Here is a 288,358-nt window from a genome sequence, read left to right as displayed (position 1 = left end):
AGTGAAATGGTGAATTACCCAGGCCAAGATGAATCTGACATGGAGTGCACTGATGCACAGCCGCTGATGGATGATTCTGCTGGTACATTCACTCAGAGCACTACATTGTCCTCGCAGTGTACAGAGCCAGATTCTGACCCTGATGAGACTCAGGTGCCCCTTCCCGCACACTATACCACCATACACGGTGACACAGAGGAAGGTGCACATGACATAGAAGAGGAGGTGATGGATGACCCAGTTGTTGACCCAGATTGGCATCCATTGGGGGAAGAGGGTGCTGCTTCCAATAGCTCAGATGAGGAGCATCCACAGCAGACATTGACATCGCAACAGCTGTTATCTGGCAGGCCCGGAGCACTCCAAAGACAGGTTCCAAACATCAAAAGAGTTGCTGGACAGCTTGTCCAGAGGGTCAAAAGATCACAGCGTGCTAGGCCGCAAAATGTCTGCCAAAGTAGGAAGAGTGCAGTGTGGCACTTTTTTGAACAAAATCCTCATGATCAGGCCAAGGTTATCTGTAAGAAGTGCGCAAAGACCTTTAGCCGAGGGAAAAATCTGAAAAATTTGAATACCAGTTGCATGCTTAGACATTTAACCAGCATGCACTTGCAAGCGTGGACACAACACCAAACCTCAAGTGCCACATGTGCAACTGATCACAACGAAGGTAGTCAGCAACGCTGCATTGTTTCCCCCACTGTAAGCCCACCAGTTAGCACAGCAGCAAATGTTGAGGTGTCGGTGCAATGCCACAGCAGTCAGGGAATCCCACTGTTATATCAACGAAAGACTGATTCTAGGCCATCAGAAAGAACAACTCCTCCATCACCATCATCAACCCTCTCTCAGTCCGCCCTGTCCACCGCTACTTCCACCATATGCAGCTCTCAAGTCCAGCTCACCCTCCCAGACACTATGAGTAGGTCAAGAAAGTACTCAGTCTCTCATCCGCGTACACTGGGTTTGAACGCCCACATTGCCAAACTAATCTCGTTTGAGATGATGCCCTTTCGGTTGGTGGAAAGCGCAGCTTTCCGCGAACTCATGGCCTATGCAGTACCACGCTATGACCTACCCAGTCGCCACTTCTTCTCTCGCAAAGCCATCCCAGCCCTCCACCATCATGTGAAAGACCGCATTGTTCATGCACTCAAGCAGTCAGTGAGCGGAAAGGTGCACCTCACAACTGATGCATGGTCCAGTCGGCATGGCCAGGGCCGTTACGTGTCCATCACTGCGCACTGGGTTAATGTGGTGGATGCAGGGTCCACAGGGGACAGCGGTGGTGGGACAGGGCTGCCTAGCCCACGGTATAGGAAACAGTTGGCTGTAGGCGTTCGACCCTCCTCCTCCTCCTCCAGAAGCGAAAGCTCGTCCACAGAGTGCAGTCGTACGAGCACTCCATCTGCAGCTGCCACTGTTGCACACGATGTGTCCCCCTATCGAGCAGCTAGTGGAAAGCGTCAGCAGGCTGTGTTGCAGATGATGTGTTTGGGCGACAGACACACCGCCGATGTACTGGCCGAGTACTTGAAGCGACAAACTGAGTCATGGCTGGGCAGTGTACATCTTGAGGCAGGCAAGGTAGTTAGTGATAACGGCCGTAATTTTGTGGCAGCCATAGTCCTTTCAAAACTCAGCCACATACCTTGCTTGGCTCACACCTTGAACCTGGTGGTGCAGTGCTTCCTCAAAAATTATCCGGTGTTAACAGCCCTGCTCCAGAAGGTGCGAAGACTGTGCGCGCACATCCGCCGGTCGCCTGTACACTCTGTTCGTATGCAGAAGCTGCAGCGATTGCTCCACCTTCCCAACCACCGCCTCATTATCGACATTGCAACAAGGTGGAACTCCACCCTGCACATGGTGGAGCGGCTGTGCGAGCAGAGGCAGGCCATAATGCATTTGTGGGAGGATACACGGCCAGGCACTTTGAGAGCAGACATGGAGTTGACAGGTGTGCAGTGGTCGAAGCTGAAAGACCTCTGTAAAGTCCTTCAGTGTTTTGAGGAATGCACACGGCTGGTAAGCGCAGACGACGCCATCCTAAGCATGAGCATCCCACTTATGCGTCTGCTCATGCAAACTTTGACGCACCTTAAGGAGCAGGCGTCTGCAGCCAATGTTGATGAGGAGGAAGAGGAGGAGGGAATCCTTGATGACATTCAGCCATTGTCTGCTCAGGGACCTCTCCTGGACGAGGTGGAGGAAGAAGAGGAGGAGGAGGATAATGATGGGGATGATTACTTAGGGGAGGAGGATGCATCTCGTGGGGCAAGTGAAAATGTTGGCGTGGCAAGGTCTGGTACAGGGTTTGTGCGTGACTGGAGGGATGTGGATTTGCCAGAAAGTGCTCCTCCAACCAGCACTCGCAGTGCATCATTGACACCGGGAACATTGGCCCACATGTCAGATTATGCCTTGCGGATCCTAAAAAGGGACCCCCGCATTGCCAAAATGATGAACGATGATGACTACTGGTTGGCCAGCATCCTGGATCCACGCTATAAAGGCAAATTACAAAACATCATGCCACAGGAGAACCTTGACCTAATATTGGCTAATAAACAAGCAACTCTGGTAAATCGGTTGCTTGAGGCATTCCCAGCACACAGCAGCGGTGATGGTTCTCACACGAGCCGTACGGGCCGGGGGCAGCTTGGCAGAGGTGTTCGTGGTGCACACAGAAGAAGTGGCGTTGGAGACAGGGGTTTCATGACAATGTTGTGGACTGATTTTTCAAATACCGCTCACACAACTGGTAATACTGCATCGATGGAAAGTGACAGGAGACAGCAGTTGTCAACTATGGTTACAAACTACTTTTCCTCCTATATCGATGTTCTCCCACACAGGTCATTCCCCTTTGACTATTGGGCCGCTAAACTGGACACCTGGCCTGAATTGGCCCAATATGCCTTACAGGAGCTCGCTTGCCCAGCTGCAAGTGTGCTATCGGAAAGAGTCTTCAGTGCAGCTGGATCAATCCTGACAGAAAAAAGGACCCGTCTGTCAACCCAAAATGTGGATGATCTAACCTTCATTAAAATGAACCATGCATGGGTTTCCAAGGATTTTGTCCCACCTTCCCCTGATGACACATAGGGTGACAGAAAAATGGCTTGCTTTGGTCCACCTCTTCCTGGGACTTCACCTATTTCGCCTTTTGCATCAGCTGAATGTCCAACATCAACATATGCCACTTTCTAAAACTCCCTAACTGTGCTGCCTCCCCCCCATGTCCGGGGTCACCACCTAGCGCACGACACCGTGCGAGTGCCGTTGCCCTGGACAGGTTGGTAGGCCGACTCTTGGGCGCGGGCACTGGCACAGGGTCCCTCATAGTGCAATCAAGTGTCTCTGACAGTGGTGGTGCACACCCGCCGTCAGACACACCGCTGTACTATGAGGGGCCCAGTGCCAGTACCGACGCCCACGAGTGGGCCCCCCTTGCTTGGGCAGGGCCCCAGCATTTGCAATCTTTACCTCTCCCTGCTCCTCCGCTGTGTAATCTGGGCCGTCAAATCCATACTGTGCCTGACACCGTCTGAGCCTGCCTCCTGATGTATAGACATATATTTTGAATGTGTACGCTATCCATACATGTTATCTGGGGATACGGTACCCTTTCTAACCTTTGTGCAATCACGTGCTATCCATACTGGGCCTAACACCGTCTGAGCCTGCCTCCTGATGTATAGACATATATTTTGAATGTGTACGCTATCCATACATGTTATCTGGGGATACGGTACCCTTTCTAACCTTTGTGCAATCACGTGCAATCCATACTGGGCCTAACACCGTCTGAGCCTGCCTCCTGATGTATAGACATATATTTTGAATGTGTACGCTATCCATACATGTTATCTGGGGATACGGTACCCTTTCTAACCTTTGTGCAATCATGTGCAATCCATACTGGGCCTAACACCGTCTGAGCCTGCCTCCTGATGTATAGACATATATTTTGAATGTGTACGCTATCCATACATGTTATCCGGGGATACGGTACCCTTTCTAACCTTTGTGCAATCACGTGCAATCCATACTGGGCCTAACATCGTCTGAGCCTGCCTCCTGATGTATAGACATATATTTTGAATGTGTACGCTATCCATACATGTTATCTGGGGATACGGTACCCTTTCTAACCTTTGTGCAATCACGTGCAATCCATACTGGGCCTAACACAGTCTGAGCCTGCCTCCTGATGTATAGACATATATTTTGAATGTGTACGCTATCCATACATGTTATCCGGGGATACGGTACCCTTTCTAACCTTTGTGCAATCACGTGCAATCCATACTGGGCCTAACACCGTCTGAGCCTGCCTCCTGATGTATAGACATATATTTTGAATGTGTACGCTATCCATACATGTTATCTGGGGATACGGTACCCTTTCTAACCTTTGTGCAATCACGTGCAATCCATACTGGGCCTAACACCGTCTGAGCCTGCCTCCTGATGTATAGACATATATTTTGAATGTGTACGCTATCCATACATGTTATCTGGGGATACGGTACCCTTTCTCACCTTTGTGCAATCACGTGTAATCCATACTGGGCGTGAGAACGGCTGGCGAGCTGTTAAGCAAGCTACAGCACCTGTGGTTTGCACACGTAAGTTTTTAATTTTTTCAGGAATGACGGTTAGGCCTAATTCCGGAACTGCGGTTGACCTGCACTTACTGGGAAATCATCGTTCGCGGGTAATAATTGTAATCAGTGATCCCCATCACTAACGTTGTTCAGCGGGTTATCTGCACCTGTAAGCGACAAACGCTGGCCTTTTCAGTGTAGCGCACATGCAGCCACGGACATGTAAGGGCAGGACACACCAGTTATTGGCCAATCTCATGTGCCAGAGCCTCACGTGTCCCTCTAGTAAGCCGGACTCGGACCGCGGGGCATGACGGAGTCTCGTTCGTTAACGGAATTAAGCTTGCAATGTGTGCATCTGTTCTGTAGCTGGCATGGTTGAGGTTTCCCAGGTGGAGTCGAATTTAACCGTAGGCTCCACTCCTGGTGGTGCCCTTCTGGACATTCCTTTAAGGTTCAGCTTTGCAACCATACTGCCCACGTAAAACAAACACTTTGCCTTCATGAACGCTGTTTGGAGGGTCATGACTCGTGGGAATAACGCCGCCCAATCAGTTAACCTGCTAGAGAGATCCTTCGTTGCTCCCAAGCATGACATCACACTCCCTAGGAGGAAGGTAATGCCACTGTGGCGACCGTACTCCTGGGGGCAACACAAGTGCACTGATGCCCAGCCACTGCTCGATGAATCTGCTGGTACATTGACCCAGACCACTACATTCCCCTCGCACGCTACACGGCCTGAATCTGACCCTGATGAAACTCAGGTTACCCTTCCCATATACAGTTCCATCTTACACGGTGACAAAGAGGAAACTGCAGATGAAAGTGCAGGTTCGGCCCACCCGCCATCAGACACACCACCGTACTATCAGGGGCCCTGTGCCAGTGCCGTCGCCAACGAGTGGGCCCCCCCTGCTTGCTCAGGATCACAGCACTTGCAAGGTTGAAATACTGTGCAGTGAGATGGAAGATGGGGACGACGAGGAGTCCAGACTAGTACAGGGATTCCCTAGCGAGGAGACTTATTTGATTGTTTTCAATGTTGGGACAGCAATTTTTGGGGAGCACTATACTCTGGAGAATGATAGATGGGGCCCACCATACACTGGAACATTCCAAAGGTGGACATCAGACGCTGGAGCAGCATTTACAGGGCCCATTATACACTAGAGCATTAGAAATGGGGCCCATTATGTTTGGAGCATTATTTGGGCCCATAAGACAGTGGAGCTTCATCCATGGGGACCAACATATACTGTAGCATTATGTGGAGCTCATCATATACTGTTTCAAACATTATATGGGACCAATGATTCTGTATGGAGAAATAGATGGGCCTCGTCATGAGATGTAAAAAGTGAAGTATTTTTCATTGTACTATACCGCTATTTCTCTGCCGTATCGGAGCATGATGAGTTGTGGTATGTGTTAAAGGGGCGCTCTTTCGCCCAGGGCACATGAAAACCTGGAGCCAGCCCTCCCCCCCCACAACTTTAGCCAAATAACCCCCATTTTTCAGTGCGTAACTTGTATTATGAAGTTAATTAAGGTTGACATGCTTAAGTAAGAAGAATTGATGCTTTTGGCATTCAAATGGGCACTGTAGGTGTGTTTCCTGTCCTCCTCTCACTGCCAACTTTTATTCCCCATTGACTTACATTGGGTTTCGTGTTTCGGGACGACCCCGACTTTTCCCTATAATCGGCCGATCTTGCTCGACCCGACTTTTGGAAAAGTCGGGTTTCACGAAACGAAACTCGACCCTAAAAAAACAAAAGTCGCTCAACTCTAGCAATGACTTATCGATTGGAGCTCTTATGGGGAGTGGTTGGAACAGTTCCCGACAGTGTCGCAGTCCGTGAACAAAGTCTCTGGCTCTGCTGTGTAGAAACGAGATGCACTGTCTCCTGACCGTGCCGACATATCCAGATCCGTTGGTCTTGAGTTCGTTGAACTTGGGTCCATTGGAGAGGGAATACAGTTCCTTCTGTAGGTTCCTCAAGTGCAACGCTGCTGTACAGGCTGCAGATATGACAAGGCCTCGTACAGAATCACAGTGCTCAAGGACGGTCGGTACGTCTGCTGCACTAACTGTCACAGGTTTCGTACATGGAGGGTCACTCAGTAAAGGGTATGAGAGGGGGGCAGTCTGTAAAAGGCTGGCATCAGTGGTGGTAGCTGAGGAGAGGGAGTTAACCTTCATCCTGCTCTGCAGTCGCCTTCCCACCAAGTCCCCTTCCTTCCTGCGCTCCACTCCTTTTAAATCTCTCATGCCCCTTTCGGTCAGGTGTTTGAGCTCTCCCTGCCCAGGTAAGTCACCCCTCTGCAACAGTGATGATGGCCCCGATAGTTCCGGCTCCAGAGGGTAGTTCGGACTGATGACACTGTTCCTGTTCACCCCCTTACTCTCCCCCTTTCCTTCACTCGCCATTCCACGGGCAAGACATCCTGGAACAGGTTATGTCTGTGTTGGTCTCTTTCAGCAACCTGTTGCCATATGAATTCCTGGTTGTACCAATTGGGGGGTTCCAGCCATTGTACATTCGGAGCAACGTAGATTGGAAGGAGCAGTGGAGTCCTCAAGTACGGTTGTACCCGGCTGTTCCGATGTTGAGGAAGCCAGGTCAGTGCCCACCGTAACATCCCCTCCTGAGGGTCCAGGGTCCTGATTCTCGACACATTTCCAAGCTGTTGTTCTGGATCCTCTTCATCTTCCTCCACTGTGGAGGAAACCAGCTCAGGGATCTCAGGTGTTTCTTCTTCTGGTACAGGATCCTTGGAGAGGCATGGCCGGAGCATACTTCGATGTACTACCCGGGTGGGGGCAGCCCCCTCTCCTTCTGGTTGAATTTCATTAACGGGTCCTTTTCCGCTGACCCGACGCTTCACTCAGTATGGCCGACTCTCCCAGTTTGTCCCATGGATGTTTTTCCTTCACCAACACCTGGTCCCCGACCAAAAGATCTGTCCTTCGCAAAGGGAGTCTCTCAGGATGCTCCAGCTTCTGAAGTCGAGTTTGCACCAGCCGATGTAGGGTCTGTAGATGATGGCGATGTTCTCGAACTCAGGTAGACACCCCCGTCCGTGGGTAGTCCTCTCTCGGGTCCAATTCCAGCTCCATGACTTCTTTCCCTTCGTGACCGAACAACACAGTAGGGTGTGAAACCAATGGTCTGGTGCACTCGATTGTTATAGATCCATACCAGCTCAGAAACATACTCAGGCCACTGAGCCTTTCGATCCTCCTCCAAGGTTCTCAGCATTTGTATAAAAATACGGATGAATCATTCACAGGCCCCATTTCCTTATGGATGGTATGGTGTGGTGTGAGATCGGTCAAACTGGTAGATCTGTTGTAACTCATCCATGACTCTCCCTAAGAAGCAGGCTCCCTGATCAGAGTGAATCCGATGCGGGCATCTGTAGACCTGAATAAAGATTTTACATATAGCATGGGCCTCCGACTCTGCAGTTTGATCTCGAGAGGGTGTTACCACAGCGAACCTTGAGAAATGATCAACCATCACCAGACAGTGGTCATACCCCTGATGCGCCGCTCCAATGGTCAAGTAGTCAACAGTCAGCAGTTCCAGGGGCGCTGATGTCACGATAGTCTGTGTTGGGGCCTTTGTTTTGGAGACTAATACCAATGTACATATAATTTGGTTTTAAGATAGATGAGTCCATAATCTCTTCATTTCTTGTGGCTCTGATACAGCACAAGCAGCCAGAATGATCACTCCCATCACCAATGGATAAGAAATACCAGAACAGCACTGAAATAACAAAATGAAAACTTTTTTAGAAAAAAATATTGAAAACCTATATAAAAAATTCCTAGATTAAAATCAACACCCCCACCCAATACTTCCAAAAAAATCATAGAAATGCGCCAGAACCAAATGTTTCATTGAGCCTCTGGGGAGTGAGTGTCGCTAACCTGAAAATCCATTGGCATTCTTTTTGAGCCAATCTTTTGGGCACATCCCCCCCTTTGAGATAGCGGTCATGTGACCGCGGGCTGCTCTTGCCATTGGCTGAGCGTTAGGTCATGTATATACCACCCATTTTAGACGCTTATGTTAATGGTGAGTCATGATGCATTTTTATCTCACGCATGCCCAGTTGATGGGTGATATTAATACTCAAAATAGGACCTTTGCTTTGCGCAAGCGTTCTGTATTAGGGTCACTGATGTACCGCGTCTCTTCTTTATCACACAGATGCTCTTCATTAGGGGTATCCAATGGCACAAGCGGACGCTCCATTTAAACCGGATCGCCCCCTGCCCTGACACGCCTCCCAAAGAAGCAGTGCGAAACGTGCATCGGGGCAGAGGGACGTCCGGGAAATTCCACTTACCTGCCTTTGGTATGTTTTTCATGCCTTTTTATACCATCAAAATGTGTTTTGTCCACTGATACCACGCAATCATGGGTAAATTATGTTTGAGGTAGCGGTATGTCCTTGTTACTGAGATGCCAGATTGGCACTAATTGTAGTTAGTATTAGGATGTTATGAATATGCCTACTTCTATTTATATAGTGGGATTAGATGGGTATGTGAAAACAGTTTTACATTTGGCTGGTATTAATTTATTTAGTGGTTTCCTATGGCTGTATAGTCCCTCATATACTATTCCAGCACCAATTTTTGTCATGTTGTTTTAATTGTTGTTAATAAGAATATTTTTATATTATATGCCATTCTGTGGTATTCTGCTTTTTCAAACTATGGCTACCACAAAAGTGATTAGTTGTGTCTGTGGCATATTATTTCCTCTAAGTGAATGAAAGATATTCGTATTATCTGGGGCATTTTTTGTGATTTAAGCGTCCTCAACTGCTGCTCTCAAGCAAGGATGGTAGACGAAACGTTGTAGCCACTGGAAGGTTTTATCAGCGCCAAAGTCGGCTCCTCTCTCGTGATCTTCTGCGGCGATTTTAGACAGCACCATCTCGGGGATCACCACCTGCCAAGAGGCTCCCAATTCTTTCTGAAGCTGGACCTTACGATACAACTGACCATTTTTCATCTGGAGTCGCTCCCACTGTCGAAGTCTTTTCAGTGCTTCGGGAGTCAGAGTGTTTCTTTGTTCTTGCCTGGGCAATTGTTTCACAGTCACCCATTGTCAAAACAGAGCAAGTTCACCGTCCTCCTGTTGTAAGTGGACCCACTCGTCCCTGGACCTTCTCAACTCTCCTTCTCGCGGGGTGGTCCAAATTTGGTCCAGCGTAGCTGCCACCGTCCCAGCCGTCTTTCGAAATCGGGGAACTTCCACATCCTCTAACTTCCCATCATGGTTCTTCCCAGGTGTTGCATGTCTCGCTCTGGACGAGGTGTCGGCGTGGGTGTTTTCGGCCCCCCTCCTGTAAGCGATCTTATACTGAAACTTCGCCATCCGGGCTACCCAGCGTTGTTCGAGGGCCCCTAACTTAGCATTCTCCAGATGCGCCAATGAATTATTTTCGATGCGTACCAAGACTTCTGAGCCGGCCAGGTATTCTGCGAACCTCTCCATCATAGCCCACACCAACGCCAGCAACTCCAGCTTTAAAGAACTGTAGTTGACTGGGTTGCATTCGGAATCGTGAAGGGACCGACTAGCGTAAGCGATCACCCTCTCTTTCCTGTCCTGCACCTGTGACAACACAACTCCCAACCTGTGAAGGCTCCCGTCGGTGTGGAGAATGAACGGCACAGAAAAGTCCGTGTAGGCCAGCACCGGTGCTTCAGTCAGCGCCTTCTTCACGTCCCAAAAAGCTTTTTCTTGTCTCTCTTCCCAGCAGATGGGCCGGCCCATTGCATTCGGTGGTACCCCTTTCAAGAGCTCTAGCTTGGGCTGCACCACCCAGGCAGTGTTCTTCACAAACCAACGGTAGTACCCTGTCAATCCTAGGAACGCCCGGATGTCCTTCACGGTCTCAGGGATTGGCCAGTCCTGGATCACCTTGATCTTCTCCCGGGACGGTTTCACTCCATCCGCTGAAACAATGTGACCTAGATACTCAATTTGAGTCCGAAACAAGTGGCACTTCTGGAGTTTCGCCTTCAGTCCGTACTTTTGCAGGTGGCTTAGCGCTTACTCCAGTCTCTGCAGGTGATCCTCAAATGAGGAAGAATACACTATGATGTCATCCAAGTATATGAGCGTGGACTCAAAGTTCAGGTCTCCTAAGCACCTCGACAATCAAACGTTGGAAGGTACCGGGGGCGTTGGCCAGGCCGAAGCGCATCCTGTTGAATTCAAAGAGTCCCATGGGTAGAATGAAAGCTGTCTTCGCTTGGTCCTTCTCTGACATGGGCACATGCCAGTACCCGCTAGCGAGATCCAAGGTCGAGAAGAATTTCATTTTTCCCAAAGCGGACAAAGACTCTTCAATCTGAGGCAGAGGATATGAGTCCAGCACGGCACAGGCATTAAGCTTACAATAGTCTACACAGAACCTTAATGTCCCATCCTTCTTTCTTACCAGCCCGATGGGGGCCGCTCACGAACTTTGACTCTCCCTGATGACACCTGCCTGTAGCATCTGACTGAGCATCTCTCGAACTTCCTGGTATAACTGAGTGAGAATTTGCCGGTACCACTCTCTGATAGGCGCTGTGTTCCTTGTTGGTATTTCGTGAGTGATGCCCGTAGTACAACCAATGTCGTCCTCATGACTCGCAAACATGGACCTGTATTGCCCTAACACTGCCTCCACTTGTTGAACTTGAGCTGGTGTAAGTTCGGACAGTTCAGCACGCATTTGTTTAATATGTGGTGCCCCTCGTGGATGTATTGAGGTTCTGGCGTTGGAGACATGGTGACTGTCACTAACCAAGGGTCTTCCTGTTTAACTGACAACTGTACGGTCTGGGGCAGAACGATTTCCTCAGGCATCCCCACTATCCATGCCACTTTGCTCCTTGGTGGCAGTACTACTTCCTGATCAGTCAAATTAACGCAGCGTACGAGTACGGTTCCATCTTGCACAACGACCAGAGTTCGTGCCACCAACAGTCCGGCTGACAGTGGTTCAGTCAAAGGGGGTTCTAGCTGTACTTCCACCCCCTCCAGCAGGGTGTGAGCTCGAACAGGCAGGGTTAGCACGGTTTGCCCCGGTGGTAGGGTGAGTTTAGCGGAGTTCGGCACGGTTACCTTCCCCAACGTTTCTCCATGGCTGGATGACTCCTGAGCCTGGGCGGCACGAAACGAAGCAGCCATTGAAATACTTGCCGCTGGGGGGTATGGGTGTTCCACTGTTTCAGGGATAAGTGAGCGGGTTCCTCCAGAAGCAATTTTCCGAATTCCTTCAGAAAGTTCATCCCCAGAGTGACGGTATGACTAAGACCGGCTTCACCCTGGGTCAACACTACACCCTTCCGTCCGAGGTCTTTGCCGCACAGAGAAACTTGCATCCACACCACCCCTGCGACCGGGAAGGGCAGGTGGTTTGCCGCCGTCAGCTTTACTAAAGTACCCCACAGGGCCGTAGAGTCTCCGGAAAATGTCGATGGAAATAGGCTTCGGGCATCGTGGTCACCTGAGACCCCGTATCCACCAGACAACACACTGCTCGCCGGTCAAATTCAGCCCAGACTATGGGAACGTGGACACTAGGTTTGTGGGACTTTCACTACTCCTTCCTTTCCATTCTGGCTCCGGGCGACGTCCCCCAGGCTTGGAGCCCTCTAGTTTAACGCCTGGCATGGGCGAGGTCCGCCCCGCCACTGGCATTCCCGAGCTATGTGCCCTATCTCTCTGCAGTTGAAGCAGGTGACAGTCCTTGGCCGGCGGGACCTTCTGGCCTCATTACTGGCGCTCGGACAAGTTTCAGCTTTTTCCTTCATCTGAGCTAATTCTCCTTGTATGTTCAACAGCTCTTTCCTCATCTCTTCAACCCAGGGGGTTCAGTGACAGTATTTACTGTTGCTTCCCCACTCTGGACCTTCCCTACCCGGACCGTTCCCCTTGTTCACGTAAGCGGGCCTCACTTCCCATGTCAAAAGTGATGCGGGGGTGAACCCATACCCACTCCCTCAGGGTCTGTTTGGTCAGGACGTCCCGTAGAACAGTCACCAACAAGTCACGTAGCACGACATCTGTCAGCCCTATTCCCACTCCGTCCTTTCTGACAATAGCGGTACGCAACTCTTGTAGGGCATTTATATACTGTCACTGTCTCCCCCTCCCTTTGCATATGGCTAAACAGGCGAGTCTTAAGGTCCCCTACATCAGTGGGGTACATGCAGCACACAGCAGGAGGCAGAGAAGGGATTAACAAAAGTTTACTTAAGCAATTTGTTAAGGCAAATAGTGAACTGTACAATAAACACAACAAGAAGGGAAAAAGTTAAGGTAATGACTTATCGATTGGAGCTCTTGTTGGGGAGTGGTTGAAACAGTTCCTGACGGCGTCGCAGTCTGAGAATAAAGTCTCTGACTCAGTATAATGAGGTCACTATGGGCTGTAGCCCAGGGCCCAGTGGTGTGGGGGGCCCCACCAGCCCAGGGTAAATTGCCTCATTATAATCCGCCACCGGTCACCGCAGCCCCTCACTGATAAATCCCTGCTCTGTGCGCACAGGACCTGTGATGAGGTCACAGGAGGGGAGGAGTCAGGGGTCACATGATCAGGCATCTCAGTCGGAGGCCCCTGATCATGTAACTCCTGACTCCTCCCCTCCTGTGACCTCATCACAGGTCCTGTGCGCACCCACAGCACTCGATGTATGTAACTACGCAGGACTCTGCTGTGCTGGTTGTCATCGTGCTGAATCGGTCAAGTATGTGTGGGGTCAGGAGGGATTTACAGGGTGGATGTAGCTGCGTGTGTGTACGAGGTGTATGGAGCGGAGCCGTGTGTGTGCGAGGTGGACGGAGCGGAGCCACGTGTGTACGAGGTGTATGGAGCAGAGCCGCGTGTGTACGAGGTGTACGGAACGGAGCCGCGTGTGTACGAGGTGTACGGAACGGAGCCGCGTGTGTACGAGGTGTACGGAGCTGAAGCCGCATGTGTACAAGGTGTACGGAGCGAAGCCGCGTGTGTAGAACGAGTACGGAGCGGAGCCGTGTGTGTAGGACGTGTACGGAGCGGAGCCGCGTGTGTACGAGGTGTACGGAGCGAAGCCGCGTGTGTAGAACGTGTACGGAGCGGAGCTGCGTGTGTACGAGGTGTACGGAGTGGAGTCGCATGTGTACGAGGTGTACGGAGCGCAGACGTGTGTATGGAGCGGAGCCGTATGTGTACGGAGCGGAGCCGTATGTGTATGAGGTGTACAGAGTAGAGACATATGTGTACGGAGCGGAGACGTATGTGTATGGAGCCCCGCATTTACGAGGTGTATGGAGTGGAGCCGGGTGTGTGTACGAGGTGAACGGAGCGGAGCCGAGTGTGTACAAAGTGTACGGAGCTGAGCTGTTATGATTGAGTCACCGTAGGAGGCAGACACAAAAATAGAAGCTACGTCCAGAAAACCAGAGAAGTTGGCAACTATCAGATTGCAGACCCCTGAACCTATCAACACAACTAGCAGTAGCCGTGGGGGGTTCCTACGATGCCCTAGACCCCTCGATCACAGCCAGAGAGCTAAATAGCCTAAAGACAGAAAAGGAAATCTAAACTGCCACAGAGCAGACCCCAAAGTAAAAGGCAGCCCCCAACATATAATGACGGTGAAGCAAGATGAAAAAACACTCACACAGATAGAAAGATAGGCTGAGCAAACAATGGGGCCCAAGCTAACTAAACAGAACAGGAAAGGAAGGTTGCTGTCTGCAATCTGCCAAAACCCTTTCAAAGACATAAGCCAACAAGCTGAAATGGAAAAAGACCCTGAAGCAGCTAGGCTTCAAAAACTAAATCAGCACTCAGGTATTTTCAGAAGACAGAGCTAAAGGAATTCAGCACACCCCAGCAGGGAATGGCAGAAATATAGAAAAACAAAGCAAAACAAAGTCAAAGCACAAATGCAAAAAGCCGAGCAGAAAACTTAGCTTTAGAAGAGCAGGAATTCAGACTGGTCTCCAAGGATCCCACAGAGAAATCACCCACAGGGCAGAAGGGCGTCGGCAGCCTTATATCCAGTCAGTAATTCCACTCAGCCAGTCATCATCATCAGGCTCAGGTGTTTGATAATCAGGCTCACTACCTTTCTTTACCAGAAGAGGGAGTTCCTCGGGCCTCAGTAGTGAAGGGGAAAATGAACTCACAACACTGAGCCGTGTGTTTATGGAGCGGAGCGAAGCCGTGTGTGTACGAGGTGTACGGAGCGGAGCCGCGTGTGTACGAGGTGTACGGAGTGCAGACGTGTACGAGGTGTACGGAGCGGAGCCGTATGTGTACGAGGTGTACAGAGCAGAGCCGTATGTGTACGAGGTGTATGGAGCGGAGCCGTGTGTGTACGGAGCTGAGCCGTGTGTTTACGGAGCGGAGCGAAGCCGCATGTGTACGAGGTGTATGGAGCAAAGCCTCACGTATACAAGATTTAGAGCATGGCCGCGTGTGTACAAGGTGTATGGAGTAGAGCCGCATGTGTACGAGGTTTACGGAGCAGAGCCATGTGTGTACTGAGTGGAGCCATGTGTGCGAGGAGTATGGAGCGGAGCCGCTCGTGTGCGAGGTGTACGGAGCGGAGCCGCTCGTGTGCGAGGTGTACGGAGCGGAGCTGCGCGTGTACGAGGTTTACAGAGCAGAGCCATGTGTGTAGTGAGTGGAGCCGTGTGTGTTCGAGGCATACAAAGCGGAACCGTGCGTGTATGAGGTGTGCGGAGCCATGCATGTACAAGGTGTATGATGGGGAGCATTCATACCTCCCAACCGTTCCAGATTTTGAGAGTCTGCGCCACTGCCCCGACCGGGAGCTGACTTTTCCCGCAGACACAGGAGTACACGGCAGAGCTCCGAGGAGCACTTGAAAACTCGCACTTGACATTCCATCGGAAGTGACATGCTGGAAGCTGACCGTAAATGAGGTAATTTCGGGAGAAGATTGTGACGGAACCATGGAGGCACTTCAGGGAATGCTTCAGATCCATCACCGTGTCCTCCTCCGACAGCGAGGATAGCGGGATCGCCTTGGACTCGGGAATGTCGGCTGTTGTGAGTTCATTTTCCCCTTCACCATTGAGGTCTGATGAACTCCCTCTTCTGGTGAAGGAAGGTAGTGAGGCTGATTACAAAGCACCTGAGCAGAATGATGATGACTGGGTGACTGGGATTGCTGACGGGATATAAGGTAGCCGACGCCCTTCTGCCTTGCGGGTGATTACTCTGAGGGATTCTTGGAGACCAGTCTGATTCCTGCTCCTCAAAACCTAAGTTTTCTGCGCTACTTCTTGCATTTGTGTTTTGGTTTTGTTTTGCCTTGTTTTTCTGGATTTCTGCCATTCCCTGCTGGGTGAGCTGAATTCCTTTTTGCTCTGTCTTCTGAAAATACCTGAGTGCTGATATAGTTGTTGAAGCCTAGCTGCTTCAGGGTCTTTTTCCATATCAGCTTGTTGGCTTATGTCTTTGATAGGGTTTTGGCAGATTGCAGACAGCAACCTTCCTTTCCTGTCCTGTGTAGTTAGCTTGGGCCCCATCGTTTGCTCAGCCTATCTTTCTATCTGTGTGAGTGTTTTTTTTATCTTGCTTCACCGTCATTATATGTTGGGGGCTGCCTATTGCTTTGGGGTCTGCTCTGGGGCAGTTTAGATTTCCCTTTCTGTCTTTAGGCTATGTAGTTCTCCGGCTGTGATCGAGGGGTCTAGGGCACCGTAGGAACCCCCCACGGCTGCTAGTTGTTGTTGATAGGTTCAGGGGTCTGCAATCTGATAGTTGCCAACTTCTCTGGTTTTCTGGACGTAGCTTCTATTTTTGTGTCTGCCTCCCACGGTGACTCGTTCATAACAGAATCACCCGCCATACCGCAGATCCTAGGGTACTCAATAGCAGGAAAGAATTGTTAAAAAAAAAAAAAAAAAAAAGAGTGTGTATATTTTTTCCTCTATATCTCTGAGGCCGTAGGGGGAATTTTTCTTTTCTCTCAATGGAGATAAAGCAATTGTCTGATCGTGTGGAGCAGCTCGCTGCGGAAGTGCGGGGAATTTCCGCCTGCCTTGCTCATTCAGATGCTGCTGAACCAAAGATTCCTACACCTGATGTGTTTTTTGGGGATCGGTCTAAATTTTTGAATTTCAAAAATAATTGTAAATTATTTTTTGCCTTGAAGCCTAACTCGTCAGGGAGCTCCGCGCAGCAGGTTAAAATTGTCATCTCTTTGCTGCGTGGCGATCCCCAGGATTGGGCGTTTTCTTTGAAACCAGATGATCCTATTCTGACTAATGTGAATGCATTTTTTCAAGCCTTGGGGTTGTTGTATGACAAACCTAATACCATTGATCAGGCTGAAAAGACCCTGCTGGCATTGAACCAGGGTCGAGATTCTGCAGAATTGTACTGTCAAAAATTCCGAAAGTGGGCGGTACTTACTACCTGGAATGATAATGCCTTGGCTGCTCTCTTTCGGAGGGGGTTGTCAGAAGCCGTAAAAGATACTATGGTGGGATTTCCTGTTCCCTCTGGTCTTGACGATTCTATGTCATTAGCCATTCAGGTTGATCGGCGTTTGCGCGAACGCAAAACTGCACGAGAGGTGTTGCCACCTGTTGAACAAATGTCTGAACCTATGCAATGTGATAGAGTTTTGTCCCGAGAGCAGCGTCAGGAGGCGTAATAAGTTGTGTTTTTTCTGTGGAGATGCCTCGCATATTATTTCTGTCTGTCCTAAACGAGAGAAACGCTTTGCACACACGTTTTCTGTTGGTGGTGTTCAACCTAAGTTTCTTCTGGCTATTACTCTGATCTGCTCCCTGTCCACATTTTCCGCCAAGGCTTTTGTGGATTCGGGAGCAGCCCTAAACCTAATGGACTTGGATTTTGCGAAACGTTGTGGATTTCCGATGACACCTCTGCAGACGCCTATCCCTTTGAGGGGGATTGATGCTACTCCTTTGGCTAAAAATAAACCTCAGTTTTGGACCCAGGTGGTAATGCGGGTCGCCCCAGACCATCAAGAAAATTGCAGATTTTTGGTGTTGCATAATCTGCATGATACCATTGTTCTGGGGTTTCCCTGGTTACAAATTCATAATCCAGTTTTGGATTGGAAATCTGTGTCTGTGGTGAGTTGGGGTTGTCGGTGTGCCTTTAGTGAGGCTCCGGTGTTTTCCACCTCTCCTCAGTCGCATGATGTTCCTGATTATTTGGCGGACTTTTATGATTATTTTGTGAGAATGAGCCTGCGTCTCTGCCTCCTCATAGGAGTTATGACTGTGCTATTGAACTGAGCCCGGGGTGTAAATTTCCCAAGGGTCGGCTCTTCAATTTATCTGTACCCGAGCACGAGGCTATGCGATCCTATATTAAGGAGGCGTTGGAGAAGGGTCATATTAGACCATCCTCGTCACCCTTAGGTGCCGGTTTTTTTTTTGTAGCCAAAAAGGATGGATCATTAAGACCTTGTATTGATTATCGTGCCCTCAACAAAATTACTGTTAAATATCAGTATCTGTTACCCCTGATTTCTGATCTATTCTCTAGAGTTAAAAGTGCTTGCTAGTTTACCAAGCTTGACCTCAGGGGGGCGTATAATCTTATTCGCATTAAGCATGGGGATGAATGGAAGACGGCGTTTAATACTCCGGAGGGACATTTTGAGTACCTGGTGATGCCTTTTGGGCTCACTAATGCCCCTTCTGTCTTCCAGTGCTTCATGAACGATATTTTCCGAGATTTTGTGGATACATTTTTGATTATCTATCTGGATGATATTTTGATCTTCTCCAAGGATTGGGATTCTCATGTGGAACATATTCGGACTGTGTTCCGGATCTTGAGGGAGAATTCCCTGTATGTCAAAGGATCTAAATGCCTTTTTGGAGTACAGAGGATTTATTTTTTGGGATTTATTTTATCCCCGTCAACTATTGAAATGGACCTGGCCAAGGTACAGGCCATTTACGATTGGGTTCAGCCCACTTCTTTGAAGGCCCTCCAGAAGTTTTTGGGTTTTGCTAATTTTTATCGGAAATTTATAGCAAAATTTTCTAGTATTGCCAAGCCATTGACTGATTTGACTAAGAAGGGTGCTGATGTGTTAAATTGGTCTCTGGAGGCTGTTTCTTCCTTTCAGGAGCTGAAGCGAAGATTCACCTCCGCCCCGGTTTTGCGGCAACCTGATGTCTCACTTCCGTTCCAGGTAGAGGTGGATGCTTCTGAGATTGGTGCAGGAGCTGTTTTGTCCCAAAAGGATCCTGTAACATCTAAAATGAATCCCTGTGCTTTCTTTTCCCGAAAGTTCTCTCCATCTGAACGTAACTATGATGTGGGGAATCGGGAACTGTTGGCCATGAAATGGGCACTTGAGGAGTGGAGACATTGGTTGGAGGGAGCTAAGCATCAAGTCGTGGTCCTCACTGACCACAAGAATTTGATTTACCTAGAGTTGGCTAAGCGCTTGAACCCTAGACAGGCTAGGTGGGCCTTGTTTTTTACACGTTTTGATTTTGTGGTTTCTTTTCTTCCTGGAACTAAGAATGTCAAGGCAGACGCCCTCTCTAGGAGCTTCTTTGCTGATTCTCCTGTGGTGACCAAGCCTGCTACCATCTTAGGCGAAGGGGTAGTTCTTTCTGCCATCTCGCCCGATTTGAGACGTGCTCTGGAAGAGTTCCAGGAGGACAAACCTGAGCGTTGTCCCAGTGGAAAGTTGTATGTTCCTGACCAGTGGAAGAAGAGAGTGATGTCTCAAGTTCATTGCTCTGCTTTGGCTGGTCATCCAGGTATTTTTGGTACTAGAGATCTGGTGAGTTGGTCTTTTTGGTGGCCCTCCTTGTCTCGTGATGTCAGGAATTTTGTGCAGTCCTGTGGGACGTGCTCCCGGTCTAAATCGTGTTCTCTCTCTAGTGGGTTGTTGATGCCTTTGCCTGTCCCCAAGAGGCCATGGACCCATATTTCAATGGATTTCATCTCTGATATGCCTGTCTCTCAAAGGATGACTGTTATTTGGGTGATTTGTGATAGGTTCTCTAAGATGGTTCATCTTGTACCACTCCCTAAGTTGCCATCTTCCTCTGAGTTGGTGCCCCTGTTTTTGCAACAGGTGGTTCGCTTGCACGGGATTCCTGAGAACATTGTATCTGACAGAGGAGTTCAGTTTGTGTCTAGATTTTGGAGAACTTTCTGTTCCAAGCTGGGAATTCAGTTGTCCTTCTCCTCTGCTTTTCACCCTCAGACCAATGGGCAGACAGAGAGAACAAACCAGACCTTGGAGTCATATTTGAGATGTTTTATTTCTGCAGATCAGGATGATTGGGTTTCATTTTTGCCCTTGGCTGAATTTGCTTTAAATAATAGAGCTAGTTCTGCCACTTTGATGTCACCTTTTTTTTTGTAACTTTGGGTTTCATCCTCGATTTTCTTCAGGGCAGGAGGAGCCCTCTGCCCAGGTGTTGACACTGTGGTTGAGAGAATGCACCAGATCTGGGACCAAGTGGTGGATAAATTGTCTCTCTCCCAGGAAAAGGCCCAGCGGTTTTCCAACCGACATAGGACCATTGGTCCCCAGTTTAAGGTTGGTGATATGGTTTGGTTATCATCAAAAAATATCGCTATGAAGGTGGCTTCTCCTAAGTTTAAGCCTAGATTTATTGGACCTTACAAGATTTTGGAGATTATTAATCCGGTCTCTTTTCGTTTGGCTCTTCCTGTCACATTTAAAATTCATAATGTGTTTCATAAGTCCTTGTTGAAGAGGTTTGTTGAACCAGTTGTTCCTGGGGTGGCACCTCCGGACCCTGTATTAGTTGAAGGTAACATGGAATATGAGGTAGAGAAGATACTGGATTCCCGTCTGGCTAGACGGAGACTCCAGTATTTGGTTAAGTGGAAGGGTTATGGTCAGGATAATTCCTGGGTCTCTGCCTCTGATATTCATGCCAAAAGATTGGTGCGTGCCTTTCATCGGGATCACCCTGATCGCCCTGGTGGCGTGGATGAGGGGTCGGTGACCCCTCCTCAAGGGGGAGGTACTGTTGTGAGTTCATTTTCCCCTTCACCATTGAGGTCTGATGAACTCCCTCTTCTGGTGAAGGAAGGTAGTGAGGCTGATTACAAAGCACCTGAGCAGAATGATGATGACTGGGTGACTGGGATTGCTGACGGGATATAAGGCAGCCGACGCCCTTCTGCCTTGAGGGTGATTACTCTGAGGGATTCTTGGAGACCAGTCTGATTCCTGCTCCTCAAAAGCTAAGTTTTCTGCTCTACTTTTTGCATTTGTGTTTTGGTTTGCCTTGTTTTTCTGGATTTCTGCCTTTCCCTGCTGGGTGAACTGAATTCCTTTTTGCTCTGTCTTCAGATAATACCTGAGTACTGATATAGTCTTTTTGAAGCCTAGCGTCTTCAGGGCTTTTTTCCCTATCAGTCTGTTGGCTCTTGTTTTTGAGAGGGTTTTGGCGGATTGCAGACAGCAGCTTTTCTATTCTGTCCTATTTTGTTAGCTTGGGCCCCATCATTTGCTCAGCCTATCTTTCTATCTGTGTGAGTGTTTTTTTCATCTTGCTTCACCGTCATTATATGTTGGGGGCTGCCTATTGCTTTGGGGTCTGCTCTGGGGCAGTTTAGATTTCCCTTTCTGTCTTTAGGCTATGTAGTTCTCCGGCTGTGATCGAGGGGTCTAGGGCACCGTAGGAACCCCCCATGGCTACTGCTAGTTGTTGTTAGGTTCATGGGTCTGCAATCCGATAGCTGCCAACTTCTCTGGTTTTCTGGACTTAGCTAGTATTTCAGTTTTTGCCTCCTACGGTGACTCATTCATAACAGTCGGCCATGTGAGTGGATCATGATATGTTCTGCACCAGGAGGCTCAGATGGGCACTACAATGTGAGCTAGACTGGTATGGTATCTTTATAGAATTTTTCTTTCTTTCTCTCTCTGTTCTTTCTTTTTCTCTCTGTTCTTTCTTTCACTCTGTTCTTTTTCTCTTTCTTTCCCCTCTTTCTCTCTGTTCTTCCTTTCTTTCGCTGTGTTCTTTCTTTCCCCTCTCTTTCTTTCTATTCTTTCCCCCTCCCTCTCTGTTCTTTCTTCATTCTTTTTCTCTCTCTCTTTGTTCTTTTTTCTGTCCCCTCTTTCTTTCCCCCTCTGTTCTTTCCTTTTTTCCCCTATTTCTTTCTCTCTGTTCTTTCGTTTTCTCTGTTTCTCTTTCTTTCTGTTTTCTTTTTTCTCTCTGCTCTTTCTTTTCCTCAGTACCAGCCACTGTGCCCACAGTACCAGCCACTGTGCCCACAATGCCAGCCACTGTGCCCTCAGTACCAGTCAATGTGATCAGCAGTGCTAAATGGGTGTGGTTGTGGCATAGACATGGGTGTGACTAGTTGTGAAATGGGTGTGGTTGGGCGGCCGGTAACCAGTCATCATAGTGGAAGTCGTCTGTTTCCATCAACTTTGTTATATGTGGGCAGTGGGCACCACTAGTAAGGTAGGCACGAGACAGCGGGTCTTGTCACCTCTGCCTCACACAAGTTGCTATGAGGTGTATTTTATTCCTGCACGTTTGTTTCTTGGCCTACTGAGAGAAATGTTTTGACCAGTTGAAAGTTATACAACCTGAGGATTGTGCGCTGCCCGCATGTAGTAATATGTGTGTATATATTTACTTACTCCGATATAAACCCTGCCACTCCGACCACCGTCCACGTTCCCATGCTCCTGTTCCAATCCTGGGGTCTTTTTTTATCCCCCCTTGGTCCTCCACATGCTGAACATCTGGGACATGACTAATATTGCGCAATGTGCGCTTGTTCATCAGCAGATGCAGCGTCATGTCCAGTGTGTGAGGAGACGGCGACTTGTCTGTGGCGTTAACCCCTCTGCTGCCATGTTGGGCACAGCCTGTGATGAGGAGTGTCTCTTCCTGTGTATCCGGCCATAGGCTGCACACCGGAGGCTGCTTCTTCTATATGGGGAAGTTCATGAAGCAGAAGCCTCTGTGTGACTCATGTGAAGTAACTTGTCTGACAGGTCATGGGTCCAGGTCAGGTGATTGCAGACTATTAGCTGGTTTCGATGTTAGGTACAGGTGAGTCAGCACTAGATGTTGGGTGGAAGCCTTCCAGTATTTATAAGGCCTCGTGCCCATGCTGAGTATTTGGTGAATTTTTACCTCAGTATTTATAAGGCCTCGTGCCCATGCTGAGTATTTGGTGAATTTTTACCTCAGTATTTATAAGGCCTTGTGCCCACGCTGAATATTTGGTGAGTTTTTCACTCAGTATTTGTAAGACCTCATGGACACACTGAGTATTTGGTGTTTTTTACCTCAGTATTTGTGAGGCCTCGTACACACATGTATTTTCTGAGATTTTTACCTCAGTAATTAACCCCTTCCCGCTCCTTGACGCACAGTATGCGTCATGAAAATTAGTGACTTCCCGACCCCGTCGCTTGACCCCGTCACATGACCGGGGGGCCCACAGAGTCTGAACAGCCCGGGGCCCTGGCTACCCTTAATCCACCCCTGCTCTGACTCTGCTGTGTAGAAATGAAATGCACTGTCTCCTGACAGTGCCGAAGTATCCAGATCCATTGGTCTTGAGTCCATTGAAATTGGGTCCGTTGGAGAGGGAATACAGTTCCTTCTGTGGGTTCCTCAAGAGTGACGCGGTATACCGGGAGCACGCTGCCGTATAGGCCACAGATGTAACAAGGCCTCGTACAGAATCACAGTGCTCAGGGACGGTCGGTATCTCTGCTGCACTACCTGTCACGGGTCTCGTATGTGGAGGGTCACTTGGGTAAAGGGTATGAGAGGGGGAGTTTGTAAAAGGCTGGCGTCAGTGGCGGTAGCTGACGAGAGGGAGTCAACCTTCGTCCTGCTCTGCAGTCGCCTTCCCGCCAAGTCCCCTTCCTTCCCGCGCTCTGCCCCTTTCAGTCAGATGTTCGAGTCACCCCTCTGCAACAGTGAATGACGGCCCCGATAGGTCCGGCTCCTGTGCGTATTTCGGACTGATGACTCTGTTCCTGTTCACCCCCTTACAGAAGTATTGGAATTTTGTTCTGTGGAGCCATTAGACTTTTTGGGCCAATAATCATCAGTATTTCTGGAGGAGGAAGAAGAATGAAGCCTACAGTAAATCATGGAAATGGCAGGGGTTTGTTGATGCTTTCTCTGGCGCTGGAAACCTACAGGGCATGGTGGGTAAGATGGATTCAATCAAGTAACAGGAAAATGCTAGGAAATAAATGTAACCCCTTCTGTGAGGAGGCTGAATCTTTGACATCATTGCATTCCCAACAGGACAATAATACCAAGAGTATCTCAAAGTCCACCAAGGCTTGGTTTAAGAAGAATACCTGGACAATTTGGAAATGGCAGTCACAGCGACTTGACAGGAACGCCATCGGAAAATCTCTGGTGGGACAATGCGAATTCAGCACCAAACCCAAGAAGCATTAGTGAACTGGAGGTCATTGCAGATGAGGAATGGGCTGTGCATCACGTTTGCAGCAGGTCCGAGGGACTCTAGTAAGTATGAAAGATGCTTGTCAGGAAGGGGAGAATATTTTTGAAATGGCAGTTGTCAGTAAAAATGGCATTTTATGTTGAATTTGGAGAAACTACTTGTTCTACTAATTGTGTCGAATGATTTAAGTTCTTCTTGGTTCATTGGTTTATTGCAGACAGTGGGATGTTTCAAAATGTTGCTGATAAACCTAATTTTATTCCAGTAATACCCAGAAGGTGAGATGTCTATGATATACCTCAACCTACTTACATGAAAGGCCCTCTAGGGGACAGAATTGAACGTTCATTGGCTAAAACGTCAATTCGGACTGCAGATAGCACTTTCCTTCCTCAGCCCTTAAAAAAAAATAAAATTTATAATAAACATGTTTGCCACTTGTAAACTTTGGTACATCTTGCTTTAGGACAAGTGTGTAAAATAAATATAATACAGCTAAAGATTTCTGCCTGCATACTTAGCTCTGCTATTCCAAGATGCCATCCCGCATACTCGACTCTACTGTTGCACGACCAAAGTGACATACAGCCTATCAAACTTTGCGATTTTCAGCCTATCTAGCTCGGCAGTTCTAGGCTACACGAATGCCTCCGATAGTGCTGCTCATACAGACCTATGCCTTAACAAAACAACCTCACCAGGTGACATATCAGATAGTCAGCATGTTATTTCAGCAAGTTAACAATGGTAATTTAATCGATTTTCCTCTTCCAGCAAAATATTCAAGATTTTTAAATACATCTCCATACACCTGCCTTTCAAGTCCATTTAAATGTCCACGCTCTGAATGGAAAATAATGGGTTCATGTGTAGTTACCAAATCCAATTTTAAGAAGTTTACTTTGGGAGGTTTAAATGGGTCAGACAGTTCAAAACTGTATTGAGCGCTGGATATATTAGGGATATATCAGGACTTGCGGGTATTATAGTGAATCCTGGAGGTTGTATATATTTACAAAAACTTTGGTGCTTTTTCATATTAAAATTGCTACATTTGATGTATTTCAGTTACTCTCCAATTAAGTGAAACAAATGATTTGCAATACCACACACATCCTCTAAAAAGGTGTGGCGCCGTTTTTTGAAAAATAGAAGCCAATTGTTTCTAAACTTCCTAAAGAGTTTTAATTAATATTTTTTGCATAGCAAGTAGAAATCAGACTGCCCAGTAGATTCATGGCGCTATTATCCAAAGTTCCATGTGTTGCCTGTCATGATACAGCAGAAATGTAGTGAGCTTTGTAGTGAAACAGTCCTCAACTGAAAGCGATAGTTAAAGGGATGAGTATCTATTTCAGCTTCACTAGAATGACTTCATCCTTAAAGGTAATTGACTCCTGCAATGTTTTTTTTGCACAATTAGTGATGTATAGCTTCACTTTACAATCAAAGGGTTATGCAGGTCAAGGAACTTTCTGTGTGATGATGATGAAAGAGCTCTGGTCTACTAAAATCTGATCGTTGTCATTTTACATTCTGATTTAATATCATGATGATTTTTCTATCAAATTAAATTCAATTGTTTCCATAAACCACAATTATTGGTACAAAATGGCAATTTTTAGCTAACTTTTACCGCCGTATTCATTTAGGGGATAATTCTAACTCATCAGGACAGCTTAAAAAGCCTGTAAACCGTCCTTTCACTACCCACATAGCAAATAGGTGATTGACAGATAGCCCTTTATGAAAGCTAAGAAAATGGAAGAAAATAATAGGGGAATTAATTGTCCCTCTATACTCTATAGAGTGGTAAATCCACATGTATGCGAGTATTGACTACATGTGTGCTTAGAACAATTGTAATAGTTTTCCCCCTACCAGAAAATCATAAATTTCACTGCACTGAAATTATAACTTTTTTTTCCAATTTATATAGAATTTACAAAATTTTACAAATTAACAGCCCCATTATTTATTTCTCTAGGCAGTCCAGAACAAAACTATATCATTTAATTACACAGTAACAATTAAACCACCTTTAGAGATATCAGATATTAGCCAGCAATCATCTTCGATTACCATGGATAACAAATATCAATATTAACTGTATCATCAACCTATACTGCCAGGTTCATGCCACACTACACTGACAATACTGGCGCCCTTAAACCACTCTATGCCAAAATGTGTTGCTAGTTTATTTTTATCAAATAGTAAAATACAAATTAAATGAACGAAAGACAAATCTAAATCGAATCAATATTTGGTGTGAATACTCGATTCCTTCCGACCAGCACCAAGTTTTCTAAGTACACATGAACAGTTTTTTGAAAGAACTCGGCAAGGAAATTGTTTTCAAAACATCCTAAGGAACTGATCCCAGATCTTCTGTGGATGTAGGCTTTTGCAAAGCCTTCTGTGTCTTCTTTGATCCTAGGCAGACTTGATGATGTTGAGATCAGGGTTCTGTGAGGGCTGTTATGAGTTCATTTTCTCCTTCACCTCTGATGTCTGATGAACTCCCTCTGCTGGTGAAAGGAGGTAGTGAAATTGATCTGGATGGGAAAAACCTGTCATCTGAACAGGTGGAGTGTGATTGGACATCCAGAATTTCTGAGTGGATTTAAGGCAGCCGACGCCCTGCAGGGTTGCTGGTGATCCTTTCTGCTCTGAGCTCTGGCATCCAGTTTAGTTCCTGTCTACTAAAAGCTAAGTTTTTGCTCTGCTATTTTTCCATGAGATTTTGTCTGTTTACTTAGTGTTTGTGTTCAGCCTGCCCTGGTTGGGACGGGCTGAACTCCATTTTTGTCTCTGATCAGTTGATCTCTTTGCTGTCTTCAGAATATACCTGAGTGCTGATATAATGATTTTGAAGTCTAGTGACTTCAGGGCCTTTTCTATCTGACGTGTTGGACATTATTTTTGGCAGGGTTTTTTTGCGTGATTGCAGCCAGCATCTTTTCTGTCCTTTCCTATCTAGTTAGTTGGGCCCCATCATTTGCTCAGCCGGTCTTTCTGTCTGTGTTTGTGTTTTCATCTGTTTTTCACCGACAATACATGTTGGGGGCTGTCTATTGCTTTGGGGTCTGCTCTGGGGCAGTTTAGATTTCCCCTTTCTTTCTTTAGGCTTATTTAGCTCTCCAGCTGTGACGAGGGGTCTAGGGCACCGTAGGAACCCCCCACGGCTACTGTTAGTTGTGGTGAATAGGATCAGGGGTCTGCAATCCGCTAGCTACCAACCTCTCCAGTTTTCTGGACTTAGCTTGTGTTTTTGTTTTTCCTCCTCCGGTGACTCATTCATAACAGAATCAGCAGCCATACCGCAGATTCTAGGGTACTCAATAGCAGGAAAGAATTGTAAAAAAAAGTGTCAATTTTTTTTGTGTATATTTTTTCCTCTATTTCTCTGAGGCCGTAGGGGGAATTTTTTCTCAATGGAGATTAAGCAATTGTCTGATGGTGTGGAGCAGCTTACTGCTGAAGTGCGGGGAATTTCCGCCTATCTTGCTCATTCACATGCTGCTGAACCAAAGATCCCTACGCCTGATGTGTTTTTTGGGGATCGGTCTAAATTTTTGAATTTTAAGAATAATTGTAAATTATTTTTTGCCTTCAAGCCTAACTCATCGGGGAGCTCCGCGCAGCAGGTTAAAATTGTCATCTCTTTGCTGCGCGGCGATCCCCAGGATTGGGCGTTTTCTTTAAAACCTGATGATCCTATTCTAACTAATGTGAACGCATTTTTTCAAGCCTTGGGGTTGTTGTATGATGGACCTAATGCTATTGATCAGGCTGAAAAGGCCCTGTTAGCATTGAGCCAGGGTCAGGATTCTGCAGAGTTGTACTGTCAAAAAATTCCGAAAGTGGGCGGTCCTTACTACCTGGAATGATGGTGCCTTGGCTGCTCTTTCGGAAGGGTTTGTCAGAAACCGTAAAAGATACTATGGTGGGATTTCCTGTTCCCTCTGGTCTTGACGATTCTATGTCATTAGCCATTCAGGTTGATCGACGTTTGGGGGAAGGCAAAACTGCACGAGAGGTGTTGCCACCTGTTGAACAAATGTCTGAACCTATGCAATGTGTTAGAGTTTTGTCTAGGGCACAACGTCAGGAGTTCAGAAGGCGTAATAAGCTGTGTTTTTTTTTGTGGAGATGCCTCTCATATTATTTCTGTCTGCCCTAAACGAGAGAAACGTTTTGCACACACATTTGCTGTGGGTGGTGTTCAACCTAGGTTTCTTCTGGCAATTACTCTGATCTGCTCCCTGTCCACATTTTCCACTAAGGCTTTTGTGGATTCGGGAGCAGCTCTGAACCTGATGGACTTGGATTTTGCTAAACGTTGTGGGTTTCCTATGACACCTCTGCAGACGCCTATCCCTTTGAGGGGTATTGATGCTACTCCTTTGGCGAAGAATAAACCTCAGTTTTGGACCCAGGTGGTAATGCGGGTCACCCCAGACCATCAAGAAAATTGCAGATTTTTGGTGTTGCATAATTTGCATGATACCATTGTTCTGGGATTTCCCTGGTTGCAAATCCATAATCCAGTTTTGGATTGGAAATCTTTGTCTGTGGTGAGTTGGGGTTGTCGGTGTGCCCTTAGTGACGCTCCTGTTTTCTCCACCTCTCCCCAGTCGCATGATGTTCCTGACTATTTGGCTGATTTTTATGATGTATTTAGTGAGAATGAGTCTGCGTCTTTGCCTCCTCATAGGAGTTATGACTGTGCAATTGAGCTGAGCCCTGGGTGTAAATTTCCCAAGGGTCGACTTTTCAATTTATCTGTACCCGAGCACGAGGCTATGCGATCTTATATTAAGGAGTCGTTGGAGAAGGGTCATATTAGACCATCCTCTTCGCCCTTAGGTGCTGGTTTTTTTTTCGTGGCCAAGAAAGATGGTTCATTAAGGCCTTGTATTGACTATCGTTCCCTCAACAAAATTACTGTTAAATATCAGTATCCGTTACACCTGATTTCTGATCTATTCTCCAGAGTTAAAGGTGCTTGCTGGTTTACCAAGCTTGACCTCAGGGGGCGTATAATCTTATTCGCATTAAGCATGGGGATGAATGGAAGACGGCGTTTAATACTCCGGAGGGACATTTTGAGTACCTGGTGATGCCTTTTGGGCTCACTAATGCCCCTTCTGTCTTCCAGTGCTTCATGAATGATATTTTCCTAGACTTTATGGATAAATTTTTGATCATCTATCTGGATGATATTTTGATCCTTTCCAGGGATTGGGACTCTCATGTGGAACATGTTCGGACTGTGTTCCGGATTTTGATGGAGAATTCCCTGTATGTCAAAGGATCGAAATGCCTTTTTGGGGTACAGAGGATTTCATTTTTGGGATTTATTTTGTCTCCGTCAACTATTGAAATGGACCCGGCCAAGGTACAGGCCATTTATGATTGGGTTCAGCCCACTTCTTTGAAGGCCCTCCAGAAGTTTTTGGGTTTTGCTAATTTTTATCGTAAATTTATAGCTAATTTTTCTGGTACTGCCAAACCATTGACTGATTTGACTAAGAAGGGTGCTGATGTGCTGAATTGGTCTCCGGAGGCTGTTTCTTCCTTTCAGGAGCTGAAGCGAAGGTTCACTTCTGCTCCCGTCTTGCGGCAACCTGATGTCTCACTCCCGTTTCAGGTAGAGGTGGACGCTTCTGAGATTGGTGCAGGAGCTGTTTTGTCCCAAAAAGATCCTGTGCCATCTAAAAAGAATCCCTGTGCTTTCTTTTCCCGAAAGTTCTCCCCATCTGAACGTAACTATGATGTGGGGAATCGGGAAATGTTAGCCATGAAATGGGCATTTGAGGAGTGGAGACATTGGTTGGAGGGAGCTAAACATCAAGTCGTGGTCCTTACTGACCACAAGAATTTGATTTACCTGGAGTCGGCCAAACGCTTGAATCCTAGACAGGCTAGGTGGGCCTTGTTTTTCACACGTTTTGATTTTGTGGTCTCTTTTCTTCCGGGCACTAAGAATGTCAAGGCTGACTCCCTCTCTAGGAGTTTCTTTGCTGATTCTCCTATTGTGACCAAGCCTGCTACCATCTTAGGTGAGGGGGTAGTTCTTTCTGCCATCTCGCCTGATTTGAGACGTGCTCTGGAAGAGTTTCAGGAGGACAAACCTGAGCGTTGTCCCAGTGGAAAATTGTATGTTCCTGACCAGTGGAGGAAGAGAGTAATGATTGAAGTTCATTGCTTCGCATTGGCTGGTCATCCAGGTATTTTTGGTACTAGAGATTTGGTGAGTCGGTCTTTTTGGTGGCCCGCCTTGTCTCGTGATGTCAGGAATTTTGTGCAGTCCTGTGGGACTTGCTCCCGGTCTAAAGCTTGTTCTCGCTCTAGTGGGTTGTTGCTGCCTTTGCCGGTGCCCAGGAGGCCATGGACCCATATTTCAATGGATTTTATCTCTGATATGCCTGTCTCTCAGAGAATGACTGTTATTTGGGTGATTTGTGATAGATTCTCTAACATGGTCCATCTTGTACCACTCCCTAAGTTGCCATCTTCCTCAGAGTTGGTGCCCTTGTTTTCGCAACAGGTGGTTCGCTTGCACAGGATTCCTGAGAACATTATATCTGACAGAGGAGTTGTTTGTTTCTAGATTTTGGAGGACTTTCTGTCCCAAGCTGGGAATTCAGTTGTCCTTCTCCTCTGCGTTTCACCCTCAGACCAATGGGCAGACGGAGAGAACAAACCAGACTTTGGAGTCGTATTTGAGATGTTTTATTTCTGCTGATCAGGATGATTGGGTTTCATTTTTGCCCTTGGCCGAATTTGCTTTAAATAATAGAGCTAGTTCTGCCACTTTGATGTCACCTTTTTTTTGTAACTTTGGGTTTCATCCTCGATTCTCTTCAGGGCAGGTGGAGTCTTCTGCCTGCCCAGGTGTTGACACTGTGGTGGAGAGAATGCACCAGATCTGGGACCAAGTGGTGGATAAATTGTCTCTCTCCCAGGAAAAGGCCCAGCGGTTTTCCAACCGGCATAGGACCATTGGTCCCCAGTTTAAGGTGGGTGATATGGTTTGGTTGTCATCAAAGAATATCTCTATGAAGGTGGCTTCTCCAAAGTTTAAACCTAGATTTATTGGACCTTACAAGATTTGGGAGATTCTTAATCCAGTCTCTTTTCGATTGGCTCTTCCTTTTACATTCAAGATCCATAACGTGTTTCATAAGTCTCTGTTAAAGAGGTTTGTTGAGCCAGCAGTTCCTGTGGTGGCACCTCCTGACCCTGTATTGGTTGAAGGTAATGTGGAATATGAGGTTGAGAAGATACTGGACTCTCATCTGGCTAGACAGAGACGCCAGTATTTGGTTAAATGGAAGGGTTATGGCCAGGAGGATAATTCTTGGGTCTCTGCATCCGATATTCATGCCGAAAGATTGGCTTGTGCTTTTCATCGGGCCCATCCTGATCGCCCTGGTGGAGTGGATGAGGGTTCGGTGACCCCTCCTCAAGGGGGAGGTACTGTTATGAGTGCTCCTTCACCTCTGATGTCTGATGAACTCCCTCTGCTGGTGAAAGGAGGTAGTGAAATTGATCTGGATGGGAAGAACCTGTCATCTGAATAGGTGGAGTGTGATTGGACATCCTGAATTTCTGAGTGGATATAAGGCAGCCGACGCCCTGCAGGGTTGCTGGTGATCCTTTCTGCTCTGAGCTCTGGCATCCAGTTTAGGTCCTGTCTACTAAAAGTATTTGCTCTGCTATTTTTCCATGAAATTTTGTCTGTTTACTTAGTGTTTGTGTTCAGCCTGCCCTGGTTGGGACGGGCTGAACTCCATTTTTGTCTCTGATCAGTTGATCTCTTTGCTCTGTCTTCAGAATATACCTGAGTGCTGATATAGTGATTGTGAAGTCTAGTGACTTCAGGGCCTTTTCTATCAGACGTGTTGGACATTATTTTTGGCAGGGTTTTTTGCGTGATTGCAGCCAGCATCTTTTCTGTCCTTTCCTATCTAGTTAGTTGGGCCCCATCATTTGCTCAGCCTGTCTTTCTGTGTTTGTGTTTTCATCTGTTTTTCACCAACAATACATGTTGGGGGCTGTCTATTGCTTTGGGGTCTGCTCTGGGGCAGTTTAGATTTCCCCTTTCTTTCTTTAGGCTTATTTAGCCCTCCGGCTGTGACGAGGGGTCTAGGGCACCGCAGGAACCCCCCACGGCTACTGTTAGTTGTGGTGAATAGGATCAGGGGTCTGCAATCCGCTAGCTACCAACCTCTCCGGTTTTCTGGACTAAGGCTGGTTTCACATTAGCGCATTTTCAGCGCGCGCACGGCCGGGGGTAGCTCCGCCCCCGAGCCGGCTCTCTGCCCGGCGTGCCCGCCCCTTGCTTGTAGCGCCGCCTACTAGCGGACAGCGGCGCCTGCGATCGGCGCACCCTATCTTTATCCGTTATCCGCTAGTAGGCGGCGCTACAAGCAAGGGGCGGGCACGCCGGGCAGAGAGCCGGCTCGGGGGCGGAGCTACCCCCGGCCGTGCGCGCGCTGAAAATGCGCTAATGTGAAACCAGCCTTAGCTTGTATTTTTGTTTTTTCCTCCTCCGGTGACTCATTCATAACAGAGGGCCATGTCATCATTTTCGGGAAAACTTGTTATTCTTTTTAAGCTAATTGACATTGGCTGTATATTTGGAGTTGTTGTCCTGCTGCTACATAAATTTGGAGCCCATCAGACACCTCCCTGATGGTATTACATGGTGGATAAGAATCTTCCTATATTTCTCAGCATGGAGGACATTATTTATCTTGACCAAATCTCCAATTCCATTTGCTGAAATGCTGTTGAAAACGTCCAATGGACCTCCACCATGCTTCACTGTTTCTGTAGCTACTATTAGGCTATGTGCACACGCTGCGGTTTTTGCTGCGGATCCACTGCAGATTTGGCCGCTGCGGATCTGCAGCAGTTCTGCAGACATTGTACAGTACAATGTAAGTCTATGTGATTTACATTCTGCTGTGCACATGCTGCGGATTTTCAACTGCGGAAAAGCTGCGGTTTTGAATCCGCAGAAAGAATTGACATGTCACTTCTTTCTGCGGATTCCGCTGCGGTTTGCCGCCTATTCCATTGTCCAGGTGGCAAACAGCAGGCCAATCCGCAGGTAAAACCGCAGGTCATTTTACCTGCGGTTTTACCTGCGGATCCGCAGATACAAATCCGCAGCGTGTGCACATAGCCTTACTGTCCCGCTCTCCAGCCCTTCGGCAAACTGTCTTCTGTTACAGCCAAATATTTCACATTTCAACTCCTCAGTCCAGAGCACCTTCACCTATGTTTTCGTTTGAATTGAGTCATCTAGCCTTGTTTCTACTGTATGTTGATGGAATGATTTTTCAATTCTGTATGCAAGTATGAATTCTTCCATGAAGACCACCTCTTGCCTTAGTGTTCAGAACAGTGTATGGGCGTAGTTGATTGCTGCCAGTTCTGAGTTGATGGCACTGCTGAATGACTTCAGATCTGGAAGGGGAGTAAGCTTGACGTGTCTTTCATCTTCTGTGCTAAGTTTCCATGGCTGGGCACTGCGCCTACGGTTCTCAACTTTGCCTTTTTCTTATTGTCCTCAATGCTAAGAAATACAGGTAGACATCTTCAGTGTAAAGAATAACAAGGATTTCTGGAAGTGTTGATATGGTTCCCAAAGAGCCCTGATCTCAAAGGGATTACAAGAAAAGTCAGAAGGATTTTCAAATGAGTGGTGACACAAAATATTGATTTAGATTTCTCTTTTATTTATTCACTTTGCATTCTGTTAATTGATAAAAATAAACTATTAACACTTCAATTTTCTTTAAAGCATTCTTACTTTGCAGCATTTTTTCAATGCCTGCTTTAAAACTTTTGCACAGTACTGTAGCTAACCAGCCACATTTTGGTGCCCATATTAAAGCCAAGAACCAGGACACCTCAAACACACAGAACAGTTGATAGAACAGACTTTCATTGTCAAAGGTTGCAAAATCAAGACGTCTCACCCATAGTTCCAGAGAACAGACGTGGTTAGATCACTAGTTTATTTAAATTGATCCAAACGAAGTCAGGTTCTGGCGGCCATAATGTGGACTGGACGAAGTCTATAGCTGACCACACAGATTAAAATGGACTGCCAAACGAACGATACATCAGTTGAACTGTCATTAGTTTGCACAATGGCCCCATACACAACTTTGATTACTGTGGCCCAAGGAGCCATACTTGTCAGATATCATAAGAGAACAACCAGCCAATAAACGTATGACCCTTAATTTGTCTCTCGAGTGACTTATACACATGTAACCTGTGCCAAAAATTTTAGCATGCTCGACTGGGGTTTTAAATGATGATAAATGATCATCAAACTAAATGGACAATGACTATTTTAATAAATCCAGCTGATGATCATGCATTACAGTCAGAATAGGTCCATCAACGTTGAGTCAATGTATATAGGTAGTGTAAAGCTGGAGTCACACATAGCGACTTACCAGCGATACAGACACCGATATCAAGGTGTCAGGATCGCTGGTAAGTCGCTATGTGATCGCTGGTGAGCTGTCACACAGACAGCTTCACCAGCGATTAGCACAGCGATGCCGAGCGACCGGCATCGCTTGCCATCCCTGTAAAAAATAGAATTAAAATAAAAAATATTGTTATTCTTACCTTCCGAAGTCCCGCGCAGCCATCCTGCCTCTCTCCACGCTCCGGTCCCAGTAATCCTTTGCGAGAATGACCACGAGACATCACGGTCTCGCGGGAGCGCGAAGTCTCGTGGTCATTCGTGCAAAGGATCACTGGGACCGGAGCGTGGAGAGAGGCGGGATGGCTGCGTGGGATGCCGGAAGGTAAGAATAACAATATTTTTTATTTTAATTCTATTTTTTACAGCTGATCGCTGGTCTCCCGCCTGTCACACGCAGCGATGCATGCTGGCCAGCGGGAGACCAGCGACGAAAAATATGTCCAAAAGTTTCTTACAGCGATCAGCGATTCCGGCAGGGGGGCCGCTCGCTGATCGCTGTCACACACAGCGATCTCGCTGGTGAGATCGCTGTTACGTCACAAAAGTTGTGACTCAGCAGCGATATCGCTAGCGAGATTGCTATGTGTGACTCCTGCTTAAGACTTTTGATCAAAGTGCTACTGTGATGATCCCATGAATGAGTGTGTTACATATACGGGAAAAAAAAAAAAATCACATGGGCTTCAGGTCAACCAACAAAAATTTCAGTATATTTATACCATAAATCTCCAATCATGCCTTCAGACTGTATTTAGTAAAAGAATGTACCATAACATTGAAAATTTTGAAGAAATGCATTCTGATATTTTGTTTCATGAAACATTTAAATATTTGTTGTCTGTCAATTCCTATATGATCTTTATCTTGACATTCATAAATCTCTTTTCAGGATTAATTGGCCATATGGATAAATTCTGTGGCACGACATGGTCACTGATGCATACACCAATCCAGACCTTCTAAATCCTATATAATTCAGTACCTTTACTACGCCCTTTGTTGGTGATGAGAAGAATGCAGATGTGCTCATGTGTGTCACACATTTAAATAATCCATATGAGCAGAACAATGGGCATCACCTGAGTCCAGGAGGCTTTCATTGAGGGCTCACCTGCTAAATCCTTTCTGCGAAATGACACCTGCTGAGCCCCCCTAGCCTTTGCACTGTCTCTCTATGCAGATCTGCCTCCAGCTTTTTGACCCCTCATTTGTTTGAAGAAAAACACCTCTTTTCTCTTTTTGTTTTTCACTAAATATTTTGCAAAGTGTCCGTTGTCTTCTGAGGACCCTTTCATCCACTTTTTTTTTTTTTAAACGTAACATCCCATACTAAAAAGTGAGGGGCAAGGGTTTGTTTTATCTTTGCATCACTATAGCCATATTGGTCATGGTTATAATAGATAGTGTAGTAAGTATAGCAGACCATATTGTAGATAATAGACATCTAAAAGTCTCTTTAGGTCAAATGTTTCACGGGGAAAATACCAACTACCTACATGGAGTGGTAGAGCCGTAAATGTATTATCCTTGCGTCCAGTGATCATTTTGGTTACATATATGTCTCTACCAATTTTACATGCTATTATTGGAACTCTCTCCATACTGGAGTTGTCTAGTTACTTATATAAAACCCCCAGAATACTTTAAAATAATAACACAATAAGCTGTACTCATCTCCACGGCTCCCATTTTAGCGTTTCCCAGCCTTGCTTATGTGCCAGATATTTGCTTTGCACAAATATGTGACCGCTGCAACCAATTACTGTTGCATTGGTCACGTGTCCACTTTATTAGTTAGTTATAAATAGTTTGGGGCTCTTTTTGCTCCAATCCCCATTAATTGCAAGAACTGAAGGACCTACCCCAACACTGCAGTCAAACTCCTCCTTGTTGATGTTGTGCCTCTAGAGCAGGGGTCCCCAACCTGTAGCTCGGGAGCCACATGTGGCTCACGGTCCCATGAATTGTGGCTCTCGACTGTCTGCCAGCTTAGTACATTAGCTCCAAGTCTAGTAAACAGGTATGAAGAGAACATCTCAAAATGGTGAATTTTGTGAGTAGCCCTGCACAGAGGTGCAGATGTGGATGCACATATACTGGTCTTAGGAGTTTAGAGAGGTCTTAGGTATGGTACGCTGGAGGATGGTACTACCTGTTCTTGAAGCTGGATGTGACAGTGTGTTGGGAGTCCTTGATGGGCGAATACTGAATGGGGGTATTGTGGGAACCACTAGATCTCAGTGTACTGCTTTGGAGTGATTTCTGTGGTTATCATTATACTGGTAATGGGGGCTTTGGTTGACACTACCTTGAAGGATGTGGCTCGTGACCCTCTCTCAGTGCTGAATGTGGCTCGCGACCCTCTCTCTAAGCAGAATGTGGCTCTCAAGGTCAGAAAGGTTGGGGACCACTGCTCTAGAGGAAGATGTAGGATCAGTCCCCTGGATCAATGTGGATCTTCGCAGGTGAAACTATATTTCCCATCTATACAGTGAACAGGTGATTACCAGTACTTTCCCAAAGTTGCCTCAATCTAGCAATTCATTTGGTTCCAACCTTTCAACAGCATCTGAGTTCACCTCTTTTTGATTTAGCATCATCATCATTCTAGTATCTAGATTTACATTAATTATTCTTGTTGTTTTTGTGGTATTCTTCTTTTGGAAATGTTAGAGGCCTTAAGTATAAAGCTCTTTTCTCCTAGTTCTTCAGTCTGATTCCTACCCTTACCAACAAGTCTTCTGACTGGTGCGTCTATTCCTACTTCTGGAATAGTCTACACCAATATGTTCTTAATATGATTATCTCAAGAGAATCCCAACATGTAAGCTATTTTAAAAGGATGCTTCTTAAATGGGGTAATTACAACCAGAAGCTGCGCTGAGTGGGAAGGCAACAGATAAGATCAGGTCACCCAGCGAGCAGAAGTTCACAAAGAGCATCAGGGTAAATCATAGTTCATTGACATATTAGTGCCTCAGCCCTGTATCCCATTTATCTGTTTCAGCTACCGTATGGTTTCTTGCATGCTGCTAAAAGCTCAAAAGATAACCTGTTGGATCCCATGGGCATTGGTGGGTATGCATAAAGCTCCCCCCAAAGACAAAGATTCTTGACATTCTATGCAAACAAATCAGAGGTAAAATTACTTTTCATCAAAACAACTTCACTTTATCCCCACTTGTCCTGGCAGGGGATTGAGGCCGAGTACAGGAAGTTAAGAAGGAAGCTCATTCACTGGTTCCATTCAGCAGCAAGAGACACTTTTCAGAAACAAAGATGTAGTAATTAGATTTCGCTGGCTTGCTTAAAGGTCGTGACCATTTGCTTTAAGGAATTTGAACTTTTTTATTCATGGTCATTACACTGTAAATCTAAATTGAGAATGCCAGATGCAGCTTTTTACTTTCAAATATTTACTCAATTGCATGCAGAACGTGTTCTAATTTGTCCTCCGCTCGTCTACGAACAGATTTTAAGAGCCTCATTCGCAGCAGTAAAGGAAGGGGGATTTCATTTTGGAATTTAAGGCTGGATATGAGTAAGAAAATGTTAAACATGCATCAATTAGACACCTATGCTTTGGATGCTGCTGTTTTTTTCATGCCTGTGTTTTATGCAATTTTTCATGTTCTACGAATGATCTATGATCCCGGACTGCAAATTCGGATGGTTTCTGGAACTTTCATGGAGGACGAGGCCAAAGATTTCAAATTTCCTGCTTTTTTTTAACTGACATGCCTTTCCAATGTGCAGATTTGAACAGTTAGTATTGACCAGTAGTGATGAGCGAAGTGCTCAGATAAGGTGTTATTCGTACATGCTCGGGTGCTAACCGAGTGTCTTCGGCGTGCTCGAAAAATACGTTCGAGAACCCGCCGCTGCATGTCTCGCACCTGCTAGACAGCCTCAACACATGCAGGGATGGCCTGTTCATTAGACAATCCCTGCATGTCTTGAGACTGTTGAACAGCTGTGAGACCCGAAGGTCCGATGGGACCCAAAATATATAATTTAAGCCCGTTTAGAACACTCGGTTAGCACCCGAGCATTCTCAGAAAACACCTTATCCACGCACGCTCACTCATCACTATTGACCAGACATAGTATCAAAAACCAAAGGAGGATGTTAGTATACTTTTGAGCTCCCTGAAGGAGAAACATGGAATTAAAGGGGGGCTAATCTGATTAACTGCATATAAATTTTATCTGAAAGATCAAAAACTACACCCCTAAAAATATATTTTCTACCACTTTAACTTGTCTCTCCATCAAGAATGAGATGGCATTGAACTTCTGGGTTGTACTCTTTTTGTGATCGGTTTCATTTTTTCTTTCCTTAAAATTAGTTTCACAACAGAGCAAGTGAGCAGACGCAGCAGATGAGCTCACCTGCGCCATTCATATAGACCAGGGATCCCCAACTCCAGTCCTCAAGGACCACCAACAGGTCATGTTTTCAGGATTTCTTTTGTATTGCGATTCTGAGATGGTTTTTTGTGACATATTGGTCTTTATGGTAAATTTAGGGCGATAATTTTTGCTTTTGTGAAAAAATCAGAAATTTGGCGAAAATTTTGAAAATTTTGCAATTTTCAAATTTTGAATTTTTATTCTGTTAAACCAGAGAATTATGTGACACAAAATAGTTACTAAATAACATTTCCCACATGTCTACTTTACATCAGCACGATTTTGGAAACAACATTTTTCTTTGTTAAGAAGTTGTAAGGGTTAAAAGTTGACCAGTGATTTCTCATTTTTACAAAAAAATTTACAAAACCATTTTTTTTTTAGGGACCACATCACATTTGAAGTCACTTTGAGGGGTCTATATGGCAGAAAATACCCAAAAGTGACACCATTCTAAAAACTGCACCCCTCAAGGTGCTCAAAACTACATTCAAGAAGATTATTAACCCTTCAGGTGCTTCACAGGAAGTAAAGCAACGTGGAAGGAAAAAATGGATATTTTAATTTTTCGAGCAAAAATTTTTTTTATCATCAGTTTTTTCATTTTCACATGGGCAACAGGATAAAATGGATCCTAAAATATGTTGGGCAATTTCTCCTGAGTACACCGATACCTCATATGTGGTCATAAACCACTGCTTGGGCGCACGGCAGGGCTCAGAAGGGAAGGAGCGCCATTTGACTTTTTGAATGGAAAAGATGCTGGAATTTTAGCGGTTGCCATGTCGCATTTGAAGAGTCCCTGTGTGCCTAAACATTGGAGCTCCCCCACAAGTGACCCCATTTTGGAAACTAGATCCCCCAAGGAACTTATCTATATGCATAGTGATCACTTTGAACCCCCAGGTGCTTCACAAATTGATCCGTAAAAAAAAGTAGTACTTTTTTCTTAACAAAAATTTTCATTTGGCCTCAGCTTTTTCATTTTCACATGGGCAACAGGATAAAATGGATCCTAAAATTTGTGGGGCAATTTCTCCTGAGTACACCGATACCTCATATGTGGTCATAAACCACTGTTTGGGCGCACGGCAGGGTCCGGAAGGGAAGGAGCGCCATTTGACATTTTGAATGGAAAATTAGCTCCAATCGTTATCGGACACCATGTCGCGTTTGGAGACCCCTGTGTGCCTAAACAGTGAAAACCCCCCACAAGTGACACCATTTTGGAAACTAGACTCCTAAAGGAACTTATCTAGATGTGTAGTGAGCACTTTGAACCTCCAGGTGCTTCACAAAAGTTTAAAACGCAGAGCAGTGAATATAAAAAAAATCATTTTTTTTTTCCTCAAAAATGATTTTTAGCACACTATTTATTTTCACATGGCTAACATGAGAAATTGGACCACAAAAGTTGTTGTACAGTTTGCCCTGAGTACGCTGGTACCCCATATGTGGGGAGGAACCACTGTTTGGGCGCACGGCAGGGCTCAGAAGGGAAGGAGTGCCATTTGACTTTTTGAAAGGAAAATTAGCTCCAATCGTTAGCGGACACCATGTCATGTTTGGAGAGCCCGTGTGCCTAAACTTTAGATCTCCCCCACAAATGACCCCATTTTGGAAACTAGACCGCCTAAGGAACTTATCTAAATGCATAGTGAGCACTTTGAACCCCAGGTGCTTCACAGAAGTTTATAAAGCAGAGCCGTGAAAATAAAAAATATTTTTATTTCCTCAAAAAATTATTTTTTAGTCCGCAATTTTTTATTTTCACAAGAATAACAGGACAAATTGGACACCTAAAGTTGTTGTCCAGTTTGTCCTGAGTAAGCTGATACCCCATATGTGGGGGGGGGGGATCAATGTTTGGGCACATGTCGGGACTCGGAAGGGAAGTAGTGACACTTTGAAATGCTGACTTTGATGGAATGGTCTGCGGGCATCATGTTGCCTTTGCAGAGCCCCTGATGTGACTAAACTGTGGAAACCCCCCACAAGTGACCCCATTTTGGAAACTAGACCCCCCAAGGAACTTATCTAGATGTGTGGTGAGCACTTTGAACCCATAAATGGGTCACTTTTAAGTTTATAACGCAATGCTGTGAAAGTAAAAAATCATTTTTTCTTCAAAAAATGATTTTTTAGCTCGCAATTTTTTATTTTCACAAGGGTAAGATTGGACCCCAAAAGTTGTTGTCCAATTTGTCCCGAGTACGCTGGTACCCCATATGTGGGGGGGACCATTGTTTGGGCACACGTCAGGGCTCGGAATGGAAGTAGTGACATTATGAAATGCAGACTTTGATGGAATGGTCTGCGGTCGTCGTTACGTTTGCAGAGCCCCTGATGTTCCTAAACAATAGAAACCCCCCACAAGTGACCGCATTTTGGAAACTAGACCTTCCAAGGAACTTATCTAGATGTCTTGTGAGCACTTTGAACCCCCCAAGTGCTTCACAGAAGTTTATAACGCAGAGACGTGAAAATCATTTTTTTTTTGCAAAAATAATTTTTTAGCCCCCAATTTTTTATTTTTCCAAGGGTAACAGGAGAAATTAGACCCCCAAAGTTGTTGTGCAATTTGTCCTGAGTACGCTGATACCCCACATGTTGGGGTAAACCACTGTTTGGGCACACGTCGGGGCTTGGAAGGGAGGGAGCACAGTTTGACTTTTTCAACGCAAAATTGGCTGGAATCAATGGTGGCACCGTGTCGCGTTTGAAGATCCCCTGATGTGCCTAAATAGTGGAAACCCCTCAATTCTAACTCCAACCCTAACCCCAACAAACCCCTAACCACAACCCTAACTACAACACACCCTAACCCTAATCCCAACCCTAACTATAACCCTAACCACAAGCCTAACCCTAATCTTTACCCTAATTCCAACCCTAATTCTAACCCTAACTCCACCCTAACCCTAATTCCACCCTAACCCTAATTCCACCCCTAACACTAATTCCAACCCTAACCCTCACCTTAACTCTAGCCCTCACCCTAATTTTCTTTATTTTATTATATGTGCCTACCTATGGGGGTGATAGAGGGGGGGTTTATTTACTTATTTCATTTTGATCACTGTGAGAGTGATCAAAATGAATGAATCGAATCTGCAGCCCCCATGATCCGGGACCACGGGACATCGGGAGCGATAGTGGCACTCGGTAAGCACTGGGGGGTGGTTGGGGGGTCATCGGACTACAGAGGGGAGCGGAAGGAAGGCGGGGCGGCAGATGATGACAGCGACGGCACATCGCCGCTGTCATTCAGTGGCTGGGGCCGATCGCCCCCGCCAGCTGGTGTGTGGGGGGGGGGGGTCAGGTAACTTTCTCCAGCCTTGTCCGATGCTACATCGGCCATGGCTGGATTGTAATATTTCATCAATTTTCATTGATGAAATATTACTGTCGCTTTGATTGTCGGTTTCACTTTTAACAGCCAATCAGAGCGATCGTAGCCACGTGGGGGCAAAGTCACACCCCCTGTGGCGAAGTTCAAAGCCCCCTGTATCTGCGGGTCGGGTGACCTTTCAGTGAGCCCGGTCATCCGACCCGCAGGGGGGCTTTAAAGTCATGACGCCACATAGGCGTCACTGGTCATAATGGCACAGGTTTTCATGACGCCTATGTGGCATCATTGGTTGGGAAGGGGATAACATGGCGGGCGCATGGTCTGGCGTTTGCACGCACTTGTATGCGTTTTCGTGCACATGCGTTTTTTGTAGTGTGCGCCTAGGCATGCCCGACACAACCTGTTGCATTTTTGGGTCCATCCAATGGCGTCAAAAAACGCATGCACACGCTTGCGCACGGAATGCGGCAAAATGACGCATTACTGTCTATGGACATGCGCACGCCTGTGTTTAAAATCGCATGCGTTTTAAGAGTTAACATGGCTAGAAACTCTTTAAAACGCATGCGCCTAAAAACAGCAAACGCATGCAAAACGCATGATGTGTTTTTTGCATGCTTTTCTATTGCGCACGAAGCGCAGCGCTAAAAAACTCTAATGTGAAAGTAGCCTAAGTATTTTTGTTTTAAAGCTAATTCTGGTTGGGGTGGCATCATAATATACAGGTGGTGGTAATGAAGGCAACATACTTTTGCAGGCGCATGCAGTGAAGAAGCATTATACCATGTCTATGTTAGTATCCTACTAAATTAGGAGCATGGAAGGGTTATCGTAGTGGGTGGGAGCACCAAGAGGCCTCACTAGGGTTACTATTTCTGTGTGGGTGCTCATAAAGGACTAGGAGGTAAGTCAAAGGACTTCTGCCCATGGGATGTGCACATGTGACGCAGTTTGTCTCCATCTTTCAGAGTTGGGAGGTATGCATACAGTGATAGAGCAATAAAATATCTGATCAGACGATTCAACAAGTTGTCTATTTTTAGTGATGACATTTTGATTTCAAGAGAAAATGTTCTCTTGTCCAACATACCACAATATTACAAATGAAATTTCAAGGGTAACTGAGTCCCAAGAATTTCATGTGTAAAGGAACAATACCCTGATGTCATGTGCTGGCTTAGATGGAGAGGGCTACTGAGACTAGGTTACTTGAGATGCTACCTGTTTTTACAGTACAAGCAGTCAGGAAATAACATCTAAGGGCTTTTATTCTGTGTCTCCAGTTTCTCTGTTTATGATCCGCAGGGATTGTGCTCCTTCCAGTCTCCGCTGGGGATACGTAGGGTCAGAGGGACAGGCCAGATGCTTGACTGGCTTGAAGAGTGAAAACCTTCTGATAGCATCAGCTCCACATCCTCTGTATGAGTGATAACTACATGAGGGACACTTGATAAGGAGGCATCTGTCCTTTTCAGTGATCTTTGCACCTGTATGAGAACATGGTCTCTGCCTTCATTCCCTAGTTCTCATTGTTTGTGGAGCAGCGGTGGCTTTTATAATCAGCGCCTCATAACACTTACAGTTATTCAGATGCTAGAGTTGAACAAAAAGATTTGCAGGATCCTGGTCCATCAGTCTATGGCCACTAGACCATGACCTACAGACCAGCCACGAAGTGCAGATCACGTAAAGTTACACAGCAGGTTCACCGAATGCTAAGGCTAGGTTCACATTGCGTTAGGGGCATCCGTTTACTGGATCCGTTTAACGGATGCTCTAATGCAAATGTCAATTTTGACATCATTTGTGACCATAGCGCTAACGTATGCGCTAATGCATGGTAGCAGTTCGTTACCATGCACTACCATGCGTTAGCCCATACAGGTCTATGCACAGCGCACGCGTCCATTCGCTGTGCGCTAGACCAGACGCACCCCCGAACGCTGCAGACCTCGTCTGAGGGTGCGTCATGAAGTAACACATCCTTGCTAACGCATGCCGATTTAGTGCCGCTATGTAACGGATGCCGTCAGCACATTTCCCGCAAGCAATGTGAACCCAGCCTTAGGCATATGGTGTGAAAAAGTCTCAAAATCTGCTGACTCCATAATTGCAAAGTGTAAATCTCCTCAGTCATAAACATCAGCGCAAACATTGTGCAACCATTGGGAGCTTCATGGCATGGATTTCTAAGGCCAAACAGCTGCATGTGAGCCTTAATACACCAAGCACAATTCAAAGCATTGGAAGGAATGGTGTGAAGCCACCACAAGACCCAGTAGACTAACAATGCAAACATGTTCTGCGGAGTGATAAATCACGCTTCTCTATCTGGCAGACTTTTGGATAGAGAACATTACTTGCCTGACTGTGTTGTGTTAACCGTAAACTTTGGCTGAGGAGGGATGATGCTGTGGGATTGTTTTTCAGGGATTGGGTTAGGCCCCTTAAATCCATTGAGGTGACATCTTAATACTTCAGCATACCATACATTGTTGGACAGTAGTAGCTTCCAACTTTGTGGGAACAGTTTGTGAAAGGCCCTTTCCTGTTCCACATGACTGTGCCCTAGTTCACAAAGCAAGATCCATAAAGGCATGGTTGGATGAAGTTGGGAGGAAAGAACTTGACTGGCTGCACAGAGCCCAGATCTCAGCCCAACTGAACACGTCTGAAATGAACAACTCACAAATGCTCTTCTGAATGAATGGCCGATAATGCCCATTGTAGAGAATCTTCACAGACGAGCAGAGGTTGTTATAACTGCAAATGGGCAGAATGATGACTGGTAAGCAATGTTGCTTGGTAATTCTAGGATCCTGAGTTCAAATCCCACCAATGGCAACATTTGCAAGAAGTTTCTATGTTCTGTGTCAGTTTCCTCTGGGTACTCAGGTTTCCTTCCGTAATCCAAAAAACAAACTAATAGGGAATTTAGTGTTAGGCTCACCTGGTGAGGTGGTTTCTCTAAGCCACAGGTATGGGTGTGCACATGGACCCCTGGTCATTGGTGTAGCAAGCAGGAAGGCATGTGGGTACTGTGGACTTGGTGCACACAGGAATCTGAGGAGCAGCAGAAGGGATAGACTGGAACCCAGTAGGGATGAATGCAAGCACAAACTCAAAAAGTACAGATGGTGGAGCACACCAAACATAAGACTAGAGTTTCAATCCCAAGACACAGGTGTGTGTATTAATGGGTCTTAACCCCTTAATGACCACCAATAAGCCTTTTCACGGTGGCAGTTAAGGGTACTTAAACCACAGTGCCACTTTTTAATAGCACTAAGGTTGAAGGTTATAGCACCCCCCAGCATCGGAATTTCCCCCGAGGTCTCAGCTGCCGGGGGTAGCCGAGACCCCAGATATCATGATTCGGATCGGTTTTTACTGACCACGGTGTTGCACTCGCTATTATTAACGGTATAACTGCGACTGCAAAAAAAAAAAGTCCGATTTGTCATTTAATTTCTCTCTCCTCTGATGTGATTGCACAACAGAGGAGAGGGAAATAGGAATCCCCAGTCCCCCCTGTTACTTCTAGAGTCCCTCCTTGCCCCTGTGATGTCCCCTGGCGTCTTCTTTCAGGAGAAAATAGCGGGCGCATGCGCAGTGTGCCTGCTGAGATCTGCTGGTCGGCACCCGGCAACAATATGAAATCTTTCCTATTAGTTCATTTTGATCACCTTGATAGACCCTTTCACGTTGATAAAAAAAATAGTAAATAAAATCCCCTTTTATCAGCCACGTAGTTAGGGAAAATAATGAAATAAAATATACATATTTATTTCCATTTTTCCATTAGGGTTAGAGTCGGGCTAAAGTTATTGTTACGTTTGGGCTAAAGTTAGGGCTAGGGTTGAGCTAAAGTGAGTTGGGCTAAAGTTAGGGTTGGGCTAAAAGGAGTTAGGCTAAAGTTAGGGATAGGGCTAGTGTTATGGTTGGGATTACGGTTAGGCTTGGTGTTAGGGTTGGGCTAAAGTGAGTTAGGCTAAAGTTAGAGTTATGGTAATGGTTGGGATTACGGTTAGGGTTGGGATTAGGGGCGTGTTATTGTTAGGGTTGGGCTAAAGGGAGTTGGGCTAAAGTTAGGGTTATGATTGCGCTTAACTTAGGGTTAGGGTTGGGATTACGGTTAGGATTGGGATTAGGGTCAGAGATGTGTTGGTGTTAGGTTTGTAGTTAGGGTTGCGATTAGGGTTAGGTGTGTGTTTGGGTGGGAGTTAGAATTGGGTTTTTTTCACTGTTTCGGCACATCAGGGGCTCTCCAAACGCGACATGGCATCCAATCTCAATTCCAGCCAATTCTGCGTTGAAAAAGTCAAACAGTGCGCCTTCCCTTCCGAGCGCTGCCGTTTGGACAAATTGGACAAAAACGTTTAGGATCCAGTTTCTCCTGTTACCCTTGTGAAAATAAAAAATTGGGGGCTAAAACATCATTTTTGTGGAAAAAAATTATTTTTTATTTTCACAGCTCTGCATTATAAACTTTAGTGAAACCCTTGGGTGTTCAAAGTTCTCTCAACACATCTAGATAAGTTCCTTGGGGGGTATAGTTTCCAAAATGAGGTCATTTGTTGGTGGTTTCTACTGTTTAGGCACATCAGGGGCTCTGCAAATGCAACATGACGCCTTCAAGGCCCTTCGGTCAAAGTCTGCATTCCAAAACGGCGCTCCTTCCTTTCCAATCTGTGCCATGAGCCCAAACAGAGGTTTCCCCCACATATTGGGTATCAATGTACTCAGTACAAATTGCACAACAACTTTTGGGGTGTAATTTCTCCTGTTACCCTTGGGAAAATAAAAATTTGGGGGCAAAACGTCATTTTTCTGGAAAAAAATATGATTTTTTATTTTTACGGCTCTACATTATAAACTTCTGTGAAGCACTTGGGGGTTCAAAGTGCTCACCACACATCTAGATAAGTTCCTTGGGGGGGGGGCTAGTTTCCAAAATGGTGTCACTTGTGGGGAGTTTCCACTGTTTAGGCACATCAGGGGCTCTCAAAACGTGACATGGCGTCCGATCTCAATTCCAGCCAATTATGAACTGAAAAAGTCAAACGATGCTCCTTCCCTTCCAAGCTCTGCCGTGCGCCTAAACAGTGGTTTACCCCCACATATGGGGTAACGGCGAATTCAAGACAAATTGCACAACAAATTTTACGGTTCATTTTCTTTTTACATTTGTGAAAATAAAAAAAAAACTGGTTCTGAAGCGAAATGTTTGTGAAAAGAAGTCAAACGTTCATTTTTTCCTTCCACATTGCTTCAGTTCCTGTGAAGCACGTAAAGCGTTTCTTTAACTTCTTGAATGTGGTTTAAGCACCTTGAGGGGTGCAGATTTTAGAATGGTGTCACTTTTGGGCATTTTCTGTCATGTACACCTCTCAAAAAGACTTCAAATGTGATGTGGTCCCTAAAAAAATGGTTTTGTAAATTTTGTTGTAAAAATGAGAAATCATTGGTCAATTTTCATAGTAACATAGTTATTAAGGTTGAAGGGAGACTTTAAGTCCATCTAGTTCAATCCATATCCTGTCCTAACCTGCCCTAACATGTTGATCCAGAGGAAGGCAAAAAAAACCCATGTGGCAAACAGTAAGCTTCACACTGGGGAAAAAAATTCCTTCCCGACTCCACATACGGCAATCAGACTAGCTCCCTGGATCAACGCAATATTAAGGAAACTAGTGTATATACCCTGTAATATTATACTTTTCAAGAAAGGCATCCAGTCCCTTCTTAAATTTCAACCCTTATAATGTCCTAACAAAAAAATTTTGTTTAAAAAAAACTGTGCTGATGTAAAGAAGACATGTGGCATAAAAATTAAAAGTTTCAAAATTGTAAAATTTTAAAAATTTTCTTTATATTTCCGTTTCTTCATAAACGCAAGTCATATTGAATAAGTTTTACCACTAACATGAAGTACAATATGTCACGAAAAAGCAATCTCAGAATCAGCGGGATCTGTTAAAGCGTTCCAGAGTTATAACATCATAAAGTAACAGTGGTCAGAATTGCAAAAGTTGGCCTGGTCATTAAGCTGCAAGTTGGCTCTGTCACTAAGGGGTTAAATAGCTCTATGGATATGATGTAATTGATCCACACCCGGCAACTTGCAAAATCCGAAGTGGAGAACAACAGAGGGCAGTGGGCTCAGGGGTAGGAAGCGGAGCCTGGGATACTCGGGACAGGTGTGCAATATTTAGATTGTGAATACCAATGAGAACAGTGATAATAATGCCTGTAAAGCACTGTCGAATATGACAACTCCGTGTTAATGACTATGGATTTCAGAAGGGATGTCAAAGGTTTGAGTATGTGTCTCAATCTTTTTGCTCAGAGTGCATATCTATATCCTTCATATATTCACACATACTATATTATAAATGCATCCTATATGGAATAAGAAAAATTAATTGCATGATACATGTAAATGAAGGTCAAGATACAGAATTTTCAATGGTGTCTAGGAAGCTCAAGCTACACCTCTGTCAGTTCTTTTCTTCTTATGAACCTTTGCTTAGCAAATAGCATTGGGCCATGGCCCTCATAGATGTCTTGAGCTAAAGACTGTTAAAAGACTCACGTGTAATTACACGCGGTGTTGGCTCTCGCATTAATCCTCAATAATTGAAGTGACACGAACATGTATCTTCAGGTAATTATGAACACAGCCACATTAGTCACTTGGTTGATTCTTGTAAGAACTTCATTCTCAATCCACAAGGACAGGAACTGCCTGATGTTTAACCCTGTGAATAATTTGCAGTGGATTAGTATAGATGTTATAGGAGCTGAGTGGCCTAGAACGAACACTGCTTAGCTCTCAAACCTGAACCATTCTGCATTTTCTTATATTGTATAATTATCCAATTCCTCCATATGTGTTAATTCAATGTAAATTATTACCAAGAGGAGCCAACAGGGCCCATGGCTCCCTAGACCATTCTTCAGACGAATTTTGATGTCTGTAAGACCCTGAACCTTCAATCTTGTGTGTTCTAATTTCTGGTCATTGGAACCCTAGAGGGCACAAATGTTATATGTCCTTAATACAGAGAGGGCAAATTAGGGTTCTTACAAAAATTATAATGGGGTTGTATAATAATGTACACAAATGTATTTATTTGTTCCAATATAACACATTTTTAAATCTTCCCTGTTTTGCACATGCCACTCCACACCCACCCCAAAGAATGGCTCTCCAGGCTTTATTTACCCTCCAGTTGTCATTGGAACTGTCCTGCCGTTGTTTCAGTGCTCCTGGTCCATCATGCACAGTGCAGTCTCTCTCCACTGGCTTCCAGCCAACATAGCTCGACTGCAGAGACCTGTGTGTCGTAAGCAGTGCCTTCCCGCCTCCCACCAATCTCGCAATAACTAAACACCGACAAGCATGGATGGGTTGAACAGGTCGGTCACAGTTTATTAATAAGCAGAGAGAGCCAAGTACAATTCGCAACAGACTCACAGCTGGAAGTCCTGTCACTGACTGCTGGGCAAGGAAGCTGATGAGAGGTTACGAACCTTGCCCCCCTCTACACTACCGCTGTGACATAATAACAAAATAACATGAATAATAACTTTGCACAAAACAAATATATTTTTTTAAATATAAATTTTAAACAACCGTCACACCCGCGAATCTATAAGGGAGGGAGGTTGGTTCAAAGCTTCTAGGGATCAGCTGGGGAGGAAGAGGAAGACCCCAGCCCTAGTACCTGAATTTAACCCCTGAGGGTGTGGCCGGACGCCCCTTCCTCTCTCCTCCCGTTGGTCAGTTGGGCGTCCTAATTATGGCATCACCTGGGGGGGGGGGGGGGGGGGGAGTAGTGGGAGGGGGAGGCACTGCACAGAGTTCCTTTCTAAATTAAATCCATGTGGGCTCTGCAGTCAGATGCACGTTCCTTATACAGTACCGTGCCTGCCATTCTTTACCTACAACAATAAGTATATTCTACATTTAAGAGCACTCTTCACCTCCGTGCACTTTCTACTTAGAATCATAGAGTTGGAAGGGACCTCCTGGGCCATCTGGTCCAACCCCCTGCTCAAAGCAGGATTCGCTAAATCATCCCAGTAAGGTGTCTGTCCAGCCTCTGTTTGAAGACTTCCATTGAAGGAGAACTCACCACTTCTCGTGGCAGCCTGTTCCACTCATTGATCACTCTACTTCTATATGGTACCCAGCCTCACTGGTATCTTCTGCAATCTAGAACAGTATAGCTGCCTGTGTTTTAACATGCTTAGCTGGTTTCTAGCAGAGCTCAACTCTCCAGCACCCCCCACAACAAAGATTGTAATTACTAGGGAGTGCAGAGTTGAGTTGTGTTTGTTGCTTGCTGCTGAGAGATCAATGATGTGAAACTGCTAATGCTGCACTATTGATGCAAATGGCAAAGATAATCCTCTGCCATAAAGGGTCTGTCACACTAAGCGATATCGCTAGCAATATCGCTATAACGTCACTGGTTTTTGTGACGTTATAGCGATATTGCTAGCGATATTGCTATGTCTGATACTTACCTCCGACCGCTCCCCCGCTGGTTATCGCTGATCGCGTGAGAACGTCCTGGACCGTTTTTTGTCGTCAGCTTCCTGCTGTGGAGATGAGCGACGCGTAGATGCGGGCGGGAGGACGTCAGGATCGCTTCGTCTGACAGGTAAGTAGCGACCCCCGACCCCTGCGATGTCGCTGGTGAGATCTGCCTGTGTGGCAGCTTACTAGCGACCACTTAGCGATGCACCAGCGATCCTGACCGCGTCATATCGCTGGTCGGGATCACTGGTGCATCGCTAAGTGTGACAGTACCTTTAGAGCAGCATTTGCCGTTTTGCATCATTCATATTTCATCAGAAAGCAACAAACACAACTCAATTCTGTATGACCTAGTGATTAAAAGCACTATTCTGGGGAGTGCATGAGGCTTAAAGGGATATTCCCATCTCCAAGATTCTATCCCAATATGTAGTAGGTGTAATAATATCAGCAAACATCTCTAATTAGAAATGTAGTATAGTTTTTCTGATTCGCTTTGTCTTTCCTCATGTGCAAGGCATTGCAGGACCTTAGGTATCCTTGGTTATGACCATAGCTCCCAACCGTCCCGGATCTGGCGGGACAGTCCCGATTTTGATCCCCCAACTTGCACTGAGTCGCCATGCCCTGACCACATCCTCGCCCTCCCGGAGACCCACCGGCCAACCGCAGTCCCTCACTGATAAATCCCAGCAATGACGTCACTGGGCTGCTCTGTGCGCACAGGACCTGTGATGAGGTCACAGGAGGGGAGGGGTCAGGGGCCACATGATCAGGGGCCTCGGTGTATGCAGGACTCTGCTGTGCTGGTTGTCATGGTGCTGGAAGGTGGAAAGTTTATCATTTTATGTGTGAGGTCAGGGGGGGTTTACAGGGTGGATGTAGCAGAGCCGTGGGTGTATGAGGTGTACAAAGCAGAGATGTGTACAAGGTGTGTGGAGCCATGTGTGCATGAGGTGTACAGAGCGGAGCCGTGTGTGTACAAGGTGTACGGAGCGGAGCCGTGTGTGTACGAAGTGGAGCCGTGTGTGTACGAGGTAGACGGAGGGGAGCAGTGTGTGTACGAGGTGGACGGAGCGGAGCAGTGTGTGTACGAGGTGGACGGAGCGGAGCCGTGTGTGTACGAGGTGGACGGAGCGGAGCAGTGTGTGTACGAGGTGGACGGAGCGGAGCAGTGTGTGTACGAGGTGGACGGAGCGGAGCAGTGTGTGTACGAGGTGGACGGAGCGGACTAGTGTGTGTACGAGGTGGACGGAGCGGAGCCCTGTGTATACGAGGTGTACGGAGCGGAGCCGTGTGTGTACGAGGTGTACGGAGCGGAGCACTGTGTGTACGAGGTGGACGGAGCGGAGCCCTGTGTATACGAGGTGTACGGAGCGGAGCCGTGTGTGTACAAGGTGTACGGAGCGGAGCCGTGTGTGTGCGAGGTGTACGGAGCGGAGCAGTGTGTGTATGAGGTGGACGGAGCAGAGCCCTGTGTATACGAGGTGTACGGAGCGGAGCCGTGTGTGTACGAGGTGTACGGAGCGGAGCCGTGTGTGTACGAGGTGTACGGAAGGGAGTCCTGGGTGTACAAAGTGTATGGAGCTGAGCCGTGTGTTTACGGAGCGGAGCAGTCGTATGTGTACAGGGTGTACGGAGCGGAGCCGTGTGTAAAGGGTGTACGGAGTAGAGTCTCGTGTGTATGGAGCGGAGCAGTGTGTGTACAGGGTGTATGGAGCGAAGTCGCGTGTGTACAAGGTGTATAGCGCAAAGCCGCATATGTACAAGGTTTACGGAGTGGAGTCATGTGTGTACAAGGTGTACAAAGCGTGGCCGCGTGTGTACAATGTGTACGGAGCAGAGCCGCATGTGTAAGGTTTACGGAGTGGAGCCATGTGTGTACTGAGTGGAGCCGTATGTGCGAGGTGTACGGAGCGGAACCGTGTATGAGGTGTGCGAAGTCATGCGTGTATAAGGTGTATGGTGGATCCAGCGGGAAAGTCCTGATTTTGAGAGAGTCTGCCCCACTGTCCCGTACGGGAGCTTACTTTTCCCGCGGACATAGTAGTACATGGCGCAGATCCAAAGAGCACTTTAAAATTCGCACGTGACGTTCCACCGGAAGTGATGTGCTGGAAGCTGACGGGAAGTGAGGTAGTTTCGGGAGAAGACTGTGACGGAACCATGGAGGCACTTCAAGGAATGCTTCAGATCCAACAGCGTATCCTCCTCCGACAGCGGAATCGCCTTGGAATTGGGGATGCCGGCCATGTGAGTGGATCATGATATGTCCTGCACCGGGAGGCTCAGGTGGGCATTACAATGGGAGCCAGGCTGCTATAGTATCTTTATATAATCTATCTTTCTCTCTCTAATCTTTCTTTTTTCTTTCCCCTCTTCCTTTCTCTGTTCATCCTTTTGCTCTGTTCTTTCCCCTTTCTTTCTCTCTCTGTTCTTTCTTTCCCCTCTCTAACCTTTCTCTGTTCTTTCTTTCCCATCTTTCTCTCCCTCCCTCTGTTCTTTCCTTCTGTCCCCTCTTTCTTGCGCTGTTTCTTTTTCTCTCGCTGTTCTTTCTGTTATTTCTCTCACCGTGTTCTTTCTTTCCCCTTTCTGTTTTCCCCTTTCTGTTATTTCTTTCCCCTCTTTCTTTCTCACTGTTCTTTCTTTCCTTCCTCTTTTTTTCTGTTCTTTTTATTTCTGTCCCCTCTTTCTATCTTTGTCTCTGTTCTTTCTTGCCCCTCTTTCTCTCCTTTCTTTCCCTGTTTTCTTTTTTTTTCTGTTCTTTCTTTTCCTCAGTATCAGTCAGTGTGCCTACAGTACCAGCCACTATGCCCATAATGCCAGCCACTGTTCCCTCAGTACCAGTCAGTATGATCAGCAGTGCTAAATGGGTGTGGTTGGGGTGTGGGTGTGTCTAGTTTCAAAATGGGTGTGGTCAGGGGCATGGCCTAAAACTTGCCGCAGCCTTTGTCCCTCTTTCCCTTCTTCAAAAGCTGGGAGGTATGGTTATGATAATGATAGTTTTTTAGCGGTTGTAAACATGGCCACTTAAGGTTCTGCACATAAGCAAAGAGACATCGAATCTGAAAAACTAATGTTAGTTTGAACAATAAGAAATGTTCACTAGTTGCCTGCTCCTGGCCCAATGGATATTGATCAGTGCGCACTGAAGAAATTACACCAGAGACACAGTCAGATGTATTCTCTCTTTGATCAATCTATGGCTCAGCACCAAGAGGAAGAGAGAGAGCTTTATTAATCCAAACACAGGTTTATATATCCCCTGTAAGGGGGGGTCGGTTAACTCTAAAATGGGAGTGTTCGGATGTATTCCATTGGTTAGTGGGTTGGGCAGTGAGCTAGCCCGTGGGCGGATCTATGAGGTCATTAGGCTGGATTGGTCCATGACGTCATCAAAGTGGGTGTCGTGGGCGGATCCATGAGGTCATCTGGGTAGGCGTCATCGTGGGCGGATCCATGGAGCACATGGTGTGTGGTGAAACAGGAAATGGCAGCAATCTTTAGTGTCACACTTTGATCTGAAAAAGCTCATGTAAGGTGAAATAATACACTTTGTGGGTAGTTCCTCTCAATCTCTTATGTCTTGAGGTTAATTAAGTATTTGATCTTTTGGCTCTCCTCAACAATACTACATTTCTAATTGGAGATATTTGCTAATATTATTACATCTACTACATATTTGGGATAGGATCTTGGAGATGGGAATACCACTTTAAGCTCTAAAAGAAACCAACTACTAACTGAAGTAAAACTATAAACATGGATATAGTGGCAGATGAACCTTGGTCAGGGCAAGATACTGTGCAGGAGCAGAGAGTGCACAGAAACATAAGGTGAATTTTACACTTAGATTAGTATGATAATTCATAGCGGTGTCACTAGTCAGGAGCACACAGTAGAGGTAGGGAGGGTCTGCAGCACTGAGGAGGAGCAAGCAGGGCTGTGGAGTCGGTGCTCATTTTGGTGGAGTCGGAGTTGGAGTCGGTATAAAATGGACCGACTCCTAAAATATATAATAAATTGGGTACAGTAGTTCAATGCAGAGTATGCTGAATATTTTTTTCATAGGAATTTGGGAAAGTTATGAAGTGTCCTATAAATGACTGTTCTATTCCTGATCTAAGGCTACATTCACACAGCGTTTTTCCTGCGTTTTTTGAGGATACGTTTTTCAGTTGCAAAAGGAGATCGGCTTTTTACAAAACCGCATCACCTGAAAGGTTTTTGAGCTCATAGATAATGTTTTCAATAGCAAAAGCAGATTAGAAATCTGCTCTATCTATATATCCATATCTGTCTATCCATATCATATCTGTACCAAAAAGAATGAAAGCCGAATAGCACACAGACTAACACTCATTTTTTGAACACCAGTCAGGTACACCTCATAGCTGCCCAAAAGGACGCCCAGGACAGGAATTGCTCTGCCAAGAGTGTGCAAAGCAGTAATCAAAGCAAAAGGTGGCTACTTTGAAGAATCTAGAATATAAGACATATTTTCAGTTGTTTCACACTTTAATTATATAATTCCACATGTGTTAATTCATTGTTTTGATGCCTTCAGAATTAATCTGCAATTTTCATAGTCATGAAAATAAAGAAAACTCTTTGAATGAGAAGGTGTGTCCAAACTTTGGTCTGTACCGTATACATGTACATGTATACAGTACAGTGTATTACATATTTACAATTTATTAGTTTTTTGTGTTCTAAAGTTGTATTCCAATAAATAGATATTATGTTCTATCTAAATATCTTGATTATTGGATCATAGAAATGATTAAATGTCTGATGTTCACATTGTACTACAATAAATTTTTCACTTAAATATAAGCAATATATGTGGGAGTCGGAGTCGTGGAGTCGGAGTCGGAGTAAGGGAAATTGAGGAGTCGGAGTCGCAGGTTTGGCTTACCGACGCCACAGCCCTGGGAGCAAGTGCTGCTGGGAAATGTAGTTTTGCCAAATAAGAATAGGACCACCCATTCAACAATGTGACGCTGGATGCAGAGGGGCAGATTGAGAGGAAAAGATATACAAAAAGTACAAAAAATAATCTGATGGGACTGAATTTCGAAATTTACAATAAGTTCACATTTAATGTGCTTTGTGAAAAATAAAGCGATTTTGGAAATAACCTTTTAATCCAGTTACTATATACTCGTGTATAAGCCGACCCCCCCTAAATTTGCCACAAGAAACTGGGAAAACATATTTACTCAGGTATAAGCTTAGGGTGGAAAATGCAGGAGCGACTGGTAAATTTCAAAAATAAAAATAGATCCCAATAAAAGTAAAATTGAGACATCAGTAGGTTAAATGTTTTTGAATATCCATATTGAATCAGGAGCCCCACATAATGCTCCATACAGTTCATGATGGCCCCATAAGATGCTCCATACAAAATACGCTCCATATAATGCTGCACAAAGGTTAATAATGGCCCCATAAGATGCTCCATAGAATATGCCCCATATGCTGCCCCATAAAGGTTATGGCCCTATAAGATATTCCATAGATTATGCTCCATAGATTATGCCCCATAAGATGCTCCATAGATTATGCCCCATAAAATGCTTCATAGATTATGCCCCCTTAAAATGCTCCATAGATTATGCCCCCATAAAATGCTCCATAGAATATGCCCCAATAAAATACTGCTCCATAGAATATGCCCCAATAAAATGCTGCTCCATAGATTATGCCCCAATAAAATGCTGCTCCATAGATTATGCCCCCATAAGATGCTCCATAGATTATGCCCCCATATTCTGCTCCATAGATTATTAAAAAAGACATCAACAAACTGGAGCAAGTTCAGAAAAGAGCGACCAGAATGGTGACCGGTCTGCAAACCCTGTCTTATGAGGAAAGGTTGCAGGATTTGGGAATGTTTAGTTTGCAAAAGAGAAGACTGAGAGGAGACTTAATAGCTGTCTACAAATATCTAAAGGGCTGTCACATTGTAGAAGGATCAACTTTATTCTCATTTGCACAAGGAAAGACTAGAAGCAATGGGATGAAACTGAATGGGAGGAGACACAGATTAGATATTAGAAAAAACTTTTTGACAGTTAGAGTGATCAATGAGTGGAACAGGCTGCCACGAGAAGTGGTGAGTTCTCCTTCAATGGAAGTCTTCAAACAGAGGCTGGACAGACATCTGACTGGGATGATTTAGCGAATCCTGCTTTGAGCAGGGGGTTGGACCAGATGGCCCAGGAGGTCCCTTCCAACTCTACGATTCTATGATTCTATGCCGCCATATGCTGCTCCATAGAATAGACACTGTATGCCGCTGCAAATAAAAAAAAAAAAAATGAAATACTCACCTCTCATCGCTGGGGGCTCATTGCCGGTGTCCTGAGCTAGCGAGGACAGGTGCCGGTGTCGCTGCTGGCTCAGGACCCCGGCACTGGCGATATTTACCAATCCCCGCTCCATGACTGCGCGTGACTGCCTGCCGGGTCCCTGTCAGTGACGTTCAGGTAGAGGGCGCGGCGCGCACTATGTCACCGCGCCCTCTGACCTAAACATCACAGACAGAAGACGCGGAGAGGACAGAGCAGCGAGGACAGGTGAATATAGCATATACAGTGCCTACAAGTAGTATTCAACCCCCTGCAGATTTAGCAGGTTTACACATTCGGAATTAACTTGGCATTGTGACATTTGGACTGTAGATCAGCCTGAAAGTGTGAAATGCACTGCAGCAAAAAAGAATGTTATTTCTTTGTTTAATTTTTTTTTAAATTGTGAAAAGTTTATTCAGAGGGTCATTTATTATTGAACCCCTCAAACCACCAGAATTCTGTTTGATTCCCCTAAAGTATTAAGAAGTATTTCAGGCACAAAGAACAATGAGCTTCACATGTTTGGATTAATTATCTCTTTTTCCAGCCTTTTCTGACTATTTAAGACCCTCCCCAAACTTGTGAACAGCACTCATACATGGTCAACATGGGAAAGACAAAGGAGCATTCCAAGGCCATCAGAGACAAGATCGTGGAGGGTCACAAGGCTGGCAAGGGGTACAAAACCCTTTCCAAGGAGTTGGGCCTACCTGTCTCCACTGTTGGGAGCATCATCCGGAAGTGGAAGGCTTATGGAACTACTGTTAGCCTTCCACGGCCTGGACAGCCTTTGATAGTTTCCTCCCGTGCCGAGGCCAGGCTTGTCCGAAGAGTCAAGGCTAACCCAAGAACAACAAGGAAGGAGCTCCGGGAAGATCTCATGGCAGTGGGGACATTGGTTTCAGTTAATACCATAAGTAACGTACTCCACCGCAATGGTCTCCGTTCCAGACGAGCCCGTAAGGTACCTTTACTTTCAAAGCGTCATGTCAAGGCTCGTCTACAGTTTGCTCATGATCACTTGGAGGACTCTGAGACAGACTGGTTCAAGGTTCTCTGGTCTGATGAGACCAAGATCGAGATCTTTGGTGCCAACCACACACGTGACGTTTGGAGACTGGATGGCACTGCATACGACCCCAAGAATACCATCCCTACAGTCAAGCATGGTGGTGGCAGCATCATGCTGTGGGGCTGTTTCTCAGCCAAGGGGCCTGGCCATCTGGTCCGCATCCATGGGAAGATGGATAGCACGGCCTACCTGGAGATTTTGGCCAAGAACCTCCGCTCCTCCATCAAGGATCTTAAGATGGGTCGTCATTTCATCTTTCAACAAGACAACGACCCAAAGCACACAGCCAAGAAAACCAAGGCCTGGTTCAAGAGGCAAAAAATCAAGGTGTTGGAGTGGCCTAGTCAGTCTCCTGACCTTAACCCAATTGAAAACTTGTGGAAGGAGCTCAAGATTAAAGTCCACATGAGACACCCAAAGAACCTAGATAACTTGGAGAAGATCTGCATGGAGGAGTGGGCCAAGATAACTCCAGAGACCTGTGCCGGCCTGATCAGGTCTTATAAAAGACGATTATTAGCTGTAATTGCAAACAAGGGTTATTCCACAAAATATTAAACCTAGAAGTTGAATAATAATTGACCCACACTTGTATGTTTAAAATTTATTAAAATTTAACTGAGCAACATAACTTTTTGGTTTGTAAGATTTATGCATCTGTTAATAAATCCTGCTCTTGTGTGAAGTTTGAAGGCTCTAACTTATTTGCATCTTATCAAACCTGCTAAATCTGCAGGGGGTTGAATACTACTTGTAGGCACTGTACTTACCCCTTCCTGGCACGGTCTCTGCAGCCCCATGCTTCTTCCGGTCTCAGGCTCCTTCCTTCAGCGGTCACGTGGTACCGCTCATTAAAGTCAAATATGCGCATATTCATGACTTTAATGAGCGGTACCACGTGACCGCTGAAGAAAGGAGTCTGAGACCGGGAGAAGCAGGGGTACTGCAGAGACCACGCCAGGGAGGATAAGTATGACCTGACACCCCCGCTTCCCATCTGCCGCCAACCCCCAGTATATGACTTGCGTATAAGCCGAGGGGGGGGACTTTCAGCCCAAAAAAATGGGCTGAAAATCTCTGCTTATACGCGAGTATATACGGTAATTAGGTTCTGAACCTTTAACTTTATTTTTTAAGCAAGACTTTCTGAAATTGTTCAATTCAAAAACTGAAGTGCTTCATGTCACTTGTCTTATCTACTGCATTATTTCTGTGCTGTGTTGTGTATAAATATGTGATTCTTCAGATTTTGTATTAGTCTATGCCTGATAAAGAGACCTGAGTAGTCTCGAAAGATTGCAATTTGTTACCATCTTTCCAGTTAGCCATTAAAAGGTATAAACCACTGAAGACTCTCAATTCTAAATATTTTTCTATCAACCTAACACGGTACAAGGATATATATCTTTCCTGTAGTAGTTTGTCCAGAAATACAAAATTTGTAACAGTAATTTGTCCACTCTATTAGACTAGTGAATTACCTGCAAATACCTAACAAAGCTTCTAACGTTAAGATTTTGGGGCTTCAGGTTTCAATGTTGGATATACTCAAATTAAGGGGCAGAAGTGCCCAGTTGAGTGCTTTGCGCCTGCAGCCATTATTTGCTTTGCCCATCGTTAGCAAAGAGGTGTACAGATGACAGAGTCGAGTCTCCGACACTGCTCCCCGATGCCTGTTATTGCCTGCAGCGCTGATGTCACATAGATTGGCTGCAGCCAATGACTGAGTTCAGTGGCTCTGCCCAATTTGATGACCCAAGCCACTGAGCTCACTGATTGGCTGCAGCGTCGTTGGCCCGGGAAGTGAGAAAATCACTTTTTTTTTTTAAAAAGCCAACAGCAGCCGGGGAACACCCTTTAATGAAGTTGTATCAACCCTTAGCTCTCATCAGTGCAAGACAAGGAAACTAAGTAAAGGACTAAGGAAGTAGCACCATCTAGTAGCCTATAATATTTGGAAGGGCAATAATTAAAGAAAACCTTGCGAATTCTATTGCAAATATTTTCCCTAAAAAATCTTTTACTATAACTACACATTGGTAATTGACAGCTTCCACTTTTACCATTAAATGAGAACCTTGTCTGCTATTTTTATGTCATCTCAGGTTCTGAATCGAAGACAGCTTTAAAAAAATTAGTAAAAATGCTTATTCAATTACTCCACGTATGGTGACATTTAGTGGAAGCTCTAGGAGCACACCTTAAGGGCCTGTCACATTAAGCGATATCGCTAGCAATATCGCTGTAACATCACTGGTTTTTGTGACGTAGCAGCGATATTGCTAGTGATATCACTATGTCTGATACTTGCCTCCGATCGGCTCCCCCGATGATTGTCGCTGATTGCGCGAGAACGTCCTGGACCGTTTCTCGTTGTCAGCTTCCTGTGGTGCCGACGAGCGACGCGTGCGGGAGGACGCAGGATTGCCTCGTCTGACAGGTAAGTAGCGACCCCCGACCCCTGCGATGTCGCTGGTGAGATCTGCCTGTGTGGCAGCTCACTAGCGACCACTTAGCGATGCACCAGCGATCCTGACCGCTTCATATCGCTGGTGCATCGCTAAGTGTGACAGTACCTTTAGCCTTTCTCAATGATAATTTGTATGTCATTGTTATGCTGGATCCACTACCTTAATGAAATAAATGCTCTTTAAACAAATTAACTTTACACTCTTCCTTGATTGTGAACAGTCAACTATGCTTCACAAGAACTCTCCCCATTTTTTTTTTTTTTTTTTTAAACTCAGGTCACAGCATCTTCATATTTGGAGTTCTCTTTAATTCTTCTTGCAAATTATCCACTACAAATGTAATATTGGACAATTTTTATAGAAAGCCTCGTTAGTGCACTAGAATCCCTATATAATATTTCTGGAAGGACTACTGGTAGCGTCTATTGTGACAAAGCCACCACCACCACACACAAGAAGCAAAGTTGCAATTCAAAAATGTTTATTTTTAAGAATCTTTGCCATTTACAATAAAATTAGCTTAGGCCTCTTTCACACTTCAGTCTTTTGCATCAGTCAAAATCCGGCAAAAGGACGGATGGCGGATCCGTTTTAGTACTGATGACAACGGATGCCACCCGTCCGTTTTTTTGACGGATCCGACAAATGAAGAATTTTAAAGGAATCGCAGCCTGGAAAAGGAGAGAGAGGGAGAGAGGGAGAGAGGGAGATTTTTTTTTTGTCCGGCACCCAGAAAGAATTTCGGGTTAAATGAGTGTCTGGAGGATTCACCAGAGAAAAAAACGTTGCAATCTCCGTTTTGAAATCTTTGAGGATGGTGACGGACAGCAACTTTTGGCGGATCCTCTTCTCCGCCTTCAGTTGGTTACAGAGCATCAGAGGGTTTCTAGCTTAGTTAGACAACAGAAATATATACACAATATTATAATACTGCTTATTTATCAAAAGCACCGTGCCTAAACGGAAACACTCTACTAACAGTAAAACGTGCTCACCACACGTGAAGCGGAGGGGAATAAGCGGGTGCTGTCATGGGTTCCGAGAAACACCGTTATCGGTGAGTAGCTAAGCTATTCTCTCTCACCCATGACAGCACCACGGAGAGAATTACAGAGATTGGTAGCTTAGGGAGGGACCACCGCCTGAAGGACCCTTCTCCCGAAGGTCAGGTCAGATGTAGAGGCTAGATCTAATCTATAGTGCCTGAAAAAGGTCGAAGGTGATGACCAGGTGGCCGCCTTACAGATTTGTTCTATTGATATCTCAGATCTTTCAGCCCATGAGGTCACCATTGCTCTTGTGGAATGAGCTCTCAGCCCCTCCGGGATGGTATTTCCACTGGATAAATATGCAAGGGCAATCGCATCCCTTATCCACCTTGCCAGGGTACTCTTGGATGCCTTGAGCCCCTTCCGAGGACCCTGGAAACATACAAAGAGAGCCTTCCTTCCTACATTTTTTGGTGGCCTCTAAGTACTGTACTAGGCACCTTTTGACATCTATAGTGTGGAATTTTTCTTCCCCCTTATCTTTTGGATTTGGGCAGAAGGAAGGACTACCTCTTGGGACCTGTGGAAATGTGATGATACTTTAGGTAGATAGGCCGGGTCAGGTTTTAGGATGACTCTATCCTCTAGAATTTTTGTAAAAGGTGGCCCTGCTGATCAGGATTGAATATCGCTCACTCTTCGAGCTGATGTTAGTGCCACCAGAAGCACCGTTTTAAGTGATAGGATTTTTAGGGGTGCCGAGTAAATTGGTTCGAACGGAGGGCCTGTCAATGTTGAAAGTACAAGATTCAGGTCCCATGACTGTAACCTTTGACTAGCTATTGGCTTAGATCTGGTTGCGGCTTTAATATACCGTGCTACCCAAGGGTCACCTGCTACATCATGGTTATAGAGGGTGCCTAACGCCGCTATTTGTACTTTTAATGTGTTGACCGCCAGACCCTGTTCTAGGCCCTTTTGTAGAAATTCTAGGATCTTATCAATCTGAACCCCGTCCTGATCCTTTGCCCTAGAAGTAGATAGGAATTTTTTCCATGTTCTGCCGTAAGCTCTCATCGTAACCGGTTTCCTACTTTTTTGTAGTGTAGTTATCAGGTTCTCTGAAAATCCCCTGTCCTCATCAGTGCCCTCTCAAATTCCATGCTGTTAAATCGAGGTTCGGTGCCTGAGGATGTAACACTGAGCCCTGCGATAGCAGGTCCGGGAGATCCGGTAGGATCCATGGGTCGGTTACTGAGAGCATTCTCAGCCAGGAAAACCAGGTTCTTTTGGGCCAGAAAGGGGCTATCAGTATCATTCTTGCCCCGTCCTCCCTGACTTTCCTTAGGGCCGCTGGAATGAGCATGATTGGGGGAAAGGCATATGTTAGACTCTGTGTCCATGGGAGCATAAACGCGTCAAGAGTTAGAGGATTCCCCCTGGGATCTAGGGAACAGAAGGCGTCTACTTTTTTGTTTTTGAAATCGGCCAATAGATCTATGTCTGGGGTCCCCCACATTTTTACAATCTGCTGAAAAATGGACCACTTTAGTACCCATTCCCCCTGCCGTAATTGGGTGCGGCTCAGAAAGTCTGCCCTTTGATTCTCTGTACCCCGGATGTGTAGGGCTGACAGAGATAGCAGGTTTGCCTCCGCTAGTTTGAGGATTCTGGCGGATGTGTCCATTAGGGCTTGGGACCTGGTTCCCCCTGATGATTTATATAGGCCACTGTGACTCGATTGTCCGAAAGAATGCGGATATGGTGATTCTGGAGCAGGGGTAGGAAGTGTGTTAGTGCATAGCCTACTGCTAGAAGCTTTTTGATTTGAGGAGACTTTTAGTTCTTGATCTCCCCATACGTCCTGAGTCACCTCGTTGTTCATGTGTGCTCCCCATCCCGTGGGACTGGCATCCGTTGTCACTACGTGTGTTATCTTTGTTACCCAGGTGATCCCTTTGGACAGATTTTCCTGGTTTCCCCAGCAAGTTAGCGAATGAATAGTTCTTGAATTTAGGGTAATACAACCCTCTAGGTGTCCCCCTATTGCTGCCTGGTTGGCTAATACGTCCCACTGGAGATCTCTCGTGTGTAACTGAGCCCATTGGACTGCTGGCAGGCAGGCGGAGAGAGAACCAAGCAGTGACATAGCTTTCCTTAATGTCATAAAGGGATTTTGGATTGCTCTCTCTGTAATTTGAGCGATTTTCTCCTTTTTGTGGTCTGGGAGGCGACACTCCTGAATGTTTGAGTCTAGTGTTAGGCCCAAGAATTCTTGTACCTTGCTGGGCTCCAATCTTGATTTTTTTAGATTTAGAAGCCAGCCTAGGCCTTGTAGAGTGTCCATCACCCTGTCCCTCTGTTCTCTGCATTTTTGAGCCAAGCTGCCTGCTATTAGGAAATTGTCTAGATACGGGATTATTACTATGTCTTGTTCCCTTATGAGAGCCATCATTTCTGCTATTATTTTGGTGAATACCCGCGGGGCTATCAATATTCTGAACGGCAGGGCTCTGTATTGGAATTCTTTCACCTTGCCCTTTATTTGAGACGGCTAACCTGAGATATTTTCTGGAGTCTTTGTGGATAGGGACGTGATAATAGGCGTCGCTGAGATCTAACACCGTCATGTAGCAGTCTGGGAACAGGACTTTGGTGGTGGACCTGATCGACTCCATTTTGAAGCTCTGACTCCTGACGTATTACTTTAGCTTTTTCAGATTTATAATCGTTCGAAAGGTGCCGTCTGGTTTGGTTACTAGAAAAAGAGGGGAGTAGAACCCTCAGCCCATATCCTGCAGGGGAACCTCCTGGAGGACTCCTTTTTTTTTACTAGGCCTAGGACCTCACTTTCTAGCGCTTCCTGTTCTTGCATACTGGATCTCAGCGGCGTTGTTACATTCTTTTGAGGCGGAAGAGAGAGAAAGTCTATTCTTAGGCCCTCCTGGATTAGGTTTACTATCCATGGGTTGTTTGAAATCCTCCTCCAGGCTGGAAGAAAGAGGGTTAACCTTCCCCCCACCCTGGGCGTACTGTCACTTGGAGGGCTTTTTGTCTCGGGGAGAGTTATTAAAGAAGAACCCTCTATCTCTTGTCATCCCACTTTTGTTCCCCTTGGTGGTCTCCTCTGAAAAAACCACCTATTTCGAAAGGGCCTTTTAAATGCTGCTGGTCCCAAATTTGGGAACCCTTTCTTCTTGTCCCCTGCTTTCTGGAGGATGTCATCTAACGTCTCCTCAAAAAAGAATTTCCCTTCACAGGGGATTGAACATAATTTCATTTTGGGCTGTAGGTCCCCTGGCCAACTTTTAAGCCATAGTGTCCTTCGGGCCACGTTTGAAAGCGCTGCTGTTTTGGACGATAGCCTGACTGAATCGGCCGATGAGTCCGCTAGGAAGGCAGCCGCTCCCCTTATTACTGGGTAGAATCTAAGATCTTATCTCTTGGTGTCCATTCCCTCAGCTGTTTCTCAAGTTGGTCCACCCATACCATTAGGGCTCTTGAGGTACATGTCGCCGCTATGGCTGGCCTGAGGTTACCGCCTGCTGACTCCCATGCCGCCTTTAGAAAGGTATCTGCCTTTTTATCTAGGGGGTCCCTGAGGGTGCCCATGTCCTCAAAGGGAAGGGCGAATTTCTTTGAGGCCTTTGCGACTGCTACATCGAGCTTGGGGGCTTTATCCCAAGACGTAGATGCCTCCTCCTCAAAGGGATATTTTCTTTTAAGGGAAGGGACTGTAGTATTTTTCCTGTCTGGCTTGCCCCATTCTTTTTAGATTAGGCTCTTGACAATTTCGTTAAGCGGAAATACTCTCCATTTTTTCTGGCCTTGTCCCCCGAACATTATGTCCTGGACTGTTTTATTCGGCCTAGGGTCCAATACCCCCATGGTAGACCTTACAGCTTTTACTAGTCTGTCTACCTCTTCTAGGGGAAAACAGTGACACCCTCCTGTTTCCTCGTCTGAGGAGCCGGATTCCGAGGTTTTAGACGTGATTTCTCCCGAAGTAGAAGAATCTGACTGGGAGGTTTCTATCGTGTCTTTCTTCCTCGTTTTATCCCTATGCTTAAGGGATACGAGGGCACTCTGAACCTCTGATTTAATTGCGGCCCTTAGATCGGATGCGAAATCCGGAGTTTCCTGACAAAGAATTTCTTTTGTGCAAGACTCATAGTTTTTTCTCCCATGATACAGGTAGGGGTCTAGTGCAAGTGGGGCATTCCCTGTTCTTTTTCCCCTTCTTTCCCTAATAAGGGAGAGGAATGTATTACAAGGGTGAACATTCACGAAGATCACTTACCCCCAAAGGTGCGCGGCTGCAGGTACCGGTTCGGGAGATGGAGTCAGGTCCTGTATAGGCTGATCTGGTGGCGATTTGCTCCTTGCCGCTGACGTACTACGCCACGTGGAGTGACTGCTGGAACGGCCATCTTTGTCTCGTTCCTTCTGCCAGTGGTGGTGTTGGTGGTGCTGCTGCTTGGGCTGCAGCCTGGCATGCTGCTCCTGTTGCTGGTCGCTATCCCCCATTATCAGGATCGCTTCCAGCCAGGAGTTGTGAATCCACCATTTTAAAATTTGCCGCCCCCGTGACGTCACCGCTCCCATCCTGCACTGCGCTGGCCGGGGATCATGCTCCTGTGCATGCGACGGTTCCAGGGACCCGGAAGCCGCTCCTCTACTTCCAGGGCAGCGGCCATTTTGGTACTCTCTGTACCATGGCGCTGCCCGCATTTCCACCAGGTCCCCGCGAGCCCCGCTCTCATTTCCGGAGCGGCGGCTCTGACGTCCGCATCGGCCCCAGCGTCGGCGGCTTCGGGCACCGCTCCTGCCGCGACGGGGCCTCCCGCTGCCGTATATCGGATAGGTCGGCCCCAGATCCGGACTCTTCTGAAATCACAGGTACGCCGTACTGTGGGTCCCCCCGTCAGGGACAGGAACCCAACTGAAGGTGGAGGAGAGGTACCGCCCTTTTATCTGTAGGTTCCTGTCCCTGATGGGCGGATCCCCTCTCTCCGTGGTGCTGTCATGTGTGAGAGAGAAAAATGATATTTTTCAGATGTCTCTGGCAATAAACTACCCTTACTTCTGCTTTGGATGTAGCTTTTCTTATAGGTCAACACATCATTGAAAAAAGGACAAATTGAGGTATACCAAGTAAATGCAAAATGCAGACAAACATCCACTCACATATCCATCAATCCTACAGGAGTGGGCATTACGCTTAGTATAACATACTGTACCTGGCACTAGTTTATATTGTGGTTGAGATTGTAACCCAAGTCAAGGATCCTCATTATTTTGCGAGTTTTTAAATTAATGTACATGGATCTCATGACTAATGAACAGCAATCATTTTGCCCGTCACCATTTGACAGAATTGACAACCCAAAATAGAACAGGAGAAAAGAAAAATAAATCTCAAATTCACCGAGAGTAAATTTTAAACTTGCCAAAATTGATTCACCAAATAAATAGTTGGCAAACAATTATTGGGTTCGCTAGTTATGACATATCAGAATTCTGGATTTCCCCGTAATATTATACAAATACATTTTAATCAGAATTCCAATGTCCATCAATAAGAACTTCAGATTTCATTGTATGCAAACCTCACTGTAGTGAGATCTCCTGAATTCAATATACTCTTAGCATAAGATGAAAAAACCCCGGACGGATCCGCCAAACCAATACTCTGGACTGATATATGGCTTTTTATATGTTTTTTTTTATATACTGTATAGGAAAGCATAGCTTGCATTTACTGTGTGAACTAAGCATTACTGAGCATGTGCAACCACTGCACCATTAACGGTCTTTAACCCCTATAGATAGCTAATGAATGGTAGTCGCAAATGATTATTAGGCTGGAGTCACACTTAACATAAAAAAAAAAAAAAAAAAAACGGTCCGATTTTGATGGATGAGAATCACACAAATGTTCCCCCAACAGTGATGCGATTTCCTCGCATTTAGTATCCATGTGACATCCGTAAGGCATCCGTATGTAACGCGATTTTAACATGAGCTCTTACATACAGCAGTTCTCGGTGTCTGTTTTATTTACTATTTGACTGTAAGGGGTTAGTAATTGGGGCGTCTAATTGACGCATCTTCATTACGAACCTTGGGGCTTGATGTCACAAAGGGGACATCAACACCCCAACTTTTACCCCATATGCCACCGCTACAAGGCAGTGGGAAGAGCAAGGCTATGTTCCAGAATTGGCGCATTTAACAAATGCACCTTTTCTGGGGCAGCTGAGCGCTGGTGTTTATTATATATATATATATATATATATATATGTCACTGAGGTCTATATATATATATATATATATATATATATATATATATATATATATATATATATATTCATTCTATTTGTGCATATCTAATGTTTTGTGAGCTGCCAGTGTGATTTTCCAGTAGACATTCAAAAAAGGAAAAAAAGCAAGTTCACCTGAAGGCATGTGTAGTGGATAGCCCAGACCACGTGCAGTCTTCACGCAATTACCAAGGAAAAAAAAAAAAAAAAAGGTCCAGCTTTGCAAATTCAAGTCCAATTTATTGTTAAAAACAAGTCCAAGACAGAGCAAAAAATGGTGTGTTCACATGAGTAACAAGTAGTGGATTACGCGTTTCGAACAATAGCTTGTTCTTTCTCGCTGATGGGAGATACCCCATAGATTAACAGCAGTACGAGTGCTATGCAATTTTTTTTCTCGCATAACACTCTTCCGTATTCCTCGCTAGCGTGACTCCGGCCTGAAAGGGAAATTATCACCAGGTTTTCCCAACTATGAACACTTTAATGCCTCTTTTACAGCAATCTAGTAATCTCTATATAATTTGCACACACCCTCTGCAAAGCCAAAAAATTACCTTATATTGTCCCCCATATGGCGTGGCTCGGGTTAATGGGCATTGATAGCCTCACTTCTGTGCCTCCTCTCTCCTTGCAGTCGCCGTCCTGTTTAATTCATGTGGATAACATGTCCTAAGTCATCCACACAGTGTCCCCAATCACGCTCCTGCACAGTCGTACTTCTCTAAAGTACTGTAATGCATATGCTTTACTTCTGGGTCGTCAGCTCTCTTCGGCATCTCTTGGAGCATGCGCATTACAGTACTTTGCTATGCCCTCGGCAGGGAAGAGAAAAGAACACTTGTGCAGGAGCTCAATTGGGGACACTGTGTGGATGAGGTAGGATGAAGTGGGCAGGAGGATGGCGACTGTGAGAAGAGAGGAAGAGCCGAAGCAAGACCAGCGAAACCAATCGGTCCAGATTGTGCCATATGGGGGAATATTTTTTGAGCTATGCACAGGACTAAAAGCTGTAAAAGTCCGTAAAGGTGGTAATATATCTTGGGAAAACATGGTGACCGGTTCTCTTAAGACATCACTCAAATAGGGGACTAAACGGCCCGTTACACTAAGCGATATCTCTAGCAATATCGCTATAATGTCACTAGTTTTGTGACGCTGCAGCGATATTGCTAGCGATATCGCTATGTGTGATACTTACCTCCGACTCACTCCCCCACTGTCTGTCGCTGATCGCGCGAGAACAGCCTGGGCCGTTTCTCGTCGTCAGCTTCTTGATGGGCTTCCTGCTGTGGCGAAGAGCGACACGTGCGGGAGGACGTCAGGATCGCCTCGTCTGACAGGTAAGTAGCGACCCCCGACCCCTGCGATGTCGCTGGTGAGATCTGCCTGTGTGGCAGCTCACTAGCGACCACTTAGCGAGTCACCAGCGATCCTGACCGGGTCATATCGTGATCGGGATCGCTGGTGCATCACTAAGTGTAACGGTTCCCTTAGGGTTTCACATTCTCAAAATCAATGTAGATCACATTGACCATACCCCCTGTGATCATATAGGATTTATCCTGTGAATAGGGTATATATGTTGTTGGGATAGTTACACGCCTCTAAATGAATGGGGAAGAGGGAGAAGTCTGCAGGTTGCTTCCCGCAGATTTCTCCCCACCTATTTGTACACAGACCTGTCAATCAACCTGAGCTGGGAGGAGCTAATCCTATGACCGTCTTAACCTGTTTCACACCACGTTTTCTCTGAAATTCTGCAGAATTTTGGCAAAATAGAGGTTTGTAACTAGCGAGTCTGTCCTTGATTTACAGGGGAGAAAAAAAAAAAAAAAAAGAGTTACCACCAAAAAGATCTAGAAAGAAATATAAAATACCTCATCCCTCATGCTGTGACTATTTTAGATGGAACATTTCTGTAATAAATGACACTAACAGAAATTTTACTGTACTGTAAAATTTATATGAAAGCCAAAAGCGGATTCATTTTCTGATTTATGTCCCGTCTATAGCATAAAGTTTATTTTTTACACTACAACTTTTTCAGGTTCCCCGTTCCAAGAGAGGTCACACTTCATGAATTTTCCTCTGCTTTCTAGAACGGTTTATTTTATATATGCCATGGCCACAACCTTTGAGTCAATATGAAACCCTACATTTAAATAAAACTAAAATATTTATTTGCCATAAATGTCCTATTGTTATATGTCTTAATCAATGCCGTAAATATCAGCTGCGTCAATGGCTAATTGCCTCCAAGTGTAATTTTGTCAATAGTACAGTGACAATCCGTCCGGATTACATTTGATTCTAAGATTTACCTTTCATTTATAGGTCAAAAGGCGGTCGAGTAATCACAACAACCCTCACAATTCTTCCATTCTTTCCCAGAAACAAAATGATGTGAAGGCAGAAAATCTTCAATTCAGTAAAATAGATGAAAGGCCTTAGGGTATGAATAAAAAATAAAACCCCAATATGTCATGATGGGTCAATATTCTACAATAGACTTAAATAGGTAGTATAAAATATATTTAGATGAGATGTTACTTACCCACAGACTGTGAACCCCCCCAACTCAATATTGTGATGCTGATGGTACATTAAGGGGTATTTTTTCTACTTTCTTGAGCAAAAAAGGTACAGATGAGTATTAGCAAGAAGATCGTAAAATCCCTTGTGATATTGAGCCTTTCTAATCCTCCCTGTAGAAGACAAACCACAGGCCATAACAATTCCACTATGTAAAAGTCTAGAAAAAAAACACAATTAAAATTTACACGGCATAAGAAGTGAAACGCCTATCAAAGGTCCCGATTCTTTATTGCATTAGTGCCCATTTTTGTAGATTTCACTTGTTTTTCCATTTAATTTGTGCCTTTTTTAAAGTCACGTTCACCTGTTTTATGTGCACCGTTGTTGACCAGGTTTGGACTTTACAGATGTGTTCAGTTGATTCAAACTTGCCAAATTCAGTCCTCCCCTGAAATGATTCTATCTACGGTACAGGTCTGAAATTATTTTTTTTTTTTTGCAACATTTAAGTAAACATGACAATTTTTTTTTTTTACTATGAATATATGCAAAACAGGATAAAGACAAAAATGGTGTTTTTGAGCATAATTTGTTGATATTACGTTATTTTGAAAAAAAATTCATAATTAAATTGCGTTATTTTGAAGAAATTTGGCACAAAAATGTCAACGAATAGCACAAGACAAAAAAGAAAGTCACATGAAAAAGAAAGCCACACAAATGATGAATGGGGCACAAAGTGTCCATGAAACAGGAGTTTTACTAAGAGGCTTTTTTGCTTGGCACCCCTGGAGATATTGATCCACTGATTTATTCAGTGTGCCATTTTTTGACATAGAGAACAATTTTTTTCCCCCCAAAATTTGGGGCAATATTGTTCACAAATTTGTCTAAATCTGTGTTAGTGAGCACTTTGCTGAGATAATCTATCCCCCTCACAGGTGTGGCATATCCAGATGCTGATTAGATACCTGATTATTGTAGTTTTACAGTATTGGGGTCCGGGGAGGTCAGAAAAACAGGCAGTATCTAGTATGACCGCCGTTTGCCTCACACAGTGCCACACATCTCCTTTGCATACAGTTGATTAGCTTGTTGTCTGTGGCCGGTGGAATGATGGTCCACTCTTCAATAGCTGTGTGAAGTTACTAGATATGGGCAGAAAACTGAACACGCTGCAGTAAACACCGATCCAGAGCATCCCAAACATGCTCAATGGGTGATATGTCCACTGACTATGCTGGCAATTGAGCCCAGGGGTTAGTAATGGAGAGGAGTCTATAGGACGCCCACATTACTAACCCCATAATAAGTTTGGAGATAAAACACACAAAGAATAAAATCCTTTATTTAAAATAAACACCATGTTTTAGACATTTATTTAAAAATAAAAAACAAAAGTTATTCTCACCTTACACTTAATCCATTGAATCCCTTGTTCCCTGTATTAAAAAAAACAAAAAAAAAAAAAAACACAACAACAACAACCATATCCCTCACCTGTCCAAAGAGAAGATTAGCAATAGTGTCCCACACCGTAATGCATCTCTGCGATATCTGGTTTACGAACCGAACAGTGACATGATGCGAACATCCAGGCTGAAACCATGAAACAATAAGGTGCCGTGAGTGCAGTTTCAGTGACGAGTGGTGACGTCAAAGAGGTTACCGTAGGCCACTGAAGGGGTGTTTCAGACTCGTTTCACTCTGAGCCGGGACGATGAACTGTAGTGACCTGAAAGAGATCACCACCAGCACCATGAGTATTTTCTCACTCGCTGCAGTTCATTGTATCTTGGTTTTCAGCGTGAATGGTCATATTATTGCACTGTTCATATTGAAAATCAGATGTTGCAGAGATGGATTACGGCGTTAGACAGTATGTATTATCTTCACGGGATATGGATGTTTATTCTATTTTATTTTACAGGAGACAAGGGATTCAATGGATTAGGTGTAAAGGTAAGTATAACTTTGTTTTTTATTTTTAAATAAATGTGTAGAACAAGGTGTTTTGTTTTATTTCAAATAAAGGATTTTATTTTTGTTGTGTGTTTATTTGAGTACTTACTGTGGGGTTAGTAATTGGGGCGTCTCATAGACGCCTCTCCATTACTAAGCCCTGGTCTTGATGTCACCTGACAACACAAAGGTGACATCAACCCCAACTCTATTAACTCACTTGCTACCACCACAGGGCAAGTGGGAAGAGTGAGGCCAAGAGCCAGATTTCACGCATCTTATGGATGTGCCATTTCTGGGGTGGCTGAGGGCTCATCCTGGTAGACTGGGAGGGAGGCAATATCTCTGGCCCCTTCCCTGGCTATTAATATCAACTCTGTCTGTGTAGCCTTTGCTGATTTGAATTTATAGGGCTACCCTATAATTTTTTCCCCCCGTAAATTCACCAGGGAAGGCCAAGCAAACAGCTGTGACCTGTTATTAATAGTCTGGGATGCTTTTGGGATATTGTCCCTTTTCCCTTTTAACATCAGCATCCAAGATGTGCGCTTTCCCTCTGCTGGTTATAAAAACTGTGTGGGAGCGGATGCGTTTTTTTTTTTTTTTAAATTCTTTATTTAACACATGAGGAACACAGACGGTGCGGAGTACAACTTCTATCATCGTTGCCTGGTCGTGTTGATCTCAGGAAGACCAAGAGACAATGATGAGAGCGGCCTTCAGCAGGCAACGCCTGGGTTCAGCGTGAACTGTACTGCTTTTCCCAGGCGCCAGTATGTGTCACATGGACTGCACATGGATGTGAAACATGGACAGCAAACGGACACACTGATGTCATAAGTACACACAGATGGCACACTGACACAGACCTCACCAGTATGTTTTCTTCCTGGATGTGTGAATGAGGCCTTACACAAATCTGTGAACAAAATTTGAGAGAAAAAAAGCCTTTTGTGTACATAAAAAAAATCTTCGATCTTTGCGTTCAGCTCATGAAAAATGGTAGCAAAAACAAAAGTGTTGCGTTTATTTTTGTTCAGTACAATTTACAGTGAATGCAGCTAAGGTCTTCATATCAGAATAATGGACTGTAGACATAGAACACAATCATAATGAATTATGGTTTTCCAATGTGTCCATAAAAAATAATGTCTGTGCGTGTGCAAAAAAAAGTAAAGTTGGCAACCCTTCAACGGTGTCAAAATCATCATTATGGACCCATTACTGATACTGTTAGATTTGTCTTGTGGCTATGTACATCATCACTATGCCATAATTTGTTTTAGGGGGAGGGCAAGCTTATTGTGTTAATGTACAATTTCCCATTTTTGGTGGAAAAAAAAATAATCAAGAATTGTAGCCCCAATATTGTGTATACTCCAAGAAAACCAGTCCAGTCAAGTGGAAAATAGTGATATTTATTTGGCGTGTACAGCAGTTTATTACAATTGAAAAAAAAAAAAAAAAAACTATATAAAAAGTACATAAACATAACGATGACTTGCATTTAACCTCATGTACAGCTCTAATATTATTGCTCTTTTACAATTTCGATAAAACTATTTTTTTATTTTTGAGAACATCCCGTCCTTTCACTGCTCAACTAAAATGGATTGTAATATGTAACGTCAAGGGGAAAGTGGAGAGTACGACCCACACCTGAAGTGGACTTGTGTTAAAAGATATTTTTTAAACTAAATACTTTTTCACAAGTTGTGACCCCATGAACCTTCTCTAACCTTGATGTTAGGCCGCAAACATTTATTATATTTAACAGACAAGAGAACAAAGGTTACAACTATTAAGAAGGTCTTCTGGCATTGAGGGGGGCTTGCCAAAATACTGATCTCAAGATTGTTCACTTTTCATCGTCTATGAATTTGGACGCACAATCTTCATGGAAACATAGCCCTGTAATAAAAAAGAAATTAAAATTTAAAAAATATGTAACAGATTAATATAGTCAATGTCCACATAATAATGGAAATATCAATGATGAAAATTAATAAAAATGTAAAAAGTTTTCAGCATCATTTATTAAAATCACTTTAAAAAATGTTGCATAATTCAGACTGTAATTGTGCTAAAAAATAAATGTATAAACTTACCGGCAAAGAATATAAAAACACTCCAATGAACAGCAGCAACAGGGCCAAGATGATGAAGCCAATGAAGTACCATTTAAATCTGCGCCACACAATGAATTTCATTGTCTTGCACGGGTTTGTGAACCAAAGGAAGGAGGTTTCTGGTCGGCTGCATTTTGAAAGAAACAATATTAATCACACGAACAAACAGCAAGAAAGAGTTTGGTACTTTACGATGAGGAAAATAATGCAACTCAAATTAATAATTAACTCTGCAAAGAACACACACACAAAAAAAGACAAAAATGTCTAAGTCAGACCAGAAAGCAGAAGAAAAGACAGAGGAGTCAGAACAGGGCAATAGGAAAAAGACCAAAAACCAGGATAGGGATTACAATAGGTTATCAAATCAGAACTGGATTTGGGATTAGGATCCAAATTCAGAGCACATTACTCCAGGAATGACAAAAAGTGCTCACTTTGGTGGGTCTAAATGGGGGTTCATGTTGGGTTCATCTCGTCCCTTGCCAGCTGGCCTTTCTTCAGCATCTTTCTCATTTAGCACTTCCAGCGTCAGCTCGACTTTTCCCTTTTGGCAAATGAAAACAGGTTCATGACATCTCACTAAACATCGTGTTCTGGTTGTTTAGAGGAAATAATACATTTCAGCTTTTAAGTAAAATCTCTTTTGGAGGCTCCTGGAGGTCAGAGAGTGTGTGAGCGGCAATGGTCGGGATAATGGCAACAATGCCGATACCAATTAGTCGTCAAGTTATTCAAATTGTTCTCAAATTGTATACAGTTTACATACCAAGACATGAGGCAATACAGATCACACCAACAAGATTTAGTTTGTAATCTGATATACTTTGTATATTCTTTATACTTCACTAGATTAAATATTATGATGTAAAATTTATTTAATCCATGATAATGCCAAAAAAAATTATATTATCACATACTATATTCAAGGACAACCTCATACCAAATTTACAAGACTTGTCAATTAGTGATGAGCAACGTGCTTGGATAAGGGTGCTAGCAGAGTGTCTTCGACGTGCTCGAAAAATCTGTTAAAGAGTCCCCATGGCTGCCAGACATGCTAGCATGCTCGGATAACACCGTAGATCATGTTCGCTCATCACTGTCAATCCGATATGTAAAAAAAAAAAAAATGCTATGTCTATGAGGTATTTGTAGCCTGAACTAGGTTCGGACTGGTCGACAGGGGAACAGGTAAATCCCCTGGTGGGCCCCTGTGAAGTCTTTCTAATTAGCAGTTCCCATATACTTGATCCCCACACTGATTTGGACCCCTATTATTCTTACCACCCCTCTTTTACATGGATAGGTTGCCACTCTGAATACTTATTTTCTCTAGGAGATGTTTTGGCCATTTGGGAAGGTTTTTAGCTACAAAACTCCCCACATTCTGATTTAAAACAAGTTTTAAAGTGTGATCTACTTCAAGACAAACCCATAAAGCTAGATAAGCAGTCTTCATTTAACATTTTTCAAAATGAATATAGTTCATAGGAGTCTGAAGTATCCGGACCCAAAAAAAAATAAGTTAAAGGTTTTCAACTTGTACACTTTCTGGATATATCACTACATGAATATCGCTGAGAGTCCTCTACTGGGATGAAAAGTCAATGTGAATTCTTACAGCCAAGATACGTTGTCCGTCCTTCTCAGCATAGCACGGCCACCATCCTTTCATGGATTTTTGTTCGAAAAGAGAAGCAACCTTGGCAGGTTTAGCAAGGCCACTCATTTCTAAGCTGCATTTTTCTGGGGTTTTTGCTGGTATTATTGTGCGGTGTAAATCAAGTTCAACAAAACCTACAAAGAAAGGAGTATTTTACAGATCATGGTACAGAAAATTATAATTTTGCAAAATTTACTAATAAAAACATTTTAATGCTATAAAAAACAATTAGAATCCAAGGGTTTCCATTTACTAAAAGTAGTTCTAATAATTTTCTTAAGAGTAGCGTTACTCATTACTTAAGTTATAAGCCACAATAAATTGAAATTTTTTAATAGGGATTATTTGGCTTCAAAAACTCATTTTCATGTACCCAATTAGGGAATTATTATATAATAGAGGAGTCTCCTCTCTTCTGGATCTTCTCTTTGAGTGGAGAGTGGTTACAAAGAGAAAAGGTCTTGTTTCTGGAGCATGTCTTGTGCCCTGACCTGCATTACACTGATAACTTACTGAATGAATTGTGCATTGTGTAACACATAATATAAGGTGGCGCTGCAGCGAAACTCAACACTGACTGCCAGGATTCCCCACAGATCATATTTGATTGCTGGTTAACACAGCAAGAGAAGCTTTGTGATCAGCTTAGAGTCAAAGCTTTGATTGTTCAAATCAGGGTACATCTTTAACAAAAGCCTATGTTCACACAACCAAAATTTCGATCAACTGTTGTCTATAGAACAAAAACTATTTTATAGGGCTGTTCAAACGAGTCAGTGTGAAAAAAAAATGAATATACACTCTGCTAATATAATGCTACATGGATGGTCCATACAAGATCCACACACCCAGGGCCAAATTTGCCACTAGGCACCTGCGGGCACAGCTATTTTTTTTTTTTTTTTTATAATAGAAGTCCGGGGCAGACCCTCCCCTCTCCTCCTCTCCCCTCCTGACATCATACTCACCTCCTCGGCTCCAGCGGTGCCTGCAGCGCCAATGGTCTCCGACGCCGGCATTCTTCTTGTGTGTGTGTGAGGAGCGGTCACGTGATACCGCTCATTACAGTAATGAATATGGACGCCACTCTTCTCCCATAGGCGTGGCGTCCATATTCATGACCTTAATGAGCGGTATCACGTGACCGCTCACACACACAGGGAGAACGCCGGCGCCTGGAGCGGTAAACGTGATACATGCAGGAAGCGCGAGGTGAGCCCAGCTATGCATACAGGGAGGGGGAAGTGAGTATGAGCGTATGGAACCCGGGGGAGGGTGGGGGCAGATTAGTATGAGCCCGAGGGGGGTGGGGGAGATGAGTATGAGCCCAGCGGGGAGGGAGGGGGGATGAGTATGAGCCCAGCGGGGAGGGGGTGCACTGAGAAGATGGGTGCACTGGGGAGACGGCGGCACTGGGGTAACGGCAAAAATCGCTGATGTGAAAGTAGCCTAAGTGTCTACATTAGTCGTACTCACCAATGGACCAATGGGGAGGCAGCACTAAAAGTGCCTAGGGCAGCACAAACTCTAAATAGGGCCTGCACACACCTGTAGACTTGAACAGGCGAGTCTCACCAAAAATAATGAAGAGACTAGTTCTTGCTGTGATGTTGAAGATTAAATGATCTCTATACTGCCTAAAGTAAAAAAAGATGACACATTTCCTTTGTATTTTATTAAAAAAAAAAAAATGTCATCTTTTAGATTTAAAAAATTACAAAAAAAAAAAAAATAAATAAAAAAGGAAAAATGGAACAATGCAAAAATTTTGGCACTCTTGGGGATTTATGTGCGCAGATAACTTTGAGCAAGGTTTCACACCTTAATTAGCTTGTTAGGGTTATGGCTTCTAACCTTATGCCAAAAAAAGCAATCAATGGGTTCTTCCAATCCGCTGTCTAGCACTATGAAAATGGTGGAGGCCCACAATGCAGGAGAAGACTATAAGATGCACTTTCCAGTTGCCCTTTCTTCAGTAATTAAGAAATGGCAGTTAACAGGAACAGTGAAGGTCAAGATAAGGTCTGGAAGACTAAGCAATGAGTGAGCTGCTCGTAGGCAAATCAGAACCGCTTGACTGCAAAAGACCTTCAGAAAGATTTTGCAGACTCTGGAGTTGTGGCCTTCAAGTAAGAGTCATCAGAATAAAACCTGCATCCTCACCATACAATTCAGCGTCAGAAATATGCAAAACAGCATATAACCAAGCCTCATGCAGTTTGGAAACAAGTCCTGTGGACTTGGCCACAATGATCAAAGTTATGTGTGGAGAAAAAAATGCACAGAATTTCAGGAACGGAACATCTTGCCAACCATTAACCCCTTTCTGTCACGTGACATACTATCCCGCCCATGTGCCCTGGGACTTAATTCCCAGGGACGGGATAGTACGTCACAGCAATCAGCGGCGCCCACGTGGTGAGCGCCGCTGATCGCGGCCGGGTGTCAGCTGATTATCACAGCTGACCCCCGACACGTTAACCCCTTGCACACCGCGATCAAACATGATCGCGGTGTACCGGGGGTTAAAGGGAAGCATCGGCAGGGAGGGGGCTCCCTCCGTGCTTCCCTGAGCAACCCACAGCAGCGCAATGTGCAGCACTGCTGCGGGGTCTCTTTCCCTGCAGGTCCCCGGATCCAAGATGGCGACGGGGACCTTCGGGGCTCCTGCAGGGAGCTGGCTTCCTCAGTGCCTGCAAAGCACAGGCAAGGAGGAAATCTGCACACTGCCTGTGACAGATTGCTGATCTGTCATAGTGATCTGTGATGTGACAGATAAGCGATCTGTCACAGGACAGTGATGTCCCATCTGGGACAATGTAATAAAGTTTAAGGAAAAAAAAAAAAACAATCGCTAAATAAATGTAAAAAAAAAATTACATATTTGGTATCGCCGCGTCCGCAACGACCTGCCCTATAAAACTGTCCCATTAGTTACCCCCTTTAGCGAACCCCTTAAAAAATAAACAAAGCAAAAAATAATGATTATCATACCGCCGAACAAAAAGTGCAATAACGCGCAATCAAAAAGACGCATGTAAATATGCATGGTACCGCTGAAAATGTCATCTTGTCCCGCAAAAAATGAGCCGCCATACAGCATCATCAGTGAAAAAATAAAAAAGTTATAGCTCGCAGAATAAAGCGATGCAAAATTATTTTTTATATAAAATTGTTTTCATTGCATAAAAGCGCCAAAACACAAAAAAAGACAAATGAGGTACCGCTGTAATCGTACTGACCAGAAGAATAAAACCGCTTTATCAATTTTACCGCACGCAGAATGGTGTAAACGCACCCCCCCAAAAGAAATTCATGAAACGCTGGTTTTTGTTCAGTGTCCCAAAAATCGGAATAAAAAGCGATCAAAAGAGGTCACATGCCCGAACATACCAATAAAAGCGTCAAATCGTCCCGCAAAAAATAAGACCTCACATGACTCAGTGGGTCAAGATATGGAAAAATTATAGCTCTCAATATGTGGTGATGCAAAAACTATTTTTACAATAAAAAGCGTCTTTTAGTGGGTGACAGCTGCCAAATATAAAAACCGCCATAAATAGTAAATCAAACCCCCCCCGTTATTACCCCATTAGTCAGGGAAAAAAAAAAAAAAAATGTATTTATTTCCATTTTCCCATTAGGGCTAGGGTTAGGGCTGAGATTAGGGTTAGGGGTGTGTTGGGGTTAGGGTTGGAGTAAGAATTGGGGGGGTTTCCACTGTTTGGGCACATCAGGTGCTCTCCAAATGCAACATGGCGTCTGATCTCAATTCCAGCAAATTCTGCGTTGAAAAAGTCAAATGGTGCTCCTTCCCTTCCAAGCTCTGCCATGCGCCCAAACAGTGTTTTACCCCCACATATAGGGTATCAGCCTACTCAGGACAAATTTGCAAAACAACTTTTGGGGTCCAATTTCTCCTGTTACCCTTAGGAAAATAAAAAAATTGGGGGCAAAAATATTTTTGAGGAAAATTTTTTTTTTTATTTTCACGCCCGGGAGTTATAAATTTCTGTGAAGCACTTGGGGGATCAAAGTGCTCACCACACATCTAGATAAGTTCCGTGGGGTGTCTAGTTTCCAAAATGGGGTCACTTGTGGGGAGTTTCAATAGTTTAGGTACATCAGGGGCTCTCCAAAACCAACATGACACCCACAGACCATTCCATCAAAGTCTGCATTCCAAAACGTCACTACTTCCCTTCCGAGCCCCGACGTGTGCCCATACAGTAGTTTTCTCCCACAATTGGGGTATCCGCGTACTCAGGACAAATTGGACAACAGCTTTTGGGGTCCAATTTCTCCTGGTACCCTTGGGAAAATTAAAAAAAAAAAAAAAAAAAAAAAAAAGGTGACTAAAAGATCATGTTTGTGGAAAAAATACGATTTTTTTATTTTCACGCCCGGGCGTTATAAACTTCTGTGAAGCCCTTGGGGGTTCAAAGTGCTCACCACACATCTAGATAAGTTCCTTGGGGGTCTAGTTTCCAAATGGTGTCATTTGTGGGGGGTTTCCACTGTTTAGGTACATCAGGGGCTCTCCAAACGTGACATGGCACCCGATCAGAATTCTAGCCATTTTTGCATTGAAAAAGTCAAACGGCGCTCCTTCTCTTCTGAGCTCTGCCATGCGCCGAAACAGTGGTTTCCCCCCCACATATCAGGCATCAGCGTACTCAGGACAAACTGCACAATAACTTTTGCAGTCCAACTTCTGTTACCTTTGGTAAAATAAAAAAATTGAACCCGAATTATTTTTTTTGTGAAAAAAAGTTAAATGTTCATTTTTTTTTTTAAATATTCAAAAAATTCCTGTGAAGCACCTGAAGGGTTAATAAACTTCTTGAATGTGGTTTTGAGCACCTTAAGGGGTGCAGTTTTTAGAATGATGTCACTTTTGGGTATTTCCTATCATATAGACCCCTCAAAGTGGCTTCAAATGTGATGTGGTCCGTAAAAATAAAATGGTGTTGCAAAAATGAGAAATCGCTGGTCAACTTTTAACCCTTATAACTTCCTAAGAAAAAAAAATTTGGGTTCCAAAATTGTGCTGATGTAATGTAAACATGTGGGAAATGTTACTTACTAAGTTTTTTGTGTGCCGTAAGATTTAAGGGCATAAAAATTCAAAGTTGAAAAATTGCGAAATTTTCAAAACGCAAGTTATTTGAATTAAATTTTACCACTAGCATGAAGTACAATATGTCACGAGAAAACAATGTCAGAATCACCGGGATCCATGGAAGCGTTCCAGAATTATTACCTCATAAAGGGACAGTGGTCAGAATTGTAAAAATTGGCCCGGTCATGAACGTGCAAACCACCCTTGGGGATTAAGGGGTTAAGCATGGGGCTGGATCAATCATGCTTTGGGGTTGTGTAGCATCCACTTCATGGGTGTGGTGGCGGGTGGAGAATAGATTCAATGAAATGTCAACAAATTCTTGATGCAAATATAACACCATCTGTAAAAAAGCTCAAGTTGAAAAGAGAATGGCTTCTGCAAATAGATAATGATCCTCAACCCACGTCAAAGTCCACAATAGATGACCTCAAAAGATGAAAGCTGAAGGTTTTACAATGGCCCTCACAGTCTCCTGATCTGAACATCATTGAAAATCTGTGGCTAGACCTCAAAATAGCAGTGCATGCAAGACGACCCAGGAATCTCACAGACCTGGAAGAATATTCCATGGCAGTACGGATAAAAATCACTCAAACAAGAACTGAAGGACTCTTGTCGGACTACAAAAAGCGTTTACAAGCTGTGATACTTGCAAAAAGGGGGTGCTCCTAGGTACTAACCATGCAAAAGTTTAAGCACACTGCATTGGCCATTTTGCTTTTTGTAATTTTTAAAAATGTAAAAGATGAAATTTTTTTGCGGTAGTGGTGAAAGTATTTGATACATTGCCAATTATGCAAATTTTCCTACCTACAAAGAATGGAGAGGTCTGCAATTTTTATCATAGGTACACCAACTGTGTGACAATCTTGAAAAAAAATCCAGAAAAATCACATTTTTTGGTTATTACATAATTAATTTGCATTTTATTGCATGAAATAAGTATTTAAAACAATAGAAAAACAGAACTTAATTTGGTACAGAAACCTTTGTTTGCTATTACAGATGTCAGACATTTCCTGTAGTTTTTGACCAAGGTTACACATACACTGCAGCAGGGTTTGTGGCCCACTCCTGCATACAAATCTTCTCCAGATCTTTCAGGTTTTCGGGCTGTCGCTGGGCAATACGGAGTTTCAGCTCCCTCCAAAAAGATTTTGTACTGGGTTCAGGTCTAGAGATTGGCTAGGAAACTCCAGGACCTTGAAATGTTTCTTACGGAGACACTCCTTAATTACCCTGGCTGTGTTTCAGGTCATTGTCATGCTGGAAGATCCAGTCACAACTAATCTTCAGAGTATGTGCACACGTTGCTGATTCTGCTGTGGAATTTTTCGCGCAGATTTTGCTAAATCCGTAGGTAAAATGACCTGCGTTTTACCTGCGGATTTAGTGCAAATTTACTGCGGATTTTCTGCAGTGTTTGTGTGGATTTCCCCTGCGTTTTGACACCTGCGGATTCCTATAATGGAGCAGGTGTCAAAAGGCTGCGCATCTGCACAAAAGTGGCATGCTGCAGATTTAAATCTGCGCGGAAAAATCCGCAGCATGTGCACAGCGTTTTCATTTTGGCTTCACTTTAATGCTACTGTATATCGCAGCAGAATCTGCTGCGGATCCGCAGGGCCACATCTGCAACGTGTGCACACACCCTCAATGCTTATACTGAGGGAAGGAGGCTGTTGGCCAAAATCTCGTGATACACATCCCCATCCATCCTGACTTCAATATGGTGCAGTCGTCCTGCCCCTTTTGCAGAAAAGCACCTCCCTCCATGTTTCACGGATGGGATGGTGTTCTTGGGGTTGTGCTCGGCCCTTCTTACTCCAAACATGGCGAGTGGAGTTGATATCAAAAAGTTCTATTTTGGTCTCCTCTGAACACATGACCTTCTCCCATGTCTCCTCTGGATCATCCAGATGTTCATTGATGAAATTCAAACTGGCCTGGACATGTGTTGGCGTGAGCAGGGAGACTTTGCGTGCTCTGCAGGATTTTAATCCATGACAGCATAGTGTTTTACTAATGGTAATGTTTGACACTGGTCCCAGCTCGCTTCTGGTCATTGACAAGCTCCTCCAGTGTACTTATGGGATGATTCCTAACCCTTCTCAGAATAATTCTTACCCCACGAGGCAAGATCCTGCAATGATCCCCAGACAGAGGAAGATTGAGTCACCTTGTGTGTCTTCCATTTTCTAATAATTGTTCCAACAGTTGTTGCCTTCTCACCAAGCTGCCTGCCTATTGTCCTGTAGTCCATCCCAGCCTTGTGCAGGTCTACAATTTTGTCTCTAGTGTCCTTACACAGCTCTTCGGTCTTGGCCATGGTGGAGAGGTTGGAGTGTGATTGGTTGAGTGTGTGGACAGGTGTCTTTAACAGGCAACGAGTTCAAATAGGTGCAATTAATACAGGTAATGAGTGCAGAGTGGGAGGGCTTCTTAAAGAAAAACTAGCTGCGAGAGCCGGAATTCTTGCTGGTTGGTCGGTGATTAAATACTTATTTCATGCAATAAAATACAATTTAATTATTTAAAAATCAAACAATGTGATTTTCTGGTTTTTTTTTATTGTTAAATTCTGCCTTTCATTGTTGAAGTGTACCTACGATAAAAATTACAGACCTCTCCATTGTTTGTAGGTGGGAAAACTTGCAAAATTGGCAGTGAAATCAAATACTTATCTTCCCCACTGTACACACACATCACCGCATGCACTAGTCTCTTCAGTATTTTTGTTCAGACTTGCCTATTCAAGTCTACAGTTGTGTGAATCTCATACGGACCATCTGTATAGCATCAGAGTTTTACAGGTACATTGCAATTCTGTGTATTACAGACTGTTCGTGTTTCTCGGCAGCACGTCTTGTTTACATAGGACAATATGTTGCCACGAACATCTCACCAGAAGATCTATCATTTTCCTTGTTCGTCCGGTGTTTGCCAGCCTTTGTAGATCGTGAAATGAGTCTTCCTAGGAACGCTCGTTCCTGACTGTTAGAATGTCTAAATCCAGGATAACTATACACTAAATGATCTATGCATTTCGAGATATTTTTATTTATTCAATTTCTAAATATACGGTAATATATTATTTTGCAGATAATCATAGGTAACAAACCAATGGATACAGTTAGGAATCTTTTCAAATAATTTACAATTTTTGCTTAATCAACACAAAAACATCATGACCAGGTCCTTTAGCTTTCCTAGACCTTTTGATTGAAATACTTTTTGATTGATGCTATCTGCACCTCTTTGTGAAAGACCAGGTCAAACATCGACATACTAACAAGTTACTGTTGAAATAATAATTTTGGTAAAAGCTTTCTATGACTCAGGGCTACACTAGTAAAAGTGTCTTTGCAGATTTACAACCTTTCCCCAGGGAACCTCAGCTTCCTTTCCATAAGCGTGTAGAACATATGGTTTGCCATACATGTATTTTAGTGGAGCAAATGATCGGGATCAAGGCCAGTGGTGTCTCGCTAATGGGAACCACAAGTCTCACCTGGTTGGCTGTTGACAAATTAAAAGCAGACGCTGATCTCCATAAAAATTGAAAGAAGTCTTTTCTTTCATGAATAAGAAATGAGGATTGAAATGATGATGGGTAGAAGCCTTCTCATTCCGTCTGATCGTTGAATGCCAATATTGAAGAATTATATTTATATTAAGCCGGTCACCAAGGGCTACATTTAATCGATTTTGAAGAAAGTTTAGATCTTTGTATTTTTTTTTAAAGAAATTTTATGGATAAAAAGCTTCTAGAGAATAAAGGTAATTGAGTATGCCAAAATTTTGTAGTATCGGTTTTGCACTAATTTGCTTATTACATATTTACATTCTCCCACTTTATAATCCCAAAGAAACAGAATTTAAGGCAGCAACCTGGGTCTTGCCATTTTTCCAATGTCAGTCATCGCCTTGCTTCAGATACCAGCTAGCTAAGCATAATGGACTAGAATCGTTTCAGATTCAAATGGCATTTCATATGCAAAAATAGACAAATTTCTGGTTGAATCTGATCAATTCATCCATTTTTGTCTTCAGTTTTTCTTGTATACTGTACACAAAAAAAAAAACAAAAACAAAAAAAACATGGAGATTATTCAAGCATCTCCTAGCACTAGAAATGGTCAGCGCATAAATGCAACAGAGACCCATGTGTGAGTTTGATCCTCATGTTGAATCAAAATCTGATAGATCTGTTTTTATGTGGATTGTTAATTGGCCAAAAAACAGACATTTGTAAAGATACAGAGACTATAATGTTCTGTAGGCAAAAAATAAAATAAAATTTGATATGTGAATGGGGCATAATACACATTTCTCTCCAAATTTTCATTTTAGCTGGATGCCAAATGTACCATCACGCACTATGCTCGGTTGGCTTATGGGAGCCATATACCATAGTTAGAACATCTACTGTTCATCGGTGTAATCTTTTAGATTCACTTCATTAAATTGCCTTCATCTCATGACATGACTTATTTAAAAGAAAAAGAATGCTAAAAAATTATATAAAACATAAGAGATCCATTCAGTGCCTTTGTTTGGTGAGCAGTCTATGAATTGGACTTGTTTTTCCAGCCCATCCCTCAGATCGGATAGAAATTTCGAGAATTTAGAGTCATCGCCTTGACATCTTTGTCATGGTCCTTATTCCTGAGAATTTTTTTGCGGTATGGTAGGGGCCATTGTCCTGATAGAAGACTACACTGCCATGCACTTAGCTTTGAGCAATATTTAGGGCGGTGGTATGTGTTAAAAGAAACATCCACATGAATGCCAACATCCAATGTCTCAATGCTGAGGGCCTCACAGTACCTTCACTAGCTAGCTTACAGCCCATAGCACATCCTGATGAGCACACACACGTGATCTTCCACATAATAGAAAACAAGATTTCTCAGACCAGAGCACCTTCTTCCATTACACCCTCATCCAATTCTGATGCTCAGGAGGCCATTGTGGTTGCCTTTGGCAGCGAGCAGAAGTCAGCCTGGTGACAAGATGGTGGCTACACATTTGCATACACAGAACCTCGACATTTTATACTTATCACATTTCGTATTAACTTTTCCAACAATTTGTGCTGCATTAACTCTTATGAAATATGGAAAAGACATTTAAAAGGAAAAAACAACATACAGTGGGTCAAAAAAGTATTTAGTCAGTCAGCAATAGTGCAAGTTCCACCACTTAAAAAGATGAGAGGCGTCTGTAATTTACATCATAGGTAGACCTCAACTATGGGAGACAAACTGAGAAAAAAAAAATCCAGAAAATCACATTGTCTGGTTTTTTTTCATTTTATTTGCATATTATGGTGGAAAATAAGTATTTGGTCAGAAACAAAATTTCATCTCAATACTTTGTGATATATCCTTTGTTGGCAATGACAGAGGTCAAACGTTTTCTGTAAGTCTTCACAAGGTTGCCATACACTGTTGTTGGTATGTTGGCCCATTCCTCCATGCAGATCTCCTCTAGAGCAGTGATGTTTTTGGCTTTTCGCTTGGCAACACGGACTTTCAACTCCCTCCAAAGGTTTTCTATAGGGTTGAGATCTGGAGACTGGCTAGGCCACTCCAGGACCTTGAAATGCTTCTTACGAAGCCACTCCTTCGTTGCCCTGGCAGTGTGCTTTGGATCATTGTCATGTTGAAAGACCCAGCCACGTTTCATCATCAATGCCCTTGCTGATGGAAGGAGGTTTGCACTCAAAATCTCACGATACATAGCCCCATTCATTCTTTCATGTACCCGGATCAGTCGTCCTGGCCCCTTTGCAGAGAAACAGCCCCAAAGCATGATGTTTCCACCACCATGCTTTACAGTAGGTATGGTGTTTGATGGATGCAACTCAGTATTCTTTTTCCTCCAAACACGACAAGTTGTGTTTCTACCAAACAGTTCCAGTTTGGTTTCATCAGACCATAGGACATTCTCCAAAAACTCCTCTGGATCATCCAAATGGTCTCTAGCAAACTTCAGACGGACCCAGACATGTACAGGCTTAAGCAGTGGGACACGTCTGGCACTGCAGGATCTGAGTCCATGGTGGCGTAGTGTGTTACTTATGGTAGGGCCTTGTTACATTGGTCCCAGCTCTCTGTAGTTCATTCACTAGGTCCCCCCGCGTGGTTCTGGGATTTTTGCTCATTGTTCTTGTGATCATTCTGACCCCACGGGGTGGGATTTTGCGTGGAGCACCAGATCGAGGGAGATTATCAGTGGTCTTGTATGTCTTCCATTTTCTAATTATTGCTCCCACAGTTGATTTCTTCACTCCAAGCTGGTTGGCTATTGCAGATTCAGTCTTCCCAGCCTGGTGCAGGGCTACAATTTTGTTTCTGGTGTCCTTTGACAGCTCTTTGGTCTTCACCATAGTAGAGTTTGGAGTCAGACTGTTTGAGGGTGTGCACAGGTGTCTTTTTATACTGATAACAAGTTTAAACAGGTGCCATTACTACAGGTAATGAGTGGAGGAAAGAGGAGACTCTTAAAGAAGAAGTTACAGGTCTGTGAGAGCCAGAAATCTTGATTGCTTGTTTCTGACCAAATACTTATTTTCCACCATAATATGCAAATAAAAGGAAAAAAAAAAAACAGACAATGTGATTTTCTGGATTTTTTTTTTTCTCAGTTTGTCTCCCATAGTTGAGGTCTACCTATGATGTAAATTACAGACGCCTCTCATCTTTTTAAGTGGTGGAACTTGCACTATTGCTGACTGACTAAATACTTTTTTGCCCCACTGTAAGTGCATTAAGGGAAATTAAACAAATTTAACATTGACAGGGAAATCCATACCCAAGTAGTCATCCAAAGAGAATTTGTCATTGTCCCAGATTTGAAGTAACAGTTTTGGTGGTAACTTAAATTCTGTTTTATCAAGGCTCCAAAAATGTTCCTGAAATTGAGAGATATAAATTAATTCTCACATACAGGGTCCCACTATCAAAAAATATGAATAAAAATAAATTGGAAAAATGACCACATAAATGTAAAACAAATTTAAGCACAGTAGCCGGAGTTTGAGAATTGGTTTGTTTTACTTGGGCAGGGTTCACGCACTATGTTCAGTGGCTCCATCGAATCTTACGTCCGAACCACCACAAAACAGGATTTGGGTGCAAATGCTAACAGGGCCATAGACCATAATGATGCAGACGGGGTCACTGTGTTCTGTCGGGCATAATTTTCGGCCGTATAAGTCTATTGGAGACGGGTAACAAAATATAGTAGACTACGTCTAGCTGCCGTCCTCAACTATGCATATATGTACAGAGGGCATTATGGCCATTACTGGTGTATGTGGCCCAGTGATCAGAAGTAAAGAGGGGGTTTGAATTGGGCGAGACGCTGTATAGCGTGAAGCAGCACAGCCGAGCCACTGTAAAACAGCCTGGCAGACTGCGTGGAACGTTGGTGCCCGGACTAACTACTTTACTTCATTAAACCCCGGGGCTCCAGTCACTCACAGACGCATATACATTGTATGGCTGCAGCAGAGGGGGACGACCATGTCTGACATCAGTGACGACAAACGCCAATGGCTCGCCCTCTGTCCCTAAGCTGCCGATGTACACCAGTCCCTTGTGACACAGTTGCTGGAGTTGAGGGACGAAAGTGATTAGGTGTGTGTGCCCACCCGCTCGCTCACCCATCCACTCATTCCTCCGACCTCCCATTCCCTCATCCGCTTGATTCGAGTTTTGCGGAGGATCGTACTGTAGACAAGGGGAAACACTATGTGAACTCAGCCTTACAAATACAATGTCGGATTGGTCTACCATGCTCCACAATAATGCTCTTAAAGATGCCACAAAGGACATATAATAGGAATTTAATAACATTGTGTGCATACTAAGAAACATTTATGGTGAACTTAAACGTTCACACACATTTAGTTTAGATAGAGGAAATCCTCATATAAGAATTTCCTCTGGTAATCTCAAGAATCAGTGTCTAATACAGGAAGTCATTTTTAAAAATATTACCAAAAGTTATTTGTAGCTTTGCAAATTTAAAATGTTTCAAAAGATTAGGGAAACTACTTTCAGGGGCAATTTGTTTTCTTTTTTTTTTTTTTAAATATTTTTGGGCTAAAATATATTACAATTAGATATAATTAAAAATGTTGCACCATTTTCCTTCTATAGCCTCTATGTTGCACTGTCCATTGCTGGCTGCAGAAGGAGTTAACCAAGTTACAAACTCAAACAAGCTCACTGATGGACTCTTATGACTTAGATGTCCAATTTTCTCATGTACAAGAACAATGAACAGATTTAACCCCTTTCCAACATGTGCATACTACTACGGTACATGTCCGACTCCCCATGTTTGGTGCGGGCTCTGGCGCTGAGCTCGCACCTTTCAGGGTACATGACGGCTGATCTGTACAGCCGACATGTGCCACGATCCATCCGTGGCTGTTAACTAGTTAAATGCCCGTGTCAATCTGACAGCGGCATTTAACTCAGGAAGCACGTCAATAATCCTGCCCATTGGTGACCCGATCACAATCGCGGGTCACAGATAGGTCGGCATGACAACCAGAGGTCAGACTGCTATGAGCGCCGCCACGTGCTCGGCACTCATAGCGAGTGAGCATTTCTGCTATACACAGGCGATCTGATCATCACCTGTGTGTAGCAGAAGTGATCAAAGTACTGCAGCTTTTAGTCTCCCATGGAGACTATTGAAGCATGTAAAAGGTTAAAAAAAAATAAAGTATTTAAAAATCTAAAAAAAATAAAAATTCAAATCACCCCCCTTTTGCCCCCCCAAAAAATAATAAAACCTTCTTTTGTCAGGCAGTTTGTGAAAATTGCACCACACACTGATGGAAACTTAGTGCGATCAACCTTTTTTCACGCATCCATAGACTTGCATTGATCCGACGCTCGGATCAGAATTGGACAAGTCCCTGCCATTTTCTGTGAACAGCTCAGGCTGCCAAAAATCAAAAAGGTATGTAAATGGCCCCACTGGCTATCACAGCTATGAGCGCTATTTGTAGCAATCGTATAAGAAAACTTGGAAATCTGAATCAGCCCATACCTGCCTTTTCGCGAACTCCTCTCTGCTGATCTATGATCAGAGCAGCTCTCCTTTGATGTGGTCTGTGGTCACAAATCAACCGAGAGGACATCTGAAAAATGTTATAACTTCCTACCAGAACGAGCTCACTGATGGAGTCTTCGTTAATCTCATTTAGGAGCCAGAAATGAGAAGGGAAAAGCCTTAAAAGCCAAATGCTGCAACATTTTTAAATAACGAATTGTTAAATTCATGAATTTCTGCATAGAAATATTAAGTAAAATAAATCCCCCTAAAGTGTCCATATCCTTTAATCAGATTATAAATGTTCTCTAATAAAATATGAAGTAGACACTTCCAGGGTCACGTATTCTAGTCACCACTTTATAACCTAGCACATAAGTACAGTAATATAACACTTTTGAAGCTCAGAGAGAGGAAACACTTTCCCCTCACTTTTTAAAATACAATATGCGTCCAGTATATACATGAATAACCATGACGGCTGCATTTAAAGAACTAGAAGACACAACAGGACTGAAGCATATCTCAGTCAATGGTGGGCATTTCTCCAAATGAGGGCAAAGGAGTAATCGAACGATGGGGCCGCAAGTTATGCCATCCAATATTTTCAATTAAGGACTTATGAAACATGGGCGCTGTGATCTGATTGTTTGCGATGGCCGACACTACCAAGGTTTTGGTAAAAAAAGGACTTGAATATAAAAGTGGCTTCATTATTATATTTGATGGCTCCATAGCTTTGGCCAGTGCATGACATTGAACGGGAACATTTTTGCTTTTTTTAATAAATGCGTCATAAAGAACAAAGAAAAAAAATTCTCATTTGGATATTGAAATTTTTTTTCCACAATACGTGGAGACTATTTGTTATTTTCATACTGTCTTTTTTGCCAATTTCGATAGTCTGTTTTTAATTTTTTTTTTTTTCTTACTTTTTGCATAACTTCAGCCTACGGTCAAGGTTAGTGCCCCTTGACCATACACAGGAGCTATGCAAAATTTCCTGAGCTTCTGGCTTTCCAGTTGCGGGGTTTGATTTGCTGGACTACCACCACCTGTGTGGCGCACAGGTGACATCTCGCTAGCCCTGCTAATCATAAGAGCTTAGGAGGGTAAGTAAATTCATGTAGCCTTGGCGCACGGCCAGAGAGCACCAATCAAGATCCAGACTGCGTGAAGCGCTCCGTTCATCCCTACAAAAGGACCACTAAAATATATACAAAATTTTGGTCCCTTTGCCGTAACAATTTTTTATATATCAGACTTTTTTTTTTTTTTAACCAAAACAGGGACAGCAATTTGACTCCCAACTCCGACGCGATCTTGTGCAGCAGCTATACCATGCAGTGACGTTTTACAACATCACTGCAAAGTGAAATGTGGACCGCCCGGTCTGGAAGTAGCTAATAAAATGGATCATAAAAGTTATGGCGTGTCCTGGTCTTATGCTCTCACTTAAAATAGAAATATTCCAAATTACGTTTTATTACAACGTGTAAAGTGCTTCACAATTGCAAAATAACTCCAGGTGCCTCAATGAGATGATCACAGTGACCGCGGGCACAGATGAGAATAATCCCATATATATAATTTATCTTTGTCTCCATTTACGCTGTTGTTTTTCTATTTGGCTATACTGTAATATGCGCCTCCTGGAAAATTGGCTATGCTGAATGATACTTTTAGGAAGGCTTGAAATCTGACTTCGCTCTCCTGGCCTACACAGGACTAAATGTCTACCGCACACAGAAATCCGGTGCTTTACGCTCAACATATTTAATACAGGCACGACAATGTTACACGGGCGCCCACCTTTTTAGAAATAACACAGAGCTGCTCCGCTGGAAGATATTCAAATGGGAAAACAAATCGCCAGTTAAAGTTTCCTTCACCGTCCAGTGACCGATAGTGCACATCTGTTTTCTGCTTATTTTCTTCATTGCCAGGAATCCAACTGAAAATAATATGCAAACATATTTGGGTTTTGTGTGACCTCGATAACTGGCGCTTTCGGTCCCTTCCAAAAAGTCTGTATTGATTACGAGCTTTGAGTGTGTGTGTGTAAAAGTGGCCAGCTCAGCCTTATTTCACATACAGATCTTTTCAGATCAGCCATGAAATCGAGTAACGAGTAAAGGAAGCTCAAGTCTGTGGAGTCGGGACTGGCGTGATCTCCAATAGCCGGCGCTCATCTGGTGCTCATTTTTCCAGAGCAAACAGAAAAATCCTGCACCTTTAGGAATCAGTGTTGGTCTTTTCAAGTCATTATTGGTTAATATATTCATTTTGCATCTTTGGAGTACAGAATATTCACTTATATAGGAAGATATATCACCCACCATTCCATAAAGAAGAAAAGGATCTTAAAGATAAGATGTTATAAAAAAAATTATGGTTTATTACAGTTGTGGCCAAAAGTATTGACACCCCTGCAATTCTGTCAGATAACACTCAGTTTCTTCCTGAAAATGATTGCAAACACAAATTCTTTGGTATTATCATCTTCGTTTAATTTGTCTAAAATGAAAAAACACAAAAGAGAATGAAGCAAAACATTGATCATTTTACACAAAACTCCAAAAATGGGCCAGACAAAAGTATTGGCACCCTCAGCCTAATACTTGGTTGCACAACCTTTAGCCAAAATAACAGACCAACCGCTTCCGGTAACCATCAATGAGTTTCTTACAATGCTCTGCTGGAATTTTAGACCATTCTTCTTTGCCAAACTGCTCCAGGTCCCTGATATTAGAAGGGTGCCTTCTCCAAACTGCCATTTTTAGATCTCTCCACAGGTGTTCAATGGGATTCAGGTCTGAAAGCATTGCTGGCCACCTTAGAAGTCTCCAGTGCTTTCTCTCAAACCATTTTCTAGTGCATTTTGAAGTGTGTTTTGGGTCATTGTCCTGCTGGAAGACCCATGACCTCTGAGGGAGACCCAACTTTCTCACACTGGGCCCTACATTATGCTGCAAAATTTGTTGGTAGTCTTCTGACTTCATAATGCCATGCACACGGTCAAGCAGTCCAGTGCCAGAGGCAGCAAAGCAATCCCAAAACATCAAGGAACCTCCGCCATGTTTGACTGTAGGGACAGTGTTCTTTTCTTTGAATGCCTTTTTTTCTCCTGTAAACTCTATGTTGATGCCTTTGCCCAAAAAGCTCTACTTTTGTCTCATCTGAACAGAGAACATTCTTCCAAAACGTTTTAGGCTTTTTCAGGTAAGTTTTGGCAAACTCCAGCCTGGCTTTTTTATGTCTCGGGGTAAGAAGAGGGGTCTTCCTGGGTCTCCTACCATACAGTACCTTTTCATTCAGACGCCGTCGTATAGTACGGGTTGACACTGTTGTACCCTCGGACTGCAGGGCAGCTTGAGCTTGTTTGGATGTAAGGGTACCGTTACACCTAGCGACTCACCAGCGATCCCGACTAGCGATATGATGCGGTCAGGATCGCTGGTGAATCGCTAGGTGGTCGCTAGTGAGCTGCCACTCAGGCAGATCTCACCAGCGACATCGCTGGGGACGGGGATCGCTACTTACCTGTCAGACGCGGCGATCCTGCGTCCTCCCGCCCGGCTCCACGCGTCGCTCGTCGTCACAGCAAGAAGCGCCGCAGGAAGTGGACGACGAGGAATGGTCCAGGAGCTTCTCGCGCGATCAGCGATAACCAGCGGGGGAGCCGGTCGGAGGTAAGTATCACATGCAGCGATATCGCTAGCAATATCGCTGCAACGTCACAAAATCGGTGACTTTACAGCAATATTGCTAGCGATATCGCAGTGTGTAACGGGGGCTTTAGTCGACGTTCTTTATCCAACATCCGCACAATCTTGCGTTGAAATCTCTTGTCAATTTTTCTTTTCCGTCCACATCTAGGGAGGTTAGCCACAGTGCCATGGGCTTTAAACTTCTTGATGACACTGCGCACGGTAGACACAGGAACATTCAGGTCTTTGGAGATGGACTTGTAGCCTTGAGATTGCTCATGCTTCCTCACAATTTGGTTTCTCAAGTCCTCACACAGTTCTTTGGTCTTTTCTTTTCTCCATGCTCAATGTGGTACACACAAGGACACAGGACAGAGGTTGAGTCAACTTTAATCCATGTCAACTGGCTGCAAGTGTGATTTAGTTATTGCCAACACCTGTTAGGTGCCACAGGTAAGTTACAGGTGCTGTTAATTACATAAATTAGAGAAGCATCACATGATTTTTCGAACAGTGCCAATACTTTTGTCCACCCTCTTTTTTATGTTTGGTGTGGAATTATATCCAATTTGGCTTTAGGACAATTCTTTGTGTTTTTTCATTTAAGACAAATTAAATGAAGATGATAATACCAAAGAATTTGTGTTTGCAATCATTTTGAGGAAGAAACTGAGTATTATCTGACAGAATTGCAGGGGTGTCAATACTTTTGGCCACAACTGTATATTGTGGTTTTTTTTTTTTTTTTAAAGATCATCATTTATATACACTGCTCAAAAAAAAATAAAGGAAACACTAAGATACCACATCGTAGATATTACTGAATGAAATAGCGCAGCTGCAAATCTTTATTCATTACATAGTGGTATGCGTTGAGAACAAGAAAACATAAAAATGATCAATGCAAATCAAAATTAATATCCCATGGAGGTCTGGATTTGGAAGGATTCTCAAAATGGTGGAAAATCAAATTACAGGCTGATCCAACTTCAGTAGAAATGCCTCAAGACAAGGAAATGATGCTCGGTAGTGTGTGTGGCCTCCACGTGCCTGTTTGACCTCCCTACGACACCTGGGCATGCTCCTGATAAATCGGCGGATGTTGTCATGAGGGATTCTCCTCCCAGACCTGGACTTAAGAATCCGCCAACTCCTGGACAGTCTGTGGTGCAACGCAACGTCTGTGGATGGAGCGAGACATAATGTCCCAGATGTGTTCAATCGGATTCAGGTCTGGGAAATGGGCAGGCCAGTCCATAGCCTCAATGCCTTCGTCTTGCAGGAACTGCTGACACACTCCAGCCACATGAGGTCTGGCATATCCTACATTAGGAGGAACCCAGGGGCCAACCGTACCAGCATATGGACTCACAAGGGGTCTGAGGATCTCATCTCGGTACACAATGGCAGTCAGGCTACCTCTGGCGAGCACATGGAGAGCTGTGCGGTCCTCCAAAGAAATGCCACCCCATACCATTACTGACCCACTGCCAAACCGGTCATGCTGAAGGATGTTGCAGGCAGCAAATCGTTCTCCATGGCGTCTCCAGACTCTGTCACATGTGCTCAGTGTGAGCCTGCTTTCATCTGTGAAGAGCACAGGAAGCCAGTGGGGAATTTACCAATCTTGGTGTTCTGTGGAAAGTGCCAAGCGCCCTGCATGGTGTTGGGCTGTGAGAACAACCCCCATCTGTGGACGTCGGGCACTCAGGCCATCTTCATGGAGTCGGTTTCTAACCATTTGTGCAGACACTTGCATATTTGTGGCCTGCTGGAGGTCATTTTGCAGGGCTCTGGCGGTGCTCCTCCTGTTCCTCCTTGCACAAAGCCTGAGGTAGCGGTCCTGCTGCTGGGTTGTTTCCCTCCTACGGCCCCCTCCACATCTCCTGGTGCACTGGTCTGTCTCCTGGTAGTGCCTCCAGCCTCTGGACACTACGCTGACAGACACAGCAAACCTTCTTGCCACAACTCTCATTGATGTGCCATCCTGGATGAGCTGCACTACCTGAGCCACTTGTGTGGGTTATAGAGTCCGTCTCATGCTACCACGAGTGTGAAAGCACCACCAACATTCAAAAGTGACCAAAACATCAGCCAGAAAGCATTGGAACTGTGGTCCCCACCTGCAGAACCACTCCTTTATTGAGGGTGTCTTGATAATTGCCAATAATTTCCATCTGTTGCCTACTCTACTGTATTTGAACAACAGCATGTGAAATTGATTGGCAATCAGTGCTGCTTCCTAAGTGGACAGTTTGATGTCACAGAAGTTTGATTTACTTGGGAGTTATATTTTGTTTAAGTGGTCCCTTTATTTTTTGAGCAGCATAATAAATAGATAGATAGAGAGATGATTATATATATATATATATATATATATATATATATATATATATATATCTATCTCCTACTCCGATCATTTAATGAGCATGTACTGAGGCACTGTAAAAGGAAGGGGGGAGCAACCTGTGACATCTTCTATTGTGAATGCTGGATCCAGTGTTAGCCACATACAGGTGTTACCTTTACTTTTAATTCTGTCTGTGATGATAATGAGGCTGCTAAGAAGTCATCTATACAGAACAGGATGTGCAAGTCTAGTATAAAGCCCAGAGGACAGTGTGAAAATTGCAAAACATCAGTTTTTTATATCTAAAATCATATCTGTATACATACAATACTTGATATCCCAAAGACTTTGTTCACATGGCCAAACTTTAGCGTGTATATATATAAAGGGATATTTTCATCCTGCACACCGATTGCATCTTCAAAGGACTATAACTGGTTCAGGTCTAATCAGATTCATCTAACTAATGGGGACCCATCACGTGTCATTGTAAGTTAAGGGTGAATTCTGAAAAATTACAGAGCATGCTGGCCATGCAGTAATCACTATACAAGCGGCCAAACATGATCAGCAGGAGAACAGGTTGGTGGCCCAAACCTCCTCCCCTTTAGAGGTACCTTTGGGAGAAGGGATAGTTGAGGCCCCAGTCCTAGGGACGGTTTAGTGCCCCTTTCCCTAATCACAAACAGTCGCAGGGTGACATGAATACCTTGAGTGCAGTCAAGTGTCAATAGACAGTGATATTTTTCCAACACAATCCAATCAAGTTCCCTCTCCACCTCCCAAACGCAGGATAAGAACGTACCCCTTGACGTAGATATCGCTCATTTCTTCTCCAGTAATACTCTTCTCATCGAGCAGCACATCTTTTGTGTTCCAAACAATCACGCGGAGCACGTAGCTACACAAAGTACAACATGTTAAAGTTCTCTCCATACACAATTGAAAGACCGCTGACCTCCATATACAAACGACAAGAAGTAGGCAAGAAGCAAAGGCTTGCAGAAATTATCTAAAATCAGTGGGTAATAGTTACAGCTTCTGAATCTTATGGTACAAAACTTCTTAGGAAAAATACTAGGTGACATCTTTTAGATATAGGTGGCCATAGACAAAGATGTAGATCGCATGGCTGAATATATATGCCATTTTGGAGGATGGAGGAAAGAGTAATAGTACAAGCAATCCTGGAAATACTATGCAGGATCTGGAAGAAGAGGAGCAAATGGATAATCCAAATGCAGATATTGTTATACAACTTACTTTTTAGCTTTGCGTGGTAAAATATTAAATGGTGGTCCTGGAAGTCCCAAGTTTTTGGGGAAAACATCTACCCACATTTCCAGTCTCCCCTGTACGAAGTAAAAGGAAATTAAAAAAAAAACCCAGAATATAAAAAGTGTAAATATATATGCACACACATACGCACACAATTTTTAGCAGAGAATTGTGAATAGTGAAAGAAATCTAGGCGGAAGCATATTTTGCTATTAAAATATATTGAAGTTTTATATTTTTACATGTGCTATTGATTTACGAAACAAAAATTAAGATAAAGATTAATCTTTAAGTAACTTACCGTATTTTTCGCTTTATAAGACGCACTTTTGTTCCCCCAAATTTTGGGGGAAGGTGGGGGGTGCGTCTTATAAAGCGAATCTGTGTGCTGTTGTGCTATAGAGTGGGGGGGGCGGCTCTGGCATGGAGTCAGGGGGCTGCAGAGACAGCGGGAGGTCCTGTGCTCCCGCTCATTAGGCTCATGTAATATTCACTGCACCCGCTGTCCATCACCTCGTGCTGAAGCAGCGCCAAGTTGGTAGACAGGGGAGCGGTGCATATTACATGTGCCTGCACTCACCCCCAGTCACTATAGACATCTACTGATGATCACTCCTGCTCCCAGCTCCCCCCGTGGCTTTCCTGTGTCGAGTCTGCAGTCATCCTCCTCCTGCAGGGCGAGTGGAAGCAGCAGCTCATTCAGGCAGCTCATCGCTTCAGGACTTTGCATGATGTGACCAATAGGACCTGCGTTCACATGACAGTGTGCACTGCGAGTCACATGACTGCAGCTGAGCAGCTCCTATTGGTCACATTATGGAAGGTCCTGTAGCTACAATGAGCTGCCTGAATGAGCAGCAGCTGTGTGCGCCCTGCAGGAGTAGGATGACAGCAGACTCCGCACAGACACAGGTAAGCCAGGGGGAGCTGGGAGCAGGAGCGATCATCAGTAGGTGAGCTAATTGTTTATTATTTTAGCATGTGCTTGCCAGCAGGGGGGGGAAATATAGAGACGGGGGCCATGTGTGCCAGCAGGGGGGAAATATATGACGAGGGGCCATGTGTTCCAGCAGGGGGGGAATATATGGAGGGGGGGGACAATGTGTACCAGCAGAGGGGAATATATGGAGGGGGGGGACAATGTGTACCAGAAGGGGGGAGTATATGGAGGGGGGGGGACAATGTGTGCCAGAAGGGGGGAGTATATGGAGGGGGGGGGACAATGTGTGCCAGCAGGGGGGGGGACAATGTGTGCCAGCAGGGGGGGGGCAATGTGCCAGCAGGGGGGGACATAGGGACGGGGGGGCTGTGTGAATGCCAGCAGGGGGGGGGACAATGTGTGCCAGCAGGGGGAATATAGGGATGGGTAGGGATGGGGGGCCGTGTGCGTACCAGCAGGGAGGCATATAGAGAGAGGGGGGCCATGTGAGTGCCAGCAGGGGGGAATATAGTGACCAGGGGGGCCATATCCAGGATAGGATGGGAAGCTATGTGCCAGCACAAGGGGGTTATGTGCCAGGATGGGGGTTATATAGATACCAGGATGAGGGACATATATATGATTTGTAAGATGGACACTGGCATTATAAGACACCTCCATTTAACATAAAAAAAATTTTTTTCTTTTTCTTCACCAAATTTGGGGGTGCGTCTTATAATCGGGTGCGTCTTATAAAGCGAAAAATACGGTATACTTTAATTCTATGACATATGTATTTCTTTGCCTTCTATCATTTACAGTGAAAGACCACAACGCCACCGGTTCTATCGCCTATAGAGGTTGCACTCCTAGACAAGGATTTCATGAGGTTGGAGGCCACTGTGCAAAAAAGGAGATCCCGATCTCAATTCTAGGACTTGGAACCACTCCTTATTGCAGATAGATATCGGAGAGGTGGCCATGCATGTACTGGTACTTTTCTCTACTAAAGTCTAGGATAATTATAGAGACAGTCAAATCAGCCATAACCCATGTACATATGTGGGTGCCTCTCTTGTTCTAAGCTGCAAAGGTTCCCAAATGCCATCACATGAAAGGTGGATAATGACTGCCTTCTCGAGTCCCAAGGTGGATGGAGCCCCAGGAATCGTGTCTTATGTGCCCTACTTATAGTTTGGCTTTGCCCAACATTAGAGCTAGAGTTCCTCCCTTTAACATGGTAAAAGAAAAGTTATATTCAAGGCCAGGACACTGGAAACGGGACTAACGGATGGATGGCATCCTTCCATCCATCAGTCCACCGCTTCTCCAACATTCTGGCCATGAACAGCCTTTTTTCACAAATATAAAAAGAACTCTAGTTATTTTGGAAAATTGTGCTCCTCTTAAATGTTTGATATATTGGTTCTATCCTCTGAGCACAGGACAAGACTTGGCTTCATAGTCCTATAGAAGGTGACCATGAATGGCCAGCTATAGCGGCTCTGAAAAGTGATCTGGAGGACACCTGCCCGTGATTTTCACGGATAAAAAAAACAAACAAAAAAAAAAAAAAAAACACAAAACAAAAACATGGAGTCAGAAAAGGCTATAAAATAATGACACAGAAGAGACCAGACTCACTTGTGAGAGGTTCGGTTGGAAGGTGCTATATAATGTTCGGGTTTCAGCATGTTCTGGAACAAGACCCTGGCCTCGGAGAATATAGAGAGCGAGTCTCTCCTTGGCAGGTCCGAGGTGCTGATGTATTTTCTTGTTCGCCTCTACATAAAACATTATGATAATCTGCTATTAATAATCAGGTTATTGAATTACACATGTTCTGTTCCCTGTCTGTAGGACTTTACAGTCTCAGGACCCTGTGAAAGTGAACAGCTCGGGCACATGACTTCTCTTGAACCTTGAGTTTCTGATATCTCTCTATATTCCTGGCATATTACAGACCAGTTATGCTAATATTTTGCACACTAAGGCAGCTGTTACATTGGCCATTTGAGCTTTGCTAGTGATGCCAGTCCACTGTCCCATCCAATAAATATCCCCTAGTGCCAAGTATGTCAATCAGGAAATAGGGAAACGAGGATGCTCTTCTCAGCGAGCTCATTCGGAAAGCAGGATCCCTTCTCAGTGAGCTCTCCTGGTTATTGGCCATGCATTACTGACAGATCTGTCCCTTCTGGAGCGGGATCTTGTTTCTAATAAATCATTTGAACATGGATGCGGTCTTTTATCTTCCCTTTGCCATTCAATAACCCATGGAGTCGTTTAAGGGTTAAAGCAGTGCCTACTGGATTACCAAAGTTAGTTCGGCCTTCAGGATCACACAATTTTTTTGGTCATTGTGTTAAGTTTCACATTATCTGAGCCATATAAGATCTTATTTAGCTGCCTTTTTTAGTTCTACACGTTTATTACGGTTTACTTTTATAAATTAATTACCATTTTTATAAAAAACTTAAAGCGGTTGTCAGGACTTTAAAAATGATGTCCTAGCCTTAGGATAGGTCATCAATGTCTGATCGGGGGGTGGGGTGACACCTGACACCCCAGATGATCGGCAGTTCCAGGCGGCGGCCGCAACTGCTCAGTTACGGTACTGCACAGCTCAGCTCTGTCGAGTGTATAGTGGCCGCGGCCGGGTACTGCACATATGCCACATATTCAAATCAACAGGATGGATGTGCAGTACTCGGCCCGACATTGATGACCTGTCCTAAGGCTAAAAAGTACCGAACAACCCCTTTAAGTGCTTTATAAAATAGGGATTTTTGTGTACTCACCGTAAAATCCTTTTCTCCGAGCCAATCATGGGGGACACAGACAGTGGGTGTCTCATGCTGCTGGCCACTAGGAGGACATTAAGTAAACCAGAAAAAAAGTTAGCTCCTCCCCTGCAGTATACACCCTCTCGCTGGCTGAGATTTCTCCAGTTCGGTGAAAAAAGCAGTAGGAGCATAAACAGTCAATAATAACCATAACTAAGTCAAAGCCTAAGAATGCTACAGTGAGTCAATAGGCTAAACAGGGTGGGTGCTGTGTCCCCCAATGATTGGCTCGGAGATAAGGATTTTACGGTGAGTACACAAAAATCCCTATTTCTCCTATGCCTCATTGGGAGACACAGACAGTGGGACGTCCTAAAGCAGTCCCTGGGTGGGGAGCATACATCTGCTAATACCCCATGCACCACTGAGTCAATAGTGAGGTACTGCCGATTTCAGGCTGCATACGCAGAGGCCTGAGAATGAATTAGGCAATGTTTGTTAAGGTATGCAGGCTTTATCTAGTCGCAGCCTTGCGGACAGGCCTGAGAATGAAATTGGTAGTATTTTGTAAAAAGTATGCAGACTGGACAAGTCGCAGCCTTGCAGACCTGTTCTGCCGAGGCCTGGTGCCGAATGGCCGAAGAGGCGCCCACTGACCAGATAGAGTGCGCCTTAAACCCCAGAGGGACAGGCGCGTTCCTGATACAGTAGAACTACTGAAACGCCAGGGGAATCCACCTGGCTAGCGTTGCTTTGACACAGCTAGACCCTTCCTATGCCCCTCTGGAAGCATGAACAGAGCATCTGACTTGTGGAAGGGAGCCGTCCGCGAGATGTACCGTCTCAGTGCCCTAACCACATCCAGGGAGTTGAGGGCCTTCTCAATGCGATGGACTGGCGCCGGACAAAAGGAAAGGCAAAACAATTTCCTCGTTGAGATGGAAAGAGGAGGCGAAATTGGGCAGGAAGGACGGGGACGTCCTGAAACTACATTTTCATGATGAAAAATTCAGGAATAGCGAAAGGCAGAACAGAGCTGCCAATTCCAAAACTTGTCTGACGTAATTGCCACTAGAAAAACCACCTTCCAAGAGAGGACGGACAGTGACACGTCCTGCGGCGGTTCGAAAGGAGCCTCCTGTAAGGTCCCGAGAACCAGGTTAGGGTCCCAAGATTCCATTGGCCTTCTATAAGGAGGTGCCACATGGAAGAACTCTCTGAATGAACGTCTTGACCTGAAGATTGGTGGCAATTCTGCGTCGGAAAAGCACTGACAAGGGCGAAATATGGCCCTTGAGCGAGCTACGCACGAGGCCTGATTTTAAACTAGATTGAAGGAATTCCAATATGGCCGGAATGGAAAAACACCAGAGGTGATCGACCATGATCCTTGCACCACGAAAAGAAAGTTGTCCAGGTGCGGTGATAGATGCACATGGACAAAGGCTTCCTAGCACTAATCCTGGTGGAAATCACGTCGTGAGAGAACCCAGCCTGTGCTAAAATCCAGGATTCAACAGCCACGCCGTCAAAGACAGGGCCCCGGAGTTCTGGTGGTAAATCAGGCCCTGCCAGTGTAGATCCATGCCATCTGGAAGTTGCCAGGGGTCGTTGGCAACTAGTTGTATTAGTTCTGCATACCATGTTCGGCGCGGCCAATCTGGCGCGACAAGGATCACTGGTACTGCCTCTGCTCTGATCTTCTTAATGACCCTTGGAAGCAAGGGAAGAGGAGGGAAGATGTACGGGAGCTGGAACCAGTGCTTTGGCAGAACTAGGGCGTCCGCTCCAATGGCACATGGATCACGCGATCGGGAAATGAACCGAGGAACCTTGTTGTTTAGTCTTGAGGCCATGAGATCCACATCTGGAGTCCCCCAACGATGATCTGTTGAAAGACTTCCGGATGAAGAGACCACTTCCCGAGGCAATGCCTTGGCGACTGAGAAAATCTGCCAGCCAATTTTCTACGCTCGGCCCAATGGAGGATGTGACTCGCTTCATTCACAGCCATCATGCTCCGAGTACCTTCCTGGCGGTTGATATACGCTACAGCCGTGGCGTTGTCGGATTGGAACTTGATGAGACCTGCGAGGAGACTGTGTAAACTCCGTAGAGCTAAACTGATCGCTTGCATCTCCAAAATGTTGATGGGGAGGCTGACTCTCGGGGTTGACCAATGACTCTGTTCCGTGTGGCGACGAAAGATCGCTCCCCGGCTGAGGAGACTTGCATCGGTGGTTACTACCAACCATCTTAGTGGGAGAAAAGTCCTCCCTTGATTCAGGGAGGACCTCAGTGTCCACCTGAGGGATTGCCTGACCCGCAGGGACAGAGGGATCTAACAGTCCAGGGAGAACGGGTACTTGTCCTAAGCTAACAGCAACGCGTGCTGTAAGGGACAAAGGTAGAACTATGCAAATGGAACTGCTTCCAATCGCCGATACCAACTTTCCTAGGACTCATGCCGAAACAACTAGAGTGAGTAAACAGTCGCACTGCCTGTTGTAAGGCTTGGGTCTCTCCTGGAGGGAGAATGACCAACCCGCGGGAAGTGTCCAAGATCATCCCTAAAAGGGAAATCTGCTGAGCCGGTTTTGGGAAAGACTTTTCAAAGTTAATCTTCCACCCCAGGCGAGAAAGTGTGTTTACTGTTATCCATGGATTCTTCGCAGGCTGGAAGGGACGGACCCTTGATGAGCAGGTCGTCTGGATACGGTAATACCACCACTCCCCGAGAGTGGAGAATGGCCATGACAGCCACCATGACCTTGGTAAAGACCCTGGGGGCAGTGGCGAGTCCGAAGGGCAAGACAACGAACTGGCAGTGTTCCTTGTAAATTGCAAAACGCAGAAACTGCTGGAGGGACGGGCAGATCGGAATGTGAAGGTAAGCGTCCTTGATGTCGATGGATGCTAGGAACTCATTTTTACATGGAAGCGACGACTGATCGGAGAAATTCCATTCGGAATCGCCGTACCCTGACAAACTGATTTAACAGTTTGAGATCCAGAATGGGTGACATCATCCCGTCCATTTTTGGAAAACACAAAGGTTTGATTATAATCTTCTGAACCTTTCGTGATGAGGGTCTGGAATGATGACTGACCCTTAACAGCCCCCGAAAGGAAGGCTCTTATCTTTTTCTTGGGGGGAGGGGAAAGGAAAAACCGAGTTGGAGGGGGAGAAGAAAATTTTATCTTGTATCCGGAGGACACCAGCTCCCTGACCCATTTGTCGTCATTGGGTAGATCTATGAGATCTGGCTCCCCTAGATCCAGAAGCCCTACGCCTGGGTTTCCAAGAACAGTTAGGTCTGTATGAGATCTGGGAACCTGTGTCTCCACACGGAGACCGACCTGATCCTAAAGAGAAGGTAGAGGACCACCAACCGGAATTGTTGCGAGAAGATCGAAAATGCGTCGGCTGTTGGTTGCGAAACGGCTGAACAGCCCTTTGTTGAGGAAGGAATTTACTTCTTCCCCTACGGTAGTATCAGAAATGAGCTGGTCCAGGCTCTCTCCAAAAAGACGGCCCGCTTGAAAAAGGGGGGAAGAAGTCAATCTTTTAGATGTGGCATGCGCCCACCAGCCGCAGAGCCCTTTGGCTCTTCTAATGGAGATCGCATGAGCGGCAGCTTGAGCCGCGCAATTGGCGGCATCAAAAGAAGCGTCTACTACAAAGTCCGCTGCATGAAGCATCTGGCTGGCGACAGTGGTTGTCTCCGGAGGAAGATTGGTACCCAGGAAGGAAGTAATCAGGACCTCTGTCCAAGTGGCCATGCCTTAGTGACCTAAACTGCCGCGAAGGATGGAAAAAAACACCGCTCCTGAAGCTTCCGAAAAACTGAAAAGGGCAGGGTAGCCAATTTGACGATTGGAGGGGTTTCTGACTGAGGAACCGTCAGAAACAGATAGGAGCATTGTGGTAGCAAGACGCGGTACTGGAGGGAACTGTAATCGACCGTTCATTAGGTCTGGATCAAAAGGGTATTTAGCCAGAGTAAACTTTCGCCCAGTGAACCACTTATGTGGCCGATCCTGTTTTACTGGACAGCTGGTAAATAACCAGCGCACACGCTTGTTCCTTAAATGAGATAGGGAGTGCTGGAGCGGGAATATTTTCCTCATCTAACTTCAGAATCTTGTTGACTGATTCTATAAGAGAATCAAGCAACGTTTGATGAGATGGGGGATTCTAAGGGCTGACGCGACAGATACGAATTCAGAGTCATGCTTGCTGTGAACCTCGGGAGAGGGCGAGCGAGAGACAGGAGTCGCTGATGCTGAGGCGCGAACGCGACTGGGGGACATGCCATGGGTCCGCTTTTCCAGGAGACAGTGCTCCCAGAGGGAGAATATAGCCTGGGTCAAAGACTCAACCGACCGTGACAGGGGCGCAGCCCACTCAGGGGTACCAGACGCAGGAGGCCCGTCAGCAGCGGCTGCGAGGGGCGCAGGTCGGGGTGCAGTTCGGACACAGGCCGGGTCGTGGTCCGTGCATAACGGATTAGTTTGTGCACTGGGTAACGCCGATCTGCAAGTGGTACACACGGTAGAAAAAAACGCAGTGTGCTTCTTAGCAGCCTGTTTAGCCTCCTTAGAGTGAGGCATAGCACTCCAGAAAGGGTTAACGGCAGAGTCTGACTGCAGCTGCAGGGAATGTGCCGGGAAGGGGTTAAGCTTTAATCTGAGGGCAGTTGCAGCTTACCCACGGTCCTGTGTTATGTCCCCCGGTGGCCCTGTGGCGTTACCCGGTATTCACCTGCTCCTGAAAGGGTTAACTGCAGCAGAGGTAACAGATATGGCCCCCGAGATAAGAACTGCGCATCTCATTGAGTATGAGAGGCGCCAAGAGGAGGGGGCGGTGACGTTAACGCGGGCGGCGCTATTCAAATTGCGGCCTAGCAGGCCGGAAAAGCCGGGGGCTAAATTTCTGGCCTTCCCGCGGTAAGCATCGGGCGGGGCCGCGACCGGGCGCCAGTGTACCGCCACTGACGCTAAGTCAAGGACCGGACCCCATACTTCCACTCCTGTGCTCAGTCAGGTCGTCGCTGTCCAGGGTCCTTCTCATCCTCCAGGCGATGTAGCAGAGCTGGAGGAGGTTTTACAGGGGGGTATTGCTCAATCGATCCACCCTCTGGGCAGGGGGACAGAGAGCTCTGGGGCTGATTCAGAGCATCCGAAAAAGCGCTGTTCAGGTCTTTCTCCATGCACTCCTGTTGCGCTTTCCCTCGTATCCGTGGAACCATCGTCAGAGGAATACAGCCCCATTCGTCGCAGGAAAGTGTACGTGAAGGGTTACTCCACGTGCTTGCCTGTTGATGGTTCAGGGGAGAGCGGGCCGTAGAAATGAACAGTCGCCGCCTTAACTCCGTTAATTAAAAAATAAAAATTTACAGAAAATTCAAAAATAAAATAAAAACGGTGGGGTCTGAAACCAGACCCAAGTGTCTCCTACAGACACTAAGCAAAGAACTGGAGAAATTTCAGCCAGCGAGAGGGTGTATACTGCAGGGGAGGAGCTAACTATTTCTGGTTTACTTAGTGTCCTCCTAGTGGCCAGCAGCATAACACCCACTGTCTGTGTCCCCCAATGAGGCGTAGGAGAAAATGGGCATTCTGCCTTCATACCAATCGTGGGACAGACCAATTTCTTAACCCCTGCCTTTGTTGCGGGCTCACATGCCGAGCCTACATTTTTTCCTATACTTGATGGCTGGCGCTCATAGGAGATCGCAATTTTTGCTGTATATAGTAGCGCTGAAGCCCTACGCATAGCACAGGTAATTTAACGAGCACAGCTTCAAGTCTCCTAAGGGGACTATTAAATACAGTAAAAAGTAAAATATAAAAGTTTAAGATTTAAAAAAAAAAAAAAAAAAAAGTTTTGCCTTATTGAAAATAAAAAAAAATACACATTTCGTAACGCAGTGTTCAGAAATTCAGAAATGTCCAGACTCTATGAAAATATAAAATAAATTGATTGTAAACAGAGCAACAATAAAAAAAAAAAAATCAAAATGCAATAATTACGTTTTTTGTTGTTGCTGCAACATTGCAATAAAAGTCGATCAAAACATCGTATCTACCACAAAATGGTATTGGTAAAAAAGGTCAGCTCACAGCGTTAAAAATAAGCCTTCACACAGCCCAGATCCCGAAAAATTAGAATGTTACGGGTCTCTGAAAATGGCGACCAAGAAAAAAAAAAAAGATTTGACAAATTTCTGATTTTTTTTTTTTTTCACCACTGAAACCCCCTCCCTCCCCCAAACTGTACATGTTTGGTATCTGCATATTCATACTGACCTCAGGAATCATACTGCAAGGTCAGTTTTACCACATATTGAACATGGAAAATTAAAAAAACATTGTGGAATTGCACTTTTTTGCAATTTCACCGCACTTGGAATTTTTTTTCCTGTTTTCCAGTACACTATGTGGGAGAATGAATAGTGTCATTCGAAAGTAGAACTCGTCTCACACACACAAAAAAAGCCCTCAGCTACAGTATATCACTAGAAAAAAAAAAAAGTTATGGCTCTTGGAAGAAGGGGGAGGAAAAACAAAGAAAAAAAAAATTGCTCGGGGGAGAAGGGGTTAGCGAAAAGTCAGTGTAAAAAATGACTTCTCTAAAATCAGGTTTTGGTGCAAAATAAAAAAAAAAAAAAAAATGTTTTTTTCATAATACTATTATTAGTAATAGTTGTAGTTAGGCTATGTGCCCACGTAGCGTTTTAAAACGCACAGTGAAAACCGGACTCCTTCCCAGAAATCGCGCGTTTTTTTCCGTGCGATTTCACCGCGATTCTGTTAGCGATTTTCTCAAGTACTTTCCAATCGATTTGAAGCATCGCTTGGAAAGTGATTGACAGGTTGGTCACACTCGTCAAACATAGTGTTTGACAAGTGTGAGCAGCTTTTTACTATTGAGGCCGCCTATGCGGCGTCAATAGTAAAAGATAGAATGTTAAAAATGATAAAAAAAAAAAAAAATAAAAAAAATCGGGGTATATTTACCTTCCGACGTCCCGCGCTGACATCCCGGGCCTCAGCGTTCCCAGCGATGCCTTGCGAGACCTGTGATGACGTTGGTCTTGCGTTACTATAGCGATCTCGCGAGACCGCTAGAGTCACGCGAGACTACGTCATCACAGGACCTTGCCACAAGGCATTACTGGGAACGCTGAGGCCGGGAATGCAGCGCGGGACGTCGGAAGGTAAATATACCCCGATTTTTTTATTTTTTATTCTTTTTTTTTTTTACAGGGGTATGGTGCCCAGGGCCTGGAGGACAGTCTCCTCTCCTCCACACCGTGGGTACCAACCGCACATGAGACGCTTAACTTCCCGCATGGTGGGCATAGCCACATGCGGGAAGTAAGCGATTCTCATACATTCCTATGGGTGCGGAATCGCGGCAATTCTTTGCGATTTCGCACAAAAGAATGATCATGCTGCGATTTTTTCCGCGATGCGATTCCGCCGCGGAAAAAAGCACAGCATTAGCACAGCATGTGCGGAATGCCATAGGAATGCATGGGGGGCGTTCTGTACACAATTTTTAAACGTTTTTGCAGCGTTTTCGCACCGAAAATCGCGGCAAAATCGCTTAAAAATCGCATCGTGGGCACACAGCCTTACTCACCGGTTAACGGTATTTTTCGGAGTCCATGACAGCACCACCTGAGAGAGGGGATCCGCCCTCCAGGAACAGGGAATCCTACAGATACATAAGGGCGGCACCCCTCCCACGCATCAGTTGGTTTACAGAGCACAAGAGGACCACAATAGTTAATAGCACAATTTATATACAATACTCTACACGACTATTACCCGTGTACATACAAGAGGAAGAAGTGCACACCCAAATTAAACTAAAGGGAGGGAATATACGGGGTGCTGTCATGGACTCGGAAAAATACCGTTAACCGATGAGTAACTACGACTTTATTCGGTCGTCCATGACAGCACCACCTGAGAGAATTACAGAGAGTAATAATTACTTTAGGGAGGGACTACAGCCTGCAGCACCCTGACACCAAAGGAGAGGTCTGATGAAGCACCCAGGTCTAGTCTATAATGGTTGTAGAAGGTGCTCGGAGAGGACCAAGTAGCTGCCTTACATATCTGGTCGATCGAGACCTTCGATCTCTCTGCCTAAGAGGTTGCCATGGCCCTGGTGGAATGCGCCCTCAGCTTGCCAGGGGCCGGTTTGCCTTTTGAGGTGTATGCTAAAGAAATGGCCTCCCTAATCCATCTCGCTAGCGAACTTTTTGAAGCCCTAAGGCCCTTTCTAGTGCCCTGATAGGAAATAAATAAGGCATTATCTTTTTTCCAGGGGTCGGTAACTGTCAGGTACTCTAGGAGATATCTCCTAACGTCTAGAGTGTGTAATTTCCTTTCCTTTGTCGCTCGTGGGATTAGGGAGGAAGGATGGAAGAACTATCTCCTGAGTTCTATGGAAACTGGAGGCTACTTTAGGCAGGTATGCTGGATCGGGTGTAAGAATTACCCTGTCATCCCTGAATTGTATGTAAGGAGGAAGTCTAGATAGCGCCTGGATGTCACTCACTCTATGGGCTGATGTCAACGCTACCAGGAGAGCCACTTTAAGGGACAGGTTTTTCGTGGAAGCTGATGAGATAGGTTCAAACGGGGCCTCTGTCATGGCCGTAAGAACTAGGTTTACTAGGTTTAGATCCCATGGCATAAATTTATTCCTCACTATCGGTCTGGACCTGCCTGTTGCTTTAATAAACCTATTGATCCAATGGTTACTGGCGATGTTGCAGTTGAACAGTGCCCCTAGAGCAGACACCTGTACCTTAAGGGTGCTGGTGGAGAGTCCCATGTCCAGACCTTTTTGCAAGAACTCCAAGATCTGTGCTATAGGAGTGGACTGTCCAGCTACTACCCCTGAACTCTGAAGGAATCTTTTCCAGATCCTCACGTAGATTTTAGTTGTAACTGGCTTTCTGCTTTTAAGCAGGGTGTTAATTAGGGCGGGGGAAAAACCTCTCTCTTTTAGCAGTGCCCGCTCAAAATCCACGCTGTCAGATGTAGGCCAGCTACCTGAGAATGGTAAACTGGGCCTTGGGACAGGAGGTCTGGGATGTTTGGCAAGACCCAAGGGTCGGATACCGACATGGTCCTCAGACATGAGAACCATGCCCTCCTGGGCCAAAACGGGGCGATCACTATAATCCTTGCTTTGTCCTTCCTGACTTTCCTCATCACAAGGGGTAGTAGAGCCAGGGGAGGGAAGGCATATGCTAGGCCGAAGTCCCATTTGATTAGAAGAGCATCTACTGCCAGAGGGTTCTCTCTGGGATTCAGAGAGCAGAACTGAGGCACCTTCCTTTTCTCTCTGGTGGCGAAGAGGTCCACTTCTGGTTGCCCCCATTTTTGTACTATCTGGTTGAAGATGGACACTTTTAAGGACCATTTCCCTTGCTTTAGAAGGTTGCGGCTTAAGAAGTCTGCTGTGGTGTTTTCTCTTCCTTTTATGTGCAAAGCTGTTAAAGATAGGAGATGTAGATACACAAGAAGGTTTTTAACTGCCTGCTCTATGGCTGTTAGCTCTTTCAGGTTGGAGGACATTCTCAACTGATGGCACTCCCACAGGTCCTGGATCAAGATTTCCCCCATGTGGGCTCCCCAACCCGTAGGGCTTGCGTCTGTGGTGACTACTCGGGTTATGTTATATTCCCAGGGTACCCCTCTGGCTAGAGATTGTTCTCGTCTAGTCACCACTCAAGTGATCTCAAAGTGTGTTGGGATAGAGTCAACTGGCCTTCTAACCGCCCAGGATCTTTTGATGGCGTAAAACCTCGCCCTGTAGCCCCCTTGTGTGGAACTGGGCCCACCGGACCGCAGGGATGCAGGATGAGAGAGAGCACAGGAGGGACATTGCCTTCCTGAGAGACATGGTAGGGTTATTGGAGGCGTTAAAGACCTGCTGACGTAGGCGAACTAATTTTTCAGGTGGAAGACGACATTCCTGATTCTGTGAATCTAGGATTAAGCCCAAGAACTGCTGGACCTTCATGGGCTGTAGACGGTACTTCTTAATGATTAATAGCCACCCAAACCGTTCCAAAGCCGATTTTGCTTTTTGTAATTGATCCAGACAATGGACTGCTGTTTTGCCTACAATAAGGAAGTCATCCAGGTAGGGGATTTCTAGGATGTCTGCCTCCCGTTGATGGGCCATAACTTCTGCTATAACCTTAGTGAACACCTGGGGGGGGCGACTGCTATACCAAAGGGAAGGGCGACATATTGAAAATGCTGTAATGACCCCTCCAAATGAACTGCCACTCTAAGGACACGCTGATGAGACGCATAGATGGGTATATGGAAATAAGAGTCTTTTAAATCCAATACCACCATAAAGCAATTTTCGAACAGCAATTTTATTGTGGAACTGATCATTTCCATTTTGAAAGGCCGAATGACCAGGTATCTGTTGAGTGCTTTCAGATTAATTATGGTCCTGTAGGAATTATCTGGTTTACGGACCAAAAATAGGGGGGAGTAGAAGCTTTCGCCCTTCTCCACCTCTGGTACCTTTATCAATACTCCCTTCTGACATAGGTCAACAACTTCAGTTTCTAGGGCAGTCTGTTCCGCCAAGGAAGACATGAGCGGGGTGACCCTAAAACTGTTCTGGGGGACACAGGCAAATTCGAGCTTTAGGCCTCAGCCTACCAACCCCAAGATCCAGTTACTGTTTGAGATCCGCGACCAGGCTTGGCAGAAGGCCGATAGTCTACCTCCCACTGGGGCCTCTAGTCTTTGGGGAGGTTTCTTGGTCTCACAGGATGCTTCTTGGAGTCCCCCTCCAAACATAAAACCGGTACCTTTCCTCTTCTCATCTTCCCATCTCCCCCGGTCCCTGGATGACCTCCTCCGAAAAAACCTCTTCCTAGCAAAGGGACGTCTATAGGACAGGGTGGGCAGGGAAGGGAATTTCTTTTTATCGTCGCCAGCCTTCTCCAGGAGTTCATCTAGGACTGGTCCGAAAAGATATTCTCCCTCACACTGGATGGAGCACAGCCAGGATCTGGCCTGTATATACCCGGGCCAGCATTTTAGCCATATAGCCCGTCAGGCTGCATTTGATAGCCCTGCGGCCTTGGCCGCCATTCTTGCGGAATCTACCGAAGCGTCGGCTAAAAAGGCTGCCGCATCCTGGATGGTAGGTAGGGTTTTCATGATAGACCATCATAGATCTGGCTGTGCAGGTAGCTGCTACTGCCGGTCTCAGGGCGCCAGCTGACATTTCCCATGTGCCTTTCAAGTAGGAGTCTGCCTTTTTATCCAGTGGATCCTTTAAAGAGACCATGTCATCAAAGGGGATAGCAGATTTTTTGGATGCCTTAGCCACTGCTGCATCCAATTTCAGGGCTTTGTCCCATTTATTTACCACAGGGTCCTCAAAGGGATATTGCTGTTTAAAAGCTGGTGGTAGGGAGCCTTTCCTTTCTGGTTTCCTCCATTCCCTATTAATCAAATTTTGGACCTTGTCGTTTAAAGGGAATGACTTACGTTTCCTGGGGTCTAAACCCCCGAACATTAGGTCCTGCGCTGACCGTTCTGGTTTTGTGTCTGTTACCCCCATGGTAGCCCTGACTTTGACTAGTCTGTCCACTTGTTCCAGACCTAGGCAGAAACGACTGGCGTCTTCCTCTGAAGAGGACACAGACGCGGAGGTGGAGGGCTCTGAGGTGTCTTCATTTCCTCTAGGGTCAGCTGAAGAGCCTGACCCTGAGAAACTTGCTCTCTTTCTCTTCCTAGACGACTCCCCCTGGGACAAACTAGTCAAGGCAGTCAGGGCTACTATGAACGGTCTGCGCAGGACCTAATGTTCGGGGGTCTAATGTTTCCGGTTAAACGACAAGGGAACATACCCTTAGTCCAAAATAGTTCTAGTGGCCAGTGTGAAAACAACAAAATTTTTTAATTTAATAAAGACGGGAATATGGAAAAATAATTACCAAAATATATTTAAACACAAAAACCTGATTTAACCCCTTCACGCCGCAGCCCTTTTTCGTTTTTGTGTTTTCGTTTTTCGCTCCTTCTTCCCACAGCCATAACTTTTTTATTTTTCTATCAATCTGGCCATGTGAGGGCTTGTTTTTTAGCAGGATGAGTTGTACTTTTGAACGACACCATTGGTTTTACCATGACGTGTACTAGAAATCTGGAAAAAAAAAAAAATTTGAAGTGCGGTGAAATTGCAAAAAAAGTGCAATCCCAAACTTGTTTTTTGCTTGGCTCTTTTGCTAGGTTCACGAAATGCTAAAACTGACCTGCCATTATGATGCTCCAGGTCATTACGAGTTCATAGACACCAAACACGTCTAGGTTCTTTTCTAAGTGGTGAAAAACCCCCCGAAACTTTGTTAAAAAAAAAAAATTGCGCCATTTTCTGAGACCCGTAGCGTCTCCATTTTTCGTGATCTGGGGTCGGGTGAGGGCTTATTTTTTGCTTGCCAAGCTGACATTTTTAATGATACCATTTTGGTGCAGACAGTATCTTTTGCTCTTTCGCGGCAACCAAAAAAACGCAATTCTGGCGTTTTCATTCTTTTTCCTCACTACACCGTTTAGCAATAGAGGTTAATCCTTTTTTGAAAATTTTTTTTATTGATAGATCAGGAGATTGAGTGCGGCGATACCAAATATGTCGATATGTTTAATTTTTTTTGTTTTATTTTGAATGGGGCGAAAGGGGGGTGATTTGAACTTTTATCTTTTAAATATTTTTAAAGCTAAATTTTTCTTTAACTTTTGGCACGCTTCAATAGCCTCCATATTAGGCTAGATGCTGCCATAGCTCAATCGCCTCTATGTAGCAGAATTACAGCATTGTCATGAGCGCTGACGACAGGGGATCACGTGACGGGGTACACCGATGCACATTTCCGGCATGACTGCCGGAAGCGCGCGTTAAAGGGGGAGACACGACATGCAAAGTCATTTTCTGATTTTAACTTTACTTTAACTCCAAACGTTTAGACAGATTTTTCATTAAATGAATGTAAAGGGCATGTCACACTAAAATATCGCTAGCAATATCGCTATAACTTGTGACGTTATAGCGATATTGCCAGCGATATCGCTATGTCTGATACTTACCTCCGACCGGCTCCCCCGCTGGTTATCGCTGATCGCGCGAGAACGTCCAGGACTGTTTCTCGTCGGTCACTTCCTGCGGCGCTTCCTGTGGAGAGACGAGCGTGGAGCCGGGCGGGAGGACGCAGGATCGCGTGGTGTGACAGGTAAGTAGCGACCCCCGTTCCCAGCGATGTCGCTGGTGAGATCTGCCTCTGTGGCACCTCACTAGCGACCACTTAGCGATGCACCAGCGATCCTGACCGCGTCATATTGCAGGTCGGGATCGCTGGTACATCGCTAAGTGTGACAGTACCCTAAGGCTGGGGTCACACTGGCGAGGAATACGGCCGAGTGAGAGGCGTTAAAAGCACGCATTAGACACGGACCAATGATTCTCTATGGGGTCCCTCGCACCAGCCGTATATTTCTCATCCGTATTCTACGCTCCGTGCCAATCGCAGCATGCTGCGATTGTCAGCGTACTACGGCCGTAGTACGCCAATGCAAGTCTATGGGTGCGCAAAAAACCACCACGGTTACTTACCGGTAGCCGGTTTTTCCGGAACCCATGACAGCACCACATGAGAGAGGGATCCGCCCGCCAGGACAGGAACCTACTGAAATATAAGGGGCGGCACCTCTCCCCCGCTTCAGTTGGATTACAGAGCATTGAGAGGACTTCCCGGTTAGTTACATGTTTATCCAACACCACATCACACAAATACACCCGACTATTGTGCACACCCATACGGTGAAAAAGGGGGGGGGGGAATATACGGGTGCTGTCATGGGTTCCGGAAAAACCGGCTACCGGTAAGTAACCATGGTGGTTTTCCCTTCACCCATGACAGCACCACATGAGAGATTTTTGGAGACTTCGAAACACCTTAGGGAGGGACCACCGCTTGCAGCACCCTTCTACCAAAGGTCAAGTCAGCCGAGGAGGATAGATTTAATCTATAGTGCTTAAAAAAGGTTGAGGGTGAGGCCCAGGTAGCGGCCTTACAAATTTGCTCAATTGATACCTCTGCCTTTTCAGCCCAGGAGGTCGCCACGGCTCTGGTGGAATGAGCCTTGATGCCATCAGGAATCGGAACACCACTAGCTGAGTAGGCTACACTAATGGCCTCCCTAATCCATCTGGCAATAGTCCCTTTCGATACTCCATAACCCTTCCTGGCACCCTGAAAGGCTACAAATAGGGACTGGGACCTCCTCCACTTCAGCCTGGGATCCCGCTCCAGGACAGGAACCCAACTGAAGCGGGGGAGAGGTGCCGCCCCTTATATTTCAGTAGGTTCCTGTCCTGGCGGGGCGGATCCCTCTCTCATGTGGTGCTGTCATGGGTGAAGGGAAAATACGGATTACACATGTGACTTGTGAGAAATACGCACCCGGTGTCCTTTACAAAAGCCGGCAATTCAGTGCGCGATACAGTAAACTCACACTGACAGTTTTAATAAAGAAACAAAAGAATAGATATATACACATAGAATAATATATATATATATATATATATATATATATATATATATATATATATATATATATATATATACACACATACATACACACACATATACATGCATTCTATGAGTCTATATCTATTCTTTGGTTTGTGTTATAAACCCTGTCATAGGGCTCCATTATATGTCCATTTTGCAAGCCTGCGAGGAATTCTCACCATACGGATGCTTACATGCGCAAAATACGCGACCACACCTTGATTACGGATGACCTACGAAGCACTGTTTAGGGGTCATTCATCCGTATTACGCATCTAAAATACTGACGTATTTTGCGTTGGTTAGTGTGACCCCGGCCTAAGACTAGTATACTGAATAAACAGTAACAGGCCCATTATATCTGATCGCAATGAGACATCGTACTGATTCTAGATTTGTGGACTTTGTACTATCAGAGCTCATGTGGCTCACCGCAGTCCTCCAGTGAATACTCCCGTCCTGAAAAGGTGGCTTTTGTTCCATTATCCGAATACACCGGCGGGGGAACAGATTTAAATCGGGCAACGTTCTGCAAGATCTCCGTGGGTTTTTGCTGATCCCTCCACTGATTAATCCCAGTTCTGTAAAATAAAGAGAATGAACAAAATTACATTTACAACCAATTCTTTATAAATCGCTATCCGCGAAGCTCAGCCACAATAGTACTGTACATGGAACACAGGCTGCAGACTTTCTCCATAATGTTTGGCTGTGAGCACAACCTCCAACTGTGGACGTCGGTCCCTCAGACCATCCTCATGGAGTCTGTTTCTAACAGTTTGTGCAGACACATGCACATGTGTGGCCTGCTGGAGGTCATTTTGCAGGGCTCTGGCAGTGCTCCTCCTGTTCCTCCTTGCACAAAGGCGGAGGTAGCTGTCCTGCTGCTGGGTTGTTGCCCTCCTACAGCCCCCTCTACGTCTCCTGGTAGCGCCTCCAGCCTCTGGACACTACGCTGACAGACACCGCAAACCTTCTTGCCACAGCTCGCATTGATGTGCCATCCTGGATGAGCTACACTACCTGAGCCACTTGTGTGGGTTGTAGAGTCCGTCTCATGTTACCATGAGTGCGAAAGCACAAACATTCAAAAGTGACCAAAACATCAGCCAGAAAGCATTGGTACTGAGATGTGGTCTGTGGTCCCCACCTGCAGAACCAATCCTTTGTGTGTCTTGATAATTGCAAATAACTTCCATCTGTTGTCTATTCCATTTGCACAACAGCATGTGAAATTGATTGTCAATCAGTGTTGCTTCCTAAGTGGACAGTTTGATTTCACAGAAGTTTGATTTACTTGGAGTTATATTCTGTTTAAGTGTTCCCTTTATTTTTTTGAGCAGTATATGATGAACTATTCCAAGTCCAGGAAGCCTGCAGTCCTTACAGCCTCATATCAGACTTGATCCAATTCCTGAAGAACAACCCAAGTACAGTAAGTAAAGGGTTACCCATGATGCACGACAACAACCGGATAAGACAAAAATGGACGCTTTTTCCAAACACTTGTCCATTGAAGCGAAGCTGAGCTGCAGTACCACAGGTATAGATCAATGTGGCGCTGACTTTGGAAGAAAGACGTCAATTTTTTTGCCATCAAAACCCGTTCATATTTATTATACCACTAAAGAATAGTCATAATACATGAAGTATCACATTACTTTATAAGGAACATCACTAACGCATTAATGATCAAGTATTAACAACTGTTCCTCTCATCCATGAAATAGCAACAGAAGCATCATTCATATGCATATATCCCTATTATCTACCCATCATATCTGTCCAAGCCTAAAATGATGTGCTGATTAATTCCTAAAAGAGTAACTAAACATTTGTTAACATGTTGTTCTTTTAATTGCAAGCAGATCAGAGGAGGTCTGTGACTTAAAACTACCACCGATTTCTCAAAAATCAACTGAGGCACGCCCAGGCTCAGCAGACAGGAGTGCCCAGGCTTAGCAGACAGGTTAGCGCAGACAGATCTGAGTACTGATGCAATAGAGAGCCTGTGGATTATAGGTTCTACTCCACCCATACTTGAATCTGTGTGAGCTTCTGTCTCCTCAACTGTGTTTTTCTCAAGATGATTTGAAGCGGTATGAGTTTTCAGATTTGACCTCCACCAACCTGCTTGCAATGAAAATAACAAAAAATTTTAAGAAATGTTGATTTCTGCGTGACCGGATGACCAACTAATGTTTATGGTGGTGTCCCGATTTTCCCATGATGGAAGCTGACAAAGCAAAAGGATAAATCGGACAGCTTGAATTTCAACATACCTAATATATTGTTCTAAAAGGAGATAAGCCACCACCAGAAGTGTGGCCTTAGAACAGGTCTGCACCAAATATAACCCACGGGCACCATGCGGCCTGCCAAAGGAGGTTCTGCGGCCTACGGAGGGGTCCGGGAGAAGCCTGTCCTCTCTTCATTTGAACACTGTATTGAGCAGAGACTGGGGCAGAGCAGAGCACCTGGCAGTCAGATGTAATGACATAAGCACACAGCTGCTGGCACCGAGGCTGCAGAACTGGTGAGGACCCGGCGGTCACTGGTAAGCACTCCGTGGAGGAGGTTATGGGGCAATTGGAGGATTGTGAAAGGGGGCATTGTACGGCAAGTGGCAGTGTGGAAATTATGTAGAGGCGTTGTGGGGAAGATATGGAAAGTGGCAGTTTTTGTATTTTGTGCAGGAAACACTGAGGAACAATTATTTATTAAGTGGCAACATTTTGATATATGTGGCAGTATAAAGATGCTTTTATTTTTAAAGAACATCATATCAGGAAGTGCTACTGAAAAGGGAAATCTGCAGAGACGAGCTTTGGCCGTGGAAGGTCAACACGGCGTCTGGACAGAATGAAGAAAAGAATAAGAACGACTCATATCAAAGAAGATATTGTCTATATAAGGTACCTGGATGTACAGTTGGCATTTGTGCAGTAATGGCTTTCTTCTGGCGACTCGACCATGCAGCCTATTTTTCTTCAAGTGCCTCCTTATTGTGCATCTTGAAACAGCCACACTGCTAGTTTTCAGAGAGTCCAGTATTTCAGCTGATGTTATTTTTGGGTTTTTCTTTGCATCCTGAACAATTTTCCTGGCATTTGTCACAGGTGAGGATGTTACCTTTAGTAGCCATTCAAACCCATTTGTGTCAACTTCTGCGCATGTTATCAGTCCAAAATCACCAGGGAGTAGTGTTTAGCATTCCGATACCGCAAGTATCGGGTATCGGCCGATATTAGCGGTATCGGAATTCCGATACTGACTTCCGATACTTTTGTCATATCGGATACCGGAATCGGAATCGGAAGTTCCCATCATGCTATGAGCCTGCTTGCTTTGATTAAGCCAATGGGAATCCTCCGAAGAGTGGGCACATCCTGTTAGGCATGTAGGCATGTTAACTATTGGCATGGCTGTGATTGGCTGCCGAAATGATGTCATGATGCACTATAAAAGCCACCGCAGCCGCCATTTCTGGTTCACTCTGCTGTGAATTCAGTTAGGGACAGGCTGCTGTAGAAGACTGTGAGGGACAGTTAGAAATAGCGATTCCACCAAACATCTAGTGCTTTACCCAGGCTACATAAACCACCACTGTAGCCTTCTTTGCCCTAGCAGCAGTGTTCACAGCTGTCTGCAAGGGCTGTGTGAGTGCAGCTCACGCTGTGGAGTGGGTCCTGCAGCCACGTCAGGTTGTAGGCTGCCCAGCGTGCCTCACTGCTGCCTCATACATCTTTTAATTTTTGAGCTGCATTTTTTACATAATTTCAATCTAGTGTGCTTCCATCCGTATCCATATACGTTGGTTGCAAACACTAGTAGTAGACAGCGGAGCCTTTCTGCAGCCTTTCAGTGCTAGTGTCCACTTTGCTGCACTGTTCACGGCTGTCTGAGAGGTCTCTGACTGTGTGTGAGTGCAGCTCACGCTGAGTAGTGTGTCCTGCAGCTACGTCTGGTTGTAGGATGCTCAGCGTGCGTCAGTGCCTCACACATTTTTATTTGAGTGCAGCTCATTTTTTCTTCTATTAGTGTGCATCCATCCGTCTCCATCTACGGTGGTTGCAAACACTATATAGGAGTACACAGCGGAGCCTTTCTGCAGCCTGTCAGTGCCAGTGCCCACTTAGCTGCACTGTTCACGGCTGTCTGAGAGGTCTCTGACTGTGTGTGAGTGCAGCTCATGCTGAGTAGAGTGTCCTGCAGCTACGTCTGGTTGTAGGACGCTCAACGTGCGTCACTGCCTCACACATATTTGTCTTTGAGTGCAGCTCATTTTTTCTTCTCCTATTAGTGTGCATCCATCCGTATCCATCAACAGTGGTTGGTTGCAAACACTATATAGGAGTAGATAGAGGAGCCTTTTTTTCTGGCTTGTGCCCTGCCGGCGCAGCCAGATTAGTATTACCCAATTTTTTTGGAGCCTCATCTTTTGCATTGTAGGTTACCTGCCTGCATTGTAATAGCTCCAAAAAGTTGGTGATACTATCAGTTTCAATTCTTTGTTCACATACTTTGAGTTTGTTTCCAACAAAGAAACCACAAAAAAAGTTCACCAAACACTACATTTGGAACTTGTGTAGGCCACATCAGCTCCTATTAAAGTGTAGTCCACACACACACACACACACACACACACACACACACTTCATAAAATTAGTGTTTCTTGTACCTGTAACCAGCTGTTCAGGAATAAGCACACTAAGGCCCCCCTTTGTACTTTTCTGCCTATCTTAAGCAGTCTGGCAAGATGAAGAAGGCAGGGAGTAAGGCGCGTGGGCTTGGGCGTGGAGTTTCAGCAGGGAGAGGACGTGGGGATTCTGCAGGGAGAGGACGTGGGGATTCTGGGCCTGCTGCGGGCACCAGTGGATCAGCATCCCCCAGTTTTAGCAGGCAACAGTCCTTTATGCGCAGCTTTGTAGGACCTCAACGTACCCCACTGCTGCGGGAGGAACAAATTGAAGCAGTTGTCGGATGGATGGCAGCTAACGCATCGACTTCAATTACTTCCACAGCCTCTCAGGACCAGAGCACCGAAGAGCAACCATCTGTCTCTTCACCACCTGCCAAAGTGCCCAGGCAGTCAGAGAGACATGGACAGGAGCCATCACAGTCTCTACTTCTGTTCTCGGAATCCGTTGGCTTGGAAAGAGGGGGCCAGCCAAGCAGCATTCCTGAATGTGAAGAAGAGGGAGTATGCAGTGATGCGCAACTTCTTTGTCCCTCTGAATCTGAAGAGGCGAGTGGGCCAGTGCCTATGGTCAGCACACCTCAGTACACATCAGATGATGACGAGACTCAGTTGCCACTTTCTGGTGCGTACGGTGCTGGCGAGACAACCCCGGAGAAGCAGCTGTTTGAAGAGGGGAGGGAAGATGATGAGGTCCTTGACCCATCATGGCGTGAGGAACAGGAAGGTGGTGGGAGCAGCTCGGAGGAAGAGATTCCCCTACCGGCCAAAACAGGAGGCAGAGGGAGGGGGAAGACTTGGTTGCCTGTACCCTCCACTTCGGCACCCGTTAGGAGCATTCCTCATTCCAAAGGCAAAACGGGCGCTCCAAGACTTGCAGTGCGTGGTCCTTTTTTGACACAGTTGCAGATGACATTTGCTTTGTCAAATGCAAGCTGTGTCATCAGAAAGTCAAAAGAGGGAGAAATGTCAGCAACCTCAATACCACAAATATGTGGAAACATGTGCGCACCAAGCACGAGTTGGAGTTGCAGAGACACCCTGAAGACGTAGGCCAACGTACAGCACCACCTACCACCTCTTCAGTTCGTGTTGGGGCCTCTTCCTCCAGCTCACACACTGCTGGTTCGGCTTCCTCACAGGATCGCCAAGGAAGAACCTCTGCCACTGTTGTCCGGAGACCCTGTCAGATTCCACCCATAGCAGCACGTTCCCATCCATCACAGCCATCGGTAGCACAGGCATGGGATAAAAGGCGCCCTTACTCGGCAAACCATCCCCGAGCACAGTCTCTGAATGCTGGCATTGCCAAACTTCTGGCAGTTGAAATGCTGTCATTCAGGCTGGTGGACACTGACACCTTCCGGGACTTAATGGCATTGGCAGTCCCCCAATACAACGTGCCCAGCCGCTTTTATTTCAGCAGGCGAGCCGTCCCTGCCCTGCAGAAACATGTTGAGGTCAAAATAAAACATGCGCTACTAAACGCCGTTAGTAGCAAGGTCCACCTGACCACCGATGCGTGGACCAGTAACCATGGACAGGGACGATACCTTTCCCTCACTGCCCACTGGGTCAATGTTGTGGAGCCGGGTACAGATCTGGAGAGTGGCGCTGTACGTGTTCTTCCAACGCCACGGATTGCAGGACTCCAGTCTGTACACAAACTCCTCCTCCTACTCAATTTCCTCAGAAACAGCAGAGCAGGAGCCTGTTACGACCGATATGAGTACAGCCGTGGCCAAACGTCAACAGGCTATACTCAAATTAATTTCTTTGGGGAATCGAAGCCACACAGCGCAGGAGCTCTGGAATGCTATCAAGCAGGAGAGTGATGTGTGGTTTGGGCCAGCGAATCTCCAGCCGGGCTTGGTAGTGTGTGACAATGGCCGAAATCTGGTGGCAGCTCTTGGCCTAGGCAACCTCACACACATCCCATGTCTGGCACATGTGCTTAACTTGGTCGTGCAGAGCTTTCTGAGGGACTATCCGGATCTTGATGCACTGTTGCACAAGGTCCGCATAGAGTGCGCTCACTTGCGGCGTTCCAGCACGGCAAGATCGCGCCTCGCTGCTCTGCAGCGACGATTTGGCCTTCCGGAACATCGCATCATATGTGACCTACCCACCCGGTGGAATTCAACGTTACATATGTTGGAGCGGTTGTGTGAGCAGCAGGCAGCAGTCATGGAGTACCAGCTGCATCAGGCGCAAACAAGTCGCACTGTGCGCCGTTCACACTTCAGCACCATTGAGTGGGCCTCTATGAAGGACATCTGCCTCGTTTTGCGTGCCTTCGATGAATCCACGCGGATGGCGAGTGCAGATGATGCACTAGTCAGCATGACTGTCCCCCTTATCTGCCTGCTTCAACAAACACTGCAAGCACTAAGGGATGAGGTTTCGGAAGAGGTGGAGGATGAGGAGTCCCAAATGCCATATACTTCTGGACAGTCTGCGCTACGTGTTTCCTCACAAAGGCCTAGGCAGGGGACACTTTGTGAGGAGGATGAGGAGGAGTCGATGGAGGAGGAAGACATCTCTCCAGAGGAGGGAGGTACACAAACCTCTACTCAGTATGTACAGCGAGGGTGGGGTGATGCAGAGCAGGCCGAGGTCACGCCTCAAACAGGGGACAGCGGTTCTTTGGCAGTTGGGAGTCTGCAGCACATGGTTGATTTCATGCTGCAGTGCCTGAGAAACGACCGCCGCATCGCCCACATTCTCGTCTCGGCTGATTATTGAATGTACACCCTCCTAGATCCTCGCTACCGGGACAGCGTACACCATCACCATCAGCGACGCCTCGAGTCAGCAGGAGGCAACGCTTCCGTCAGATGGTGTCAGACTACATGTCTTGCCCTGTCGCTGTACTCCCAGATGGCTCTTCCCCCTTCAAGTTTTGGGTCTCTAAGCTGGATACATGGCCAGAGCTTAGCCAGTATGCATTGGAGGTGCTGGCTTGCCCTGCTGCCAGTGTATTATCGGAACGCGTCTTTAGTGCCGCAGGTGGTGTACTAACAGACCGTCGCACGCGACTATCTTCCGATAATGTTGACCGGCTGACTTTTCTGAAAATGAACAAGGCCTGGATCTCCAAAGACTTTGCCATTCCTCTTACAGACTAAATTAGTGGTTGGCAACTGTATCCAGGTCTGCTGGTGTGTTCATTTTTCTACCACCTGAACTATAATCCCTGTGCTTCAACACAGCCAGTTGTCGCTCAGATGTGTCGTCTGCACAGAGAAACACACTAGCTCCTGTGTTAGTGGGGTTCAGTAACGCCAGCTGATCCCCTGCTGTGTGGACGGCAAAGTCACCAGCTCCATCAACATTCAAACCACTACTGATTTTTAACCGTGCCCAACTTAGGTCTCTGGCTCAACTGTCTCTACTATTTCCCCTGACCTCCAACCCCGCCATCTACATCTCTGAAGTGGCGTCAGCACAATCTACACTTGTTCTTGTGGCTCAGTCCCATCAGTTTATCCCCTGATGTTTGTCCGGCAAGGTCTTCTGCTCTGTCCACATTCCCATAACCAGTAGTGGGAATGAGGACAGAGCTGGCGAACTTGCCGGACAAACATCAGGGGATCAACTGACGGGACTGAGCACCAGTAACACAGGAACAAGTGTAGATTGTGCTGACGCCACTTCAGAGATGTAGCTGGCGGGGTTGGAGGCCAGGGTAAATAGTAGAGACAGTGGAGCCAGAGGCCTAAGTGGAGCATGGTTAGAATCAGTAGTAGTCAACAACCTCCATAAAAACCGCTGCCCATTGGCCTCTGCATGCGGCATGCGTAATCCTGGGCTCCAACAGCGTCAGTTGGTGTTCAGAAGTGTCGTCTCCACAGAGCCAAACACATTTGTTCAAGTTTTAGTGGGGTTCAGCACTGCCAGCTGTTCCCCTGCTGTGGAGATGGCAGTCTCTCCTGCTGCCTTCACCTGCCAAAAGCAACAGGCCCCAGCCTGCTCCTCGCCTAATCCTGGGCTCCAACAGCGTCAGTTGGTGTTCAGAAGTGTCGTCTCCACAGAGCCAAACACATTCGTTCAAGTGTTAGTGGGGTTCAGCACTGCCAGCTGTTCCCCTGCTGTGGAGATGGCAGTCTCTCCTGCTGTCTCCGCATTCCAAAGACAGTAGGCCTCTGCCTACACCCTCCTATTTCCTGGGCTTCAACTCAGCCAGTTGTAGCTCGGAAGTGCCGTCCACATGGAAAGAGACACTTGCTGCCGTGTCTCAGTGGGGTTCAGTAACGTCAGCTGTTCCCCTGCTGTGTGGATGGCAGTCTCTCCTGCTGTCTCTGCATTCCAAAGACAGTAGACCGCAGCCTACACCCTCCTATTTCCTGGGCTTCAACACAGCCAGTTGTAGCTCGGAAGTGCCGTCCACACGGAAAGAGACACTTGCTGCCGTGTCTCAGTGGGGTTCAGTAACGTCAGCTGTTCCCCTGCTGTGTGGATGGCAGTCTCTCCTGCTGTCTCTGCATTCCAAAGACAGTAGGCCTCAGCCTACACCAAGATTTTGCCTGGGCTTCAACACAGCCAGTTGTAGCTCGGAAGTGCCGTCCATACGGAAAGAGACACTTGCTGCCGTGTCTCAGTGGGGTTCAGTAACGTCAGCTGTTCCCCTGCTGTGTGGATGGCAGTCTCTCCTGCTGTCTCCGCATTCCAAAGACAGTAGGCCTCTGCCTACACCCTCCTATTTCCTCTGCTTCAACACAGCCAGTTGTAGCTCGGAAGTGCCGTCCACACGGAAAGAGACACTTGCTGCCGTGTCTCAGTGGGGTTCAGTAACGTCAGCTGTTCCCCTGCTGTGTGGATGGCAGTCTCTCCTGCTGTCTCCGCATTCCAAAGACAGTAGGCCTCTGCCTACACCCTCCTATTTCCTCTGCTTCAACACAGCCAGTTGTAGCTCGGAAGTGCCGTCCACACGGAAAGACACTTGCTCCCGTGTCTCAGTGGGGTTCAGTAACGTCAGCTGTTCCCCTGCTGTGTGGATGGCAGTCTCTCCTGCTGTCTCTGCATTCCAAAGACAGTAGGCCTCAGCCTACACCAAGATTTTGCCTGGGCTTCAACACAGCCAGTTGTAGCTCGGAAGTGCCGTCCACACGGAAAGAGACACTTGCTGCCGTGTCTCAGTGGGGTTCAGTAACGTCAGCTGTTCCCCTGCTGTGTGGATGGCAGTCTCTCCTGCTGTCTCCGCATTCCAAAGACAGTAGGCCTCAGCCTACACCAAGATTTTGCCTGGGCTTCAACACAGCCAGTTGTAGCTCGGAAGTGCCGTCCATACGGAAAGAGACACTTGCTCCCGTGTCTCAGTGGGGTTCAGTAACGTCAGCTGTTCCCCTGCTGTGTGGATGGCAGTCTCTCCTGCTGTCTCTGCATTCCAAAGACAGTAGGCCTCAGCCTACACCAAGATTTTGCCTGGGCTTCAACACAGCCAGTTGTAGCTCGGAAGTGCCGTCCACACGGAAAGAGACACTTGCTGCCGTGTCTCAGTGGGGTTCAGTAACGTCAGCTGTTCCCCTGCTGTGTGGATGGCAGTCTCTCCTGCTGTCTCCGCATTCCAAAGACAGTAGGCCTCTGCCTACACCCTCCTATTTCCTCTGCTTCAACACAGCCAGTTGTAGCTCGGAAGTGCCGTCCACACGGAAAGACACTTGCTGCCGTGTCTCAGTGGGGTTCAGTAACGTCAGCTGTTCCCCTGCTGTGTGGATGGCAGTCTCTCCTGCTGTCTCCGCATTCCAAAGACAGTAGGCCTCTGCCTACACCCTCCTATTTCCTCTGCTTCAACACAGCCAGTTGTAGCTCGGAAGTGCCGTCCACACGGAAAGAGACACTTGCTCCCGTGTCTCAGTGGGGTTCAGTAACGCTAGCTGATCCCCTGCTGTGTGGATGGCAAAGTCTCCTGCTGCCTACACAGTCCTACTACTACTGATTTTTAACCGTGCTCCAATTAGGCCTGTGGCTCCACTGTCTCTCGTATTTCCCCTGTCCTCCAACCCTGCCAGTTACAGCTCCGAAGTGGCGTCTGCACAATCCACACTTGTTCCTGTGTTACAGGTGTTCAGTCCGGTCAGTTAATCCCCTGATGTGTGTCCGGCAATGTCGCCTGCTCTGTCCACATTCCCAAAACTAGTTATGGGAATGTGGACAGAGCAGGCGACATTGCCAGACACACATCAGGGGATTAACTGACCGGACTGAACACCTGTAACACAGGAACAAGTGTGGATTGTGCAGACGCCACTTTGGAGCTGTAACTGGCGGGGTTGGAGGACAGGGGAAATACGAAAATCAGTGAAGCCACAGGCCTAAGTGGAGCTTGGTTAAAATTAGTAGAAGTCTACAACCGATCTTAAAATTTCTTCAATGCAGCCTCAGCCTGCTCCGTGCTTGTCCCTGGGCTTCAACACAGCCAGTTGTTGCTCGGAAGTGCCGTCTTCACAGAGTAAAACACTAGCTCCTGTGTTTGTGGGGTTCAGTAACGTCAGCTGTTCCCCTGCTGTTTTGATGGCAATCTGTCCTGCTGCCTCCCAATTGACAGCACATCAGGCCTCAGCCTGCTAAGTGCTTGTCCCTGGGCTCCAACATCGCCAGTTGCTGCTCATAACTGAATTTGGCACGGGTACTCCCTCCTGCCCAGCTTGGTTCCAGCCCTGCCTGCTGTTTCCGGGAAGTGTCAATGTCAGTTTGCCACCCCAAGTTGCCATGTCGTGTTGCGGTTGGGTTAGCCAAGGCTAGGGTGCCAGCAGTTTAGGTGCTTCCTATGTGGACTGCGGGTTCTGGTAAGAAAGGCTTGTTCCGTAGTGCCAGTAGGACAAGCACCCCCTGTAGGACTGTGATTCGGTAACTGCGGCCAGCTTGCGGCATGCCAACTTTGCTTTTCAGGGGTAACTTCAGCTGCCCCTCCGGGTTCCAGCACCGTCAGCTGGTTCTCGGCAGAGCCTTTGGCCTAGGTGCCTCCATCTCGGTATCCGAGTTCCGGCAACGTCTGCTGGTCCTTGGTAGTGCTTTGTAGCACAGGTACCTCCTGCTTAGTAACCGTGTTCCAGCACCGTCAGCTGGTCCTCGGTTGTGCCATTGGCTCTTATTCCTTCTGCTGCCCCTCCGGGTGCCAGCATTGTCAGCTGGTCCTCGCTATTTCCATTTGCTCTTGCAGCTTATGCTACCCATCCGGGTTCCAGCACCGTCAGCTGGTTCTCGGCAGAGCCTTTGGCCTAGGTGCCTCCATCTCGGTATCCGAGTTCCGGCAACGTCTGCTGGTCCTTGGTAGTGCTTTGTAGCACAGGTACCTCCTGCTTAGTAACCAGGTTCCAGCACCATCAGCTGGTCCTCGGTAGTGCCATTGGCTCTTGTTCCTTCTGCTGCCCCTCCGGGTGCCAGTACCGTCAGCTGGTTCAAGAGGACAAAGAACAGGAAGACAACCACCAAGATGCAGAACAACAAGAGAGAGAAGACAAAGAAGCATAAAAAAAACAAAGCAGAAGAACATTAAGCATAAGACTAATACTCTGAGCAAATGATATTATCTTATTTATAAGCAGAAGAAGACTAAGCAGTGTATGGGGGTGAGTCCGTTCCTCCTCGTGGTGCCCCTGGAAAAGGCCTGCTGCTGCAGGCCAAACTGAACGCGGACAAATCCTGTTGTAAATCTTTTGTGACAGGCAGAACGGAAGGTGTAAACTTCTAACTTTTCTAGATAACAACTACAGGAATGCCTGACACAAATAAGAATATGATGAAGAAGAACAGGAAGAAGATGAAGAAGTTGAATATGTAGAATAATAATTGTTGAATAAGAAGAATATGAAGAATGTAAGAAAAGGAAGAAGAAGGTAAAAAAAAGGAAGTAGAAGAATTTAAAAAAAGGAAGAAGAATGTAAAAAAAGGAATAAGAAGAAGAATGTAAAAAAAGGAAGTAGATGAATGTAAAAAAAGGAATAATAAGAAGAAGAATGTAAAAAAAGGAATAATAAGAAGAAGAAGGTAAAAAAAGGAAGAAGAATAAGAAAGAAGAAAGAAGAAGACATACATGTCTGGCAAAATATAAATGAGGCTAACAGTCAATATCTTTGTAACTCCTAACGTCTTTAAAAAAAAAAAAGTTTAATTCCTGCTATTCCATTTGATTGGGCTAAACCTCTATGGCTTTAATGTCTCCTCCACCTCCCACAATACATTCTACATTATTCTTAGTTGTTTTTCTTCATGTAGAATTAACCTACAAGGAAAGAAAGGTTTTTTTTTAATTCCGATATTTTGGCCCCATTGACTTGCATTGGTTCCCGGTATCGGAATCGGCGATACCGATACTTTTTTTTTAAGATCGGCCGATCCATTCCGATCCGATATTTTCAAGTATCGGCTGGTATCGCTCAACTCTACCAGGGAGTGTAAACATTTGATCAGGGTCATTTGGATGTTTTGGGCTGTCATTATGATTTAAAAAGAGAAAACAATAAATGGCTTCACCCAACCAATAACCATGAGTGGAGAAAAAGTTTTGGTGTTATTCATATTCTCTGAAAAAAGGCCAAGAAAGCAAAAATTCTGCCGGGATATGTAAACTTTTGAGCACAACTGTAAATGCTTACTTGTGATATGGACTGTGTCGCACCAGTACTGTGGTTTCTTAATGATCTTCACTCTGATGAGAACTGAAAAAGAACTCCCAGTATCTCCTTACTATTGTTAAGGACACACAGGGAATTATAGGTTCACGTGCACAATTGTAAATGGGGCTGACCTAACATTGCAATTGATTGCTGTGCTAAACGTTGTGCTATATTCACACATCAATGGTGGATCCGGCGCTGCATTCACGCACCGACAGAGGTTCTGATTTTTTACACATTGACCAATCCATAACGTGCTTCATTCATGGATATGGTAAAACTTAAAAGACCTTAGAAATTTGAGATTATGAGGCGGAGCAGAAACTCTTCAAATAATCAAAACTTTGTTCTGATGATGTACTAAATGTACTGATGGTGGTTCTGGTGATGTATTCATGTAAGTACTCCCTATAAAATTTTTGCTGCCCTTGAGCTTGCCATACTGAACCAATGTGGCCTTTGACCCAAAAAATGTTGTGGACCCCTGCCTTAGAAAGTCATAGTTACTACAATACCATGTCCAATTTATATAGGTGAAAACCCAAACCATGCAATCCCTGCATGACCATGCCCATGGTAAGAATTATTTAAGGAGGCGAAAGACCGCCACAAAATTATTCAGACTTACACACAGTAGGTCTGTGGCAACCCACAATGGCTTCCAAACCGTGAAAGGAATCGGTTTTCCAAGTCTATTACGGTTTCTCCAACCTTTTCATCTCGTGTCAGAGTGTCATAATCATACACAGAGATCTTTAGATCTTTCTCTTGGGGTAAGAAGCAGCTCAGTTCATACATTCTGCAGGAACAAGAATTTAAAAAAAAAAAAAACACATGTTTAGGTTACACAGGCTGAAAGGACTTTCCAAGACTAGGAATAGATTTAGACTTGAGATTGGGTTTTCTGCTCAGAAAGCATCTAGATTTAGAAGATCTGCTCTTCAGCCAAATGCAAGTTTACCATATGATCCAAGAGAAAGAACAAGCAGAAAAATATGGTAAAGAGGTGGGCGGTGCAGATCATAACAATGAGAATATTCAATGTGGCCGTACTGGCTGCCAGGAGGTTCTAATGAGTAATGTCTGCTCCCGATTATTGCAAAGAAATAGTAACCTTGATTATAGTTATAGCATAGTATATTGTTATACTGTTTTTCCAATAAAGCCAGTTAAAATTGTGTGACTTCAATGAAAAAGAAAAAAAGATTTAAAAAAATATAATGAATTGTCTACAGGTTTTAGTAGAATGACAATGCCCCATAAAGTCAACAATATCCACAATGGAAAGCTGAGCTTTTTCATCGTCATTACAGAAGAGGAGCAGGCTTCATTTAAGAAGAGCTGCCCCTTTAACAGCTCATTTACATACCAAGAAAAACACGGATTTCTCGGGAATAAGATATGGGATCCAACATATAAAGGTATCATTTTATTCAGCTTCCCCTGACCTACATTGCCCATATAGGCGGCTTAGGAAGGTTGATTCTACTGACAGATGCCCTGGTTTCACCCTTCCATAGGGCAGAGCTGCGGAGTTCCTCTGTTAAGCTCCACCCACTGCCGCACCTCTTCTTTCAGCTCCGTCTACGTCTTCTTGCGTCCTTAGTACACTATCTTTAGCATTGGGTACGCAGGCCATGCGGCTGTATGCTGACGTATCCGAAAGTGTCATTTTGACGTGCCCGCTGATCGCAACACGTTGCGTTTGGCGCACCTGGGCGCAGCGTCAAAAGGACGCACGCGGATGCGTCAGCATACATTCGCATGGCCTGCGCACCCAATGTTAAAGATGGGTACGCAGGACGCAAGACGACGTAGGCGGAAGTGAAGGAAGAGGTGTGGCAGTGGGCGGGGCTTAACAGAGGAAGAAAGAAGGAAGTAGGCTACCATCCGCAGCCCTGCCAAACGCTAGTGTGAAACTAGCTTAAGGGAATAGAGATGAATAATATGGGCAGAATACATGGCAGGGTGGTCAGTTCAGGAGGTCTGTAGCGCACAGAGAATCGAAAAGTATCAGATAAGGGAAGGGGAGTCATTTTGGCAACTGCTGCTGTGTATGTCACTATTGGGCTCTCCCCTAGGGAGGTCACAGACCACCAAGCAATAACTTAGCTATACTATTTAAATGTTAAATTTAGGTGAACGCTAGATAGATGTAAAAAACGAACAATACATAACAAGTCACTTCGAGTCTGCCAGATTATCTGCCACGTGTAGAAATTGCAGACAGGGTGAGGACTAAATCTGTTTAAGAACGTCAAGAAAAAAAAAAAAAAAAAACACGACTACAAGGAGACATACCTTCCAAAGACTGGATTTAGGGTGTTGGGCAAGTAGTTGTCCCGGTCCTCAATTACTTTTTTACTTAAGGTAATTTTGATGTAAGGATCACACTAGAAGAAAACAACAGTAAGTACAGCTTTCATGCTAATATTTTGGTGGAAGAGTAGAAGCAGATGTGAAACTCACCAGCCCATTATTATCCTTGGGTTGAAGATCTATCCCTCTGATTATGTAGATCCGAACAATGCACTCCTGGGGTCCGCTGTCCGGCAGCTCCCGAAATTGTCGAGGAGGGGCTTGGATGCCTGGGTCATCGGACAGAGGGTATATACGGAAGGATCCCTGTTAGAAAACAAATGGATAATGGGAAATATTAGAAAATCTATAATATATATGTCCAACGGAAAGAAGTAAGTGCACTGTATACATGTAAATCACACCATATACCATTACAGAGGATTATCCTGACATAGAGACCCCTATATCGTCCAGCAGATGACAACAATATTTGAAGTTGATTTGCCACCATGTTTCTTTTCTTACGGGATGATTCACATCGTATTACACCTTACTGATGATACACTATATGAGCACAAATTTGGGGAAACATCGATTAATTATTACATTTTGGTCTTTCAATCAGTCCCATCACAACAGTGGCATAGCAGCCAGCTCCCCGCCATGCAGTCTGCTTTTCCCAACATTTGCACACATTACATTTGGGCAGCACGGTGGCTCAGTGGTTGGCACTGCTGCTTTGCACCAAGGATAACATTTGAAAGGAGGTTTTTCCTGTGTTGGCGTGGGTTTCCTACATGAACTCCACTTTCCGTTTCCTTGCAGACACCAAAGACATGCTGATAGGCAGTTTAGATTTTGAGCCCCGATGGGGACAGTGATGATGATCTTTGTAAAGTAATGAGGAGACTAAGGGCGTTCTATAAACAAGTAAAATAAATACTTAAAAGAATGGATCATTTTAAAGATCCCCCCCGATACCAGCGCAGTCCTGTAATAGGAGCCAGCGGTTTAACAAGTCAGCTCGTGACAATTTCTTCGACCCTAAATAATGGTCCCATCACCTGTAAGTGATATTGAAAAGTGGAAGGAACTGCAGAAACCCAGCTACGAAGTGGAGACAATGTAAAGTTACAGAGCGGAGTCAGCAAGTGCTAAAAACAGAGGGAAGAAAAGTTACTAATGCTCTGCTGAGTTTTTAAACTCCTGTGTGAATGAAGCTTCGTGACATGGGTTTCCATGGCCAAACAGCTGCATGCAAGTCTTACATGACCAAGCACAATGCCAAGCGTCAGATGGAGTAGTGTGCAGCAAAGTAATTATCCCCCTCTACACCTCCTTTGTCAGGCTTCACCTAGAATACTATGTCCAGTTCTGGGAACCACATTTAAAAGAAAACATTGAAATACTGGTCATGTTCAGAGAAGAGCTACCATGATGGTGAGCGGACTGCAAAGGTATGTCCTACGAGGAACAGTTAAAAGGATCTGGGAATGTTTAGCTTGCAAAAAAGAAGGCTAGGAGACTTAATAGCTGTCTACAAATATCTGAAGGGCTGTCACAGTGTAGAGGGATCATCCTTATTCTCATTTGCACAAGGAAACACGAGAAGCAATGGAAGGAAACTGAAAGGGAGAAGATACAGATTAGATATTAGAAAAATTTTTTTGATTGTGACGGTAATCAGTGAGTGGAACAAGCTGCCATGAGAGGTGGTAAGTTCTCCTTCAATGGAAGACTTCAGAAGCTGGACAGACATCAGATGGTTTAGTGAATCCTGCATTGAGCCAGGGGTTGGACACAATGACCCTGGAAGTCCCTTCCAACGCTAACAGTTTACGATTCTATGAAAGTAGCCATCACTGGTTTCTGGAGAAGTGGAAACGTGATTTTTTGAGTAATGGATCATAACACTTTATCTGTCAGTCTAATGGACGAGTCTCTGTTTGGCAAACGCCATGAAAATGTTACCCTACCTGACAATATAAAGTTATAGAGCAAGGTCAATAGGTGCTGAGGTGCATAGTGAGTAAGGGCCCCGTCACACACAGTGATCTCGCTAGCGAGATCGCTGCGGAGTCACAAGTTTTGTGACGTAACAGCGATCTCACCAGCGAGATCGCTGTGTGACAGCGATCAGCGACCGACCCCCCTGCCGGTATTGCTGATCGCTGTAGGAAAGCCCTGGACATTTTTTTTGGTCGCTGGCTGCGTGACAGGCAGGAGACCAGCGATCAGCTGGTAACTAAGGTAAACGCAGGGTTTCTAAGCACGGTGCTGTGCTTAGAAACCTGTGTACCTTAGTTACCAGCGCCCTGATGCAGGGAGCTGGTAACTAAGGTACACATCGGGTTTCTAAGTGACTCATGTCCCTTAGAAACCCGATGTGTACCTTAGTTACCAGCTCTCTGCATCAGCGTGCTGGTAACTAAAGTACACAGCAACGCTGCGCGCTCAGCGTCGCTGGTGCTGATTGCTGGTGAAGCTGCCTGTTTGACAGCTCACCAGCGATCATGTAGCGACACTCCAGCGATCCTGACACGTTGATATCGTTGTCGGGATCGCTGGTGAGTCGCTATGTGTGACGGGGCCCTATGAGTCATTAATGTATTGCTGACTCAACAACTTTAAAGTCCAAAACACCTCTAGCATTTAAAAATAAATAAATAAATTGTGCGGCTGGATGTTTATGACATGGGTTTTCATGGATGAGCAGCCACATGCAAGCCTTACACCACCAAGCACAATGTGCCAAGTGCCAGATGGGGTGATGTAAAGTCACTGGACACTCATTCCTACAGGGACTAAAGTTGGCCAAGTGATAGTGAGAGCACAGGAGGCGCTAACAACCCATTCTTGCTCACTAGTTTATATAGAGTAGTGGACGGAATCTTTGCCCCAGGTGAGAAAAGGCCATAGTACCATCTGAAGTAGGACTTCACAGCTATGCATCACTTGGTGCTTAGATCCAGTGTCCAGCCGCTGGATCGTGGAACTTGATATTTGTTATATGTTAAAGCTTCAGGGTTGTCAACATTTGCCATGATGATGGTTGATGACGACCTGCTTACCTTAAACTCTCCAACTACAGAAGGATCGTCATCATCTTCAGACTTTCCTCTGAACAGCTTAAAGGTTTCACAAAAATCTGTCAGGCCGCTAAACTCTGGCACGTCCTCCAGCTCACAGTCATACACCTGCAATGCGGAGAATACAAAAATTACAACATTAAAACGGGTATTCCCATCTCCAAGATCCTATCCCAATGTGTAGATGATGTAATAAAAACAATATTAGCAAATGCCTCCAATTAGAAATGTAGTATAGTTCTTCTGATTCGCCAAGTCACTTACCTCATGTGCAGGGCATGGCAGTAGCTTAGGTATCCATGGTTATGACCAATAAGAGCAGTTTAACTGTCACTATATGAGTGCTTGTAACCATGGATACCTAAGCTACTGCCATGCCTGCACATGGGGCAAGCAACATAGCGAATCAGAAGAACTCTACTACATTTCTAATTGGAGGTATTTGCCAATTTCATTACACTTATGATACTACATATTGAGATAGGATCTTGGAGAGGAGAATACTCCATTAACTGGTAAAAAAACAACAAAAACAAGTGTCACTAAGGGACTCCATTAGCCTCTTATTGCCATTGCCTGCCCATTAAGGGCTACATCTGCATGCATGTATTATAATAAAATCATGTAAATAAAAATGCGCAATTTATTAGTTACAGCATATAGGATTGTTACCTTTAGGGAGTCATAACCTTTCTGCAGGTACTGGCCGCACTTTTCATGTTCTCCAATTGAGGTATAATATTTACTCCACCAATCGACAATTTCTTCTTCCTATTAAAGAGTCATAAGTGGTCAAGAAATGTCTCCGGTGCACGCCGTATAGGAGTATTACACATGGATATTTACTGGAGCTCTTACCGCCATCTTCAGGATGTGACGTAGTTCAGTAACCATTGTGGTTTACATCATTTACTCTACACCACCCGCAGAATATTTAATTGGCTGTACATTAGAAAAATCTAGCTGCTTTCTTCTACCTGCCTACATGTTGTATGTGATATGACTGCTCTCCCGCATTTATTAATAAAACGGAGCTGCAATACCAGACACAACCTGCAGGCTGGGGTGGCACTGGCTTTGCACAACACTGAAGTAAAGAGTGTAGTCATCTACATGCTGAAAATACTGAAGCTTTAAAGAAAAAAAAAGAAAAAATAAATAAAAAGGAATTCGTCATCAGAAAATGACCTATTTGTTTAAAAATCAGTGTTTTTAAGTTAAATGCATTTAAAGTTATTTTTTATGTTTTTCATGGCATGATCTATATTAAAAAAAAAATAAAAATTTAAGTGTTGCAATAGGAAAGGCACTTGGCTGTTAGCAGCAATAGACTAAACCTCATTGTACTGAAGTATATATTAAAGGGGTTGTCTCACAATCAAAAGTTGATTTTAATCAATAGATCTTTGAATAATAATAATTTCCACAATTGAATGTGTTTAAATAAAATGTTCCTGTGCTGAGATAATCTTATAAATGTGCTGTGTACTGTGTAATGGCTGTGTCTGACCGTACAGGGACATGGTCTGATCATACCACAGCTCCTGGGCAGGGGAGGAAGATAAAGAGAATATACAGACATTACAGCAAGGGATCGCAGCTGATTCTTGTTGTGATAAAGAATTTTGTTGACGGTTTTTAAGCCATGTTTTACTTTAAAAAGGAATCATTTGTGATCCCCCGCTGTAATGTCTTGATTCTCTTTTGTTTCCTCCCCTGCCCAGGTGCTGTGGTATGATCAGACCATGTTCCTGTACGGTCAGACACAGCTAGTACACAGTACATTTATAAGATTATCACAGCACAGGAGCATTTTATTCAAACACATCCAATTGTGGAAATGATCATTATTCCAAGATCTATTGATTAAAATGAACTTTTGTTCATGGGGAAACCCCTTTAAGCAGGCCCTATTAAGAGCAAAGTGAGAGGGGAGGAGGCGGCGAGCTGTGAAATTCCTTATTGTAAATGGAGGGTCTTGTGTTATTAGTTGTGTCTAGACGTGTTATCGGTCTTTGTAATCCTGCCTGTGATAATGAGACTGCTGAAAAGTGGACGAAGTGCTGGTGTGAAAATTGAAATTAAATTTTTTTTTTTTTTTTTAAATATATTCAATTGATTTAAAGAACAGGTCATTTTGATGACACACTCCCTTTAAATTCATCAGCCTGGGATGTCCTAGATAAAAATAACGTCTACCTAATAGTCAGCAATGTTAAGGAATGACTAGAACACACGGTCCAAATAAATAATCTGACCGCCATCTGGAGGAATTCCCTCCTCTCTCGAATATTGATATATTCAGTCAGTTTTCAGCAGCCAGGAAAATCTAGGCATCACCAGCAGATAAGACTACTTGGCCCCTCGGCTTCTACCACTTGAAATCTGTTTTATGCAGGATCGTGTGACATTACGAGTTACTGAGCAAACACTGGGAGAATTATCAGCCCCCAGAGCTGCGCCTCTGCCAGATACCAAACCACTGTATGTACAAGACAGATACGGTTTCCTCTGCATGAATATTAATCAGGAAAACTCTTAACCGGACACCTTGGAAGGGTAAAAAAAAAAAAAAAAAAAAAAGATTCTCTGATAACATTTACACGGAACACGTTTCACAAAAAGTTTTTTTTCTTCCCCATGTCCTCGATCAACACCACATTACTAAAAGTATAAAACACTTAATATACACTGGATAGTAGCAATGTTTCAGGGTTTACACCCCTCATCAGGGAAAGAGTTGTGTCAGAACATGAACGGGTTCTACCACTGTTACATTCACACAGGAAAACGGACCAATATACTAAAATTTAGGGGAAAACAAAGCCAGTTACATGGATGTTGAATAGAACTGTTCTTGTTCTGACACATCTCTACGCCTGATGAAGGGTGTAAAAGGCGAAACATTGCTACTACTCATTGGACATGCAAAAAAAAAACAAAAAAAAACAAAAAACATTTTTGTGACGTATATCCCGTACCTTCCTTCAAGAGCCAATAAGATGAAAGGCATTACGGAGCAGAGTGAAGTGATCTGCTGTAATGGAACATTAGACTATTTTTGCTGATATTACATATAGTGACACAACAGATGTTTTGATCGGAAGAGACCTAGATGCCAAGGTACCTAATGATCACTAAAACCAAGGGTTCCTGTAGACGGCCGTATTACCAGTCTGAATGCGATTTGACAAAACATGGGACCAGTGTTATTCAATGGGGCCGTGCACATGTCTCATTTTCACCCGGGGGGGGAAAATCACTCTATATCGCAGTTTGAGCTGATATTTAAATCACTCGGCCATGCAAGTCAAGGTGTTCATGGTAATCATCGGATTGCACTCAGATGACATCCGAGTGCAGTCCAATTTCTGTGCAATGACAATGCGAAAGATGAAGAAATTTAGCTCTCCATCTACTCATCAGAGCATCGGATCACACTATGCTGACACTCTGATAACAGTTTGATCAAAGAGCAATTTGAATATTTCATTCAGATTCTCTTGGATGAAAGAATCTGGAGTCATCTGCACGAGCCCAAGAGGGCAGAAACAGTCGGGTAGACAGGGTTAGCAATCGGTGTCACCTACGACTATGAAGTGCTAACAAACACTATCTAGTAAATTTGGTTCCAAAACTTTTTGATGTGTTTTGTGCATCATTATCTCCATTTGCTGTCATTTAATGTGAAGATTCTTGCTTACAGCCACATTGACCTTTAATAATTTGCAACTCAGATAGGTACACAGCCTTTGACTGTAATGTTATAAGGTTGATTACCATTTTAGACTAAGGTTCCCGTTTCACATAGTGACGCACCAGCGATCCTGACAACGATACGACCTGGTAGGGATCGCTGGTGCGTCGCTACATGGTCGCTAGTAAGTTGACAAGCAGTAAGAGCTCTTCAAAGACGCACCAGCGATCTCAACAACGATACGACCTGGTAAGGATCGCTGGTGCGTTGCGACACAGCAGCTATTCTGAACGATTCAAGCCTACGTCCCTGAGTCCTGCGTCGCCAATGAGGTCGCTTGTCGGCGTCAAACACAGCGATGCATGCTGGCCAGCGGGAGGCCGACGGTGAAAAAATGGCCCAGGACATTCGAGCACGATCAGCGATATCCAGCAGGGGGGACGGTCGCCGCTATGTTTCACATGTAGCGTGATTGCTGGCGAGATCGCTGTTGCGTCACAAAATCGGTAACGCATCAGCGATCTCGCTATGTGAGACGGGGCCTTAATGGTCCAATAGCAGCAGCAACAACAGCAGCAGAGGCAACAACAGCAGCAGCAACAACAACAACAACAACAACAACAGCAACAACAGCAGCAACAACAGCAGCAGCAGCAGCAACAACAGCAGCAGCAACAACAGCAGCAGCAGCAACAGCAGCAGCAACAACAACAACAACAGCAGCAGCAACAACAACACCAGCAACAACAGCAGCAGCAGCAACAGCAGCAGCAGCAACAGCAGCAGCAGCAACAGCAGCAACAACAACAACAGCAGCGATGATGATGGTATAAAAAAAAAAAAAAAGTTAAATATTTCCCAAATCTGACAGTAATTAAAAGTTTCCTATTTTGTGTCTACAGCTCCTATATTGAGCTGTGTGTCTCACAGACTACAGATTTACCCTGTCTAGTGTGTCTGTGCATCAGGCTAATTACTTGCTATGTATTTTACCAAGAAGCAAGTGGCACATGAAAGGCAGTATGACTACACAGAAGAATACATGGGGATTGTCTGTAGTCTGTACTAGTTTTATTTGTATGTACTGGATCAATACAAAAAAAAAAAAAAAAGGTAAAATTGCAACAATGGGTATAACATTTAACTTTCACTTTTTTAAACGACAAGTTTTTGCCACAGTTAAAGAAAAGTCTGATATTTCAGCAGAATTCTCACCTTTTCTTGAAGCTGGTTTAGGATCAGAAAAAAAAAAGAAAGGTTAAAAAAACAAAAGCACATATTAGAAAAGAGAAAATTTGAGAATAATTTGATAATTGTATTATCTATATTATACAGCAAGAGGAGTCAATGTCACCAAGTACACACAGATCTTGAATCTTGTGAGAGTTCGCAGTTTATTACATGCAAAGTGTTAATCTGAGCCGGGATAATCAGATGAGGATTCACATGCTTTGTATGAGTGATGCACAAAGCAAACTATCTTGCATTGATTTAGTTTCTTATTCGCATCTTGTATGTAATAAACGTAAAATTACAAAATTAAAAAATACATTTCCTTCAAAACCAAGCAAAAAAAATTAACACACACTTACCTTACCAAGTAACCCAATTACAAAAGAATTGCAGAAAATGTGAGAAATACTAAAATTTACAGGAGTCCATATATCACTTGAAAAAAATATTACATGCTATAGCCGATGACAGAATTGGGCTTTCAGTTCATGGCTGTAAAGTGATTGGACAATATCAGGAACAATGCATGCTGGGAAGTGAAGAGCGAGTAAAAGGAAGGTTTAGTACCTATAGTGCTGGAAGAATGAGTGGATGGAAAGCTCTGAGCACGAAAACAGGGACAGTTCCTAAACATATAAGACAAGTGCAAGCATCAAAAGCCATTTTCACTTATGGGGGGATGAGGGCAGCAAAACCATTCTTTTACTCTGGTTTTGGAGTTAAAATAAAATAAAACCACCATTCTGGCTACCTAACGCCGCCTCTAAAGGCAGCAAAGGGGCTTACAGCATCCTGGCCCATTTTTCCTACTTTTAATTGAAGCGAAAAATTAACTTTTGCAATTGCATTTTATAAAAAAAATTTGCCTTCTTTAGCCTGTGTGTTACAATGTCGATTGCTGGCTGCAGAACGAATGAACTGAGAATCCGTCAGTGAGCTCGCAATGACAGTGTGTACCATTATCTGTCTATTACTGAGGCCCTCTTAGCTTACTTATGAACACAGACCGCATCAAAGTCGAATGTGCAGAAAAAAAAAAAAAAAAAAGTAGAAGCCAAATGGCACACAAATTTTAATTAAATCCAATTGCAAAAATGATTTATTTTTTATTACAAATACAAGTATTAAGTAGTTTTAAAAAAAAAAAATATATAAAAAAAAAATTTAAGTCCCAAATTAGGACCACCACTTTAAGATCGACGCACAACATTCAGCTCATGAGCTCCCTCTAGTGGCGGCTGCAGGTAGCCAGTGTAATACATTTTATATTTTCTGTAGGGGATTAAGAACTCTGCATTAAAAAAAAAACACAACAAAATGTATGATTACCATAAAAAGGTATGTTTTAAAAATAATAAATAAAAAAAAAAAAAAAAATCAAGACTGGACAATCTGATTAAGTTAAGGGCAAATGTAATGGCCAGGATAAAAAAAAAATATATATTTTTTTTTCAAGTGATATTTTTTTATTGGAACCATTTGTGAAGATTTTGGAGAGATTAATCTTCTATTTCAACATTTTGAAATACATAATTTTGATCTCAGCCATTCCCATTGTGAATATCTGATCTCTTATAAATACTCTCCAAAATCTTTTTCCCATAGAATCCCAAGCAGTGGTGCCGATGTCCCCAGAGATCACCCATCAGTGCATCCTTCTCATGACATACATACATGCACTGTGGTTGGAGAGGTCAGTTTTCCGACTGCGGTTGACATGCTGCCTAACAGCTGGAAATTACATGCAATAAACTTGTGAAGATTCCATAGAGGGGAATATTATAACACTTAGAAAACAGATAAAGGTCAATCAAAACAATATTTTCCAAAATAAGAATTTCATAGTTTATATGCGCAATATAAAGATTCAAGGATTACAAAACAGCGCCACTCGAGTCCATGGGTTGCATCTGGTATTGCAGCTCAATTCTGTGAATAGAGATGGTGGAAACAAAAAATGGGCTGCAGTACTGGATGCAACCAAGAAATGTGAGAGGCGCCATTTCTAGAAACACAAAAAAAAATACAACATAAGTGTTTTTATTACACACCTCAAAAACCTACAACATAATAAAAACATGTCAGTAATATAGTGATGCACAGTGATATTGGTGCATGTGGCTTGCCCACAGTTTTACCGTACAGACTATTAGGGGCCCCGTGTACCACCAAACACGCTCTTTGCGCACACTAACACCCCTGCCATGTCTGTTTTAGGAAATAATGTTTGTGTTGTTCCTCAGTTATCCCTAATGGAAATGTTGATGATAAATTGACAAGTGTGTGTTCCCAGTGGGGGGGGGTGTCCCTGCACAGTGTGACAATGTCCAATCAAGGTTGATTCTGTAGGGGCAAGCCCCTTTGGCAATGATTGGCAATGCCCAGCTGTCTATTTTGTGTTTTTTTCCTTCATTAAAAGGGAACCACACCTCTTACATCATTTATATTACTGGAGACCTTTAAAAGATAAATCATTTGATCCCTTTATGTCCCCAAAGCGCTTTTCCAGCAGTGAGAAGTCACATTTTGAATTTGTGTCTGGAAGTGCACTGGGGAGTGAAGATGCACTTACAGCTCCTCAACCTCTCGCCGTATTCCCTACCTAGCAGCACCCTCCTAGGGATGATAGACAGGTTAACAGACATGTCCCAAAGCAAACACTTGTCAATTACTCAGGGGTGGGTGCTGATGGGTAGGAAACACAATGTGAGGCTGAGGAGCTGTAAATGCATCGTCACTCCCCAGTGCACTTCAAAATGTGATTTCTTGCTGCTGGAGCAATAATTTAGGGTCATAAAGGGATTGACTGGCTCATCTTTTAAAACGGCTACATAATCAAAATAATGGCTTGGAAGGGTGGTAAAGATTTATGACAAGCTCCCGTTAAGACTAGTTTCACACTAGCGTTTGGAGGCGTTTTGGCGCAGGTCGGCGCACCGTCAAGAAGACGCATGCATCGGCAAAAGCATACCTGCGCACGGTCTGCGTACCCAATGCTAAAGATGGGGTACGCAGGTCGCATACAGAGATATGCGCCCATAGGCGGAGCTGACAGGAGGAGGCGCAGCAGGGGGCAGAGCTTCACGCCGAGCGTGCGCTGCGCCTCCAAACGCTAGTGTGAAACTAGCCTACGTTTTACAGGAACAACAGAGGAACAAAACATGGCTATAAGAACAAATTATACAGAATTGTATTATGGTGCATACAAAAACCGTACTAATAGACAAATCTGGAGCAGGACAAATGGAACTTGTCATCAGAAAATGATCTATTGTCTAAATCATGTTTTTGTGCCATATATACTTAAATATCTTGGCAATTTTTCTATTAATATAGAACAATCTGTATTAAAAAATAGAAATATTGCAATTTTCACACTGGCCACTGAGGCTTTTTTAGACTCAAACTTCCTATAGTTTCAGGAAATAACACATGTACCTAGCCACAATGGTTAGAACACGACACTATCTTTTGTACTGAAGCACCTAATGAGCGTGTGCAAAGGTCACTGTGACAGGAGGAGGTGAGCTGTGACATCTCCTATTGCGATTGGTGGCTGCTGTGTTATCAATTGTGTCGTTACCGGTCGTTGTAAACCTGCTAATAATGAAATTGCTGTAAACGCTTCCTGAAAGGACAGGAAGTAAAAAGAATAAAGAAAAACTCCAAAGGCCAGTATAAAAATGCAGGATTACTAATTTTGCATTTTTTTTTTTTTTTTTTTTAAATGTGATATAAAAAGAAAAAAAAATACACCACTGCCAAATTTAGAAAAAAAATCAAAACCTGATTTAAACAAATGGGTCATTTTCGGATTATAGCTCTAAACAATGGGAACACAGCACAACAATTCCAATACAAGTTTGCCATCTCTGGTTAGCACCGCTGCAGATATAATATTAGTGTGAATGTAGAAATATGCAGAAAACTAGAAACAGCACAGAGGAAAGCAGCAAAGTAATGGCAGCTATCCCCCCTGAAGGTCGCCATACCGGGTTAAACAGTGAAAGGACGGAGTAATCAGAAAACGACATATTGTTTATATCAGGTTTTGGATTCTATGTCTTTTGAAATATTTATATATCACTTTATATATTTAAAAAAAAAAAATTGTAATCTTCACACTGGCTACCAAGAATAATATCTCGTGTTCTGTGCAGATGATTTTTCAGCAGTCGCATTATCACCACAGACATTATAACAGCTCTATATACAATAGATAACACAGGATCTACCATTCACAATAAGTAATGACACAGCTCACCTCCTCCATCTCTCTTCATGGAGGACCTTTAGGAGTTTTAGATACATATACACAGTATAACTATTAGATATATATATATCTGGCCATTTATATGGATACACCTAAATAAAATGGGAATGGTTGGTAATATCAACTTGTGGCACATTAGTATATGGGAGGGGGGAAACTTTTCAAGATGGGTGGTAACCATGGCAGCCATTTTGAATCCAACTTTTTTTTCTCAATGGGAAGAGGGTCATGTGACACATCAAACTTATTGAGAATTTCACAAGAAAAACAATGGTGTGCTTGGTTTTAACGTACCTTTATTCTTTCATGAGCTATTTACATGTTTATGACCACTTATAAAATGTGTTCAAAGTGCTGCCCAATGTGTTGGATTGTCAATGCAACCCTTTACAAATCAAGTCCTATCAGTGTAAGGCCGGTTTCACATTTGCGCTTTTGAGCGCAGCGACGGCCTGCGCACGGCCGCCGCTAAGCCCCGCCCCCTGCGGCGCCTCCGGTAGCTCCGCCTACCGGCGCATGACGCTGCATGCGTCCCCTATCTTTATCACTGGGGCGCAGGCCATGCGCAGTATGCGTTTGGCGGCGCATGCGTCCTTTTGACGGTGCGCCGACCAGCGCCAAACGCAACCTGCTGCAGTTTGGTTGGACTCGGCGCACCGTCAAAAAGACGCATGCGCCGCCAAACGCATACTGCGCACGGCCTGCGCCCCCAGTGATAAAGATAGGGGACGCAGGACGCATGCAGCGTCCTGCGCCGGTAGGCGGAGCTACCGGCGGAGGTGCGGCAGGGGGCGGGGTTTAGCGGCGGCCGTGCACAGGCCGTCGCTGCGCTCAAAAGCGCAAATGTGAAACCGGCCTAATTAAACATAGCCGGACTCCAAATGAAGGAGTAGAACCATCTCGAGGATCACAAGGAAATGAACAGCATGTGACTTATATGAGTGTCTGAGCAAAGGGTCTGAATACTTATGGCCATGTGATATTTCAGTTTTTCTTCTTTAATAAATTTGCAAACATTTCTACATTTCTGTTTTTTTTTCAGTCAAGATGGGGGCAGAGTGTACATTAATGAGAGAAAAGTGAACTTTTTTGAATTTACCAAATGGCTGCAATACATAAACACACACACACATTGTCACATATATATCTATATAGATACATAGATAGATATTTATATTACACATAATATCAGTAACTGTATGTATGTGAGTAACAAGAAATAAAGACAAAAATTTTACATGAAAACCTGATTTAAACAAACTGGTTTTCTCCAATTACTCATTCCCTTTAAAAAGCCATCTACAAAAAAGGAACCTTACAACGGCACATGACCACCATGAATGTGCTTCCAGCACTATGTGTGCTGTACCATTCATGAAGCCGACACCAAGGCAGAAGCCAGGCTGGATACATTTTAGACCAAGTCGCTTGATATATTAGCATGGTGCAAGTGTGTCTGTGATGTGGGGCAGGCTTCTGATGTACGTAGGCCTTTGTGGCCGTATACTGGCCGCTCGTCCTAGCATAAGAGGTATGAGATGTATATTGTAAGACCAGGCTACGGAGAATGATCCTAGCAATGTGCCAGGTTTGTTACAAGCAGGCTGCAGCACAATGCAGCTCCACTGGGCACACTTCTTCGATTGCCGGGGTGCATTTCATTCCACCACTAGATTAACCTTCATCAGACCGATGAAGCTTCAAAAACCATACTGTGAAGGTGCAATCCGTGGTGACATCTCCAATTCCCGCGACAACGTTTTAGGAGCAGGTCTCCTTTTTTATTGCATGGAATGGGAAGTGGAGAGGTGATGAGGTGACGGGCGCTGTGTGTCCTCTTCAGCTCGCACTAAAATGTATGATAAGCTATATGGGAAGTCAGCGCACAGAAAAGCCCTTAAACCCATGATAGGACGACAGACAGACACAGAGGGACGGACGCTTGTAGACGTTACTACCTTTTCCGGTTTGCCCTTTTTGAGGTGAAACAGATCCCACTTGTCTTGCTGCTGTAGAAGAATGGCAGCAAGATGGTAAGTGTTTGCAGGGTACAGTACGAGAAGGAGGTACCTGGGACGCTTAGTTTTAGTGACGCAGGAGTTGTACGGTTAGCGGTATATAGGATGGGGTCGGTGTGGGACCGTTAATATGCACAGAGACATCAGGGAGAGTTGGGGGTAATTAGATAACTAAGGACTCCATAAGCCTAAATGACACTTTGGGTTTTCGTCTAACGCTGTCAGTCCTGAGGTTACAACACGCGGACAGCCCTATCGGAGGCACAGGATGGGTGGGTGATACGTAGGAACACGTGTTATGGGGGCCACATGTTTGGTGCTCAGAAGCAATGAAACGACAGTGTGCGGTGAACGGACCGGGACACGGACACAGTTATTCCTCTATTAACCAACATGAACACGGATCATGCAAAAATAGAAGCTGAAGCAGACGGAAACGGAGCGGACGTTACCTGAGAGGCGAGCAACGGTTTGGTGTCCTCCATATCTATGACCACATCACGATGAGAGGACAACGCCAGGAGCGCCACTGAAAGAGACGGCACCGAGGATTTAGTACAAAAGTAAAAGGACACATGTATCTGCTGAGGAACCAACAATTAGTAGTATGAGGGTCTCCAGACTTCATGCTAAATATTAGATTGCAGGGGCACCAACGATCACTATGGGGGTCTTGGTAGATCTCTGGAAGCACCATTGATTACTAGTTTGAGACCCAAGTCCATGGAAGGAGGTAATTAGATACGAGGGGCTTCAACAATCACTAGCATGGACGTCTCAAGTCCAAGGTGAAGGGGTAAATATTAGATATCATTGGACTGCACTGATTATGGGGGAATCCAGGCAACAGGTTAGGCGGCTGCAGTTATCACCAACTTAAAGTCTAAGGCCACAGTATAGATGATATAAGTGTGATTACAGGGGCTTTATCACTCATCATTATGGGAATCCTAAGCCCCCATTCTGTCCCACCAGCACAACTGTGGTCATGAGGAGCTATTATGGGGAATGTGATGATACATACAAAGCTCTGCGCACCACAGTCCTGATAAGGACTAATGAGGGACTTAAGACCCCATTACACAGTCCAGTTACTACAGTATTAAAAAGATAAATCACACAGGATGCCACTCAGCATATGCCCAGCAGAAAAATATAAAAAAAATTTTTTTTTGAGAAATAAATTAATAATACATAAAACCCCAAACAATCTAGGCATCCGCACCTTTTGATTCAGCAGCGTCATCCATCCTTGCAGCATATGGATCACACCGGAAATTTTCAAGGCTGTCGATTGTACACTGCCCCACCACTGGTTTCCTCCCAAAGGGCCGATGATCGACCACTTTAATGATTATGGGGGGCACATACATTTCTTCTTTTGGCAAAAGCTACAAAAACAAACTCTATTACAACAGAGAAGCAGTTCCTTTATATTCGTCATGACTGTAAACATTGGGATGGTTGAGGGGTTTTGTACATATTATAGTTTTCCTGGCTTACCACTTTCATGAAGAGGACAGAACTTAAGAAGTTGGGGGTCTTCTTGAGGTTCTTGATAACGGCAGACTGAACAATTTCACCGCCACACTCCACTATTAGGCTGGGGGATGTGATCGATGCCATCTGGTAACTCTTCATGTTGCGTAATCCCCAAGTGAGGATCTATTACGTGAGAGATTTATGTAAGTGAAAATACGAAATCACAGAAATAGAACCAAATAATGTAGAGAAACATCATATTATAAGAGATAATTAACAACTGGTTTACGAAGAGCAGCCTACCTCAATGGCCGTGAGCTGGACCACTGGTCGGATGCCCTGAGGCACCATGTAGAGTTTTGGAGCTCGCTGCGATGGCAGTATTGGTAGGTTTGAACCATCCTAAAGAAGTAGAAAAAAAAAAAAATACATTATATAGATTAATTACAATATTATTATGTACAGACCGTAATGTACAGATCGGTCACACTTCTCCTGACCTCAATCTCATCGGTCTCACACATGCCGAGGAGGCTGTGGAGTTTGGGTTGGAAGACCCACGGTTGGTCCATACATCACGGTCCATACATGGACTGTTTAACAGACCGTCTGAATTTAGCCAAACTTTCTTATATCTGTGGCACGACCTATAGAGCCAGTGATACAATGGATGACAAGTGTAATAATTAAGAAGAAAGAGTATCCAATCCTGCACATACAGCTCTGTGGTGATGGTAGATTCAATAAATTATTAAAAATAAGTTTAAAAAAAAAAAAAAAGTCAGCAATTCTTTGTGCTCAACAGCTTGATATGGGCACGTGATCCAAAAACTAGGGCTCATGCGCAGAGTAACAGTGCTGCGCCGCTCCTTAGGCTGGAGCCACATCCCGGCAGTAAGAATAGTACAATTTATCATATTAACAAGACCTTGTCACGCAGAATAAGTTCGGCCGCCACCAGGATGTCACCGCAGTTTTTTTCAGCTTTCATCACAGGATACCATAGGAGCTTCGGGGTGAGGTCTATTCCAGGATTCAATTTCACTAAAGGTGAGCACAGGCTTCTGCCTAAAAACTCATCTTTCCCCTGAAAACAGCATCATATAAGAATAAATCTTACACGGTAAAAACACGAATTATCAGAAGTCGTATGTTACATCAGCACGGTATATACTTACCACTTGGTCGCTGTCAAATATTTCAATGACCACATTGGGCGGGTTATGTGCGACTGCCAGGGGGTCTCCAAAGATTTCAACTTCGTTGAATATTAGAGTTTGGTCCCATGTGGGGTTCAGGGTACAGTGGATTATCTCTGTGGTTTTACTGCGGTGAAGGAATGATACATGTGCATAGGGGTCTGCGGTGAAACACAGAGGGTTAATGTTCATATGAAGAAGCCGAAATAAGTCCACAAAAGCCATGACGAGAGACCAGAGGAAAACATTACCAACATTAACATTATTATAACAGTATTATTTAAGCCAGGGCTGGAATAGTAATATGGAAAGCAATGGGGCCACGAGCAATACGGGCCAGAGCAAGGAGGGGGGGGGGGGGGGGGGATGGCACGAAACACGGATCAGAGCAAGGAGGGGGGGGCAAGAAACAGATCAGAGCAAGGAGGGGGGTGGCACAAGACAAGTCGGGTCAGAGCAAGGAGGGGGGGTGGCATGAGACAGATGGGTCATAGCAAGGAGGGGGGGGCACGAAACAGATCAGAGCAAGGAGGGGGGTGGCACCAAAACACGGATCAGAGCAAGGAGGGGGAAGTACGAGCCAGAGGGGGGCGCGAAGCGGACGGGCCAGAGCAAGGAGAGGGGGGTGGCATGAGACAGATGGGCCATAGCAAGGAGGGGGAGGTACGAAACACGGGTCAGAGCAAGGAGGGGGAAGTACGAGCGAGAGCAAAGGGGGGCACGAGGCAGACGGGCCAGAGCAAGGAGGGATGGCAGGAGGTGGACGGACAAGAGCAAGGGGGGGTGGCATGAGACAGACAGCCCAGAGCAGGTGGGGAGGGCACAATACAGACGGGCCAGGGCAGGGGGAGCATGCAGGCAAGGCTGAGCAAGGGGACAAAAAGACACGTAGGGCTGAGCAAGAGGCAGAGAAGACAGGTGGGACAGAGAGAGGAGCTTGAATCAAAGCAGAGACGGCCCAGGAACAGGAAGTGAAATGATAAGGCAAGTAGAGGTTACACAAATGTTTTCAAGGTCTCACTGAAAACAACCGTGATATTGCGCAGAGATGCAATTTTAAGCTCCTGGGCCTCAAATAGAAAAATCTGTGACAGGACCCCAACTTACCATACGTCAGTCTTCTAATGTGGCGGAGGTGGATTTTGGCCCCCTCATACACGACTACTACCTCATCACACAAAGCTAGACCCCCAATTTTAGCTTAATGCACTCACCGGAGAAGCTATCCTTATCCATGGGGGTGAGACTTCGAGCTTGATACAGATAGCAGCGAAGATGATAGGTGAAGACTCCTTTAAAATAAGCAACAGGCCTCCGATGTCAGATGTATTTTACGAAAATTTTACAATGATACTGCGAGACCAAATTATATAACTGGGTATATGTCAAAGAAGCTCCTGACACAGACTACAGTCTTTAGCTTCCCAAACTTCCCACACCTACCATGGTCATATCAGAACTTAAGGCCTTGCATCAGGCGGACTATTCAGATTTGGGCAGTATTGGCTTGGATATGATCAATTCTTTATGGTGCCCTTATACCTTCAACAGCTGTCAGGTGAAGGCCTTTTCTTCAGACTCTTTCATACACATGAACGCTCGGCTTGGCAGAGCATTCATGTGTGTTCTACGGGGAGAGTAGAGAAAGTCTACGCCAGAGAGGTCTACCAAGAAAAAAAGGATCAGGGGTTTGACCTCAAACTTAAACCTTGGTTAGAGTCAGAAGACCACCATAGACACCAAGTGCTCAGCCGATAGCACCACAATTGGCAGGCTCAATTGATTTTAATCTAATATTTTGCCTTTAGATTAATTTTTCTATATTCTAAAAGTGGTACAGTTCCACTTACGGTCAAAGGTGCAAGACACAATAGGGGTGTTTGCCCCAAAGACATTGGTTGCAGTGTCCTTTCCCTTCTCCGAGCTCTTCTTGTATTCTTCCTCAGCAGTAGTATCAGTGCCCTACAATAGAATCACAATATTCTGCAATGAAACATTCCGCACACACAGTTTTTTCCTAAAATATACGGACATCCCAATGTACTGCATGTTTATAAAAGATCATATATAGACCCACATTTGTATAAATAAATGTCTTGAAGATTCAAATCTACAAGGAAAAAAAAAAAGCAGCGGTTGCACAAGATGTCAGAAATCTCATTCACTTGATACTGTAAAACACCACCTTTTTCCCAGTGGAGGAAAAAAAAAATAAATAAATGTGTGAACAAGCCCTAAATGCTACTGTACATATAATATATATCATATGCACACTCAAATATATTAGTTTCATATATTGTTTAATAGCAGATAATTTGGAGACATTTCCCTTGTTTGTACCATCACAGGATCATTTTGCTCATACTTACAAGGGCTCCCTCTAGTTTGAAGATAGCAGAGGCACCAAGACTTTCTGAAGGAGCCATTTTTCTTCTCCAGCGCCTTCGACGGAAAGTATCAGAGCTGCGTTCTTTTAGATGAAATTTCCAGCCTATGAGGGCGGCATACTCCCAGCCTTCAAGCTCCTCTTGGGTACGTGTTGGCTGTGAAGCATGAAAAAAAAAAAAAAAAAAAAATAGCGCGTGAATACACAGACGGAGACCATGTCAATGCTTTCATATAATGCACTTTTTTTTCTCACTATAAGATTTTCTATAAATGACAGAAGCGCAGTAACAAGGCAACGACTGTGGCTCTTCGGACTGAATATTGCTGCGCGACGCGGCCACGTTTTATCAAAACAATGACAAGTGCTCCCTCTAGTGGACATTCTGGTGTATTTCCTGAAGTCCTCGATCAGCAAAATTCTAAAAATTCTGGGTATTGGTATGCAATCTTAAGAGGTAAAACAAAACTTTGTGCAAAGCATCCAAGATCTATCAGAATGGGTGTGATCCAGTCATTAGCACTAATTGAGTTTCTGCATAATGAAATGCAGAACTATTATTATAACTATTATTTTATAATTACTATATACTATTGATAAAGCAAAGACAAGCTGCTAATATAACAGTAACAGATAACCAAAATATTAAAAGGCTTAAGGGTTAATCAATCTCATGCCATGTTGTACGTCTCTGTGGTACATGGAGGCGCTATACATCCAGTACTAGGCGTATGAGCTCGTACACCGGCACACCTTTCTAGCTGCGGTGGTTGTGTTCGGATCCTTCTTCCTTTTCCTCACTAGTCTCCGCCGGCGGTGGGTGTGATACATTTTCTCGGCAGCGACCCAGGATTTGGGTTTAGTGTCTGGAGGAATTGTGATTCCATATTCCCAACCTGGAATGAGAAATGACCGATATAAAATCAGAAAGTAATAATATAAATCTTTATTAATAATGGCTTTTACGTAACATTTTTTACTTTAACCGGCGGGCACAGTTTTGTGACCCCAATGACGTAGTTCTATTTTGTAGGTGGGTGGTCCTGGTGATGGAGTTAGGTTTCTTTCACCCACTTTAAAGATTTAGTTTGGCTCTTGCCTTCCATATATATGTGGAGGTGCACACATGAAGTTACAGACCAAGATTATCCTGTTTTGGGCCGGCATTGATGCCGAGTGGGACCGCCGCTCTCCCCAACCTTGCAAAATGAGTATAATGGCAAATTATGATCTCCCCACCCCATATAAGTTTTATCAGGGACCACCTAGCTACACAACACATGGACAATGGGGGGAGGTTTTTGATGCTAAATGTGCCAGAATGTTGATGTAAATTTTGCAAAAATAAAAAAAACCTTTAGTGACTTGCACCATATTTAGACATTTTCTGTATCTTACCAACCAGGATGTGGCCTTGCTGAAAAAGCTCATGGCTAACGTGACACCATGGACCAGAACTGTGCCATACATTTCTGGCACAAAGCAAGCCAACTAATCGGTAGTATAAATTTAGACTAGACAGTCTTGAGGGATTATCCCCTTTTTTTCTAGACGAATATTTGTTTACGAGCGCTCGTAAACAGACATTTGCAATTTGCCTCCTTTCTTGGAGATATTTACACTTTTCTTCTGTTTTCACTTTGCTGCCTAGGAGACCGACCACTGCTGTCGTCTAGCTTGTAAGCGCTGCAGCAATCCTGGCTAGGTGTAAAACAGTGCTTACAAGTGCAACAGAAATGAGCTTGTAAGCACTACTGTATGAAAGCTCTGATGTCTAAGGCCTCTTTCACACTTCAGTTTTTTGTAATCAGTCACAATCCGCCAGGTTTTGAAAAAAAAACGGATCCTCAATTTTGTTTTGAGGATCCGTTTTTTTCCCCATTGACTTCCATTAATGGCGGATTGCCGTCCGTTGCATCCGTTTTTTTTGAGGATCCGCCACCATCCTCAAAGATTTGAAAACGGAGCTTGCAACATTCTCTCTCTCTCTCTCTCTCTCTAAAAAAACGGACGGGTGGCATCCGTTGTCATCAGTTCTAAAACGGATCCAGCATCCGTCCTTTTGGCGGATTTTGACTGATGCAAAAAACTGAAGTGTGAAGTGGTCAGCCGCCAAGGCAACAGCTAAACAAAAGTGTTAACATCTCAAGTACGACTGAGAATAAGCAGCATTAAATAGCAAAATTGCCTGTCTTTACAAGCACTATCCGACCGCTCCCATTTATGAAGATGGGTATAACCCTTTAAAATTGTACATAAATGACTAGGGGCGATTCAGACGTTGGGCAGACATACAATATGCAATCAATTAAACGGAATGGTGTTAATAAATGAGGCTTTTTCACGCCTGAACAACATGAGCTCATAAGAGTCAGAGGTAACATACCCTTCTCATCCACGGCCCTATTAATGTCATAGATCCAGGCATCATCTTCCCAGACCCAACCATACGGGCATTCAAACTCCCCGGGAGAACGACTTTTCTCTCCATTCTGGAACAAACGGGGATCACAAATTGTACCTTAGATTGGTCGACATATGGAGGAGGCAGAACCTAAAGCAATTGACCAGCACAGAGCTGGAAATATGGAAAATCTGTCCACAGACTAAAAAAAACTAACAGCTGGAATAGGATTGCTCGCTGTGGTTAATATCTCCATTTCTTTTAAAAGCCATCAATAAGCCTTGAAGGTTGGCATTGGATAAGCCCTCCTGAAGCAGGAATAACCAGACTAGTCTTCTCCGATTTTAGACATATGCGATGACCTTGCTTCTAATTCTGTATATAAAGCTATGTTCACACGAGGCTTTTTTTTTTTTTTTTTCAGCTTTTTTTCTGCAGCAAAACCTGATCTCTTGGCAGGAAAGAAGCTGCGGCAAAAACTCAGGTCTTGCTGCTTTTCTGTCATGCTACATTTGTCTCTTGTGTGTGCTGACCACGTTTACTGCAAAAAAAAAAAAAAAAATCTCATTCTATTTACTCAGGTTTTGGCACAAAAACACTCCAAAGCCTGATACCTGTGGGGGTTTTTTTTGGTATTGTTTTTCACTACCCATTACTTTTAATGGGTGAAAAAAGAAGAAAATGCATAAAAAACACTGATAGTGACATTGCTCTATTGGGCAAAAAAAAAAAAAATTAAAAAAAAAAAATGGAAAAGCACAAAATACTGATGACAAAAAAAAAACAAGGTGTGTGCATGAGATTTCTGAAATCTCTGACTTTGCTGGTTCTACAAAACGCAGCTGAAAATTAGAATTAAAAAGCGCTGAAAAAAACATAACATAGCCTAAACACTAAAATGTTGTGTTCCTGCAGCTACCACTAGGGGGAGCTTCGAGTAATCAGCGAAGACATGACAGCGGTAAACATGCATCGCATCATTGGAGTAATCCCCGGTGGATTTTTCTAGGTTTCCTCATATTCCGGCAGTTGCCCGTCCTGAACAGATCGGTGAATTAGCGGTACACACTTCAGATTTCTCACCACGTCAGTATACGGCTCATCGGGTTGTTTCCATTCAGCACCCGGGTATCGACTCTCGTTCTGAAACACTTCGTCAGTAAACTCACTGTGTCCAGCGTCCGCTTCCGTCAGTAAACTGCAGGACAACACAGAAGCAGCTCAGCATACTGCGATACCAAGCGAGACAATGGGTACAAGAATTGGGTCTTTAAACTATCAGAAATGAGTCAAAGGGGTGGTCTGGTCACCTTTTTGACCTGTTGCACCGCTACCAGTCCATCACCTGTCTCCATCGGGGAACATCATGTGACCACTGCAGTCAATCAGCAGCCCTGATCGCCTGCAGCCTTTACTTTTCAGCCAAACCAAGGGAAATGGTCTCCTAGTATGTGAATGAATTCTCCCACATAAGCAGCCAAGAGACAGGAGGAGAACACAGGCAGTGGTGTGACGGAACGGCGCTGGACCGATTTTGTTGCGTTTGTCACACTCCTGTCGTAGCAATTCTAACCTTAAGAAAAAAAAAAAAAAAGTCCCGTTCCTAGTCCTGATGCAGCAGTGACCACAACACTTTTCTCCATGATCCCTTTTGCCTTAACCCTAACCTTGTTTCTTACCCCTTGCCTTGTTACATGTACCCCTCCCCTTTCTTCTTGTTACCTGTTACACTGATAATTAATCTGACATTTAAGTTTGTATTTTTCTTTTAAAAGGTCAATAAAAATCACAGTTAAAAAAATAAAATAAAAATAGTGGACAACCCCCTTTTAATAAATAACACATGACAAATCATTTATTAATGTGACAACGTGTATAGAATATATGGTCCAGACAATATATACTCTACTGACACCTAGTGGTGGAAATCGTGTGAAACTAATAGCGATTGAAAAGCGGTATTCAAATAAATTCTCCTCCAGATCACAGAATCCGTGCGTCTTTCACAAGCCAATATTCCTCATACAGTTTGTAATGGCTGTGCCAGCATTCACTGATTGAATCGGATGCCATGGCGGATAGGGTCCTAAAGATCCCTTTAACACCAGTCATCTCTAACGCAATAATTCTCACCTTCTCTCTGGATCCACAATCCAGTCTCCTTCCCATTCCCAGCCCTTTGGTGGCAGGAAACTTTCCTGTTTCAGTTTGATTGTTCCGGTGACATCAGAAAATTTGGGACGTTTCAGCAGACCCGTGGTTCCCCATTTCCCGAACATCAGAGCCTGGTTCTCATACTGGTCAAAAGCAAAGTGTAAGAAACAGATTTAATAACCTGTGTAAAGTACAACACCTTCATTGAGGAAATAGATTTTTTTTAAAAACCAAAAACAGTGAACATTTTACGTTTTAACAATGTTTTAGCTAAGGAAAAAATTTTTTTTAGATCTTTATCACTCAGTAATGTACAACAGCTGCAGGCCTAGTCTGTAGAGGGACTATGCAAAGCAACACAGCGCCATCTGCTGTATAATGGTTATGGTCAATGTATTTCCTCTAGATTCGTTTGTATGACTCCTCAGTTTTGTTTGCAATTGTTCTTTCCTGCATCCTCCATGATGTGGTAATGAAGATAAAGGGTGATTAAATAGTTCATTACCCCACAACAATTAAGTGTCTAGGATTCTGCTGAAAGCTGAAACCTGCACCATGTTGCAGAACTCCAGATTCCTTGCCCAGAAAGATACATTTTGCAGCTTTTGCTTTTCTGCAGCCACCGTTAGGGGCTTATCACATAATATCTCATTACGAAGTTAAAGGGTTTTCTGGTTCCAGACAGCTCCTGCCCCTGTGGATACAGTTTCGTAAAAGAAAAAAAAAAACCTGGAGTGGTGGCAGAGACTTGGCGCTGTAGCTGGGGAGGGGAAGCAAAGGATTATATTATATTAAAAAAATAAATAAAAAATAAAAAAAACACAAGAAAAAAAACTGCAGCAAAGACGTTGTTTTCCAAAACCTAAAAAGTCATTAAATATCAGTATGCAGAAAGCTCCCTCTAGTGGTGGCCGCAGTTAGCAATAATTAGGTTATTATTTCCTTCTAACTCTATGCAGGTGATGGGATTTATCACTTATCACTGGCATAGTCGTTTCCCCTTCTCATTTTGTCCTGCACAGCGGATCTCGCAGCTCTCCAGGGAATTGCAAGGCGCCTGCACAGCCGGGGGGGGGGGGGGGGAACCAGTGATTAAGATCTAGCACTGCAGTCCCTTCATTCTCAGAATTAAAGCAGCCCTGAGCCCCCACTGACCATAAAGTGATGTCATAGATGGGAGAACCCTTTAAAAGAGACAATGTAAATAGATGAGCAATAAAATTGTTAATAAAATTACAATTTTTCCCTAAAATTCTGAGGAGCTAATCCAAATGGCCACAAATAAAAAAAACAAAACAGAATGCCGAAAAATCTGGTACTCCTCTAATGTTATATTTACATCTAAACTGAACTGCCCAAACTCCGAAACAGTGGATATGTCGGCCTTACCATCTCGGCGTATACACTGAAGGTCCCTTCCGCGTAGCTGTTAAATTTCTTCTCGACAGCGGACAGCCCCAGCCACATGCTGACTCGTAACTGAACTGGAATTTTTGTGCCTTTATTTTTCTCCATCGGGTACTAGGATATAAGGGAAAATGTGCACGGTGAGACATTTCTACAATAGGACCGGGATTCACATTGCTCATGTACATTGGCACACACCCTGCATCGGGCGTCCCACTAACATTGATTCTTGGCTCCCACTGTTGAGCTACATGTAAAAATAACCTGACCCTAGTACACAAATTTACTTTTGCTTCTGTATAATATTAATTTGGCTAGCATGTTTAATGAATGATTAGATTATAACTTTTTCCCTAAATTGTGAGTCAAGTGTAATAGCGCTGCTCATTAGCACTTCTTCACAGCGGCCTACCAGAGGGTTCTCCCGCTCTGCTGTGGGCCAGTCCGAGGGTGCATACACCCCACATTACAATCATAACCACAATCCAAAGAAAAAAATGTCACATATCGAATAGGCTGCACGTCCGTACATCCAAAAGCAATAACACGAAGGATGGAACAGGACAATACAATAACCTCAAAAATGAGAACACTACGATCGACCCGAGCAAAATATGGCTAGAGGTCACCCCACATGGTATACCATGTAGTAATACCACAAATTGAGCAAATAAGTATGTAACAAAAAAAAAAACAAAAAAAAAAAAAAAAAAAACCACACAACATATAATGATCACTCCAAGGTTTATATGAAAAATGCCAAGTACGAAAATACACCTTACAGTTCAAATAATGCAATAGAAAAAATACATAACTAAGTGATGAACAAAGTACTGCCATTACCCCCTTCATATTGGATCCAAATTTTGTACTTTCATTTTTGTCTTCCCTTCGTCCAAGAGCTATAACTTTTTTTTTTTTCTAATAACTTTAGGAGGACGTATTTTATTGTGGGATGAGCTAGAGGTTTGAAGGAAGCTATTCACATTATTGTAGTGTACAAAAAAACAAGGAGGAGGGGAGGAAAAAAAAAAAAGTAAATTGCAAAAATAAAGACGCAAGTCTGCAGCTGTTTTTTTTGTTTGTTTTTTGTTTTTTTAACAGAGCTTATTGTGAGGTAAAAAATAACTTTTGCAAAATGATTATTAACAGATAAATTTGTTTGTGTCACCATTTTTGGAGACCTGTAAACTTTTTATTTTTTCATTGATGTAGCTGACTGATTTTTTTTTTTTTTTTCCATGACATGTTGTTGTTTTGGTACCATTTTGAGATACATACAATGATTGCTTTTTTTGGGAGGGGAGGGAGAGCGCACTGTTTTATACATTTTACAAAACAGGGATTTTTGTGATAAACTCACAGTAAAATCCTTTTCTCTGAGATGCTCATTGGGGGACACATGTACTGTGGGTTTATGCTACTGCCGCCTGGAGGCTGACACTAAGTGAAAAAAAGAGGTTAGCTCCTCCAACGTATACACCCTCAACCTGAATGCGGGCAGAAACAAGTTTAGAGCAAAAGCAGTAGAACAATAAAATCAGCCTTAATGCAAGTAACAAAATGTCTAGAAAATAACCACCTCAATGTCAACAAAAATGCACATTAATTAAATATACAAGAGCCAACTGGCTATCAAGGTGGGTGCTGTGTCCCCGAATGAGCGTCTCGGAGAAAAGGATTTTACGGTGAGTTATCACAAAAATCCATGTTTCTCCTTCGCCTCATTGGGGGACACAGGTACTGTGGGACGCCCCCTGGGTGGGAAGTTGACTCACCGATCCAAGCTACATGCACCTCCTGTCTAAAGGTGCGCCACCGCAGCTTGGAGAATCCTTCTACCTAGGCTCGCATCCGCTGAAGCCAGAGTATGGATATTGTAATGTTTGGCAAACGTGTGCAGACTGGACCAGGTTGCTGCCTTGCAAACCTGTTCTGTCGAATTCTGGTGCCGAAGCGCCCAAGAGGCGCCCACTGCCTGAGTAGAGTGTGCTCTGATTCCTGCTGGAACCGGCGCATCTCTGATGCGGTAGGACTCCTGAATAGTCAAACAAATCCATCTGGCTATGGTCGATTTCGAGGCAGCGAGACCCTTCCTGCGCCCCTCAGGGAGCACGAATAGCGTGTCTGTCTGCCAAAAGGGAGCAGTCTGTGACACGTACCTCCTGAGGGCTCTTACCAGGTCCAACGTGTGAAGAGCCTTTTCCACTCGGTGTACCGATGCTGGACAGAATGAAAGGCAAGATATTATCTTCATTAATGTGAAACGAGGAAACGACCTTCGGCAGAAAAGGGGGGGGGGCAGGTCTGAGAACCACCTTATCCTTGTGGAAAGTGAGAAATGGGGCTTGGTAGGATAGAGCTGCCAGCTCAGAGACCCACCTGATTGATGTTATCGCCACACGAAACACTACCTTCCAGGAAATGTATGACAAGTAGACATCCTGTAGCGGTTCAAATGGCGCTTCCTGCAAAACACTTAGGACCAGGTTAAGGTCCCAGGCGTCCAGGGGCACCCTATAGGGAGGTACCAATTGCTGGATGAAAGTTTTTACCTGCTGGAACAGGACGGATAAAACCGATATCTGTCTCCTGAAAGAGCTCGGGGCCAATCCTGAATCTAGGCCAGACCATAGAAAGGCCAAGATGCTGGGAAGAGAGAATCTCAGCGGAGGATAACCGCGGTCTCGACAGAAAGAAAAGAACACCTTCCAGGTGTGATGGTAAATTCGCACCAGGGTAGGCTTACGGACGCTAACCATTGTAGCCACCACCTCACGCCCAAACCCCGCCTGGGTCCGAATCCCAGATTCAACGGCCATGCCGTCAAGCACAAGACCCCTGAGCTCGGGTGCAAGATCGGGCCCTGGGAAAGTAGATCTGGGCGCTCTGGCAGTCGCCAAGGAACGTCGGCGAGCAGCTGCACTAGATCTGCGTACCACGTTCGACGGGGCCAGTCTGGGGCAAGCAGAATCGCTGAAATCACCTCTGTTTTGATCTTTTTGATGACCCTCGGAAGTAGTGGCAGCGGGGGGAATAAGTATGGGAGGCGAAACTGGTTCCATGGCAGAACAAACGCCTCCACGGCGATCGCCTGCGGGTCTCGGGACCGAGCGACAAATATGGGCACCTTGGCGTTCACCCTGGAGGCCATCAGGTCCACATCCGGTGTTCCCCACTGTTGGCAACTCTGCTGGAAGACATCGGGGTGCAGTGACCATTCCCCGGACGCAAGACCCTGCCGGCTGAGGAAAATCTGCCGCCCAGTTCCCCACACCCGGGATGTAGACCGCCGATATCATCGAGTGGTTCCTTCCGGCCCAGTGGAGAACGTGCCCTACCTCGTGCATGGTTGCTCTGCTGCGGGTGCCCCCTTAGTGATTTATGTAAGCCACTGCCGTGGCATTGTCCGACTGAATCCGGACGGGGCGGCCTGCTAGAAGGTGCTGAAACTGTTGCAGAGCCAGCCAGATCGCTCGTACTTCCAACAAGTTGATCGGGAGGCGTGCCTCCTGCGGCGACCACCGTCCCTGGGTCGTGTGGTGGTGAAAAATCGCTCCCCAGCCGAAGAGGCTGGCATCGGTTGTGACTACCAACCAATGGTCTGGGAGAAAAGGTTTCCCCTGAAGCAGTGCGGAACTGACTGTCCACCACTCGAGTGACTGACCTGAGAGGACAACCGGCACCGGTGATCGAGTTCCTGGGATGACAAGAGGGCGTGCTGCAGGGGGCGAAGATGAAACTGGGCGAACGAGATCTCTTCCATCGCTGCCACCATCTTTCCTAGTATCCTCATCCCGAAAACGGATGTGAGGGACCGGTCGGCGAAGCGTCCAGACTCCCTGCCGGAGCGCTAGGGCTTTGTCTCGGGGGAGAATTACCAACTCTCGGCAGGTGCCGAAGATCATCCCTAAAAAGGCAATCCTCTGAGCTGGGACCAGGGATGATTTCTTCATGTTGACCAACCATCCTAAGTGGGAAAGAGATACTTTCCTCGCATGCCCGAATTGAAGGGCCCTTGACCAAGAGGTCGTCTAAGTAAGGCAAAACGACTATGCCCCGAGAGTGCAGGATGGCCATGACGACCTGTCATGACCTTTGTGAACACTCTGGGGGCAGTGGCTGGCCCAGAGGGCAGCGCTGCGAATTGGAAATGTAAACTGCTGATGGCGAAGCATAGAAATCTTTGATGCGGAGGGGAAAGTGGGGATGTGCAGGTTGGCGTCCTGGATGTCGATAGTGGCCCAGTATTCTCCCTGCCCCATGGCCGATATAACTGAACGGAGAGACTCCATCCGGAAAAGGTCTGATCCTGATAAATTTGTTCAGGAGCTTTAGGTCCAAAACAGGCCTGACTGCCCCATCCTTCTTGGGGACCGCGAATAGGTTGGAATAGAAGCCCTGAGCCTTCTCGTGCTTTGGTACGGGAATAATGACTCCATTGTGCTGGAGTAAATCGATGGCTCCTAGCAACGCCCTTGCCCGGGTCTCCCCTTTGGGAAGAAGGGAGAGAAAGTTTGTCAGGTACCCCCCAAAGCAGTTCTATCTTGTACCCTGAGGATACCAGCTTTCTCACCCATGAGTCGTGTGCGACGGTGACCCAGACGTGGTGAACCAGAGTAGGCGGCCGCCTACTTTGCTGAGGTCGCCTAAAGAATGCCTCGAGTCATTTGGCTGAGGCTCTCTGGGACCTGGTTCCCCTCAACCTGGGCTGGTGAGCACGCAATCTCCTCAACGGGTTGGCTCTGAGACTTGTCGATCCCTATCCTGGTTGGGGTGACTTGAAGCAGCAAAACTGGCCGCTGTAGTCCACCAGGGGTTGCGAAAGGCCCGTGCCTGAAACTGGTGGCGAAACGGCGGTTTGACCCTTTGTTGAGGGAGAAACCCGCTCTTCCCTCCTGTGGTGTTGGAGATGAGCTGGTCTAACTTCTCTCCGAATAGGCGGCCGCACTGATAAGGTAGGGAAGTCAAGGACTTCCTGAGATTGAATCGGCCCACCATGTCCTTACCCATAAGGCTCTACTTATGGAAATTGTGCTTGCGGCAGCCAGTGCCGCGCAATTGGCTGCATCCAAAGAAGCATTGATTAAGTAGTCCCCAGCCATAGCGATCTGACTTGTGATCTCTGATACCTCTGCAGGTAGCGCCCCATCCTGCAAGGCTCTGTTCAATGATTCAGACCAAGAAGTCATGGCCTTAGCTACCCACGTTGCTGCGGACAAGGGAGAGAGTGCTGATCCTGACGCTTCAAAAACTGAGCGAGCCAAGCTCTCTATGAGACGATCAGTGGGGTCCTTAATAGAAGAACCACTAGGTATGGATAACAGGGTTTTAGAGGCCAAGCGTGACACGGGTGGATCCACCGTTGGGGATTCCGCCCATTTTTTACAGAGATCCGGGGCAAACAGATACCCTGCTTCCAGCACCTTCTGGCCTGAGAAACACCTATCTGGCCGTTCCCTGTGTTGTTGCACTATGTCCTCAAGCTCTGGGTCAGTGCAAAAAACTCTATGCGGCCGCTTAGCTCGCTTAAATGACACCTTATGGCCTGAAGCCAGGGTGGAATCATCCTCGATCCCCAGAGTCTGACGGCTTCGATGAGGCTGTCCACTGTTTTTCGACACCCCGGGGTACCCAGAACCAGGGGATCGTCTGAGTCATAATCTGAACTTTGCTCGCTCTTGACTTCTGGTGAGGGAGAGCGAGAAGCAGAACTCACGGATGCCGAGGCACCTGATGGACCAGGAGACGCCGTGTGGGTTAGTTTCCCCCGCGTCTGCCTGGAGTCAGAGCGGCCCCTGCAGGCCGGAGGCTCCTGTGAGGTGGAGGACCCCTCTAAGACAGGCGAGCCACTATCCCTGCCCCTATCTGGGGCGCGAAGCGACCCGATTGCTCTCGTAAGGGACGCCATAGACTGCGACAGTGATAAGGCCCATTCTGGAACACTGGGCTCGGTCGCAGGGGAGGGCTCCTGGGCGCGTTTGGAATCGCAGGCTTCGCATAATCGCTTGCTCTGCGCCCGCGGGAAAGCGGCCCGACAAGAGATGCATGCAGCGTATAGTAACGGGTATGCCTTCGCTTTTCTGGAGATGCTGCATCTGCCAGGCATCAGTACTGCAGCCTGCTGGGGAGGAAGAACACTCCTCGTCTACCCGTAACGTGGCCTCGCGGGTTGGGGTGCAGCACTTATCCCAGTCCCGTGCCCCCCACATGTCCTGGAAGTGCCAGGCGTTGCTCCACTCAAAGAAGCACGCGCCTCAGCTACGGGCGGGCTGATGGAAGAGGCGGCATCCTGGGCGGTACTTCTGGCTGAGGCCTAGCGCTGGTCCGAAGCCGGGAGCTCAATTTCTTCGGCGCCCGCCCAGGCCATGGGGGGCTGGCCGCCGGAAGTGATGCGAAGGGAGGCGGGACTTCCATCCGCGGCCCAGCACTGGCCGAAGCTGCGGGCTGGACTTTCAGCGTCTGCCCGCGAGGGGGGGGGGAGACACACGCCACCGACCGCCAGCCGAAGATACGTGGCCGGACACGCCGCCATGAGCGACAGGGGTGACCTTCGCCCGACATGACAAGGCTAAGGGCTCCAGCCCTGTGGACGCTGCGGCAGGAGCCCTCCCAGGCCATCCCCTCCGTGACGATGCTTCAGCTTCCCAGCTCAGGTAGAGGGGAGGGGGGCCACATATAGGACAGTGCAGGCACCCTAGCTCCATCTAACCCCTTCAAGGGGTGAGGAGAGGGACCGTCCGCCGCCTTGCAGCACCGCAGTCTGGCATTAGTGGAGCAGTGGGGGCCGCACGGACTATGCTTGTGCCTCTGTACAGCCCTTGGTTTCAATACCTAAGGGTGGTCAGGGCTAAGTCCGGCATAATGTCCCACGTTGCGGGAGAGGATACGTGGAGGCGACACTCGCACGTGCTCACCCATTGTTGGTTTGGGGAAATCGGACCCTTTCAATAGGATCCATTGCCCCTGTCTCATCTTCATGGAAGGTAAAAATAAAAAAGTCTGGGAAAAAAAGACCAGACATGTCCCTCGTTGCTGGAGAGGATAGGTGGAGGCGATACTCACACGTGCTCGCCCGTTGTTGGTTTGGGGAGATCGGACCCTTTCAATAGGGTCCGTCGCCCCTGTCTCATCTTCATAGAAAAAAAAAAAAAGTCTGGAGGAAAAAAAACAGACGTGTGCCTCCAACGGACACCAAGCATGAACTGGTTTCCGCCAGCAATCAGGGCGAGGGTGTATACGGCGGAGAAGGAGCTAACCTCTTTTTTTCCCACTTAGTGTCGGCCTCCAGGCGGCAGTAGCATACATCCACAGTACCTGTGTCCCCAATGAGGCGAAGGAGAAAATTTTTTACTATCCTGTTATTCTCCTAACAGTCTATTTTATGGCCTGCGCTATAGACTAGACTTTATAGAAGTACAAAGATTGCAGCAACGGTGGCATTTAATGGTTAAACAGTAATGATTGTACCTAACTCCGATCGCTGCGGTTAGGCCGGGGTCACACTTTCGAGTGTGATGCGAGTCTGCATGTATTTCTATACAGCCACACACTCTGGTCCCGAGTGTTGGGTATTGATGTGCGAGTTTCTCGCATTGTACTCGCAAATCTGACCCGGGCCTTAGAGGCAGGTTCTGGGTGTATAACACAATCGGCACCCATTATGTTTTAAGCAGGCTCAGCTCTTGAGCCCGCTCCATACACCCATTCCAGAAATACACATACACCCTGGAGGGGGAACGGGCTACAGTGCAATAATCACCATAATGAGTCTCACATGGTTTAAAGATCAAATACGAATACCCCTCCTTTCTAAGAATACCCCTTCCCTATCTAATCTCAGCCACTTGGAGGGTTTTGAGAGTTGGGCCCGAAGAGGGATATGCAGATTTGAACATATATTGGCGGGAGATAGAATTAGAGATTTTACTTATTTACGTATGGAATTTGGGATTCAGAATTTTACAAGTATTTACAACTTAGGTATGCGTACCAAGGAGAAAACCTCATTGCAGGAAAACCCATACAACAGAATAAGATTATACAGCATATTGAAAAATCCACAGGAACAGCTGGGATGATTTCTCATTTAAACTGGATCATGCTACATTTGGTGCTTCAGAATCATCCTGTACGTGCGTAGGAGAAGTGTGAGCGAGATATTGGTCCTATTGAGGACTATTTATGGTCAGAAATATTAGAAAGAGCTCCCCGACGCTCGCTGGGAGAAGCCCATCGTTGGTCACATTTATATTCATCAAGTTTATCGCACTCCCAAGTTTTTGTTCAATATTGGAGTTAGGCCCGATCCTCTTTGCCCAAGATGTCGAATGGACACAGCCTCCCTACTGCACGTTATGGTCGTGTCCAAATCTTGAAGTGTTCTGGAGAGGAGTAATAGGGATAATTAATATAGTATATTCGGTTGAGCTGAGCAGAACCCCCTTTGTATGTATCCTAGGATATATAGAAGACTTGCCAACAGAAGAGGTTGGGAAGCTAGCTGTATCGAGAATGCTTTTTATGGCCAGGAATTTAATAGCCCAATATTGATCTCCCACCAAATCCCCAGAATTGCAGAATATGTGAACAAAATTAACTGGCTAGTTAATTTAGAAAAAGGTATATATCGCAAGAGAAATTCTATTTCCAAATTTGAAAAAATATGGGCATGTTGGATTGATCATTCTGGTCTTGCATCGAGAGAGCTGACCAGGTTCAGGTTGGGTCTATCAAAGGCTAGTTTCACACTAGCGTTTATTCCACGCAGCGCACGGCGCCGCTAATCCCCGCCCCCTGCTGGCTCCCTGCCTGCCTGCCTTTAGCATAGGGTGCGCATATCGTGCGCTAGTAGGATTTTGGCTTGCGCTGCGCACTTTTGAAGGTGCGCCGTGCGCGCCGAACTGCAACATGCTGCGTTCGGCGCGCACGGGCACACATTCAAAAGTGCGCAGCGCACACCAAAATACTACTAGCGCACGGCCAGCGCACGATCTGCGCACCCTATGCTAAAGATAGGGTGCGCAGATCGCAAGCATCCATGTGCGATAGTAGGTGGCAATGACCGGATGGGGCGGGCAGGGAGCCGGCAGGGGGCGGGGCATAGCGGCGCCATGCGCTGCGTGGAATAAACGCTAGTGTGAAACTAGCCTTAATATGAAGAGTTGGAACAAGATTTGACCCCGACAGATTATGTGGTAATTTGATCTGGCATATAACGGGGAGACTTCAGATATGTAGCTCTTTAACTGAGACTCATATTAACCTGTTTTTGTGGTTTTCCATTTTACTATTGTAACAATTCTGGGAGCGGCACTATATGTAATCAGCTGTACAATTTTACCATTATAATAATGTTTGTATGGAGATTGTAAACTGGGGGGGGAAGGGGAGAATAGGGTTAGAGCTGTATATACGTCTATTGTGGGTTGTTGTTTTTCTGTTTTTCATTTTTGTATTGAAAATCTCAATGAAAATTACTTAAATTAAAAAAAAAAAAAAAAAGGTCAAATACACTAAACACTTAAAAAGGGGTATGCCCATCTCCAAGATCCTACCCCAATATGCAGTAGGTGTAATAAAAATATTAGCAAATACCTCCAATTAGAAATTTAGAATAGTCCTGGAGGCATTTGCTAGGATTACACTTACCACACATTGGGATAGGATTTTGGAGATGAAAATACCCTTTTAATTCATATAACAATAATTCGGGATCTTCTCCCGGACTTTCTGCCTGTACCACTCACCAGTTATTTCTCATAGAACGGTCTAAATAAATTGACAAGTGCGTGTTACCCGTCTACCACAGAACAATCGGCGCTGATAGATTTAGGCTGTATATGGACACAGCCCTTTGACAGGGAGGAATAACGACACCCAATTTTTAATATAGCCACACATTTTCAAGAGGAATAATAAAAGGAACACCACATAGATTAATCTAATGGGGAATATGAGTATTTACTAAAGAAAATCGTTAGGAGGGGCGACAATTTTGCTTTTCAACAGTTTTGACTCAATTGGTGTTTGCTTCTCATAGGAACCAATCAGAGCTCAGGTTTTATTCTACCACAGCAGTTTAAGAAATGAAAGCTGAGCCATGATTGGTTGCTATGAGCAACTAAGGCAGTTTTTCATACATTAGACCCATCACCTTTAAGATTTTACAGGCCTCATTACCAATAGTTTCAGCTAATAAAAGGGGTCTCCAGTAAACCAAACTTAAGTCAATAAAGTAATAAAAATAACGTGACATTTACTGGGGTGATGATATTATAGCATTACATGAAGTGGACATTCATTAGTCACCTACCTGCAGGAAGATTGTCTGAGTCTTCCCACAATATTTCCCACAGGCCTCTTCACTAATGGATGAGAAAAGAACTTGGTGGGCAGGGACACGGGCGTACGCCAGTCTTTTCTCCGCTCTAATCATCCAGATGATCACATCCGGCATACTGTTCTGAGGCTAAAATTGAAACGTGACGAGGAGGATTAGTCGTTGTTTTATAACACGGATCCCAAAAGAAAGCCACTTTACTCCGCATTGTAGATTTGATTACGTATTAGCATGCCAAAGCTTTCAATGAAACACCCCCAATCTGCATCAATTTAAAGGGATCCTATCAGTGGGCTTTTTATGTATGGAAGTAGTGGTACGGTTGTAAGGGAATTTGCCTCCCTGATCAAAATTATACCTTTTTCGCAGAGATCTGATGTGCCAGTCATAAGAAATCTAGTGTAAAAGTGAAATGCAAATCAGGCTGGAAGTGCATAGACACGCCCCACGGCACTTCTAACCTGATTTGCATTTCACTTCTACACTAGATTTATCAAGACTGGCAGGTCAGATCGCTACAATAAAGGTATAATTTTTATTGGAGGAAAAGTGCCTATACAGTCATAGCACTACTTCCATATATAAAGATGTGCTAAAAGATTCCCTTAAAGGAAGTCTTTCACAGCGAATATGCAATTTAAAGTGAACACATCACATGAAGAAATGTTATTAACCTGCAGATACAGTGGGTACGGAAAGTATTCAGACCCCTTTTTAGTTTTTTACTCTTTCTTTGTTGAAAAAATTTCTACATTTGTTTTTTTCAGACAATATGGGGTGCAGAGTGTACATTAATGGGAACAAAAATTAACATTTTTTAATTTACCAAATGGCTGCAATGAAACAAAGTGAAAAATTCAAAAGGGTCTGAATACTTTCTGTAACCACTGTATGGGGTTCATCTGCAGGTTAATAGCTGTTCTGCGGCACTGGGAGCCCCACTGCCAGGAGTGAATTAACTTTATTCCTTCCAGTAGCGTTCAGGTTTCAGTCATGTGAGTGCAGCGGGAGTGCGGCAGATGTAACAGCGGATGTCTAGGGCACTGTATGACTTTATGGGGTCTATGAGTTGAGGGGGTGCGGTCTGGGGGTCCATATGAGATGACAGGGATGCGGTCTGGCGTCTTCTCTGGGTGACTGTACGAGTTAAGAGGATCTAACAGTTGAGGGGGTCTGTATGAGTTGAGCGAGTGTGAGCTGGGGGCCTGTATGAGCTCAAGGGGTGTGAGCTGGGGGCCTGTATGAGCTCAAGGGGTGTGAGCTGGGGGCCTGTATGAGCTCAAGAGGTGTGAGCTGGGGGCCTGCATGAGCTCAAGGGGTGTGAGCTGGGGGTCTGTATGAGCTCAAGAGGTGTGAGCTGGGGGCCTGTATGAGCTCAAGGGGTGTGAGCTGGGGGTCTGATTTCTGCATGAGTGGAGTGGGTCTGGTATCTGTATGAGATGAGGGAATATATGCATTGTGTGAAAGTTAAATATTTTACATTGGTCTTCCATAAATTGGATGGGATGAGGCCAAATATTTTGTGCAGCATCTGCCTCTTTTCACATCCCCTATAGCATATCCCTTCTCAAAATTTGTATGTGATACGTAGAACATATAATTTACTGACCTCTTCCGCAATCTGCTGCAGTCTTTCCAACCAGTCTTCTATTTCCGGCAGTGTGGCTTTCACGTCGGTGGCTTCGCTCCTCATCCGCACGGCTGCCTCCCCCATCATCTTCAGGGAAGTCTGTCTGAGCTTATAAAGCTGCATGTCCAGCACTGTGACGTGGGACTTCCCTTCCAGAGAAGGTAGCGGCCTCCTAAACATTAGTAAAGCAGAGTGACCTATTAAACACATTCACATGCTGGCTTGGACTGGCCCACAGGGGAACAGGTGAAACTCCCAGTGGGCCCCTTTGCAGGAGTGGTCTCCTACTCCGCTGCCCAACATAAGTAGTATATGGCACTGTATACGGTGTAAATACACTATATACAAAGGCAGCTCACAGCCCAATTATTTAACCAAATTAGCCATTACATAGATGAAAGTTGCTCAAGAGAACAAAACAGAGAAGCCAACCAATATGCTCCATTCCCGCCTCCTCGACATCGCCAACAGACTGTGGCCTGCCAATGTACCAGCAAGCACCCACCTGCTCATAGGGCAAAGGGGACCCTCAGGTCAAGGTAGAAGCCATAAAAGCCATGCACCAAGCTACTTTCGGCAATGGGTCATAAAACTTCACCGACATGCACTCTTACTTCAAACCTGCTCGGTTTTCAAATGCATTGTTAAAAATCATGCAAAAAAAAAAAAAAAAAAAAAAAAATTTAAAAACTGCAGCATTTTGTGGTTAAACCCGCAGGATGGTGCAGCCACCTTTCCATTCATATGCATAGAGAATGTTTTGGCCAGGAATGTAATACTGGTGTGTGTAGATGAGGAATGGGTCCCCAGAATTCATGTTACTGGTGGGTCCAAGGCACCCCAGTCCAATACACAATAAATCACAGCAAACTCCACGCCGGCGTACCACGGGGTCCTGTAAACTCCAGGACAGGCTCCCATTCTCTATCACAGATATTTGTAGCGGATCCATTGTCAGATATACAGGTAGGAGAGCGCAAGAAAAGGTGAAGATAAATAGAAAAAGACAGAAATGAGGTAACAGACAGATCAGAGGATTGCCTAGCCTAGACCGAATACATTGTAACAAACCTCCAGCTGTGAGTAGCACAATCAAGACCGGTTTCTAGGTTATGAATATATGCAGGGATTTCATTCACCGACAGCAAACAGAGACCCATAATGGGTGTGGAAGAGAACACCTAAACATGCGGCATTAGACACAATATGCCACAAATCACTTTTTACAATACTTATTGTGGGCTGGACTCTAGCATTATGCCTAGTGAATGCAGCTTGGTTACACTATATTTGGGTAATGGGTGATGCTCAGGGATCTACATCCCTTGCTCATCAGAGACTCAGGCCGCTTCTCTGTTCTCCATGTTTTACACTGCAGCTCTGCTCTTTCAGATTGGCTGCAAGGAGTCAGTGCACGAAGAACCTTGCAAGGATAACAGGATTGAAATTTACCAGGAAGCAAAATCAGAAGTAAACAGATTACTAAGTACCAACTTCACATTTTGTGCCTTCGATTTTTCAAGTCTTTTTCTAAGAGCCATAAACTTATTTTTTTTTGTCGGTGGACATACGAGAACTTGTTTTTTTATGTGGGACAAGCTGTAGTTTCTGAACGGCACAATTTATTAAACCGTACAATGTACCGAAAAAAAACAAACAAAAAAAACACAGGGAAAAAAAAAAATAATGTAGAGGTATGAAATTGTGAAGAAAAATAAAAATGTACTGCCACCTTTTTTTTTCTCGGCATTTATTGTGGTGTAAAGGATTGCTCATGTCAGTGCGATTATGAAGATATCAACCTTTCATAGAAATAATAATTTAAAAAAAAAAAAAAAAAAAGTAATTTAAAACACATTAAGGATTTAAAAAAGAAAAAATGTTTTGCTTTGTGTCGCCATTTTCCAACACCCATAAAGTTTTTCATTTTGTTGGAGTAAAGAGAGTTCTTGCTTTTCATTTAGCGAGCCAACTTTATATTGCAATTTTAGTGAAACCAAAAAAATGCAATATTGACGTTTTGATTTTTTTTTCTCCTTACAGATTAATCTTATATTTGATAGACTGGATTTTCACAGATGTGGCGATACTAAATGTATTTATTTTTTTTCTTATCTATATTTTAGAGTTGAATTTATATCGATTTTTTTTTTTTTTTTTTTTTTTTTAATTTTTCTTGAATTTTTAGGCACATTGGAGAACTTGAAACTGCAATCAGAGTACATCCATTTTTAGGAAAAGTCGTGGGCATCAATGAAGCTCTTACCAGGGCAGTCATGGGGGCTTTCTGTAGACCCCTCCGGCAGCCAGCGTAACCCATCGATACCAAGTGATCTCGTCGGGAAGGCGGAATTGAAGGGAACCAGTGCATGCAAACACTGTCAACCAATTTATTGAAAAGCTGCTGTCAGAAATTGACAGTGGCACCCAAATGGTTAACAATCATGGCTGGACTCATGATGCCAGTATGATATAGAAGCCATCGACGGCGTGAGAAGCGAGCAGCTAATCACTCTATTCAAACCCTGCTCAGGACGTTTATTCACTTCCTAATGTGTGATGGTAGGTGGCAGTCTGCTAGATATTACATCGCAATCATTCTGGAATACTTCCCCCATCCAACACAGCCATACATACATGGAGTCTTCAATAAGCTGATCGATGAGCTTCAGCCATATTTCTGCCAGTCTCGAATCAGGAATCTTTGCTTGTACTGCGGATTTCAGTGCAGAGATGTTTGCTTGCTAAAAACATTAGAACCCAAAAATAATAAAAGGGTTACAGGGATGTACCAAATACATTACTTATCCACTAGGTAGGTATTGGGGTGTGTGCACACGCTGCGGAATTTTTCGCGCGTATTTGTCTAAATCCGCAGGTCAAAAGACCTGCGGTTTTCCTCTGCGGTTTGACACCTGTTATGGAGCAGGTGCCAAACCGCTGCGGAATCCGCACAAAGAAGTCACATGCTGCGGATAAAAAACCGCAGCAAATCCACGCAAAAAATTCCGCACCGTGGGCACTACGGTTTTGATGGTACTGTACACTGCAGCAGAAACTGCTGCGGATCCGCAGGATCAAATCTGCTGCGGACCCGCAGCAGAATCCGCAGCGTGTGCACATACCCTTAAGTATGATTACTCAGGGTATGACCATCAGGACCCTCCTTACGAATTGAGCGATTAGGATCATGGTTGAGCACGGCGCTATATAACTCTATGGGACTGATGGAGATGGCAGTTCCATCAGTCTTAAAGAAGTTAATGGAGCGGTGGTTGAGTATGTGCACCAATGCTCCATTCTCAGGATCACGTGATCGATCTTTGGCACTTTTGAATTCTGCATCATGGCCTTTCCCACACATCCCTGCACTAGGCATAAAACGACACTCTAAGGCTATGTGCACACACTGCGGAATCACCTGCGGGTTTTTCCCCGCGGAACCGCAGGTAAAGTGACCTGCGGTTTAGCCTGCGGTTTTGCCCTGCGCTTTCACACCTCTGCTATGTTAAAGGTGTGAAACCGCAGCGGAATCCGCAGAAACAATTAACATGCTGCGGTTGATAAACCGCAGCAAAACCGTGCGGAAAAAAACGCAGCGTGAGCACTGTGGCTTTGAAAACCCATAGGGTTACATGGTACTGTACCATGTCTGCGGAACTGCTGTGGTTCCGCAGGGCCAAAACCGCAGCGGAACCGCAGCGTGTGCACATAGCCTTAAGGAGACATCTAACGTTTGAAAATCACTTTTTTTTTTACAAATTGATACAAATCTTGACAACCTATTATACCTTGGTTGTCAAGATGTACACAACCTCTGTAAGTTACTTTACAAATGTCCTATTAGGGTTCATGTGCCCACTTAGAACATACTATGAGATGATGCTGCTTGCATTAGTAGACCGGCCCACCCATGTACTGATTGAATACTTGTGAAGGGAGTCCAGCTTCAATCCATGAAATCAAATACATTACTTATCCACTAGGAAGGTATTAGGGTGTGTGCACACGCTGCGGATTCTGCTGCGGAATTTTCCGCACGTATGTGTTTAAATCCGCGCGGAATTTTCCGCACGTATTTGTCTAAATCCGCAGGTAAATCCGTAGGTTAAAAGACCTGCGGTTTATCTGCAGATTTGCCTGCGGTTTTCCCCTGCGGCTTGACACCTGTCATGGAGCAGGTGCCAAACCGCTGCAGAATCTGCACAAAGAAGTGACATGCTGCGGATTTAAAACCGCAGCAAATCCGCGCGGAAAATTCCGCACCGTGGAATCCCGGAGTTTAGTCTCTGCAGACGTTGGTATTGCTTGTAAAGGAAGAGGAGTCCTTCATGACTAAAATAGATATATCAACACTACAATATGCCTAGACATGATTGGGGATAAGAGGTGCAAGGAGGTGAAACTGGACGCGTTTCAATCGACTGCTCTGTTGTAGAATTCAAAGAGGGCTTAAGAACACAGCAGTTGTTCGAAACGCGTCCGGTTTCACCTCATTGCACCCCTTATCCCCCCCAATCATGCCTAGGCATATTGTAGTGCTGCCATTTCTATTTTAATCATGAAAAACAGGATTTTTGGGTTGCTTACCGTAAAATCTGTTTCTCGGAGCCTTCATTGGGGGGACACAGAGACCATGGGTGTATGCTGCTGCCACTAGGAGGCTGACACTATGCACAAAAAAAGGTTGGCTCCTCCTCCGCAGTGTACACCCTACCGACCGGCAGGAAGTTCCTCAGTTAGTGAGAAAGCAGTAGGAGAAGTAACAGAATAGATTGAAAACGGAACAGACAACTCAAACCAACCAACATAATAACAAGAGTTGTAGAACATGGGAGGGTGCTGTGTCCCCCAATGAAGGCTCCGAGAAACAGATTTTACGGTAAGCAACCCAAAAATCCTGTTTTCTCGTTCGCCTTATTGGGGGACACAGAGACCATGGGACGTCCCAAAGCAGTCCCTGGGGTGGGAAAAACAAACTTCCATCAGGCCAGCGGACTCACTACCGCAGCCTGCAGGATCCTTCTACCTAGGCTGGCATCTGCCGAAGCGTAGGTATGGACCTTGTAGAATTTTACAAACGTGTGAACCGATGACCAGGTTGCGGCTTCGTAAAGCTGCAGCGCGGAAGCTCTGTGACGTACCACCTAGGAGGCACCCACTGCCCGGGTAGAGTGCGCTCTAATTCCCGGAGGGACCACTCGTTGTTTGACCCGGTAGGCCTCCAAAATTGCCGATCTGATCCAGCGAGCAATAGTAGCTTTGGAGGCCGGGTGACCTTTCCGCGCCCCATCTGGAATGATGAAGAAAGAATCTGTCTTCTGCAAGAAGTCATCCTAGTTAGGTAGACATTCATCGCCCTGACCAAGTCCAGCTTGTTCAAGGACCGCTCCCGAGGGTGAGCTGGACCCGGACAAAAGGACGGGAGAACAATGTCCTCATTCAGGTGGAAAGTGGACACAATCTTAGGAAGGAAAGAGGGCGGAGGCCGCAGAACTACCTTGTCCTGGTAGAATACCAAGAGAGCGGCAAGAGAGGGCCGCCAATTCCGACGCACGCCGGATGGAGGTGATGGCTGCCAGAAAGGCTACTTTCCACGAAAGGAGAGAAAGGGAAACATCCCAGAGAGGTTTAAAGGAAGGACCTTGCAGAACCTCGAGAACCAGATTAAGATCCCATGGATCTACGGGCGCTCGGTACGGAGGAACCATGTGAGCCACACCTTGACGGAAGGTTTTAACCTGAGGACGGGAGCCGTCTTCCGAAATAAAATGGACAGCGCCGACACTTGACCCTTTAAAGAGCTGAGGGCAAGACCCGCATCCAGCCCCGCTTGAAGGAATGCCAGGACAGAAGGGAGCGAAAAAACACATTGGCGGAATGTCATTGATCTCGCACCAAGTGAAATAGTTCTTCCAAGAACGGCAATAAATCTTGGAAGAAGATGGCTTCCTGGCTCAGATCATGGTATGAATAACTCGATCGGAAAATCCTGATGGTTGCAAAACCTCGGCCTCAACAGCCACGCCGTTAAATTGAGCGACCGAGAATTGGGGTGGCAAATCGGACCTTGAGACAGCAGATCTGCTCAGTCTGGAAGCTTCCAGAGGGTGTCCGCGAGAAGGTTGGCGATGTCCGCGAACCAATCCCTACTGGGCCAATTCGGGACGAAGAGGAGGACTGAAATTCCTTCCGCCTTGATTTTCTTCAGCCGCCTGGGAAGAAGAGGCAGGGGAGGAAACCGGTAGGGGAGCTCGAACTGTGACCAAGGAATGGCCAGAGCATTGGCGCCCACCGCGAGAGGATCTCGAGCCCTGGATACAAACTGTGGAACTTTTCTGTTGAGGCGAGAAGCTAGCAGATCTACGTCCGGGGTTCCCCACGACGGCAAGTTGAAGAAATACTTCCGGATGTAGGGACCACTCTCCCGCCGCGAGATCCTCGCGGCTGAGAAATCGGCGGCCTTTGTCCACGCCGGGAATGTGTACCGCGGATATTGCCGGGACTGAAGCCTCCGCCCAATGAAGAATCTTGGACATTTCTGCCAGGGCTGAGACTCCCTGGCGTGTGACATATGCCACCACCATGGCATTGTCTGACTGAATCCGGATAGGCAGTCCCCTGAGAAGTCTCCCAGTGAACGAGAGACAGATAAATCGCTTGTATCTCGAGGACGTTGAATGGCAGGGCTGACTCCTGAGTTGACCAACGACCCTGAACAGTGTGAATGCGGAACACTGCCCCCCCAGCCGAGGAGGGTGGCATCCGTTGTCACAATCTGCCAGTGAAAGGGGAGGAATGACCGTCCTAGGGAGATGAGAGGAGACGTCAGCCACCAATTGAGGGACTGCTTGACATGGTTTGAAAGACGAAATGGGCGATCCAGGGAAAGGACAGACCTGTTCCACCGGGATAGGATGGCGAGTTGGAGAGGTCTGGAGTGAAAATGGGCAAAGGGGACCGCCTCTGTTGCCGCCACCATCTTTCCCAGGACTTTGATGGTCGTCCGGAGAGATGGAATTCTCATGAGCGGCCGCGATCGTACATCCCGTTGCAGTGAGCCAATTTTCTCTTGAGGGAGAAAAACCCTCGATCGACGAGTGTCGAACAATAGACCCAGAAACACAAGACGTTGTGTCGGGACAAGACAAGACTTGTTTTCGTTGATGAGCCACCCGAAATTGGTCAGGTAAGACTTTGGCGAGCTTGACGAAAGGATGGAGCTTTGATCAGAATGTCGTCGAGGTACGGAAAAAGAACGAGACCTCTGATTCTCCACCAGGCCATCAACGCCGCCATGATCTCTGTAAATGCTCTGGGTGCGGTGGCAAGACCGAACGGCAGTGCACAAAATTGATAATGTTCCTGGCGAATCGCAGGAATTTCTGATGCCCGGAGAATATGGGAACATGTAGATAGGCATCTTGAATGTCTATTGAACACATGAACTGCTGCGTCTCCATGGAAGCGATTAACCGAAGAAACTCCATTCGGAAATGACGCAGTCGGGCTCTCCTGTTGAGTAATTTGAGGTCGAAGATGGGGCGAACTGTCCCGCCTTTGTTCGGCACCACGAACAGGTTTGAAGAAAACCCTGTGAAACATTCTGATTCGGGAACGGGCACAATCACCCCGGAACTGAGGAGAGAGGCGATGGATGCAAGAACCCCGGAACTAAGGCTGGATCTTTTGGAGGACGGGACTCGAAGAAGCGATCCCATGGACGAGAAATGAACTCTATCTTGTACCCTGAAGATACAAGCTCCCTGACCCAAGCGTCCTCTACTGAGGCCAGCCAGGTATCCCTGAAGAAACGGAGTCGACCTCCCAATTGGGAGGGACCCTCGGGAGTTCGTTGACAGTCATGCTGACGTGGACCGTCCAGATCTGGACCTGGAGGGTCTGCCCTGGGAGGAGTGAGATCGCCAGGAGGGAGTGGGTCTGAAGGACACCGTCTTTCTATCCTGGCGTACCTGTGGTCTTTGTTGGTTAGAGAAGTTCTCTGCCGTATTGAAGCGGCGGTAAGCCCGAAAGGGCCGAAACTGACGCCTTGGCGGGGTTCTGCGAGGTTTGGACTGAGGGAGGAGAGAACTCGTGCCTCCAGTGGCGTCCTTAATAATCTGGTCCAGCTGGGACCCAAAGAGACGCGCTCCATGAATAGGCAGATTGGTAAGACTTTTTAGAAGACAAGTCCGCCTGCCAAGCCTTGAGCAAAATTGTACGTCGGATTGCCACAACGTTGCTTGACGCCTGAACAGCGCGAGACGCGGCATCCAAGGAAGCAGAAAGCAGATAATCCCCTGCATGGGAAATCTGGTTGGCCAGATCGGTCAATTGCTCTGGTTGGGCCTTATCTAGGATGCCCTTACGGAGATCCTCTGCCCAAGTGGCTATGGCCTTTGCCACCCAAGATGAGGCAAAGACTGGACATAGCGCCGCTGCAGCCGCCGCGAATGCTGACTTTGCCAAGGATTCTATAATTCTATCATTAGAATCCTTTAGTGACGCTACACCTGAAAGCGGGAGAACCGTGTTATTAGAAAGTCTGGACACGGGTGCGTCCACCGACAGGGAAGCAGACCAGTTGTCAGAGAGCTCTTTAGCCAACGGATACAGCACGCCGAGACGCTTCCCTCTTTGAAAACGCCTGGACGGATTTTCTCTTTCCCTGGCAAGGATCTTGCCAAACTCAGAGTGGAAGGCGAATACCCTGGATGGTGTTTGTGCCCGTCTGAACGAAACCTCCTGATCTGAGGATTTCGCAGGGGAGTCAGATATTTTGAAGGTGTGGTTAATCGCAGCAATGAGGTTCTGTACCGTAACCTTCATGTCCGCGTCCTGGTCAGAATCCAGCTCTAAAATCCCTTCAGAGGACATATCCGAGAACGCTTCACCTGACTCGGGTGAGGAGGCACGGGAGGGCGACTGCTGGGAAGGACTAGGTGCCGATGAGAGACCAGGAGAGGATTCCAGCCGTGGATCCTGCCTGGGCCTTTCGCGGCATCTGCTAGCTGGCTCAGATGGAACGTCTTGCGACCTGCTGGACCCTGCAGAAGTGTCCAGGGGCAACTTATCAAGAACGGCCAACTAGGGACTGAGACACCCTGGTGAGGTCTGCCACAGATTGTGAAAGGGACGAGGCCCAGCCAGGAATGGGGGGTTCGATTTCACGTGGGGCAGTAGATGGCTCCTGGACGGCATCCTGCTGAACGGGATTGCTGCAGTCCCGGCAGAGGGGAATTTGCGATTGCAAGAGGAGCATGCGAAAAAAAAAAATCTGCGGAAGTGCTGGAGGGTTGGGGGACAGCAAGGCAGGGTAGGGTGTCAGTCTGCAGTTGCAGAACTACTCACAGTCCGGTGTCCCCGAAAGATGGCATCTGCTGTAGTCTCCGGCTGTCAGGCTGCAAAGATGGCGGCAGCCTGATGTGAGGAATCAAAAAGCGCGGTCTCTGTGTAAGAAGAAAGGCGGAGCTAGCCGCCTGCACCAGAGGGAAGAACCGCCTCCTCCCCCTTCCCAGCCACAAGACTAGAGAGGCGGTGGGAGGGCTTAGGAACGGGCGGGAGCGCAGCCGGCCTATGATAATGAACGGGGGGCGTGGCCGCGACGGGTGCAAAGGCCCAAACTGAAGCCGGGGACTAAATTTGAAACGGCGGCCGCCTGTCAGCACAGGGCGGCGCGGAAGAATTGCGACGCAGCCGCGTCCGTCCCTAAAGGAGACGCCGCCATAGCCCTGCTCCCAGACGCAACCCTCACAAGAATACCGGCGGTGGGGTGAAGAAGGCCCGCACCGCCGCCGGGGCCAAAAAGGGATGCGACGACCGTCGGACGGCGCGAGCAGTGCGAGAATCTGCGGCGCTACTTTGGCGCCGCTCCCGGGTCATCTTGTGGCTTTATGTTCCGGTGCTCCAATAAAGGTACCTTCTGTATCCCACGCTGTCTGCTCATCTTCTACATATTCGCGCCTCGTCCAACCGACAGGCTCTGGTGGGCGAGTGGGTGGGAGGCGGGGGGCAAGGACCATCTGTTTTCGCTGGCACGACACCTGTGCTCAGCCTGTGGTCCACCCGGAGAACTAAGAGGATACGGGGTGGCAGTACACGCCGTACTCATAGCCTCTTTGTGGGAGTACAGTTGTGACTCTTCACACTGTATCCCTCCTGGAACCTGAAAAGGAACGACGCACATCGAGGTAGATATGGGTCTAATGAAAGACCCGTGTCCACCTCCTACTGACACTAAGCTAAACTGAGGAACTTCCTGCCGGTCGGTAGGGTGTACACTGCGGAGGAGGAGCCAACCTTTTTTTGTGCATAGTGTCAGCCTCCTAGTGGCAGCAGCATACACCCATGGTCTCTGTGTCCCCCAATAAGGCGAACGAGAAAAAAGATTTATACATGTGCACTAGGATTGATTAATCTTTGGATTTTTGGTTTCCACTAGTAATGAGCGCACATCCTCGGATAACGTGTTATCTGAGCATGCTCGGGTGCTAAGAGTGTCTTCGGCGTGATCAAATAATATGTTAGAGTCCCCGCGGCTGCCTAACAGAGAGACAATCCCGGCATCTATCGTGGCTGTTGAACAGCCGCTGGACATGAAGCAGCGGGGACTCAAACATTTTTTTTGAGCACATTGAAGACACGGTGTTAGAACCCAAGCATGCTCGGATAACACCTTATCCACCGAGCATATTCGCTCATCACTAGTTTCTACTGTCTTCTTTAGTGGCCACTGCAACATTAAATTAGCAAACTGACCTTGTTTACCTTCTCTTCACGGCGTCAGATATTTGCCAATGATCCCATGAGGTAGACGGATCACCATGGCCATTTTCATATTCAAGGGGGGCGATAATGACCAGAAATCATAAAAAACGTATATACGGACCTACACAATTAACTCACCAGCCTTTCCATCATCGCCTGCAACATATTGACAACATCAAGTCGATGACAAATGTCTTCCCAGTAGGAAGTTAGTGTTACCACTGGTTTGGTAGCCGACCATGGGAGGTAGTAATAGAGGTTACCTGGAAGTGAAATTAGGGTAAGTCGTTAATGACGCTATCATCTTTATATATGCAATTAGAAGACCTGGCTTGAAGGCCTCATCTCAGAAGGATGAAACTTGGACTTCACAGAATTTGGGTGTTCACGTACCATCAAATACTGCGCGGCTGTACTGTGTTGTCGACGCAAGAGGTTTACAAGTGCTGTCAAATTTATTGCCGTAGTTTCCGATGCTGACTTCGAATTGTATGGCTTCACCTATGTCTTGTAACATGGTGGCTGAATGGAAGACGGCGCATAAGCTGAACTTCCTCCTGCGCTGATATTTCTGAGTAAAAGAAGTGCGTCAGGTTACTTACAGAGCACGATCAGTAAATAAGTAAAATTTTACAGATTTTATATAGCCAGAATAATTAAAATAAAGTTAAGTCAATTTGGAAATACAATTTTCATGTAGATTATAACCCAGTGCCAGACCTAGCCTACAGAAGACAAACGATGAAAAATATTTAATGAAATCCACTAGCAAAAATGATGTTTAGCTCCTTTTACATGTATTTAAAGGGGTACTCTCAAGTTTTCTCTTGAGGAGCTCAGAGAAATGCAGCCCCCTATCGTCTTCTTTTTTTGGTCTCTGGAAAGGTGGTTACTCATCTTTAAGTGACTGTTCAGGTGAGTAGCAGAGCTGTAGTATTGGTAGAACTATAAAGCTCAGCACAAGTCCTGCTGTAACACATTCAGCTATCAGTGTTTGTTCTGGAGTGTGCACGGCCATCAATGCATTTACATAAACAGATAACGGGGCATTTGAACTCCCTGAAATGGAGTAATCTTTCAGATCTAGGTCAGATGCCAGTTACATGATACAATCATGGTGACTGGCAGATGTGCTTAAAAACCTATCAGCCGAGATTTCAAGTAGATGAGAAAGATTCCAGTTAGGGTCCGGTTACACTAAACGACGCACCAGCAATCCCGACAACGATACAACCTGGTCAAGATCACTGGTGCGTCGCTACATGATTGCTGCTGGGCTGTCAAACAGGCAGACTCACCAGCGATCAGGACCAGCGAGGACGCTGGCATCCACGGTAAATAGCGGGTAACTAAGTGCGCGCGTCGCTTAGTTACCCGCCGTTTATCCTGGATACCAGCATGCTCGCGCTGGGAGCTGGAATCCAGGGTAAACATGCGATGCGTGCTGGCCAGCGGGAGACCAACGATTATAAAAAGGCCCAGGACATTCCTGCACAATCAGCGATAACCGGCCGGGGGGGGGGGGGGTCGCTGATGCGTGCCACACACAGCGAGATCGTAGGCGAGATCGCTGATGCGTCACAAAATCGGTGACGCATCAGCGATCTCGCTAGCGATCGCGCTTATGGTGAAGTACCCCTTAGATTTATAAGCCATTTGCACACCTCAAACTGGATTGATGTTGAGTTTGACCAAAGGATACTGGACAGGTTAAGGCACTCTTAAAGAAGTATTCTGGATATTATTACCCATCACTCGGATAAGTTGATAACTCTGATCAGTACTGGCTTCACCATGGGAAACCCCATGGATCGGCAGAACATGGCCACAAGTCGGCAGCCAGAAGGAGTTGAATGGATTAAAAACACACATGTGACATGCACAAGTGTGAACACGTCGATCAGACAATGCTCACACCACCCACTAACTGAAATACAACAAGAAAACACAGAAAGACATTTGTGTCATTCTGTGTTTTCTTGTTGTATTTCAGTTAGTGGGTGGTGTGAGCATTGTCTGATCGACGTGTTCACACTTGTGCATGTCACATGTGTGTTTTTAATCCGTCTTTTTCCTTGCTTACCATGGTTTGGGAGACCCCACCCCTCTCTTGTGTGACGTGCACATAAGAGCTGTCTCAGACCACAAGCCCATACTAGGGAGCGGCCTGTCTGAATCCTGTTCATATTAGACACTGTTCACATGTTCAGGTTTTTAATACATTAGATAGGGACTGCTTCGATAAGGGTTACCTTGACGTGGTGGAGCAGCTTGGTGTACATTTTTTTGCGCAAAAAAACGTATCGACTAAATACCCTGTATTTGTTATCCAGCACTTGCTGATTACTGCCATTTTTTATTGCAGAGTATTTTTGCAAATCTGTCATTCTGTGTTTTCTTGTTGTATTTCAGGAGTTGAATGGAGTTCCAGGTTGTACATACCAAAAGAACCTAGTGAATCAGATTACAGGTCTTGCATTACCATGGCTCAGATACAGTAGTATTCTGAGGATCTCTTGACTTTGCGAGTTATCAAAAAGAAAAAAAAAAAAATCTCAGACACAAGCAAAATGTAACTCATGAAGTATCATCGGGCATCCCAAGTCCTTATGGCCCCAAATGGTTTCCACAACTCACACCAGATATGCTAAATAACCATTTAAACACAAGTTTGGAGTCACGGGCATACTTACCTCTACAACAAGTATATCATCACTTGGTATATCCTCAATTTTTTTGGCTGGTGTGCCATCAAGTTTGGTTGTCAGTTCAACAAGAATTCTTCCCCTATAAGCTACACCTTCTCCCTGCAACATGAAGAGCAACATCATCAGCCAATACTTACATTACATGTGAAACTCAGTTTTCCAATGGTTATAGAAGATCTTATTCCATGACTGGAGTTGCATGAGCTCACCAGAGGAAGTGTAGAGCCCATACTCCACCCATGTTTTATTTGCATTGTACACATTGTGGTGATCATTACACATTGTCTGTGCTAGAAGGCATGACAAGAAGTGGTTTCCAGGGGAAGGGATTTGTGGAGCTAGAAGTGGACAGAGTCCATTGTACAGCCCAGGCCTGTGCGGGGTGTGCGTGTCTCCAGCCGGGAGTATAACAGAGGGGGAAGGAATGTAGTGTGCAGGATTGGTGAGAGAATAGGCAGCCCTCCTTTTGATGACCATGTCCCGTACAGCTGTAAAGCTCTAAGGTTGTTCGTGTCACCACCAGATCAGTTGGGTTCATACACCAGATCAAAAAGCCAGAGACTGCAGAGTAGCGAGTTATCGTGAGAGACCGCAATGTTACGGTTGGCTAATGTCTGCAGAAGAGTCAAGAAAAGAGAAGGAGGCACCTGGTGTACTGACATTATAATTAACTAAAACCTTAAGAGACTGTGGGGGTGATCCATCAAAGCTTTATCGCCAGATTTTATGTTGAAAAAAAGCTTTGAAAAAAGTCGTAATCTTTTTGTGCAACGCAAAGTTGCAAAAAAAAAAAACACATGACTGGCGTTTTTGTACCACTCTCACTTCCAACTTTGTCAAATTTGTGGCAGGAGGAGGGAGTGGCGAACCCTGAAATTCATGATGAGCAGTGGAATTTGCCATGTCACCAACTTTACTCCAACAGAGGCATAATCATATTCTCCTGCTGGACCTTTGGGGTCCATTATGGTATCTGGCCCATTTTAAGTTCCGCTTGTGCACTGGTGGACCAGTCTGACTTTGGTCACAAAAACTTACTAAGTCGTGAAATATGACGTACAGTAAATTCATATTTCATTGCGGTTCTAAAGTACCTTTCCAAAGTTGAGATCATCATACGGGTCAGGAAATCCAGTGAATTCTCTTGGGCTCCCATATAGATTAATGTAACAAGGTCCAAAAGTGGGCAGGAATCCAACCTCCTTGTCATTACCTGCTGCTTGGAAAGATCACACTGGGATTAGGAAAATAGGCCGAAAGGAAAACTAACTCTAAAATAGAAGCTGCATCTAATCAGTGAGCATGGTGGACCGTTTTGGAGGGAACTTTTTTTTGGAGGTGCTGATGGCTTGAAAAACCCTTATAAACCTAACAAAGTGCTGACATATTGCTAGGATATGGAGGTCTGACCTTCACCAATCCAGAAAATTAAGGAAAATGCCAGCACTTTATCATATGAGAAAAAGTCATTTAAAAGGGTTTCTCCATGAATAGACAAAAAAAATAAAATAATAAATAATGAATGGATATGTAATTACTGCATGAATACATTTCAAAATAGCTTTATTTAACAAATCCCATTCATTTTGTCTATGGCGGTAATCACTGCAGTACAGTAAAATGGCGTACGCCTTGTTCCACTGACCGTAAATCGGGCCTAGAAAGTCAATAGGACAAGAGTCTGAGCATGTGCAATAAGAGTCTCTGCCCCCTCCCTTTATGGGAAGGAAAAGATTCTTATTTAATACTGGTGATACCAAGGGTGCTGAGCAGCCCTAATGCTGAGCGGCTGCTGTGACCTGGAGACGACAGGGATGTACAAAGCGTTTCAAGCTTCCTACTGCACATGCTCAGAGGCTCCTGTCCTATTAATATTCTAGGTTAGTTTTCTGCCTTAGAATTTTTATTTATCATTATAATTACAAGACAACTAGATAAAACAAATGTGATTTTCTAATCATTGACATTTAGAAATGTATTCATGATAATTAAAGGGGTTGTCCACTACAAGGCCAACTCCTTCTCGATCTGAATGTTTGTCCTCCCCCCCCCCCCCCCCGTGAAAACAAAAACGCCAGTGCCGGCGCTGTTCCAGAGGTGTATGCACTCATTCTCCCGGGACTCCCGTGCGGTTGTTATGACACGTGAGCCCTGCCCCCACTGCCCCGACTTAGGACGTATTAGTAATCAAGAGGAAGTGGGCGGCCAATCACAGCGCTCATTTCCTCTAGATTACGAATACATTCGAAGAAGGGAATAGAGACGCCAGTGCTGATTGGCCGCAGGAATCATGTGTCATTACAACCACACGAGTTCCAGGAGAAAAAGTGCCAGCACGGAAGGAGAGTACAAGTGTTTTTATTTTCATGGGGAAAAACATTATGATCGAGAAGGGGTTGTCATAGTAGTGGACAATCCCTACTATAAGAAAGGAAAAAAAAAAAAATTCTACTCCCAGAGAACCCCTTTAAATTGTTCAGCTTCTTTGAGATTTTTTTTTAAAGGGGATCTGACAGTAGCATCCACCCTCCTCAGCCCTTTGTATAGACATATAGGTGTTAAAAAGTTGAATAAAATACCTTGAGATCTGCAATCCGATGTCTCAATGTTTTTCTTATATGTAACTGAGAGGTTTAGATCTATGGGCCGGACATAGATCTCCCTCAGAATCTGCCTCCACAGTGGATTTGAAATGAAAGGGGATGTTTACCAGTGTGAGACTTGTAGATCAGGAGAGCAGACTGTCAGTCATTATATTCTCATACTGGTAATGCTGCCTTTCATTTTAAATCAGCTCTGGAGGCAGATTCTCAGCTCATTTACACAACAAAAATGTGGATTTCTCTGGAATAAGACATCACAGAGCAGAAATCAAGGTATAATTTTATTCAGCTTCCTATGTCCTACATGCCCATATAGACTGCTTAGGAGGAATGATCCTACTGACAGATTCCCGTTAAGCAATTTAACACTATCAGCTGTTCCTTAGCAATATAGCTACAAGTTGGTACCAAAGTAAGCAACTGACAAGAAGGAAGAAAGGAAAAGGAAGGAAGGGGTGGAAGGAAGGAAAAGGTGGAAGGAAGGAAAAGGTGGAAGGAAGGAAGGGGTGGAAGGAAGGAAAAGGTGGAAGGAAGGAAGGGGTGGAAGGAAGGAAGGGGTGGAAGGAAGGAAGGGGTGGAAGGAAGGAAGGGGTGGAAGGAAGGAAGGGGTGGAAGGAAGGAAGGGGTGGAAGGAAGGAAGGGGTGGAAGGAAGGAAGGGGTGGAAGGAAGGGGAAGGAAGGAAGAAGGAAGGAAAAAGGGAAGCAAAAGGAAAAGGGGAAGGAAGGAAGAGGGGGGGGAAGGAAAAGGAAGGAAGGAAGAGGGGGGGGAAGGAAAAGGAAGGAAGGAAGAGGGGGGGAAGGAAAAGGAAGGAAGGAAGAGGGGGGGGAAGGAAAAGGAAGGAAGGAAGAGGGGGGGGAAGGAAAAGGAAGGAAGGAAGAGGGGGGGGGAAGGAAAAGGAAGGAAGGAAGGAAGGAAAAGGAAGGAAGGAAGAGGGGGAAGGTAAAGGAAGGAAGAGGGGGAAGGAAAAGGAAGGAAGAGGGGGAAGGAAAAGGAAGGAAGAGGGGGAAGGAAAAGGAAGGAAGAGGGGGAAGGAAAAGGAAGGAAGAGGGGGAAGGAAAAGGAAGGAAGAGGGGGAAGGAAAAGGAAGGAAGAGGGGGAAGGAAAAGGAAGGAAGGAAGGAAGGAAGAGGGGAAGGAAAAGGAAGGAAGGAAGGAAGGAAGAGGGGAAGGAAAAGGAAGGAAGGAAGGAAGGAAGGAAGAGGGGAAGGAAAAGGAAGGAAGGAAGGAAGGAAGGAAGGAAGGAAGAGGGGAAGGAAAAGGAAGGAAGGAAGGAAGGAAGGAAGGAAGGAAGAGGGGAAGGAAAAGGAAGGGAGGAAGGCCGGATGGAAAAGGGGAAGGATGGAAAAGGGGAAGGATGGAAAAGGGGAAGGATGGAAAAGGGGAAGGATGGAAAAGGGGAAGGATGGAAAAGGGGAAGGATGGAAAAGGTGGAAAAGGGGAAGGATGGAAAAGGGGAAGGATGGAAAAGGTGGAAAAGGGGAAGGATGGAAAAGGGGAAGGATGGAAAAGGGGAAGGATGGAAAAGGGGAAGGATGGAAAAGGGGAAGGATGGAAAAGGGGAAGGATGGAAAAGGGGAAGGATGGAAAAGGGGAAGGATGGAAAAGGGGAAGGATGGAAAAGGGGAAGGATGGAAAAGGGGAAGGATGGAAAAGGGGAAGGATGGAAAAGGGGAAGGATGGAAAAGGGGAAGGATGGAAAAGGGGAAGGATGGAAAAGGGGAAGGATGGAAAAGGGGAAGGATGGAAAAGGGGAAGGATGGAAAAGGGGAAGGATGGAAAAGGGGAAGGATGGAAAAGGGGAAGGATGGAAAAGGGGAAGGATGGAAAAGGGGAAGGATGGAAAAGGGGAAGGATGGAAAAGGGGAAGGATGGAAAAGGGGAAGGATGGAAAAGGGGAAGGATGGAAAAGGGGAAGGATGGAAAAGGGGAAGGATTTAAGGAAGGAAAAAGGATAGATATCTATTTATCTATACACATACTAGACATGCCCACATAAGAGCAACTCATATTTTAGGAATAGTTTTCCCTTATGGAAAGGCTATTTTATTATGTTTTGCACTTTGTCATTATCCTAAGCATTGTTCATGCTTTATTTTGGACAACTGTACAGCACAAAGACAGCCTGGAGTAAAAAAAAAAAAAAGGCACTTTTAGTGTTGTAAAGTGTTCAAATAAGCCCTTAATTGGTCATTTTAATATTCTATTTTCCGAATGTGCATCAAGTGAGCCAGGGTGAATCTGGAGTACAGCGGTATCAGCTTTTTGTCTTAGCTGTAAAAATTGTAACAGCAGAGGCGGTTAGTTGCATCAGGCGTTAGGGAATGCATTGCACGAGTTAGCATGTCACAGTTAGAGGGGCATTACAGGCTCAACAAATAATGCTTATTCATTGTATAATGATAGTTTTACTATTTGTTAAAACTATAATATCCCTTTAAGTAGGAGATACTAAAATCCAAAATGAAAAAGTATTTGAAGTTATAAAATGATACTTGCACTTGTGAGTTACTGTAATATGACAATTTGCTGGACTAGCAATTGCCTAATAGATAATAAAAACGTTAATTGATTCATGCCCATTAATTGTGGGAACAAAGTAAAAAAATTGAGCAGCCAAATAACCCATAGAATGACATGGTACAAATGCATGTAAATTCTACTGATCGATATTCAAGGCAATCACATGCACATGCCTTAAAAATTCCTTGTTTACTGGGTTCATATTGCGATCGGGTGTTGCGTTTAACGCATCCGTTACATAGCGTATGTAATGGATGCGTTAATGGCAACGCACCCATAGACTGCTATAGACGAGCGCATCGCTAACGCATGTCATAATCGGCATGCGTTAGCCATGTGTCGTCATCCTGTGATGGACCCTCGGACGCGGTCTGCAGCGCTCGAGGGTCCGTCACTGCTAGTGCAGATGAAGCATTTGCGCTAACGCGATCAGAAAACAGAATAACGTTAGCGCAGTCTGTTTAACGGCCTGCCCTAACGCAATATGAACCTGCTTAAAATTAAGCAGTACTATCTTGCAAACAAGTCTGTAAATTGAAAATGCCATGAAGACGTCCTACTTTTTTAGGCTGCTCCCATAGCTAATGGGATGGTCCCCTTAAAGGGAACACGTCATGTTGAACTTGGTGTCTGATCTGTAAGCCGCATGTTATAGATCAGGAGGAGCTAAGCAGATTAATTTATAGTCTTGGAGGAAAGATTCAGTATAACATTCTATTTCTTAAAAACCCTGCTTTTTCTGGGCTTAGGAGTCAAGTGGGAGGTCCTATTCAGAGATATGAAAGTGCTCCTTGTATAACCATGCATACTGAGATAGTCATCAGTCATGAGTAGGTCCACCCACTGGACTCCTAGGTTCAGAACGAGCAGATATTTAGACCAAAACATCAAGTTATACTGATTTTAATATAAATCTGCTTAGCTCCTCCTGTTCTATAATGTACTTCCTGTAGAGTCAGACTAGCAGGGTATCTATAAGAAAATGGTATTAGGCAACTGCTGGGCAAATTTCCTGAAAGTGACAAAGAAGTAGAGATACCATTGAAACTATTTTTATGGATTAAATATGGTTGTTTGTATTATTCAGTTGATTTGCAATTACTAAAATATATACACATAAAATATATTTTTGATCGGTATTGCCAAGAAAGGTCCCACAGCTTTCAAAAAAAGAATAAAAATGTATGGTGTATAATAGTTTAAGGATAATACAGTCCCAAATTGTGTGTAGTATATACTATAAAGGGGTGTTCGTAGATCACAACATGGAGTCTAAGCTTGTACGTTGCCTAAAAAAAAAAAAAAGTCTGATTGATGTAAAAAAAAAAAAAATATCAACTGACTGCAACTGTCAGGGACAAAACTAGAAGTGGCATGAATGGTAGGTACTCCAATTCTCAGGTGGTACACCAACAAACTACTCTATTTCAGACAGGATATTTTAATATAGGGCTAGGGAAGCAATCTCAATCTTTGCCTTGTGTGAAGTAAAGCCTTGATACACTATGAATGGTCCTTTCTGGTGACCAAAATCGCTGATCGTAGCTGAATGATTCCAAGAGGCTTCCCTTCATCTTGGAAATCAGCAGTGGTCCAAATACATCAACTTCACTGGTGCCTTCTCCCACCTATCTATGACACTTCAGATGAATTTTGAATATATTTGTATATCTATAAAATAATTGATAAAATTTAAAAAATAAAAAAAGGGGTCCCACTGTGGTCATATTGAAGCTGACAGAACTTTCAGAATGGATAGCAATCCATTGTGTACGGGGACACACAAAAAAAAGTCTCCTCCAACAAATGAGGTCAGGGAAAGCGGCAGTTTGCATTCAAAGGCTCAATGGTTTGGTTCTCAAGGTAGGCAAGTCTGGCAGCAGATTGCTCTTTTCTCCCCATAGAGAGCACATCAAGGCTTAGCCAAACTGAGCATTCATGTGTATGTCAAAGTCAGGAGAGAGAGCTGCTTGACCTAGGTGTATTGGCAACCTTAGGCCTTGATATAAAGTGATGTAAGTCCAAAGGTATTAAATCTCATGGCTCTTCAAAAAATGAATATTGATACCGACTGACTAATGGGGTATGGCCATGGGCACTAAAGCCATGCAATAAGACAGAATTGTCAGTCTGCCCCTGCATAAGGGCAATACCAACTTTAGTACCGACTCCTTGGCTGATTTTTTAGCACCGCTGTGGTAAGACATCAGAACCTTCCTTGGCAATACGAAGAGTAAAAAGGAAGAATTTTGATTTTGTAAATAAAATAATTTACAATGCATTTGGGGGAAAAAGTTAGATGAAAGTTAGATTGTTAAAGGTTGTTGATTAGTAGGGTCTGGTCACACCGACACGAACCCCGCAGCATTGACTGAACTGGATCTGTAAGCAGAATCGTACATGTGTATGTTACATAGGCTACCATCAGTGTATATTCACACACGGCAGATTTGTTGCATACATTTCTGTGAATGTCCCATACATGTGCTTGCAGAAATCCACACAAATGTTGAACACACAACCCCATTTACATGTATGGGCCATTATACAAACAAATCTGCCATGCCTAATCTAATAAAATTGGCTACAGACTAATCTATACATGATGTAATGATAATAACATTATTTTGCTGTGGGTGTACAGTTTGCAATGAGGGTGAACTGTTAATGGGCAATAGGTTGAAGACTACTTTTGCAATATAGTCCTGGTGTCATGGGTTTCCCGCGACAGAGGAGCCAGAAGACCGCATAGTTTGATTTCTCCTACTCCTGCTCTAATTAGAAGCCCTTCACCTTCATATTAAAACAGTGTAAATTTGTTTTAGCAGTGCAGTGGGTAATCTGCTCTGTTGAGAGCTCCCATCTCCTATATAATCTAGGCCCTGGCTAGCACTCATTGACAGAGTAGCTTTTGCTGCATGGCTGGAGGTTGTGGTTAGTTATTATTGGAGAAGGCGTTTGGTGGATTTATCTGTGACTGCTGCTTAGTTTTGAATGTGTTATAATTCACTATCTTCTCCTACTTTGGATTAACCCCATCCTCCACTCCCCAGTGTTTACCTCTGTTTATATTTGTACGTTGGGTATTTTTCTTTACCCCTGTTCATATTACCTTGTTAGTCTGGTTGGTGTACTAAGGTGCACTACTACTCCCTTCTTTCCTGGGTGGGGGGGAAGGGTACAGACAGGGTGGATTTAGGAGCTCAGGCAAGTTGTGCGGCCCTGATGTCTTGACCATCATAAGTAATCCGGCGAGCTAGGGCACCCCTAGCTTGAGGGACAGGGAAGGAGCCCCTGGTCCCAGGACACCCAACAACAGAGCCATGACAACTGGTTTTCCCATAAAACACATAATACGACGCCAACTGCAGAGACCCCCTTCAATAACCACAATAGGGACAACTGGTCCTTGTGGATGGGTGAATTGGATAAGTGGCAGTGAATGGTCTCCATTATTGTCTACAGGGGATACAAAAACAGCTAAGCACGCGCCACAGATTTAATCCATTGATCGATCTTGCATGGGAAAACCTCTCCAGATATTCTCTGAAACACTATGGGTATAAAAAGGCCATCTGACAAGTATAACTCCATTGACAGATCTTTTGATATGAGGATCCTATGTAGACATGGAACTTCTGGGAAATTGGGTTGCAAGGAGTCTGGAAATGGAGATTTGCATTTAAAATATGTAGGTAGTGCAGGGGTATTACAGATGGGAGTTGGGTGGGTCAAAAAATGCACAACATTTCAATCTCAATTTTTGGTATTGAAAAGGTTCAATATGAATACACGTGTTAATAAAAGCTAGGAAACGTGTAGGTGCTCTACGAAGAGTAAAGGATAAAGTAGAGGACAACAATGGAAACCCTGCAGTGGCTACAATAACACGTTGGATTCTGCGTACTGTGTGATCCAGTCAGGTATATGAGAAGCCACATGGCAAAGACAGACAGATCATGCTTCTATACATCCAAGCAGGTTCCAGTGCCAAAACTGTATTTTCCTTAAGAGAACGTAAAAATTCATGCACATTTTTTTTTCCCCAATTAGGACCAAAAATTATGGAGTCAGTTTGGGCAAAGGGTTGCATAATCAAATCGGAATCAAATCACACCACAATATACACCTTCCAATGCCGTAGACCCAACTCCCGAAGTCTCACTGTCTATATTACAAAAAGAAAACAGTTAAATAGAACATGTTGGAAACAATTCAATACAGAGTAATCTGCGCAAAAATATCTCCAAAAGAAAATAAACATAAAATTAACACATCAGGAGCAAGAAGAAAGTGGATCAAACATAAAAAGTAAAAAATCAAGTACTACTTCCCACAAAATATAAATAAGGCTGTGTTCACATCTGCGTAGGAGGTTAGGTCAGGAGTTCCTCAGGGACGGTCATATTTGATGGGAAGAGTAGCGCAGCACTTCACATCAAAATGTGGGATATCAAGACCGGAAATTAAAAACTCAATGGGGTTTATCGGGGGACCTTAGTATCGGTCATGCAACAGGATTGCCACATCTACGCAGATATAAACAGAGTCCAAGAGACAGATACCAAAGCTTAAAAAGGGGTTGTTGACCTTTGGTGATATTTGTTTTTTTTTGTTTGTTTCTTTACTTAAAATGCATACATTTCAGACTAAAAATGAGTTTTGCAATTAATTGGATTTCATTAAAAATTTTGCAACCTTTGCCTATCCAGCACATTATACTTTAATGAGGTCTGTGCTCATAAATCAGCTAAGATGAACTAGCAAAGAGATAAAAAATGCTGTTAAAATAACCAACAAAAAAAAGTAATCATCCAATTGATTGGTCATAAGTGTCTGAGAAAGGTTTGGCCCTAGAGGTGAGACCAGCATCCATCGCCACCTGCCCAGCTCCCAGAACACCTGGTAAGGTTGCTACCGCATTTAGACGAGTGATGACTGGAGAGGTCGCCACGCATGTGCGCAGTTCTCACCATCTATTTTCTCATGAATGTGAATGGAGAGCGCTGCACCGAAGAGTGACCATCCATCTACGCTCTCTGCCTGAATGCTGTGGCCAAGTGACCACCATTCTGGAGATAGGTGCAAGGGTCCCAGCGGTGGGGCGCCCTCATCTATCAGGCCTTTATACCATATCCACAGAACCTCCTCTTTGTAGAAGAAACTTCAGCCCAAGCGACAATGTTGGCACAAAACTTCCTCTCCATAATTTGGCGCATAATTTTGGCAAAAGTTGCAAAATATGAAGGTTTAGTTAACTAGAACCTAACACTCAATTCGTGCTACCCAAAACCATGGACGGCATGAATGAGAGCCAGGCTGTGCCATTTCAGCAAGGTAAGTTTTTCTATGAAACGCTGAAGTTTTAGAGAAAATATGGTTTGAAAATCCTGCTGGGGGCATGGGAAAGAGATGAGAGGAATTTGATGCAGTCCCCGGATGGATTCTCCCTGCTCCAGGTGATTTAACAGCTCACACCCTATGTACACACATAAGAGAGACCTGTCAATCATCTGGAGGGGGGGGGGGGGCGAGTCCGAACGAGGACCGCAATGGACTCCTCTCGCCTCACCCTATGGCCCCATGCCTTCTCTTTGGGCAGCCAGACTTCGATTCGTGATACCTGTGGTTTTGGAAGCATGAATCGTCTGACATGTTCCCTTTAAAATGGTGAATGCCTTCAGACAATTTTATTACCAGATGCCCATCAAAAAAGGAAGCTCTGCAATTTCCACTCTGGCTAATGGGTCTAACGCTAGACTCGCGCTGCCCGAGACAATTCGTTGGTCTCATTATCATCACAATTACAATGAAAGTATACAGGTCTATATACAATAGATAACACAGGATCTATCGTAGACAATAGGTGATGTTACAGCTCACCTCCTCCTCCTTCCTACACAATGACCTTTGCTCTGATTAGAGCATGTTCCGATAAAAACAAAGTCAGTTTACTGCTATTAATATGTCCGCATAAAGAACCGAAAGTTAAAGTCTTATATCAGGTCTAGAGGCCAGTGCGAAAACTGCAAGAGCTTGCTTTTATCTTTTATATACAACACATGTACACATATATATAAGCTTGGCATAACGGTTAAACCTATGGCGGTGTTTCGGGGGCCAAGTACCAACATGGCAGAAACAATAGGCACTAGGAGAGCCATCCAGAGGAGTACCAAGATGGCAATGACAGACACTAGGAAGCCCATCCAGAGTAGCAAGGTGGCAGTAACAGTAGGCACTAGGAAACCCATCCAGAGGAATACCAAGATGCTGTGACAGTAGGCACTAGGAAGCTCATCTAAAGGAGTACCAAGGTGGCAGTGACAGTAGGCACTAGGAATCCCATCCAGGGTACCACCAAGGTGGCAGTGACAGTAGGCACTAGGAAGCCCATCCAGGGTACCACCAAGGTGGCAGTGACAGTAGGCACTAGGAATCCCATCCAGGGTACCACCAAGGTGGCAGTGACAGTAGGCACTAGGAAGCCCATCCAGGGTACCACCAAGGTGAGAGTAGGCACTAGGAATCCCATCCAGGGTACCACCAAGGTGGCAGTGAGAGTAGGCACTAGGAAGCCCATCCAGGGTACCACCAAGGTGGCAGTGAGAGTAGGCACTAGGAAGCCCATCCAGGGTACCACCAAGGTGGCAGTGACAGTAGGCACTAGGAAGCCCATCCAGGGTACCACCAAGGTGGCAGTGACAGTAGGCCTCACCTCTAGGGAATAACTCAAATACTTTTGGTTGACGTCACTGCAAGCCCAGAAACTATAGATAAAACATAGCGATTTGAAAAAATAAAAAAATTGTACATTTAAAATAAAAAAGACGGCAACTCTCTTTCTAATGTTACTTCCTTTAAGCAGAGAGCACACATATAATATAATGAATCATGTCCGTAGCACATTTACCATTCCGGTTAGCATAAGAGCAGAACAGAAACATCTGCAAACTGTTGCTTACAAATCAATGTTGATTTGCTTGACATGGACCACAGTATTACATTGGTTACAATTGATATAACAGAGGTATTTTGGGAATCCCTTATACGATCTGTCCTCCATAGATGTGACCGTTATGCCAAGCACTAGAGATAAAAGGGTTTGTCTGAAGTTGGGTCTTCAGGAGCACACTGCTCCTTCGCCTTCTGGCTTCCTGCTTGCCAGGGTGCGGTGCGCTCCTGAAGATGGCCAGGTCAGGAAAGCATGAATGGTTGAGCCACTGGCCAGAAATGCGCGCTCACCAATGCTCCTAGTAACATGTAGTTTTTGATATTGCTCTTATTGGTTTGGTTCCATGTGGACAGCACACAATGGTTGTGTCGTATTAACCACATATATACAAGAAAGCAGCAATAACCCTCAATCTGATTTGCAGGAGCACCGCCTCACCTTCCAGATCTCCACCGGATGAAGCAATTTTTGACAAACTCAGATTTGTGGTTCCAACAGCATCGTTCTTGGTGAGTCTGTCCCTGAGATAGCGTATTCAAAAGTGAAAAATTGAAATAGATTAAGGATTAAATGGATCTTCTCCAGAAAAAAAAAATAAATAAAATGATAAAAACAGAATACAAAAACATGGATTTTTGTGAGTACTCACCGTAAAATCCTTTTCTCCGAGACGCTCATTGGGGGACACAGAGACTGTGGGGACACAGAGACTGTGGGTGTGTGCTTCTGCCGCCTGGAGGCCGACACTAAGTGTACAAAAAAAGAGTTAGCTCCTCCTCCGCCGCATACACCCTCGCCCCTAGGCCGGGCGTAACTCAGTTTAGTGCATAAGCAGTAGGAGAACGCGCCTTAAACTCAGGCAAGAAACTATATGTCTGAAAAATAAGTAAATGCCAACTGGCTGATAGGGTGGGTGCTGTGTCCCCCAATGAGCGTCTCGGAGAAAAGGATTTTACGGTGAGTACTCACAAAAATCCATGTTTCTCCTTCGTCTCATTGGGGGACACAGAGACTGTGGGACGTCCTAAAGCAGTCCTCTGGGCGGGATCTTAGCTCACCCAATCCATGCTAATTTGCGCCCCTGACTAGAGGTGCGCAACTGCTGCCTGGAGAATCTTTCTTCCCAGGCTTGCATCCGAGGATGCCTGGGTATGTACGTTATAATGTTTGACAAACGTATGTAAACTGGACCAGGTAGCTGCTTTGCATACCTGCTCCGCTGAAGCCTGGTGTCGTAGTGCCCATGAGGCACCCACTGCCCGTGCCGAGTGAGCCTTGATCCCTGCCGGAACCGGCGTGCCACTGATTTGATAAGCTTCTTGGACCGTCAGGCGAACCCATCTGGCCAAAGTCGCTCTGGACGCAGCGAGCCCCTTCCGCCGTCCCTCTGGAACCACGAATAGAGAATCTGTCTGGCGGAATGGCGCCGTCCTTGTCACATACCTCCTAAGAGCTCTTACCAGATCCAGGGTGTGCAAAGCCTTCTCTACCCTGTGCACCGGTGCCGGGCAAAATGAAGGTAAGACGATGTCCTCGTTGATATGAAATGCAGACACAACCTTCGGCAAGAAGGGGGGAGCTGGCCTTAAAACTACCTTATCCTTATAAAAGGTTAGGAACGGTGGTTTACAAGATAAGGCCGCCAATTCCGAAACCCGCCTAATAGACGTTATGGCTACTAGAAAAACGACCTTTCTGGACAGGTAAGGCAAGGATACCTCTTGCAATGGTTCGAAAGGGGCCTCCTGAAGGGCTCTGAGCACCAAGTTCAGGTCCCATGATTCCGTCGGCGCCTTATAGGGGGGTACTAAATGTGCGACCCCTTGCATAAACGTCCTAACCTGCCAGACGGAAGCGACTTTTCGTTGGAAAAGTACCGACAGGGCCGAGATTTGCGTTCTGAGGGAACTCGGGGCCAACCCTGCGTCCAGCCCTGCCTGTAGAAAAGCCAGTACGTTGGGGATCGAAAAAACCAGAGGAGCCACTTCACGATCCCTACACCAACGGAAGAAAACTTCCCAAGTTCGATGATACACCCTCGCCGAGGAAGGCTTTCGGGCACTCACCATCGTGGCCGCCACATCGCGTCTGAATCCTGCCTGTGTTAACAGCCAAGATTCAATGGCCACGCCGTCAAACACAGGGCCCCTAAGTTCGGATGGCAGATCGGCCCCTGGGACAGTAAGTCCGGCCGATCTGGAAGACGCCAGGGTACGTCCACCACTAGTTGGACCAGATCTGCGTACCAGGCCCGCCGGGGCCAGTCCGGGGCCAGCAGAATTGCTGGAACCTTCTCTCTCCTTATTTTCCTGATAACTCTTGGAAGCAGCGGCAGCGGGGGGAACAAGTACGGGAGACGAAACTGGCTCCACGGGAGCACCAGCGCGTCTGCTGCGATTGCCTGCGGATCGAGGGATCGAGCAACGAACCTTAGTACTTTGGCATTCTCTCTGGATGCCATAAGGTCCACGTCTGGTGTCCCCCACCGTTGGCAGATCTGCTGAAAGACCTCGGGGTGCAGGGACCATTCCCCTGCCGCGACCCCCTGTCGGCTGAGAAAATCTGCCGCCCAGTTTTCGACTCCTGGGATGTGCACCGCTGAAATTACCACGCGGTTCTTCTCCGCCCAACGTAGTACCAGTCCGACCTCGCGCATGGCTGCCTGGCTGCGCGTGCCCCCTTGATGGTTGACATATGCTACTGCTGTAGCATTGTCCGTCTGGACGCGCACCGGCTGGTGTCTCAGGAAACACTGAAAATGTTGTAGGGCCAATCGTATTGCCCGTATCTCCAGAATGTTGATCGGGAGAACTATCTCCTGAACGGACCACCGCCCCTGGGCTATGTGACTCTGGAAAACTGCTCCCCAACCTTGCAGGCTTGCATCGGTCGTCACCACCAACCATTGTTCCGGGGGAAAGGGTTTCCCCTGGACCAGAGACGAGTCGCGAGTCCACCACCGGAGAGAACTCCGTACCAGCGGAGACAACTTGCACCGATGACTGAGAGACAGCAGCCTCCGGTCCCATGCTGTCAAGAGCGCATGCTGAAGCGGACGGAGATGGAACTGGGCAAACGGGATTGCTTCTATCGCCGCCACCATTCTGCCCAAAACACTCATGCCATACCGGATGGACCTGGAGCCCGGCTGTAGAAGGTTCCGTATCCCTTGCTTGATTTTTTGCGCCTTGTCCTGAGGGAGGATCACCAGCCCCCGGGAGGTGTCGAAAATCATGCCTAGGAACACAATTTTTTGGGCTGGAACCAAGGACGACTTGCTCCAATTGATCAGCCAGCCCAGACGGGCCAGGGTATCCAGAGTAATCCTGACATTGTCCTGGCACTCCTGAAACGACGGCCCCTTTACCAAAAGGTCGTCCAGGTAAGGTAACACCGCTATGCCCCGTGCATGCAGGATGGCCATAACCACCGCCATTATCTTTGTAAAGACTCTGGGGGCAGTGGCCAGACCGAAGGGCAGAGCCACGAATTGGAAGTGACGTCCTCCGATCGCAAATCGCAGGAACCTCTGGTGTGGGGGGAATATCGGAATATGCAGATATGCATCCTGCACATCGATTGAGGCCAGGAATTCCCCTGGATCCATGGCTGCAATGACCGAGCGGAGGGATTCCATCCGGAATCGCCTGACCCTGATGAATCTGTTTAGGATCTTTAGATCCAGAACCGGCCTCACAGTCCCGTCTTTTTTGGGGACCGAAAAAAGATTGGAGTAAAACCCCTGCGACTCTTCGCTCTGCGGCACTGGGGCGATGACCCCTTTGAGCTGTAGCGACGCTACAGCCTGTAACAAACTCTTCGCCTGCGAATCTGTTATGGAAAGTCGCGAACGGAAGAATCGCTGAGGTGGCCGTCCGACAAACTCTATCTTGTACCCGGACGATACAAGTTCTGCCACCCAAGAGTCGCGTGTTACTGCGACCCAAACGTGGCTGAACCTTAGTAGGCGTCCGCCCACTCTGTCGTCCGTAGGTACGGAGTGCCTCCAGTCATTTAGCTGGAGGTTTTTGGGGCTTGGCCCCCTTCGCTCTGGGTAAATGGCCTCGGCCTCTACCCAGCGGATTGGCCCTGTAAGAGACTTGTCTTTCCCTACTCTGGCCATCGTTTGCGGAGGAGTATGCCCTGGCCGAAGTCCCCCCCCAGGGGCTACGAAAGGGCCGAAAACGCCTTTGCGTTTGCCTGAATGCCGGGCGACTTCTCTGCTGCGGAAGGAAACTACTCTTCCCCCCTGTGGCTTCTGAGATAAGCCTATCCAGCTTCTCACCGAACAGTCGATTGCCCTGAAACGGCAATGAGGTTAAGGATTTTTTAGAGATAGAATCCGCTTTCCACAGTCTCAGCCATAATGCACGCCTAATGGCGATCGCATTCGCCGCCGCCACCGCCGAACACTCGGCCGCGTCCAGTGAGGCGCTGACAAGATAATCACTTGCTCCTGACATCTGATTTGCCACCTCTAAGACCTCCGCGGGGAGATCCCTGTCCTGGAGGGCCTTATACAGAGCGTCCCCCCACGAAACCATGGCCTTAGCCACCCAAGTCGCCGCAAAGGAGGGGGCCAGAGCCGACCCTGCTGCCTCATATACCGAGCGGGCAAGCCCGTCCATGAGGCGATCAGTTGGGTCCTTTATAGAGGAAACACTGGGTATCGACAATAGCGATCTTGATGCTAAACGTGACACCGGAGGATCCACTACTGGCGACTCTACCCAAGCCTTATGGAGCTCAGGAGGAAACGGATACTTTGCCTGCAGCGCTTTTTGCATTGCAAAACGCTTATCCGGGTGATCTCTATGTTTCTGGACTAGCTCCTCAAACTCCGGATGCGTGGCAAATCTTCTATGTGGTCGCCTGGATTTCTTAAAAGAGACCTTGTGACCTGAGGCTGTGGGCAAATCGTCCTCGATCTCTAAAGTCTGGTTGACTGCCTCAATGAGACTGTCCACCGAATCCTGGAACCCCAGACTCTCTAGATTCCAGGCCTCTTCCTCCTCTCCTTCATCCTGATCGCTCCCAGAGCTTAGTGACGGGGAACGGGATGCCCTAATACCCGCCGCCGAAACCCCGGAGGGTCCGGCCGACGGGGAACGAACCCTCTTGATATGAGCTTGCCTGGTACTGGAGCGACCTCTAATGGTTGGAGGGTCCTGAGACGAGGACGAGCTCTCTTCCGCTGGCAGACCCCCCTCCCTGTTCCTGCCCGGGCCCTGAAGGGATTCAATTGCCCTTGTAAGGGACAGCATAGACTGCGATAAGGACACCGCCCATTCCGGGGGGTCCTGACCCCTGGGTTCAGAAACAGTGGGGGGCTCCTGGGCGCGCTCCGACTCACAGGCTTCACAATATTTACCCGCCTGTGCCTTTGGCAGCCTGACCCCACAGGACACGCAAACCGCGTAAAGGAAAGAGTGAGCTTTCCCTTTGGCAGACATACTTGCACAGGCTGAAGGCAGAGTAGAAGGAGGAGGAGGGTAACCTCTTCCTTGACAAGCAGCGTGGTTCTCCACACGGAGTTACACTCACCCACCGGCTCCTGTCCGCAGTACCCCTGCGTGGATGCGAGGTGTTAGGGCGGAAGTCTCTGGGATCTGTGCGCCCGCCGTTTCTCTGACCTCCTGCCCTATATCGCACGTCTCCGCATTCGCCGCCGCCACCGCCGCGTCAGCGGGCGGGACTTCCGGCTACCACCGGAAGTCAGCGGGCGGGACTTCCGGCTACCACCGGAAGTCGGCGCGCGGCCTCGCGCGATACTCGCGGCTCCTCTTGCAGCGGGGCCGCGGCCCGCTCCGATACACGCGGCGTGCGGAGCCCGGGTGCAACGCCCTGGCTACCGCTACTCACCAGCGCCAATTTGCGGTGCGCTCCCGGAGCAGACCCATATATTAAATAGGTGAGCAGGACCATTCGCCGTGCAGGGTGGGGGGGGGGGGTCTGGCTCTGTCGGTTCTACTCGCGGCCTCTTCCCCTGTACCGGAACCCCCGCTCCTGGGCGCTCTTACCTGCGCCTCCGATTCAACCCCCTGGACTCACAACCAAGGGGTGGACGGGGCCTCCATACACTGCTGCTGTAGGAGAGGAACAACGTGGAGGCTGACCACTGGTTCTGCTCACACGCGCCTGATGAAGTTTGTGGGGAAACCGAGTCCTCTAATCAGGACGCGTTGCCCCTCTTTCGTTAAAAAATAGATGTCTGGAAAAAAGTCCCAGATGTGTCCCTCGGTGCGGGAGAGGACACGTGGAGGGTTACTCACACGTGGTCGCCCGTTGGTGATTTGGGGAGATCGGATCCTCTCTATAGGATCCGTCGCCCCTATCTTATCTTCATAGAAAAGAAGGAAGGGAAAAGAAAAAAAAAAAAAAAAAAAATCTAGTCTGGAACTCCAGACTGCGTGTGCCTCCATCAGACACTAAGCAAAAACTGAGTTACGCCCGGCCTAGGGGCGAGGGTGTATGCGGCGGAGGAGGAGCTAACTCTTTTTTTGTACACTTAGTGTCGGCCTCCAGGCGGCAGAAGCACACACCCACAGTCTCTGTGTCCCCACAGTCTCTGTGTCCCCCAATGAGACGAAGGAGAAAAATTGTGATAATTATAATCAGATTATTTTTGATCAGATTAAATGGACGCCTGGTAAAAAAAAAAAAAGCAAAAAAAAAAAAACCAAAACAATACTAAACTGTAAGGCTATGTTCACACGTTGCATTTTTGCTTTTTTTATGCAGGCAAAACCTGCTCTTGGCAGTGATAATGAGGAGTACAAAAGCAGGTTTTGCTCCATTTTTATCAGGTTAATTTGTCTCTTGTGCATGAAAAACAAAACATAATGCAGCTATCTGAGGTTTTTGCACCAAAAACACAGCAAAATCAGTTACCTGTTGTTTTTTTGCTGTTACTCATTGCTTTCTACGGGTGAAAAAAAAAAGCTAAAATAAGTGACATGCAGAAGTTTTCCAAATTAGTCAGGGAAAAAAAAAGTCCGTGCATGAGATTTCTGAAATCTCAGCTTTTGCTGTTACTGTAAAACACAGCTGAAAAGCTGCATAAAGAAAACGCAGCAAAGAAACGCAACGTGTTAACATAGTCTAAGGCAGCTTACACACGTCTGATATTCGCCGTCCGAGTATGAATTGTGATGTCCAGACCAACCTCAGGTCTACTGGCCCGAGCCCAATCTTAGCATGCCTACGAGGCTGCCGAGCCCAGGGTCAGGAGACTGCAGCCGATTTGGAAATTACGGTCTGTGAAATTCCGATATGTAAAACCAGCCTAAAAACAATCATAATACAATAAAAGAAATACAAAAATCTAAAACAACAATTATACTGTCAGTAGATTTCTTATAACTAAATAAAAAAAAAAAAAAAAAACACACAAGGCTTAGAAACATTAAATTAGTAAATGAATAAAAGGGTTGTACTATAAACAACATTTATCACCTATCCACAGGAGAAATGATAAATGTATGATCACTACTAGTCTGGATGCTGAGAGACTTACCGATTCTGAGAACGGGGGGCCCAAAGTTTGGTGTGTGGACACACCATGAGCAACAACCCCTCCAGTAAACAGGACAGTGGTCACACATGTTCATTACTGCTATACTCACATAGGAAACCCTGTTTTTATGATTGGTGGGAGTCCCCAGTGGTCGAGCCCTCAGCAATCATTTATCATCTATCCTGTGGACATAATATTCTTGGGGCAAACCATTTAATGGGCATCTGTCAGCAGGTTTTGCTATTTTATCCAAAAGCAGAATGATGTCGTGACCCTGAATCCAATGATGCATCACTTAGTTTACTGGGTGCATTTGTTCTGACACAGAGTTTTTAGATTTAGCAATGCAGCGGAGCCAAAAAAGCTGCCCCCGCCCACTCCAGACTATGTATACAGTCTATAGACAGTGAACTGCTTATTACAGGAGGAGGCGGAGTCGGACGAGTCACAGCAATGATAATGTCCTAGTGATAAAATTTCAGTGTAAGTAAACAGCACACAGCCTGACATGTGACACAATGAATTAAGCGATTTGACCCCTAACCTCATGCGTTCCTTAGATTATATATCAAAATCATGCTTACAGATTCCCTTTAATGATAATCAACAATTACACTACACTAAGAGAAAATTGAACGGGTTATTTTAACTGAAGGACCTTACAGAACTCTTACTGGTACTTTTCTACCGCTATGCAGTCAGCCATCACTTACCAGTCGTATACAGTGAGTTTTATGTTCTCACACACTGAGGGAAACTGCAAGAACAAATATAGTTACATATATCACATTTATATACAATGCACCTGCCCAGTACCTGCAGTTCAATAAAGCTAACCTTGATCTGAAGATTGACAGCCTGGTTCCATTCTGGATTAGCATTTTTTTCTATAGTCCTCGTAGAGACCTGCACAGACAAATTGTTAAAATATAAATAATATATATATATATATATATATATATATATATATATATATATATATATATATATATATATATATATATATATATATAGTATTTAATCTGAAGGATTTTATAATCTATAGAACAGAAAGTTGTACCTTCTTCCCAGCAAAAGCTACTTCCACAAATGGATCAACTAAATTTTTCTTATCAGAGTCTCCTCCAAAGAGTTCCTTAACCGACTGTGCAAACGCATCATCCACTAAAGACAGAAACACCAGTGGTGAGAGATGTTAAAAGGTACAGTATTTCACTTAATCTTCAAGATGACTATTTTCTATCTATTAATTAAAAAAAAATCATTTATGCAGTCATTGTACATTATACAATTGAACTGCTACAATGAAATGGTTCTGTAAAAAAAAAAAAAAAAAAAAAGTGTTGAGCTCATTAAAAATAACAGAAGAGAAATCTGACAGTGATTTAATTATTGCTGACCAAAATGGTTGATATAACTGCAAGCTCAGAAACTATAGGCGACATAACCAGATTCCGGTACAAAACCAAGGTGTTCAACAAGAGAAAACAAAGGTAAACCATCTGTACGTCTCTCAAACAAGAGACGCACGGCATTTGAAGATAAACCCACAACTTAGTAGGACTTCTCAGCGCTAAGATGTGGAAACCAATAAATGGATAAAAGGCTGAATGGAAAGAAAAGAATAGCATGAAAAATTAAGCAAACTATCAAAAGATCCAGTGAAGAGGAGGAAAAAACAGAACATATGGAAAGCCAGAAGAAACTTCTGAGGTAACAGATAAAACAGCCGAGACAAAGCTTGGTAGATAAAGAGCAAGATGTGTGAAGGAGTGAGAAACATCATCAGGTTTAAAATATTAGAACTTGTTCAGCTTTCAGAAGAAGAGTGAAGAGCCAGGATGATCATCAAATAGAACTCTCCGAAGATGAAGATCGAAGAAGCCACAATCGATATATCTGAAAAATCGCTGAACGCAAAGAGATGTTCTGACAGACAGGTAGTGGCTAACAGAGGTGACCACTAAGGCCTACGTGTTCTACCCGGTGCTGGCTCAGAGCAGACACCAACCACTCCTGCCATCAGAACAGCTCTTCTTCCGGGGTGCTCTGTCGATAGGGCGTGACTGTCGACTTCAAACTGATTGACAGGTTGCTCCATTAAACCCCCCAGGAATAATAATTTGGTGTATATGTGCATGCAGTCTCCATCCAATGATAGCTGGCTTAATGAATTAATGATGGGACTAACCATGGCCACACCTCCTATCGTTTGGTGCCTTACAGAAGCCCTGTTGGCCGTCTTTTCGGTAACGTGCATGCTACTTTCACCAAGGTAATATTTGCCGGTCAAAATGATTGAAGGTAGAGTACACATTGGTAAGAGGTGACAGGACTTACTCTGTGGGATATCCTCAGCTCTGTAGATTTTAAGCAAAAAGGTGACCCATCGCAACGCCACTCCAGTAGGAAGGAGGAGATTGCTTTCAACATCATCAGATTCAATGTCTTTATCTCTTTTCTCAGTCTAGACCAAAATAAAAAAAAAAAAAATTACATCAATAAAAAAGTTAAAAAACAAAAAAAAAAAAAAAAACCCCAGACCAATCCTAATTTTAAGGCACTGCCTGCTCAGCTGCACTCTTGGGAGCACCAGTACCCCCCCCCCCCCCCCCCCCCAAGGCATCACTGAAAGTTGTTTGTTTTGGAGAGAAAGGGGGCCCCTGCTAAAGTGCTCCAAGACCCAAAGTTGGAACCAAGTACCATATTTTTCGGACCATAAGACGCACTTTTTTCCCCAAAAAATTTTGGGGGAAAGTGGGGGATGCGTCTTATGGTCGCAATATACTCACTCCTGTGGCGGGTGCGGCGTGGCTCTGTGGTGTGGTGGTGGCTGGCTGTGCTCCGATGCAGGGGCAGTGGCTCTCAGTTCTCCGTGGAGGGGGCTCCGCCATCATTTCCTCAAAATCCCCCGCACATCCGTTGCTGCCATGTTGTGGTGGCCTCCGGGAACATGGACTCTGGGAAGATGGCCGCCGATCCGGGGACAGCGCATGCTCTGGTACAGATCTCATCCCGAGATCTCGTTGCCGAGATTTGAATCTCGTCTCCCGAGATCTCGGGACGAGATCTGAACCTGAGCATGCGCCATCCCCAGACCGGCGGCCATCTTCCCAGTGTCAATGTTCCCAGAGGCCACCGCAACATGGCAGCAACGGATATGCGGGGGCCTCCGGTCTTTGAGGAAATGCCAGCAGAAACTCCGCCCCTGCACCTGAGCACAGCGCCCCTGCACCTGAGCACCGCAGCACAGTGCCCCCAGCACAGCCCCCCTTCCCCAGCACAGTGCCCCCAGCACAGAGCCGCCATCGCACCAGCTTGGGATGGGATTTCCTAGAGGCCACCACACCAGCCTGGAACACCGATTGACCCCTGTGACCACTCCTCCACCTGTGTCGGATCCCTTCCCTGGTAAGCTGAATTCGGACTGTAAGACGGACCCCCATTTGACACATTATTTTTTTCCCCCCATTTTCCTTCTGAAAATTAGGGGAGCGTCTTATGGTCCGGTGCATCTTATAGTCCGAAAAATACTGTAAATAGTTTTGCTTTTTATTAAAAGTAGGTAAAAAGTGGGAAAATCCAGTATCTTTCAATAATTCACATTAGGAAGGGGGTTTGGAAAACACCAAGCACACATAGTGGGAATTTTTGGTTCAAAAATTTGCAGCATGCGGATTCTGTTGTGGAAATTTCACGTATTTTCACTGCGGATTTCAAACTTTTGATGTATAGGGACGTAAAGTGTGAATTTTGCAGTGAAAAGCCTGTGCCGTAGATTCAGGATTCACAACTGGATTGGGTATGACCATTTTAAGTTTTCACAGGAGAAAAGACAAATGCCACCAGAGTGTCAGAGCAGAGGTTTTCCCTTTTCACGTCTGTCTTAGGCCGGGATCACACATGCGAGAAACTCGGACGAGTCTCGCTTCTTAATACCCCGGCACTCGGGAGCGGAGCGTGCGGCTCCATGTATTTCTATGCAGCCGCACGCTCCACTCCCGAGTGCCGGTGGCAGTGCCGGGTATTAAGATGCGAGACTCGTCCGAGTTTCTCGCATGTGTGATCCCAGCCTTAAAGCCCCGTCGCACAACACGAAACGACGCATACGTAAGCAAACGCGGTCGAACGCATACAAACGCATGTACCTGCATCCACAACGTAAAAGATAGGAAAACACGACGCATGCGGATGTATGCGTCAGAAACGCTGCGGACACAACCACAAGTGTGAAACCGGCCTTGGACCAGCCCAATTTTACCAAAATCGGCAGACTCATCTACTGTACATAGCCATTCCTCCGTGAGAAGAAAACAAAAAACGTCGCCTTTGGCCTAGTTAATAATGATTCAAGCTCAAGGTTTTGCCTCAATAGTGATGTTACAGAGACCCGAAGCCCGTGCTGGCACCGTAATAACAGAGCAGTGATGTCCTGACCCCTTCAGAGTCAGTAACACAAATATACCGCCTAAGGCCTTATAGAATCATAGAATCGTAGAGTTGGAAGGGACTTCCTGGACCATCTGGTCCAACCCCCTGCTCAAAGCAGGATTCGCTAACTCATCCCCGTCCGATGTCTGTCCAGCCTCTGTTTGAAGACTTCCATTGAAGGAGAACTCACCACTTCTCGTGGCAGCCTGTTCCACTCATTGATCACTCTGTCAAAAAGTTTTTTTCTAATATCTAATCTGTGTCTCCTCCCATTCAATTTCATCCCATTGCTTCTAGTCTTTCCTTGTGCAAATGAGAATAAAGTTGATCCTTCTACAATGTGACAGCCCTTTAGATATTTGTAGACAGCTATTAAGTCTCCTCTCAGTCTTCTCTTTTGCAAACTAAACAATCCCAAATCCTGCAACCTTTCCTCATAAGACATGGTTTGCCGACCAGTCACCATTCTGGTCGCTCTTTTCTGAACTTGCTCCAGTTTGTTGATGTCTTTTTTAAAATGTGGTGCCCAAAACTGGACACAATATTCCAGATGAGGTCTGACCAAAGAGGAGTAGAGGGCAATAACTTCACGTGATCTAGACTGTATGCTTCTGTTAATACATCCTAGAATTGCATTTGCCTTTTTTGCTGCTGCATCACACTGTTGACTCATATTCGGTCTGTGATCTATTAGTATACCCAAGTCTTTTTCACATGTGCTGTTGCTTAGCCCTATTCCTCCCATTCTGTATATGACGTCATTCAGACGTCCATCTTTAATATACGTGTACAGAAGAAATACTAATATCAACCTATGGAAATGTTCAAATGCTCATTGTTTTGAGGACAAATTGTCTTTTTTCGCAAACTTTTTTTAAATCAATTTCAGAATTAAAACAATTATCTGAGAACGCTACATGTTTTACTGTAGAATGGTTAGAATTTGTTTTGTTTTTTTTAATAGTTTTTGCACATTTTATTTTTTGACCAGAGTGTTCCTTTAAAGAGTAACCATTGTTTTAATTTTTTCCCCCAAAGCTAATACTACACATGAAAAAACCCAACAACTTTGTAATCTATCAGTACTCACAGGGGGCTCATCTCCTGTGCCAATGACAAACATGCTGACTTTTAGGTATCCTTTTGCTCCAGAGCTCAAGTCTTCAGAGTCATGAAGGAGAACCCATCTTCGCATAACAGCGTGACCTATAATAAAAAAAGACCCCATCAGCCATGTTGGTGACCACTCTAAACTCATGCGCATCAAATTTAAGAAAAAAAAAAAAATTGCCCTTACTTGGTTCATCGTATATGAAGCCAATATCAAGCTAATAAAAGGAGAAAAGAAAACAATTAAATTTACTGTAAATAGGAAAGAAAATGCAACCTTATAAGTATCTGCTCGATCTGGTATCGTAGCTCAGCACCATGCAAATAAGGTGGTCTGAGCTGTAATACCCAACTAGCCCACTATCAAAAGTGGTGCTGTTTCTGGAGCAAAACAAACATTTATATTGTAAGGTGAGGTCAGCCCTTATGCTATTTTTTCATATTTTGACACACTGGAATTTACCTTAAATTCTCCTATAAGGCTGTCTGCTCTTATTGACCCAGAATTGAACAACTGTCAAACAACAAAACAGAACTTTATATAAAATCATGGATCTGAAAATTGCAGACTTATTTTTTTTTTAATATAGTAAATCAAGCACAATACATAACAAGCTTTTTTTTTAGCAAAAAAAAACTATACAGAAAGAAAAAAAAAAAAAAATGGTAAAATTATGTAAGGGTGCAGTCACATTGCAATGAACGTGGTGAATGGCATATGTTGGAGACATTAAATATTGGGTAATCCAACTTTTACGGTAGAAGTAATGTGAATACGCGCCAAGACTTCACATAAAATCACTCTCGGCCCAACAAGTATTCGACCAACAGCTATTTTCCCATACACATGAATGCTCATCTCAGCTGAGTGTGCATGGTTTCTTAGTATGAAAAGGGGAATTAGGCTGTGTTCACACACAGCGTTTTTTTAGCGGTATTTTTAGCGGTTTTTCCAATAAAACCACTGAAAATAAGCTTCCCAGTCATTTCTATGCATTTTGCACTTTTTGTGCATACTGATGCGTTTCTTACCGCGAAAAAACCGCATTGCGGTAAAAAACGCAGCATGCTCATTAATTTCGAGGATTTTTCCGGGTTTCTGGCTATTTCTATGCATTTTGAAAACGCGCGGAAAAAAAACGCATAAAAACTGCGCAGAAAAAACGTGCGGTTTCTGGGATGGGAGTCAGGTTTCCCAGCAGAAATTTTCTGCTACGTGTGCACTTAGCCTTAAGGCCCTGTGCACATGGTGCGGATTCTGCTGCGGATCCGCAGCGGATTTGCCGCTGCGGATCTGCAGCAGAACTGCATGTGATGTACAGTACCATTAAGGCCTATGTAAAAAAAAAAAAAAAAAAAAACAGCTGTGCACATGCTGCGGTTTTTTCCGTGCGGTTTTTGTGCAGGAAAAAAAAAAAAAAAAAAAGCAGCATGTGACTTTTGTGCGGTTTTGCTGCAGTTTTCCACCTGCTCCATTCTACAAATCCACAGGTGGAAAACCGCACAAAAAACGCAGTAAAACCTCGAAAAAACAGGAAGAAATCCGCAGGAAAAATGCACGTCATTTTACCTGCGGATTTAGTAAAATCAGCACGGAAAAATCCACGGGAGGATCCGCACTGTGTGCACATAGCCTAAGGCTAGCATACACAGACTAAAGTTGGATGAACCTGCCAATATCAGCAATATCGGCTGATAGTCTATGTATGGGGGCTCCAAATGATTCCCAATGCCCAATACTCATCTCTTCTAACATTTGCCATCAGGAGGAGAGTCAGGATCTGCCATTCGATGGTCACTCAGTCCTGTCGAAATACTGCAGCTAATAAAATATCTAATGTGTATGGCCGGCTTATCACGACTTGTATACTACATCATTAAAACATGAAAAGAGAATGACTTACCCGCAGTATTACCGACTCATCAAACAGCTCTGATGGGGACATGTTGACATTATAGAAAAAAATCTGTTCAATTAACAAAAAGATATGTTATACAAGAAATGTAACAGGATTACATATGATATTTGCAATTCCATAGACTGTAAGCTCTTGTGAGCAGGGTCCTCACTCACTAACTTTTAATAAGGGGTCTTTGACGTACCCATAGCGTGACCATAAGCTGGGTGCACCATTACGCCCCTCTCAATTTGCATCTTGGGGACTACCCTACCTTGTGAAGGACAGAGCTCATTCCTAGAGCAAATTGTGCCTTGCGTGTGCGCAGTGCGCACAGATACTAAGTGTGCCGGCTGGCTGCAATAGCGCACACACAGTTGCTGGGCACATTCTCCTACCTGGCTCTCTTAAGATGTTGCGCACTACGCTTCCGTGTGTACAAGCGGCATCAGCAGAGGAACAGCGAAGGAGAACGTGCCGAGTCTATGGGAGTGTGCGAGCAGCCGACATCACTAATATCAGGGCACATGTAAGGTAGGCTTCGTATGTTATAAATATCATACATGTTTGGCTGGGGACATGTGGGATGGAAATTTTATGCAGCATTCAGATTTTGCAGTGGTTAAGTGACAATTTCTCCACACTGTAATCACTCACAGCAAAAATTTAGAAGTTCACAACATGCGTAATGAACAGAGCTGCAGGTAATCCCCTGCACAAAAGGTACATTACATCTGATCTTACCCTTAAGGCCAAAGTCAGAGTGGCGAGAAACTCGCACGAGTCTCACATCTCAACACCCGGCACTCAGGACCGGAGCGCTCACATGCATAGAAAGATCCCGAATGCCGGCGGCAGTGCCAGGTATTGAGGTGCGAGATTCTCGCAAGTCTGACCCCGTCCTTAAAGGGAGTCTGTCAGCACAAAATGACCAATCAAACCAACCATGCACAGCCGCTTACCCTTGACGCAGTGGAGCAGTTCACTGCCCTTTCCCACCTACCTGCTTTCCATTTATCTCTGGCTCATGTAAAGCTGTCAGTCAAGGAAGAGAGGAACAGATAGACAGAAAACAAGTATGGAGGAGCACTTAAATTGTTTGTTCATGCCAATTGTGCACTGAGCGCATGGGCTTGGTTTGAACAGTCATATTGTGCTGACACATTCCCTTTAAAGTCTATGGAATAAGTAAAAACCGACATCGGAATATATTCCTAATCCTACTACCACTTCTCTACCAGGAACAGTGACTTGATCCTCTCATTCTCAAGTGGTTAGATTCCCACCCATGAGATAAATTAATATTTTATAACTGTCATTTATAGGAAAATGCCATTAAAAGATAATTCCAAATTTTTTTTTTTTTAATCTGAAACAGCGCCTCTCTTGCCCATGGGCTGTGTCTGGTATTGCGTCTTAGCACCACTCTTCTGTTTCAGGAACTAAAAAATAAAACACGACGCTTTTTAAAATTCTTGGACAAACTCGTTCCAATCTAGCAAGACATTGTTTAATGTCCTTTGTGACTTGCATGTGTATCTTATCATCTTGCCGACACGTGACGTTCCGAACAGCTGAAGGCGGCTTGTTTAGAGATCTATAACAGGCAACTGTGTTTCAGTACCACTAGAGGTCGTAAAAAGATCACGTAGATCCCGTAGACATGCCGGAATTCCAATACCGACCTCATCAAAGTAGGGGTTGTTTCCCCTTTTGATCCTTGTTCTATGGGTCTGCCCAGCGACGCTGACTTTCACCACAGGCTTTATGTTGTTACCAGCCAATTGGCGCCCTTCTATGACTCGAACTCGGATCTGTCAGGAAAACATTCAAGAGAGGAAAAAAAAAAAAAAGTTATTAAGACTTCTTGCAGCTTTTCTTGCTGTAATGGGGATCAAGTCCGCCTCCCCCAATATACCTGAAAATCTTGAGGCTTGTTGGATAAGATCTTTCTGGTTTTCTTTCCTTTGGTAAGACGTCTGGCAATTTGATTTTCTGTCTGCCCAGGGACCACCGGCATGTATGGACTGAATCCGGAATCAACAATATCTCCATCTTCTTCATCTTCTATGGAGGTGGAAGAGAAAATTTAACTTAAAACATTTTTTTTTAAAAAAACACACACCTAAAATTGACGATGCATATAGGAGTTTTCCACCAATTAACTAAAAGTCTGGGCTCCACACAAGGCACCGCCGCCATTCAACCCTCTGCAGCTCCCATGGTGTAAAGTCGGTATACCACAGCGCCATACTATGTGTACTGGCTGTTCTTGGGTACTGCAGCTCAGCTCCTAAAGAAGAGACTGTGATCTAAGCTGCAGTAACCAGCAATGGCCACTACACAGTGAATGGCGCTCTAATGTCCTGGCTCCATCCATCTCTGGAGCTGCAAGTAGATGATTGTTGGGGGGCGGGAGGGGGAGCCAGGTGTCAGACCCCCGCCGATCACATATCAACGACTTATCATAATAGGCCATTTATATCTAGGTGGTAGATATCTGCTCTGAAAACCCTCCTGGAAATCTCCAAAACAGATATAGTATAAATCTTCAAATCCTGCATCTTGATAATTTTTCTGCCTGTTATTGTCACTAAAAGGGGGTGTAAGCTTTTTCATGTGTCTTTTTATAGATGGGTATACCAAAAAGGTGATCAGAAGTATTAATTAGCTGTAGTCACCCACAGAAGAGCTTATAAGCATGAGTTTAATTCTCCTGCAGCGCCTCCAGAGGAGAAATTAATTATTGCACGGTTTCCACTGAAGTCAGTGGGCTGCCACTACAATGGAAGAGACACGGAAGGTCCACGATACAGAGATGTTTTAGTTATCCTCTGCTCTGGGTTCCCCCTCCCCCCACCCCACAAGAACAGAATGGAGGGTCCCCTTTATTAAAGGGGTATTCAGATTTTCACACATTATTAGTGATCCACTGAATACGGCAACAACTGATCAATGTGAAGCAGACTGTTCACACTGCCACCGATGCTTAGAACAGTGGACTTGTACCCATTCTGCCCAAACTGTAAGCATGTGGCATAGGCTGAACATTTGAGAACAGGTCGCACATGTGAGGACCCCGATTACAGCCTTTAATGGGGTATTCCCATCTCCAAGATCCTATCCCGATATATAGCAGGTGTAATAATATTAGCAAAATACAGGTAAGCAAGTTGAAGATGAAATGATCTGTAAGAGTGTTAAAAGTTAAAGATGACATTTCCTTTGTATTTTAGGCCAAAAAATATAATATAATATAGATAGCTTTAACAAGCTGTGATGCTTGCAAAAGGGGGTGCTACTAGGTAATAGCCATACAAGGTGTCTAAACTTTTGCATCTGCCATTTTCCGTTTTGTAAATGCTGAGAGATTTAGATATAGATATATATACATATGTATACACAAATACACACTTCGTTCTCACCCCCCAATGGGGGTGGTCTTTGTTGTCCTTCCTCATTCTCTGGTCCTCTACCAGAGGCCTGGGAGTTTGAGAGTTCTGCACGGGATCTTAGTTGGTCCCAGCATTGCGCTTTTCTGGACAGAGCTCAGATGTTGCTCCTGAGATCTGTTGTAGCCATTCTTCCAACTTCGGGGTCAGTGCTCCTATCACCACTGGAATCACTGTTGCCTTCACCTTCCACATCTTCTCCAGTTCTCCTTTGAGACCCTGGTATTTCTCCAGCTTCTCATATTCCTTCTTCCTGATGTTGCGGTCACTTGGCGCTGCCACATCTATTATCATTGCTTTCTTCTGATCCTTGTCTACTATCACAATGTCAGGTTGGTTAGCCAACACCTGCATATCCGTCAGGATCTTGAAGTCCCACAGGATTTTAGCCCTTTCATTCTTCACCACTTTCTCTGGGGTCTCCCACCAGGACTTGGGGGGCTTAGCCCATATGCTGTGCAGATGTTCCTGTATACAATTCCCGCTACTTGGTTGTGGCGTTCCATATACGCTGTTCCTGCTTGCATTTTGCATCCTGCCACTATGTGTTGGACTGTTTCTGAGGTTTCTTTGCATAGTCTGCACCTTGGGTCTTGTCTTCTGTGGTAGATTCCTGCTTCTATGGATCTGGTACTTAGCGCTTGCTCTTTTGCTACTATGATTAGTGCCTCTGTACTGTCTCGGACTCCATCTTTCTCCAGCCATTGGTAGGATTTCTCCACGTCAGTCACCTCCATTATCTGTCGATGGTACATCCCATGCAGCGGCTTGTCTTGCCATGGCGCTTCATATTCCTGTTCTTCCTTCCAGATGTGTTGTTGCTGCCTTGGAACAAACTGTAGGAGAGATCAGCGCACATAGGGTCTTAACCAATGGATAAAGAATACATTCAAATTATACTTACCTGACAGATCTATTAGAATGGCGTATAGATCTTAATGGAGATATCAGCTGCAGCAGATCCACGGGTCAGCGAGTTGACCGTATCAGATACAATAAAAAAGGAGATTTGTGGATGCAATTCACGCTGCCGAATAAGATGTAGAACCAAAAATATCCAAAACGAAAGACAGTGGTTTTATGCAACGCATTTCAAAGTTCAGATGACTTCTTCCTTAGGACATAACCACATGTATGTTGCTGCCTTAGTGTCTCTCAGTATATCATCTTCTGGCGCCATTCTCCTGATGTATTCCTGGATACTCCTTGTTTCATCCGTGATGGTGGCTTGGATGCTTATCAAGCCTCGACCACCCTCCTTTCTGTTGGCATACAATCTTTGGGTGCTAGTCTTAGGGTGGAGACCTCCATGCATTGTGAGGAGCTTTCGTGTCTTCACATCTGCAGCTTCCATCTCTTCTTTTGGCCAGCACATTTTGCCAGCAGGGTATCTGATAACTGGCAGGGCATATGTATTGATGGTGTTTGATTTTATTCTTCCCATTGAGCTGGCTCTTCAGGACCTGTCTTTGGTATCTGGATGTTGCCGCTTTCCTTGCCTCCTCATCATGGTTACTGTATCCCTGTCGGATGCCGAGATACTTGTAGCATGTCTGTACATCTGCTTTGTACCCTGCTGGTAATTCCACTCCATCAGTCTTGACTAACTAGTCTCTCTATTACCAACCGGCCGCACTTCTCCAGACCGAAGGACATCCCGATGTCTTCACTGTAGATCCTTATAAGGTGGATAAGTGAATTGATGCCTCGTTCGTTTTTTGCATACAGCTTGATGTCATCCATGTAGAGGAGGTGGCTGAAGGTGCTTCCACTCTTGATCTTGTATCCATAGCCAGACTCTAATTATCTGACTGAGGGGGTTCAAACCTATGCAGAACAGCAATGGGGACAGTGCATCACCTTGGTATATGCCGCATTTGATAGTCAATTGTGCTAGTTGTCTTGAGTTCACTTCCAATGTTGTTCTCCATAGCCCCATTGAAATTGTGAGGAAGGTCATTCATTTCCTGTTGACATTGTAGAGAGCCAAGCATTCACAGATCCATGTGTGTGGCATTGAGTCATAGGCTTTCCTGTAGTTTATCCAGGCTGTGCTGAGATTGGTCTGTCTGGATCTTGAGCGACTGCTCTATCTACTAGGAGCTGGTGCTTGGAGCCTATGGTGTTGGTCCCAATGCCTTCCTGAGCTGGAATCATGTACTGGTACATACAGTGGGGGAAATAAGCTTTTGATCCCATGCTGATTTTGTAAACTTGCCCACTGACAAAGACATGAACTGTCTATAATTTTAAGGGTAGGTTAATTTTAACACAGATAGAATATCAAAAATAAAATCCAGAAAAACGCTAATTAGACCTACCGGTAATTGTGTTTCCAGGAATCCATCCTGACAGCACACTGGAGGACGTCCTTATCCGTAGTGGGACAGGAAACCACGAGAGAGTTTAAAGGGATCCTCCCCCTACCACCCTTCAGTGATTTTACAAAGTAACACCTCTGGATGGATGCAAAACATTGAAAAATGTTGGTTTAAATAAAGTCTTACACATGGTACATCACAGTTGTATGGACGTGTTTGTTGGGAGGGAACTAATAGTGCCGTCAGGATGGATTCCTGGAAACACAATTACCTGTAGGTCTAATTACCGTTTTCCAGGTCACCACCTGACAGCACACTGGAGTAGTACCAAAGGATATTGGTCCTAGGGTGGGACTACTACTGCGTGGAGTACCTTTCTCCCAAATGCTAATTGTGTGGAGGCCACGTCTAGTTTATAGTGCTTAAAAAAAGTAACGAGACTGGCCCAAGATGCTGCTCTGCAGATCTGTTCTGCCGAGGCTCCCCCCCCCCCCCCCATCTCTGCCCATGAAGCGGCCATGGCCCTAGTTGAGTGGGCTCTAAGACTCCCCGGGGGGCTCTGACCCTGTGCTCTAAGTTGCGCTAATAATGGGTTTAATCCACCTTGCTATTGTGGATTTCAACGCCTTCTTCCCTTTATTAGGGCCTCTGTACTGGACAAAGATAATTATCCTGCCTCCAAGGCCTGGTTGCGTCCAGGTACCTGAGCACTGTTTCCCTGACATCCAGGTTATGGTAAGCCTTCTCCTTGCTATTTTTAGGGAACTGACAAAATGAAGGGAGCACTACCTCTTGATTCATGTTCGAGTCTGAGATAACCTTGGGGAGAAAAGCCGGGTCGAGTTTTAGGACTAACCGGTCGTCGAATATTTGTAAGTAGGGATCTTGGACCGATAGGGCCTGAAGCTCCCCTAGTCTTTTGGCTGACGTAACTGCCACTAGGAAAGCAGTCTTCAGAGAGAGGTTACCTATACTTATTTCTACCCCTAGTTGGTATGGCTGTCTACATAGCACATTGAGGACTAGGTTAAGGTCCCAAGGAGGGACAGTCTTTCTTATTAAGGGTTTAAGCCTCTGCACTGCCCTTGAGAACCGGGCTATCCAAGGGTGTGAAGATAGGGTTGTGTCATAGAACACGCTTAAGGCTGCAATCTGTACTCTCAGAGTGCTGGGTCTAAGGCCCTTTTTGAACCCTGCCTGCAAGAAGTCAAGGATCTTCTGGATTTGGGGTTGGTCAGTCTCGACTGTCGCCTCTCCACAAAAGCTGCAAAATTTCTTCCAGATCTTGTTATATATTGCTGCGGTCACGGGTTTTCTACTCGCTTGTAGGGTAGATATGACGTCGTCCGATAGACCCCTTGCTCTTAGGACCTACCGCTCAGGATCCAGGCTGATAACGGGAGCGCTTCTGGCCTTTGGTGGAAGACCGGACCCTGGTGGAGGAGGTCTTCTTTTTGGCAGGTGAATAGGATCTTCCCATGATATCTTCCTGAGTAGAGGAAACAAACTTCTTCTTGGCCAATAGAGGACCACCAATATGACCCTGGCTCTGTCCTCGTAGAGCTTCCTGAGAACCCATGGAATGAGAGCTAGAGGCAGGAAGGCGTACAACAGGCCTCTGTTCCAGGACTGTGATAGAGCGTCTATCCCTGTCGGGTTTCCCACAGGGTTCAGGGAGTAAAAGGCTTTGACCTTTGTGTTCCATTTGTCCACAAACAGGTCTATTTCAGGTTGTCCCCAACGGTCGCACAGGCTGCTGAACACTTCGTCGTTGAGTTCCCAATCTGTTCCGGTTATTCTTCTTCAGCTGAGGAAGTCCGCAACTTGGTTCCTGGTGCCTTACAGATGTACTGCTGAGATTGAGAGGACCTCTCTTTCCGCCCAACTGAAGACCTGTTCTGCTAAGCCCTGAAGTGCCGGGTGTGAAGTGACAGTATTTTGACGTGCTTGTTCCTCACCAGAGAGCGGGCGACGAGTAATACCTTCCAGACCGCCTGTAGTTCCCTGAAGTTGGAGGACCTGTTGCTGTCCTCCGGACTCCATTGTCCCTGGAGGTACCTTCCTCCGACGTGTCCACCCCAGCCACACAGACTCGCGTCTGTGGTCACTACGATTTCTGGAGACTGAATCCATGAGACACCGGTTTTTAGGTTTCTCGGGACAGTCCACCACAGTAGCGACCTTCTGACCTGGGGGATTAACTGTATTTTCTTGTCCAGTGAGTACTGCCTTCTGTCCCAGGACGCTAGGACTGCCCGTTGTTTGCGGGAGTGGAATTGACTCCATCTGACACAGGAAATGCACAAAGTCATCAGCCCCAGGATCCTCATTGCGTCTCTGATCGATACCCAGTTCTTTGAGAACTGACGACTCTTTGGCATGCTGGTCTGCTGGTCTGCTTTTCCTCTGGGAGATAGGACATTCTTCTTTCTGAGTCCAGCATGACCCCCCAAAAATTTTATTCTGGGTTTGGGTATGAGATCTGATTTTGACCAATTTATGACCCAACCCAACCTAACCTGCAGCGTGGAGATCGAGGACTGACAGTCAACCCTGAGCTGGGCTGCTGAATCTGCTATGATTAAGAAGTCGTCTAGGTACAGGACCACCGTGATATTTCGAGCTCTTAGGTAGGCCACTACTTCTACCATTAATTTTGTGAAGACTCTTGGGGCTGATGCTAGGCCGAAGGGGAGGCAGCGAAACTGGTAGTGGTGTATCCTGCCCTCCTTTTCGCCTGCAAACCTGAGATATTTTTGGTGGTCTCTGTGGATGGGGACGTGGTAGTACGCATTTTTTTTAGATCGAGCGTGCACATTACCACCGTTTTTCCCAGCAGAGGAATCGTGGATCTTATTGATTCCATCTTGAAGCGTTTGTATTCTACCCACTTGTTTAGGGGCTTGAGATTTATTATGGTTCTGGTCTCCCCCCGACGTTTTTTTTATTGCGAAGAGGCTTGAGTAGTGTCCTCTCCTTCCTTCTTGGGTGGGTACTGGCATAATCGCCTCCATTTCTAGGAGGTCCTGGATATCCAACCACATGGGGGGGTAGGGAGCTGAATTCTATCCTGTACCCCTGAGAAATGACCTGTAGTACCCAGGGGCTGGTGGTAACCACCCGCCATTCTCCCCTGAACTTGAGCAATCGCCCCCCTACTCTGGTGGCATCATTTTTTCCAGGAGCTAGACCCTGGGCCAGAGAAGATGGTATCTCTGTTCCTATTTCTACCCTCGCCCCCTTTGGGGTAGCTCCATCGACCCAACTTCCCCTTCCCTCTGTAGTCCGTTCTCTGGTTGTAAGGGGGTCTACGAAAGGGCTGATACCTCTTACGTTTTTCTTCAGGGAAACCCTTTTTTTTTTTCTTCATCTGACGCCTTCGCTAAAATATCATCAAGCACAGGCCCGAAGACTCTACACCCCCCCCCCCCCCCCCCCGAGAAGGGAATTGAGCAGAGTTTATTCTTTGACTGCATGTCACCTGACCAACTTTTAAGCCAGATAGCCCTTCTGGCTGTGTTGGACAAGGATTGGCTTCTGGCCGGGAACCTAACGGACTCTGCTGAGGCGTCAGCCAAAAACCCCGTAGCTAATTTTAGTAAGGGAAGGGATTTCAAGATAGTTTCTCTCGGAGTACTATCCGACAGGTGCTCCTCCAAATCATCTATCCATAGATGCATGGAGCGTGCCACTAATGTCGTGGCTATATTTGTTTTTATGACCGCTGCTGAACTCTCCCAGGCCCTCTTTAAGAGTCCGTCTGCCTTCCGATCTAGGGGCTCCTTTAAGCTTGAGGAGTCCTCAAACGGAATAGCTGTCTTTTTTGAAACTTTCGCTACAGGGATATCTATTTTAGGGACCTCTACCCAGACCTTGACCTCCTCTCGGTCAAACGGCAGGCGAAGCCTGAAATCTCTGGGGATAGTCAATCTCTTCTCTGCTTCCTCCCATTTGTCTAATATCATCGCCCGTATATGGGTGTTTACTGGGAAGACCATCAAAGTCTGGGAGCGCAACCCCCCGAACATTTAATCCTGTATTGAGAGGGTAGTCAGGGGTTCCTCGATCTGCATAGTCTGCCGCACTGCCCCTAATAGCTCATCCGTATCGCCAGATGAAAAGATATTTCCTTCCCCTTTCTGGGTGCTCTCTGATCTCCTCCTCCGCGTCTGATTCGGACAGGATGTCTTCGGAAGATGTGTCCGACTCCCTCTGTCTTTCTGGATGTCTGGGGGTTCACCTGCAGGGTTTGGGACATGGCCAGGCCGGAAACCGAAGCCTGCACTTCCTCTCTAATTATTGCTCTCATGTTAGACATGAGTGTAGCTTGTTCCTCCCCCATTATGCGCTTTGTACATGCGTCACAGAGGGTCTTTTGCCACGTGTCCTTTAGCGTCTTAGAGCGAACTGGACACTTCTTATCCTTCCTCCTGGGCTCCTTTTTCTCTGAGGTGGAGGTTCCCCCCTGGAACACACAAAATACGTGTTCTGTGGGGTCTGCCTTACCGGGGTCCTGCCATGACCTCATCTGAGGTTACTCACGTGACCCTGGCTCTCTGCTACCGTCTCAGTCTTTGCCTGGTCCTCCATCCTGGATAGAGAGGGTTACTGTGGCTGCCTGCTGCTGTGGAGATACAGATGTGTAAGTGGCCACGGGTGTAGCGTCCAGCTCTTACTGCCACAGAGCCTGGCGTACCTCCGCTGCTCCTTCCTCCTGCCGCCGATCCGTTCCACCGCCAGAGATCTGCCCCCCCTTCTCAGGTGGATCTATGCCCGCAGTGCCTGTAATGCGGGCGGTCGCACTTGATGACGCGACTGGAAGTGACCCTCGATGCGACCGGAAGTGACGCTCCCCGACCCTGATGATGCGGCCGGAAGTGACACGCCCCGGTCCAGGCCCGGCGCGGCTCCAGGTATGCCGCGTCCCATGGAGGGGGGAGCGGTGCGGCGATCCGCTGCCGGGGTCCGCTTGTGGGGCCAGTGGACTCCATAGAGGCGGCCCCGGTTCCCGTATATCGGTGGCGGCGGCCAGGGTCGAGAACCCCCATCAGGAGGAAGAGACCCTGTCTCCAGGAGCAACGCTACACTGGATGGACTGAGGGACCCTGTACCGGGTGTCAGCTGCAGAGTTTTTGAGGTAGGAAGGGAAAGGCTGGGCCCCTCCGACCCTAACCATCTGCGTGGAACGGTCGGATCTTCCTCTCATCGTTCCTATCCACAGTGGGACAGGAAAAACACTGAAGGGTTGTAGGGGGAGGATCCTTTTAAACTCTTGTGGTTTCTTGTCCCACTACGGATAAGAAGGACGTCCTCCAGTGTGCTGTCAGGTGGTGACCTGGAAATCATATTGTATAAATTATATAAATATATTTGCATTTTGCAGTGAGAATTAAGTATTTGATCCCCTACCAACCATTAAGAGTCCTGACTCCTACAGGCCTCTTTCACACTTCAGTTTTTTACAATCAGTCACAATCCGCCAGGTTTTGAAAAAAAAACGGATCCTCAATTTTTTTTTGGAGGATCCGTTTTTTTCCCCATTGACTTTCATTAATGGCGGATTGATGTCCGTTGCATCCGTTTTTTTTGAGGATCCGCCAAAAGTTGCTGTCCGTCACCATCCTCAAAGATTTCAAAACGGAGCTTGTAACGTTTTTTCCTCTGGCGGATCCTCCAGACACTCATTTAACCCAAAATTCTTTCTGGGTGCCGGACAAAAAAAAAAAAAAAATAAATAAATAAATATCAATCTCTCTCTCTCTCGCCAGCGTTTCCTTTAAATTTCCTCATTTTCAGGATCCGTCTCAAAACGGATCCTGTGCCATCCGTTCACATCAGTTAAGAACGGATCCGCTTGTCTGACTTTTTGGCGGATTTGAACTGATGCAAAAAACTGAAGTGTGAAAGAGGCCTTACCTGCATTAAAGACAGCTGTCTCAATGTTAAAATTATAGACTGTTCATGTCTTACAAAATCACTGTATGCATATTTATACACACATACTTGTCTGAAATACAAAAGAAATGTGTCACCTTTAATTTTAGCCCTTTTAGAGATCATTTCATCTTCAACTTGCTTAACTAGTCACAAAAACAGTAATTTTGACCAGGGGTGCTTAAACTTTTACATGCCTCTGTAGTTCTTTTGATTCGCTAGGTCGCTTACCCCATGTGCAGGGCATTGTAGTAGTGTGGTTACAACCAGAGATAAGCGAATTTGTTCGGGTCAGGGATTATTCAGCAAGCTATAGCGCTGACCGAATAAGCGGCAGAGGGATCGCTCCGGCTGCTCGGCTGCGCAGCTGCATTTGTCTCGGCTGTGTGGCAGTCACGACACATACATGGAGAACCTGTTTATGTGCCCATCATCTGACCATTTAAGATTTGTAAACCTGGTTTCTATAGAATGACAACAGGCAGAGGTCTTGAGAAACTGAAAGATATCCAAAGGAGATCCATCCGCTGGGACCCTCACAGATTGGTATTATGGGGCACTTTTATCACTGTTAGAATGAAGCGACAGTGTGAATGCTTCATTGCTACTCCATTCATGCTTTATGAATCCTGTTATGACTTTTACTTTCTTTGCAGTACTGATAGCAGCAGCCTGACCGATGAAGATGGAGAGATCTTCTCAGTTCATTCTCATTCATTGACTATACACGCTCAGACAGAATTGTGGCTCTTTTTACTACTTTGTGATTTTTTAATTTATTTTTTTTTATATATCTATCTGTCTCAGTAAATTGCTTTAGGATTAGTAGATTACACATCCATACTACAAAAGAGACAGATTAGGAACAGCAGACAATACATGTGACAGCTATTTATATAATCACACCGTAAAGGTCAAGGAAGTGAATATGGTGACACCACGCGTTTTCTGACCACACCCAGGCCGGCATGGCCGGCCGGCAGTGAACGGAGATGCATCATGTACATTCAATTTGAAGAACAGGTTTTTACAGATGAAAACTAAGGGTTTTGTTTTACCTTTAAACACAGAAGGAACGCAGATTCGCAGCACAGATAAAAGGATACGTATGTGAATATAGCTGGCCAGAGAAATGGGGGAAAATTAGAGACTGGACTCCAAACATAGCAAAAAAAGGTGAAAAGAAAAAAAAAGTGTATTCCATGACCAAGACTCATAAGGTTTCGTCTCAAAGTGTGATCTCTCACACTTGTGTAATTCTGGCTCTAAAGATTTTTGCTGATATGATCAGGGATAATAAATAATGATCTCCAATTAGAGATGTAGTATATGGTGGTACTTCTGATTCGCCATGTCGCTTACCCTCTGCTTAGGTATCCATTGGTTACGACCACTAAACAACTAACTCACTATATGAGTGGTCGTATTCATGAATACTTAGGCTGCTGCAATGCCCAGCACATGGGGCAAGCGACAAAGCAAAGCAGAAGAACTGTTACATTTCTAAATGGAGGCACTTTTATTATTACACCTACTACGTATTGGGATAGGATCTGGGAGAAGGGAATACCCCTTTTATGAGGCCCTGCACTCAATTTTCATATCAAAATAAACATCTAAAAACACTGATACACATACGTACACGTTGTACAATGTGAAATGCTACCATACAATGTCCATGCAAGACTGCTGTTCTGTACGTAAAAAAATAATTTCATAATATACTTAACCCAACCATGACATATGACGTATATACACGTAATATGTCGTGTCTTCCCCCGCTGAGCCCACATCTTTTTTGGCACGAGAGTTGATTTCATCAATCTCTGACAGCGGCCTTTTAATGACGCGCAACTGGCGCGAGCATGTTTACTCGGCTCATCGGCAAACCTGCCACATGCTCGCGGGACGTCAGTGGGTTGGAATGACAACCCAGAGTCTGCAGGACGCCCCTGTGGTTGCCATTCCCAATCTGCCAAGAGCGCCACCTCATGGTCAGGCATTCAAAACCGATGAGCATTTCTGCTACACATAGCAGGGCTGAATTTTTGTCCCGTTTTCCAATACATTATATGGTAAAATCAATCGTGCGTTCAAAATTACAACTCGTCCCTCTAAAAAACAAGCCCTCACAAGGCCATAGTGCCGAAAAACTTTTTAAAAAGTTTTAGCTCTTTGAAAAATGGGAGCCGAAAACAAAAAGAAAAAAGAAAGGAAAGTGGCCCGGTGGTTAAGGGGTTAAATAATACCTCCAATGGATTTCCCCATAATACTACTATAATGTGATCCCATAACATTGCCATATATGTCCAGCAAAATGCTGTATTATAATATAATAGCTGAGAATATTGCCATATTACGCTTTTCGGGGACATTCAGGTTGTGGCTGTAATGTGTCGGCCCGTGACCCGACCGATGAGGCGGATAGCTCAGTTTGGAAGATCTATGGTTGGCACCGATATCTCAGCATTATATATCAGACCATAAATGCACCGCTTAGAGGATTTAATGTTGATTTTCCAAAGCACATTCTCCGCATTTCCACGTCAGAATGTGATCACTTCCCCCGATGAACTTCAAAAGGTGAATAATTCACTTACTGCAGACTCCTTCATCACCAGCCCCCAGCTTTATAGTAGATTTGTACGCCGCCATTTTCTCCACATAACACACAGTGTTGACACCCATCATGGTCTAATTTAACAGGACAAGTCAGACCGCAAATATTTAAACAGGGAAAGTATAAAAATTGGAAGATTGAGATACGATTACTTGAAGTTTTAGACCCGAAGTGCCAGAGCAACGCCTGAGAGATTCTGTGGACATCTCCTTCCGATTTCTGTCAGATATTGTTATGGAAACCTTGTGTGGATCCCACTGCAATAATAAGTACACCCTGACGGCAGATGTTGTGTGTATCTATAGGTGCATCGGTGTAAAGGAGTCACGTTGTCAACACAATTTCACAGTCGTTCTGGAAGGAGATTGACATACTTTTTTATTATTTATTGTTATAGCGCCATTTATTCCATGGCGCTTTACATGTGAGGAGGGGTATACATAATAAAAACAAGTACAGTAATCTTAAACAATACAAGTTATGACTGGTACAGGAGGAGAGAGGACCCTGCCCGTGAGGGCTCACAATCTACAAGGGATGGGTGATAATACAGTAGGCGAGGGTAGAGCTGGTTGTGCAGCGGTTTGGTCAATCGGTGGTTACTGCAGGTTGTAGGCTTGTAGGAAGAGTTAGGTCTTCAGGTTCTTTTTGAAGGTTTCCAGGGTAGGCGAGAGTCTGATATGTTATGGTAGAGAGTTCCAGAGTAGGGGGGGATGCGCGGGAGAAATCTTGTATGCGATTGTGGGAAGAGGAGATAAGAGGGGAGTAGAGAAGGAGATCTTGTGAGGATCGGAGGTTGCGTGCAGGAAAGTACCGGGAGACGAGGTCACAGATCTATGGAGGACTCATTTTGTTGATAGCTTTGTATGTCATGGTTAGGGTTTTGAACTGGAATCTTTGGGTAATGGGGAGCCAGTGCAGGGATTGACAGAGGGTAGAGGTCGGGGAATAGCGGGTGGACAGTTGGATTAGTCGGGTAGCAGAATTTAGAATAGATTGGAGGGGTGCGAGAGTGTTTGAGGGGAGGCCACAGAGCAGGAGGTTGCAGTAGTCAAGGCGGGAGATGAGGGCATGGACTAGGGTTTTTGCGGATTCTTGGTTGAGGAATGTACGGATCCGTGAAATGTTTTTGAGTTGAAGTCGGCAGGAAGTGGAAAGGGCTTGGATATGTGGTTTGAAAGAGAGGTCAGTGTCAAGGATAACCCCAAGGCAGCGAGCTTGTGGGACTGGAGAGAGTGGGCAGATGTTTACTTTAATGGATAGGTCCGTTGTGGGGTGGGGGGGGGGGGGGGGTCGCGTGAGATGGAAGAAAGATGATGAATTCTGTTTTGTCCATATTAAGTTTTAGAAATCTAGCGGAGAAGAAACATGAAATAGCGGACAGACATTGTGGGATTCTGTTTAGTAGGGAGGTGATATCTGGTCCAGAGATGTAGATCTGTGTGTCATCAGCATAGAGGTGATACTGAAAGCCGTGAGATTCTATGAGCTGTCCGAGGCTATGGGTGCAAATGGAGAAGAGCAGGAGCCCTAGGACTGAACTTTACTTCCCACGTTCTCCCTTGAAGAACACCTATATTATTGTACTGTATAATGTTAATTGTGATATACTTTAATAGTGTTGGTATTCTGTTCTTTTAATGTTTAGGACTAGCCCAGAGTGGCAGGGGTTAAGGTGAAGGGAAAGTCATTTTTCTATCGGAACTGCAGATAGAAGACCCAAGAACTTGACAGTAAGCAGTGCAGCACGGCGTGGGTTTTGCGAAATGAGGGGAGATTGAGACGGCGGTTAGCGTGAACTGGAGTAACAAGAGTAGGAAAACCGATATGAGTTTATAACTCAGAGGGGTAAATGGGCCAGGATGGGACCGAGAATGTGAGATGGAGAAAGTGCCCTGGGCGGGAGTTCCAAGGCATCAGTAGCAGAGAAGCTATGTACCGGCCATATTAGCAACCTAGCTTCCTTGAAAGGAAAGACGACATAAAACCTGGGGTTGAGAATAGGACTCTTGCTAACTAGACTGTAGTACTGAGCGGGGATGAAATGAAGTAAAGTGAAAAAGTGGAGATAGGAACAAACAAGTAACCGAGATGGTGTGTGAACAGGTTTAATATGGTGAAGGAAATGTTCATCAAGTTGTGTACCCGCCATCTACTGTACATAAATTCCCATAAAGTTATCCTTAAAGGTGTGGTCCACTACTTTAAATTAACCCCCAATGTATCCCCCCGGGGCCCCTAATGAATTTTGTAAATACCTTATGTTGTCTATACTGCCTGTGAGCGGTGCTATCCGTGGCCGCTCACAGGCAGCACGTAACTCAGCACTGATGTTACGTGAAGTGAGGGGTGACTCAGGGCTGGATCCCCGCAGTGGCTGCTGGGTTGTGGGCAGGGTTAACCCCAGCATCCACCGTGTGCTGTCTCAATGAATAGGCACGCGGTGGATGCCAGGTGTGATGCGGGGCGATAACCCTGCCCACAGCCAGCGCAAAAGGAGGAAGATGGACCCCTGGTTGCTGCCAGCACTTGACGGAACGTCAGCGGAAGCAAAAGCTGGCTGCAGCCGGGGGTCACGTGCTGCCTGTGAGCAGCCAGCGATAGCACCGCTCACAGGCAGTATAGGCAACATGAGGTATTTACAAAATTCATTAGGGGCCCTGGGGGGATAAATTGGGGGGGTTAATTTAAAGTAGGAGTCAACCCCTTTAAGCAAAAAGTTTATTTTATAGACTGGTGGTCATCCTCCCTGAAGTCCTCAACATCTGTTACTGGCCAACCATAGTCATCTAAGTCTACACACCCAGCCAGAATGCCCACCTTCAAGTAAAGTGCCAGGGTGTAAGAGATGAGGACCTAGCCATTGGCTACCACTCCATGTCATGTTACCTGTAATTTCGAGGACTGTGTTTCAACAAGCAAAATATTAAAAAAAGTGTTTTTTTTTTACTTCCATTTTCTTCTTGTAGGTCTCTTTCAAACAGCCGTATACTAAGCATGAAACGTCGCCTCATGTAATCGTTAATAAAAAGGACGGGTAAGGGTAGAATTTGTCATTTCCAAAATATTTCCTCTTTACGCTATGGAAGAAGTGCACAATGACAGGAAAAGCTACAATACATCATTATAGCCATAGGCTACAACTACGTTATCTCTCAGGAAAACGCAGAACCAATTTCCTGCCTCGTACGTTCTATCACCACCCGCCATCTGAGGAACAGCTACATTGTGAAGTAATGGGGCGATTCAGAAAACTCGGGAACGTAATCAGGAAAAATTCCATTCCATTAATTTCTTGTGGCCGATGAAAGGAAGAGCACTTTAATATGTGAAGGAGACTCGACGATGCCACATAGCCAATAAGAACCAAATAATCCCACACACTTTTATATATACCATTTTGGGGTCCATACTATGGCCTTGGTATAAAATCTTTCGAGAGAGAATTTTGTGGTAAAAGTTTTGAAAACTTACAAATTTTAGGCGCAACTTGGAGCTGTACCTAAATTTTGTGACTTCTGGAGTGGCGACCTCAATTAGTTAAATTCATGACAAGCAGCAGCATCCGATAAGGCATAAATCTTACTAGTAGGATTTGTAGGGAGGTGCACATCAAGGTGTTCACCACTTGCTCGACTCGCACACAGGCAGAGACCTGTCAATCCAGGGTAGCAGGCGGGGAGAAGCAGCAGGAGACCTGTCTACAGCGCGGTATCAGCCCTCAGAAGATATTAAAAAGTAGTTTTTCCTGAAACGCCGCTGCGTTTCACAGTAAAACATATGACAAAGATAGTACAGCCAGTACTGGATACATCAGGTTCACTTTAAGACTAGTGACAGGTCACCAGTTTAAAAAAAAAAAAAAAAAATGATGTTTATAGTTACAAACAGTCCCAAATTTGATGGAATTGTCCATATTTCAAACAAAAATGCCATCAATTCCAAGTATGTCCTGGGCCAAAAATGTCGAGGTTTAGGTTAAAGGGGTTGTCCTTATATTGATGACATCAGTTGGATTGGGAGAGAAAGTGCAGCACCCAGGAGTGACCACTATGCAAGGTAAGGCGCTGCAGAACTCCACGCTATACATTGCTTACATCAGTTGATCGCTGGGAGTGCAAGGGGCCAACACAAACTTTTTAACAATGGCTAAAAGTGAGAAATTTTGAGCGGCTATGAGGACGCATTTCCAGGATGGACTTTAACATCCCCATTTTTCCACCAGCAATGTTATTTACCCCCTTACATGTCAATTTCATCCATAATTTATCTAATCTAGCAATATTTGGGCATCACTGATTTCAGGCTGCAGAATAGTTATCAAAATCTGGAATCTCAAAATATGAACATTTAAGCTCCGCCCTGAGAATGCCCCAAAAACACCCATAGTCACACCAAAAATTTGGGGTGGGATTTGCCCAAGTCATACCACAGTGAATGGAGACTATGTAATAGGAATAGGAGAGTGTGTTATAGGAATGTTACTGGGTCATTAAAGGGCTGAGTCTTAACGGATCTTGGTTGTCACATGGCATACGGTAAGTTACAATGCACGAGGCCAATGTCATCCAGAAAAGGGTGAGCAAAAACACAAGGAAATACAGTATATAATAAACTAATCACGTACCTGTGTCAGGTTGCACATTTGTTCCTCCGGGATCAGACACATTGCTGTTCGGGGACACGGGAGGTTCATAGGACACCGATAAATCAATAGTGGCCTGGAAAGGAAAAGAAAGAGCGCTCCTCAAAACTCTTGGTAGTGGCGTGTTTGGATGACCAGGGGGCTGTTGTGGATGTGACCGAAGAGCATTTTCTTATCCCTTTCCTTAGGGCAATTTTAATCTAATCTACCGGCCAAATTTGAGCGAATCTAGACAATACATTTGGTAATAATTTCAGATTGTGTGTGACAAATTTAAATTCAAATATCAAAGTGTCAAGTTTTGGGTGCACTTCCAGGAGTAATAAAGAGGAACGGTACATCAGAACACATCGAGACAGGATTTCATAGCAATAAAGTCAGGAATGTCCCTTCTGCTAACTCTTTCTATTGGAAGTGTTTCCAGTTGTCTTTTTTTTTTTTTTTTTTTTTTAATAAAAATATGCATGTGGATTGCGAGCCGCGAGAAGCCGGCTTTGAAAATTTGTTTTTTTTCTTGATTCAAGAGACAGATTCACATGTAGTGTTGGACTGGGATAGTAAGGGCCCACCAGTAACATCAACCCCAGGGGCCCCACTTTTCAGCTACATGCAAATATGACTATCCTCATTCACAATTTCTACAGCAATAAAATGGGTTGATTGTTGAAAAAAAAAAAAAAAAAAAAAAGAAGAAGAAGATGCTGGCTTTGTCTGTAGTGATACAATTGTATTGTGCCAAGTACTGCTTACTCCTGCAGAGAGGCCCACCGGAGGATTCTCCCATTCTGCGGGCCAGTCCAAGCCTGCACGCATCTTTTATCCATAGCAATGCAGATACAAGGAAGTACTCTTTCTTACTGATCTTTAAAGATTCAAACGTCAAAAATGCCCTGTGTGATCCTGCCCCAAAGAAGCACTAAACTTACCCCAATGGGCTGCCCCTTGTCACTCATCAGAGCCAAGCCTCGAAACGGAACGGATCGACTGCCTCCTCCAGCAAAATCCTTAAGTGATATTGTTGTGCTTCCAATCAATCTGATGAAACAAAACAAAGTTCAATCTTTTAAAAAATGTAGTTCTCCGCCTTGCTTTATAGAACTGCTGCTGGGATCCCCCGGCCATCAGCGGTAATCTCCTAGAGCACCACCTCAGTGGAACTAAAGCGCTTCACTCCGCCATTCACATCAATAGTAATGCAGGACAGGACATGTCCTCCAGACCGAGACACACTCTGTCTAACCACTTTCCATTCTGCCATATGATGAGGATCCTAAACAGACGACCCCATTTACCCAGAATTCACAAGTCTTGAGAAAGAGTATAAGGAACAATACATTTTTAATAATAAGTGGCTTCCAAACCTCTGTTTTTTCTCCCGCCTATCTCAAGCGTGTGGATATCAGTACAAAAATGGAGTAAAAGGGTCAGCTCAGTACACGATTGGTAGTCGTGACCAGAACAAATACCGAATAATCACCAAATTATCATATTCTGCACATAAGAAGTTACACTTAATGGAGTTTCTGGAACGTTAAAGAACAAAGTCACTGAGATGAAAGCCTCCTTGTAAAATCTGCATAGTTTATTGATCAGGAAATGGATCCACAACTCAGATGGGAAACGGAAATTCATTTATACGAGCGATTGTCTAATACTTTGAAAGTCCTTGGAATTAATTAAGTCACGCGACATCGTAGCAATCGAAGTTAACGCTTATAGGCGCCACATTCACAAAATGTAAGATACAATTTTACACTCATTAAAAAGGGGTTTCAGGGACTAAGATTTTTTTCCTGGTGACAGCATCACTAGTTTAATCCATATACCAGTCTGGTGCTGCAGTTTCTTTCCCCATTTTTTTCCCCCTGCAGGGTGTTTCTACAGTAAAGGTCGGAGGAGAGACGACCCTCTCCCCCCCCACGGTGTGGGCGGAGGCCGGCATGACAATGGGTTGGAGGGTGTGGAGGCATCAAATAGTGGGGTGATACTGTATAGGGGTCACTTATATGGCCAGGTCATGGGAGGGGCCCCTCAGTTTCCGCTCTCAGGGGTCAAGATTAGTCCCACCCTTTATGGTTCGTTGGTATTTTTCAGTGTGGATTTTAAGGGAATTTTCAGGTCATGATGGCTCTTTGGTGGTTGGGGGGATCAATGAAGTTAGTTATACATTGGTAAGGGGGATCCATTAGGATATGGATTCTTCAATTTGGAATTAATATGGTTCTGGTGAAACTTTGGGGGGAGTAACAGCAATGGATTGTCAGCTCCCCAGGAAGTTCAAGTGAAGAATGGAACCCTTGTGATTATGGTGCTCCCGAGCCAGTGGGGTAACAGCCGGGAGTAATTGATGGTATATTTTATGTTCGCATTTTATATTTGGTAATCACCAAATTTTGGGAGCTTCAAGGACCCCTTCCAGTATGTTATATATTATTTTAAATGTTTTATCATTGTAAGTTTTGTTTAAATAAAGGATGTTGAGGCCATAATTATCCAAAGAATTTTTGGTGTCACCATTTTATTTTAAGGAGTAGTAAGTTGGGGGAGGTATAGTGAGTGGATATAAAACGGATACTGGTTATCCCACCGGTAGAACATCGACAATACAAGTGTCATGTAGTTGGGAGGCGTTAGAAGTAGGATGTGCACGGGCAGAGAGGCTGACAAAGTCATCAAAAAGTAGGAACAAAAATCAAGATTGCAACTTGGACAGGTGCCAGGATCGTGCAGGAGCTAGCCGAGTTTTCTTTGGAAAGCAGTCTGGGAAATCAGCCAAAATAACTAACTGTTCACATGAAATATGGAGATCCTCAGAGCAGAAAGCAGAGTCTCAGAAAACCGGTGTGTGCAGAGAACGCTCCTCCACACCTGACTAACGCAGACTAAACTCAAGGTCAACAACATGCAGCACATTATTTTCATCTAGCAATGACTGTAGAAAACATCCGCGTATAAACTCCAGCTTATAGAATCAGAATCATGTGCGAGGCGGTGCCTTGGACTCTCCTTGTATGTTGTACATTTATGGTGGAGCAAGGTGTTACCTACCCCCAACATAACACCTCAAAGCTCTTCTGGTGCAGGATACCCTATAGAGCCAGTACATACACACGTGGTCAAAGTTGTTGGTACCCCTCATTTAATGACAGAAAAACCCACAATGGTCACAGAAATAACTTGAATCTGACAAAAGTAATAAATCAAAAATCTATGAAAATGAACAAATGAAAGTCAGACATCGCTTTTCAACCATGCTTCCACAGAAATTAAAAAAATAAATAAAAGCTATATAATAGGCCTGGACAGAAACGATGGTACCCTTAACTTAATATTTTGTTGCACAACCTTTTGAGGCAATCACTGCAATCAAACGATTCCTCTAACTGTCAATGAGACTTCTGCACCTCCCAACAGGTATTTTGTCCCACTCCTCAAGAGCAAACTGCTCCAGTTGTCTCGTGTTTGAAAAGAGCTGAAACTGCCATCTGGAAAAGGCAACCTTCCAAGATGCTCAATAGGAATTAGGTTGGGGCTCATAGAAGACCACTTCAGAATAGTTCAATGTTTTCCTCTTAGCCATTCTTGGGTGCTTTTAGCTGTGCATTTTGTGTCATTATCCTGTTGCAAGACCCATGACCTGCGACTGAAACCAAGCTTTCTGACATTGGGCAGCACATTTCTCTTTAGAATCCCTTGATAGTCTTGAGATTTAATTGAACCCTGCAAAGATTCTAGACGCTGTGCCAGATGTAGCAAAGCAGCCTCAGAACATAAGAGCCTCCTCCATGGTTCACAGTAGGGACAGTGTTCTTTTCTTGATATGTTTCATTTTTCCGTCTGTGAACATAGAGCTGATGTGCCTTGCCAAAAGTTCCATTTTTGTCTCACCTGTCCATAGGACATTCTCCCAGAAGCTTTGTGGCTTGTCAACATGTAGTTTGGCAAATTCCAGTCTGGCTTTATGATTTTTTTCTCAACAATGGTGTCCTCTTTGGTCATCTCCCATGAAGTCCACTTTGGCTCATACAATGACGGCCGGTGCGATCTGACACTGATGTTCCTTGAGCTTGAAGTTCACCTTTAAATCTGTTTAGAGGTTCTCTGGGTTCTTTTGTTACCATTCGTGTAATTTGTCTCTTTGATTTGTCATCAATTTTCCTCCTGCGGCCACATCCAGGGAGGTTGGATACAGTCTCAGGATCTTAAAATTTCTGAATAATATGTGCAACTGTAGACACAGGCACATCAAGCTGCTTGGAGATGGTCTTATAACTTTTACCTTTAACATGTTTGTCTATAATGTTCTTTCTAATCTCCTGAGACAACCCTTTCCTTCGCTTCCTCTGGTCCATGTTGAGTGTGATACACACGATGTCACCAAACAGCACAGTGAGGATCTGTAGCCCTCTATACAGGCCACTCACTGATTCCATGATTGTAGACACCTGTGATGCTAATTAGTGGACACACCTCGCTTTAACATGTCCCTTTTGTCACATTTTCAGGGGTACTATCATTTCTGTCCAGGCCTATTTCACGATATTTTTTTTTTTTAATTTTGTGGAAGTATGGTTGAAAAGCAATGTCTGACTCATTTTTTCATGTTCATAGATTTTTTTTATTTATTATTACTTTTTTTTTTTTTTGCACTGATTTTGGAAACTTGTATGTCTTTTAATGTTTTCATATTTGTATTAATAAAAGTAATTATATTTTACCATTTGAAATGCTCTGGTGTTGATCTGTACTCCAATTGGAGGTGATCTTGGTTTTTTGTACTTAATTTGTGGTGAGCATTACTATTGACAATTTGGCTAGGGTAGTAGTTATTACTTTTGTCAGATAAAATTTATTTCTGTTACCGTTGTGAGTTTTTCTGTCATTACACGAGGGGCACCAACAATTTTGGCCACATGTTTGTGTTTCAAAATGTAGACATTGGAAAGACTGCAGAAAGACTGTGTTAATGCAGCCTAATGGTGCGAAGAGACCTCCTGGCCTGTTGACCCAGAAACCCTCACTGAGCCATTAGCACCATCCTAAATGACTGTGCAATAACTTATCTACTTGCTGCCCAATAACCGTGCGAGATATTAATTTTGTATTCATTAAATCTAAATTCGTAGCTAAACTTACCAAATTCTAGCAGCATGCATTAAAAAAAAAAAAAAAAAAAAAAGCGCAGTGGGAGCGGGGGTATAATGAAGATGCTAAACAAGCACATACTAATATAATGTATGTTTCTCCATATACCTCTGGCCAATGGGGAGTCTAGCAGTCCAAACCAGTAGTATAAACTAAGCAATGTCTTGTAGTGGACAATATATATATATATATATATATATATATATATATATATATATATAAAAAAAAAAAAAAAACACACAACACACTTCATGTTCTAATCGCAGCCTTTGCGCTGCAGAAACTGAATTTTAATCAAATAGGGCAACTGAGTTGCTCTGTGCACCCCAGGTGTGGCCAAAAGCCTCAAGTGCACCCCGGGTGTGGCCAAGAGGAACAAGTGAACCACTCCGCCCACCGGTTTTACATGTCCTGACATGGAAAAAAAAAAAAACCTGTTAACATATCAGATTTTCATAAGGTTATATCCCTTATGTGCTTAGTTTATACTGCGAGTTTGGGCGGAAAGGCTCTGCTTAACAATAATAGGAATACATAGCTATAAGACGAAGGATCAGACAATGCCTGGGAGTGTATATCTATGCCAAACAGGGTATGCCGGTGGCACTAGGGTGCGCAGTTCAAATTGCACCCCTTCCCCTATGCAGCTCGACATGCACAGGTTCATATCGCCATAGACAAAGCTTGGCAGGATTATGTTGTCTCTCTCTCCTATAGGGGATTAGGATGGGGAGAGGAATGATTGTTGAGTTGTCCAGAGAACGTAGGGAGTTCATTTTGCTTAATCTGTGTTCCCACCTCCCTTTTAAACCAGGCTCCAAGCAAAACACTGTGCATACAGCCTTATACAATGATATATATAACGAATCACCTATTGCAACAGTTATATGAATATTCTGTGTAATAAGGCTAAATGTAAATATGGCAAGACTCAATGTGCTCAATATCTGTATGAACAGGTTCCCGGAAGAATAAACTTCTACCATTATAGAATTATTGGAATATTTTAGGACCAAAAAACACTCAGCCAGATGTAGTACACCTTTCATTTTGGTAGCATCACTTCCTCAGATTTATTCCTGTCGCTCATAAGGACTACGCATTTATCAGAAAGCCATATATCGTGACCATTTGTCCCCATGTTTAGTGACAGCATGCCTTCCATTGCCCACTAATATCGTCTGACATTAACCAAATGTGTACAGGGGACATAAAATAAATACACTTTATGGACAACACACTGGGATCCCTCCATGTTACACCGACAGGTGCAGTTATCACATCCCATTCTTAACGCACAGACATTAATATAGAGTTGGTCCATTTGCAGCAATAGAAAAAAAAATCCACTCTTCTGGGAAGGATTTCTACATAATTTGGATATTTGTGTAGGGGTTTTTGCTCATAAATACAGAAGAAAATGTATGAGGTCAGACATTGATGTTGGGGAGTAGGACCAGTTCTAGTTCATTCCAAAAGGTGTTGGATGGGGTTGAGGTCAGGGTCACGTTCTTCTAAACCAAACTCACTCAAACATGTCTTTATGGACCTTGCTTTGAACAGTCAAAGAGAGCAGAAGAGTGTCTTCCCCAAACTGTTCCCACAAAAGGTGGAAGCTACAATTGTCAAAAATTTCATGGAATGCTAAAACATTAAGATTTCCTTTCTCTCGAACCAAGAGTGAGGCTGACCCCTGAAACACAAGCCCACAGCACAATCCCTCCTCCACCAGACTTTACAGCTAACAGAATGCAGTCCAGCAAGTAACGTTCTCCTGACATTACCCACCCAAACCCAGAGTCGGTTATTGCCAGTGTAATAGCGAAGCTAAAGAAATTTGGGAAATATTTTGTCAATGGCTAGTAGCACTGACTTGTACTGGGACCTAGGGTTCGAATTCACCCAAAGACAATATCTGCATGGAGAATATGTCTTCTCATGTGTTCCCATCGTGTATTCTAGTTTAGTCATTCTGATAGGTTAATTTGCTGCTGATGAAAATTATAAGATAAGTGTCAGATGGGGAAATTAAGTTTTGAGTAGTGATGAGCAAAAGTGCTCGGATAAGGTGTTATCTGAGCATGCTCGTGTGCTAACCGAGTGTGTTCAGAGTGCTTGAAAACTATGTTCTAGTCCCCTCAGCTGGATGTCTGGCGGCTGTTCAGCAGCCACAACACATGTAGGGATTTCCTGTTTGTTAGGCAATTCCTGCATGTGTTGTGGCTGTCGAACACTCTTTTTTAATCACCCAAGCATATTAAGATAACGCCTTATCGAAGTACACTCGCTCATCACTACTGGCTACGACTCTGCTGGACAGTCTATGAACACTATGGCACTTACAGGGGGTGTATAGTAGGTATGAAGAGCGTGGAAGAACTATAGACTGGGCACGGCCTGGAAAGTGGAAGTGGTAATGGGGCCAAAATTTCCACCAACGCGATTCGCACACCATTCTCCCAGAAAGGTGTCCCTAAAGGTTACACTAATGGGTGTTTAGCTCTACTTCCGCTCCCATTAATCCTACACCCCTCATTATTACTGGTTTGTTAAGACGACTTTTTTTTTCCCCATGAAAACTCTCTTTGTAGCAAACTTTATTTGACCATATCCGCTTCCAGAATGACGGCTGCAGTATATAACATGGGAGAGCGGCCAGCATAACCAAGCAGCTCCAATGATGGGAGTTTCAGCAAAGGACTGGACTCAGACTGTGGGCCCATGTTGCGTTTTTTTAAGCGTTTGTGCCGTATCAGACGCTTCAGAAATGCTTAAAAGCAGCTTCCCATTCAATTTAAGGCATTTTTGGCTTTTTGTGCCAAAGCATGCGTTTTTTTCCACTCAGAAAACGCTTAGGCCGGTTTCACATTTGCGCTTTATGGCGCTGTGACGGCCTGGGCACGGCTGCCGCTAAGCCCCGCCCCCTGCCGGCTCCCTGCCCGCCCCATCCGGTCATCACCGCCTACTAGCGCACATGGACGCTTGCAATCTGCGCACCCCATCTTTAGCATAGGGTGCGCAGATCGTGCGCTGGCAGGATTTTGCTGTGCGCTGCGCACTTTTGATGGTGCGCCGTGCGCGCCGAAATGCAACATGCTGTGTTCGGCGCACACGGGCGCACCTTCAAAAGTGCGCAGCGCTCGGCAAAATCCTGCTAGCGCACGGCCAAAGCACGATCTGCGCACCCTATGCTAAAGATAGGGTGCGCAGATCGCAAGCGTCCATGTGCGCTAGTAGGCGGCGATGACTGGATGGGGCGGGCATGGAGCCGGCAGGGGGCAGGGCTTAGCGGCGGCCGTGCGCAGGCCGTCGCAGCGCCATAAAGCGCAAATGTGAAACTGGCCTTAGCAGCTAAAAACGCAGCATGCTCATTATTTTCCCGCATTGCTCCGCGTTTTTAGTAATTTCCAATGTCCCCAGAAACCACGCGGGAAAAACGCATCAAAAACGCGCTTATTTTGTGCAAAAATCACGCAAAATATGCGCGGAAATAAAACGCGCGGTTTCTGGGAAGAAGTCCGGTTTTCTGAGCGTTTAAAAACGCCAACGTGGGCACACAGCCTAAAGGTTCATATGTAGAAAAGTAAGGATTCCAATCAGGGCTTTTCCCAGTCTCGTCAGGCAGAGAAATTGTAGCTGGAATCCTCGTAAAATGTACTGCAAACTCACAAGTGTAACGCCGCCAGGAAACAATGAGTAACGTAGGAATGTGCCGACGTTAGTCCTTGTAGCGGGGCGGACATTATTGCTTAGTGTTACTAGGAAACCAACTACCATAACTATACAAGAGGAGACAGCCTCATGTATTAGAACTGGACTTCTGTTGTCCATAGACAAAACTATTTCCTATATAATTGAGGCCGTTTTTAAAGCCGGCTGCAACGAGGAAGAGGAGGAAGCTTTATTGGAAAGGCATGAAAAATACATTTACCATATATGTAAAGCACAAGGTAAACCGAGTCCATAACTGTACAGTCCACCGAATACAATGACTGTCCATGTGTTGTACATAAGTAGAAGGAGCCCATCTCATTATATATTCTGTTTGATCTGTGGCCAGCGCGGTGTAGACGAAAAGCTGAGCAGAAGGATATATAGATTTGCTGGAAATAGCGGTGAGTGAACGTGCTCAGATAAGAGGTTATCCGAGTGACTTGGTTGTGCTTGAAAAATATGTTCCACTCCCAGCGGCTGCATGTGTCGTGGCTGATTGACAGTCGCAAAACATGTAGGGATTGCCTGTTTGTTAGCCACAACATGATGGGATTGCCTGTCGAGCAGCCACGGGGACTACAACATATTTTTCAAGCACAACGAAGTCACTCAGATATGTTCCAGTCCCTGCGGCTGCATGTCTCGTGGCTGTTCGACACCCGCAACACGAGGGGATTGCCTAACAAACAGGCGATCCCTACGTGTTTTGCGACTGCCAAACAGCCGCGACACATGCAGCCGCTCGGACTGGAACATATCATTCGAGCACAACGAGGTCACTCAGATAGCATCTTATCTGAGCACGCTCGCTCATCAATAGCTAGAAATGATTCCGTCAAGCTTGTATTTTACTCATCGAGATCCTTGGGTTTGTATGAATATGGAGTCCACTGGGTGGCTCTACTAGTGATTGACAGATATTAATGAATGGATAGTCATAATGGAAGACTATCAATCACGGAATAGGACTACCATCTAGACTCGTATGCATCATATGATCAGCTCCTTCTGCTCTATAAAAGGCGCAGTCAGACGGCCATATAACACGGACGATGATCAGATCGCAATACTCGGACTGGCCAGTGGTTCTCCTCACCCGACCATGACAGCTGCATAGTAATACATGCTGTGTTGCTCAGGTAAGGAGAGCAGCCGGTCAGTCCGTGCACTGCGATGCGATCGTCCTCCATGTTATATGGCAGTCTGACTGCGCCCTAAAATCCTGCCTGCAAATCAAACAATTTTTGCAATCATGCGACAAGAACAAGCATTTTTGTTTTGGAGATATTCTATTTAGAGGTGAAAGACTGACTAGAGAAAAATGGTTAATATGCCGTAAACAACAGTAATCCTACAATATATAACTCACCTAATGACGGGTTAGCAGGGTTTCTGGGCACTCTCACATGGTGAGTAGTAGCAGATGGCAGGAATCTCACTATAAGGGCTCGATCACAGCACTATATATATCAGAGTGTTAATCCGATTATTGGATAACGTACTTTGACCAAAGTTATTCAATGGGGCAGTGCTGATGACAGATTTGTTTTCATGGACAGTATTAAAGAAAAAATATTCAGCTTTCTTAGGTTTTTGCACCAAAATTGCAGCAAAACCTGTTACCTGCATTTTTTTTTTTGCACTTACTCATTGCCTTCTACGGGTGAAAAAACGCTGAAAGAAGTGACATGCTGCTGTTTAAAAAAAAAAAAAAAAACCACACAGTTTTCCCAATTCAGTCAGGTAAAAAAAAAATGCTTGAGATTTCTGAAATCTCATGAAAGCTCAGCTTTTATTGGTACTGAAAAATGCAGCTTAAATTTTGCAAAAAAAAAAAAAAAAAAAAAAGCACACACACATCATCCCGTCAGCCAGAGCCACCGGACTACTACCACTAATATCTCACATCATACCGTCAAAGCCAGTAAAAGTAGAATAGTGAAATTGCACAGAAACGTGGTTCACTAAGATCCCAGGTCAACTTGTAATTTGTCCGGCTGAGTTGCTCATGGATGTACAGCATCTGTATGCTGTATAGTATCATATTTAACCCCTTCACCCCCAAGGGTGGTTTGCACGTTCATGACCGGGCCAATTTTTACAATTCTGACCACTGTACCTTTATGAGGTCATAACTCTGGAACGCTTCCATTGATCCCGGTGATTCTGACATTGTTTTCTCGTGACATATTGTACTTCATGTTAGTGGTAAAATTTCATTCAAATAACTTTCGTTTATTTGTGAAAAAAAATGGAAATTTGGCAAAAATTTTGAAAATTTCGCAATTTTCCAACTTTGAATTTTTATGCCCTTAAATCACAGAGATACGGCACACAAAAAACTTGATAAGTAACATTTCCCACATGTTTACTTTACATCAGCACAATTTTGGAACCAAAATTTTTTTTTGTTAGGAAGTTATAAGGGTTAAAAGTTGACCAGCGATTTCTCATTTTTACAACACCATTTTATTTTTAGGACCACATCACATTTGAAGCCACTTTGAGGGGTCTATATGATAGAAAATACCCAAAAGTGACACCATTATAAAAACTGCACCCCTTAAGGTGCTCAAAACCACATTCAAGAAGTTTATTAACCCATTAGGTGCGTCACAGGAATTTTTTTGAATATTTAAAAAGAAATGAACATCTAACTTTTTTTCACAAAAAAAATACTTCAGGTTCAATTTTTTTTTATTTTACCAAGGGTAACAGGAGAAATTGGACTGCAAAAGTTATTGTGCAATTTGTCCTGAGTACGCTGATACCTGATTTGTGGGGGGGAACGACTGTTTCGGCGCATGGCAGAGCTCAGAATGGAAGGAGCGCCGTTTGACTTTTTCAATGCAAAATTGGCTGGAATTCAGATCGGACGCCATGTCACGTTTGGAGAGTCCCTGATGTACCTAAACAGTGGAATCCCCCTACAAGTGACCCAATTTTGGAAACTAGACCCCCCAAGGAACTTATCTAGATATGTGGTGAGAACTTTGAACCCACAAGGGCTTTACAGAAGTTTATAACGTACAGCGGTACAATTAAAAAAATCATATTTTTTCCACAAAAATGATCTTTTCACCCTCAATTCTTATTTTTCCAAGGGTAACAGGACCCTAAAAGTTATTGTGCAATTTGTCCTGAGTACGCTGATACCCCACATGTAGGGGTAAACCACTATTTGGGCGCATGGCAGAGGTCGGAAGGGAAGCAGCGCCATTTGACGTTTTTGGCTGGAATTGAGATCGGACACCATGTCGCGTTTGGAGAGCCCCTAATGTACCTAAACAGTGGAAACCCCCCACAAATGACACCATTTTGTAAACTAGACCCCCCAAGGAACTTATCTAGATGTGTGGTGAGCACTTTGAACCCCCCCAGTGCTTCACAGAAGTTTATAACGCCCGGGCGTGAAAATTAAAAATTCGTATTTTTTCCACAAACATGATCTTTTAGTCACCATTTTTTTATTTTCCCAAGGGTACCAGGAGAAATTGGACCCCAAAAGTTGTTGTCCAATTTGTCCTGAGTATGCTGATACCCCATATGTGGGAGAAAACTACTGTATGGGCACACATCAGGGCTCGGAAGGGAAGTAGTGACGTTTTGGAATGCAGACTTTGATGGAATGGTCTGCGGGTGTCATGTGCGTTTGGAGAGCCCCTGATGTACCTAAACTATTGAAACTCCCCACAAGTGACCCCATTTTGGACACTAGACCCCCCACGGAACTTATCTAGATGTGTGGTGAGCACTTTGAACCCCCAAGTGTTTCACAGAAGTTTATAACACTCGGACGTGAAAATAAAAAAATCATTTTTTTCCACAAAAATGATATTTTTGTCCCCAATTTTTTATTTTCCTAAGGGTAACAGGAGAATTGGACCCCAAAAATTGTTTTGCAATTTGTCCTGAGTAGGCTGATACCCTACATGTGGGGGTAAAACACTGTTTGGGCGCATGGCAGAGCTTGGAAGGGAAGGAGCACCATTTGACTTTTTCAACTCAGAATTGGCTGGAATTGAGATCAGACGCCATGTTGCATTTGGAGAGCCCCTGATATGCCCAAACAGTGGAAACCCCCAATCATAACTCCAACCCTAACCCCAACACACCCCTAACCCTAATCTGAGCCCTAACCCTAGCCCTAACCCTAAGGCTGTGTGCACACGCTGCGGATTTTGCTGTGGTGTACAGTACCATGATTCCCTATGTCAATTCTTTCTGCGGATTCTCCTGCGGTTTGCCATCTCCTCTATTGGAGAAAACCGCAGAGCAATCCGCAGGTAAAACCGCAGGTCTTTTGACCTGCGGTTTCACCTGCGGATTTTACAAAATCCGCGCGGATGAATCCGCACCTAATCCGCAGCGTGTGCACACGGCCTTACCCTAACGGGAAAATGGAGATAAATACTTTTTTTTAGTTTTATTATTTTTCCCTAACTAAGGGGGTGATATCGGGGTGTTTGACTTACTATTTATGGCGGTTTTTATGTTTGGCGGCTGTCACACGCTAAAAGACGCTTTTTATTGTAAAATAGTTTTTGCATCACCACATTTTGAGAGCTATAATTTTTCCGTATTTTGACCCACTGAGTCATGTGAGGTCTTATTTTTTGCGGGACGAGTTGACGTTTTTATTGGTACTATTTTCGAGCACGTGACATTTTTTGATCGCTTTTTATTCCTATTTTTGGGACGCAGAATGAACAAAAACCAGCGTTTCATGAATTTCTTTTGGGGGGGTGCGTTTACACCGTTCCGCGTGCGGTAAAATTGATAAAGCGGTTTTATTCTTCGGGTCAGTACGGTTACAGCGATACCTCATTTAGGTCGTTTTTTTTATGTTTTTGTCGGTTTTATGCAATGAAAACTATTTTATATAAAAAATAATTATTTTTGCATCGCTTTATTCTGTGAGCTATAACTTTTTTAATTTTTCGCTGATGATGCTGTGTGGCGGCTCGTTTTTTGCGGGACAAGATGACGTTTTCAGCGGTACCATGGATATTTATATGCGCCTTTTTGATCGCGTGTTATTACACTTTGTTTGGTGGTATGATAATAAATCATTTTTTGCTTCGTTTTTTATTTTTATTTTTTAAGGGGTTCGCTAAAAGGGTTAACTAATGGGACAGTTTTATAGGGCGGGTCATTACGGACGCGGCGATACCTAATATGTGTACTTTTATTGGGGTTTTTTTTTTTATTATTTCCAAAAAATGGGTTTATTGAGGGAATATTTTTTTTTTTTTCTAATTTATTTGGCGATTTTTTTTACATTTATTTTTACATTTTTTTTAAATTTTTTTTTACTTTATTACATAGTCCCAGGTGGGACATCACTGTCCTGTGACAGATCGCTGATCTGTCACATCACAGATCACTGTGACAGATCAGCAATCTGTCACAGGCATTGAAGAAGACTTCCTCTTGCCTGCGCTTTGCAGGCACTGAGGAAGCCAGCTTCCTCAGGTCCCCGAAGGCCCCCGTCGCCATCTTGGATTCGGGGGCCTGGAGGATAGGAGCCCCCCGCAGCAGCGCTGCACATTGCGCTGCCGTGGGGGGCTCAGGGAAGCATGGAGGGAGCACTCTCTGCCGATGCTTCCCTTTAACTCCCAGTACACCGCGATCATGTTTGATCGCGGTGTGCAAGGGGTTAACGTGTCGGGGGCGACAGCTGACACCCGGCCGCGATCAGCGGCGCTCACCACGTGGGCGCCGCTGATCGCGGTAGACGTACTATCCCGTCCACGGTCATACGGGCCCGGGTACCGTGGACGGGATAGTACGTCGCATGTCAGGAAGGGGTTAATGGGTTGTTATGGGAAAAGCATTATGTGTTATATGGGTATATTCAGGTGAATTATGGGGAAAGTAGCACTTTAAAAAAAACCTCACAGCATCAGAGCACAGTAACACATAATGCATAAGTGTCTGTGAGAAAATATTAAATCCACATGACATTTAATATGTGCACTTTCCTACATTCATGTGAGTCACTTAAAGATACCACACGGGGGGGGGATTCATTTCTGTCATGTTCTCACTGCTCCTTTCTGGGTGACAGACGATGGCTGGAGCTTATGTTCCTGGGGATGCTAGATTTGTCCCACCATGTCAGTGTCTGCTGAGGTGTTGTCAAGTGGGAAAACTTGCGCATAGCAACCAATCACAGCTCAGCTACTTGTAACCAGCTCTGGTGAAATGAGAGATGCTTAGTGATTGGTTGCAAGGAAAACTGTTGGTCATAGCAACCAATCACAGCTTAGCTTCTTTTGAACAGCTCTGGTGAAATGAAAGATGCTTCGTGATTAGTTAGTGATACACACACACAAACATTGATTTTTATATATAGAGACTAGATTACACGGAGTGAATTTAAATATCCTTGTCTGCATAGAAATTCATTGTCTAGGGCAAGGGTCTCGCTTGCATGCAGCTGTGCGCCACATCAAAGCCCCAAAGAATTTGCGGCGTGCAGCCAGGGGCAGGCCGGGTACTGTGTCTCTAAAGGTGCTGGGTGCCATCCTGGAAACTTTAAAAGAACTGCATGGAGGGGAGCTGTGGAGCCATCACACTGCATGGAGGGGAGCTGTGGGGCCATCACACTGCATGGAGGGGAGCTGTGGGGCCATCACACTGCATGGAGGGGAGCTGTGGGGCCATCACACTGCATGGAGGGGAGCTGTGGGGCCATCACACTGCATGGAGGGGAGCTGTGGGGCCATCACACTGCATGGAGGGGAGCTGTGGGGCCATCACACTGCATGGAGGGGAGCTGTGGGGCCATCACACTGCATGGAGGGGAGCTATGGAGCCATCACACTGCATGGAGGGGAGCTGTGGGGCCATCACACTGCATGGAGGGGAGCTGTGGAGCCATCACACTGCATGGAGGGGAGCTGTGGGGCCATCACATTGCATGTAAGGCAGCTGTGGGGCCTTCATACTGTATGTAGGGGAGCTACAGTTACAATGCCGCCGGCGCCCTAACAGGATTTTTCCAAATAACTCGAGACCTCATTGTAGTATGATTACAGAGCTTTTAAGTTTCTCTTTTGCTTAGGATCCTTGATATGGATAACCATCTTCCAAATGTGATCCTAAGTGACATAAGTATGGAGATATTTTGCATTTAAATAGTCAAATATACAGTGCAAAAAGTGAGGCTGTGCTAGAATAGCTCAGAACAGATTCCCAGCTGTTGTTCCCTTTAATTTGTTTACAACCATAGAAATGGTCACACGTTGACTCAACGTACAAATAGCAGCTCTGAATAAAGCTCGCGGTGGGAATACGGGACCCACGCCTTCACCTTGTGTATTTTTTAATAGAGAGATATGCAGTGCACCTTTCACCCCACCCATTCTATTTGCTGATATTAATTATGCATACAAAAGATAAGCGGCTCACTAAAACAAATATTCTAGAGAAGGAGGAGGCCATGTAAAACGTGAAAGTGGGAATACAAATAAAACAAAAAAAAAACAAAACTTTAAAAGGCGGTTCACCCGAAAAATTTGACACATCAGAAGGAGACATTAGTAGAGTTGGTATGGTGCGAGCCTCAGGGTGTGTTTTTCTGCAGAAGATTTCTGTACAAATTTTCTCTGTACAAAATTTCTGCTGCAGGTTTTCCAGTGATCCAAAGCAATAAGCAACAAATTATGCCAATAGAAGAGATTTTGCTGCAGATTTCCGCTGAAAGGATGAATTTGGATGCTGCCGATTGGGTTGCAGAAAGTTTTACTACTGTCTCATTCATCTGAATAATGATTTTTAGATGCAGAAATTTCTGCAACGTCAGAATTCACCTCAATGCAAAAAATTCCCACAACTGTAACAAAGGTTCCGTAGTATTTAATTGGAAGTGGATTGTTTCGAGTGAAGAAGACAACCTGAGAGATTTCTACAACAATCAGTAGCGTGTGAATCCACCCTAAAAATCCACAGCGCTGGTCAGCTCCCGCTGTAAATTTCTTTCCGCTGCACATGAGTGAAATTCGGTAAATTCTCATCTACTTTAACACTACTGGAAAAATGATGCAGATTTTCTGCCTGCAAATCTGGATGGAAAGCCTTCTGAAGTGTTAGGCAATGTGCACACGCTGCGGTTTTGGCCGCAGCAGAACTGCAGCAGTTCTGCAGACAGTGTACAGTAGTATGTTATCCTATGGGATTTACATTCTACTGTGCACATGCTGCAGATTTTTAACTGCGGAAAAGCTGCGGTTTTGAATCTGCAGAAAGATTTGACATGTGACTTCTTTTCTGCGGATTCTGCTGCTGTTTACCATCTCCTCCATTGTAGAGATGATAAGCCGCAGGCCATTTTACCTGCGGTTTTACCTGTTCCGCAGATAAAAAAAATCCGCAGACCAATCCGCAGCGTGTGCACATAGCCTTAGAATTCCTCCCCTCTGACCAGAAGAAAAAAAAAAAAAAAATTCTTTTCTTTGTGTATATTGGAAGAACGAAAAAAAAAAAGGCACATTTGACACAATTTCACACAAAACCCCCCAAAATGGGCTGCACAAAATGGTTGGCACCTTTCCAAAATTGTGGGTAAACAACTTTGTTTAAAGTATGTGATGCTTGTTCAAACTCGCCTGTAACAAGTACCAGGTGTGGGCAGTATGAAAATCACACCTGAATCCAGATAAAAAAAGAGGAGAAGTTGATTCAACCTTTGCATTATGTGTGGCACACTAAGAATGGGGAACAGAAACAGGAGAAGAGAACTTTCTGAGGAGTTGAGAACCAAAATTGCTGAACATTATCAACAATCTCAAGGTTACAAATCCATTGCCAGAGATCTTGATGTTCCTATGTCCACGGTGCACAACATATATCAAGGAGTTTACAACTCATGGCACTGTAGCCAATTTCCCTGGACGTGGACGGTAGAGAAAAGTTGATGGAAGGTTCTATAGAAATTCAAGCTGTCCTGCAGGCTCGGGGGCATCAGTGTCAGTGCAAACCACCCATCAACATTTGAATGAAATGAAACGTTACGGCAGGAAACCCAGGAGGATCCCACTGCTGACAAAGACCTAAAAAAATCTAGACTGCGGTTTGCCAAAATGTATGCAAGTAAGCCAAAATTGTTCTAGTGTGGAAAGAGGAGACCAAGCTAGAGCTTTTTGGTAAAGCTCACCTTGCCACTGTTTATCAAAAATAAAATGAGGCCTACAAAGAAAAGAACACAGTACCTACATTGAAATATTGTGGAGGTTCAAAGACATTTTTGGGTAGTTTTGCTGCTTCTGGCACTGGGTGTCTTGACTGTATGCAAGGTATCATCAAACCTGAGGATTACCACCATATTTTGGGTGGCAATGTAGTGACCAGTGCCAGAAAGCTGGGTTTGCGTCCTAGGTCACGGGTCTTCCAGCAGGACAATGACCCCAAACATACTTCAAGAAGCCCCCAGAAATGGATGGAAACAAAGCGCTGGAGAGCTCTGGAGTGGCAGAAATAAGTTCGGATCTAAATCCTATTGAAGGTGCCTTAAAAATATGAGAGACCCGAAGCAGTTTGCAAAAGAAGAGTGGTCCAAAAATCCAGTTGAGAGGTGTAAGAAGCGACTGATTGTAGTTATTTATACCAAAGGACATGCAAACAAAATATTAAGCTGAGGGTGCCAACAATTTTACCTGGTCCGTGTGTGTGTGTGTGTGTGTGTGTGTGTAACAATGTGTGTAAGAAAGTGTGTGTGCGCGCGTGTGTGTCTGTCTGTGTGTGTGTCTCCAATTTGCCTTTTTTTTTTACTATGTTGTTCCAACACATAAGAAAAATATGTTTAATCGCAATAATTTTCTGGAATAATATCGAGGGTGCCAACACTTGACCATTACAATGTAAAATACCGTAAATAAAAATTAAAATGGCAAAAGTTAAGAGATCACTGCAAAATTTTCAGTTTGTCTGATTTTTCTCTTTGCAGGTATATTTTTGAGTAAAATTTAAATTGCCCTTTAAGGCTGTGTGCACACGCTGCGGATTCTGCTGCAGTTCCGCAGCGGATTTGGCCGCTGCGGGTCTGCAGCAGTTTTTGCTGCGGTGTACAGTACCATTATTCCCTATGTGAATAAAAAACCACAGTGCAGACGATGCGGATTTTTCCACGCAGTTTTCCTGTGGTTTCGAAACCGCAGAAAGAATTGACATGTCAATTCTTTCTGCGGAATCCGCTGCGGTTTGCCATCTCCTCCATTGTGGAGATGAAAAACCCGCAGGGCAAAACCGCAGAGCAATCCGCAGGTCTTTTGACCTGCAGATTTACCTGCGGATTTTACAAAATCCGCGCGGCCAAATCCGCACCCCATTCCGCAGTGTGTGCACGTAGCCTTATTCTATAAACTACTGACGACATGTCTTCGAATTTCCACGCACTAAATTTTGTATTTTTTTTTCTGAAAATGGTCAAAACAACAATAAACTGCAGTGTTTGCAGACCTCAAATAATGCTAAGAAAACAAGTTCATAATTTAAGGTACTGTCACTGTGTCACACTTAGCGATGCACCAGCGATCCTGACCAGCGATATGACGCGGTCAGGATCGCTGGTACATCGCTAAGTGGTCGCTAGTGAGCTGCCACACAGGCAGATCTCACCAGCCACATCGCTGGGGACGGGGGTCGTTACTTACCTGTCAGACGAGGCGATGAAGACGTCCACACGTCGCTCGTCGGCGCCACAGGAAGCCCAGCAGGAAGCTGACGACGAGAAACGGTCAAGGACGTTCTCGCGCGATCGGCTATAATCAGCGGGGGGGGTCGGAGGTAAGTATCACACATAGCGATATCGCTAGCAATATCGCTATAACATCACAAAATCAGTGACGTTATAGCGATATCGCTTAGTGTGACAGGCCCTTTAGAAGCAACAATACTATTGTTTTAACTCATTAAGAGTTCAGAAATCAATATTTTGTGGAATAACCATGATTTTTAATCACAGCTTTCATGCATCTTGGCATGCTTTCCACCAGTCTCTCTCACTACTTTTGGGTGACCGTATGCCACTCCTGGTACAAAAAGTTAAGCAGTTCTTCTTTGTTTGATGGCTTGTGACTATCCATCTCCCTCTTGATTACATTCCTGAGGTTTTCAATGGGGTTCAGGTCTGGAGATTGGGCTGGCCGTGACAGGTGTTTGATGTGGTGGTCCTTCATCCACACATTGATTGACCTAGCTGTGTGGCATGGCGCATTGTCCTGCTGGAAAAAACAGTCCTCAGAGTTGGGGAACATTGCCTGAGCAGAAGGAATCAACTGTTTTTCCAGGATAACCTTGTCCTTCGCAAAGATTAACCTGCCCAATTCCAGCCTTGGTGAAGCATCCCCACATCAGCACCGATCCTCCACCAAATTTCACAGTGGGTGCAAGACACTGTGGCTTGTACGCCTCTCCAGGTCTCCATCTAACCTTTAGACAACCAGGTATTGAGTAAAGCTGCAATTTAGACTCATCAGAGAAGATTACCTTACTCCAGTCTTCTTTGGTCCAAACCTTATGGTCTTTGGCAAACTTCAAATCCCTGTCATGACCAGCCCAATCTCCAGACCTGAACCCCATTGAAAACCTCTGGAATGTAATCAAGAGGAAGCTGGATAGTCACAAGCCATCAAACAAAGAAGGACTGCTTAATTTTTTTTTATTTTTTTTTTTTTTTACCAGGAGTGACATAAGGTCACTCAAAAGCATTGTGAAAGACTGGTGGAAAGCAGCCAAGATGCATGAAAGCTGTGATTAACAATCATGGTCATTTCACAAAATATTGATTTCTGAACTCTTCCTGAGTTAAAACATTAGTATTATTGTTTCTAAATGATTATGAACTTGTTTTCTTAGCATTATCTGAGGTCTGCAAGCCCTGCATTTTTTTTGCTATTTTGACCATTTCTCATTTTCTGAAAATAAATACAAAATGTATTGCTTGGAAATTCGAAGACATGACAGTAGTTTATAGAATAAAAGACCAATTTACATTTTACTCAAAAATATACCTATAAAGAGAAAAATCAGACACTGAAAATTTTGCAGTGGTGTCTTATTTTTGCCAGAGCTGCGTATGTATATAGGATATATAGATATCTATATACATACACACATAATGTATGCAGTAAAGCAGCCATCACTCTACAGCTGAGGCACTACCACTCCCAGCATGCTCTGACTGTCTATGACCATTTGGATATGCTTTCGGAAATCTTGTGGCTTCCCAACAGCAGGCAGTACAATTTACATGCAACACATAAGAGGCAGATAACCTACTTGTCTTTTCCGATAGTTTCAAAATCCTTCACGACGATTTCCAATGATGAAGAATAATCAATGGGTATTCCCTTCAGATCAAACTCAATAAGCTGGAAGAGAAAAGTGTGAAACAGGATATATGTAGCCGTACGTAAACCACAACTATGTCACATTATACCACTAAGAAACTATCAAACAAAACTCATTCTCCACCCCGGGTCATGAGATCCAAAATTCAATTAGTTTCCCTGCACGCCGATAAGTTCCAGACTCTAGAAAGTGAATGGAGAGTATAGACACACAATATAAAATATGGTGAAAAAAATACAGCTTCCCAAGAAAACAGCTAAAATTAAAAAGTTTAAATGTCTCTCTTATCACGACCCTTTTCAGATGTCATACTAGCGCATAAGGAGGACCGTGACTTAAGCCCCCACACTATGTAGTACAGGCGAATCTGGGGCATCTGAAGCCTATTTGCGCCTATAGACCATCTGACCACAGTAAAGAATAAGGACCCGATACATTAAGACTGGCGGCATACACTGTACAATGAGGGCGCCAGTAGAGTAACATGCCCCTAATTAAGAGTGTGCCTCTGCCCGAAATGTTCCTGTCTATCGACTGGTGGACACTTCTGGTGTGAAAACTTCGAGTCACGCAAACATTTTGAAACTTAAGATGTTTAAAGCCAGAAATCTTGCAAAAACAAACACTTATGATCGGACCCCTAGTGTTGCAGCTGGGTTACAGGTGTCTACGTGTATGTTCCCACGGTCAGTAACCGGCGGCACTTTGGACACAGCATATGTCCGCTGTGTCTAAAGCGCGGCTGGCTTTTGAACGCAGGCGATTCCGCATGTGTTGACTGAACCGTGCCCTATATATTGCACTGGTGATATTTATCTTGCGGAGAATGAGCGTCTCCGCAAGATAAATAGACATGCTGCGGTTTGGAAAGACGCGCCGCATGTGCGTCACCGCAGGGAAGCCACGGGTGTCGGAGCACGCGTAGTGGACATGGGATTTCTTGAAATCCCATCCACTATGCTGTACCATCTGTCCGCTGTGGATGTATGCAGCGTCGAAACCGCAGCATTTACCGACGGTGGGAACATACCCTAATGGATCCTCCTCTCCCACCTGTACCCGAATTTCTATGGGTGCTTGAAAAACTAAAGAGCAAGCACACTCACCAATTTACAGCGCTCCCAAAGAAAGGAAGAGAGCCGCGCATGCACGCTCAACGCGACCCTGAAAGCGCGCAACGGGATTTGTTCTCGGAATACAAGAGGGTGAAATTATCCAGCACTTATGGCCTCTTGGGTCGGCATGTCAAATGTCCCAAATATGTCAACCCCTTTAAGTGCTGGGGGCCAAAGATATATGGCTTTAGGTCATTAGTTCTTTCATTACCTACATCAAAAATTATTTGTATCATCAGAGAAATTATACTATTGAAAACACATAACGAACAAATTGCGAAAGCAGAAATGTGATTCAATAATGGCCATAATTTCTTAAACAGTTTTATAATATTTCTACAATCAAATTTTAAAGGGAATCCTTCACCAGGTTTTTGCTGCCCAATCCAAGAGCATCATAAAGTAGGGACAGAGATCCAGATTCCAGTGCTGGGTCCCTTACTGAACTGCTTTAATAAAACACATCTGAGGCTCTGCTAGTCTTCTCAATTATTACAGTACCTGTTGCAATGTAAACCTCAATATTCGTGACTTCCAGCTATTCAAGGCTCCCGACCCACAAATTAGCAGCTTTCTGCCTGTGCACAGTTTTGACAAAGTTGTCAATCAGTGGTCTAGGCAGGGTTTTACCGAACACATCACTGGGAAGATTAGCTGATCTGCAGCATGAAACCCGGTAAGTGACTAAGTGCTGGAATCAGGGTCTCTGTCCTCATTTCAGGATTGGGAAGCATAAACCTGTAGAAAAATGCCTTTTAATTTTTTATTTGTAATGGGCTGATGTGTAGCAATTATGGAATGAGTTGTTTGCCTTTATTTTTTTTTTGCGGAGTAAAGTAAGGGATAATTTTGTTTTGTGCCCTGCAAGTGAACTCCATGTCACCATTCCAGATCACGGCACAATATTCTTTTAATCACAACCAAATTTTTTATATCTCATGGCTTTTAGATATGGTTTTCTTTTATGGTTCATGAGTTCTAACCAAGTTTGCGGACTTCCGTACGGCATAGTTATGCCTAGTTAGGAAGGAATAAAGGAAATTAGGATGGTTTGCTTGCATACAGAAGTTACGGTCTGTAATGTCAGCCAAAATACTTAATTTTGTGAATGCAGCAAATTTGAACCATTTCCCTGATGTGGAAAAATGAAGGCTATAAAGATCCCTAGAAAAAAAAAAAAATAAAAAAAAAAAAAAAAATAATATCACAAAAATCTACCCAATTATGCTCTTTATAAACATCTCATCTTGGCTATATAGGTTGCTTAGAGTTGAGAAGATTGGCAGGACCCTTGTCCAGCAGCCACATCAGTAGACCAGAGAACTGCAAACCTCCTCCTAAAAATCAGGAGATGCTCCAGAGATGCCGCAGGTAGTAGGAGGTCCACAGTGCTCTGATGCGGCCACTCAATCAGGGTCACAAGAATGTTTTTTCTTAACTCCAAAAATGTTATCCATGAAATCATTGGTGGTGTATCATTAAGGATCTACCACCAGTGTCCACTTGGCAGATATTTGACCATGGGGAACCGCATCTCTTTCTTGTGTTATGTCAGTCTGGCTTTTCCTAGCATGCAGATTTATTTATTTATTTTTAGGATATGGTGGCACTTCCTGTTATTTTTTGCTTAAATGGCCGCCACGGTAAAACAACTAAAGCGAACTACCAAATTTTGAAGACCAATTTTCTATTATATGATCAATATTATTCAAGTGAAAATTTTTGTAGTTTTATTGCAAATATTAAAGGGGTTGTCCAGCCTTAGGCTACAAGTCTGCAGACACAATGTGACTTCAGACTTGCGAATTTTCACATCGAGTACACTACGTGCCGTGAGGATTCCTCGGCACTGTCCGCGGGCAGTCATTATCTCAAGCATGTCATTTGCATGCTTCCGGCCGTATTCCAACTAGACTTGCTCAAAAACATACGGTCACATGACAACTAGACATACGCGAGTCCGAGCTGCCATGTGACCGCATGTATGCAAATCACATTCTTGTGATCACGCAGCGGCTGCTCCCACCACCAGCACCACAGAAACCTTACGGCGCACGCAATGTAAAGTCCTGCAGCCTGAGGCAAGACATCCCCTTTAAATTTAACATGATTATTTACTAGAACAGGCCTTGCTACCAGACGACCCAGAGGTCCTTTCAAGGAATCCAACCCATAGATAGAATGCTAGGGAACAGAGGGGCCCCTGTATGTAGTCTGCACTATAGGGGCTACTACCTTCTATGACGTCCATATGCCCCAATAGGATATACGGGTAGTGGTTGTTCCCTGTTCCTATCAGGCATTTCTGAAGAGTTCTCTGATAAACAGAGATATCAAGAACTTAGTAGCACATTTGAGATTTGCTAAAAATCAAAGAAAACCCTCAACGTAACTGTGCAGCACGCTTACCTCCTTCCACACTGGATTAAGTTCACTGTCTATGAACTTGGTTTTCTTTTTCTCCCCTGTAAGGAAAAGAAGAGATGAACGCATGAAAAAGAGTGCACAGCGTATACTATGGGACAATATGCAGCTATAGTTAATTTGGTATATTTTATCCTCCAGGAAGGCGGACCCTCGATGTCCCACATTAGTCAAGCAGATGGAACTAGTAGATTCAATGCGGTGGTGTTCTAGTGATCAGTAAAAAAGGATTGCATCACAAAAAAAAAAAATTCATGCGTGTTGCGTGAGGGTACAAGGTAAGGGAGGCTGCCCTTATGGGGAACTACACTCGAAAACTTTACACATTCACCTTTCAACACCACCCTGAAAAATGTATGGAGATACAATCTTCAAAGAAAAATTGAAGAGATTTCCCAGGAAAAATAGTTTCCTAAATCAGTTGACCAATATAGTTGTATTAGCCCATGTTCCCCCAATTCACGGCTAACCATGCTATTCCTGGTCCTGCCACCAGAAGATAGAGGCACCTCGACTAATACAATTTAAAGCCGATTTGTTTCATTTACTAGATGAGAAAAATCAGTTGCAGAACCTTGGTATAGAGTTGGTGCATTGGTAATCCATAGTCGCTAGACAGAAGCCCTGCGTGATGATGCGCTGGGCCTACTAATTAGAAGAGGACCTGGCCAGGCCGACGGGTAGGAGGAGGTTTGGTCTTGCCCTGACAGTCACAGACCACTGACAAGGTCACAAGAGCAGAGTCCTGGGAATCCATGTACTTAACTGTAATATTTTTATATTTGTGAACATTAGAGGAAAGTATATATTCCATACTAGGCGACTTCTAGGGTGGTAATTTTTTTTGCCCCTTATATCTCATCCATTTATCCAGAACACGTATCTCAACTTCTTTCATTGTATATGACACTGGGCTCAAGCATCTCCGGCAGTCCCATAGAGAATGAATGAATGAATGAATGAATGAAATTAAGTGGAGCAGCACATGATTTATAAAGCAGGAGAACCCTCATTCAGCCCTAAGTTATTTACAAATAATAAAAAAAAAAAAATTAAAACTTGGTCCTAAATCTTTAACGAGGCAGTAGGATTTCTCACTGCAAACTATTTATATGTATGCAATTCTTTCAAAGAAAAGTCCATCAATACCTTTACAGGGTCAGTCCATTCCTCTGTTACTAAGAAATTAGTATGGATATGCAAATAAAGAGCAATGGGAGATCTGTGAAGCCTCTGTCACTCCAGCTCTAATCTCCCTCCAGTGCCACCTCCCACTGCTTGACTGGCGGCTCCTTTGCCTGAAGTCACACAACAAACGTGTCGTTAGCCAAACAAGAGGATGTGGCGCTAGATGGGGAACAGAGCTGGAGCGACTGAGGCTTCAGATCTACCATAGTCCTTCTGACTCATTGGCAGATCAATTCAAACACTGGATTTCTCAGTAACAGAGCAACGGACTGCGTTTTCCCTGAAGTGTCACATAATAATAATAATAATAATAATAATAATAATAATAATAATAATAATAATACCACCATAAATAATACCACCATATATAAAAACAAACAGTGGTGGATACCGAAAAAAATACACCGGTAACTTCTTTTAGTCGCTTCACAGCCAGATGCTGTGTCACTGCTGAACCTTTTGGAACTGGTGCATTTCTTAAGTCCAAATGCGGAGTGCACCGGGCATTAGACACCACACAACGTACACAGCTATGGAAATTGTGACCACAATGCTGAACACAAGGGGAAAAACAAAAAAATAGAACATTTTTGCAATACACTGTGACTAATAAGCCATACAAGCAGTGATTGTACGGCACGTATGAATCACTACAAAGCACAGGAAATCCACAGAAGGAAATATTGATAATTGCTCCATCTTGATCCAGCGTGTAGGTCGATGCTGCCAAAGGATTCCTTACAAAAGGAACCTCTGTGCAAAGCCATTGTTCTAACAATAACCAATAGGGAAGTGGAGGTTCCTCTGTCTCTTGGCAAGGAGGCCATAGAGGAATACACAGTCACACAAAAATCTGTATCGTGTATCTAAATGTCATTTTTATGATTTCCAGGATTCCTGGAATTGAAATGGATTTATCAGCTATTGGCCAAATACTTTCCATGAAATCTATAAGTTCAAGTACCGTAATTCATACAAAAGACCTGATTAAAGGGAGTCTGCTGCCTGTACTTGCTATGAAGAATCATGCTGAGCGCTCGGTGCACCCTTGGTGTGGCCAAACGTTTCGGCACACGCTCTCACCTAATCATTTTCCATCCATCTCCACTCTATGGCATTAGTAAAGCTAAGCCAGGAAGAAGAGGCCCGAGATTGGTGGATAGAAATGTCAAAGGATATTTTTGTTTTGTCGGATCGCACTTGGATGATAAAATACGGCCATGGGCACCAGCCCCAAGGAGGATTGTTCTACTAGGAAAATTTGCGTTTTTCCAACTATTCAAAATCTGAAGTTGTACAACCATGTATCCAAAAGGCATAAAAAACACGAAAAAGGGATTACTTAAGGCCTTAGAAACATTCATGATCCACTAAGAGAAGCGTTGTCTGTGTAATCCATTGGGATTTCAGTAATGTTTCACAGAATGTAGAATGGTCATTTAACCGGAAATGTCTGTGTAACGCAAACTTATGAACCCTCCCAGGACACGGGAATGGCGGTCAAGTATGCAATATGCATACTCCCGGGCAGAACAACTCTAATGGGCGTGGACTCACTTACTACACTTATTGAGAGAGGCTGGGAGTATGTATAATGGCATAACTAGACCTCCGCTGCTGGCAAAGACACCTGCGAACCCTCGCAGCGCACAGTGCGTGCACTAGGAGAATTCACAAGTCTGCGTCACACAAAAAGGCGATAGGAAGCAGCCGATTTAGGGTATGTGCACACGTTGTCGATTTGCTGTGGATCCGCAAGTGATTTACAGTACAATGCTAATCTATGAGAAAAAAAAAAAAAAAACTGCTGGGCACATGCTGCGGAATAATCCGCATGGAAACGCTGCGGTTTTGAATCTGCAGCATGTCAATTCTTTGTGCGGATTCCGCAGCGTTTTTACACCCATTCCATTATAGGAATCCGCAGGTGTAAAAAACGCAGGCGAAATCCGCAATAAGTCTGCATAAAAACACAGATTTTTGACTTGCGGATTCTGCCAAAAAAAGCAGATTCTGCGCAGAAAATTTCGCACACGAATCCACCACGCGTGCACGTACCTTAGACTGCACAGTTATCACGAAAAGTGGAAAGGTCATTCAGGATATTCGTGCAGTCTAAGCTGATCCTTCATGTGATCTTGTGGAGTCCGTGCCTTGATTGGCTGGAATGGCTTTAGTAGCATGAGGAGGACTACACAACATTAGTGGTTTTAATGTTATGGCTAATCAGGGAGTGTGGTTGGCTGAGTACAAAGATGATCTATTTAGGTTGTAAAAACAGGTTTCCCCTCATGACACAATAAATATTAACCTACGAAGATGGCAAGTACAGCGCAATACTAGGAAACACTGTGTACACAAGGGAGGGAAACGCGGCTGAATTGTCCAATGAATAAACAGAAGATGAAAGGACGACTCTTCGTTAGGCAAATACTTGGCTGCGGAGAATGTGGGAATATGAGGCCCGAGCCAGCCCTATGGAAAACCACGAAGCCGGCATGGTCCGCCTCGCCTCCTCTGAGTCACTGGGAGTACCTACGTAGTTTATCGGACTTCATTTTAGATTTTTCATCTTGCAGAACTGTCAATCTTTCCGTTACAATCAGTGTGCAGCTGGGAAAAATTCTTCTAATAAATAAAATAAAGCAGAAAGCCCAAAATAGAATCACAGGTCGTAGGCAAAATGTGCCCCCCTGGGATGGGAGACCCCGGCTGTCCAGGTTCAAGGAAGTTTCATTTCCAGATGATCAAATAATTATTTTGAAACCACCAATCACATGAACTTGTGCGGGTGGTAAGGAAACAATACTATGGGGATCGCGGGGCCAATTCAATGGAGCACTTCAGAAATTAGGGACATAGGACGATGTGACCGCCAGCGTTCCCTTAGGCATAATTATACTCAGGTTTATGTCCATCTACAGTAATCCGCTGTGCTCCCATTCTTTCCATTTCATTAACATGTTTGCCGGTCCTGTGATTTCCATATTTCCACGACTCTACTTCTTGCCGTTACAATTTCAATGTTGAGCAATGTGTATCTACAGCATGAAGGCAGAAGCACAATATATACAAAAATACGCACAGAACAACATGCCGAGATTTGTGACTCAAGGTGTAGTTACACAGGTACAATTCTCCATGCCCATAGGATATAAAACAGGTTGTGAGCCGGGCCAACACCCAGACTAGCACTGAGACAGTCATGTATGAGCTCAGTTACCGCAGGTACATACCAGACTTGTTTGTGGAAACTACTGGCGGGCCCTTACCTGGGACGGGATGGGCTTTATGTGCTGCAGAAAATCCAACACTTCATAAGTAGTTGCACGATTATACATTAACAGGAGAGGTTGAAGTGCCGCTGAGGTCATCAAAGCCTTTTTGAGCACGGCATTATAAAATGTAGAAACATATATGTACGTTTGTAGAGTGGACGGAATTACGGTTGTAATGTCAGGCGGTGATGATGTAAGGCAATGAAATGGGCTGGGGGGGGGGGGGGGGTGATGTGCAAGGCAATTAAATGGGTCAAGTCGAGGCGCGAGTCCGGTTCAAAACATTATCAACCTGCAGATTTAACATGTTTTTTTTTCTTCAAGTAACAGGTTCCCTTTAAGGTTCCAGCAGGCAGACTTCTAGAGCCTCTCCTTGAATGAAGTAGAGTTGCGCATGCGCAAGCTCTGTCATTCATGGTCAATGGTACTGCCAGAAATAGCAGAGCTCTGAAATCCGCTTTTTTTCAGCAGACCCATAGACAATGAATGGAGCAGAGGAAGAGCTGTGCACCTCTACTTCAGCACAGTGGCTCAGTGGTTAGCTCTGCAGCCTTGCAGCGCTGGGGTCATGGGTTCAAATCCCACCAAGGACAACATCTGCAAGGAGTTTGTATGTTCTCCCCATGTTTGCGTGGGGTTCTCCGGTTTCCTCCCACATTCCAAACATACTGATAGGGACTCTACATTGTGAGCCCCATCGGGGACAGCAGTGATGATGTCTGTAAAGCGATGCGAAATTAATGGCGCGATATAAATGAGTAAAATAAATAAATACAAGCCAGGGCCCAGTAATTCTTGGGATTACTGGGGATCAGAGCAATTTTGAAACACCTCTTAAAAAAAATAAATAAAACAATAATAATATTAATTAACAAGCACTGGAAAATTAGATTTCTGTATCATCACCTATTTCCTGAGCGCTAGCTTCTCTGTCAGGAACTAATAAACCTCTACAACTGAAATGTAAAGCGTTGCCAAACCCCTCGGGGCGATAGGCTGTGGGTAATATTATTGGAAGAGCTTGTTACACAGTAGAAGGACAGGACTACCGTGTGTACGCGAGAACGATACCAGACGGCATTGGTTGATATAATGTACATGATTAGGTGTTTTAGACACTTTTTTTTTTTATACTTACAAAACATGGGGGCAAGACCTCACCAAAAGGGGCTGTGGCTTTTGGAGAAGTAGAGCAGCCTGAAATTTAACAAAAAAATTTTGCCAAAATTTGGGCACAAATTGTTGGTGCAAAGTAATCTAAACGATGACTGGATATCCTATTGATACATTTAGTGCATCTTTTGTCATGATTGTTTGGGGTCCCAGTGATTACTAGGCCATCATCTATCATCCAATAACTTCTAATATTGGTACAAGCCCATTAGGGGATTAGAAATAAAATTCTTTGGATATGATTTTTTCTATCAAAAGATAAAGATCAGTTTTTAAGGCTTTAATCATAGAATGGTAGAGTTGGAAGGGACCTCCTGGGCCATCTGGTCCAACCCCCTGCTCAAAGCAGGATTCACTAAATCATCCCAGACGGATGTCTGTCCAGACTCTGTTTGAAGACTTCTATTGAAGGAGAACTCACCACTTCTCGTGGCAGCTTGTTCCACTCATTCCACTAATTCCATCTTTACCAAAACGTTAGGTCGTAACTAAAGCTCCAACATGTTACGTAAACCCTTCCCTTACACACATATGGAAGCCATTTTCAGTTTCTCGGATATCACCGTGTGTGAATATAGCCAAATTCTAGGAAGAACAATTAAAGTTTAAAGGGAAAGCAGACATTCTCTCTGCAGTGTTAGCTGCATAGGAAATGGATATGAATGACAGGGCGCCATCAAGATATGTACTACAATTAGGACCTGAGCTAATCACAGAAGGCCTCATAGTTGTGTAGAAGAAATCCCCTTGAAATCCCAAATTATAAAAATAAAGTAACTTTGAAAGTGGACTAAAATATATTCATTTAACAACTATTTTTCAGTCTACAGCTCCATTGCAGATCTTTATGTCTCCATGGCAACAGACTACAAAACATTGTGTAGTCAGTATAAAAAAAAATAAAGAAAACTGCTCGCGGTTATGGACCTTCTCTTTAAGGCAGTACTTCTACAGGTGAAATTCCCCGAGTCTTGGTCATGTCGTGACTTAGTTAAAAAAAAAAAAATTATATATAATAAAATAATAATAATAAAAACAATAATAATAAACATTGGCAGAGATTTAGCTATGTCTGAACAGGACGTGAAGAAGAGTATAATAATGTAAGGATAATGAGGGCTAATACAAGGCTGGACAGGTCTGATATCAGATTAACTGGTATAATGAACGTGGTAGCAAACAAGGTGGAGAGCAGGTCCAAAAAACACAAAGCTTCTATCACACTGCTTTTACTTTTTTTTCATCCATGACAAATGTGATGGATCTGTTTTAAGCAAAGATCAATAAAAAAAAAAAAAAATTTTTAAAAAAGGAAAAAAAAAAAAATAAATATGTGAATCGTAATGGGTCCTTTGATTTTCCATTTAACCTTTACTGGTTAGGATTGTGCTGCGACAGACTCCCTTCTAGGCTACAAGAAGCCCAGCAGATCAGAACCTTCTTCTAGTGGATGGTTTTGGCGCATTCAGTTTTCTAGCACTAGTTTCAATTTTGCTGAATAGCAAAATTCTTCCATGCAGCGTGGCGTCGTGATTAGCACTGCAGTCTTGCAGCGCTGGGGTCCAGAGTTCAAATCCCCCGACCTCCACCATCCGCAAGGAGCTTGCATGTTCTACCTGTGTTTCCTCCCACAATTCTAAGATGTACTGATGGGGAAATCTAGATTGTGAGCCCCAGTGGGGACAGTGATGATAACGTATGTAAAGCACTGTGGAATATGATGGCGCTATATAGACAGAGCATAAAAATAAAATTTTCATAATTAAACATTTTAAATACACTTTGCCTTGGCTGTTCTATAGTTATTGAAAAAGAAAAAAAAAAAAAAAAAAAAAGGAGGTCCAAGGTATATACTTACAGGATAGGCAATATTGGGGGTCCGAAAAATAGATAACAGAGCACTGTATTTGGCTATGGGAGTACCACAAAAATAGAAGGGAGCACTAGAGGCCCCATGAGTCATTAAAACGGGAAGACGGAGGACTTCCATTATGATGAATGGTGTTGGTCCCAGGAGTTAGCCCTCCACCATTCAGATATCAGTGCAGATTTTGAGTCAACTCCTTTAAGTACTTGGATATGTTTCCTGAAACTACATCTCTAATAAGGAGCACGTATGGTGCAGAATAAGGTTTCCTAGAATACTCTGTGTGGTTCCTTGTCCACTAGATATCTGAAACTCAACATGGACAAAACAGAATTCATCATCTTTCCCCCATCTCACGTGACCCCCCCTACGAACCTATCAATTACAGTAAATGACTGCCCACTCTCCCCAGTCCCACAAGCCCGCTGCCTCGGAGTAATCCTTGATGCTGATCTCTCCTTCAAACCACATATCCAAACCCTTTCCACTTCCTGCCGACTTCAACTCAAAAATATTTCACGCATCCGTTCATTCCTCACCCAAGAATCTGCAAAAACCCTAGTCCATGCCCTCATCATCTCTCGCCTTGACTACTGCAACCTCATGCTCTGCGGCCTCCCCTCAAACACTCTCGCACCCCTCCAATCTATTCTAAACTCTGCTGCCCGACTAATCCACCTGTCCCCCCGCTATTCCCCAGCTTCTCCCCTCTGTCAATCCCTTCACTGGCTCCCAATTGCCCAGAGACTCCATTACAAAACCCTAACCATGACATACAAAGCCATCCACAACTTGTCTCCTCCATACATCTGTGACCTCGTCTCCCGGTACTTTCCTGCACGCAACCTCCGATCCTCACAAGATCTCCTTCTCTACTCCCCTCTTATCTCCTCTTCCCACAATCGCATACAAGATTTCTCTCGCGCATCACCCCTACTCTGGAACTCTCTACCACAACATATCAGACTCTCACCTACCATCGAAACCTTCAAAAAGAGCCTGAAGACCCACCTCTTCCGACAAGCCTATAACCTGCAGTAACCACCGATCGACCAAACCGCTGCACGACCAGCTCTACCCTCGCCTACTGTATTATCACCCATCCCTTGAAGATTGTGAGCCCTCGCGGGCAGGGTCCTCTCTCCTCCTGTACCAGTTATGACTTGTATTGTTTAAGATTATTGTACTTGTTTTTATGTATACCCCCCTCACATGTAAAGCGCCATGGAATAAATGGCGCTATAACAATAAATAATAATAATAATAATAATTCAACAAAAACCATAGTGAAATTTCACATCGGACCCCCTGATAGGTGGAATAAGCGTTGGAAAAGACAAAGAGCGTGGGCAAGAAACCATCAGCGCTCTATACACAGCGCACCAACGCCAAGTATCCACAGAAAAGGATTATCCACCTCCGCAATGACGGGAAACACCAGAAACACAGATATAACACTGAAGCAAAAGTCATATGCACGATTACACTGCAGATCAGAGCTGTACAGACGTTACATAAAAACCTCACAAAAAAGTGAGAAAAATATCACTTTTTATTCCTTTCATAACCAAAATATTCTGCGTCAGTGAGCAATGATTGTGAACTCCACATCACAGGGGTTGATGACAATCTATATTTCCGGTCACTGACTCCTACATGACGCCAATTACCCAATCAGCCTGTTTATCGAGCGAGGTAGGAAACCAGAAAACCCATATGCAAACAAAAGGAGAATATACAACCTGCTTGTAGATGTAACCTGGTCATATATAGCCGCAAAGGCCGCACTACAGGCGTGTTCTCCCCCAGATGGGCAACTTCAAGTCTGTGGGCCCCAATACAAATATCCAAAAAGGACCCCCCAACTATCACTGAATTTTAATCTTATTTGTTTTCTCATCTGGGCCAAGAGGGGCCTTTTGGGCACCCTAGGGTACAGGTGCGACAAACCCCGAGTGTCTTCGGTGTGCTCGAAAAACATGTTCGAGTCCCCGCGGCTGCATGTCTCGCAGATGTCTGAAAGTCGCAACATAGGCAATCCTTGTATAACAAACAGGGAATCCCTGCATGCGTTGCGACTGTGGACCATTCGCGGGGTCTCGAACATATTTTTCCCGAGCACGTCGAAAACACTTGGTTAGCTCTCGAGCATGCTAAGATAACACCTAATCCAGGCACGTTTGCTCATCACTATTCATTTACTCATCTGCAGCCAAGCTTTTGCCTCAAGTTTCACATTCATCCGTACTAAAATAATTACAGTGAAAATTGTTGAAACAACCACCCAAAAATGCATTATAAAGCGATCTATGGGACTTTCTTAAAAGGACAAGGCCATATCTGCCAAATGGCTGAAACGAGGCAGAGTTCATTGTAAACCCTGGCCCAAATGTGCTTGTTCCCAGGAGCAGTGGGCCAGGATTGGAGTGGGGCTTAAACATGCCTCCAGGCTCTGGGTACCATATCCCTGTAAAAAAATAGAATTTAAAATAAAAAATTGTTATTCTCACCTTCCGCCGTCCCGTGCAGCTTTCTCGCCTCTCTCCACGCTCCCAGTCCCAGTAATCCTTTGCGACAATTACCGCGATGATGTCCGTTCTCGCGGGATCACGACGTCGCATGAATGACCGCGAGACTTCGCGATCCCTCGAGAACGGACGTCATCGCTCGCAAAGGCTTACTGGGACCGGGAGCGTGGAGAGAGGCGGGAAAGCTGCACGGGACGGCGGAAGGTGAGAATAACAATATTTTTTATTTTAAATTCTATTTTTTACAGGGGTATGGTACCCAAAGCCCAGAGGACAGTCTCCTCTCCTCCGGACCGTGGGTACCATCCACAATTGTTCTGCTTACTTTTCGCATGGTGTGCACAGCCACATGTGGAAAGTAAGCAGAACAATGCATTCCTATGGGTGCGGGATCGCCACGATTCTGCGAAATTAATGAGCATGCTGCGTTTACCGCAAAGTGATTCCGCCGCGGTAAAAACCACAGCATTAAGGAATCCCATAGGAATGTATGAGATGCTTATTTTTTGCGTTTTCACGGTTAAAACCACCGCGGAAATGTGAAAAAGCCACCACGTGTGAACTTAGCCTTAGTCACACTGCGGGGCTGGGAATCTCAGGCATGCGCAGTAGTTATCTGCGGCTCTCCGACTCCGTGAAATCCCTCCGCCTCTTTCCTACATTGCAGCGACATCGGTGGATTCTTCAGCTTCTCCCACCGATGATGCCGCAATGTAGGAAAGAGGCGGAGGGATTTCACGGAGTCGGAGAGCCGCAGATAACTACTGCGCATGCCTGAGATTCTCAGCCCCGCGGAGTGACTAAACCATAAGCGTCCACACAGGCGCAATAGGAAAGCCAGGAAGTCATGAGAGAGGACAGGCAGCGGTAACTGCGCATGCCCAAGAATAAACAGGACAGCGCAGGCGCCAGAATATGAATGGAGGCGGAGCAAACAACACAGGAATACATGAGTGACGGATGTGAGGTGTCTGTCAAATATCAGGTATGTCTGACCAATTTTATGAACGATTATTTCAGCGGCGGAAGGTACCCTAAATAAAAGAGCCACCTCGACAGAATGCAGCATTAGTGCTGCACAAGGTGGCTCTTTTACTTAAAAACGCTTGGGGGGAGACAGGGTCCCTTTAAGTGATTTTTCAGGCTTTTTCAACTGGATCTAACAAAAAAAAATATATATAAGTAAAAAACCCCTGTTGCACATTCAAATACCATGCAAGTGACAGGGTATGTTTTTCCCCCAAATCCCAATACAATATCTTCATGCAAATTTGTCATCGCGGCAAAAAAAAAATTAAAAAAAAAAAATTATATATATATATCACGCTGCTTAGTTTTACTAATTTTGCATGGAAAAGGTGCAGATGATCACCGCTAGAGCCACGTTCACACGCTCAGTAGTTTACCTCAGTATTTGGGCAGTTTTTTTTACCTCAGTATTTGTAAGCCAAAACCAGGAGTGGAATAATCTGAGGTCAAGTATAATAAATACAGAAACGGTGACACGTTTCCATCACCCACTACTGGTTATGGCTTACAAATATGGAGGAAAAAAAACTGACCAAATACTGACTGTGTGAACGAGGCCTTCGTAACAATGGCACTGCTTATGTGGATTCGCTGCACAGATCCGAGGGACATCTTTACCTATCGTGCTGGAGCGGATCAGCAGCCTCTCAGGTTGTCTGACCTGAGGATGATGGCCTCCCCCACCGTCCTGCCCGCTTTGCATCCGCTATCATTATGGCTGTGTGATATTACTACTTCAGCTTCTGGAAGTCGAGAACACAACCTATAACTATAGGTTACACAGCTGCCACCCGCAGCCTCATGGATACGCCACATTTTCAGTTCCTAACATTTCAGGAGCAAGATATGGAGATTGTAGAGTTAGGACAGCTGAAGACATCACACAAGGAGGGCTCTCCGCCGAGAGCCACAGCCATGTAAATGCAAGAAAAGCAATGATTCAACAGAAAATAATGCAGGATGTAGCGCCTGCCAGACACAGCTTAGATTTCTACATATAAGGGAGGGGGATGACGTTTCAGGCCTTTCAATGAGCGCACAGGCCAAAAGGCCTCCACCACACATTTCTATGACCCTTAGGTCAATTCTCCCACCCCTTGTTTATGCTCCTATGGATAAAGGTTTTCACCACCCAAAAGGAATAGGACCAACCAGCTCTGGGCCTGTTCTCTCCATGAGCCCCATCTACCGTAAAGGGAATCGGTCAGTTGTAATTGAGAGTAGCATGATGTAGGAAGAGAGACCCTGATTCCAGTGATGTGTCACCAGCCTGTGTGAGGATAAAATCAGTGCTTTATCAGCAGGAGATCACTAAAGGACCAGGTGTCTTGTGCCACCTAGTCCAACCACACCCCCTCTACTGATTAGCAGCTATCACTATACAGTGCACACAGAAAGCTGCTAATCATACACAGCTCAGCATTTAGAGCACTGCTAGATCTGCAGCAGAGCAAACAGGGATTGTATTACAACTGCTGCATCGGGTAGACTAAGGGACATATCGTTGGAATCTGGAAACTCTGCCCCCACATCAAACTGTTTTCAGATTGGGTAGGAAAAGTCCGGTGACAGATTTCCTTTAATGGTGTTGTCAAGAATTAGAAAAGCATGGCCGATTTCTTCCAAAGTCTACAGGATCTGTGTCGCATTGCAGCTCAGTCTCATGTTCTTCAAAGGAGCTAAACTGCAATACCACCTGTAGACAGGCGTGGTGGGGTTCTTTTTGTAAATACCGGAGACCCCCCTTTAGGCTGGAGCTATGCGGAAACTTGTGGCAAATCTCAGACAAGTTGCCCCAGACCAACAACATCTGTGCAACTTGATGTTGCTGGATTGTTTTTAGAGCTTAAAAAAAAAAAAAAAAGGCCAAATTGCAGGGAAGTCGCAGCCACATGACTTCCATTGATGTATACGGCACAGAGTTGTGTGTGACGTGACCGTCGCAGTTCGCACTGGAACACCATAGGTAATCATTAGACGCAATGATTCAATGTGAAACCACGATCTCAATGTCGCCCAACACACGACGCTGTGTAGCTCCAGCCTTAGGCCTCGTTCACACATTCAGTATGTTACCTCAGTAATTTGTCAGCCAAAATCAGGAGTGGAACAATCAGATTAAAAGTATAATAGGAACACGTCACCACCTCTGGATTTATTATCACCCACTCCTGGTTTTGGCTTACAAATACTGTGTGTGAACAAGGCCTTCTTACTCCGGCACAAAAGACAGCTCAGTTGATGCCATGAGATTACTTAAAAAAAATATATATATATAATAGAAAACAAATACTGTTATTTCCCTAAAAGAACAACAGTCATAGAAATGCGGAATATTCACGGCTTTATAAAATGGAGCGTCAAACCTACAGTTTACATTAAGGGTGCTTCTCCACTACCTGGACACCCCTTTTTATAGCAAGTACGGTACTCACCCTTGGAAAAAAAAAACAAATAAACACACACACACACACCCCCTCTATACTCACCCCCCGTACCAGCACTGTCAGTGTTATGCCACATGAGCCATTCGTCCACTGATTGACATGCCAGTCAATGTGGCATAATACCATGCGAGTCCCCGGGAGACCTGGTGCGGACTTTGCTGGAACGGCGCCAATGCAGGACATGAACATAGGCAGTTATTTTATAGGGAGGGGAGTACTTATTTTAGAAAGGGATTGTCGAGGTACTGGACAACCCCTTTAAATTAACGGTTCCATCTACTGCAGGTGCAATGCCTGTGGTGAAGTGAACAAAAGGAAGCAACAGTTCCTGTGGTGCTGACGGAATGCTGATGAAGAGGAACTATTCACTCAAACAGAGTGGCTGGCGATTGACAGAGGAGATTTTGGACAGTCCCAGTACATATTGGGCTGGCATGTGCACCATATTAAGTTTCACTATGCTTTTCTACCCGTTTGTGAGAATGTTCAAGCACACTTCGATCTGGCTTCATATGTTAGCGTTTGTGTGTGCTCCCCCATAGACCATATTCCATGGGAGTGCCGACACATCAAAAAACAAAAGTAATGGAAACGAAAATATAAATGGCAGCTGAGAAAAACAAGCGCAAAAAGAGAAACCAAGGGACCAAAAATGGATGAAATATGGTGCTTTTTGCCCCCCCAGATTTAACCACTTACCTTTTTTATATTAGCGACGTGAGCCAACAGAAGCAACTAACCCACCACCACCCACAGTTACAACCAAACCCCTGACCTCGCCTATAAGCCCCCACAGTTCTGCAGCCCCCGGTCCTGAGGACTCAGAACAGTCTGCAGCCAGTGTAACATGAGCCGCACCACAGATCAGGCCCAGATGTGTTTCTTCCTTGTCCTGGATCAAAGATTCCTTCCAGACCCGGCTTTTTTTTCCCCTTGTAAAAAAATATGGCAGAAAGGTGTCAAAACAAAAAAGACTTACTGGGCGCCATGTAATAGCGATCATATGTACACAATGGCGGTATCAGTGTCCAGACCAGGAGAGCTGCCATACTAAAAGGGGCACGGTATCCTTTTTAGATTTGGACTTTTGGGGCAGCCAGACAAGTTGCTTAGAGAACAGGATACTTGGGGTATGTTGGCCTGCGTGGACGCGCTTCAGTCCAACAATCAATATGACACCATCACCGATAACATTCGGTTTAATAGTAGAAAGTCATGAGGGAGACCACACACACAAGAGATAGTAGGTCACCAGAAGGAACCACAGCAATCATTCTATTAAGGGTCATAGGGTTAAAAGTCTGCAGATTGCAGCCAGACACATAAGGCCTCATTCACACACAACTGCCCCTCTCCATTTTCTCCCCCACAGATCACACTCGTACGTGTACACTTCTATGGGGCCCATTCACATGATTTTTCGTAGAAAATCGAGACATTTTGATCCAAAGGTCAGATATAAATTGGCAATGCACGTTTATGGGTCCGTTAGGTGGTGGTGGGAGGAAAGAAAGAATTCTGGCACATCTATATGCCATGAATGTGTGATAAGTGTGGGTCCCAGAAGGAAGACCTGAATCTACATCCATAACAGGGGTCCCCTTAGCCAGCATCTGACCACTAGTGAGTGGAGCGGTGGTGGCGCATGCACCATCTCTCTCCAACCACAGAGATAGGAGTGGCCGTGAAAACCGAACTGCACTCAGCTGTCATCTGAGTGCAGTCCAACGTTTCCCATGCACTCATTGACTTGCATGGCCAAGTGCAATCTTAATATCGGATTAATCTTGGACATGTAGCTATTTTTTCCCCTCAGACTGACACTGTCGGAGGAAATTAATGCACGGTCCCATCGAATAACATAGGTGTGACAGTGATCTGACGTTTTGTTGGATTGTACTTGGACCGAAAATACGGTCGTCTGCATTAACCCCAACAGTCAGGCGCCAGCCGGAACAAGGGATCAGGGGACCCTTGCTGTGGACATAGATGCCGGCGGTCCCATCTCTGACCAGCACCTCTCAGACATTTATGGCAGATTCTACAGACGTGGAAGGCCTCGCCTTCTGCACCACCTTGGCCATTACACCAGGGGTCCAGTGTATCCCCCCATGACATCCATATGCTACAGAGAGAACAGGGGGTCAGAGTTGTCTGAATGGGACAACTTTTTCTAATCCCAGTTTTGAGATGGAATATCGCCCGTCATTGGGTTGTTTCATTTATCAGTCGGTGACGTAGTGATACGCGATCGATCCCCATAGAAAACTGAGCGTGTGCCACATGTTCGCCGCGCCCCGTGGTGCCCACCGACTAAAGCATAAAAAAAAATAAAAAGCTACAAATAGGGCAGAAACATAATAAAGCACATAATACATAGCCTAGTAACATGGAGTACATGCTAATCACACCAGGAGAGAGGGGACCATGTAACTATCCAGTGACATCTGGGAGGGCAGCACAAGACAGTGAGGAGTTCTGAGCCGTGTAGTTCTCCACGTCCCCTTCACCATGTCAGAGCTGGAATTAGGAGACGCCAGAGCCATTACCACACACAGTGCAGGCGCTTGTGTCCTTGATGAGGGAAGAGCGGCTCATTACACGGCACTTACAGGAGCTGAGGGAGGAGGAAGCCACGGCTCCAGGAGACCTGGCCCTCATCTTACCTCTGAAGGTGATGGTCACTATGGGGTCCGGCTTCCCAAGCTTGGTTTTAGGGATGTTGGAAGCGGAGTCCACAAAGACCTTCAGCATGGCTGCAGCAGAGCTGGGACTGGAGGAAAGTAAGTTCAGCTGCAGAGGACTCCCAGCTGGGACTGCTCATCTACAGGCAGCAGAGGGAAGCGGCTGCACTAAACGGAAGGTTGCTTTAAGAAAAAAAAAAAGTTGGGTGGATCTCACCAGCAATTGCACAGAGGAGGCTGCAGAAATACCTGTAAACTGATCCCTGTGCAGCTGAGTGCTGGGGTAGGGTGCAGGTCCCAGCCTGTCACCCTGCACTGGGGAGGACATGGCTCATTACACTATTTCCCCAGGTTTGCCTCGCTGGCGGACGGTGGTATATACAGTATATACTGTATGTAGGGGTAATAACTAGTGATGAGCGAGTATACTCATTGCTCGGGTGACCTCCGAGTATTTTGGGGTGCATGGAAATGTAGGCTATGTGCACACGCTGCGGATCCACCAGCAGATTTTTCCATGCAGATCCGCAGGTAAATTGACCTGCGGATTGGCCAGCGGTTTTCCCCTGCAGTTTGACACCTGGACAATGGAATAGGTGGCAAACCGCAGAGGAATCCGCAGAAAGAATCGACATGTCAATTCTTTCTGCGGATTTAACCCTCCGTCAGGAACAATGGATCTGACAGGCACAGCTCTTCTACTTTCATTTCTCCCTTCTCACCAGATTTTCAGGAAACCCCCTCCCTCTAGATAGTCTCCTGGCTCTAGCTGCTGTGTGAAACCTGATACCACAGTTGGTCTGCAGAGCTTCAGGAAGGAAGATATAGCTGTGCTGGCTTCTCAGGCTCATTGGTCCCGAACACATCACACCTATTAGGCTAAGTGAACACGTACCGGAACTCTCGCGGAAATTACCGCGAGAATTCCGGAATTCCAGTCCGCGGGAAAATCGCATTTTAAATTCCCGCGATTTTCCCGCGGAAAATCTAGCATTTTGCAAGCGTATTTAGCTTGCAAAATGCTAGCGTTCTCCAAGAGATCTGTAGCATCACTTGGAGAACTGATAGGCGATCCCGCGAGAACGGACGCCATCGCGGGCATTTTCGCAAAGGACTACTGGGAACGAGAGCGTGAAGAGAAGCAGGAAGACTGCGCGGGACGTCGGAGGGTGAGAATAACAATATTTTTTATTTTTAAATTCAATTTTTTACAGGGATATGGTACCCAAAGCCCGGAGCACAGTCTCCTCTCCTCCGGACCGTGGGTATCATCCGCAAATGTTCTGCTTACTTTCCGCATGGTGTGCACAGCCACATGCGGGAGGTAAGCGGAACAATGCATTCCTATGGGTGCAGGATCGCTGCGATTCCGCAAATTAATGAGCATGCTGCGGTTTTTACCGCGAAGCGATTCCGGCGCGGTAAAAACCGCAGCATTAGCACAGCATTGCGGAATCCCATAGGAATGCATGGGATGCTTATTTTTCGCGGCAAAATCGCGCGGTTAAAACCGCCACGGAAACGCGAAAAAAAGCCACGTGTGAACTCAGCCTAAAGGATGGTATGTAATGTTTTTAGTCATTACTATTGTTTATTTAGCTTGTTTTATGATAGAGAAAGGTTTGTGGATATTTCATATAAATAAGGCAGATTTTCTTACAAATGAAAGTGTACTTCTCAGGAGTTTTGAAATTTGTGTATATCAAAGTTATTACTTTTATGTTGAGTAAATGGGTTTGTTTTGCACCTGATAATGTGTAGTCTCTTTTATTACATCCCTATGAAGGTCTCTGATCACTTTTAGATCACTGAAATTGAGAAAATTAGATATTCTAGGCATTTTTCTAGCCTGCGCTTGACAGGCACATTGTTCCTGACGGAGGGTTAAAACCGCAGCTTTTCCGCAGTGAAAAAAACGCAGCATGTGCACTGCAGATTGTAAATCCCATAGACTTAAATGGTACTGCACACTGTCTGCAGAACTGCTGCGGATCCGCAGAGGCCAAATCCGCAGCGGATCCGCAGCAAAATCCGCAGCGTGTGCACATAGCCTTAGTTTCTGTCGACCCATAGCTGCATGATTTGCGGCTGCTGGAGTCTCTCACATGAAAAGCTGGCACTGCTGCCGGCACTCGGACCGGAGCGCGCAGCTCCATGCATTTCTATGCAGATGTGGGCTAGCTTCTATGTATGTTTTTTTTTTTTTTGGCAAAGTCTAATCTGGCCCTTTTATATTTGAGGCTGATCGATGGTTTGCAGCTTGTTGTGAACCCTCTGTATTTGCTCTCATGACATCTTCTGTTTATGGTAGACTTAGTTTCTGAAACATCTATTTCCTGGAGAGTGTTCTTCACTTCGGTGGATGTTGTGAAGGGGTTTCTCCTTCATTACCATGTTGTCTACCTTGGATGTCTAGACCTTTTTGAGTTCGGTACTAGCTAATGGATAAAAATTAACTTTTAATCAATAACGTTAAAAAAAAAAAAACAGACAACAAGAAAAAACAAACACCAAGTGCAAAAAAATCCTCAACCGCATAAGAGTACAGACACAGTAAAATATACTCACAGGAATTACCTGCTATACTGGGTATAATGCCTCTTAAATAGAGTGATAATTTGCTATGATAAATGAACAAGGTGCAATATTGCCACCCTTGGCACGCTATATCAAATTATCATGAAACACGTATATTTATTACTGCAATCCTGCAAACATCGACGCAAGATCACCAAAAACTCCAAACTGGTGTTCATACTGTATTGCACATGATAAACCAGTAGAGTGAATGACAATCATTCAACATCTCATATTGGTAAGTTAAAGTGCTCCGTGCATGCACTAAACATTACCCCTTTTGGGGAGAAAGAGGCCATAAAGAGATTGAATTAAACAATACAAGCAGCAAATGACCTAGGCAACAGACATTAGTAAATAGAACAGAATCATCACATATATAGTCACAGATCCAGAACCATGCTTCCTCATCAAAACTTAATGAGCATTCCCTGTGAACATCTTGTGATACATGACATAATTAATGCCGCATTATAATGTCCTTATATGATATTGCAGCCAGCATTGTTGGATCTCACCCGGCTAGGAAGAATCCCATGCACCGTGCACATTACAGGTTGTTAGTACACAGCATCAACATTCAAAAGCAAATGCCACACCTGGAATCAGCTCCTGACCTTTTACCTGCTTAATTGATAATGGATTAATAAGGAAATTAAAGAGCCCATTCAATAGCTTTTGAGATAATCGTCCCTTGAAAAAGAGGCATCTACATTAGTCATTCCTAAACCCAATTAGGATGTGAATAACCTCAAATTAAATCTGAGATTCTGCACTGTAAGCCCATATTCATTGTATAACTGTATCTTGGACATGTTTTCATAAACAGCTAAAATGACAAAACTTGTGTAACTGTCCAAATATTTCTGGATGTAACTATTACGGTCATAGTACCTGGACAACCTGTGATTCTACTGAACTGAAATCAGGTCACCTTATTCCTGTAAAAGGAAGAGGAGGACCAGTCAGATTTTTGTGTTTCTACCCCTCACGTTAACTAATGTTCAGAGCAATTTTCTATCTTTTAAAGTGTTGTTCTCAATTTGTATCTACAGTTTCTTCTCCTGCTTGACTGATAGATCTTGTAAGCAGCAGAACTATAGTATCAGTAGAACAATAAAGCCCAGCACAAATTCTGCTGTAACACATTCAGCTATCAGTGATCTGTTCCGAGTCTATATTTCTTTCACTGTATTTACATATAGAGATGACAGAGCATATGAACAAGCACAGGGCTCAGGACAGTGAGAGCTGAAAGCTGAGATTTGGAGAACTGCTGTGGGAGAAGCCAATGATGGGAGATTGTGATTTAGCAAAATTTATAACAGCAGCTTGTCAGGAGCTGAGAGGGAGGGGGAGAAAGATGAGTAGCTAACTGCTGTATATGAGCTGGAGAGAGCTGACTGTGATGTTAGCATTTAACTTCTCTCCTAGAATATAGCTGCTGTGCACACTCAGCTAGAGCTTGGGCAGGTAATAGTGGCCAAGCTCCATAAAAACAGCTGTACACTATGAAGGATAAAATATATTATTGCAGGAGAATGTCAGCAGATAGAAAAAGCAAGTCAATTGCAAACGTGCTTATTTTCAAGCTGTCTTACTAACCAAAGCAATATAATAACTTCTGAGTATTCCTTTGTCTGATCAGTTTCTCTTCCGGGGTGGGGCAGAAGGTTTTGGGCTTCTTCATTGCACATTCACAAGGATAAGGGCTGTATGAGATGGCTTCATATTTTAAGCTGAAAATTTCAAAGAAATAAAAAGGAAAAAAAGCGTCAGGCTCGCTAATTGTACACTCAGTGTGGCTTATTGTATTCTCTGTTAGGTGCCGGGATTCTCCCGCACCGGGCATCCTCAGGTGCACGTGCTAAAGCACACCGTGTGTCAGAGCTGGGTCAACCACCAGCTTAGTCTTCCCTGAGGGGTTAAGTTATAGGGACCCCAGTTAGTATTTTTCTATCCGCCTGTGCAGTGTAACAGGGTATAGTCCTTTTGCTTGGCCTCATATTACCGCTCTGTAGTGTAACAGAGCTTGGTACTTTGCACTCTGTGCACACTGAGTGACATTTTACTCTGTGTGCTTTATGTGTTTTCTCGCAGCCTTTCTCCACCATTGTGCTAGCTGCGGATCCTCCATCATCGCACGGTGGACCCTAGGTTGTGAACGCACCTTATTATAAATTTATTTGGTGCGTTCCGCCAATCCTAACAGTATACTAGCGCCAGGGTCTGGCTAGCAATGGCGGACGATCAGCGTCTTCAGTGGTACATCCAGCAGCTTGAGAACAGGTTGGCCACTCTCAAGCGGGCATCTACAGCTGTGGATCTTGCTGCATTGGTAACTCAAGCAGCCGCCGAAGCCGCTACTGAGGTTACTGCTGCGGTTCCTGTTTCCTCTGTGCCACGTTTTTCGCTGCCCAAAATATTTTCCGGTTACAGCAAGGCTTGTAGAGGGTTTGTGAATTAGTGCTCAATTCACATGGAGTTGCTGACTTCACGATCTACAACTGAGCGTACCAAGGTAGGATTCATTTCCCTTTTGTCAGGCAGGGCGTTGGAGTGGGCTACACCATTATGGGAACAAGATGATCACCTGATCCTTAGCACCACTTGTTTTTTTTGGAGGCCCTGAAAGTTTTGGTTTTTTTTGGGGGGGGGGCCACAAGTAACTCATGATACCTCACTCCAACTTCTGGCTTTAGCTCATTGTTCGTTCTTGGTTAGCCAGTTTGCCATTCAGTTTCCGTACTCTGGCTGCCGAGTTGGAGTGGCATGAGAAGCTCCTAATAACGATATTCTAGAGGGGATTATCAGATCATGTTAGGGATGCTTTGGCCACTAGGGAGATTCCAACTACCCTGGAGGAATTAATATCAGTGGCCACTCTCATCGATCTGCGGCATGTTGAGAGTGGTTTGGAGCGAGCCCATACTAAACGCCGGGTTCAGTTGGCTCCGAATATCGCCAGTCCTGTGTCCTCCAACTTAGGTTGACGCCACTGTAGAGCCCATGGATGTCTCTCAAGCGGAGCCAATCTCCCGCTCTGTACGTCAGAAGCCGACTTGTTTTGCTTGCAGCAGGCAAGTCGGCCACCTTGCCTATAAATGTACCAAGCGTCAGAAAGAGTCACAGCCTCAAGTGGCCTTGGGGAGAGGTTCACTAGTTCCTGTTGAGGTGTCACCCAAGGTGACTTTTGGGGTTTCTCTGACGTTTGGGTCGGCTAGTCTCACAGCGCAGGCAATTTCATATCCGCTACCTTCGCCCAACGGCACGATATCCCATTAGCTATGCTACCTAAGCCAATGTCTTTTCGGGGAGCTAACGGGTCCGTTTTGCCAAACCCAATTTTCCATCGGACTGTACCCCTTACCCTCACCGTGTCTCTGAAGCATCAGGAGATAATCTACTTTCTAGTTATCTCTGAGGGTATGGATGAGGTACTTCTGGGATAAGACAAAATTTCATCACACCATAATAGACATCTTTACTTGCGGAGCACGTAAAAATTGTGTCAGAAAGTGGAACAATCAAATCATAAAAATCCAGCTCAACGAAGTAGTGAAAACTTGTCCTTTTTTCACTAACAAAAGTGTTCAGTGCAGGATAAAAAACATCAGAGTAAGCAGTTAAATAAAAATGTGATGTTGACGCGTTTCTGGTGAACAAGCACCCTGGGATTACCCTGGCTGCGTCTTCACTCCCCCAGATTGATTGGGCAACAGGGAGCATACAAAAATGGGGTAGCTTCTGTGAGAGCCTGTGTCTAAAAGCCCCTGTACCCCTGGGCAAGTTCTTAGTACCATAGAGAACTTCAGCTGACCTGCAAAAACACTTCCATGCCTCCCAGCGTACGGCGGCTTTAATAATAATAATAATAATAATCTTTATTTTTATATAGCGCTAACATATTCCGCAGCGCTTTACAGTTTGCATATATTTTCATCACTGTCCCTGATGGGGCTCACAATCTAAATTCCCTATCAGTATGTCTTTGGAGTGTGGGAGGAAACCGGAGTGCCCAGAGGAAACCCACGCAAACAAGGGGAGAACATACAAACTCCTTGCAGATGTTGTCCTTGGTGGGATTCGAACCCAGGACTCTGCAAGGCTGCAGAGGCTCTGCAAGGCTGCAGCGCTAACCACTGAGCCATCGTGCTGCCCGGCGGCTTCTGAGCATGCAAACGTCACTGGGGAGGGGGTGTAATGTTAGGCGCCAGGATTCTCCCGCTGCAGTGGATGGATCTCAAGCCTTGTCTGGTGCTGTGGTCTCCCATTCAGGCTCAGCCACTGGGATGACGGCTCAGCACAGACTCCAGACCCAGCGCCTTGCCCAGGCTCTTGCTGCAGGTGTAGTTACTGCAGGCCCTCCAGCTAAGCCTATGGTGACTACTAGTATACACATGCAGCGCTGTGCTCTAGAGCCCAAGTCCAGATTTTATCCTACTGAGCATGTCCATGATATTGTGCCTTCCCATTGGTGCTTGGACGTCAGGTGCTCTGGTGATGTGGCAGCTTCAGATTGGTCCACAGGCAAGGTCCTGTCTGTCTGGACCTGAGCTTAAGTGTTATGAATGGGTCACCGAGGAGGAGAGCGCAATAGGCTATGCCACCAGAACACCAGAGAGGTTGGTCGCTCAGTGGATTGCAGACCCCTGATCTTAACAACACAACTAGCAGTAGCCGTGGAGCGTTCCTATGTTGCCCTAGACGCTTCGTCACAGCCGGAGGACTAACTAAGCCTAAAGACAGAAAGGTGAAATCTAACTGCCCCGGAGCAGATCCCCAAAGGAATAGACAGTCCCCAAACATATATTGTCGGTGAGACAAGATGAAGCACAAACACAGACAGAAAATAGACTGAGCAAATGATGGGGCCCACACTGACTAGATAGGCCAGGACAGAAAAGGCACTGTCTGCAATCACGCAAAAACCCTAACAATTCCAACACGACTGATGTACAAAAATACTGAGATTTGCACAAACCTCGCCCCCACTATATCAGGTGTGAACTGGCAGCTAGCAACAAGCTAATACAGCATGGGACTGAGCAAACAAACACAAGATACAAAAATACAGGGCAGGAGCCAGCAGCCCCTAGGGGAGCAAGCTGACCCCTGACAGCAAGGCAAAATCAGATGCAAAGGGTTTAGCAAATGACACAGCTGAAAAATGCAGGATCAGGCAGAAGACAGAAATCCTCAATAAGCAAAGGAGTATCAGCGGCAGCCACTGAGAGAAGTCTGCTCGCTTATGTAGTCCCAGTCACTACCCCCACTCCTCCAATTATCTTCTGCAGCTGTTGGGTTAACATCATGTTGACCAGCTCCACTATCACCAGTATCCACCAGAGGGAGCCTTGCCTCAAAAGTCGGATTAAGAGAGTTCACAACACTTAAGGTATAAAAGGCTTTCAATGGCGCACGCCTGTGCGCTAGTATCACGTGTGTTGATGGCTACTTTACCACCGTGTGCACGTGTGCCGGTAATAGCACTGCGAGTGTTTGTCTAGACAGGCAGTGTAGGGTGGGAACTCCCGCTTGAACTTAGCATCTGCACCGGGCGTCCTCAGGCTCACGTGCTAAAGCACACTGTGTGTCAGAGCAGGGTCAACCACCAGCTCAATCTTCCCGGGGGGTTAAGTTATAGGGACCCCAATTAGTATTTTTCTAACAGGGTATAGCCTTTTGCGTTGCTTCGTAGTACCTCTCTGTGGTGTAACATAGCTTGGTACTTTGCGCTCTGTACACACTGAGTGACATTGAACTCCGTGTGCTTTAAAGTGTTTTCTCGCAGCACCACCAGTGTGCTAGCTGCGGTTTCTCCATCACCCTGGGTTGTGAACGCACCTTATTATAATTTCTTATTTGGTGCATTCCACCAATCCTAAGATACTCAGTGTGGCTTATTGTATACTCAGTGTGGCTTATTGTATACTCAGTGGTGATAATTGTATACTCAGTGTGGCTTATTGTATACTCAGTGTGGCTTATTGTATACTCAGTGTGGCTTATTGTATACTCAGTGGTGATAATTGTATACTCAGTGTGGCTTATTGTATACTCAGTGTGGCTTATTGTATACTCAGTGTGGCTTATTGTTTTCAATGTGACTTATTGTATACTCAGTGTGGCTTATTGTATACTCAATGGGGTTTATTGTATACTCAGTGTGGCTTATTGTATACTCAGTGTGGCTTATTGTATACTCAGTGTGGCTTATTGTATACTCAGTGTGGCTTATTGTATACTCAATGGGGTTTATTGTATACTCAGTGTGGCTTATTGTATACTCAGTGTGGCTTATTGTATACTCAATGGGGTTTATTGTATACTCAGTGTGGCTTATTGTATACTCAGTGTGGCTTATTGTATACTCAATGGGGTTTATTGTATACTCAGTGTGGCTTATTGTATACTCAGTGTGGCTTATTGTTTTCAATGTGACTTATTGTATACTCAGTGTGGCTTATTGTATACTCAATGGGGTTTATTGTATACTCAGTGTGGCTTATTGTTTTCAGTGTGGCTTATTGTTTTCAGTGTGGCTTATTGTATACTCAGTGTGGCTTATTGTATACTCAGTGTGGCTTATTGTATACTCAATGGGGTTTATTGTATACTCAGTGTGGCTTATTGTTTTCAATGTGGCTTATTGTATACTCAGTGTGGCTTATTGTATACTCAGTGTGGCTTATTGTATACTCAGTGGTGATAATTGTATACTCAGTGTGGCTTATTGTATACTCAATGGGGTTTATTGTATACTCAGTGTGATTTATTGTATACTCATTGAGTTTGATGCTTCATACTGGCTTGAATGTGCTCCTAACCTTTATAGTTGGTAATTATGACTCTGTACAGTATGCATGACTGTAATCGGCTGCATTGCCTGAGGTCATATCTATCACCCAGTAATTTCAGTCAGGGTGTGTTCCTCACTGTTTCAATTCTTCCACATGTATAAGTATTGAATTGAAATCTTTATGCTGCACATGGTTACTATGTGTCTAGAATTTAAGAGTAACTAAACTTTTTTTTTAATTTATCTTCCAAGCATTCCAAAAATATGCATTTTTGTATTATACTTCGTTACCTTATTTGGCTTCCTTCTCTCCCAATCACTATGCTGTAATGCTGTTTCAATGACCAATCTGTGCTCCTTTAGAAGCTGCTGTCACGCCAAGACAGGCAGAGCGAGGATAGTGAATCCACTAGACCACAGAGTATGCTGCGGAAGCTGAACCCTAGGAACCACCCGGGCAAGGAGGTCAGATGAATTGCAAGGCTTTATTTAGACTCTTAGACAGGAGAGCCTACAAGGGAGAACCCTCTGGACCGAAACATCAAATTCCCCTGAGGGAGCTCTGGCGAGCAAACCATTATAACAGGGATTGTCCTGGAACAACCAGGGAGGCTCAAGTGCAACATCTCAAAGACCAGAGGATCAGATCCAAGAGGAACAGTAGAACTGAGAGGTGAGTGAGCGATCCAGGGAGCTGGAGAAGGTGAACCGGAAGATCCAGAGGGTACCGTCAGAGTCCGCAGGTAGATGGTAGATAGGCAGAACCCCGGCACTAGAGGAAAACACTGGATATTAGTATAAAGCAAGACAAGGCTGAACAAGCAGGTGCTGGTCTGGGACCTGAGAACAGCAACCTAGAACAAAGCACAAAGTTGCCCAGGCACCTCTCAAAGGAAGTGAGGACCTTAAGTATACACAGGCCTCTCAGTGATTGGCTGAGAGGTGATAGGAAAAGGAAGCACAAGTTCTTTAAATCATTTGATGGCCACGCACGCGTGTCCTATGCTCGCTCTACTGCCATCTGGAAGTGGTGAGGCTGATGAGACACGTCGAGAAGACGCTGCAGCGCGAGGGAACATCGTGGGATCGCGGACCGGGTAAGATTACGGGAAACAGTGGAATGCCTGCGGTCAGACGAAGCCTGATCTCCCAGTATCCAAGAAACGGATCCCGCCGACCGGGTCGTTACAGCTGCTTTCAGCTGCTGCTCAGAAAAGACCCAAAGTCTATATTCAAACAGTTTGTGTATGAGAACTTTCCCTGTCTGAGCTCTGGGGAGGGAAACAGACAGGCTCGGACGGGGAAAGTCCTGTACACAGACTGGTTGCATATAGTCAGAATCAAGGAGAACAAGTGGACTTTTGAAAGCTTAAAAATACATATTTTATTGATATACAAAATTACAAATAAACATGCATAACAATGATAAAATCACATTGACAGTACAAAGTTGGCCAGGCATCCGGTGCTGCATATCATGCAGATATCTTATGTCACAGCCCATAGGTCAGTGAATGAAAATTCAGACATAAAAGTCAATAGACAGTGACTACAAATATATCAAGAAATTGCATTAACATACCAATGGTAGAACGCTAGATGGAAGGCCAGCACAGAAAGAGAGACCATGACGCACGTTTCGAGTCCCCCATGAAAAAGTGTACTAGTGTTATGAGTGGGACATCCCACGTCCTCCTGGGAGATCTGGGGTTAGAAAATGACTACTGTATGTATTGTGAATCGCAGATCTTCAATTTAGCCTGTGTGTTTGTGTTTCATATTAAATGGATTTTGTTTCCTTTGGTGCTGAAGATGTTAACTCTTTCTATGCTGGTTAGAAACTTCCATCTCCATCTCACAGCTGTTCCTGACCTGGTCATTTCCTCTCCTTATAAAATCTGGTCAGACCTTCTCTTCCTTGCCAGTGTAAGCTTTGCTTCCTCGTTCCTTGGAAGCACTGTGATGAATTGGAGATCGTTGTTGCTACTCAAGAATGTTGCTTGCTGTTTTTGGGTGTATGCTATCCTCATTGTCCTACTCTCATTTAGTTGGTACATTTTTATCCTTTCCTATATGCCTTGTGGTAATTGCAGGTACGCAGGATGCAGTGACGAGTCGCGAGACAATTTGGTGCTTTCTATAATAACGTTTATAAGACTAGAGGGAAACTTTCCTCAGTCACGGCTTGATCACCAAAAGGGGTAACACAGGTTGCCCTCGCAGGGGCTCTAAAACAAGTAAACACAAACGGGTAGAACACGACTACTTCCGGCAATAGCCGGTCACTATAGGGCCGCGGTATGGCCGACTACGGGTCCGTAAATATACAGTCAACTTAGCTGTCTAGACGTCCCTCGCCGTTTGGGATGGTGGTCTTTTGGCATAGTAGTCGCTGGGCCCAGTTGCCGAGGCGTTGGCGAAGTCTTCGCGCGCTCCGGTGCACTGATGACACTGGAGCCCCACAGGCCCCGGCAGAGTCCTTGGATGGATGGGCCGCAGTCCCTGGACTGGGGCAAGCGGTAGCGATGTAGGGTGGCGAATCACAGACCACCTGCGCTAACGGCTGCGACGGGGAGTCCGCGGCCAGCAGAGGCTCGGCCCCTGCTGCGGACCGAAGCGGGACAGTGGTGGCCCCCGGCGGCACTATACTTGCCGCGGCCACTGGTGAGAGCAGGGCGGCTGCCGTGGCGGGGAATAGGCCGCAACCACGGGCCAGAGCGAGATGGCAGCGGTCGCGGGCGACCGCAGGTAGGCCGCAGCCGCGGGCTGAGGTGAGGCGGCAGCGGCCACGGGTCGAACTGGGGCCGCAGTGGCCGCGGGCTGGAGCGGGGCAGCAAATCTCAGATGATCGCCCTGGCGCCGTCCCTCTGGAGTCCTCAGTCGGCGTCTTCCCTGACACTGGTAGGTCGCTCTATCTTGCAGTCGCTCCCACGGTCTCCTGCTGCCTCTGTCCCGGTCTGCTGACTCATCGTCCCAGGGATTCCCCTCCTCCTTTATACTGGTCCCTCCCCCAGCCCATCTGTCTTTCACAATGGTCTGTCCTCGAACTCTGTCCCCCGGAACCCAGATGACGGCTCCCTTGGTTCCGGCCCGGACACTTGGCGGGGGCCGTTCCTCCCACAACCTCTCTACCTTTGAGTATTTGTATGTTTATTGCTTTCTGTTACCCCTTTCTTATGTGTTGATAAACTAGCATTTCTGTCCCAGGCCCCCTTGGACAGACAACACTTGTTGAACTTGTGAAACATGCGTCGGGGTCTCTCTTTCTGTGCTGGCCTTACATCTGATGTTCTACCATTGGTATGCTATTATTTGTCATTTATTTACCGTAGTTTTCCCAATAAAATAATAATTCTGCAGCATCTTTCCATAGAATTGTGCAATTCCTTTGTTAGTCCTCCAGGAAATAAATAAAATGACATCTGCACACAGTCAACCAGTAATCAATCATCTTTGACAACAACATTAGCATTTACAAGAAAAATAGGAACACCCAACTGCTAATTAATTCTTGGCTCCAGGGCTCATTCACACATCTGATTTCTCCATGTATAAGAAAATCGGACCCATTATTCTGATCAGAGTGTGGTCTGAGTGTCATCCGATTTTCTCATATGTGGAGAAAATTATAAAAAAAAATTCCCACCATCTCCATTCTGTGAAAATTTGACCATACATGAATGTCATCCGAGTGCTGTCCGAGTTTCTTCATGGACCAATGACTTGCATTTACGATTTTGAGCCAACTCTCGCGAAAAATAACTAACATGTGAACGGCGCCATAGACTATCACAGGTACGACTGCTATGCAAAAATTGGACATCTGAATGAGGCCTCATAAAGACTTTCTGCAGTGCCATTAATTGATTTGAACCATATGAGAGCCGCACTCACAAGACTGAACACAAGTGAAGCTGTAGCTTCATAGTATAATTCAATTTGTTGGGCTGCAAAAAGTCTCCATGCAGGACATATTTCATTCATTTATTTTCAGGAGGAATAGCAGAGGATTGTCAGAACACAAAGCTCTAAGTAAAGTTGTTCCTGAGCCATCTTTGGTCCCTCGCTTGAACCACTATAAGAACACAATTAAATTCAAACCCCATATCAGACTCCAAAATAAACAGAACCAGACCCCTAAATAAATTCAGACCCCAAGCCAGAGCCAAATATGAATACAACTAATTTAGACCTTAGGCCAGACCCCTAATTCACGCAGAACCCAGACCAGACCTTTCTATATTCTTCACCATGTCAGTGGCTCCTGAAGCTGAATGTGATCATGGGAGTGAAGAACAGTTTTATCAGCCATTATCTATTAGCTACGTCCAGTCAATTGTACCTGACTAAAATAAACTTGGTGCAATGATCTGAGGAGGTGGTGTACTTTTTCTTTTTAAAAAGCTCATAGGATCCTCAATCTGGGCTGTGTGACTTGGGGCTGTCTGATCATGAGAGAGCCATTCCCAACTATATCGGTGTCCACAAGATTTCTGGGTCATTGCTACTTTTAAACATGCACCTTGTGGGCATTATTACTAAAAAAAAAAACACGCTGTATTAATAAACATTAAGGGGAAACTCAGGGCTTGGTTGAAGGGGGCTCTTGGGTGCATTATTACTTTTTGGGGAACACTATTATTATTTGTTAAAGGGCACTCTTGGGGCATTATTACTTTATAAGAGGCGCTCAGGACAATATTACTTAATAGGGGGCACCAGGGGCATTCATACTTATTAAGAGGGTATTATTACTTTATAGGAAGCACTCAGGACGATTTTACTAAATAGGGGGAACCTGGGGCATTAATACTTATTAAGAGGGTATTATTACTTTATAAGAAGCACTCAGGATGATATTACTAAATAGGGGGAACCTGGGGCATTAATACTTATTAAGAGGGTATTATTACTTTATAAGAAGCGCTCAGGACGATATTACTAAATAGGGGGAACCTGGGGCATTGATACTTGTTAAAAGGGTACAGTAGGAGCATTATTACTTTATAAGAGGCGCTCAGAAAAGCATTACTTAATAGGGGCAACCTGGGGCATTGATACTAGTTAAGAGGGTACAGTAGGAGCATTATTACTTTATAAGAGGCACACAGGTCATTAATTCTTTATAGAGGGGTGCACAGAGGGCTTTTACAATATTTTTTATATAGAATCTGATTCACGATCTTCTCCCAGAGCCTCATGGTAAAAAAGTTTGGGGATTCCTGATTCAAGCAAATAGAATTGTCCAATTTATGTTCTGCATGAATGTATTTATTATGTTATCCTCTATGAAGGACGACGTGTTCACGAGTTTGGGAGCTGATTGTTCCTTTCTGACTGTATACGATTGTTGATACCTAGTTTACACACACACACACACACACACACACACACAAAAATCCATTACCCATAAAAAATATTTGATTTATTTTTCTTGTACTCAAGTACCAGTCATTTATAAGATATTTCCACACACTCCTTTTTAAGGGCATATCCATATATTACTCTCAGAAAATTCTTTTCATTCCTGCTTTGATCTTACGTATACTACTTAATGAAGTGGCAAATACAAGGAATTTCACCCTCGGTCTCCCCACACTTTACTTCTCAGTCGTAAAGAAAAACAAACCATTAGAGTTGCAGTAATTTAGTAAAGTTGTGGGACAGGATACAGAATGGGGTGGAATAAGGAGACAATGTTCATTTTCGAAGGTCAACACAAAACTTTACTGAACATCAATATATATATTTCTCATTCTCCACGGGTGGGGACAAATATTTGAATATTGCGGTAAATAACATTACAATAGGGGCTTGTGGCCAGAACAGGTTAAAGCACAGTTCACATTCCTTTCCTTCAAGAACTCCAGATATTGCTGCAATATTCTTCAAAATGGGTACAAGGGGTCATGACATAGTCTCTGGTGTCACCTTTGTTACGCAGTTTTGTGGCAAGACCCTACAGAATTAAGTACTGAAGTCTGGAGAATTCTGGGCTTCCAGGGGCAGACACACAGGGTGGCCCATATGTAGCTGTTGACCCAAAAATGCTAACATTGGACATGCCACAGTCAACATTTGTCTGAGTTGGCAGAAAGCTCCCAAAGACCTCCGGCTCCACTATTTTGATGTGCACTCTCTTACTCTTTTAATTTATGTAATCAGAGAGGAAAGCTCCTTTCCACCACAACTGTAGTTGCTATCATACTTAGACCAAATTCGGACATCAGTTTTTCCCAGGACCGCTGATTAGGTCACTTCAATCTAGTTGCTTGGCCTAATCGTTATGGTTCACATCCAGGAAATTTGTCTATCATACTACTTCTACTGCATTTCAGTTGGATGTAACTTCAGCCTCACAGAGGTGGTGCTTCACCTGACTTTTCTAGCCACCATCACCTCATGATTTTAGTCCCTACAGCCGTAAGAATAGACCAATGGCCCGCACCCACAGCAAGGTGCATGCATTCACTACCTAGACATGCGCCCCACAACTCTTTGTCAACTAGGTAAAACAACTTAAAAGGCATGTCAGTGTGGTCATAAAGGAACCCAAGGTAATCTCTAAGCAACTAAAGGCCTCTCTCACATTAGTTAATGTTAATGAGTTCACCATCAGTTGGATACTGATCAAAAATGGTGTGCAAGGCAGGACTGCAAGGAGAATGCTACTGGGCAAAGATCATTTTGACAAGCCAGAAGGCTATTGCAACAATTTTATGATAGATGAGACCAAAATAGAACTTTATGGTTTAAATGAGAAGCATTATGTTTCAGGAAAGAAAAACACAGAATTACAGCATAAAAGCATCATCTGTGAAACACTTTGGTGGTATTATCATAGTTTGGGCCAGGAAGGCTGCAATCATAGACGAAACAATAAATTCTGAATTTTAGCAGCAAACCATAATGGAAAATGTCAGGACTTCTGTCAATGAGTTGAAAACTGAAAAGAGTGTGGGTTATGAGGCAACGGAATGACCCAAAGCTTGGAAGTCGTTCTACAAATGAATAGTTAAAGAATAATAAGGGTAAAGTTTTGGAATGACCAAGTCAAAGTCCTTACCTTAATCCTATAGAAATGTTGTGGAAAGATGTGAAGTGAGCAGATCATGGGAGAAAATCCACCAACATGTCTGGTTTCATAAGGAGAAATGGGCTAAAGTTACTCCAAGCCAATGTGCAGGACTCATCAACAATTACCAGAAAGGTTTAGATGCAGTTATTGCTACACAAGGAGGTCACACCAAATACTGGAAGCAAAGTAGATTATTTTTTGGGTGATTTGTAAAGAAATTATAAGTGTTCCCATCAAACCATCCCCAAAATTGGAAACTCAAACTATTCTATTTCTATTGTGTTTTTTACCATTTCGTCAGGAATTATACTTCACATGGATCAGAAATGTCATCTTGTGTCGTGATGGACTTGAAGATGTCTTAGAAGGTTTCAATATTACTGCTGCGCCCTTCGACATACTTGAACTGAAGTCAAGCAACAAGGAAATGAGTAATTGTCTTCTTCATATGAGATTGACAAGTGAAGTTCAGAGAAGTAATGATTTCATAAAACTATCAGTGCCAGGAGGTCTGTGCATTTCTTACTTTTTCCTACTTGTAGTATTAGACTGTTATTATGTTGTAGGGTCGAGAGAATTTGTGGGAATAAAGGTTTAAATAGGTAATTGTTAAAATAACATATATTTCTAAAGTCTTTGAGTTTTTGTCGGCGTATAGAGTGAGATGTAGTAGGCTGGTTCTCAATATACATTGGAAATACCATATTTTTCAGACTATAAAACACACCCCTAATTTTCAGAAGGAAAATAGGGGAAAAAAATTAATGTGTCAAATGAGGGTCCGACTTACAGTCTGAATTCAGCTAACTGGTGGAAATCGGCAGCGCTGGTGGAGCAGGATCACAGGGGGTGTTCAGTGGTCTGGCAATATGACTCCTGGCCTCCGGGAAATCCCATCCCAGGCTGGTGCGGCAGGTTCGGCGGTGGTGCCCTGTGGTGCGGGGTGGGGAGGGCTCCGCCAGCATTTTGTGGAAGCCCAGAGGCCGTCCACACATCCATTAGTGCAATGCTGTGGCCTCCGGGAAAATGGCCACCGGGGGCGGCGCATGCTCAGTGTAAGTAGGCTAAAGGCCACGTAATCAGTGGGAGATATGTGTCACAGAGATGACTGCTCTCTGTGAGGTAACCTGGGGAGTATTTTTCTTTAGTGCACGTAAGCACTAAGATGTCGTTTGGTGCACCTGGGTCCGGGTTTCGGGTAGCTATGAGAGATGGTCGGGTCTGGCTACCCACATACCTAACGTCTGGGTGTGGTTACAGCTTATATAATGGAGGCGGTTGTTTGACACATGGTCTGTGTCTTGGGAGGGAGAAAGCCTCCTGTGTGTGGCTCCAGACCAAGCCTGAGTGCTAGACATTGCCTTAGCCTGTGTGCCACAGGCCTGAGGGAGAACAGCCCTGCTAAGGACATTTATGTTGTTTTGCCTGCTGTGAAGGCTGTTTACCTTTTGTTGGTGCTTCTGGGTTTATGAAGCAAATAAACACACACAGACTTTTTAAAGAAACGCGCCTCCTGTTTTCCTCCTGCCGAGCGAGTATGATCCCTACATCAGATTGAGATCTCGGCAACCAATTGAGATCTCAATTGCAAGCGAATTGAGTGAGGCTGGACACGACTAGTTGGAATGTGGCTGGAAGTAGGCAAATTTCATACATACGGTCACATGATCGCCAGCAAAAGAGAATCCTGACAGCGTTCAGTGGTCGAGCTGTGAGGATTCACCCGTCAGCAGTCACCTATGACTGCAGATTTTTACCCCAAGCCTGGACAACCCCTTTAAGCAAATTCCTAAAGGCATAAATAGGACAGCCCAGCTGGTGATGGGCTGGCTTAGGTTATTTCAATTATCTACTGTTACCGAGATCTCAATCTGAGCATACGCCGTAGAATTGCCCGTCTCCTGCTGCCGCCACAGTATTGGTAAGTATATTCTGACTATAAGACGCACCCCCATTTTCGCCTAAAATTTTTTGAGAAAAAAGTGGGTCTTGTAGTCCCAAAAATTCGGTAGATAATTGAAATAACCTAAGCCAGCCCGTCACCAGCTGGGCTGTTCTATTTAGTCCGGCTTCCGCCCCCTACATTCGACTGAATCTGCACTCATCAAAGTGACCAATGACCTTCTGACAGCAAAACGTAATGGTGACCACTCTCTGCTCATTCTTCTTGACCTAGCTGCAGCTTTCGATACTGTTGACCACTATCTCCT

General features: G+C 45.0%; 1 protein-coding gene across 6 annotated transcripts; it reads right to left on the bottom strand.

Annotated features, from left to right (window-relative positions):
- Window positions 1-74,053: 74,053 nt before the first annotated feature.
- On the bottom strand, window positions 74,054-269,848 carry MYOF (myoferlin). Of its 6 annotated transcripts, none has more exons than XM_073555843.1 (55): window positions 269,674-269,848; window positions 253,483-253,538; window positions 249,887-249,978; window positions 229,672-229,780; window positions 228,728-228,821; window positions 211,692-211,840; window positions 211,459-211,587; window positions 209,780-209,842; window positions 208,339-208,389; window positions 208,063-208,093; window positions 207,856-207,971; window positions 204,675-204,801; window positions 203,395-203,498; window positions 203,172-203,240; window positions 203,048-203,091; window positions 195,257-195,339; window positions 191,993-192,031; window positions 183,835-183,956; window positions 182,726-182,839; window positions 180,426-180,603; window positions 180,171-180,295; window positions 171,903-172,009; window positions 169,245-169,437; window positions 167,609-167,764; window positions 157,276-157,407; window positions 155,866-156,029; window positions 154,816-154,930; window positions 153,715-153,820; window positions 152,082-152,224; window positions 151,312-151,485; window positions 150,793-150,904; window positions 150,157-150,234; window positions 148,922-149,103; window positions 148,672-148,830; window positions 148,047-148,145; window positions 147,765-147,926; window positions 147,487-147,652; window positions 146,714-146,790; window positions 146,202-146,252; window positions 139,953-139,964; window positions 135,713-135,811; window positions 135,023-135,148; window positions 132,120-132,275; window positions 131,952-132,043; window positions 130,279-130,449; window positions 116,766-116,914; window positions 100,556-100,695; window positions 97,978-98,066; window positions 97,520-97,615; window positions 92,467-92,608; window positions 88,396-88,495; window positions 76,410-76,585; window positions 75,223-75,332; window positions 74,765-74,912; window positions 74,054-74,567 (listed from the first exon to the last, which is right to left on the bottom strand). In XM_073555843.1, exons 1-55 carry the CDS (start codon window positions 269,759-269,761, stop codon window positions 74,529-74,531), a joined length of 6,204 nt encoding a protein of 2,067 aa, XP_073411944.1. In that variant the 5' UTR covers window positions 269,762-269,848; the 3' UTR covers window positions 74,054-74,528. The 6 variants fall into 6 exon arrangements, with proteins under 6 accessions (XP_073411944.1, XP_073411945.1, XP_073411947.1 ...); XM_073555844.1 differs by having other exon boundaries at window positions 146,202-146,249; XM_073555846.1 differs by lacking the exon at window positions 146,202-146,252.
- Window positions 269,849-288,358: the final 18,510 nt, after the last annotated feature.

This window comes from Dendrobates tinctorius, unplaced genomic scaffold (assembly GCF_039654945.1).
Source record: "Dendrobates tinctorius isolate UK_male_01 unplaced genomic scaffold, ASM3965494v1 ptg000230l, whole genome shotgun sequence".
NCBI classification, from domain to species: Eukaryota; Metazoa; Chordata; class Amphibia; order Anura; family Dendrobatidae; genus Dendrobates; species Dendrobates tinctorius.
Note: the sequence above shows the minus strand (reverse complement) of the source record. Positions and strands in the feature narration are given on the sequence as shown.

What these genes read in the sequence shown, in the direction of transcription:
- MYOF (XM_073555843.1), bottom strand. Translation starts at nt 269,761, where the DNA reads ATGCTGAAGGTCTTTGTGGACTCCGCTTCCAACATCCCTAAAACCAAG. An exon ending in CTCAGACAATCTTCCTGCAG is followed by an intron (nt 157,408 to 167,608) that starts GTAGGTGACTAA and finishes CTTATATCCTAG; the next exon opens with TACCCGATGGAGAAAAATAA. An exon ending in TTACCACGCAAAGCTAAAAA is followed by an intron (nt 97,616 to 97,977) that starts GTAAGTTGTATA and finishes TACTTTGTGTAG; the next exon opens with CTACGTGCTCCGCGTGATTG.